Consider the following 288358-nt stretch of genomic DNA (forward strand, 5'->3'; position numbering starts at 1 on the left):
CATCACCTCCAGCCTTACAGTTTCTGACTACATGGCCAGTATCAAGGGCAGTACCATTCAGCCCAGACTTTTTATGTTCCCATCTGTTGTAGAAAGCTTCCAGGTTTTCTATGAAAGCAGCTTTGATGTTGTCCTCTTTTAATACCCTTGTGATTTTAGTCCACAGATTTTCCTCATTTGGGCATACCCAGAAACACTTCTCTGTTTTAATACTGCTTGTAGCTAGTTCTGGGATATCTGCACAAGGGGCGTGACACCAATTTCCACAAAAATGACAGTTTATCCATGTGGAAGCCCGTTTGTTTGACTGACCACAGACTACACACAGCTTCATAATGATTTGAATGGTTGATTTACTGCAATTCTACTAGCAACCTCTTGAATATTATATTAATACCTTAAATGAAGCTCTAGCTATTTGTATTTCTGTTTCTAACTCTTTTTGTATATTGGACAGCTTACCGTCACATTCCTGATTTTTAATGTTTGTGTTTATAAGGGCGCCTACAACCCCATCCGTTTACAGTCTGCTTTATTGTCCAACGAAACTGTTTGAAACCAGTCCCGGGTTCGGACCAGTCAAGGGTTCGGACCAGTCAAGGGTCCGGACCAGTCGATCTGCTCTGATCAGTGGGTCACTTATTTAAAACATACTGGTCGGTGATTTGAGCTAACACATGAAGGATCTACTGGAAATTATCTACCCGAGTAATATGTGATTTGACTGATACAACAGTATAACTTGCGTGTTGAAGAGCCGGTGATATCTGGCAGCTCCTACAATGACGAACGGTCACCTCCTTGTTTATCAATCGCTGTATCTGGCTTTCTATTTTTTTTTTCCGTCTCCACCACAATAAATGCTATATTATCACTATAGTTGACTGGTGCAAATTTTGGAGGAAGGACGCTTTTTCTGTAGTAATAATTGCTTCTCGTTGTGTATATTGCGACCGCTGGTAACTACAGGTTATATGAAATTCACAGTAACGTCTCGTATTTCAAGAAAAGAAACTAATGAAAGTCACTCCACTCCACTAAGTACCATTATAATACTGGTTAGTTGCTACTACAACACTGTATTCTGCTATTCACTGGTATCACTAGATTATATGCGAGTACACTAGCAGGCCAGTAAGATTATTAAAAACAGCTGACCTGTGGTAAGTTTCTGGCGACTTCTGGCACCTTCCTCTATAGGCTTATCACTTCATTTACAAATTCACCTGTTTTCAAATGACACTTTAGCCTTTATCATCAATATACTAGGGAGCCACTGTAGTATACACTATACACTATGTATACTCAATGTTATCAGGGAGACTTTCTTTCCTCTGACATGAAAAGTTCAATTATTATTATTTTTTTCCACACGGGACAGGCCTATGATTCCCCTCTGGCAGTAAACTCTGCTACGCAGTGCACACTAATTCTCCTTTTTTGACTCAGTATATAATGTTTTCCGCCCAAGATTGGTTCCAGGCGCTAGAGGGATGTATCGTATAGGATTGATGACACAAATTAAAGTTCTAGCACGTAAGAGCGACCGTGAAAACACGAGAAAACCGGGAGCACAACGAGGCACGCTGACACGCTGGCAGTCTGTCACCCTATACAGCAGTTTCGGGTCCGATTTGACTTTCGATGCTATGTCGTTTTCATACTGTCGCTGGGCCTCCCTCCTTATCTGTGCATACTCGTTTCTGGCTCTTCTACTAATCTCCTTGTTTTCCTGGGTCCTATGCCTCCTGTACCTTTTCCATTCTCTGTTGCACTTAGTTTTTGCCTCCCTACACCTTCGGGTAAACCAAGGACTCGTTTTGGTCTTCCTATTATTTCCGTTTCCCTTGGGAACAAAACTTTCCTCTGCCTCCTTTCACTTTGTTGCCACATATTCCATCATCTCGTTTACTGATTTTCCTACCATTTCTCTGTCCCACTGAACCTCCTGCAGGAAGTTTCTCATACCTGTGTAGTCCCCCCTTTTATAGTTTGGCCTGTCCCCTTCAGTTCCTGTTACCTTCTCCACTTGTAACTCTACTATATAGTCAAAACTCAGAACCACATGATCGCTAGCTCCAAGGGGCCTCTCATAAGTGATGTCCTCAATGTCTGAACTGCTCAGGGTGAACACAAGATCCAGTCTTGCTGGCTCATCCTCCCCTCTCTCTCTGGTTGTGTCCCTGACATGTTGATGCATGAGGTTTTCAAGTACCACATCCATCATCTTGGCTCTCCATGTTTCGGGACCCCCATGTGGCTCCAGGTTTTCCCAGTCGATCTCCCTGTGGTTGAAATCGCCCATTACCAGTAACTTTGCTCTGCTCGAGTGAGCTCTTCTTGCCACCTCAGCCAGTGTGTCCACCATCACCCTGTTGTTTTCTTCGTACTCCTCTCTTGGCCTCCTGCAGTTCTGTGGTGGGTTATACATCACTCCAATGACTACTTTATGTTCTCCGGACTGAATTGTACCTACAATGTAGTATCTTTCTCCAATCATGTCCATGCCTTCCATTTCCTCAAATCCCCATCGGTGTTTTATGAGCAGTGCAACCCCTCCTCCCCCTCTACTCCTTCTATCTTTCCTCAGGATCTGATATCCTGTTGGGAAGATTGTGTCTGTTATTGTCTCAGCGAGTTTTGTTTCTGTGACTGCTATGATGTCTGGGGATTTTTCACTGATTCTTTCATTCCACTCCTCATGTTTATTCATTATTCCATCCGCGTTTGTGTACCAAACCTTTAGTTTCTTTTCTATCATTGTGGTCATGCAAGAATATTGGGGTTGGGGGAGCGAGAGCCTTGGTGGGGGCCTATATGGGGCTGTGGTGTAGGTGGGGTTTGTGTTGATGGGGGTGGGGTCAGAATGCCCATAAGGGACAGCTGTTGGGGTGAGGTTTGTGATATGGGGATTGGTGGCAGAGGGAACAGTGAGTGGGTTGTAGTATAGGTTGCTCAGTTGCGTTGGGAATGTCGCGGGTGGAGTCTTTTGGTGGGAGATTCTGTGGGGTGTGTTTGCCCTTCCTCCTGTGTCTGGGTCCTGCTCATTTTCATTGCTTCTCGTTCCTCCTTGCGTCTCTGTACCCTCTCTTTCAGTGTAGTCCTTTCTTCTTGTGTTCTGTCGCGGTCGAGGTATGTGTGTGTGTGTGTGTGTGTGTGTGTGTGTGTGTGTGTGTGTGTGTGTGAGTATGAGTGTGTGTGTGTATGAGTGTGTGTGTGTGTATGAGTGTGTGTGTGTGTGTGTGTGTATGAGTGTGTGTGCATGTGTGTGTATGAGTTTGTGTGTGTGTGTGTGTGTGTGTGTTTATGTGTGTGTGTGTATGAATTTGTATGTGTGTGTGTGTGTGTGTGTGTGTGTGAGAGAGAGACTCAGCAATCAACATTTGCACCAATAACTCACTACAGTTGTGACCGGGTGTGGAAGTGTGAATTGCTCATTACTCTAAAATTTGTTCATGATTGCAGCCATGTATAAACGTAAGTAACCATTCTTACAGTATTCATTACCTTTGTAACTTGTGAGTTCATTACCTTGTACCTAGTTCAGCCATCAAAACTTTGGAGCCCGGTCCCTGGACCCATTGTGTACCTCTGTAATCTGTAAATACCTTTGTAACTTGTCATGATTGTGACTAGACCTACCTGGAGTTCATTACCTTTGTAAATTGTGAGTTCATTACCTTTGTAAATTGTGAATTCATTACCTCTGTAACTTGCTCAGCTATCAAAACTTTGAGGCCCAGTCCCTGGACCCATTATGTACCTCTGTAATCTTTTGACTACCGCCCACAGGATGGGTATGGGGTGCATAATAAACATATTAAACTAACTGACTTGAAATGATGGAGTAATATGCGTCCTTACTCTCAGTACCTCATTAGTGGCGAACTTTCGGTGTTTCTCCACCCACCTCGTTAACCGGCGAACGTTCAACTCACGCTCCATCAGAAAGATTGGCCAGTTATGTTGTCAGGAACGAGTGTCTAGTCCTCAGGGCTCGTCTGGATACTAGTAAGTATCCTCGGTACTTGGGAAAGCTTTGATGGTCTTGTAGTTCCCCAATCCAAGTGAGTAATATCGGTTTCCTGGCTACTCAAGTGTCACTTCTTCTCTTTATGACCTCTGATGCGTAACTGAATTAGCTAACGTCTCTTAACTGACTTCATTTGAATTTGAAACGCTAGCTATCTGATACTACTATAATAGCTCTATTCCTACCTATTTAGGTCCTAAAACTGTATAAATAATTCCTATGGTTATTTTCTACTTTGTGTAACTACGTAAATCTTCCTAGAAGGGCAAATATTATGTACAAATGTTATGCTAGTATATTATGGGCTCTTAAAGCTCAAGCACTGTGAAACGTTTTGTGGAATATTTTGGGAGCCCAAAATAAGTTTCCACAACCAGGCCTCACGGTGGATCAGGGCCTAATCAACCAGGCTGTTACTGCCAGCTGCATGCAAACCTATGCACGAACCACAGTCTGGCTGATCAGGTACTGACTTTAGGTGCCTGTCCAGTGCCTTCTTGAAGACCGCCAAGGATCTATTGATAATCCCCCTTATGTATGCTGGGAGGCAGTTGAACAGTCTTGGGCCTCTGATGCTTGTTTTGGTGATGCAGCAGGGCAGGCTGGATCGTCAGCTAGGATGTGAATAGTCGCAAGCAAGTTATGAAACTGGGCCATTGGAGAGATTGGTGAACTTCGTTCTTGAGATATGGTACACTTTAAAGTGGATTGATGGATCTGGACCCGGATGGCTGAGGTGGTGGATTATACCGTCTAGCCCAATGGGTCGTTCTGTGGTACAGGTGAACTTGATAGTCCCTTCTTGGAGCCGGTGGACGAGTTCGTGGGTAAGCATTGCGTTATTGTGTGGTTTCGTGGTGTAGAACGAGATACCAGGCGTATTGAAGGTTGGCTTGGTCGCAGAGGCAGGTGAGGTCGGTGATTGGTTGGTGTTGGAAGGTGGAGGTGGTCTCTCATTGGTGGGTGTTGGTGGAGGCTCGACGGGCAGCGAGGCCTCTGATTGGTCCGTAGTAGTGGTGGTGGCTTGAGGTGGAGGTGGTCTCTCGTTGGTGGATTGCGAAGTAGATCAGGTAGCTTCTGCAGAAATCATGTCTTGCAAGTCATTTGGTGCCTCGAAGCTGACGATTTTTGGAATAATCTTCAAAACATCAGCTGAAGCAGGACTAGCTGTGAAGTTGAATGATGGCAGATTGTTGAGGGCAAGAATTTCATTCACAGTAGTATTGAAACAACCCGGGTTAGCTGCATTTTGCATGTGTGCATACTTCAGACAGTAGTAAAATTTTGTTGAAATATCTGGTAGAGGAGAGGCGATGAGTGGTGGAGGCTGCTGAGTGACTTGTAAAATCTTGGTTGTCGTCGTCTGTAGTTTAGCTATAGCAGCATAAGTAGGAGAGTTGCCAGTACTCTTTTTCAGGTCTTCCTTTAGTTTCTTTAAAAGGATCTCCTTACGAACAGGACATTTGGCTGCCAGGGTATAGTGGTCACTCTTACAGTTGATGCAGGTGGGAGCAGCAGTTGAGGTGCAGGAACGAAAGTCGTGACCTTCAAACCCACAGGTGGAACAGATCTTGTTCTTCACATGACATTCGGCAATCGAATGATTGTAGGAGTAGCATATTAAACAAGGTGTTACATGACTGAAGCGTTCTGGTTCAATTTGACGAAGGTTGATAAAGTAGTAGGAGATGGCCAGGCCATCAGACAGTGCTCTGGTCGCCATAGTGACGTCCAGAAACGTGACCTTGAGCATCGAGGAAGCGTTGGGGATCTTCACAACAGAGTCAGTCTGGTAAAGTCACGGTCGTCTAAGATCTTCAGTGCAGCAGGCGTGAGTACCTTGTCTGCTTCTTCATCATCCAGAAAGGTGACAAGGAAAGCTTCTTTCAGAGTAGTAATGTTCGAGAACTTAACTCTCAGACTAGACTGGAGAGGATGCAAGTTCAAGCTTCGTGGCATCGTTGATGACAGCAGTCTTGGGTTTAATCCTCACACGATGAGACATCGTGGAGATAGTAGAGGTTCCCCTCCCCAACGGAGATCGTAGGGAGACTGAGAAGTGTACGAGCGCCTGTGACCGTACAGGACAAAGTCTACAGAGCGAATCCGTGTATCTGTGAATCGTGTATTTTTCTGCCAGATATAAGAATGAGGGACTTCAACCGTTTCCAGTAATTTAGGTGCTTTATCGTACTTATGTGTGCCATGAAGGTCCTCTGTACATTCTCCAGGTCAGCAATATCGCCTGCCTTGAAAGGGATCGTTAGTATACAGCAATATTCCAGTCTAGAGAGAACAAGTGATTTGAAGAGAGTCATCATGGGTTTGGCATCCCTAGTGTTGAAGATTCTCGTCCTCTATCCTATCTTTTTCCTAGCAGATGTGGTAGAGACACTTGTGATCTTCGAAAGTGAGATTCTCTAACATTTTCACTCCTAGGTCCTTCACATTAGTTTTTTGCTCTGTGTGGATGGAATTTGTTTTATGCTCTGAATCCATACAGAATGGTTTTCATGCTATATGCCATCACAAACTTTAGTGTTATTCATCACATAGGGTAGTTTTCTTGCCATATTCCATCACACAGGATGATCTTGTTATGGTACATAAATAAGATGACTTTCTTGTCACTGCTTCATTGCACAGTTATTTTTCCCCTGGTATATTCTGTTATGCAGGATCGTGCTCCTGCTATACACCTGTGGAAAATATTTAATTTTCTGAAGCTATAGTGCCTAATAGGTGTTTAATGTGTTGATGTGGGTCAAAAAATGTATTTGAAAATGGAATAAAACCAACAGGGAAGCTCTGCGCCTGCACTGATGGGCAGGGGGGAGGTTGAGACGGGGCATCAGGGGCGGGAGTGTTTTGAATGGAGTTAAGAGGCTGGGAAAGCATGGGACCAGGAAATTGGCATTCATGGCGGCCTAAGGATTAATATAGGCCTCACTTCATAATAGGAAGTGTCGTAACTGTTCCTGGTGAAGAGTGAGGTAGTGTGATTTACGGGACCGCTGTAATAAGTGGTAAAATGAGTGAATAATGGTAGATGCCATGTAGTGCTCAGGGGAACATACCCGTGATTTAATCCTCACTCATCGGTCTCAAATCTTAATGTGTCGACCTCTAAAGTGTGTAAAATTTATGAGGCGTTAAATCATCTTTTGAATTGTAATGTAATCGATGATAATAACACTAAGTTAAGAGAATGTTGAAGGGAAATAAGTCGCTGTTCTCCAAGTGAACAGGTGTAGACCTCGTGGTTCCTGTCCCAACGATAGTGAAGTTTTATGGAGTCACGACTTCTAAACCGGGAAAACCAGGCCCGGTGGCCTGGTGGCTAAAGCTCCCGCTTCACACACGGAGGGCCTGGGTTCGATTCCCGGCGGGTGGAAACATTTCGACACGTTTCCTTACACCTATTGTCCTGTTCACCTAGCAGCAAATAGGTACCTGGGTGTTAGTCGACTGGTATGGGTCGCATCCTGGGGGACAAGATTAAGGACCCCAATGGAAATAACTTAGACAGTCCTCGATGACGCACTGACTTTCTTGGGTTATCCTGGGTGGCTAACCCTCCGGGGTTAAAAATCCGAACGAAATCTTATCTTATCTTACCTCGTCCTGCTGGAATAAGAACCATGTTGGTGTAGCAGAACACCGAAATGAGATGGTGAATGGAGGAAATAAGGAGCATGCATCAATCACCCACAGTTAAGTAACCCTTCTAGTTATAGCAAACTGATACTGGCCAGTTAGGTATGTTGAAATTGGATAGGTTGTGGGTGATCCAGCTACATCAAGTGACCACCAGAGAATATCTGGTAAGTGGTGGTATTATATACAAGTGTTTTTCCTTGATGGATATATCCATGTGTAACCTACCCCCCCTTAATTCAGTTAAATTAATATAATATATAGAGTCCACAATTAATTAGTAGCACCATACTTGGGGGTGCTATCCAATTCATACTGGTCTCTGATAGATATGGGTAAGATTGTGAGGTCGAAGGAGCCACCTGCAGTGACCAGGGGTGGCTAAGTTTTCTCACATATCTACACGGGGTGACTACGGTAAACAGTATGGTTGTTGTCTCCCAATGAGATTACTTGTATGCATGTAATGTTGAGGTACATACAGGTAACCCCTATAAAATTTTCCATAACACCATTACACAGGATGGTTTTCCTGTCATGCTCCACTATATAAGGTGGATTTCACTGTTGCACATCACACAAGATGGTTTTTATTTCATATTCCATTACACATGATGATCTCTCTTGACATACTTCATATACAAAATATTTCTTGGGGGAGCAATTGGGTTAGAGGGGCTCTTGATCCAATTCCTTGGATCAAGAGCCCCTCACTAACATCAAGGAACCTCCTTGAAGGAGGGGGACCATCAATTGGATGGAATTTTTTTCCATACTGCATCAGTATAGGATGGGTTTCCTGTCATATTTCATCAAACACGAGGGAGCCTTCACCAAATTCAACTTCAATAACAAGAACATAAAGTGGGACCAAGTAAACCAAGTCCTAAACGATATAAGCTGGGAAGATAGACTAAGCAACACAGACCCCAACTTATGCCTAGAACAGATTAACTCTGTGGCACTTGATGTATGCTCAAGGCTTATTCCTTTAAGAAAAAGGAGGAATAGATGTAAAATAGAAAGAGACAGGCACTCCCTTTACAGGCGACGGAAAAGAATAACAGAGCAGCTAAAAGAGGTCAATATATCTGAAATGTGTAGGGAGACACTGGTCAGAGAAATAGTAAACATCGAACTAAAGCTAAAGGAATCTTATAGGAGTCAAGAATCGCGGGAAGAACTAAAAGCCATAATTGAAATTGAAAGGCATGCAGGGAATGTAGCAGGCATGCTGGGAGTGTAGCAGACATGCAGTTGCAGTCATGCAGGAAGTGTAGCAGGCATGCAGGAAGTTTAGCAGGCATGCAGGAAGTGTAGCAGACATGCAGGAATGTAGCAGGCATGCAGGAAGTGTAACAGGCATGCAAGGAGTGTAACAGGCATGCATGGAGTGTAATAGGCATGCAGGGAGTGTAGCAGGCATGCTGGGAGTGTAGTAGGCATGCAGGAAATGTAGCTGGCATGCAGGAAGTGTAGCAGGCATGCAGGAAGTGTAGCAAGCATTCCAGAAGCCAGCATTAGTTTTCAATAAAGGTATATAATACTGATTTAATTGTTAAAAAATTATATTTTGGTAAATATTTTTGTCTGGAATGGATTAATTGTAATTACATTAATTCTTATGGGAAATATTATTTTGGTTTTCAGCCATTTCGGTTTTAGGCCGAGCTTCTGGAATGGATTACGGCCGATAACCGAGGGTCCACTACATAATTTATGAACACAACAGTGCAACCATCAACTTCAGTACCAGAACTGCTACCATCCACCTCAGCCCAGTAAGGCCACAGCATAACTCTCCACTCTCTTCACAATCATTGACAAACACCAGCAACCACAAATTAAGGTAAGAAATAATATTATTTCTGTTGCATTTGTAGCCTTAAGTAGTAAAAACAACATAATACATCATGACAATGAACAACAATTACATATTGTTATTCCTGGTCATCTTTCACATTACAGTGGACCCTCAAATTTCATGATTAATCTATCCAGAGAGTCTGCTGAAAGTCGAAATTCATGAATGGCGAAAGCATTTTCCCCATAAGATATAATGGAAATCCAATTAATCCGTTCCAGACACCCAAAAATTAATTTTTTTTTTCAAATTAAATAAAGATTTACATACAGAAAACAATGAGAAATCAAGTACATACATATATAAAATAGTAATAACATTACACTTACCTTTATTGAAGACTTCTGGGTGGATGGAAGACAGGAGGGGAGAGGAAGAAGGTATCATCATCATAATCAAGGGGGAAGCACTAAACCCATAGGATTATAAAGTGCTTGGGGGAGGGATGGAAGGTATTCAGGCTTAATTCAGGGAACTGGAGCACCCAACATCTTGCTCCTAGGGGATTTCAACTTAAGGCACCTAAAATGAAGGAATATAGCAAATAATATTGTTGCAGTAATAACACCAGGAGGCAGCTCTGATGAAAACTCACACTCACACGAGCTTTTAAATCTCTGCACAAAATTCAATTTAAACCAGCAAATAATAGAGCCTACTAGACTGGAGAATACACTAGACCTCATCTTCACTAACAATGATGATCTGATAAGAAATGTCACCATATCAAAAACAATATACTCAGATCACAACATAATTGAGGTTCAGACATGTATGCGTGGAGCCCCAGACCAACAAAATGAGACTAGTCACGAGGGAGCATTCACCAAATTCAACTTCAATAACAAAAACATAAAGTGGGACCAAGTAAACCAAGTCCTAACTGATATAAGCTGGGAAGATATACTAAGCAACACAGACCCAAACTTATGCCTAGAACAGATTAACTCGGTGGCACTCGATGTATGCACAAGGCTTATTCCTCTAAGAAAAAGGAGGAGTAGATGTAAAATAGAAAGAGACAGGCGCTCCCTTTACAGGCGACGGAAAAGAATAACAGAGCGGCTAAAAGAGGTCAATATATCTGAAATGCGCAGGGAGACACTGGTCAGAGAAATAGCAAGCATCGAACTTAAGCTAAAAGAATCCTTTAGGAGTCAGGAATCGCGGGAAGAACTAAAAGCCATAAATGAAATCGAAAGAAACCCAAAGTATTTCTTCTCCTATGCCAAATCAAAATCGAGAACAACGTCCAGTATTGGGCCCCTACTTAAACAAGATGAGTCCTACACAGATGACAGCAAGGAAATGAGTGAGCTACTCAAGTCCCAATATGACTCAGTTTTTAGCAAGCCGCTAACCAGACTGAGAGTCGAAGATCAAAATGAATTTTTTATGAGAGAGCCACAAAATTTGATTAACACAAGCCTATCCGATGTTATCCTGACGCCAAATGACTTCGAACAGGCGATAAATGACATGCCCATGCACTCTGCCCCAGGGCCAGACTCATGGAACTCTGTGTTCATCAAGAACTGCAAGAAGCCCCTATCACGAGCCTTTTCCATCCTATGGAGAGGGAGCATGGACACGGGGGTCGTCCCTCAGTTACTAAAAACAACAGACATAGCCCCACTCCACAAAGGGGGCAGTAAAGCAACAGCAAAGAACTACAGACCAATAGCACTAACATCCCATATCATAAAAATCTTTGAAAGGGTCCTAAGAAGCAAGATCACCACCCATCTAGAAACCCATCACTTACACAACCCAGGGCAACATGGGTTTAGAACAGGTCGCTCCTGTCTGTCTCAACTACTGGATCACTACGACAAGGTCCTAAATGCACTAGAAGACAAAAAGAATGCAGATGTAATATATACAGACTTTGCAAAAGCCTTCGACAAGTGTGACCATGGCATAATAGCGCACAAAATGCGCGCTAAAGGAATAACAGGAAAAGTCGGTCGATGGATCTATAATTTCCTCACTAACAGAACACAGAGAGTAGTCGTCAACAGAGTAAAGTCCGAGGCAGCTACGGTGAAAAGCTCTGTTCCACAAGGCACAGTACTAGCTCCCATCTTGTTCCTCATCCTCATATCCGACATAGACAAGTATGTCAGACACAGCACCGTGTCTTCCTTTGCAGATGACACCCGAATCTGCATGACAGTGTCTTCCATTGCAGACACTGCAAGGCTCCAGGCGGACATCAACCAAATCTTTCAGTGGGCTGCAGAAAACAATATGAAGTTCAACGATGAGAAATTTCAATTACTCAGATACGGTAAACATGAGGAAATTAAATCTTCATCAGAGTACAAAACAAATTCTGGCCACAAAATAGAGCGAAACACCAACGTCAAAGACCTGGGAGTGATTATGTCGGAGGATCTCACCTTCAAGGACCATAACATTGTATCAATCGCATCTGCTAGAAAAATGACAGGATGGATAATGAGAACCTTCAAAACTAGGGAGGCCAAGCCCATGATGACACTCTTCAGGTCACTTGTTCTATCTAGGCTGGAATATTGCTGCACTCTAACAGCACCTTTCAAGGCAGGTGAAATTGCCGACCTAGAAAATGTACAGAGAACTTTCACGGCGCGCATAACGGAGATAAAACACCTCAATTACTGGGAGCGCTTGAGGTTTCTAAACCTGTATTCCCTGGAACGCAGGAGGGAGAGATACATGATTATATACACCTGGAAAATCCTAGAGGGACTAGTACCGAACTTGCACACGAAAATCACTCACTACGAAAGCAAAAGACTTGGCAGACGATGCACCATCCCCCCAATGAAAAGCAGGGGTGTCACTAGCACGTTAAGAGACCATACAATAAGTGTCAGGGGCCCGAGACTGTTCAACTGCCTCCCAGCACACATAAGGGGGATTACCAACAGACCCCTGGCAGTCTTCAAGCTGGCACTGGACAAGCACCTAAAGTCAGTTCCTGATCAGCCGGGCTGTGGCTCGTACGTTGGTTTGCGTGCAGCCAGCAGCAACAGCCTGGTTGATCAGGCGCTGATCCACCAGGAGGCCTGGTCACAGACCGGGCCGCGGGGGCGTTGACCCCCGAAACTCTCTCCAGGTAAACTCCAGGTAAACAGATCCAGTTCTCTAGATCAAGAGCCCCTCACCAGCATCAAGGAACCTTCCTTGAGGGGAGGAAGAAGGTATACAGTACTATTGTTGGGAAGGGGAATCCCCTTCCATAAAGACTTCAGGTACCAAGTCCTTTTCCAGGGTTACTTCCCTTCTTTGTTTTTTAATGGCACTGGGACCAGCTTGAGAGTCACTGGACCCCTGTCACACAAAATATCTGTCCAGAGAGCTCTGTTTCTGGCATCTCTTTAAGATTTCCCTAAAATGGGACACAACAGTGTCATTGTACATGTTCCCAACATGGCCTGCAACAGCTTTGCCAGGGTGAAGTTCATCAATAAATGTTTGCACTTCAATCTACTTTGCACAAATGTCCTAAATCTTTGAAGAAAGCACCTTCCTCCATCTCTCTTCCTCCTCATCTGAAGCAATTTCCTGAGCTGTGGTCTGTTGCTGTTGCAGATGGTCTTGCAGCTCTGTAGTGGTTAGCTCTTCATTGTGGTCCTCCACCAACTCTTCCACATCCTCGAAACTCACATCCAACCCAATGGAATTCCCCAATGCCACAATACTTTCCACAATGGCATAGGCTCCTTAGGGTCAGCCCCAAACTCTTCAAAATCTCTCTCTTGTACACATTGTGGCCACAGTTTTCTCCAAGCAGAGTTCAAAGTCTTGCAAGTCACTCCCTCCCAAGCCTTACCTATAAGATTTATGCAATGGAGGATACTGAAGTGATCTTTCCAGAACTCTCTTAGGGTCAATTCAGTGTCTGAGGTCACTTCAAAGTACTTTTGAAACACTGCTTTGGTGTACAGCTTTTGAAGTCTGAAATGACCTGCTGGTCCATGGGCTGGAGGAGAGGAGTGGTATTAGGGGGCAAGAACTTCACTGTGATGAAACGAAACTCCTGCACCATTTGCTCTTCCAAGTCTGGAGGATGAGCAGGAGCATTGCCCATTACCAGGAGGCACTTGAGTTCCAATTTATTTTCCAGGAGGTATTTCTTCACACTGGGGCCAAACACTTCATTAAACCAATCAAGGAAAATGTCTCTCGTGACCCATGCCTTACTGTTTGCCTTCTACATCACACACAGTTTACTCTTGGCGACACTCTTTTTCTTGAACACTGGGATTTTCAGAGTGATACACCAGTAAAGGCTTTACTTTGTAATCCCCACTAGCATTACTACAGAACATGAGAGTTAGCCTGTTTTTCATAGGCTGAAGTCCTGGCAGTGCCATGATGTAGGTCCTCTTCGGCATTTTCTTCCAAAACAGGCCTGTTTTGTCACAACTGAACACTTGTTGGGGTTTGAACTGTTCAGTCTGTATGTACCCGTTGAATTCCTCAACATATTTTTCAGCTGCTTTTTTGTCAGAAGTGGCAGCCTCACTTTGCCTTACCACACTGTGTATGCCACTATGCTTCTTAATCTCTCAAACCATCCTTTGCTGGCCTTAAAATCACAAACATCAGCACTTGTTGCAGGCATTTTGTTTAACAAATTATCGACTACATAACACTATCTCCTGCTAACTGTTTTTTGGGTAAGCTACATCAACAATAACCTCTACACTTCTTCGAGTATTTGCAATCTCTTTTTTGTCAGCATATCTACCCCTTTTGCAACAACAGCTTCCTTGATTTCCTTTCCTTTTGCTACGATCAAAGTGATGGTTGAATGGTGTTTGCCATATATCCTGGCAAGCTCTAAAACACGCACTTCACTCTCATATTTCTAGCTTTCTTTGGTCCCATGGTGACTTATATAGCAGTTACAAGCACAAAAAACAATGGATTATTATGAAATGTATCATGAACCCGTGGGGTAATGGTCACTGATAAACAATGGCACACTGAGTGTGAATGGTGCAGGTGGCTAGCTTTGTGTGCACGCTGATGGTGGGATGCCGGTTGGACGCGTACCAGATGGTCGCTGAATCACGAGGCCAATCATGAACCGTGAGGGTATTTTTGCCGAAAAAAGTTGCCGAAAGTCAGATTTCATGAAAGTCGTGGCCACTGAACGTAAGGGGTTCACTGTACTTTGAGCCAATATCCTTATTAATAGCTACTATATAATATCTGGGGCTATCTATAAAGTTACCAAATGGAATCATGTTAAATTAACGTACATTGTAAAATTATTTAATATGTGGTTAGGTGTAACAATGCGAGAATTGTGAAGCACTTGTGTAACAACCAGTCTTTGGTTAACCTGAGCTACCTCAGCGTATGTCACATGACCTACCTTATGTCAGGTCACCCCTCCCCCACAAATGCAGTAGTAGCTTGTCTACAACCCATGGTACATCTTGGAAACTCTCTGTTGTAACAGAGCTTTATTCCTTTGATAAATACATTAAAGGTGCCCAAAGTGGACATATATGAATTTCACATCCCAATTTGATTTACTTTGTTAAAAGGCCTTAGAATTTATACTTGCAATTTATGATTTCCTAAGAAAAGAGGTAGTAAGAAATTTTATTATTGCACCTAGATCTCTCTGTCAGTGAGAAGGATAGGTAGACAATAATATTCACTTTTATTTTTGTAAGATTTGGAGGTCTAAAAAAAAAAAAAAAGTTGTTTGGCTTTTTGGGGGCTCCCAGGAATGAAACCCTATTTTTCTCATAAGTTCTTCAGTTTATCTAACATTGATTTACCTAACATGGTGTTTTCAGGAATGTAACTACCGTGTAATATAACGGTCTACTGCATATTGGTGCAGAGATTTAATCCTTAGCAGTGAGGACCTCAGCACCGCAAGTAGCGCAGATGCAGCATGGAACCCGTGCCATACCCTACCCATCATGCTAGTAAACTAACAATCCGGGATAGCAACCTCACATCTGCCGAGCTACCTCGGTGGACAAAAGAGAGGGCGGCCGGATATCCGCCACAAAGCATACCTCCTTCGGCCACCACCCCCGGAATCCGAAAGGTGGCTTCCAGAGATACACTCGTCGCCCGAAAGACACCCAAAGCTACTCCGGGATACCGGAGAGGGATCGGGACATCCCCAGGCGATCCAGATTCCACGGCAAACTACGCCACCGCTAAGAACCTCAACGGAATGGGATGGACCCCGGTATCCTTTCCCCTACCTAGGAACTAGCGCGCCTGTGGGAGAAATCCCAAAGGACAAAAAGAGGAAGGGCAAAAGGGAGGGGTGGGGAGGAGGAGGAGGAAAGGAAAAAGGGAAGGATGGGGAGGATGGGATAGGGGAGGGGAGATTGGGGGGTAATTAGGTTCGGTCTGAGGAAGAAGACCGATAGGTCTAATTCCTCAGACCAAGAGCCTCTTCACCACGCCAAGGAGCCCCCCTTGAAGAGGAGGGATGTTTATATGTTTTAGTTTTTTAACTGTAGAGTAAGCACACCTCTGGCAAGACAGTGATGGAGTGAATTATGATGAAAGCATTTCTTTTTTTTTGGGTCACTTGCCTTGGTGAGAAACGACTGTGTTAAAAAAAAAAAATGATGACATCACTTTCACTACTGTTTGGGATAATATACAATAAAGCATTACCAATTTTTGTGTACCCATTAAGCATTGTGTCTCACCAGGATGATCACTTTTTTACATCCCCCAGGAAGGGTCAGATATTATACTACTCATTTTATATACATTTATTTAGGTTTTATGTATGGTCTTCACTAAACCAAACATATTACAAATATGACTACAGTAGTGGTATCATTGTTACTGGTGTCTGGTCTGTTAAACAGGTATATTATAAATATACCTGTATATTTATAATATACCTGTACTAGTAGACCATAAAGTACAATATTGTTCTCTCACTATGACAAAACAGTTTGTTAATAAACAACATCCTTGGTGGGGTAGGAAGCACGTATGACATACATACATGTGTGTGCATGTGTGTGTATGCACACACACACCTATTTGTGGTTGCAAGGGTTGAGTCACAGCCCTTGGCCCTGCCTCTTTGCTGATTACTACCAGGTCCACTCTCTCCCTGCTCCAAGAGCTTTATCATATTACTTATTAAAACTATGTATGGATCCTGCCTCCATTACATCACTCTCCAGATTGTTCCACTTCCTGACAACTCTATGACTGAAGAAATAACTTATAGCATCCCTGTGACTCATCTGAGTTTTCAGCTTCCAGTTGTGACCCCTTATTGCTGTCCCATCTCTGAAACAATCTGTCCTTGTCCACCTTTTCAATTCCTCTCAGTATTTCATGTCATTATCATGTGTCCCCCTATGCCTCCTGTCCTTCAGTGTTATCAAGTTAATTTCCCTTAAACTCTCCTCAAAGGACATAACCCTTAGCTCTGGGACTAGGTTTGTTGCAGACCTTTGCACTTTCTCTTTTTCTTGACAAGCTTGACCAGGTGTGGATTCCTTACTGGTGCTGCATACTCCAATATGGGCCTGACATACGTATATTGTTTTGTTTGTGTGTGCGTGTGTGCGTGCGTGTACAATCTCACCTGTATGTGGTTGCAGGGGTTGAGTCACATACCCTTGGCAGGGTAGGAAGCAAGCATGCGTATTCATGTGTGTGTGTGTGTGTGTGTGTGTGTGTGTGTGTGTGTGTGTGTGTGTGTGTGTGTGTTTGTTTTTATTTCCATGGGGAAGTGGAGAAGAACCCTTCCTCCATAAGCCATGCATGTCATAACCCCTTCTCCTGTATAAATTTCTAAATATAAAAAAAAGGAAAACCTTAGTTTCTTCTTTTTTTGGTCATTCTGCCTCAGTGGGAGATGGCTGGTGTGTTAAAAAAAAATGTATGTATGTATATTTACATGGTGCATAAGACCCAAGATGCTCACCTGAAATAAATCAGGTTGCACCTCACTTTAATTAAGCCTGCAAAAATTAAGTCACTAACCAATGTTCTGTCTGTTACCCATACATTTTTCAACTGACTTGAGAGAATGTTTAAGGGTTAACTTTTTTGATACTGTACATGTTAAATTACTAGATTCTGAGTAAAGGATTTGACCAAAATTGTACCTTTAGCATTATGGTATATCAACTCATGGCAATATCAGTACTGTAATTAGCAAACTATATCACTTGATATATCATATTTAATTAAATAAGAAAATAAGGAATAATTTTAACTTCAACAATTGTTTAGGCTACAATTTCAAAGTGACTCACACTCCACTTTCCTACCAAGTGATGTTTACAGTGATCACAAGCTCTGCAGTCAGGAAATTACTGCAATAAATACTTTCTTTTATCACAGTCTTTCTTATATTTTAGAACATACATTTCTTTGGAGAATTCACATACAAAAATTTCCTAATATATACATCAATACATTGAAACAAAGAAATACCATACATATGAACATATTTCAGTAAAAAAATAACATGCACATTAATACACTGAAACAAAATATGCATGTTGTTTGAACGAGTAAAAAATATCAAAATTTATTCTTTTGGAATTCACAAAAATAATAATATTGTCCAATAATTATCTTAACAATTGGAAAAATTCGTTGGGCCTTTATAATATAAAGTACAACACAAAAAACTAAGTTAAATATCATTAGTACTACAACACAGTTTCTTTATTATTTATCAGTTTAATAATCTCACTGGGCATATGCATAATTTAATAATAAAATAAAAGATTTCTTCAGTTATAAGAAAAAATAGTGGAGATTGAAATAGTTACAACTACAGCATCTACTATCTAGCACCATCTACAGGAAGGATGAAATCAGAACATATTAAATTTGGCTGAAGTAAATCTTGATTTATTTGAGCATTTGAATTGTGTGCATGTGTTATATAGTGTGGTGGAGGGAGTGTGGGAAGGAGAGCCTGGGAAGATGCTGGAGCACTGTAATCAAAAGTACCCAGGCTGGGGGTTACTGATAGGTCTGTGTGACTTTCTAATGCATGCAGACTTATTCCTTGTTTACCTCCTCTTTTGTCTCTCTCAATATGGCTAGAATCAGTGAGGGCCTCAGTCTCCAGTGTTCTGAAAGTTGTTCTAATTGTATCTGTCTCACCAATGTGAGTATGATCATCTTGTGAAGCAGGAACCATGACCATTGTGTCTGAATTCTGGTTCAGACTAAAGGGTTCTACAACTACCTGGTTATTTTGAGCCACTGGACCATAGGGAGCTGCAGCTGATAATGGAAGTGTGTGGAGCTCACTAGCAGAAACAAGAGAGACTGCTTGAAAAGTATTTTCCTGAGGGAACTGAAATGTAGAAGGTATGAGCTGAATGATCTGTGAATCTGCAACTGCAATGAGGTGCCCCTGTTCTGAATTAGAGCTCTCACCCATTAGAATAATGCTTTCCTGTGCTGGGAGAAGCACGTCAGAAGCACTTTTTACTGAAGTTTCTGTTTGTATTACTGGGGATAAAGAAGAATTAGACACAGATACAAATTCAAATTCTTCACCATCTGAAAATTCTGTAGGACGTGTTGGATCTTGCCTGTCAAAAGATTGTTCTGTATTGTTTTTTGTTTCCTCAGTCCGCATGAACTTTTTCACTGCTCTTGATTTTAAGATTTCATTGTGTGCTGAGAAAATATGTCGTTTTAAATGAGAGAGTCTCTTATAGCTTGCTCCGCAGTGACACTGATATGGCCTGTCATCAGAATGCGTGCGAGAATGACGTGCTAAGGAAGATTTATTCTTAAAACTTTTATTACACTGAGAGCACTTGAAGTTGCGTTCATCTGAGTGTACGAAGCTGTGATGATCCTTAAGGGTAGCAAGCGTGTGAAAAGAACTGCCACATACCTCACACATGAAATTACGACTCTCTAAATGGAGCTCCATGTGTCTCTTCAAAGCATGATTACGTTTTGTCTTGTATTCACAATGAGGGCAACTCCAGATAATACCAACCTCATGTGCTAAACGACTATGCTTTGACAGCATATGTCTTGTAGGCAACTTGATTCCACAATATTCACAAACAAAAGCAAAATTTTGTTTGAGATCATATGCATGATCTTTTTGCAAATTATTGGTGAGAAGCATATGCTCATGTATAGTACTGCTCATGTGCTTGCGAAGGCTCCGCCTATGACTGAACTGCTTGTTGCACAGACGACACTCCAGAGGCTTCACACCTGCAACACAGCAAATATATATATAATGCAATAACTAATATACATGTATAGTTGTTATTGCTTAAAAAATTAGAGAAATATTAAAAAAAAAAAAAAAAAAAAAAAAAAAAAGTCTCATAATACCTAATGGTGAACAGTGCCCATATATCCAGTGTCATATCACTTGCTGATATAAAATGCTCTGAAAATCATTACTTTGGAATTTAACCCTTTGAGGGTCCGTCCCGTAGATCTACGGCTTTACGTTCAGGGTCCAAACCGTAGATCTACGTCATGAGCTCAGCTCACTCTGATAAACTGTGAGTGGTACATTTGGGCCTAGATATGAGAGAATACATCTATGTGGTATGTGTGCACCACATAAAACAGATCCTGCAGCACGTTGTGTATAATGGGAGAAAAAAAATGAAATCATGATTTTTCTATTAAAACAGCGACTTTGCAGTGTTTTTTCATATGTTTTTTATAGTTCTATTTGCGATTTCTTGGTCTCATTTGATAGAATGGAAGACATATTACAGAAATAGAGATGATTTTGATTGGTTTTAGCACTGGAAATGGCTTGAAACTGAGCTCAAAGTAGCAGAAATGTTAAATTTTTGCCGATATTCAAGAGTAAACAAACGACCTCACACGTCTAATACCCGCCAGCTGGTGGGTCTAATATGCATTCACAAATATGGTGATGATATTTATACAATTATTACAGTATTGCATAACAGTAAATCTCCTATTTTTTAGTGTGAATAAAAATTCATTATGTGAATAAAAAATCAAAATGGAATTTATTTGTAAAGCCTCAAAACATAACTAATGAACAGAGGAAATGTTAGTTTAGTTCCAGGAATACCTACATTGTTTATTCTGGACCCTATTTTGAAATTGGAATATTTTGAACTTTGTGTTAAATTGGCCAAATTAACAATTTCCGATCACTTTAATTTGTAGTTGAAACAGTTGACTTGGCGATTTCTTGTGCTCAATTGATAGAATAGAAGTAATACTAGTGAAATAGCTAAGAATTTGGTTGACTGGAATAATGTAATTGGCCTAAAATGGGAGTCAAAGTTGGCAAAATCGCCGATTCGTAAATATTGCTGACACATCAAAATTCGCGAGAGCATAATTTCGTAAATTTTCCATCAAATTTCGTACTTTTTGTTTTATTGCCTTTACAAAAAGGTTCTCTACCATTTCATAAGAAAAAATAAAATTTTTTTTTTTTGAAAATTCTTGGACACTGGGGCACCACTTCAGATTTGGGCCTTGGACCCTGAAGGGGTTAAATAAGGATGGTAACTCAGAAGCAAAATATTCCACAAAGTTAAACTGGCTGTGAAAAAATATAATGAAATTGATAGCAAATCAGCTACATACTTTTTGATGGGTAGTAAATCCTTTCATAATGTGTGGATTACATTCATTAAAATTAGCAAGTAACATAAAACAGTGTTAGGCAAAGTGAAAAACATATAGGAAAAGTAGGGTGACATTATATACAGCTCCAAATTTGCCAAACAAACTGGTTTATTACTGTACTAGGTAGAAATTTCTACAGTATAATTTACCTATACAGTGGACCCCCGGCATACGATATTAATCCATTCCTGAGAGCTCATTGTATGCAGAAATTATCATAAGGCGAATTAATTTTCCCCATAAGGTTTCTAAACCTGTATTCCCTGGAACGCAGGAGGGAGAGATACATGATTATATACACCTGGAAAATCCTAGAGGGACTAGTACCGAACTTGCACACGAAAATCACTCACTACGAAAGCAAAAGACTTGGCAGACGATGCACCATCCCCCCAATGAAAAGCAGGGGTGTCACTAGCACGTTAAGAGACCATACAATAAGTGTCAGGGGCCCGAGACTGTTCAACTGCCTCCCAGCACACATAAGGGGGATTACCAACAGACCCCTGGCAGTCTTCAAGCTGGCACTGGACAAGCACCTAAAGTCAGTTCCTGATCAGCCGGGCTGTGGCTCATACGTTGGTTTGCGTGCAGCCAGCAGCAACAGCCTGGTTGATCAGGCGCTGATCCACCAGGAGGCCTGGTCACAGACCGGGCCGCGGGGGCGTTGACCCCCGAAACTCTCTCCAGGTAAACTCCAGGTAATAAGAAATAATGGAAATCAAATTAATCTGTGCAAGACACCACAAAGTATGAAATTTTTTTTTTTACCACATGAAATATTAATTTTAACCCTTTCAGGGTCCGTCCCATAGATCTACGGCTGGTCGGTGAGTGTCCAAACCATAGATCTACGCCAAAATTCTAGCGCCGTCAAATTTAGCGCGAAAGCGCTCATAGGCCTACATATGAGAGAATGGGTCTGTGCCGTGGGTGTGCGCCATAAACAAAAAATCTAGGCGCCTGCATAGCATTGTGGGAACGCCGGCTCAGTCACCCTTGTTCACCATGCCTCGTCGCAAGTCAGCTCTCACTCCCCGGAAAATTGGGACTCTCCTCTTCCTGTCTGATAGTTCTGACACTGATGGAAGTGGAAATGAAGACGAATTCTACGGCTTTGATAAGTTAGTGACCGAAAATAATGACCAGGATATCGATAATAGTGCAGAAAACCCCGACGATCCTCGACCTTCTACCTCTGGTGTGGGCACTCGTGACTCACCGTCGGGTGTTCCTAAACGTAAGAGAAAACTAATATTTTCCCGTGGCCTGGCCTCTGACTTCAGTAATGACGATGATTCTGACGTGGATTGTGATTTTATTGCGCTCGACGATCATTCGAGTAGTGATAGTGAGGAAACATATTCACCAGTGAAGCGTCGGTATGTCTGCCGCCGCATGCGCTCGGGTAGTGTACCCTATGCTGTGCCCAGGGGACGGAGTACATCCCGGAGTACATCCCGTGGCCCTACACCCGTTTTAGGTAGTGATAGTGAGGATGATGTGGCTACACTTGGCATGGATGGGCCACAGACATCAGTGGATGGTGTTAGTGGGGCTGGTGGTGGTAGTGGCACCGCCATGCGTGACTCGCTGTGCCACGCGGGAACCCACGCTGCTGACTCGTCAGTTCAAGGACAAAGCGGAGCGTCACCCACCAGCCCGCCACAACCACCCGTACAACCAGCCTATGATGTCCAGTATCCACCAGCAAACCGTATCTGGGATTGGCAGCAAAATCCCAATTTTGTTCCCAGCCCTCACCACTTTGATGACTCGCAAAGTGGAATTCTACCTACCTGTCCCCTTGGAACCACAGCCAATGAACTGGAATTCTTTGAATTATTCTTTGACCAGCCATTGATGGAAATTATTGTCAGGGAAAGTAATAAGTATTTTCAGTACACCATGGCAAATACGATCTTATCACCACAGTCAAGACTACACAGGTGGAAAGAGACGACTGTTGCAGAAATGTATTTGCTTTTTGCAACAATAATGCTTATGCCTCACGTCTATACGCATAATATAAAAGCATACTGGTCCACAGATCGGCTAATTTGTACCCCATCCTTCAGTGAAATAATACCAGTGAACAGGTTTATCTTACTGTTACGTATGTTGCACTTCTCTGACAAAACCAGGCCTGACAGAAGTGACAGGTTATACAAGATTAGAAATGTTTTCATGTATCTCAAACAAAAGTTCAGGATATACTTTTATCCATTCAAGAATCTTGTAATTGACGAGTCTTTGATTTTGTTCAAAGGTAGACTGTCATTCAAGCAGTATATACCGAGCAAGAGGAACCGCTTTGGTATAAAATTGTTTGTACTCTGTGATTGTGACAGTGGCCTGGTGTTGGATATTGTTGTATACACGGGTAGTAAAACATTGAAAGATACCAAGATGTTATTGGGTATATCAGGTGACGTAGTGAGAAACATGATGGCACCTTATCTTGGTAAGGGCCATACATTATATACCGATAACTGGTACACAAGCTCATTACTCAGTGATTTCATGCGAGTGAACAAGACAGATGTGTGTGGCACAGTGCGTTCTAATCATAAACATATGCCCAGGCTCAACGCAGGTGTTCGTGGTGATGACGTGCAGGTGTTTACTGCCAATGACATCATGGCATTACGGTGGCATGACAAACGAGATGTCACATTGTTGACAACCATTCACCGTAATGAAATGCAAGACAGTGGCAAAGTTGATCGAGTGACCAATGAACGTATTCGAAAACCAGTGACATTGATTGATTATACACAAAACATGCGCTTGGTTGACAAGTGTGACATGCAGATTGGTTTTGTTGACTGTGTTCGTAAGAGTTACAAGTGGTACATGAAACTTTTCTTCCATCTCATGGACATTTCAATGCTGAATGCATATAATATGTACCAAATAAAGACTGGTAACAGACCACCATATGGTGAATTTTGTTTGTCTGTTGTCAGACAACTCATAATGAAGTACCAGGCAACAACACCTGCAATACAACATGGTCCTCGAATTCATCACAATATACCCAAGCGTTTGAGAAGAGAAGGTGATCATTTCATAATACAGCTTCCTTCAACTCAAAAGAAATTTGCTCAGAAGAGATGCATTGTCTGTGCACAAACAAAACGACGGCAACAAAGACGCAAAGACACTCGGTTTATGTGTGAGGAATGTAAGGTGCCTCTGTGCATGGTGCCTTGTTTCAAGGAGTTCCACAAGCTCCAGCAGTTCTAAAACCATGTCCAGTGATTGTAAATATGTAAATATATGATAGAACATTAGTATTATACAATATTTGTGCATGTTTATTGTAATAAACAACAGTGGTAAACAATAATATGATAATAACTTTAGTGCGGTTATTGTGTTCAATACAGTGAGTATATATATATCAATTATATACAGTATTGGTCTCTCAGGCCCCAAATGTTAGTAGGAATAGAAAAAAATTGGAAAAGAAAAGAAAAAACAACTAAAACAACAAAATAATATAATACGCGTATGTGGAATTCGTCGATGTTGCCGCCACCACATCATTTTCTACAAACTTCTTGGCACTGTATCTCGGTAAGTACTGATCAGATTCTAATTTTTTTTGTTTTATTACCTTCACAAAAATATGCTCTTTAATTCTGTAAGAAAAAATAATTTTTTTTTTTTTTCAAAATTTCTTGGACACTGGTGCGTGACTTCAGATTTTGGCCTTGGACCCTGAAAGGGTTAATACACAAACTGACACTTACCTTCATTGAAGATCTGGTGATGATTGAAGGGATGGGAGGAGGGGAGAGTGTGGAAGTTGTTAATGTTTAGAAGGGGAATCCCCTTCCATTAGGACTTTAGGTAGCACGTCCTTTTCCGGGGTTACTTCCCTTCTTCTTTTAATGCCACTAGGACCAGCTGACTGTGGTGCAGCAACAGCTGATGGTGGTGCAGCAACAGCTGATGGTGGTGCAGCAGCAGCTGACTATGGTGCAGCAACAGCTGATGGTGGTGCAGCAACAGCTGACCGTGGTACGATAGTACGTATTTCCCATCCTTTTTACATATGATTGCTTAAGAGATGGTATCTCCTGCTATCTGTTTTTCGTTTATCCACACCAATAACAGTCTCTCAACATCTTCCAGTACTTGCGATCTCTGTTTCGAAAACAAACTTGCACCTTTTGCAAGAACAGCTTCCTTGATTGCCGTTTTGTTGGCCACAATAGTAGCGATGGTTGATTGGAGTTTGGTATACAACCTGGCCAGCTCCGAGACACACACTCCACTTTCGTACTTAGCAATTATCTCTTTCTTTATTTCCATAGTAATTTTCACCTTTTTTTCTGGCACGGTTGGCACTAGAAGCTTTCTTGGGGCCCATGGTGACTTATTTTGCAGGTACAATCACTAAAAACGCTGTGATAATATGAAATGTACCGATTGTATGCGTGGATGCGACCGCACTGGCTGGCTTGTAAACACTGGCATGCACGGGGCAGCTGAGGACACACGTGGGATGCGTCCCGGACGAATCGCGTGTGGTGGGTTTTTTAACATGTGGCGAGGCAAAATTTTTTGCGTTAAAATGTATCATATGCCGGATTTAACATATGCTGATGCCATCGTATGCCGGGGGTCCACTGTACTCTGATACATAGTTATAATGTAATTATGTTTACTTGGTACAATAATAAAAACAATACCAACACTTTTATATGGGTGTGAAGAATGGGTTTTAAACGTTGCAGTAAGTAGGAGGCTAGAGTCAGTGCATATGTCGTGTGAAGAATGGGTTTTAAACGTTGCAGTAAGTAGGAGGCTAGAGTCAGTGCATGTGTCATGTCTGAGGGCACTGTGTGTGGTGTAACACATCTTGTCCCATTGTATTTCTATTGTAACTAAGTAACTTGCTGTATCTTACCATCTCTATTCAATCACTCCACAAAACTGAAGATCACTGAATCAGTTTGAAATATTATCATACTTTTGTAACTAACCATTTGTTTATTAGCTGCCTGTCTTATTGTACTTATGATTGTAATTAACTCCATAAGAAATCCTACTTAACAGTCTATGTCTAGATTTAATATAACATATAAACTACATTATTTGTACCACATAAAGAAATAAACATTGTATTGTATTGTACCAACAAGTAGACGAGTTAAGACACACATGCAACAGGTGGGTATCTTTACTGTTGATGTGCTTTGCCTACATGGTAGACTTCTCTAGACAAATACAGAGGAGAATAAACATAGAGACAGCAGTAATGGCGAGATGATAATGTGATCAGTCCATCAACCTTGAAGTCAGTTTCTTTTTTTTTTTTTTGAGGTGGCCAGTCCCTCAGCCTGAAGATTTCAACTTCTTTGTTTATTCTTCAACTGACACATTTAGTAACGTTTCTACCTTAGCTATAATGACCTCTTTGACAGTGTTTTAAGCAAGTGATAATTTATAATGTGTCATGCACAAGCTCTTGTTTTTTTTTTTGTTATTTCTGACTTTAAGAATAGTCTATTCACTCACATATATCTTAAAGAAAAATTTCCATTACACAGAACCACCACCTCCTTGATAGCTACAACAGAACACACAGGAACAACACAAGTCACAAAACTCTCTTTGACATCCTTTATGTCTGTCTCACTCTATGCAAAAATGCAATGCACATAAAGGGCCCTAAGATTTGAAATTCATTGCCCTAAACCAGAAAAAGGTCCCCTGCCTGCCAATCAATTTAGGGCTATAATTAAAATTCATCTCCCAGACTTAACCATACCAATACAGTGGACCCCCACCCAATGGCGGCATCAAGTAATAGCAAATTCGTCTAACGGTGCTCTTTGGCGTAAAAAAATGGCTCTACCAATGGTGAAAAACTCATCCAACGGCGTTCGTCCCCAATGTGTCCATGCGGCCGGAGCATGGCCTGAGCGGGCTCAGCCACTCCAAGACTCAGTGTGCCATTGTTTACAAGCCGTTGCGGTCGATTCCACGTGTACCTGCGATATATTTTGTATTATTCCAGTGTTTTTAGTGCTTGTAACCACTAAATAAGCCACCATGGGCCTCGAGAAAGCTTCTAGTGCCAAGCCTGTGGTAAAAAGGGTGAGAATTACGATGGAAATGAAGAAAGAGATCACTGAAAAATACAAACGTGGAGTGCGTATGTCCGAGTTGGAAAGGCTATACAACAAATCCCATTCAACCATCAGTACCATCTTGGCGAACAGAAAGGCAATCAATTGAAGAGGTAGACAGACTGTTATTGGTATGGATAAACGAGAAACAATTATCAGGAGATAGTGTTTCTCAGTCAATAATATGTGAAAAGGCAAGGGAGTTGCATGAGGATCTCCTTAAGAAAATGCCTCAAAAGAGTGATGATACTGATGAATTTAACCCTTTCAGGGTTGGTGCCGTACTAGTATGGCTTGCAAGCCTGGGTTGGTGCTGTACTCGTATGCATAAATTCTAGTGCCTTCAAATCTAGTGAGAGAAAGCTGGTAGGCCTACATATGAAAGAATAGGTCTATTTGGTCAGTGTGCACAGTATAAAAAAAATCCTGCAGCACACAGTGCATAATGAGAACAAAAACTCTGACCGTGTTTTTGGTTTAAAACAGCGACTCTGCAGAGCATTTTTGTATGCTATTTATGGTTGTATTCTAGTTTTCCTGGTCTCATTTTATAGAATGGAAGACATATTATGGAAACTGAGATGATTTTTATTGGTTTCACAATGAAAAGTACCTTGAAATTGAGCTCAAAGTAGCAGAAATGTTCGATTTTTGCCAAGTTCAAAAGTAAATAAATCAACCCATGCATCCAATACACGTCTAATATTCTTTCGCAAGTGTGCTGATATTATTTATACCATTTCTACACCATTTCTACACTAATGCAGTAGTCTGCATAACAGTAAATCTATTTTTTGTGAGAATAAAAATTCAAAGTGGAAAGCAAAAGAAATGCAACAGAGGCCTGGGGATGTGACTAATGAACAGAGGAAATGTTATTTTAGTGCCAGGAATGTCTGTCTTGTTTATTCTGGACCCTATTTGGAAACTGGCATCTTTTGAAATTTCTGTGAAATTGGCAAAATTGCTAATTTCGGACCACTTTACTGGATAGTTGAAATCGGTAAATGGGTGGTTTCTTGTACTCATTCGATAGAAAAAATGGAGTTCTAGCAAAATAGTTATGATTTTTGTCAATTGGTACATTGGAATTGGCCGAAAATAGGGCTCAAATTGGGTGAAATCACCGATGCGTAAACATCGTCGAGACCACTAACTTCGCGAGGGCATAATTCCGTAAGTTTTCCATCAAATTTCATACTTTTGGTGTCATTATGATCAGGAAAAGATTCTTTATCATTTCATAAGAAAAAATAATAACTTTTTTTTTTTAAATTTCCGACCCTGAGAACAAGTTTAGGAGAGGGCCTGCCGACCCTGAATAGGTTAAGGCCAGCAAAGGCTGGTTTGAGAGATTTAAGAATCGTAGTGGCATACAGAGTGTGGTAAGACATGGTGAGGCTGCCAGTTCAGACAAAAAAGCGGCTGAAAAATATGTGAAGGACTTTAACCCTTTCAGGGTTTCGGCCGTACTAGTACTGCTTACGCGCCAGGGTTTTTAACGTACTAGTACGCATAAATTCTAGCGCCCTCAAATCTAGCAAGAGAAAGCTGGTAGGCCTACATATGAAAGAATGGGTCTATGTGGTCAGTGTGCGCAGTATAAAAAAAAAATCCTGCAGCACACAGTGCGTAATGAGAAAAACAAAACTTTGACCGTGTTTTTGGTTTAAAACAGCGACTTTGCACTGTATTTTCGTATGGTATTTATGGTTGTATTCTAGTTTTCCTGGTCTTATTTTATAGAATGGAAGACATATTACAGAAATTGAGATGAATTTTATTGGTTTCACAATGAAAAGTACCTTGAAATTGAGCTCAAAGTAGCAGAAATGTTAGATTTTTGCCAAAGTTCAAAAGTAAACAATTCATGCCACATGTCCAATACATGTCAACTGGTGAATCTAATACGTATTCTTTCACAAGTGCGCTAGTAATATTTATACCATTTCTACACTAATACAGTAGTCTGCATAACAGTAAATCTTCTATTTTTTGTGAGAATAAAAGTTCAAAGTGAAAGCAAAAGAAATGTAAGAGGGGCGTGGGGATGTGACTAATGAACAGAGGAAATGTTATTTTAGTGCCAGGAATGTCTTTCTTGTTTATTCTGGACCCTATCTGGAAATTGGCATCTTGAAATTTGTGTGAAATTGGCAAAATTGCTAAATTCTGACCACTTTATTGGATAGTTGAAATCGGTAAATGGGTGGTTTCTTGTATTCATTCGATAGAAAAAAATGGAATTCTAGCAAAATAGTTATGATTTTTGTCAACTAGTACACTGGAATTGGCCGAAAATAGGGCTCAAAGTGGGCAAAATCGCCGATGCGTAAGCATCGTCGAGACCGCTAACTTCGCAAGAGCATAATTCCGTAAGTTTTCCATCAAATTTCATACTTTTGGTGTCATTATGATCGGGAAAAGATTCTCTATGATTTCATAAGAAAAAATAATTTTTTTTCTCGAAAAATTTCCGACCCTGAGAACAAGTTTAGGAGAAGGCCTGCTGACCCTGAAAGGGTTAAAAAACCAAGAAGGGAGGTAACCCCACCAAAGGACTTACTACCTCAAGTCTTTATGGAAGGGGATTCCCCTTCCAAACAATAGAACACCTGCATCATTTGCCCTCCTACTGTCTCATCGCTCATCAACAACTCCACAATAAAGGTAAGCGGCATTTAATTACTGTTTATTTTGCATGTCCCATTTGTTTTTGTGTAGGGAACTGTATATTTCAAGTAAAAAAAATTATTTTGTTTAATACTTTTGGGTGTCTGGAACGGATTAGTTCTATTTCCATTATTTCTTATGGGGAAAATTAATTCGACTAACGGCTAGCTTTCTGGAGCGGATTAACCCTTTCAGGGTCGGCAGGCCCTCTCCCAAACCTGTTCTCAGGGTCGGTAAATATTAGAAAAAAAAAAATAATTTTTTCTTATGAAATGATAGTTTTTTCTAAATTTTATAGGCTAAAAAAAAATTTTGCCATCTATACTTACCGAGATATGGAGGTGTGAATCTGACAGAAACTGAACTGCATATGGCAACATCGCCGACTGCCATCACCCAGTAATAGTTTATTTTTTTTTTTTTTACTTTTTTCTTTTATTTTTTATATTTTATTTTTTCAAGTAACTTTTATGGCTTCTGAGACCAATATAAAAACTATTTGATATATATTCATTCATTGTATACTACACAATAACAGCACAAACTTCACTTTCCTTTCCTTCCTTCATTCCATCCTCTCATCTCTTCCTATCTACCTTCCCTCCTCCTTCTTCTCATCTCTTCCTACCTACTTTTCCTCCTTCCTTCCTTCCCTCCCTCCTTCCTTCACTCCCTCCTTCCTTCCATCCCTCCTTCCTTCCTTCCCTCCCTCCTTCCTTCCTTCCCTTCCTCCCTTCCTTCCCTCCCTACTTCCTTCTTTCCCTCCCTCCCTCTTTCCCTCCTTTCTTCCTTCCTTCCCTCCTTCAAGTAACTTTTCCGGCCTGTGAGACCAATATAAGGTACAGTGGTCCCTCGTTTTTCGCAGTTAATCCGTTCCTGGAGCTGCTACTATTAATGAAATCTATGATTTGCGAGTCAATTTTCCCCATAAGAAATAATGTAAATACAATTAATCCGTTCCTGACACCCAGAAGTGTTAAAACAAAAAAATTTTTTACATGAAATATACATGTAGTACATAAACAATACAATAGGGAAATGATGAATGAAACATTAACAGCATAACACTTACCTTTATTGGAGATTCTTCTTAGTGTATGGGAGACTGGAGGAGGAGAGAGAGTGGATTGTTTATAGTTTGGAAGGGGAATCCCCTTCCAGCAACACCTCAGGTACCAATTGCTTTTCTGGGGTTGCTTCTCTTCTCTGTTTCTTAATGCCACTAGGACCACCTTGAGAGTCACTGGAGTCCTGTCTCGCAAAATAACTGTCCAGAGAGCTCTGTTTCTGGCGTCTCTTTAAAACTTCCCTAAAATGGGCTAAAACTTTGTCACTGTACATGTTGCCAACATGGCTTGCAACAACCTTGTCAGGGTGATGTTTCTCCATAAATCTTTCCATCTTACCCCACATAGCAAAAATCTCTTTAATTTCTGAAGAAGGCACCATCTTCCATCTCTCTTCCTCCTCCTCTACAGCAAGATTCTGAGCTGCGATCTGTTGCTGCTCCTGCTGAAGCTCTTGCAGCTCCTCAGTGGTGAGCTCTTCGTTGTGGTCTTTCACCAATTCTTCCACATCCTCCAAACTCACATCCAACCCCATGGAACTCCCCAGTGCTACAATTGATTTTACAACAGACATATGCTCATCAGGGTCAGTCCCAAACCCTTCAAAATCTCTCTTGTCGACACAATCTGGCCACAATTTTCTCCAGGCAGAGTTCAAAGTCCTGGTAGTTACTCCCTCCCAAGCCATACCTATAAGGGTTATGCAATGGAGGATGCTGAAGTGTTCTCTCCAAAATTCCCTTAGGGTCAAGTGAGTGTCTGTGGTCACAGTCAAGCACCTGTGAAACATTGCTTTGGTATAGTTTTTTTTAAAGTTTGCAATGACCTGCTGGTCCATGGGCTGGAGGAGTGGAGTGGTATTCGGGGGCAAGAACTTTGCTGTGATGAACCCAAACTCCTCGAAAATTAGGTCATCCAAGTTTGGAGGATGAGCAGGTGCATTGTCCATTACTAGCAGGCACTTGAGATCCAATTTCTTTTCCAGGAGGTAATTCTTCACACTAGGGCCAAACACTTTATTGAACCACTCGACAAAAATTTCCCTCGTGACCCATGCCTTACTATTAGATTTCCAAAACACACACAATTTACTCTTCATAACATTGTTTTTCCTGAACACACTGGGATTTTCAGAATGGTACACTAGTAATGGCTTCACTTTGAAATCCCCACTGGCATTAGCACAGAACATTAGCGTCAGCCTGTCTTTCATAGGATTGTGTCCTGGCATTGCCTTTTCCTCCTGTGTAATGAAGGTCCTCTTTGGCATTTTCTTCCAAAAGAGGCCTGTTTCGTCACAATTGAACACTTGTTCAGGTTTCAGTCCTTCAGCCTCTATGTACTCCTAGAATTCATGCACATATTTTTCAGCCGCCTTGTGGTCCGAACTGGCAGCCTCACCATGCCTTACCACACTGTGTATGCCAGTACGGTTCTTAAATCTCTCAAACCAACCTTTGCTGGCCTTAAATTCACTCACATCACCACTATTTTCAGGCAATTTCTTTACCAGATTGTTGTGGAACTGCCTAGCCTTTTCACAAATAATCGAAGTCATAAGAGTATCTCCTGCTAATTGTTTCTCATTTATCCACACCAATAATAACTTCTCAGCCTCTTCGAGTACTGGTGATCTCATTTTTGTCAGCATAGTTACCCCCTTTGCAACAACAGCATCCTTGATTTGCTTTTTCTTGGCCACGATGGAACATATGGTTGTGTAGGGTTTCTTATACATCCTGGGCAGTTCGGCCACACTTGTGCCACTTTCATATTGTTCAATGATGTTTTTCTTAAATTCAATCGTATTTCTCACCTTCTTTACCACAGGCTTGGCACTAGGAGCTTTCTTTGGAGCCATGGTAGCTTATTTAGTACTTGCAAGCACTAAAATAAATGGAATATTATGAAATATTTCGCTGGAGCACATGAGGGGACCTTTGCTCACTGGTAAACAATGCCAGACTGGCTGCCGCCCCGGCTCACGCCATGGGTACGCGTCCCGGACGAACTACGACTCGCAAGTCAACCTATGAAAAGCGAGCCCATGTTTATATGAAAATACCCCTATGATTTCCGAAATCTTTGATTGCCGAGAACTACGAAAAGCGAGAGACCACTTTATATTGAATGTATATTCATTCCTCGTATGCTACACACAATGACCGCACAGTTATTACATTGTTTACAAAACATGTTTACACAAACCAACAATAAAAAATGTTGTTTATTACTATTTTTCTATCACATATATACACATATAAAGTCACTGGACACTTCCCAGAACTGCTACAGCTTCTGTAAAGCTCCTAGTTGTTGTGTGGGGGGTGGACTTGTAAATATGCTGAGTCACCAGCCTAATTAGTGTCACAATGACAAATAACACCACCACTCACCACCCTCACTGCCTGTCAACACCCATCCCTTCCTCCCTACCCCACCAACCCACATGGAAATAAGTCACTGTCTGAATTTTTTGAGTTATCCTAGGTTGATGGTCTCATTCCTTTCTTCCCTCCTTCCTTCCTTCCTCTCATCTCTTCATTTATTCCTTCCTTCCTCTCATCTCTTCCTCCTTTCCTCCATTTCTTCTACCTTCCTTCTTCCTTCCTTCACGTTGGTTTCCTGGGCATTGCTTGCAGTCACAAACTCCTCAAAACCATAAAATTCATCTTCACTGACACTTCCATCTGTGTTTGAGCTGTCACTTGGGAACAAAAGAGCCCCAGTTACCCGAGGAGTGAGGAGTTTCTTACCGCTAGACATGGTGAACAAGGTGTAATAAAATGGCTTTCCCACAATGCACCACTGGGTTCCCGATTTTTTTTATACTGCGCACACTGACCATGGAGACCCATTCTCTCACATCCAGGACTACCAGCCTTTTCCTGCTTGATTTGAGGATGCTAAAATTTATGCGTACTAGTATGGCACCAACCCTGGCGCGTAAGCCGTACTAGTATGGCACCAACCCTGAAAGGGTTAATGCCATTGATCGAGGGTCCACTGTATAATAAATCATTCAACCAGTCCAACACAACTCAAGAAATCCCAAAAAACTTAGGACCTCTTGATCAATCTAAAATACAGTATTAATAAAGTGGAACCTTGACTTACGAGTGTCTCAGCATACGAGTTTTTTGAGATACGAGCTGTTGCTTGGTCGATGTTTTTGCTCTGAGTTATGAGCCAACATCTGAATTACGAGCCAGCTACCCCTGCTTCCCCCTCAACCCAAAACCTGCACACCTCGCTTGTTTATCTATGATTTCATGCTTTAATTCCATGGAAATCATCTTCTTTTTCTTCTCAGCACTGTCCTGAACACTTACTTTCTTAGGAACCATGCTTAGAAAATATGAAATTTGGTCAAATGACTGTAAAAAATGTAAGCAAAGCATGAGAGAAAGACTCCCACACCGAGGTAAACAGTGCACTGAGTTGGTGGCGTTCTGAAACTCTCATCATTATTATTATTATTATTACAAGTGCACTATTATTAGAGAGTTAGAGCCAAGGAAGGGGTAGCAGTAATGTTGAAGGATCAGTTATGGAAGGAGAAAAGAGAATATGAATGTGTAAATTCAAGGATTATGTGGATTAAAGTAAAGGTTGGATGCGAAAAGTGGGTCATAATAAGCATGTATGCACCTGGAGAAGAGAGGAATGTAGAGGAGAGAGAGAGAGATTTTGGGAGATGTTAAGTGAATGTATAGGAACCTTTGAACCAAATGAGAGAATTATTGTGGTAGGGGACCTGAATGCTAAAGTAGGAGAAACTTTTAGAGAGGGTGTGGTAGGTAAGTTTGGGGTGCCAGGTGTAAATGATAATGGGAGCCCTTTGATTGAGCTTTGTATAGAAAGGGGTTTAGTTATAGGTAATACATATTTTAAGAAAAAGAGGATAAATAAGTATACAAGATATGATGTAGGGTGAAATGACAGTAGTTTGTTGGATTATGTATTGGTAGATAAAAGACTGTTGAGTAGACTTCAGGATGTACATGTTTATAGAGGGGCCACAGATATATCAGATCACTTTTTAGTTGTAGCTACACTGAGAGTAAAGGTAGATGGGATAAAAGGAGAATAGAAGCATCAGGGAAGAGAGAGGTGAAGGTTTATAAACTAAAAGAGGAGGCAGTTAGGGTAAGATATAAACAGCTATTGGAGGATAGATGGGCTAATGAGAGCATAGGCAATGGGGTCGAAGAGGTATGGGGTAGGTTTAAAAATGTAGTGTTAGAGTGTTCAGCAGAAGTTTGTGGTTACAAGAAAGTGGGTGTGGGAGGGAAGAGGAGTGATTGGTGGAATGATGATGTAAAGAGAGTAGTAAGGGAGAAAAAGTTAGCATATGAGAAGTTTTTATAAAGTAGAAGTGATGCAAGGAGGGAAGAGTATATGGAGAAAAAGAGAGAGGTTAAGAGAGTGGTGAAGCAATGTAAAAAGAGAGCAAATGAGAGAGTGGGTGAGATGTTATCAACAAATTTTGTTGAAAATAAGAAAAAGTTTTGGAGTGAGATTAACAAGTTAAGGAAGCCTAGAGAACAAATGGATTTGTCAGTTAAAAATAGGAGAGGAGAGTTATTAAATGGAGAGTTAGAGGTATTGGGAAGATGGAAGGAATATTTTGAGGAATTGTTAAATGTTGATGAAGATAGGGAAGCTGTGATTTCGTGTATAGGGCAAGGAGAAATAACATCTTGTAGGAGTGAGGAAGAGCCAGTTGTGAGTGTGGGGGAAGTTCATGAGGCAGTAGGTAAAATGAAAGGGGGTAAGGCAGCCGGGATTGATGGGATAAAGATAGAAATGTTAAAAGCAGGTGGGGATATAGTTTTGGAGTGGTTGGTGCAATTATTTAATAAATGTATGGAAGAGGGTAAGGTACCTAGGGATTGGCAGAGAGCATGCATAGTTCCTTTGTATAAAGGCAAAGGGGACAAAAGAGAGTGCAAAAATTATAGGGGGATAAGTCTGTTGAGTATATCTGGTAAAGTGTATGGTAGAGTTATTATTGAAAGAATTAAGTGTAAGACAGAGAATAGGACAGCAGATGAACAAGGAGGCTTTAGGAAAGGAAGGGGGTGTGTGGACCAGGTGTTTACAGTGAAACATATAATTGAACAGTATTTAGATAAGGCTAAAGTGGTTTTTGTGGCATTTATGGATTTGGAAAAGGCATATGACCGGGTGGATAGGGGGGCTATGTGGCAGATGTTGCAGGTGTATGGTGTAGGAGGTAGGTTACTGAAAGCAGTGAAGAGTTTTTACGAGGATAGTGAGGCTCAAGTTAGAGTATGTAGGAAAGAGGGAGATTATTTCCCAGTAAAAGTAGGCCTTAGACAAGGATGTGTGATGTCACCGTGGTTGTTTAATATAGTGGACCCCCGGTATTCGATGGCATCGGTATTCGATGCATTATATCGCAAAAATTTTGCCTCGCTATCCAATTGAAAACCTGGTATTCGATACGATTTGTACGAGACGTGTCTACGTGTGGCCTGAACTGCCCCGTGTGTGCCAGTGTTTACAAGCCAGCCAGTGTGCGCGCATCTAAGGATACATTCGGTACATTCCATATTATCACTGTTTTTGGTGCTTCTTTCTGCAAAATAAGTCACCATGGGCCCCAAGAAAGCTTCTAGTGCCAACCCTTCGAGAAAAAAGGCGCTAATGACTATTGAAATGAAGAAAGAGCTAATTGCAAAGTACGAAAGTGGAGTGAGTGTGTTGGAGCTGGTCAGGTTGTATAATAAACCCCAATCAACCATCTCTACTATAGTGACCACGAAAACGGCAATCAAGGAAGCTGTTCTTGCAAAAGGTGCAACTGTGATTACGAAACAGTGACCGCAAGTGTTAGAAAAAGTTGAGAGACTGTTACTGGTGTGGATGAATGAAAAACAGATAGCAGGAGATAGCATCTCTCAAGCGATCATTTGTGAAAAGGCTAGGCAGTTGCATGACAATTTGGTAAAGAATTTGCCTGCAACTAGTGCTGATGTGAGTGAATTTAAGGCCAGCAAAGGTTAGTTTGAGAGATTTAAGAATTGTAGTGGCATACACAGTGTGGTAAGGCATGGTGAGGCTGGTCCTAGTGGCATTAAAAGAAAAAGGGAAGTAACCCCGGAAAAGGACTTGCTACCTGAAGTCCTAATGGAAGGGGATTCCCCTTCTAAACACTAACACCTCTCCCCTCCTCCCATCCCGTCAATCATCACAAGATCTTCATTAAAGGTAAGTGTCAATTATTTTATTGTTATTGTAATTGTTCTATTGCATTAAACTTAATATTTCATGTAGTAAATTTTTTTTTTTCATACTTTTGGGTGTCTTGCACGGATTAATTTGATTTCCATTATTTCTTATGAGGAAAATTGATTCGGTTTTCAATATTTTCGGTATTCTATGAGCTCTCAGGAGCGGATTAATATCGAATACCGGGGGTCCACTGTATATTTATAGATGGGTTTGTAAGAGAAGTAAATGCGAGGGTCTTGGCAAGAGGCATGGAGTTAAAAGATAAAGAATCACACATAAAGTGGGAGTTGTCACAGTTGCTCTTTGCTGATGACACTGTGCTCTTGGGAGATTCTGAAGAGAAGTTGCAGAGGTTGGTGGATGAATTTGGTAGGGTATGCAAAAGAAGAAAATTAAAAGTGAATACAGGAAAGAGTAAGGTTATGAGGATAACAAAAAGATTAGGTGATGAAAGATTGGATATCAGATTGGAGGGAGAGAGTATGGAGGAGGTGAATGTATTCAGATATTTGGGAGTGGACGTGTCAGCTGATGGGTCTATGAAAGATGAGGTGAATCATAGAACTGATGAGGGGAAAAGGGTGAGCTGTGCACTTAGGAGTCTGTGGAGACAAAGAACTTTGTCCTTGGAGGCAAAGAGGGGAATGTATGAGAGTATAGTTTTACCAATGCTCTTATATGGGTGTGAAGCATGGGCGATGAATGTTACAGCGAGGAGAAGGCTGGAGGCAGTGGAGATGTCATGTCTGAGGGCAATGTGTGGTGTGAATATAATGCAGAGAATTCGTAGTTTGGAAGTTAGGAGGAGGTGCGGGATTACCAAAACTGTTGTCCAGAGGGCTCAGGAAGGGTTGTTGAGGTGGTTCGGACATGTAGAGAGAATGGAGCGAAACAGAATGACTTCAAGAGTGTATCAGTCTGTAGTGGAAGGAAGGCGGGGTAGGGGTCGGCCTAGGAAAGGTTGGAGGGAGGGGGGTAAAGGAGGTTTTGTGTGCGAGGGGCTTGGACTTCCAGCAGGCATGCGTGAGCGTGTTTGATAGGAGTGAATGGAGACAAATGGTTTTTAATACTTGATGTGCTGTTGGAGTGTGAGCAAAGTAACATTTATGAAGGGATTCAGGGAAACCGGCAAGCCGGACTTGAGACCTGGAGATGGGAAGTACAGGGCCTGCACTCTGAAGGAGGGGTGTTAATGTTGCAGTTTAAAAACTGTAGTGTAAAGCACCCTTCTGGCAAGATAGTGATGGAGTGAATGATGGTGAAAGTTTTTCTTTTTCGGGCCACCCTACCTTGGTGGGAATCGGCCAGTGTGTTAATAATAATAATAAAAAAATAATAATAATAATAATGAGCTTCAGTTCCCTAAATTAATAATAATAATAATACATATACATAATACATAATAATAATTCAGAATGCTGCCACTAGTTAGCATAGCCAATGGCAAAACATCTGGTAAGGGGTCCACATGTTTACATTACTGTGGGAGCATTTCTCTCCTGCTTCCTTGCATTTTTTTTACAGTCATTTGGCCAATTTTCTTTTTTCTAACCATGGGTCCTAAGAAAATAAGTGCAAAGGACAGTGCTGAGAAGAAAAAGACGATGATTTCCATGGAATTAAAGCAAATTGTATCAGTTAAGTTCAGCAATCAAACACAATAAACTGTAACATCACTCGTCATATTATGGCCTATTTTATTCATTCTAAAGTATATATCATGTTTCTCTGTTAATTATATTGTTTATTAAGTCATATTAGATGAATTGTGAAAGACAAATAAGCTGTAGAGTTGTTATATTGAAATATTTTGCTCTGCCGCTGGGATGGATTAATGGTATTTCAATTAATTTAAATGAGGAAAATTGATTTGATATACTTCAAGCAAATTGAGTTATGAGCTATGTCATGGAATGGATTAAACTCATAAGTCAAGGTTCCATTGTACATGTCTAAAATTATACTGTTGTAACTTGTACTAATTGTAATACTATTATTTGTTTTTTGCTAACTTACTACTAAGAAATTCTATGGTTTTCAGAAGGGTGTGACCGAAAGCAGTGCCCAGGATAATGTAATTAGTGGTGAAAACCCAGACAACCCACAACCTTCCACCTCTGGTGCTGTGCTGTCTCATTCATGTTCACCTGTACCAGGATGAAAGAGGAAACTATTTCCCCATGTACAGGACTTGGATGTGAGCAGTGAAAGTGATAGTGATAGTGATTTCCAAGCTACTGACAGCAGTTCAAGTTGTGACAGTGAGGGGGAATATTCTCCAGTGAAACGGCAGTATGTATGATGCAGCATGCGTTCTGGTAGTGTGCCATATACCATTCCAAGGAAAAGGAGTAAATCTCGGAGTACATCCCGTGGCCCTACACCACGAACTGATAGTGAAGATGATGATATTGTTACAATGAGGATGCGTAATAGGCGTGGGGCAGAAGGTGGTGGTGGTGGTGGTAGAATGAGTCATGTGGCACCAGCACCGGGCCATGATGCTACCCATGCTGCTAACTCAGCACAACCGCAACCAGCCTCAACCACCCCCACAACCTGCACAACCACAACCTCCACAACCACAACCACCTGTCAACATCGAGTACCAACCAGCAGACTGCATATGGGATTGGTTGGAAGGTGCCAATTTTGTTCCCAATCCCCATGACCTTGATGAAACGCAAAGTGGAATACGGCCATCGTGTACACTTGGGAACAATGCCACTGAACTGGAATGCTTTCAGTTATTCTTCGAAGAACCCCTGATGGAAATTATTGTCAGGGAAAGCAACACATACTATGAGTACACCATGGCAAACACAATTCTTTCACCAAGGTTATGGTTAAACCAGTGGAAGGACACAATTGTGGCAGAGATGTACCTGTTTTTTGCTACAATAATGGTTATGCCACGTGTATAAGCGCAGTGTCAACACATACTGGTCAACAGACCGCCTGATTTCAACCCCAGCTTTCGGTGACATTATACCATTGAATCGATCTGTGCTACTGTTACGTATGCTACACTTCTCAGACAAAACAAGGCCTGACAGAAGTGACAGATTATATAATATCAGGAATGTGTTCAAATACCTGAAACGAAAGTGCTGCATGTATTTTTATCCTTTCAGGAAGCTTGTTATTGATGAGTCTTTGATTTTGTTCAAAGGCAGACTGTCATTCAAGCAGTATATACCAAAGCAAGAGGAAACGCTTTGGTATAAAGTTATTTGTACTGTGTGATTGCAAAACTGGTCTGGTTTTGGATATACAGTGGAACCTCGGCTTACGAATTTAACCCTTTGACTGTCGCGGTCGTATATGTACGTCATGGGAGATACCGTGTTTGATGTATCTATACGCATAAATTCTAGCGGCTTCAAATCAAGCGGGAGAGGGCTGGTAGGCCTACACGAGAGAGATTGGGTCTCAGTGGTCTGTGTGCACCCTGTGAAAAAAATCTGGGACTCAGCGGTGCATTGTGGGAACGCCATCTTGGTAGTCCATTTTCACCATGCCTCGCAGTAAGAAGTTCCTCACTCCTCGGCGGATTGGAGGTCTTTTGTTCCCAAGTGATAGCTCAAACAGTGATAGTGTCAGTGAAAGTGAATTCCCTGGTTTTGAAGCGGGTGTGACCGAGAAAATTACCCAGGATAACATAATTAGTGATGAAAACCCAGATGACCGACAACCATTCACCTCTGGTGCTGGGCCGGCTCGTTCATGTTCACCTGTACCAGGACGAAAGAGGAAACTATTTGCCCGTGTACAAGACTCAGATGTGAGCAGTGCAAGTGATAGTGATAGTGATTTCAAGGTTATTGAAAGCACTTCTAGTTGTGACAGTGAGGGTGAATATTCCTCAGTGAAGCGGCAGTATATACGACGTCGCATGCGGTCTGGTAGTGTGCCATATGCTCTTCCAAGAGGAAGGAGTACATCTCGGAGCACATCCCGTGGCCCTACACCACGTCCTGATAGTGAAGATGACGATATTGTTACAATGGGTATAAATGATGTGAGTGAGGCAGCAGGCGGTGGTGGTGATAGTGACGGTGCCATGAGTCATGTGACACCAGCAGCGGGCCACGCTAGTGCCCGCGCTGCTGACTCTGCACAACTACAACCCGCCTCGGCCGACCCCACACTCTCACAACCACAACCACAACCTGCACAACCACAACGACATTACAATATCCAGAACGCACCAGCTGACCGCATCTGGGATTGGCATCAAGATGACGAGTTTGTTCCCAATCCCCATGACTTTGATGAAGGACAAAGTGGAATACGGCCATCATGTACACTTGGGAACAATCCCACTGAACTGGAATGCTTTCAGTTGTTCTTCGATGAACCCCTGATGGACATTACTGTCAGGGAAAGCAATACATACTATGAGTACACCATGGCAAACACTATGCTTTCACCAAGATCACGCCTACACCAGTGGAAGGACACAACTGTGGCAGAGATGTATCTGTTCTTTGCCACAATAATGCTTATGCCACATGTGTATAAGCATAGTGTCAACACATACTGGGCGACAAACCGTCTGATTTCAACCCCTGCTTTCAGTGACATTATACCAGTGAATAGATTTGTGTTACTGTTACGTATGTTACACTTTTCAGACAAAACCAGGCCTGACAGAAGCGACAGGTTATATAAGATCAGACGTGTGTTTATGTACCTGAAACAAAAGTGCTCTATGTATTTTTATCCCTTCAGGAAGCTTGTTATTGACGAGTCTTTGATTTTGTTCAAAGGAAGACTCTCATTCAAGCAGTATATACCAAGCAAGAGGAAACGCTTTGGTATAAAGTTATTTGTTCTGTGTGATTGCAAAACTGGTCTGGTTTTGGATATAATTGTGTACACTGGCGGTAAAACAATGGAAGATACCAGGAAGTTACTGGGTATCTCTGGTGATGTGGTTAGAACAATGATGGAGCCATATCTTGGTAAATGGCATATTTTATATACTGACAACTGGTACACAAGCCCTATACTCAGTGATTTCTTGCGAGTGAACATGACAGATGTGTGTGGCACAGTGCGTAGAAATCGTAAACATATGCCTAGGTTCGAAGCTGGCAGTCGTAGAGGTGAAGTGCAGGTGTTTGCTGCCAATGACATCATGGCATTTCGGTGGCATGACAAATGTGATGTCACACTGCTGACATCAGTTCACCGACACGAAATGGTAGAGACTGGCAAGCAGAATAGAGAGACCAATGAACCTATTGTAAAACCTGCAGCTGTGATGGATTACAACCTCAATATGCGCTTAGTGGACAAATGTGACATGCAGATTGGGTTTGCTGACTGTGTTCGCAAGAGTTATAAGTGGTACATAAAACTGTTTTTCCATCTTCTTGACATTTCCATGCTGAATGCTTATAATATGTATAAGTTGAAGACCAAGAACAAACCCAAATATGGTGAATTTTGTTTGTCAGTCATCAGACAAATAATATTCAAGTACCAAGAAACAACACCTGCAATAGACCAGCGCCCACGAAATTATCAACACATGTCCTCTCGTCTGAGGCCTGGTGATCACTACCCCATACCACTGCCTGCTACTACTGCCAAGAAAAATGCTCAGAAGAGGTGTTTTGTCTGTGGACATACCACAAAACGTCCACAAAAACGCAGAGACACTCGTTTTATGTGTGAGGAGTGTAAGACACCATTGTGCTTATACCCATGTTTCAAAGAATTCCACAAGCTGCAGCACTTCTAATAAAGTGTCCAGTGATTGTACATATGTATATATATTATAAAGCAATCGTAATAAACATTTGTTTACATTGTTTGTTTGTGTAAACAAGTTTTAGCAACATTATAATGATACGAGTGTTTTTGCTATAATTGTGTTACATTCAACGAGTGTATATTTGAACATTGCACAATAATTTGGTCTCACAGGCCACAAAAGTTATGTGAAAAAATAAAATAGTGAAAAAAACAAGAAACCATCGAATACAAGTAAATAAAAGTTTACCGGGTGAGCGGCAGTCGCCGCTGTTGCCGCCAGCAGATCAATTTCAGCAAACTTCAGGACTCTATATCTCGGTAAGTACTGATGGGAAAATTTTTTTTTTTGGGACTAAAACAATCAGAAAAATAATCTTAACATTTTCATAAGAAAAAATAATTTTTTTTTTTCGAATATTTTGCGACACCAGGAGACACTTCAGGATTTGGCCCTTCGATAGTCAAAGGGTTAATCTGTTCCATGACTGTTCGTATCCTGAGTTGTTCGTATGCTGAGTCAATTTTCCTCATTTAAATTAATTGAAATGCAATTAATTCGTTCCAGCCTCTCAGGGGGCATGACAAAATAATGCTAATATCAACTCTACAGCTTAGTTATCTATCACAATTCATCTAATATGACACAATAAACAATATCAATAACACAGAAACATGATATATACTCTAGAATGAATAAAATAGGCCATAATATGGTAAGTGATGGTGACACCAGCAGTGGCAGAAAGCATCCACAATTTACTCTCCCACTCTAGTATCTTCCCAGTCCATAACCCCACACCTAGCTTGTGTTTATCTATGATTAGTGGTGAGGATGTCACATATTTAACCACAGGTGTGGTCAAGACAGATGTATATATAGGTGAAGACATGATCACTGTGGCCACAGTGGTGGTGGTGGCGGCAGCAGCCACTGTGGTGGTGGTGGCAGTGGCCACAGTGATGGTGGTGGCGGCAGCAGCCACAGTGGTGGTGGCGACCAGCTGCCCCACTCTATGCCGCTTCCTTCTTCGTTTCTCTAGCTTTTTTCATAGTTTCTAATCACTTCTTGCTGATTATACGCAAATACTGTCTCTTTGAGTGAGGCACTGTGTAAGAAATTTATACAATATAAGACAAAACTACGCATTCCCAAGGGTCTGCTGCGATCACTCGGAGCGGCATGCCTCCTCTTCCTTTTGACTCTAGGTTTTCACTGTCATAGCAGCTGTACCTACAGCCATCCAGAGGGTTACCAATTTCTATTTTGAAGCATTTGGCACAAAAATATATATATATATAAAAAAAAAATGTCAACATATTATTATTACTATTATATTGTATTATTATTATTATTTTTTTTTTTTCAACAAGTCGGCCGTCTCCCACCGAGGCAGGGTGACCCAAAAAAGAAAGAAAATTCCCAAAAAGAAAATACTTTCATCATTCAACACTTTCACCACACTCGCACATTATCACTGTTTTTGCAGAGGTGCTCAGAATACAACAGTTTAGAAGCATACACATATAAAGATACACAACATATCTCTCCAAACTGCTAATATCCTGAACTTCTCCTTTAAAGTGCAGACATTGTACTTCCCACTTCCAGGACTCAAGTCCGACTATATGAAAATAACTGGTTATTATTATTATTATTATTATAATTATGTATGCATTATTACTATTATTATTATTACATACATATTATTATTATTATTACATACGTATTATACAACAAAATTTCATTTAGACTCCATGACGAGGCCTCAATAAGGAAGTTCACAGCAGACCTAGAGACTGTTGACTGGCCTACAGAATTCTCCAAGGCCAATGGTATTGACGATTGGGCAGACATTTTTCTTAACAAATTACTTAGACTATACAACAAACATTGTCCTATAAAAACGAAACAGATCACGAATAAACGGCTCGGTTGCCCATGGCTAACCAGCAGCATTCTGAAATCCACTGATAAGAAACACCAATATGAAAAGCAATATAGACAGGGCTTAATACATAAAGATATTCTTAAACACTATTCATCAGTTCTCACCAAAGTAATAAAGAAAGCCAAACAGCTTTACTACTCCAGCAGATTCACTGACACAAGAAGAGACATAAAAAAGACCTGGAAAACACTCTCTCAGATTCTGGGCACCCACAAACTGAAAAAAAACAGGAACATTGTCCTAACTAAACCTAATGAAACACCAATGCATCCCACTGAAACAGCTAACAAGATAAATGACTTCTTCTCAACCATAGGATCTAATCTTGCCAGTAAAATCCCATGTACCAATGCCCATGCCGGACTATCTAGATGGGAATTTCCCAAATTCCTTCTATCTTGTTCCAACTGAACCCATCGAAGTCACTGAGATTATTTTTTTTTTTTATTAACACACTGGCTGATTCCCACCAAGGCAGGGTGGCCCGAAAAAAGAAAAACTTTCACCATCATTCACTCCATCACTGTCTTGCCAGAAGGGTGCTTTACAGTACAGTTTTTAAACTGCAACATTAACACCCCTCCTTCAGAGTGCAGGCACTATACTTCCCATCTCCAGGACTCAAGTCCAGCCTGCCGGTTTCCCTGAATCCCTTCATAAATGTTACTTTGCTCACACTCCAACAGCACGTCAAGTATTAAAAACCATTTGTCTCCATTCACTCCTATCAAACATGCTCACGCATGCCTGCTGGAAGTCCAAGCCCCTCGCACACAAAACCTCCATTACCCCCTCCCACTTAAAAATAACTCAGGGAACCTGTCTCATGTCCCACCATTATTGTACAAGCGAGCAGCCGATGTCCTTTCGTATGCTATTTCATTACTTTTTAACAAGTCACTAGAAACTAGCACCTTCCCGAAACTACTCAAGACAGCAAGGGTTACACCAATACATAAGGGTGGTGATCCTACAAATGTAAACAACTATAGGCCAAAATCAAACTTACCATTGCTATCCAAAATCTTCGAGAAACTCGTGCACAGGAGACTGTATTCATTTATAACGGCACAAAACATACTCAACCCCTGCCAATTTGGATTCAGGAAAAATAAAAGCACTAATGATGCAATTGTAAAAATGCTAGATCTGCTTTACACAGCATTGGAAAATAAGGAATATCCGCTAGGAATTTTTATTGACCTAAGAAAAGCTTTTGACACAGTAGACCACGGCATCCTACTTCACAAACTTGACCATTATGGTATAAGAGGCCATGCGCTTGCATATTTCAAATCCTACCTTACTAACAGGTATCAGTATGTCACCATTAAAGACACAGCATCATCAACACAGCCACTTGATACTGGAGTTCTGCAGGAAAGTGTCCTTGGACCTCTGCTCTTCCTCATTTACATCAATGATTTTCCAAACGTATCCCAAAACCTGAAACCCATTCTCTTTGCTGACGACACGACTTATGTCATCTCTCACCCTAATCTTGCCACCCTCAACACCATTGTTAACCCTTTGAGGGTCGACAGGCCCTCTCCGAAACTCGTTCTCAGGGTCGGCCAAATTTAAAAAAAAAAAAAAAATTATTTTCTCTTATGAAAAGATAGAGAATCTTTTCCCGATCAGAAAGACACCAAAAGTTTGAAATTTGATAGAAAACTTATGGAATTATGCTCTCGCAAAGTTAGCGGTCTTGGTGATGTTTACGCATCGGCGATTTTGCCCACTTTGAGCCCCATTTTCGGCCAATTTCACTGTACTAGTCAACAAAAAACATGAATATTTCCCTAGAACTCCATTTTTTCTATCGAATGGGTGCAAGAAACCACTCATTTATGAAATTCAACTATCCAGTACAGTGGTCGGAATTTAGCAATTTTGCCAATTTCACACAAATTTCAAAAGATGCCAATTTCCGAATAGGGCCCAGAATAAACAAGAAAGACATTCCTGGCACTAAAATCACATTTCCTCTAGTCATTAGTCATGTCTCAAGGCCCCTCTTATATTCTTTTGCTTTCCACTTTGAATTTTTATTTTCACAAAAAATATAAGATTTACTGTTATGCAGACTACTGCATTAGTGTAAAAAATGGTATAAATATTATTGGTGCACTTGTGAAAGAATATTAGACTCACCAGTTGACGTGTATTGCACGCTTGGCACGATTTGTTTACTTTTGAAGTTTGGTAAAAATCGAACATTTCTGCTACTTTGAGCTCAATTTCAAGGCACCTTTCTTTATAAAACCAGTCAAAATCATCTCAATTTCTGTAATATGTCCTCCATTCTGTAAAATGAGACCAAGAAAACTAGAATACAACAATAAATACCATATGAAAATACACTGCAAAGTCGCTGATTTATTAAAAAAAAATGGTCAAAGTTTTTTTTTTCTCATTATGCACTGTGTGCTGCAGGATTTTTTTTAGACTGTGCACACTGACCACATAGACCCATTCTTTCATATGAAGGCCTACCAGCTTTCTCCCACTAGATTTGAGGCCGCTAGAATTTATGAGTACTAGTACGTCAAAAACCCCTAGGCGTAAGACGTACTAGTACGACGAAAACCCTCAAAGGGTTAATGAGGAGCTGCTCAAAATATCAACTTGGATGGCAGCCAATATATTTACATTTAACACTGACAAAACCTACTATATTATGTTTGGTAGCAGAGCAGGTGCTACACAACTTAACATTAAGATTGACAGCACTCTAATTTCCAGACATAATGAGGGCAAATTCCTAGGCCTATACCTCGATAACAACCTGAATTTCAGCACCCATATCCAACACATATCAAAAAAAGTATCCAAAACAGTTGGGATCCTCTCCAAGATATGATACTACGTGCCGCAAAATGCCCTTCTCACACTATACCATTCACTCATTTATCCATACCTCACCTATGGTATTTGTGCTTGGGGATCAACTGCAGCAATACACCTAAAGGCAAAAATAACTCAACAAAAAGCTGCAATAAGAATAATCACTAATTCTCATCCCTAGCAACACATCCCCCCACTCTTCGTAGATCTAAACTTACTCCCTATTCAGAACATCCACACTTACTACTGTGCAATCTACATATACAGGACCTTAAATTCCAATATTAACCTTGACCTAAAATGCTTTTTTGATAGTTGTGACAGGACCCACAGGCATAACACAAACATCTCTATGACATTCCCCGTGTCCGACTAAACCTTTACAAAAACTCAATGTATGTCAAAGGCCCTAAAATCTGCAACACTCTACCTGAAAACTCTAGAACAGCAGACACATTCATCACCTTCAAAACTACTGTTAGGAAACATCTTTATTTATTATTCTTTTATTATCACACTGGCCGATTCCCACCAAGGCAGGGTGGCCCTAAAAAGAAAAACTTTCACCATCATTCACTCCATCACTGTCTTGCCAGAAGGGTGCTTTACACTACAGTTTTTAAACTGCAACATTAACACCCCTCCTTCAGAGTGCAGGCACTGTACTTCCCATCTCCAGGACTCAAGTCCGGCCTGCCGGTTTCCCTGAACCCCTTCATAAATGTTACTTTGCTCACACTCCAACAGCATGTCAAGTATTAAAAACCATTTGTCTCCATTCACTCCTATCAAACACGCTCACGCATGCCTGCTGGAAGTCCAAGCCCCTCGCACACAAAACCTCCTTTACCCCCTCCCTCCAACCTTTCCTAGGCCGACCCCTACCCCGCCTTCCTTCCACTACAGACTGATACACTCTTGAAGTCACTCTGTTTCGCTCCATTCTCTCTACATGTCTGAACCACCTCAACAACCCTTCCTCAGCCCTCTGGACAACAGTTTTGGTAATCCTGCACCTCCTCCTAACTTCCAAACTACGAATTCTCTGCATTATATTCACACCACACATTGCCCTCAGACATGACATCTCCACTGCCTCCAGCCTTCTCCTCGCTGTAACATTCATCACCCATGCTTCACACCCACATAAGAGCGTTGGTAAAACTATACTCTCATACATTCCCCTCTTTGCCTCCAAGGACAAAGTTCTTTGTCTCCACAGACTCCTAAGTGCACCACTCACCTTTTTCCCCTCATCAATTCTATGATTCACCTCATCTTTCATAGACCCATCCGCTGACATGTCCACTCCCAAATATCTGAATACATTCACCTCCTCCACACTCTCTCCCTCCAATCTGATATCCAATCTTTCATCACCTAATCTTTTTGTTATCCTCATAACCTTACTCTTTCCTGTATCACTTTTAATTTTCTTCTTTTGCACACCCTACCAAATTCATCCACCAATCTCTGCAACTTCTCTTCAGAATCTCCCAAGAGCACAGTGTCATAAGCAAAGAGCAACTGTGACAACTCCCACTTTATGTGTGATTCTTTATCTTTTAATTCCACACCTCTTGCCAAGACCCTCACATTTACTTCTCTTACAACCCCATCTATAAATATATTAAACAACCACGGTGACATCACACATCCTTGTCTAAGGCCTACTTTTACTGGGAAATAATTTCCCTCTTTCCTACATACTCTAACTTGAGCCTCACTATCCTTGTAAAAACTCTTCACTGCTTTCAGTAACCTACCTCCTACACCATACACCTGCAACATCTGCCACATTGCCCCCCTATCCACCCTGTCATACGCCTTTTCCAAATCCACAAATGCCACAAAGACCTCTTTAGCCTTATCTAAATACTGTTCACTTATATGATGGAAGATTGGATATCAGATTGGAGGGAGAGAGTATGGAGGAGGTGAATGTATTCAGATATTTGGGAGTGGACGTGTCAGCGGATGTGTCTATGAAAGATGAGGTGAATCATAGAATTGATGAGGGAAAAAGGGTGAGTGGTGCACTTAGGAGTCTCTGGAGACAAAGAACTTTGTCCTTGGAGGCAAAGAGGGGAATGTATGAGAGTATAGTTTTACCAATGCTCTTATATGGGTGTGAAGCATGGGTGATGAATGTTGCAGCAAGGAGAAGGCTGGAGGCAGTGGAGATGTCATGTCTGAGGGCAATGTGTAGTGTGAATATAATGCAGAGAATTCGTAGTTTGGAAGTTAGGAGGAGGTGCGGGATTACCAAAACTGTTGTCCAGAGGGCTGAGGAAGGGTTGTTGAGGTGGTTCGGACATGTAGAGAGAATGGAGCGAAACAGAATGACTTCAAGAGTGTATCAGTCTGTAGTGGAAGGAAGGCGGGGTAGGGGTCGGCCTAGGAAAGGTTGGAGGGAGGGGTTAAAGGAGGTTTTGTGTGCGAGGGGCTTGGACTTCCAGCAGGCATGCGTGAGCGTGTTTGATAGGAGTGAATGGAGACAAATGGTTTTTAATACTTGACGTGCTGTTGGAGTGTGAGCAGGCCGGACTTGAGTCCTGGAGATGGGAAGTACAGTGCCTGCACTCTGAAGGAGGGGTATTAATGTTGCAGTTTAAAAACTGTAGTGTAAAGCACCCTTCTAGCAAGACAGTGATGGAGTGAATGATGGTGAAAGTTTTTCTTTTTCGGGCCACCCTGCCCTGGTGGGAATCGGCCAGTGTGATAATAAAAAATAAAAATTATATGTTTCACTGTAAACACCTGGTCCACACACCCCCTACCTTTCCTAAAGCCTCCTTGTTCATCTGCTATCCTATTCTCCGTCTTACTCTTAATTCTTTCAATGATAACTTTACCATACACTTTACCAGGTACAGTGGACCCCCGGTTAACGATATTTTTTCACTCCAGAAGTATGTTCAGGTGCCAGTACTGACCGAATTTGTTCCCATAAGGAATATTGTGAAGTAGATTAGTCCATTTCAGACCCCCAAACATACACGTACAAACGCACTTACATAAATACACTTACATAATTGGTTGCATTCGGAGGTGATCGTTATGCGGGGGTCCACTGTATACTCAACAGACTTATCCCCCTATAATTTTTGCACTCTCTTTTGTCCCCTTTGCCTTTATACAAAGGAACTATGCATGCTCTCTGCCAATCCCTAGGTACCTTACCCTCTTCCATACATTTATTAAATAATTGCACCAACCACTCCAAAACTATATCTCCACCTGCTTTTAACATTTCTATCTTTATCCCATCAATCCCGGCTGCCTTACCCCCTTTCATTTTACCTACTGCCTCATGAACTTCCCCCACACTCACAAGTGGCTCTTCCTCCCTCCTACAAGATGTTATTCCTCCTTGCCCTATACACGAAATCACAGCTTCCCTATCTTCATCAACATTTAACAATTCCTCAAAATATTCCTTCCATCTTCCCAATACCTCTAACTCTCCATTTAATAACTCTCCTCTCCTATTTTTAACTGACAAATCCTTAACTTGTTAATCTCACTCCAAAACTTTTTCTTATTTTCAACAAAATTTGTTGATAACATCTCACCCACTCTCTCATTTGCTCTCTTTTTACATTGCTTCACCACTCTCTTAACCTCTCTCTTTTTCTCCATATACTCTTCCCTCCTTGCATCACTTCTACTTTGTAAAAACTTCTCATATGCTAACTTTTTCTCCCTTACTACTCTCTTTACATCATCATTCCATCAATCACTCCTCTTCCCTCCCGCACCCACTTTCCTGTAACCACAAACTTCTGCTGAACACTCTAACACTACATTTTTAAACCTACCCCATACCTCTTTGACCTCATTGCCTATGCTCTCATTAGCCCATCTATCCTCCAATAGCTGTTTATATCTTACCCTAACTGCCTCTTCTTTTAGTTTATAAACCTTCACCTCTCTCTTCCCTGATGCTTCTATTTTCCTTGTATCCCATCTACCTTTTACTCTCAGTGTAGCTACAACTAGAAAGTGATCTGATATATCTGTGGCCCCTCTATAAACATGTACATCCTGAAGTCTACTCAACAGTCTTTTATCTACCAATACATAATCCAACAAACTACTGTCATTTTGCCCTACATCATATCTTGTATACTTATTTATCCTCTTTTTCTTAAAATATGTATTACCTATAACTAAACCCCTTCCTATACAAAGTTCAATCAAAGGGCTCCCATTATCATTTACACCTGGCACCCCAAACTTACCTACCACACCCACTGTAAAAGTGTCTCCTACTTTAGCATTCAGGTCCCCTACCACAATTACTCTCTCACTTGGTTCAAAGGCTCCTATACATTCACTTAACATCTCCCAAAATCTCTCTCTCCTCTACATTCCTCTCTTCTCCAGGTGCATACATGCTTATTATGACCCACTTTTTGCATCCAACCTTTACTTTAATCCACATAATTCTTGAATTATGTGGATGGGTCTATGAAAGATGAGGTGAATCATAGAATTGATGAGGGGAAAAGGGTGAGTGGTGCACTTAGGAGTCTGTGGAGACAAAGAACTTTGTCCTTGGAGGCAAAGAGGGGAATGTATGAGTGTATAGTTTTACCAACTCTCTTATATGGGTGATGAATGTTGCAGAGAGGAGAAGGCTGGAGGCAGTGGAGATGTCATGTCTGAGAGCAATGTGTGGTGTGAATATAATGCAGAGAATTCGTAGTTTGGAAGTTAGGAGGAGGTGCGGGATTACCAAAACTGTTGTCCAGAGGGCTGAGGAAGGGTTGTTGAGGTGGTTCGGACATGTGGAGAGAATGGAGCGAAACAGAATAACTTCAAGAGTGTATCAGTCTGTAGTGGAAGGAAGGCGGGGTAGGGGTCGGCCTAGGAAAGGTTGGAGGGAGGGGGGTAAAGGAGGTTTTGCGTGCGAGGGGCTTGGACTTCCAGCAGGCATGCGTGAGCGTGTTTGATAGGAGTGAATGGAGACAAATGGTTTTTAATACTTGACGTGCTGTTGGAGTGTGAGCAAAGTAACATTTATGAAGGGGTTCAGGGAAACTGGCAGGCCGGACTTGAGTCCTGGAGATGGGAAGTACAGTGCCTGCACTCTGAAGGAGGGGTGTTAATGTTGCAGTTTAAAAACTGTAGTGTAAAGCACCCTTCTGGCAAGACAGTGATGGAGTGAATGATGGTGAAAGTTTTTCTTTTTCGGGCCACCCTGCCTTGGTGGGAATCGGCCAGTGTGATAATAAAAATAAATAAAAATTCTTGAATTTACACATTCATATTCTCTTTTCTCCTTCCATAACTGATCCTTCAACATTACTGCTACCCCTTCCTTTGCTCTAACTCTCTCAGATACTCCAGATTTAATCCCATTTATTTCCCCCCACCGAAACTCCCCTACCCCCTTCAGGTTTGTTTCGCTTAGAGCCAGGACATCCAACTTCTTTTCATTCATAACATCAGCAATCGTCTGTTTCTTGTCATCCGCACTACATCCACGCACATTCAAGCATCCCAGTTTTATAAAGTTTTTCTTCTTCTCCCTGATACACCCCATCAACTAACTACATAAAAACCACCTGGTGGTCCACATTTACACTCACTCACTCACCCATTTAACTATAAGCACAGAAATACGTATTCTAATCTTAAAATAATGATTCCAAACTAGTCATAAGTTTGCCTGTGATACTCCAATATAGAAACTACGTATTGTGCCAAAACAAAAGCATTCACATTGCTAAACTCGCAAACTAGTATTTGTCATTTAGTATTTAGTCAACTTTCTCCACAATTTGTTATAATTTAGGGTTAGGAATTAATCTAAGTTTGCCCAAAATGCCTAGCCATGCTAGGTGTTCTAGTGGCCCCCTCTGTAATTAGTATTTTACTACATGTAAACCACACAATAACCAAAATCTGTAAACCCTGCATTGTAATCCTTATAGAGAATAAACTTTGATTTGATTGATTTGATTTGATTATTATTTATTATTATTAATTTAGGGAACTGGAGCACAGATCCAGTTTCATAGATCAAGAGCTCATCACCACATACATATTAATAATAATTATTATAATAATAATAATAATAATACAATGTAATAATAATAATAATAATAATAATAATATAATAATAATAACAACAGTAAGGAGAAACTTCAAAAGGCTGCCAGTAGTTGGTGCCACCATCAGCAAAACATTGGTAACCAATACTAGTACACTTTTCACCTGTCTAGACTTAACTCTTTGACTGTTGCAACCCCAAATCCTGAGGTGTCTCCTGGTGTCGAAAAAGAAAAGAAAGAAAGAAAGAAAAAAAAATTATTTTTTCTTATGAAATGATAGAGAATCTTTTTCTGATGGTAATGACACTAAAAGAATGAAATTTGATGGAAAACTTACAGAATTACGCTCTCACGAAATTAGCGACCTCGGCGATATTTATGAATCGGCACTTTTGCCCACTTTGAACTCTATTTTCGGCTAATTCCATTGTTCCAGTCGACCAAACTCATAGTTATTTCTTTAGAACTCCATTTGTTCTATCGATTGAGTACAAGAAACTGCCAATTTGCTGATTACAACTACCCAATAACATGGTCAGAAATTTGCAATTTGGCCAATTTCATGCAAATTAAAAAAATATACCAATTTCAAACTAGGGTGCAGAATGAACAGTGCCGACATTCCTGACTCTAAAATAACATTTTCTTTGTTCATCAGTCACGTCTCCAGGCCCCTCCGATATTACTCTTGCTTTCTATTTTGAATTATTATTCAAACAAAAAATAGAAGATTTACGGTTATGCAGACTACTGCAATATTGTAATAATTGTATAGATAATGTCAACCCATTCATGACTGCATATGAGAATGGCTAGTTGGACATTTACTGGACACTGACATTATTTGTTTATTTTTGAACATCGGGAAAAATCGAACATTTCCCCTACTTTGAGCTCCATTTCGAGATTCTTTTCATAGTAAAACCAATCAAAACCACCTCTAGTTTTATAATATGTTTTCCATTCCATCAAATGAGACCAAGAAAATGAGAATACAACCATAAATACTATACAAAAATAGACCACAAAGTCGGCATTTTAATAAAAAAAAAAGGTCAGAGTTTTTTTTTCTCATTATGCACTGCATGCTGCAGGATTTTTTTTTATATGGTGCACACTGACCACACAGACCCATTCTCTCACATGTTGGCCTAGCAACTTTCTCCTGTTTGATTTAAAGCCGCTAGAATTATTGAGTATACATGTATATACATCTGAAACACTGGCTCGTAAGATGTATATATACACGGCCGAAACAGTCAAAGGGTTAAAATTAGTGCTTTATATTTATTTTTCATTGTTTTCTGTATGTAAAACTAGAGTATTTATTCTTTAAAAAAATTAATTTTTTTGTTGTGAAAACTATTTTTGGGTGGAACGAATTAATTGGCTTGACACTATTTCTTATGGGAAATATTGCTTCAATTTTAGGCTGTTTCAGCTTTAGGCCTAGCTCCTGAAACGGATTATGGTCAAAACTCAGGGTTCCACTGTATGGCCTAGATGTGATGGAATGGGCCTGTGTGGTGGATGTGCAGTGTGTAAAAAAAAATCTTGCCCAAGTCAGTACATGATGGGAACAGCTGACCTCTGACCTGCATTTAGGTTAAGATAATGAACTTGGAGCATTTTTTAAGGTGGTACGGAGGAGATTTTGGTTGGTTTCAGACTGGAATTGGCCTGAAATAGGCCTGTATGTGGCAGAAATGGATGTTTTTGACAATTTTCTTGAGGAACAGGGGCTACCTTCCTGGTCCGTTTTATGGGTTTTTAGAAAATGTTTCCATTATTGGGATGGCCTAAACCATTACCAAGAATTTTTTGCTGTGATTTATTAGCTGAAAAATTGGGCAAAATGTAAAATTTTTTGTGTTAGACTAGATTCAAAATGGAGTGAAAGAGCTATACAGGAGAGGCCTGGAGATATCATCAACCCTTTGAGGGTCCAGAGACCAAATCTCAAAGAGTGACAGCCAGGGTTCAAGAATTTTCAAAATTTTTTAAAATATTTTCTTATGAAATGGTAGAGAGTCTTTTCCTGAAAGTAATAAAGCAAAAAGTAGGAAATTTGATGGAAAATGGACGAAATTACGCTCTTGCAAATTTTGGTGTGTCAACGATATTTACGCATCGGCGATTTTGCCTACTTTGACTCCCATTTTAGGACAATTACATTATTCCAGTCGACCAAATTCTTAGCTATTTCGCTATTACTTTTATTTTATCGACTGAGCACAAGAAATCGCATAGTCAACTGTTTCAGCTACTCAATAAAGTGATGGGAAATTGGTAATTTGGCCAATTTAACCCGTAAACGGTCCAAACATATACGTATATACGTTTTTACCATTAGCGCCCCAAACGTATATATGTTTTATTTTTCCTGCCTTCAAACTTGGCACGATTGGCCTGAGATGCCTTGTCAGCATAGAATGGGTCCTAACACTCAGTGTGCGTGGTATTAAAAAAACCTGGGACCACTTATTACCTTGTGGGAGCACCAGTTCAAATTAGCGCAAGCTAGAGCAAACAGCGCAGCAAACACCTGGGATTCACTGATGTCATGTAGTATTAACACTCCCATTTTAAGAGGAAAGTGATTTTGACCCTGAGTTTATTGGCTTTGAGGTGGATGCGGCCACAAGTGGTCAAGGAAATATCAAAAAACCTAGATAATAACCCATGTGCAATGTTTGTGCAACACCCTTTCAGAATGTCTTATAACCTATGCCCTAAGTAAAGAGAAACAATTCTGGCTGGCTGGCAGGCTGGCAAGCTGGCTGGTTGGCAGGCTGGCAAGCTGGCTGGTTGGCAGGCTGGCTGGCTGGCTGCCTGGCTGGATGACTGACTGATTGGCTGGCCAGCTGCATGGTGGCCAGCTGTGTGGCTGGCCGGCTGCTGGTGGCCTGGCTCTATCTCCGTCTATCTGTTTGTATCTATGTCTATCTCTGTCTCTCTGTCTCTATCTCCGTCTGTCTGTCTGTATCTATGTCTATCTCTGTCTCTCTATCTCTATCTCTGTCTCTGTCTCAGTCTTTCTGTCTCTGTCTATCCCTGTCTCTGTCTATCCCTGTCTATGTCTATCTGTCTCTATCTCTTTCTATCTGTCTGTCTATCTCTGTCTCACAGGTACACACAAAAACAAGTATACATAGTGTAAATTACTTAGGAGAGCCCAAAAAATCCAGACAAAGTGCCTATACTCTGCTTGAAGATGTGAGTAAATGTGATGACACAGTCTTGTGGCTCTCTCTGAGACAGAGAGCTAGATGGATAGACAGATAGACAGGGAGCTTGACAGACAGACAATTATTTATTTATTTAGTAATTTTAGCATACATACAGAGGTACAAAAAATACAGGTAAGAGCAGCATGCCAAAGCCACTTATATGCATAGCATTACGGGCTGGCTTAAAATTAACTTAAGATTAACTACGCAATGATGGAATCAGTGATAAAACATTATTGTAAACAGATAACTATAAAGCACAAATGAGTATTACAAAGACAGGTCATATGGTTGCATGCATTGCTGTACATTCAGTCGAATGGAGTATTCTGTTAGGTAGTGTATTTAAAAAAATAACAAAGTTAGATTGGGTCCTAGGTTTAACATTTGTGTGATATAATTGTGAGTAACATATAGGATATACAATTTATAAGGTTCAGTTATTCAGTATTTATTTGGTTTTGAGTGAGTAAGTGATCTTTGAGAAGAGACTTGAATTTATAAACAGGTAGTGTTTCTTTTATATTTACAGGTAATGAATTCCAGATTTTAGGGCCTTTTATGTGCATTGAGTTTTTGCATAGCGTGAGATGGACACGAGGAACATCAAAGAGTGATCTGTGCCTTGTGTTATGGTCATGTGTTCTGTTGAGGTTGGCAAGGAGATGTTTGAGGGGAGGGTTAATATCAGAGTTAAGTGTTCTATGTATGTAATAGGTGCAGTAATAAGTATGGATGTTTTGTATGGTGAGTAGGTTGAGTGTTTTGAATATTGGTGGAGTGTGCTGCCTGTAGTGAGAATTTGTTATCATTCTAACTGCAGCCTTTTGTTGGGTAATTAGTGGTCTGAGATGGTTAATTGTTGTTGAGCCCCATGCACAAATTCCATAGGTGAGATAGGGGTAAATAAGAGAGTGATAAAGGGCCAGGAGGGCTGACTGTGGAACATAGTACCGTATCTTCGATAGTATGCCTACAGTCTTGGAAATTTTCTTAGAAATTTGTTGTATATGTGTATGAAATTTGAGTCTATTATCAAGGTGGATTCCTAAGAATTTTCCCTCTGTTAGCTTTGTGATAGGTGATCTGTTTATCGTTATGTTAAGACGTACATCTGTAGCTCTGTTAAAAAACTGAATGAAGTAGGTTTTGTCAATGTTTAGTGTAAGTTTGTTAGTCCTCATCCAGGTAGATATTTTCTGTAATTCGGTGTTTACAGTATTGGCTAGCGTGACTGGGCTCGGGTGAGAGAAGACGTATGTAATGTCATCTGCAAAAAGTGTGGGTTTGAGTAATTGCGAAGCATTTGGTAGGTCATTTATGTATAGGAGAAAGAGAAGAGGGCCAAGGACACTTCCCTGTGGGACACCAACTGTAATTGGTTGAGCGGAAGAGCTTGCCCCATTTGCGTACACATATTGGCTTCTGTTGCTGAGGTATGACTTGAGGTAGTTGAGGGAGTGCATGCTAATACCATAGTGTGACAATTTTACGTAGAGCAAGTCATGGTCAACTGTATCAAAAGCTTTACGTAAGTCAATGAAGATCCCCAGTGGGACTTCTTTTTTCTCTATTGCAGTGTATATATGTTCTAGCATGTGTATAATAGCATCATTAGTATTTTTATTAGGCCTGAATCCAAATTGGCAGGGGTTGAGAATGTTTTGGGAGATGAGGTAGGAGTAGATTCGTTTATGAATTAATTTTTCTAAGATTTTTGAGAGAGGGTGTAAATTGGATATTGGCCTATAGTTATTCAACTCTGTTTGGTCTCCTCCTTTATGGATCGGGGTGACCCTTGCTATTTTGAGAGCTGTAGGGAAGGTGGAGGATTCAATGGATTTGTTAAAGAGTGTTGCAATGATTGGTGATAGTACTTGTGACACTTTTTTGTATATAAAGGGTGGTAAGGTATTTAAATCTCCTGCCTTGTTTTTTAGTGTGTTGATAATAAGGGAGACTTCGTATGGGTTAGTCGGAGCTAGGAACAGTGTGTTCGGGTAGTTGCCAGTGAGGTAGTCATTTGGTGGGGCATCTGAGCTTGGGATTTTATTGGCAAGGTTTTGTCCTATAGTGGAGAAGAAATCATTGAGTCTGTTTGCTGTTTCTGTTGGTGGGAGTTGGGGTTCATCTGATTTTGCTAATTTTATTTCGCTATTTCGTGATATCTTTTTTGTTCCCAGAATTTCTGATAGGGTCTTCCAGGTCTTTTTTATATCACCTCGTAAGTTGGATAATCTGTTCTCATAATACAGTTTTTTTGCCCTTCTTATCAGGCTGGTTAGGATTGACGAGTAACGTTTTGTTTGGTCTCTGGTTATGTGACCCATTCTGTACTGTTTTTCATATCGGTGTTTTGTATTTATGGATTTGAGAATGCTGGGTGTTAGCCAGGGACTGTTCAGTCTCTTAGCTCTCATTTGTTTAGTTTTTTTAGGGCAGTGCTTGTTATAGAGGTATTGGGTCTTTTTTAGAAAATTATTAAAAGATTCGTCAATATCTGTATAGATTTCTAGCTCAGTGTGCCAGTCAATGTTTGTTACTGCTGCTGTGAAGTTATTAATGGCTGCCTCATTGTGAAGTCTGAAGGTGACTTTAGTAGTGTCTTGGGGTATTTTACCAAGAGTTGTTATGAGGAAAGTAGGGTAGTGGTCTGTGGTTTTATCTGTAATTATGCCTGATTTTAAAGGGGATATGGTGTTGGTCCAGATGTGGTCAAGTAGGGAAACACTAGTCTCCGTAACTCTTGTAGGTTTTGTTACTGTTGGTAGCAACATGCAGTTACTCACTGTGTTTGTGAATTCAGTAACGTGTGGGTCCTGGTCTTGCAGGAGATTTATATTGAAGTCACCTGAGAGTAGTAAGTGATCTTTGTTCATGCGTGCATCAATTATCATACTTCCTAGGTTTTGACTAAATTGGCTAATGTTTGATTGTGGAACTCTGTAGATGTTTATCACTGTGAGAGGTTTTTGTAGGTATTTGGATTTGAATTTAGCTATTATATATTCCCCATGTTCATCCCTTGTGCAAGTATTAGTGATACATTCTAGTTGGTCTGAGTAGTATATAGCTGTGCCACCCCCTTGTTGGTCTGGCCTACAGTTGTGTATGGCTGTGTAACCAGGAATGGCATAGACATCTGTAGTATCAGGCTTTAGCCAGGTTTCAGTTAGTGTAATGATGGACATATTGGCATGCAAGGAATTTAGTAATGCTAGGAGGTCATCGTAATGCTTGCTTAAAGATCTGATATTGTAGTTAAAGATAGTTATGTTGTTGTTGGCTCTGAGAAGTGCCTTTGATTGTTCTGCTGTGTAGTAATTACAGTAACTGTTTGAATCATTTAAGTCATTAAATAAGAGGTTGGTATCAGGATCAATGCTTGTAATCATAAGATTTGTAGTGAATCTATAGTTAGAATTAAGTATAAAACAAAGTAAATAGTCTAAAGCTAAAAAAATAGCACCTGAATTATTTAACAAATGTAAAAATAATGAGCTAAGGTAGTTTTTTAAAGCTAAAATAAAGGAGACAATATAAAAGGGACTAAAATAATTTGTGGTGAACAAATAAAGTGATGATCAAATAATGGAGCTTGGGAATATGATAGTAAGTAGTACTGTAAAGGTAATTCTTTAAAGTTGGAATTATAATATAAAATTATAATATAAAAGGGACTAATATAAGTTGTGGTGAACAATAAAGTGGTAATCAAATAATTGCACTAAGGTCTAATATAATGACTTTTGTGGAGTCTATGTTTTGAGCTAGAATGAGCTATAGTACAACTAGATTTAATCTAATAATATAACGATACAAATTAAAAATAGCACCAGTCTCTCACTAGTAATTGCAATATGGTCTAATATAATGAATTTGGTATTGACTATAGTACAACTGAGTTTAATCTAATAATATAAAAAAGGCACAAGACTCTCAATTGTAATTGCACTAAGGTGTTATATAAGTTCTTTCTTCTTTCAACAAACTGGCCGTATCCCACCGAGGCAGGGTGGCCCAAAAAGAAAAACAAAAGTTTCTCTTTCTAAATTTAGTAATTTATACAGGAGAAGAGATTACTAACCCCTTGCTCCCGGCATTTTAGTCGCCTCTTACAACACGCATGGCTTACGGAGGAAGAATTCTGTTCCACTTCCCCATGGAGATAAGAGGAAATAAACAAGAACAAGAACTAGAAAGAAAATAGCAGAAAACCCAGAGGGGTGTGTGTATATATATGCTTGTACATGTGTAGTGTGACCTAAGTGTATGCAGAAGTAGCAAGACGTACCTGAAATCTTGCATGTTTATGAGACAGAAAAAAGGACACCAGCAATCCTACCATCATGTAAAACAATTACAGGCTTTCGTTTTACACTCATTTGGCAGGATGGTAGTACCTCCCTGGGCGGTTGCTGTCTACCAACCTACTACTAAGTTGTTTACAAGAATTAGAGTATAACTAGATTTAAATTGACAAGATAAAATATACAAGTTAAGGTAGCAAAAGAATAAAAAAAAGTAGAAAAAAAAATATATATGCGGTAGTTGGTACTAGTTAGCAAAAGATAGTTAAGGGCCTTGAACAATAGTATAATTGAAATATACACTAATTGCACACACAATATATCACTAAGATATGAAAACAATCTTAGAGTAGGACTTATAATATAAACTTATAATATAAAAATACAAATTGAAATGGTACTTGCAATTGCACTAGAGTCTGGTATAGGTTGTTGACAAGATCAGGAGTATAACTAGATTTAAATTGACAAAATATAATTCACAATTAAAGTACCAAAAGAATAATAGTAAAAAATAACAAGGGTAATGTCTTGGTTATAATATGATAGTAAGATGGTAGACAGGTACACAGGTACAAAGGATAATATAAAGGTTGGAGTTGAATATACAAACTTGAAAATTTGGCAACAAAATGTTATGGGAAGTATAAAATAATGTTTAATGTACAAAAGTAAAATTGACTGGTAGTAAATATGGTGTTTAATAAAATTTTAGTAAGTAATAATGATTACAAAAAAGTGAAAAAGTAATGTTTATTTCATTCAATATTGCACTGGTAGTTATACTAGAGGTTATATGGCAGTACAAGGTAATTAAGAGTACTCTAAGATAGTAAATGTGGTATTAAAACAGGTAAAGGTAATTAGACAAGTAATGGTTATTATATGTCAAAAATGTTAAGAGTAAATTGAAATTATAGTAAAAATGATAATTATTAATTTTAGTAAGTAATATCAATTGATAGTATTTAAAAAATATGAGGTAGTAATGTGGACAGAGAAAGTATCAATTCAGCTAATGTTTAAGCAAACAATAGTAAATAAGAAAATTACATAAGGTGACTTATGCTTACTAGTAAAATCACAAAATGAGGTAGTTGATTATTTAATTACTAAGAGATTGTACAATGAAATTTGAACAATAATGGAGCAAAACATACACTACACTACGTAGGCTTTTAGGTTGGACATTGTTTAGTTATTCTCTCTAAGATTAGTATCCCTGAGAAATCGTGATAGATCATTCTCGTTCGTTATTGAGTACAGTTGACCTACATTTGTTTTCCTAACAAGAATTTTCCCATCTCGTGTGAAGCATTGGTGTATTGTGTCATTATTCTCCCGCTTAAGTTTTCTGACTCTATACAGGAGGTTCTGACGTTTTTTGGTAAGACACTCGTTTATGTATACCTCTTTCTTTACTTTAATAGATGCAATAATTAAGTCTTTTTTCCTGTCATGTGAGTGGAATCTAAGCATAACACTTTTTCTACCATGGGATCCTAGTAACCTGGCTTCTTTTATTTCTGACTCTGGTACAATAATACTTGTTTGGTCCTTTATGATCTGCAGAGTAATTTCTTTACTGTTTGTTTGGTTCATATCACTGGGAAAAAGTGGACTGTTAACTATTACTGCGTCCGATAGTTTATCTTGCTCAGTTTTATCTTCTTGGAGAGCAAAGTAGTCACTGAACTGGTTATCTAAGTTGTTCTTCCATTCTTTTACTGCTTCTTCAACCTTTGTATTAAGAGATATTATTTGTTGGGTATGGCTATCTATGACTGCTTGGATGGTCTTGTCACAGTTAGTCATTCCTGGTGTTGATAACTTTTGTTCAAGACTGAGGATTTTGTTCTCGAGTTGTGTCATCCTGGTGTCTTGTTTTGTTAGCGTCTCTCGAAGATTCATATTTTCAATAACTAAGTTGGAGATGCATGTTTTTAGGGTATCTGGATCGTTGGTCATACCTGAGAGACTACTTGGTAGGTTGAATCCGGGGAAGAGAGGGGAGGATGGGCTGGTGGCAGCCATGTTTGTTGTTATTGTTGTGGTGTCGCCTTGAGCGGTGGTGAGTGGGGTGGTTGCTGGGCCGGCGTCCTCCTAGCTACACTTGTTGAATAGTTGATTTTTCGGTGTTTTCTTGCTGGCCTTGGTGCTGTTTCCTCTTAGATTGCGCCTCATAATACTACAGGAATTGTTGTAGTTAAGAAGAAGTTGTAGTTATACAAAGCTTAGGGTTACGTTGTTCGGCTGGCAGCGGGGTGTTGCTTTCGGTTTGTGGGCAGTCTTCCTTTGATCTCTATTATTTTTGATTTGTAGGTTTCACTGTTGGTAATCTTTGGTCATTCTGGGTGCTACATTGGGTAGTGCAGTTTTGCTTGTAACTAGGTCATCATAGGAGCATTGGTAGCTCTGATAGTTGGAGAAAAGTACGGAGCTTGGAAGTCGCTGCTGCCGCTGCCGCTGTCACTGTCAGGGGTGGACTTTGTTTTTCATGCTTCAAGGGAACTTATTATTTATTATTATTATTATTATGTATTATGTATTTTTCTTCTCCTCCTTCTCCTCCTCCTCCTTCTCCTCCTCCTCCTCCTCCTCCTCCTCCTCCTCCTCCTCCTCCTTCTCTTCCTCTTCCTCCTCCTCCTCCTCCTCCTCCTCCTCCTCCTCCTCCTCCTACTCCTCCTCCTCCTCCTCCTCCTCCTCAATGTTATTATATACGTACTTCCACATATCCAAAACATTGCTGGAACATATAAATACTTTGTATATATTCCAAGACAATAGTAAATGGCCAAGGCAGGTGTAAATGTCCACCTGTCAACGTGTTTGTGACAATGTGAGTACAATTTCAGTACAGGTTGGCCATCACTAATCCGGCATCATTGGGACATGTAATGTGCCGGATTAGTGAGTTTGCCGGATTACAGAGTAGTTAGGTTAGAATACACTTAATTAACCTATCAATAGAGACATTTTCTGCTACATCTTCCTCATTTTCATCACTGCTTTCTCCTCCACTGGCTTGCTGCTGTGGATTTACAACCATCTGCACAATATCTGAGTCAGTATAATGATGGAATTGGAGTCAGCATAATGATTTGAGGCAGTACAATGATGAAATTTGAAATTATGCTAGCCAAAATTAGTGCCGGATTACTGATGGAACCAGATAACTGATTGGCGGATTAGTGATGGTCAACCTGTACCTAATACTAGTGTCAAAACAAAGATTGGTTATGAAATGACAAGAACTACTATAAATTGTAATTATCAGAACATAAAAATTATATAAAATAATATGAAAAATAGAAAAAAAAAGGTATATCGGCAACACTTTTGCAAGTGCCAGCACTCCATGTTGCTGTCAGGTGATACCCAAGTGCCAACTTCTGGGCCTCATATCTCGGTAAGTACTGACTCTAATTTTTTTTTTAAATCCTATAACACTTAGAAAAATGTGCTCTTTTTTTCAATAAAAAAAAAATGATTTTTTTTATTTTTCAAAATATTCGGGGCACTGGGGTAGTGAACGTATATATACGTTTGGACCGTTTACGGGTTAACACAAAGTTCAAAATATTAAAATTTCAAAATAGGGTCCTCAATGAACAATACAGACATTCCAGGCACTAAACTAACATTTCCTCTGTTCATTAATTATGTTTTCAGGCTTTACAAATGAATTCTATTTTGATTTTTTATTCATATATGAATTTTTATTCACACCAAAAAATAAAAGATTTACTGTTATGCAATATTATAATAACTGAATAAATAATATCAGCACATTAGTGAACGTATATCAGACTCACCAGTTGACGCATATTAGACTCGCAACAACATTTATTTACTCTTGAACATTGGCAAAAATTGAAACATTTCTTCTACTTTGAGCTTAGTTTCAAGCTATTTTCAGTACTAAAACCAATCAAAATTATCTCTATTTCTGTAATATATCTTCCATTCTATCAAATGAGACCAAGAAATTGTGAATACAACTGTAAAAAACAAGTCGCTGTTTAAATCCAAAATTACGGTTGCAGTTTTTTTTCTCTCATTATGCACTGCGTGCTGCAGGATTTGTTTTATGTGGTGCACACTTATCACATAATGTGTTTTCTCATATCTAGGCCCAAATTTAATGCTCACAGGGTATCTGAGTGAGCCGAGCTCATGGCGTAGATCTACGGTTTGGACCCCTGGCTTCAAAGCCATAGATCTACAGAATGGATCCTCAAAGGGTTAATGAACAAAGGAAAAGTTGCTTTAGTGGCTGAAATGTCTATAGAGTTTGTTTTGGACTCTTATTTTTAAATTGGAATTTGTTAAAAGTAGTGTAAAACTGGTTAAACTAGTGACTTTTTGGGTCCTTAACCATTAACTTTCACCATCAAGACCTCCAAAATGGCAGAGACTTTTTTATGAAGTCAATAACACCAAAAATATGAAATTTGATGGAAAACGTACAGAATTATGCAGACACAAAGTTGGTGGTCTGGGCTCAATTTAGCCACCAGCAATTTTTGCCCACTATGAGTCCCATTTTCAGCAATTTCATTGTTCAACTGAACCAAAATGTTAGTTATTTTGCTAGTATGGAATAGCTTCTGGTTTATCAGAACAGAAGCCATTATCACAAAAGTTGGTAATTTGGCCAATTTTACCCAATTCATCAAATTCCAGTTTTAAAAATAGAATTCAAAATAAATGCTGTATGCATTCCAGCAGCTAAAGCAATCTATCCTCTGTTTATAAATCACTCTACCAGGCCTCTCCTATATTACACTTGCCTGTCATCTTAAATTCATCATCACACAAAAATCAAAGTTTTCCCCTAGTACAGTGGAACCTCTACTTAAGAGTGCATCCATGTGTGAGTTTTTCCAGATAAGAGCTGTCACTCGGTCGATTTTTAGCTTGCGGACGTGAGCAAAATTTCCAGACGTGAGTGGGACTCAAGGGAGGTTCCTGACGCTGGTGAGGGTCTCTTGCTCTTGATCTAGGGAATTGGATCTCAGTTGTTTGTTGAACTATCTTATTGAAACTTGAGCAATGTATGATGGAAAGATGCTTCTCAATGTACACCAAAAATTAAAGAAATCGGACAATAAATAACGAAGTTCACTTCTCAGCCATTAGCCTCCCCTTAGCGGCATATTTTCATATGGTTTTCATGGTTGTATTCTCGTTTTTTTTGGTCTCATTTGATAGAGTGGAAGATATACTACAGAAACATATATGATTTTGAATGGTTTCATGACGAAAAGTACCTTGAAACTGAGCTCAAAATAGCAGAAATGTTTGATTCTTTGGCGATGTTCAAGAGTAAACAAATGACGTCACTGTCCAATACCTGTCTGATTGGCACTGCCCCTCAACCTTCACATATTGGAAAGCTCTTCAACATGGTAGCAAAAGTGGGAGCAGACATCATGAGGTAGCAGTGGCAGACAACATGAAACAGCAGTGGCAGACATGAAGCAGTAGTGGCAGACTTCATGAAGCAGCAGTAACAGACATCATGAGATAACAGTGGCAGACAACATGAAGCAGCAGTGGCAGACAACATGAAGCAGCAGTGGCAGACATCATGAAGCAGCAGTGGCAGACAACATGAAACAGCAGTGGCAGACATGAAGAAGCAGTGGCACACAACATGAAGCAGCAGTGGCAGACATGAAGCAGCAGTGGCAGACATCATGAAGCAGCAGTGGCAGACAACATGAAGCAGCAGTGGCAGACAACATGAAGCAGCAGTGGCAGACAACATGAAGCAGCAGTGGCAGACATCATGAAGCAGCAGTGGCAGACAACATGAAACAGCAGTGGCAGACATGAAGAAGCAGTGGCACACAACATGAAGCAGCAGTGGCAGACAACATGAAGCAGCAGTGGCAGACATCATGAAGCAGCAGTGGCAGACAACATGAAGCAGCAGTGGCAGACATCATGAAGCAGCAGTGGCAGACAACATGAAACAGCAGTGGCAGACATGAAGAAGCAGTGGCAGACAACATGAAACAGCAGTGGCAGACATGAAGAAGCAGTGGCACACAACATGAAGCAGCAGTGGCAGACAACATGAAGCAGCAGTGGCAGACATCATGAAGCAGCAGTGGCAGACAACATGAAGCAGCAGTGGCAGACATCATGAAGCAGCAGTGGCAGACAACATGAAACAGCAGTGGCAGACATGAAGAAGCAGTGGCAGACAACATGAAGCAGCAGTGGCAGACATCATGAAGCAGCAGTGGCAGACATGAAGAAGCAGTGGCACACAACATGAAGCAGCAGTGGCAGACAACATGAAGCAGCAGTGGCAGACATCATGAAGCAGCAGTGGCAGACAACATGAAACAGCAGTGGTAGACATGAAGAAGCAGTGGCACACAACATGAAGCAGCAGTGGCAGACAACATGAAGCAGCAGTGGCAGACATCATGAAGCAGCAGTGGCAGACAACATGAAACAGCAGTGGCAGACATGAAGAAGCAGTGGCAGACAACATGAAGCAGCAGTGGCAGATAACATGAAGCAGCAGTGGCAGACAACATGAAGCAGCAGTGGCAGACAACATGAAGCAGCAGTGGCAGACAACATGAAGCAGCAGTGGCAGACAACATGAAGCAGCAGTGGCATACAACATGAAGCAGCAGTGGCAGACATCATGAAGCAGCAGTGGCAGACAACATGAAGCAGCAGTGGCATACAACATGAAGCAGCAGTGGCAGACAACATGAAACAGCAGTGGCAGATATGAAACAGCAGTGGTACACAACATGAAGCAGCAGTGGCAGACAGCATGAAATAGCAGTGGCAGATATGAAACAGCAGTGGCACACAACATGAAGCAGCAGTGGCAGACAACATGAAGCAGCAGTGGCAGACAACATGAAGCAGCAGTGGCAGACAACATGAAGCAGCAGTGGCAGACAACATGAAGCAGTAGTGGCATACAACATGAAGCAGCAGTGGCATACAACATGAAGCAGCAGTGGCAGACAACATGAAACAGCAGTGGTACACAACATGAAGCAGTAGTGGCACACAACATAAAGCAGCAGTGGCAGACATCATGAAGCAGCAGTGGCAGACAACATGAAACAGCAGTGGCGACAACATGAAGCAGCAGTGGCAGACAATATGAAGCAGCAGTGGCAGACAACATGAAGCAGCAGTGGCAGACAATATGAAGCAGCAGTGGCAGACAACATAAAGCAGCAGTGGCAGACATCATGAAGCAGCAGTGGCAGACAACATGAAGCAGCAGTGGCAGACAATATGAAGCAGCAGTGGCAGACAACATAAAGCAGCAGTGGCAGACATCATGAAGCAGCAGTGGCAGACAACATGAAGCAGCAGTGGCAGACAATATGAAGCAGCAGTGGCAGACAACATGAAGCAGCAGTGGCAGACAACATAAAGCAGCAGTGGCAGACATCATGAAGCAGCAGTGGCAGACAATATGAAGCAGCAGTGGCGACAACATGAAGCAGCAGTGGCAGACAACATGAAACAGCAGTGGCAGACAACATGAAGCAGCAGTGGCAGACAATATGAAGCAGCAGTGGCAGACAACATGAAGCAGCAGTGGCAGACAATATGAAGCAGCAGTGGCGACAACATGAAGCAGCAGTGGCAGACAACATGAAACAGCAGTGACAGACAACATGAAGCAGCAGTGGCAGACAACATGAAGCAGCAGTGGCAGACAACATGAAACAGCAGTGGCAGACAACATGAAACAGCAGTGGCAGACAACATGAAGCAGCAGTGGCAGACAATATGAAGCAGCAGTGGCGACAACATGAAGCAGCGGTGGCAGACAACATGAAGCAGCAGTGGCAGACAACATGAAGCAGTAGTGGCAGACAATATGAAGCAGCAGTGGCGACAACATGAAGCAGCGGTGGCAGACAACATGAAGCAGCAGTGGCAGACAACATGAAGCAGTAGTGGCAGACAATATGAAGCAGCAGTGGCGACAACATGAAGCAGTAGTGGCAGACAACATGAAGCAGCAGTGGCAGACAACATGAAGCAGCGGTGGCAGACAACATGAAGCAGCGGTGGCAGACAACATGAAGCAGCGGTGGCAGACAACATGAAGCAGCAGTGGCAGACCTTGTATCAAAAACAACCTTGCTGTACCCTATACTATAAGTGAGCTTCCAAACACAACCACAAGATGGCAGTATGTATCAAAACAATGCTCAGTCCACTCCACTCACGGTGGAGGGAATTCTCATGTTTTCCTTATGTTTCTTGCAGTTATTTCTTGTTTCTAACCATGGGTCCTAAGAAAGCAATTGCAAATGACAGTGCTGAGAAGAAAAAGTGGATGATTTCCATGGAATTAAAGTAGGAAATCATAGATAAACAAACTAGGTGGAGGGTTAAGGACTTGACCAGGAAGTACCAGCGTACCATTTCTACGATATGTACAATACAGTGGACCCCCGCATAACGATTACCTCCGAATGCGACCAATTATGTAAGTGTATTTATGTAAGTGCGTTTGTACGTGTATGTTTGGGGGTCTGAAATGGACTAATCTACTTCACAATATTTCTTATGGGAACAAATTCGGTCAATACTGGCACCTGAACATACTTCTGGAGTGAAAAAATATCGTTAACCGGGGGTCCACTGTACTAAAGAAGGGGTTAGTGACAGTGTAGCATTAAGAGTGTAGCAAATGTAAGTCACTTTGTCTGACTTTTTTGGGTTATTCTAGGTTCTCTACATGTGTAGTCAGGAGCAGGAATGGCCGCTGTGGTTGCCCTATAAACCCCAACAACAACAGTGGCCGCTTCACCACCACTCGCCACATACGTAATGATATGTATTTTATTCATTTTAGTGTATATATCATGTTTCTATGTTATTAATATTGTTTATTATGTCATATTAGAAGAATTGTGATAGATAAATAAACCATAGAGTTGATATTTGGGAAATATTGAAGTTTATGTCATGCCTGGAATTCCACTGAAATGCATTAATTCCATTTCAATTAATTTAAATGAGGAAAATTGACTCTGCAAACGAGCAAATCCAGATGTGAGCAAGGTCACAGAACGGATTAAACTCCTAAGTAGAGGTTCCACTGTATTTTTACTTCTCAGATTATTTATTTTTTTATATATATCTTTTTTATTAATACAGGTCCGCCATCACAAATCCGGCAATCAGTTATTCGGCACTAATTTTGGCTAGCATAATTTCAAATTTCCAGGGTCGCCACACCAACCTGCTGGTACTGTTTGGTGGCGCTACTTGCTGCGTAAGTCACTCCAATTTCTTTTTCTCCATTTAATGTTTTAACCTGCTTACTTTTAGCCCTAGCCATGGTTCCAGTGAATAAAAGAAATGCTTCTCATTATGTAAAGCACCTACACAGTACATTACCCATTAAAGATAAGGTGGCTGTGAAGCCACTGTTAGTTGCCATGAGCTCAGTCTCATGAAGCAGGAGAATATGCTTTATTATTACGCTAATAACAACAATTCAATTCAAGTTTATTCTCTATAAGGGTTACAATGTGGGGTTTACAGGTTTTGAGTATTGTGTGGCTTACATGTTATAAAATACTAATTACAGAGGGGGCCACTAGGACACCTAGCATGGCTAGGCATTTTGAGCAGACTTAGATTAATTCTTAACATTAAATCCTTACAGATTATGGTATTAAGGCTAAGTGACTACATCATAATTTGTGAGTTTAGCAATGTGAATGCTTTTGTTTTGGCACAATACAAAGTATCTATATTGGAGTATCATAGGCAAACTTATGACTAGTTAGGATTTATTATTTTAAGATTAAGATTAGTATTTCTGGGTTTATAGTCAGTGGGTGAGTGAGTGTAATTGTGAACCACCAGGTGGTTATCATGTAGTTACTTATCGGGGTGGATCAGGGAGATAAGATGTTTTCTAACTGTAGTTTTGAAAATGATGAATGTGTCTGCAGTTCTAGAGTTTTCAGGTTGGGTGTTCCAGATTTTAGGTCCTTTGAAATACATTGAATTTTTGTAAAGGTTTAGTCGAACACGGGGAATGTCATAGAGATGTTTGTGTCTGGTGTTATGCCTGTGGATCCTGTCACAACTATCAAGAAAGTGTTTTAGGTCAAGGTTAATATTGGAATTTAAGGTCCTGTAGATACAGATTGCACAGAAGTAAGTGTGGATGTTCTGAACAGGGAGTAAGTTTAGATCTATGAAGAGTGGAGGGGGTGTGTTGCCAGGGATGGGATCTAATGATTATTCTTACTGCGGCTTTTTGTTGGGTTATTATTAGCTTTAGGTGTGTTTCTGCAGTTGAACCCCAAGCACAGGTAACATAGGTGAGGTATGGATATGTAAGTGAATGGTATAGTGTGAGAAGGGCAGTTTGCGGCACGTAGTATCGTATCTTGGAGAGGGTCCCCACCGTTTTGGATACTTCTTTTGTTATGTCTTGGATATGGGTGCTGAAATTTAGGTTGTTGTCAAGGTATAGGCCAAGAAATTTGCCCTCTATATGTCTGGCAATTATAGTGTTGTCGATCTTAATGTTAAGTTGCGCAACACCTGCTCTGCTACCAAACATAATATAGTAGGTTTTGCCAGTGTTAAATGTAAGTTTATTGGCTGTCATCCAAGTCGATATTATGAGCAGCTCCTTGTTAACAATGGTGTTGAGGGTGGCAAGATTTGGGTGGGAGATGACATAAGTCGTGTCGTCAGCAAAGAGAATGGGCTTCAGGTGTTGGGATATGTTTGGAAGATCATTGATGTAAATGAGGAAGAGCAGGGGTCCAAGGACACTTCCCTGCGGAACTCCAGTATCAAGTGGCCGTATTGATGATGCTGTGTCTTTAATGGTGACATACTGATACCTATTAGAGAGGTAGGATTTAAAATATGCAAGCGCATGGCCTCTTATACCATAGTGGTCAAGTTTGTGGAGTAGGATGCAGTGGTCTACTGTGTCAAATGCTTTTCTTAGGTCAATAAAAATTCCTAGCGGATATTCCTTATTTTCCAATGCTGTGTAAAGCAGTTCTAGCAATTTTATAATTGCATCATTAGTGCTTTTATTTTTCCTGAATCCAAATTGGCAGGGGTTGAGTATGTTTTGTGATGTTATAAATGAATATAGTCTCCTGTGCACGAGTTTCTCGAAGATTTTGGATAGCAATGGTAAGTTTGATATTGGCCTATAGTTGTTTACGTCTGTAGGGTCACCACCTTTATGTAATGGTGTAACCCTTGCTGTCTTGAGTAGTGTCGGGAAAGTGCTAGTTTCTAGTGACTTGTTAAAAAGTAATGTATTAATAGCATACAAAAGGACATGGGCCGCTCGCTTGTACAATAATGGTGGGACGTGAGACAGATTTCCCGAGTTATTTTTAAGTGACTTTATGATCGCGGTGACTTTCGTGGGCTCAGTTGGTACAAGATAAAAGGAATTTGGGAAATTCCCATCTAGGTAGTACCTGGCACGGGCATTGGTACGTGGGATTTTACTGGCGAGATTAGATCCTATGTTTGAGAAGAAGTCGTTTATCTTGTTAGCTGTATTAGTGGGATGCAGTGGTGTTTCATGAGGTTTAGTTAAAACAATATTCTTGGTTTTTTCAGTTTGTGGGTCCCCAGAATCTGGGAAAGTGTTTTCCAGGTCTTTTTTATATCTCCTCTTGTGTCAGTGAATCTGTTGGAGTAGTAAAGTTGTTTGGCTTTCTTTATTATATTGGTGAGAACTGTTGAATATTGTTTAAGAATATCTTTGTGTATTAAGCCCTGTCAGTATTGCTTTTCATATTGGTGTTTCTTATCAATGGATTTCAGAATGCTGCTGGTTAGCCATGGGCAACCAAGCCGTTTATTCATGATCTAATATGACATAATAAACAATATAAATAGCATAAAACATGTTAAATACTCCAGAATGAGTAATATTTGGCATAATACCGAGCAGTTCGATGGAGGTATGAAGAGGATATGGTATACAAATACCATTCTCCTATCCCTGTCATGGGGCTTATATTAGAGAAGACGGAGTATAGCACAGGGCTAACTGTGATATACACTCGTACTACACCATAAACCTGAAACAAAGAAGTTATTTTCTCTATATAGATTATCACACATAGCAGCATATGTGTAGAGAACCTAGGATAACCCAAAAAAGTCAACATGGCTTATTTTTAGTACCTGGCTTGGGTTAGCCATATATGATTTTTGGTAAATATTCGATTCCCAGCCAGGGTAGAAACATTAGGCGTGTTTCTTTACACGGGTTGTCTATGTTTACCCATCAGTAAATGGGTACCTGGGTGTTAGCTGACAAGTGTGGGTGTTATCCTGGGACACTGACCTAATTTTCTTGAAATACTCTGCATAACAAGTGGCTTTCTATACAGTAGTATGTCACTGATGTCAGCTAGGCCCGTATACCTTGTACATGTATGTGTAGTAAATAAAGATATTATTATTATTATTATATTATCATTATTTTCTCAGTTGTTTGTTGGGATATCTTACTGAAACTTGGGCAATGTATGATGGAAAGATACTTCTTAACGTACACCAAAAATGAAAGAAATCAGACCATAAATAGCGGAGTTCACTTCTCAGCCATTAGCGGCCGCTTAGCGGTATATTTTTGTATGTTTTTTATGGTTATATTCTCATTTTTTCAGTCTCATTTGATAGAATAAAATATATATTACAGAAATAGATATGATTTTGATTGCTTTCATGATGAAAAGTACCTTGAAATTGCGCTCACAGTAGCAAAAATGTTCTATTCTTTAGCGAAGCTCAAGAGTAAACAAATGACATCACCGTCCAATACCTGTCTGCCTGCCAGTCCAAATTCCAATACGTAGTCACGAATGGGTTGACATTATTTATACAATTATTACAATAATGCAGCAGTCTGCATAACAGTAAATCTTCTATTTTTTTGTGAATAAAAATTCCAAATGAAAAGCAAGAGTAATATAAGAGGGGCCTGTAGCCGTGACTAATGAACAGAGAAAATGTTATTTTAGTGCCAGGAATGTCTGCATTGTTTATTCTGGATCCTATTTTGAAATTGGCATCTGTTGGGGTAGTTGAAATAAGTGAATGGGCGGTTTCTTGTATTCAGTTGACAGACTAGAAGTAAATAAGTTTATTCAGGTATACACAAATACAATTACATTGATTATCATACATAGCAGTGTATGTATAGATAACCTAGGATAACCCAGAAAAGTCAGACAAAGTGACTTATTTCCAGTACCTGGCTTGGGCTTGCCATATATGATTTTTGGTAAATATTTTTTTTTTCTCGGTTGTTTGTTGGGCTATCTCATTGAAACTTGGGCAATGTATGATGGAAAGATGCTTCTTAACGTACAACAAAAATAAAAAAGACAGACGATAAATAAGGGAGTTCACTTCTCAGCCATTAGCCGCCTCTTTGTGGTATATTTTCGTATGTTTTTTTATGGTTGTATTCTCATTTTTTGGACTCATTTGATAGAATGGAAGATATATTACAGAAATAGATTTTGATTGCTTTCATGAAGAAAAGTACCTTGAAATTGTGCTCAAAGTAGCGGAAATGTTCGATTTTTGCCAATGTTCAATGAACTGTGTAAGTCAAGTTGGTTAATTTTATTAAGCGTATTTTAACCTAACCACTCTGTAATCCGGCAAACTCAGTAATCCAGCACACTACAGGTCCCAATGATGCCAGATTTGTGATGGAGGACTTTACATCAGCCATTTCCCACTGAGGCAGGGTGACCCAAAAAAAAAGAAACACTTTCATCATCATTCACTCCATCACTGTCTTGCCAGAGGCACGCCTATACTACAGTTAAAAAACTGCAACATATCAACACCCTCTCCTTTGGAGTGCAGGCAATATACTTCTCATGTCCAGGACTGAAGAAACCATTTGTTTTTACTCACTTATGCACTTATAATGAATAATCTACTGTACAACTATGATATAATTAATAATCTACTGTACAACTATGATACAATTCTTAGTCAGTAAGCCAATAATGTTAAATCAGCCCATAATGCCTAGGCATAATAGAGGCTCTTTTGGCACTGCAACCCATTACTGTAATACATAATCTCAGTGTACTATTTGCAAAGACATAAATAAATAAATAAATAAAAGTTCAAGCCCCTTGAACACAAAACTGCCCCCCCCCAACCTTTCCTAGGATGATCCCTACCCCGCCTTCCTTCCACTACAGATTTATACTCCCTCCAAGTCATTCTATTTTGTTCCCTCCTCTCTGAATGTTTGATCCACCTCAACAACCCCTCCTCAGCCCTCTGGATACTTTTAGAAACCCCACACCTCCTTCTAATCTCCAAGCTACGGATTCTCTGCATTATATTCACACTGCAATTTGCCCTCAAACACATCTCCACTGCCTCCAGCCTTCTTGCTATTGCAACATTCATTACCTATGTTTTGCACCCATGTAAGAGCATTAGTACAACTATACTCTCATACATTCCCCTCTGTTCTTCCATGGATAACGTTCTTTGTCTCCACAGACTCCTCAGGGTACCACTCAACTTTTTTCCCCTCATCATCAGTTCCATGATTCACCTCATCCTTCACAGACCCATCTGCTGACAAGTCCACTCCAAAATATCTGAAAACATTCACTTTCTCCATACTCCCTCTCTCCAATCTGATATACAATCTTTCATTACCTAAATTTTTGTTATCCTCATAAACTTGCTCTTCCCCATGTTCACTTTTAATTTCCTTATTTTACATTATTATTAAAATATAACAATGAAGTAGGTTGTAGGTAGTAGGTTGGTAGACAGCAACCACCCAGGGAAGTACTACCATCCTGCCAGATGACTGTGAAACAAAAACCTGTAACTGTTTTGCATGATGGTAGGATTGCTGGTTTCTTTTTCTGTCTCATAAACACGCTAGATAACAGGGATATCTTGCTACTCCTACTTACACTTTGGTCACACTTCACAGACACGCACATGCATATATATATACATACATCTAGGTTTTTCTCCTTTTTCTAAATAGCTCTTGTTCTTCTTTATTTCTTCTATTGTCCATGGGGAAGTGGAAAAGAATCTTTCCTCCGTAAGCCATGAGTGTCGTATGAGGCGACTAAAATGCCGGGAGCAATGGGCTAGTAACCCCTTCTCCTGTAGACATTTACTAAAAAAGAGAAGAAGAAAAACTTTATAAAACTGGGATGCTTAAATGTGCGTGGATGTAGTGCAGATGACAAGAAACAGATGATTGCTGATGTTATGAATGAAAAGAAGTTGGATGTCCTGGCCCTAAGCGAAACAAAGCTGAAGGGGGTAGGAGAGTTTCAGTGGGGGGAAATAAATGGGATTAAATCTGGAGTATCTGAGAGAGTTAGAGCAAAGGAAGGGGTAGCAGTAATGTTAAATGATCAGTTATGGAAGGAGAAAAGAGAATATGAATGTGTAAATTCAAGAATTATGTGGATTAAAGTAAAGGTTGGATGCAAAAAGTGGGTCATAATAAGCATGTATGCACCTGGAGAAGAGAGGAATGTAGAGGAGAGAGAGAGATTTTGGGAGATGTTAAGTGAATGTATAGGAGCCTTTGAACCAAGTGAGAGAGTAATTGTGGTAGGGGACCTGAATGCTAAAGTAGGAGAAACTTTTAGAGAGGGTGTGGTAGGTAAGTTTGGGGTGCCAGGTGTAAATGATAATGGGAGCCCTTTGATTGAACTTTGTATAGAAAGGGATTTAGTTATAGGTAATACATATTTTAAGAAAAAGAGGATGAATAAGTATACAAGATATGATGTAGGGCGAAATGACAGTAGTTTGTTGGATTATGTATTGGTAGATAAAAGACTGTTGAGTAGACTTCAGGATGTACATGTTTATAGAGGGGCCACAGATATATCAGATCACTTTCTAGTTGTAGCTACACTGAGAGTAAAAGGTAGATGGGATACAAGGAGAATAGAAGCATCAGGGAAGAGAGAGGTGAAGGTTTATAAACTAAAAGAGGAGGCAGTTAGGGTAAGATATAAACAGCTATTGGAGGATAGATGGGCTAATGAGAGCATAGGCAATGGGGTCGAAGAGGTATGGGGTAGGTTTAAAAATGTAGTGTTAGAGTGTTCAGCAGAAGTTTGTGGTTACAGGAAAGTGGGTGCAGGAGGGAAGAGGAGCGATTGGTGGAATGATGATGTAAAGAGAGTAGTAAGGGAGAAAAAGTTAGCATATGAGAAGTTTTTACAAAGTAGAAGTGATGCAAGGAGGGAAGAGTATATGGAGAAAAAGAGAGAGGTTAAGAGAGTGGTGAAGCAATGTAAAAAGAGAGCAAATGAGAGAGTGGGTGAGATGTTATCAACAAATTTTGTTGAAAATAAGAAAAAGTTTTGGAGTGAGATTAACAAGTTAAGAAAGCCTAGAGAACAAATGGATTTGTCAGTTAAAAATAGGAGAGGAGAGTTATTAAATGGAGAGTTAGAGGTATTGGGAAGATGGAGGGAATATTTTGAGGAATTGTTAAATGTTGATGAAGATAGGGAAGCTGTGATTTCGTGTATAGGGCAAGGAGGAATAACATCTTGTAGGAGTGAGGAAGAGCCAGTTGTGAGTGTGGGGGAAGTTCATGAGGCAGTAGGTAAAATGAAAGGGGGTAAGGCAGCTGGGATTGATGGGATAAAGATAGAAATGTTAAAAGCAGGTGGGGATATAGTTTTGGAGTGGTTGGTGCAATTATTTAATAAATGTATGGAAGAGGGTAAGGTACCTAGGGATTGGCAGAGAGCATGCATAGTTCCTTTGTATAAAGGCAAAGGGGATAAAAGAGAGTGCAAAAATTATAGGGGGATAAGTCTGTTGAGTATACCTGGTAAAGTGTATGGTAGAGTTATAATTGAAAGAATTAAGAGTAAGACGGAACATAGGATAGCAGATGAACAAGGAGGCTTTAGGAAAGGTAGGGGGTGTGTGGACCAGGTGTTTACAGTGAAACATATAAGTGAACAGTATTTAGATAAGGCTAAAGAGGTCTTTGTGGCATTTATGGATTTGGAAAAGGTGTATGACAGGGTGGATAGGGGGGCAATGTGGCAGATGTTGCAAGTGTATGGTGTAGGAGGTAGGTTACTGAAAGCAGTGAAGAGTTTTTACGAGGATAGTGAGGCTCAAGTTAGAGTATGTAGGAAAGAGGGAAATTTTTTCCCAGTAAAAGTAGGCCTTAGACAAGGATGTGTGATGTCACCGTGGTTGTTTAATATATTTATGGATGGGGTTGTAAGAGAAGTAAATGCGAGGGTCTTGGCAAGAGGCGTGGAGTTAAAAGATAAAGAATCACACACAAAGTGGGAGTTGTCACAGCTGCTCTTTGCTGATGACACTGTGCTCTTGGGAGATTCTGAAGAGAAGTTGCAGAGATTGGTGGATGAATTTGGTAGGGTGTGCAAAAGAAGAAAATTAAAGGTGAATACAGGAAAGAGTAAGGTTATGAGGATAACAAAAAGATTAGGTGATGAAAGATTGAATATCAGATTGGAGGGAGAGAGTATGGAGGAGGTGAATGTATTCAGATATTTGGGAGTGGACGTGTCAGAGGATGGGTCTATGAAAGATGAGGTGAATCATAGAATTGATGAGGGAAAAAGAGTGAGTGGTGTACTTAGGAGTCTGTGGAGACAAAGAACTTTGTCCTTGGAGGCAAAGATGGGAATGTATGAGAGTATAGTTTTACCAACGCTCTTATATGGGTGTGAAACATGGGTGATGAATGTTGCAGCGAGGAGAAGGCTGGAGGCAGTGGAGATGTCATGTCTGAGGGCAATGTGTGGTGTGAATATAATGCAGAGAATTCGTAGTTTGGAAGTTAGGAGGAGGTGCGGGATTACCAAAACTGTTGTCCACAGGGCTGAGGAAGGGTTGTTGAGGTGGTTCGGACATGTAGAGAGAATGGAGCGAAACAGAATGACTTCAAGAGTGTATCAGTCTGTAGTGGAAGGAAGGCAGGGTAGGGGTCGGCCTAGGAAAGGTTGGAGGGAGGGGGTAAAGGAGGTTTTGTGTGCGAGGGGCTTGGACTTCCAGCAGGCATGCGTGAGCGTGTTTGATAGGAGTGAATGGAGACAAATGGTTTTTAATACTTGACGTGCTGTTGGAGTGTGAGCAAAGTAACATTTATGAAGGGATTCAGGGAAACCGGCAGGCCGGACTTGAGTCCTGGAGATGGGAAGTACAGTGCCTGCACTCTGAAGGAGGGGTGTTAATGTTGCAGTTTAAAAACTGTAGTGTAAAGCACCCTTCTGGCAAGACAGTGATGGAGTGAATGATGGTGAAAGTTTTTCTTTTTCGGGGCACCCTGCCTTGGTGGGAATCGGCCAGTGTGATAATAAAAAAAAAAAATTATTGGGCATAGTTTAGGGTGTGTTTGTGTCAGCAGCATGTTGTGTGCATTGTGTGTGTCAGTATCCTGTTGTGTGTATTATGAGAGTGTTAGCACTGTGTAATGTATCAGTACCATGCTTTGAGTATTGTGTGACAGTCTGTTGTATCATGTGTGTGTCAGTTTCCTTCTACTAGTGTCAGTCCAACATCCTAGGCCTTTTTCTTGTTTAGTTTAATACCAAGTGTGGGATCTTAAATCCATGAATGGTATTTTTGTACAGTATTAATGTAAATGTACTATAATATTACCTTGTGGTTATTGCTATTATGGTAGTATTAATTTTGTTATTGTGTCATCTCTAACCTAAGGTTTAGCCATGTGGAATTCTCTCAGCTAAACTGTTTTAGTGTATGTGGTATTGAGGTGGAACCTAGCAAATACCCACATCACTTGTAAACCTTGAGTGAATGACTTGGCTATAAGCAGATGGAGGCTTTAGGGGCCTGAAGGCAAGGTGTATTCAGGGTTTTGAGTTAGATATGAGCGGTCATAAATGACTTATAAACCATAATAGTTAACAAAAATAAAATAATATTTTACCTCCATGTAACTGCAAATGATGTCGTAGCATTGAAGGTCTATTAAAGATGCGGTCACACTTTTCACATTTATACTTCCGGTCTATAGTAACATTTTGAGGCAGTGTCTTATGTTCTATACGACAATGGCGTATTAATGCTCGTTTTGTGGTAAATGGCTGTCCACATATTTCACAGTTGTTTTTCTTGTGATACTGAGGGAAGAAACATGATAAGATTAATTATAAGAGCAAAAATTAATTCAGATTTTTTTTTAACTTACTGGAGTCCAAGGATAAAACACCTTCACCATCAGTATTTGTGGTTCGGTAATGTTTCAATGAACAACCACAACATCTACATTTCACTTTTCAAGTGCAAGCACTGTGTTTCCCAAAAAGCAAAGAAAAAATCCAAGGAATCAGTGTCCTCTGAATTCTTTAATAGATATTACCTGATCATATTCCTACAGCACGTCAAATCTACCACCACTTGTCCCTACTCACTCTTGATATAACAATCACACGTGCTCTCAACACCTTCACACCCTTTTTCCAATCTATCTTCAAGTGCCCCTACACAGTGGACCCTCGGTTTTCATGTTTAACCCTTAAATGGTCCAAATTTATACATGTATATACATGTACGTTCTCTCACGTAGTGCCCCAAATGTATATATACGTTTCCTTTGTGATTCATTCAACATTGGCACGATAAGCCTGAGTCACCTAGACATGAGAGAATGGGTGTGCGCACTCACTGTGCGTCATATGAAAAAAATTGGGGACGCCTGGGTACCATATGCTATTTTTTCCCATTAAAAAAGAAACGATTTTTTTTTCTCAAAAAATTTGGGGCGCTACGCGAGAGAAAGTATATATATGTTTGGACCGTTTAAAGGTTAATCCATTCCAGAGCGACTGGCGAAAACAGAAATTGGCAAAAACGGAAACCATTTTCCCCATAATAAATACGTAATGTAAATTCAATTAAAGTGGACCCCCGATTTACGATATTAATTAGGTCCTGAGAGCATATTGTAAAACGAAATTATTGTAAGTTGAATTAATTTTCCCCATAAGAAATAATGGAAATCAAATAATCCATTCCAGACACACCAAAGTATATAAAAAAAAAATTTTACCACATGAAATATACATTTTCCTACACACAAACAGAAGGATACATGCACAATATATTGTGTAATGAAGAATAAATGACACTTACCTTTATTGCAGATGTGGTGATGAGTGATGGGATGGGAGGAGGGGAGATGATGGAGGTGTACTTATTATTTTTTGGAAGGGGAATCCCCTTCCATAAGGACTTTTGGTAGCAAGTCCTTTTCTGGGGTTACTTCCCTTTTTCTTTTAACCCTTTGACTGTTTCGGTTGTACAGTGGACCCCCGCATACCGTACGCATCGCATACCATACAATCCGCATACCGGACGCTTTGATCGCTAAAATTTTGCCTCGCATACCGCCCAAAAACCCGCTCACCGCCCTTCGTCCGAGACGCGTCCAATGTGCGGCCTGAGCCAGCCTCATATGTTCCGCCGGTGGCATTGTTTACCAGCCAGCCTCCGCGGTAACATCCAAGCATACAATCGGAATATTTCGTATTATTACAGTGTTTTCGGTGCTTTATCTGGAAAATAAGTGACCATGGGCCCCAAGAAAGCTTCTAGTTCCAACCCTACAGCAATAAGGGTGAGAATTCCAATAGAGATGAAGAAAGAGATCATTGATAAGTATGAAAGTGGAGTGCGTGTCTCCGAGCTGGTCAGGTTGTACAAGAAACCCAAATCAACCATCTCTACTATTGTGGGCAACAGAAAGGCAATCAAGGAAGCTGTTCTTGCCAAAGGTTTAACTGTGTTTTCGAAACAGAGATCGCAAGTGATGGAAGATGTTGAGAGACTCTTATTGGTGTGGATAAATGAAAAACAGCTAGCAGGAGATAGCGTCTCTCAAGCGATCATAAGTGAAAAGGCTAGGAAGTTGCATGAGGATTTAATTAAAAAAAATGCCTGCAACTAGTGATGATGTGAGTGAATTTAAGGCCAGCAAAGGTTGGTTTGAGAGATTTAAGAAGCGTAGTGGCATACATAGTGTGATAAGGCATGGTGAGGCTGCCAGTTCGGACCACAAAGCAGCTGAAAAATATGTGCAGGAATTCAAGGAGTACATAGAAAGTGAAGGACTGAAACCTGAACAAGCGTTTAATTGTGATGAAACAGGCCTGTTTTGGAAGAAAATGCCAAGCAGGACCTACATTACTGAGGAGGAAAAGGCACTCCCAGGACATAAGCCTATGAAAGACAGGCTTACTTTGTTGATGTGTTCCAATGCTACTGGTGATTGCAAAGTGAAGCCTTTATTAGTGTATCACTCTGAAACTCCCAGACCGTTCAGGCAAAAGAATGTCCTCAAGGAGAATTTGTGTGTGCTGTGGAGGGCAAACAGTAAGGCATGGGTCACTAGGGACTTTTTCTATGACTGGTTACACCATGCATTTGCCCCCAATGTGAAAGATTACCTAACTGAAAAGAAATTAGAACTTAAGTGCCTCCTGGTGTTAGACAATGCCCCTGGTCATCCTACAGACGTGGCAGAGCGACTTTATGGGGACATGAAATTCATTAAGGTAAAGTTTTTGCCTCCTAATACCACTCCTCTCCTGCAGCCCATGGACCAGCAGGTTATTGCAAACTTCAAAAAACTGTACACAAAAGCTCTGTTTGAAAGGTGCTTTGTAGTGACCTCAGAAACTCAACTGACTCTAAGAGACTTTTGGAGAGATCACTTTAATATCCTCAACTGTGTAAACCTTATAGGTAAGGCTTGGGAGGGAGTGACTAAGAAGACCTTGAACTCTGCTTGGAAGAAACTGTGGCCAGAATGTGTAGACAAAAGGGATTTTGAAGGGTTTGAGGCTAACCCTGAGAGGATTATGCCAGTTGAGGAATCCATTGTGGCATTGGGAAAGTCCTTAGGGTTGGAGGTTAGTGGGGATGATGTGGAAGAGTTGGTGGAGGAGGACAATGAAGAACTAACCACTGATGAGCTGATAGATCAACTTCAAGAGCAAGAGGCCAGACCTGAGGAAACTGGTTCAGAGGAGGGGAGAGAGAAATTGAAGAAGTTGCCTACTACAAAGATTAAGGAAATCTGTGCAAAGTGGCTTGAAGTGCAAACCTTCATGGATGAAAATCACCCTCACACAGCTATTGCAAGCCGTGTTGGCAACCTGTACACTGACAATGTTGTGAAACACTTTAGGGAAGTCATAAAGGAACGAGAGGTACAGGCCACTATGGACAGATATGTTGTGCGAAAGAAGTCCAGTGACTCTGAAGCTGGTCCTAGTGGCATTAAAAGAAGAAGGGAAGTAACCCCAGAAAAGGACTCGACACCTCAAGTCTTAATGGAAGGGGATTCCCCTTCTAAACACTAACACTCTCTCTCCCCTCCTCCCATCCCATCAATCATCACCAGATCTTCAATAAAAGTAAGTGTCATGTAATTGTGCATGCCTTTTTCAGTTTGTGTGTATTAAAATTAACATTTCATGTGGTAAAAAATTTTTTTTTTCATACTTTTTGGTGTCTTGCACGGATTAATTTGATTTCCATTATTTCTTATGGGGAAAATTCATTCGCATACCGAACATTTCGCATAACAACCAGCCCTCTTGCACGGATTAAGGTCGCTATGCGGGGGTCCATTGTATATATATACGTCTTACGAGCCACTGTGTTTGACGTATTAATATGCATAAATTCTAGCGGCATCAAATCAAGGAGGAGAAAGCTGGTAGGCCCACATGTGAGAGAATGGGTCTCCATGGTCAGTGTGCATCATATAAAAAAAATTGGGGAGCCAGTGGTGCAATGTGGGAATGCCATTTCAGTAGTTCTTGTTCAGCATGCCTAGCGGTAAGAAATATGTGACTCAAACCATACCACAGGCGGGGATAGAACCCGCAATCAGAGAGTCTCAAAACTCCAGACTGTCGCGTTAGCCACTGGACTAGCGAGTCTGGAGTTTTGAGACTCTCTGATCGCGGGTTCTATCTCCGCCCGTGGTATGGTTTGTTTACAATCGTGTCATTACGATTTCGTGAGTCAAATATGTGACTCCCCGGCAAATCTGAGACTCTACTCTTCCCAAGTGATGCTCTAATACAGATGGAAGTGTCAGTAAAGATCAATTTTATGGTTTTGAGGAGTTTGTGACCAAAAGCAATGCCCAGGATACCAGAAGAATGAAGGAGAATGAAGAATGTAGGAGAAAGAGAGAGAATGAGGGAGACAGATAATTAGATAGGATGGAGGGTAAGAATGATGGAGAATGAAGGAGAATGAAGAACGAAGGAGAAAGAGAGAGAATGAGGGAGAAAGATAATTAGATAGGATGGAGGGGAAGGAGCATCCGACCCCATTGTTTTGACAGGCAGTAGGGGGAGTAAGTAATGAGACAATATGTCATTTTGACAGCTGCTACCCTGACTCAAAACAATTAGAAGCCACACACTCACACACAAGACAAGCTTGCTGAATGAAGATAATAGCAGTTATATGAAAGTATCCAGTGACTATATATATTTTTTTTTTGCAACAAACCGGCCGTATCCCACCAAGGCAGGGTGGCCCAAAAAGAAAAGCGAAAGTTTCTCTTTTTAAATTTAGTAATTTATAAGGGAGAAGGGATTACTAGCCCCTTGCTCCCAGCATTTTAGTCGCCTCTTACAACACGCATGGCTTACGGAGGAAGAATTCTGTTCCACTTCCCCATGGAGATCAGAGGAAATAAACAAGAACAAGAACTAGAAAGAAAATAGAAGAAAACCCAGAGGGGTGTGTATATATATGCTTGTACATGTATGTGTAGTGTGACCTAAGTGTAAGTAGAAGTAGCAAGACGTACCTGAAATCTTGCATGTTTATGAGACAGAGAAAAGGACACCAGCAATCCTACCATCACGTAAAATAATTACTGGCTTTCATTTTACACTCACCTGGCAGGATGGTAGTACCTCCCTGGGTGGTTGCTGTCTACCAACCTACTACCTAGAGTGACTATATATGTGTATATATATTACAGAAACCAGAAGGAAGGAAGGAAGGAAGAAGAGAAGGAAGGAAGGATGAGATGAAAGGAAGGAAGGAAAGATAAAGGAAGGAAGGAAAGGAATGCAGGAAGGATGGAATGATGACACACAACCATTTACCTAGGATAACTATGTAACACAACTGCCTGCTAATACTTTGAAGAAAACTGCTCAGACAAGGTGTTTTGTCTTTGCACATAAAAAAAAAATGCCCACAAAAATGCAGACACACTGGTTTTATGTGAAAGGAGTGTAAAACACCATTGTGTATGAAACCATGTTTCAAAGAGTTCCACAAGCTGCAGAACTTCTAGGAACATGTCCAGTGACTGTACATTTATATATATATATATATACATACATACATACATACATACATACATACATACATACATACATACATATATATATATATATATATATATATATATATATATATATATATATATATATATACACACACACACACACATAATATGCCAAGTGAGCATAAAACGAAAGCCTGTAATTGTTTTACATGATGGTAGGATTGCTGATGTCTTTTGTCTGTCTCATAAATATGCAAGATTACAGGTATGTCTTGCTACTTCTACTTACACTTAGGTCACACTACACATACATGTACACATTTATTTATACACACTCATCTGAGTTTTCTTTGATTTTATCTTAATAGTTCTTGGTCTTATTACTTTTCCTTTTATATCCATGGGGAAGTGGAATCTTTCCTCCGTAAGCCATGCGTGTTGTAAAAGTCAACTAAAATGCCGGGAAAAATGGGCTAGTAACCCCTTTTCCTGTAAAGATTACTAAAAAGAATAAGAAGAAGAAAATTGTCAAAGTGGGAAGTCTGAATGTGCGTGGATGTTGTGGAAATGATAAGAAAGAGATGATTGTGGATGTTATGAATGAGAAGAAGCTGGATGTCCTGGCTTTAAGTGAAACAAAGCTGAAGGGGGTGGGAGAGTTTCAATGGAAGGAATAAATGGGATTAGGTCAAGGGCTTCAGATAGAGTTAGAGCTAAAGAAGGAGTAGCAATAATGTTGAAGGATAAGCTATGGCAGGAAAAGAGGGACTATAAATGTATTAATTCAAGGATTATGTGGAGTAAAATAAAGATTGGATGTAAAAAGTGGGTTATAATAAGTGTGTATGCACCTGGAGAAGAGAGAAGTGTAGAGGAGAGAGAGAGATTTTGGGAAATGTTGAGTGAATGCATGGGGAGTTTTGAATCAAGTGTGAGAGTAATGGTGGTTGGGGATTTCAATGCTAAAGTGGGTAAAAATGTTATGGAGGGAGTAGTAGGTAAATTTGGGGTGCCAGGGGTAAATGTAAATGGGGAGCCTTTAATTGAACTATGTGTAGAAAGAGATTTGGTAATAAGTAATACATATTTTATGAAAAAGAGGATAAATAAATATACAAGGTATGATGTAGCACGTAATGAAAGTAGTTTATTAGATTATGTATTGGTGGATAAAAGGTTGATGGGTAGGCTCCAGGATGTACATGTTTATAGAGGGGCAACTGATATATCGGATCATTATTTAGTTGTAGCTACAGTTAGAGTAAGAGGTAGATGGGAAAAGAGGAAGGTGGCAACAACAAGTAAGAGGGAGGTGAAAGTGTATAAACTAAGGGAGGAGGAAGTTCAGGTGAGATATAAGCGACTATTGGCAGAAAGGTGGGCTAGTGCAAAGATGAGTAGTGGGGGGGTTGAAGAGGGTTGGAATAGTTTTAAAAATGCAGTATTAGAATGTGGGGCAGAAGTTTGTGGTTATAGGAGGGTGGGGGCAGGAGGAAAGAGGAGTGATTGGTGGAATGATGAAGTAAAGGGTGTGATAAAAGAGAAAAAGGTAGCTTATGAGAGGTTTTTACAAAGCAGAAGTGTTATAAGAAGAGCAGAGTATATGGAGAGTAAAAGAAAGGTAAAGAGAGTGCAAAAGGAGAGCAGATGATAGAGTAGGAGAGGCACTGTCAAGAAATTTTAATGAAAATAAGAAAAAATTTTGGAGTGAGTTAAACAAGTTAAGAAAGCCTAGGGAAAATATGGATTTGTCAGTTAAAAACAGAGTAGGGGAGTTAGTAGATGGGGAGATGGAGGTATTAGGTAGATGGCGAGAATATTTTGAGGAACTTTTAAATGTTAAGGAAGAAAGAGAGGCAATAATTTCATGCACTGGTCAGGGAGGTATACCATCTTTTAGGAGTGAAGAAGAGCAGAATGTAAGTGTGGGGGAGGTACATGAGGCATTAAGTAGAATGAAAGGGGGTAAAGCAGCTGGAACTGATGGGATCATGACAGAAATGTTAAAAGCAGGGGGGGATATAGTGTTGGAGTGGTTGGTATTTTTGTTTAATAAATGTATGAATGAGGGGAAGGTACCTAGGGATTGGCAGAGAGCATGTATAGTCCCTTTATATAAAGGGAAAGGGGACAAAAGAGACTGTAAAAATTATAGAGGAATAAGTTTACTGAGTATACCAGGAAAAGTGTACGGTAGGGTTATAATTGAAAGAATTAGAGGTAAGACAGAATGTAGGATTGCGGATGAGCAAGGAAGTTTCAGAGTGGGTAGGGGATGTGTAGATCAAGTGTTTACATTGAAGCATATATGTGAACAGTATTTAGATAAAGGTAGGGAAGTTTTTATTGCATTTATGGATTTAGAAAAGGCATATGATAGAGTGGATAGAGGAGCAATGTGGCAGATGTTGCAAGTGTATGGAATAGGTGGTAAGTTATTAAATGCTGTAAAGAGTTTTTATGAGGATAGTGAGGCTCAGGTTAGGGTGTGTAGAAGAGAGGGAGACTACTTCCCGGTAAAAGTAGGTCTTAGACAGGGATGTGTAATGTCACCATGGTTGTTTAATATATTTATAGATGGGGTTGTAAAGGAAGTAAATGCTAGGGTGTTCGGGAGAGGGGTGGGATTAAATTTTGGGGAATCAAATTCAAAATGGGAATTGACACAGTTACTTTTTGCTGATGATACTGTGCTTATGGGAGATTCTAAAGAAAAATTGCAAAGGTTAGTGGATGAGTTTGGGAATGTGTGTAAAGGTAGAAAGTTGAAAGTGAACATAGAAAAGAGTAAGGTGATGAGGGTATCAAATGATTTAGATAAAGAAAAATTGGATATCAAATTGGGGAGGAGGAGTATGGAAGAAGTGAATGTTTTCAGATACTTGGGAGTTGACGTGTCGGCGGATGGATTTATGAAGGATGAGGTTAATCATAGAATTGATGAGGGAAAAAAGATGAGTGGTGCATTGAGGTATATGTGGAGTCAAAAAATGTTATCTATGGAGGCAAAGAAGGGAATGTATGAAAGTATAGTAGTAACAACACTCTTATATGGGTGTGAAGCTTGGGTGGTAAATGCAGCAGCGAGGAGATGGTTGGAGGCAGTGGAGATGTCCTGTTTAACCCTTTGAGGGTCGACAGGCCCTCTCCGAAACTCGTTCTCAGGGTCGGCCAAATTTCAAAAAAAAAAAATTATTTTTTCTTATGAAAAAATAGAGTTTTTTTTTTCTAAACATTATAGGATAAACAAAAAAAATTTACCATCAATACTTACGGAGATATGGATGCATGAAGTTTGCAGAAAATGAGCCGCGTATGGCAACAGCGGCGACTGCCGCTCACCCGGTAAACTTTAGTTTACTTGTATTTGAAGGTTTGTTGTTTTTTTCATTATTTTATTTTTTCACATAACTTATGTGGCCTGTGAGACCAAAGTAAGGTGCAATGTACATATATACACTCGTTGTATACAACACAATAAGCACACAAACATAATTATCAATATATTGTTTACAAAACTTGTTTACAAAAACAAACAATACAAAACATTGTTTATTATTATTGTTCTATAATATATATACCAATATACAGTCACTGAACATATTCCTATTAGTTCTGCAGCTTGTGGAACTCTGAAACATGGTGTCATACACAATGGTGTTTTATCTTTCTCCCTCATTCTATCTCTTTCAATCTGTCTCTCTCTTTCTATCTGTCTGTCTATCTCTGTCTCACAGGTACACATAAATACAAGTATACATAGTATAAATTACCTAGGATAACCCAAGAAATCCAGACAAAGTGCTATACTCTGCTTGAAGATGTGAGTAAAAGTGATGACACAGTCTTGTGGCTCTCTGAGACAGAGAGCTAGACGGATAGACAGATAGACAGGGAGCTTGACAGACAGACAAATAGACAGACAGAAATGTTAGTGTACCAGTACCAGTGTACTAGTGTTCCACCCTCCTCCTCCTCTTCTTCCTCTTCCTCCTCTTACCCCTACTCTTCCTCCTCTTCCCCCTACTCTTCCTCCTCTTCCCCCTACTCTTCCTCATACTCTTCCTCTTCCTCCTACTCTTCCTCTTCCTCCTCCTCCTCTTCCTCCTCCTCCTCTTCTTCCTCTTCCTCCTCTTCCCCCTAATCTTCCTCCTACTATTCCTCTTCCTCCTCCTCTTCCTCTTATTCCTCTTCCTCCTACTCTTCCTCTTCCTCCTCCTCCTCTTCCTCCTCCTCCTCTTCTTCCTCTTCCCCTACTCTTCCTCCTTCTCCTTCTCCTCCTCCTCCATAGTGTAAATTACCAGGAGTCGGCAGCTGTCAAAATGACATATTGTCTCATTACTCACTCCCCCTCCCGCCTGTCAAAACAATGGGGTCGGATGCTGCTTCCCTTCCTCCATTCTATCTAATTATCTTTCTCCCTCATTCTATCTGTCTGTTTATCTCTGTCTCACAGGTACACATAAATACAAGTATACATAGTATAAATTACCTAGGATAACCCGAGAAACCCAGACAAAGTGCTATACTCTGCTTGAAGATGTGAGTAAAAGTGATGACGCAGTCTTGTGGCTCTCTGAGACAGAGAGCTAGACGGATAGACAGGGAGCTTGACAGACAGGCAAATAGACAGACAGAAATGTTAGTATACCAGCAAAAACAAAGGGAGGGCGATGTTCATCTCATCTTTTGGCATCAGCTCTACCCTCATTTACCCTCATCAAACGTCAGCACTTATCAGATGTTATCTCCCCTTATCTTGTTACTGTCATGGGTGAACATTTATTATTACATATTATTATTATTACCTATTATTATTATTATGTATTAATATTATGTATTATTATTATTATGTATTATTGTTATCATTACGTATTCTTCTTCTTCCTCCTCCTCTTCTTCCTCCTCCTCCTCCTCCTCCTCTTCCTCCTCCTCCTCCTCCTCCTCCTCCTCCTGCCTCCTCCTCCTCTTGCCTCCTCCTCCTCTTGCCTCCTCCTCCTCTGCCTCCTCCTCCTCTGCCTCCTCCTCCTCCTCCATTCTTGGAACAAGTTTGAAGAGCTTGTAGTTCATAATCACTATCACTATCATCACCAATGCTCACATCTGAGTCTGGGATTTTGGAAAATAGGAGTTTCCTCTTTGATTCTGGTACAACTGAACGTGAACAAGACAGCCCAGCACCAGAGGTAGAAGGCTGTGGGTTGTCTGGGTTTTCCTCACTATTACCCATATTATGGTCATTAGTTTCGGTCAAAACCTCACCAGAACCTTGAAACTCATCTTCACTGTCACTTCCATCTGTATTAGAACTGTCACTGGGGAACAAAAGTGTCCCAATTCGCCGAGGAGTGAGGAACTTCTTACCGCAGGGCACGGTGGAAATTGTGTACTATGATGGCATTCCCATAATGCACCACTGGGTCCCAGATTTTTTTCCTACTGTGCACACCCACCACACAGACCCATTCTCTCACATCTAGGCTTATCAGCCTTTTCCTGCGAGATTTGAGGCCGCTAGAATTTATGCGTACTAGTACGTCAAAAACCCCTATGCATAAGACGTACTAGTACGACCAAAACCCTCAAAGGGTTAAGGGCAATGTGTGGTGTAAATATTATGCAGAAAATTCGGAGTGTGGAAATTAGGAAAAGGTGTGGAGTTAATAAAAGTATTAGTCAGAGAGCAGAAGAGGGGTTGTTGAGGTGGTTTGGTCATTTAGAGAGAATGGATCAAAGTAGAATGACATGGAAAGCATATAAATCTATAGGGGAAGGAAGGCGGGGTAGGGGTCGTCCTCGAAAGGGTTGGAGAGAGGGGGTAAAGGAGGTTTTGTGGGCAAGGGGCTTGGACTTCCAGCAAGCGTGCATGAGCGTGTTAGATAGGAGTGAATGGAGACGAATGGTACTTGGGACCTGACGATCTGTTGGAGTGTGAGCAGGGTAATATTTAGTGAAGGGATTCAGGGAAACCGGTTATTTTCATATAGTTGGACTTGAGTCCTGGAAATGGGAAGTACAATGCCTGCACTTTAAAGGAGGGGTTTGGGATATTGGCAGTTTGGAGGGATATGTTGTGTATCTTTATATGTGTATGCTTCTAAACTGTTGTATTCTGAGCACCTCTGCAAAAACAGTGATAATGTGTGAGTGTGGTGAAAGTGTTGAATGATGATGAAAGTATTTTCTTTTTGGGGATTTTCTTTCTTTTTTGGGTCACCCTGCCTTGGTGGGAGACGGCTGACTTGTTGAAAAAAAAAAAAAAAATATACACACACACACACACACACACCTACCATCCGACTTACGACCTGCTCGACATACGACCACTTGACTAATGACCGTGTTTTTTATGCCAAATTTCTGGGAAATAAGCAACTATTTGTGTTGTACACAGCGTTTATCCTAAACCTTACAGTATAAAATACAGTACTAACAGCATAAAAAGTAAAGTAAAACATGAAATGCCAAAATAAAACAATAAAATAAAGTCATTACAAAAATGTGATGTTGATATTCAGTAGTAAAGTTTGACTTATGTCCATTTCTACTTACGACCGGTTTCTCGGAACCAAACTTGGTCGTAAGTCGGATGGTACCTGTATTATAAAACAAGAGTAATAAACAAACCATACCACGAGCGGGGATAGAACCCGCGATCAGAGAGTCTCAAAACTCCAGACTGTCGCGTTAGCCACTGGACCAGCTAGCCACAATAAGATTCGTCCAACTAGGTATATTTCTACACCATAGAGGTTAGCATAGGCACCACTGTGACCACAAATGCAAGTTTTACAGACAAATCTCCAGCTAGTGTGGCCATGACGAACTCTAGCTCAAGTACCCTCAAAGCTGTTAACATGACTCATGAAATCGTAATGACATGATTGCAAACAAACCATACCACGGGCGGGGATAGAACCTGCGATCAGAAAGTCTCAAAGCTCCAGACCGTCGCGTTAGCCACTGGACCAGCTAGCCACAATAAGATTCGTCCAACTAGGTATATTTCTGCACCATAGGAAGGTTAGCATAGGCACCACTGTGACCACAAATGCAAGTTTTTTACAGACGAATCTCCAGCTAGTGTGGCCGTGACGAACTCTAGCTCAAGTCCCCTCAAAGCCGTTAACATGACTCACGAAATCGTAGTGACACAACTGCAAACAAACCATATCACAGGCAGGGATAGAACCCGCGATCAGAAAGTCTCAAAACTCCAGACCGTCGCTTTAGCCACTGGACCAGCTAGCCACAATAAGAAATATCACAATAAGAAATATCAGAAATTTGCAATTTGGCCAATTTCACGAAAATTAAAAAATATGACAATTTCAAAATAGGTTCCAGAATGAATGATGCAGACATTCCTAGCTCTAAAATAACATTTTCTTTGTTCATCAGTCATGTCTCCAGGCCCCTCTGATATTAGTCTTGCTTTCTATTTTGAATTTTTATTCAAACAAAAAATAGAAGATTTACTGTTATGCAGTATTCTAATACAGTGGTCCCTCAATAATCGTCCGTAATCCGTTCCTGGAAGTGGGACTATTATCGAAATGGACGATTTACGAATCAATTTTCCCCATAAGAAATAATGTAAATTCAATTAATCCGTTCTTGACACCCAGAAGTATTAAAACAAAAAATTTTTTTACATGAAACATAGATGTAGTACATAAACAACACAGTGGCACATGATGAATTAAACATTAACAGAATAACACTTACCTTTATTGGCGATTCTTCTTTGTGTATGGAAGACTGGAGAAGGAGACTGATTGGATGAATTACTGTTTGGAAGGGGAATCCCCTTCCATCAACACCTTGGGTACCAATTGCTTTTCTGGGGTTACTTCTCTTCTCTGTTTCTTAATGCCACTAGGACCACCTTGAGAGTCACTGGAGTCCTGTCTCGCAAAAAAACTGTCCAGAGAGCTCTGTTTCTGGCGTCTCTTTAAAACTTCCCTAAAATGGGCCAAGACTCTGTCACTGTACAAGTTGCCGATATGGCTTGCAACATCCTTCTCTGGGTGATGTTTCTCCATAAATCTTTCCATCCTACCCCACATTTCAAAAATCTCCTTAATTTCTGAAGAAGGCACCTTCCTCCATCTCTCTTCCTCCTCCTCTGCAGCAAGATTCAGAGCTGCCATCTGTTGCTGTTCCTGCTGAAGCTCCTCAGTGGTTAGCTCTTTGTTGTGGTCCTCCACCAACTCTTCCACATCCTCCAAACTCACATCCAACCCCATGGAAGCCCCCAGTGCCACAATGGATTTAACAACTGACATAGGCTCATCAGGGTCAGCCCCAAACCCTTCAGAATTCCTCTTGTGGACACAATCTGGCCACAATTTTCTCCAAGCAGAGTTCAAAGTCCTGGTAGTCACTTCCTCCCAAGCCTTACCTATAAGTTAGGTAAGACACATATGCAACAGTTAGACAACTTTATTCCGAAACGTTTCGCCTACACAGTAGGCTTCTTCAGTCGAATACAGAAAGTAGGCAGGAACAGTAGAGATGTGAAGACGATGTAATCAGTCCATCACCCTAAAAGTCGTAGAATTTGAGGTTGTCAGTCCCTCGGCCTGGAGAAGTTCAGTTCCATAGTCAGGAACTATCTGAAGATCAAGCGACAGTGCGGAGACTTAAATACTGTCGGAAGGAGAGGTGCAGGGTAGTAGTAGTAGTAGTAGTAGTAGTAGTAGTAGTAGTGAGAGGCAACTGAGAGGTCATGTCCCTCTCAGATCCAACCCTTCTCACTTGAAAAGCTTGTCCAAAGTGTTTTCTGTACCAAGATGCCACGTGTTGCAGTGTCTGACAAGATGAACATCAAAATGGTATACAATACCGACAGGTTGTTAGGTAAGACACACATGCAACAGTTAGACAACTTTATTCCGAAACGTAGGCTTCTTCAGTCCATCACCCGGAATAAAGTTGTCTAACTGTTGCATATGTGTCTTACCTAACAACCTGTCGGTATTGTATACCATTTTGATGTTCATCTTACCTATAAGGCTTACACAATGGAGAATACTGAAATGTTCTTTCCAAAAATCTTGTAGGGTCAAGTGAGTGTCTGAGGTCACATTCAAGCACCTTTCAAACATTGCTTTGGTGTAGAGTTTTTTAAAGTTTGCAATGACCTGCTGGTCCATGGGTTGGAGGAGAGGAGTGGTATCCAGGGGCAAGAACTTTACTGTGATGAACCCAAACTCCTTCAGAATTAGGTCATCCAAGTTTGGAGGATGAGCAGGTGCATTGTCCATTACTAGGAGGCACTTGAGATCCAATTTCTTTTCCAGGAGGTAATTCTTCACACTAGGGCCAAACACTTCGTTGAACCACTCTACAAAAATTTCCCTCGTGACCCATGCCTTACTATTAGATTTCCAAAACACACACAATTTACTCTTCATAACATTGTTTTTCCTGAACACTCTGGGATTTTCAGAATGGTACACTAGTAATGGCTTCACTTTGAAATCCCCACTAGCATTAGCATAGAACATTAGCGTCAGCCTGTCTTTCATAGGCTTGTGTCCTGGCATTGCCTTTTCCTCTTGTGTAATGAAGGTCCTCTTTGGCATTTTCTTCCAAAAGAGGCCTGTTTCGTCACAACTGAACACTTGTTCAGGTTTCAGTCCTTCACTGTTTATGTACTCCTGGAATTCATGCACATATTTTTCAGCTGCCTTGTGGTCCGAACTGGCAGCCTCACCATGCCTTACCACACTGTGTATGCCAGTACGTTTCTTAAATCTCTCAAACCAGCCTTTGCTAGCCTTAAATTCACTCACATCATCACTAGTTGCAGGCAATTTCTTTACCAAATCGTCATGCAACTGCCTAGCCTTTTCACAAATAAGCGACGTCATAAGACTGTCTCCTGCTAATTGTTTCTCATTTGTCCACACCAATAATAACTTCTCAACATCTTCGAGTACTGGTGATCTCATTTTTGTCAGCATATTTACCCCCTTTGCAACAACAGCGTCCTTGATTTCCTTTTTCTTGGCTATGATGGAAGATATGGTTGTACGGGATTTGTTATACATCCTGGCCAGTTCGCCCATACGTACGCCACTATCATATTGTTCAATGATGTTTTTCTTAAATTCAATCGTATTTCTCACCTTCTTTACCAAAGGCTTGGCACTAGGAGCTTTCTTTGGAGCCATGGTAGCTTATTTCGCACTTAAATAACTTGCAAGCACTAAAATAAATGAAATATTATGAAATATTTCACTGGAGCACGTGAGGGGACCGTCGCTCACTTATAAACAATAGCACACTGGCTGGGAAGGAAAGGCTGAGGCGGCCCGAGTCCGTTCAGACCGTGCATACGCGTCTGGGACGAAGGACTATTAGCGAGTTACCGGACCATTTCCGAGCCAATATTTTGACGAAAAAACAGGACTATTTCCGAAATGGACGACTTTCAGGCAGGACGATTATTGAGGGACCACTGTAATTGTATAAATAATGTCAACCCATTCATGACTGCATGTCAGAATGGCTAGTTGGACATTTATTGGACAACGGCATCATTTGTTTACTTTTGAACATCGGCAAAAATCAAACATTTCCCCTATTTTGACATCCATTTGCAAGTTGTTTTTATAGTAAAACCAATCAAAATCACCTCTATTTCTATAATATGTTTTCTATTCTATCAAATGAGACCAAGAAAACGAGAATACAACCATAAATACTATACAAAAATAGACCACAAAGTCGACATTTTACTAAAAAAAAAAAACGGTCAGAGTTTTTTTTCACATTATGCACTGCGTGCTGCAGGATTTCCTTTATATGGTGCACATTGACCACACAGACCTATTCTCTCACATGTGGGCCTACCAGGTTTCTCCTACTTGATTTGAAGCTGCTAGAATTTATGAGCATATATACGTCAAAAACGGTGGCTTGTATGACGTATATATACGACCGAAACAGTCAAGGGGCTAATCTTTGAAGAAGGCAACTTCCTCAATTTTTCTCTCCCCTCCTCTGAAGCAATTTCCTCAGTTGTGGCCTCTTGCTGTTGCAGATGCTCTTGCAGCTCGTCAGTGGTTAGTTCTTCATCGCTGTCCTCAACCAACTCTTCCACATCCTCCCCACTAACCTCCAACCCCATGGACTTCTCAAATGCCACAATAGATTCCACAACTGGCACAGGCTCCTGAGGGTTAGCCCCAAACCCTTGAAAATCCCTCTCTTCTACACATTGTGACCATAATTTCCTCCAAGCAGAGTTCAAGGTCCTCTTAGTCACTCCCTCCGAAGCCTTACCTATACGGTTTACACAATTGAGGACACTAAAGTGATCTTTCTAAAGCTCTCTTAGGTTCAATCGAGCATCTGAGGTCACTTCAAAGCACTTTTGAAACATTGCTTTGGTGTACAGTTTTTTGAAATTTGAAATGACCTGCTGGTCCATGGGCTGGAGGAGAGGAGTGGTATTAGGAGGCAAGAATTTCACTTTAATGAAACTCAACTCCCCTGAAATTCACTCTGCCAAGTCTGAAGGATGACCAGGAGCATTGTCTAATACCATGAGGCACTTAAGCACCAATTTATTTTCCAGGAGGTAATTTTTCACTGTGGGGCCAAAAACATGGTAAAACCAGTCACAGAAAAAGTCCTTAGTGACCCATGCCTTACTGTTTGCCCTCCACATCAGACAAATTAGCCTTGATGACATTCTTTTTCCTGAACACTCTGGGAGTTTCAGAGTGATATACGAGTAGAGCCTTCACTCTGCAATCACCACTAGTATTACTACACAACATTAAGGTTAGCCTGTCTTTCATAGGCTTGTGTCCTGGCGGTACTTTTTCCTCCTGTGCATTGTAGGTCCTGTTTGGCATTTTCTTCCAAAACAACCCTGTTTTGCCACAATTAAACACTTGTTGGGGTTTCAATCCTTCAGCCTCAATGTACCCCTTGAATTCCTGCACACATTTTTCAGCTGCTTTTTGGCTCGAACTGGCAGCCTCGCCATGCCTTAGTACACTATGTATGCCACTACGATTCTTAAATCTCTCAAACCAACCTTTGCTGGCCTTAAATTCACTCACATCACCACTAGTTGCAGGCATTTTTTTAATTAAATCGTCATGCAACTGCCTTGCCTTTTCACATATGATCGCTTGAGAGATGCTATCTACTGCTATCTGTTTTTCGTTTATCCACACCAATAACAGTCTCTCAACATATTCGAGTACTTGCGATCTGTGTTTCGTAAAGATACTTGCACCTTTTGCAACAACAGCTTCCTTGATTGCCTCTTTGTTGGCCAGGATAGTAGCGATGGTTGACTGGGGTTTGTTGTACAACCTGGCCAGCTCAGAGGCATGCACTCCACTTTGAAACTTATTATCTCTTTCTTCATTTCAATAGTAATTTTCACCCTTTTTACCACAGGGTTTGCACTAGAAGCTTTCTTTGGGCCCATGGTGGCTTATTTAGCAGTTACAAGCACTAAAAACACTGGAATAATACAAAATGTTCTGAATGTATGCATGGAAACAACCACACTGGCTTGTAAACATTGGCACACTAACTGAAGGCAGGCCAGCTGAGGCGCGCTCAGGCCAGCCAGATGCGTGGACGCGTACGGGACGAATGATGTAAGTCGAGTTTTTCAACGTAGGTCAGGGTCAAATTTTTATGCTGACAAGCATCGTAAGTTGGTTTTATCGTAGGTTTCGGTCATCGTAAGTCAGGGGCCCACTGTAATCTGTTCTAGACACCCAGAAGTAGTAACAAAAAAATTTTTTCTACCCTAAAGATAGATTTACATACACAAAACAATGAACATGCAACATGACACTTACCTTTATTGAAGGCTGTTGTTGATGGATGGAGGACAGGGAGGAGGGGAGAGGGAAGAGAGGTTATTGTTTGGAAGGGGAATCCCCCTCCAGAAGGACTCTAGGTACCAAGTCCTTATCTGGGGTCACTTCCCTCCTTTGTTTTTTAATGCCACTAGGACCAGCTTGCGAGTCACTGGACCCGTCGCACAAAATATATGTCCAGATAGGTCTGTTTCTGGCATCTCTTTAAGATTTGCCTAAAATGGGACATGGCATTGTCACTGTAAAAGTTGCCAGCATGGATTGCAACAGCTTTCTCAGGGTGATGTTCCTCCACAAATGAATGCACTTTATTCCACATTGCACAAATCTCCTTAATCTTTGAAGAAGGCACCTTCTTTCTTCTCTCTTCCTCCTCCTCTGAAGCAATTTCTTGAGCTGTGGTCTGTTGCTGTTGCAGATGAAGCTCTTGCAGCTCATCAGCGGTTAGCTCTTGATTGTGGTCCTCCACCAACTCTTCCACATCCTGGCCACTCACATCCAACCCCTTGGAATTCCCCAATGCCACAAATGATTGCACAACAGGTGTAGGGTCAACAGGGTCAGCCTCAAACCCTTCAAAATCCTTCTTTTGGACACAATCTGGCCACAATTTTTCCCATGCAGAGGTCATCGTCCTGGAAGTCACTCCCTGCCAAGCCTTATCTATAAGGCTTATGCAATAGAAAATATTGAAGTGATTCCTCTAGAACTCTCTTAGGGTCAACTCAGAGTCTGAGGTTATGTTAAAGCACCTTTGAAACATTGACTTGGTGTACAGTTTTTTGAAGTTTGCAATGATCTGCTGGTCCATGGGCTGGATGAGAGGAGTAGTGTTAGGAGACAAGAACTTCACTGTTACAAAACTGAATTCCTTAGACAATTGGTCTTCCAAATCTGGAGGATGAGAAGGAGCACTGTCCATTAACCCTTAAACTGTATAAATGTAGATCTATGTTCACCTGTGTGGCGCTCCGAATATTTTGAAAAATAAAAAAAATGTTTTTTTTGTTTTTAAATTAACCCTTTCAGGGTTTCAGCCATACTAGTACGGCTTATGCGCCAGTGTCCATGACATACTAGTACGCATAAATTCTAGCGCCTTCAAATCTCGCGGGAAAAGGCTGGTAGGTCTAGGTGTGAGAGAATGGGTGTGTGTGGTCGGTGTGTGCAGTAGAAAAAAAATCTGGGGCCCAGTGGCGCATTGTGGGAATGCCATTTTAGTAGACGTTGTTCGCCATGCCTCGCGTTAAGAAGCTCCTCACTCCTCGGTGAATTGGGACACTTTTGTTCCCCATTGACAGTTCTAATACAGATGGAAGTGCCAGTGAAGATGGGTTTCAAGGTTTTGGTGAGGTTTTGACCAAAACTAATGACCATAATATCAGTAATAGTGAGGAAAACCCAGACGACCCTCAGCCTTCCACCTCTGCTGCTGGGCCGTCTTGTTCATGTTCAGTTGTACCAGAATCAAAGAGGAAACTCCTATTTTCCCAAATCCCAGAATCAGATGTGAGCATTGGAAATGATAATGAATATGAATTACAAGCTCTTGAAACCAGTTCCAATAGTGATAGTGAAGTGGAATATTCTCCAGTGAAGCGTCAGTATATACGACGATATATGCGCTCTGGTAGTGTGCCATATGCTATTCCAAGGGGAAGGAGTACATCTCGGAGTACATCCCGTGGCTGTACAACAGGAACAGACAGTGAAAATGACGATGATAGTGTTGCAATCGGGATGGAAAATGTGCATGGTGGTGGTAGTGGTGGTGCCGGCAGTGAGGCACCAGCAGTGGGCCATGCTGCCACCCACGCCGCTGCCTCAGCTGATCTACAACAAAGGCCATCATCCCCCACCCACCCACCACACCATCCTCCACAACCACAACCGCAACCTCTACAACCACAACCACCTGTCATTGTCCAGTACCCACCAGCAGACCGCACCTGGGATTGGCAGGAAGCTGTCAATTTTGTTCCAAATCCCCACCAGTTTGATGAAAGCCAAAGTGGAATACAGCCATGTTGTACACAGGGGAACAATGCCACTGAACTGGAATGTTTCGAGTTATTCTTTGACCAACCCCGATGAAAATTATTGTCAGTGAAAGCAACAGATAATACAAGTACACCATGGCAAACACAATACTTTCACCAAGCTCACGGCTACACAGGTGGAAGGAGACAACTGTGGCTGAGATGTATCTTTTCTTTGCCACAATAGTGCTTATGCCACATGTGTATAAGCACAGTTTGAAATCATACTGGTCAACAGACCGCCTGATTGCAACCCCAGGTTTCAGTGATATAATGGGAGTGAATCGATTTATGCTACTATTACGTATGCTTCACTTCTCAGACAAAACCAGGCCTGACAGAAATGACAGGTTATATAAGATTAGGAATGCGTTTGTGTATCTGAAAGAGAAATTCAACATGTATTTTTATCCCTTCAGGAAGCTTGTAATTGACGAGTCTTTGATTCTGTTCAAAGGAAGACTCGCTTTCAAGCAGTACATACAAAGCAAGAGGAAACGCTTCGGTATAAAGTTGTTTGTGCCTTGTGATTGTTACAGTGGTCTTGTAATGGATATTATTGTATACACTGGAAGTTATACATTGCAAAATACCAGGAAGTTATTGGGCATCTCTGGTGATGTGGTTAGAACAATGATAGAACCATACCTTGGTAAGGGGCATACATTATATACTGATAACTGGTACACAAGCCCCTCACTCAGTGATTTTTTGCGAGTGAACATGACAGGTGTGTGGCAGAGTGCGTGCAAATTGTAAACATATGCCCAGGTTTGACGCTGGCACTCGTAGAGGTGAGGTGCAGGCGTTTGCTGCCAATGACATTATGGCATTTCAGTGGCATGACAAACGAGATGTCACACTGTTGTCATCAGTTCACCCTAACGAAATTCACAAACACTGGCAGGCAGCATAGAAAAAGCAATGAACCTGCAGCTGTGATTGATTACACCCTCAATATGCGCTCACTGGACAAATGTGACATGCAGATTGAGTTTGCTGATTGTGTTCGCAAGAGTTATAAGTGGTACATAAAACTCTTTTTCCATCTTCTGGACATTTCCATGCTCAATGCTTATAATATGTATAAGATGAGGACCAGAAACAAACCATCATATGCCGAATTTTGTTTGTCTATCATCAGACAAATAGTATTCAAGTACCAAGGAACAACACCTACAATAGAAAACCACCCACTAAATTATCAACAACTACCTTCTCATCTGAAGCATGGTGATCACTTCCTAATACAACTGCCTGCTACTGCTTTGAAAAAAAAGGCTCAGAAGAGGTGTTTTGTCTGTGCACATACAAAAAAAAAAAAAAAGCCCACAACAATGCAGAGACACTCCACAATGCAGTGAGGAGTGTAAAACACCACTGCGCATGACACCATGTTTCAAAGACTTCCACCTGTACATCCATCTGTCTGTCTATTGATCTGTCTCTGCCTAGCTCTGTTTATCTATCTGTCTAGTTCAGCTTATCTGCCTTTCTGTCTTCTGTGTGTGGTCATGTTTATTTATGTCTTATACCTACAAACTCTGTATAGCACTTGGCCTGGAATTTTTGGGTTATCCTAAGTAATTTACATATGTATAATAACTGCATTTATGAGTACATGTGAGAGACAGAGATAGACAAGAGATATAGACAGAGAGATACAGACCGAGACAGCCAAAGCCAGCCGAATACATTACAATATAAAAAAGAAGGAACACTGCAGTAGGCCTACTGGCCCATGCAAGACAGGTCCATGTCACCCCCCCCTGCTTAGACCAATGACTCACCAAGTCAGGTCACATCCACTGAAAGAAGGAGCACGGTGTCTGACCTAGTAGCACAAGTTTGTCAGGTCTAACTCACACCCACCCACACCCACTCATGCATTTATCTAATCTATTTTTACTTTCTTCTTAACCCTTTCAGGGTCGGTGTCATACTAGTATGGCTTGCACACCAGGGTTGGTGCTGTACTAGTACGCGTAAATTCTAGCGCCTTCAAATCTAGCGAGAAAGCTCGTAGGCTTTCACATGAAAGAATGGGTCTGTGTGGTCAGTGTGCACAGTATAAAAAATCCTGCGGCACACAGTGCATAATGAGAAAAAAAAAATTTGTGTTTTCCGTTCAAAACAGCGACTTTGAAGTGTATTTTTGTATGGTAATTATGGTTGTATTCTCATTTTCTTGGTCTCATTTTACAGAATGGAAAACATATTACAGAAATTGAGATGATTTTGATTGGTTTCACAAGGAAAAGTACCTTGAAATTGAGCTCAAAGTAGCAGAAATGTTCAATTTTTGCCAATGTTCAAAAGTAAACAAATCATGCCACACGTCCAATACATGCCAACTGGTGAGTCTAATATTCTTTCACAAGTGCGCTGATATTATTTATACGATTTTTACACTAATGCAGTAATCTGCATAACAGTAAATCCTCTATTTTTAGTGAGAATAAAAATTCAAAGTGGAAAGTAATAGAAATGTAAGAGGGGCCTGGAGATATAACTAATGAACAGAGAAAATGTTATTTTAGTGCCAGGAATGTCTGTGTTGTTTATTATGGACCCTATTTTGAAATTGGCATTTGAAATTTGCGTGAAATTGGCAAAATTGCCAATTTCTGACCACTTTATTGGAAAACTGAAATCAGTAAATGGGTGGTTTCTTGTACTCATTTGATAGAACAAATGGAATTCTAGCGAAATAGCTACAACTTTTGCCGACTGGTACATTGGAACTGGCCGAAAATAGGTCTCAAATTGGGCGAAATCGCCGATGCATAAACATCGTCAAGACCGCTAACTTCGCAAGAGCATATTTCTGTAAGTTTTCCAGCAAATTTCATACTTTTGGTGTCATTGTGATTGGGAAAAGATTCTCTATCATTTCATAAGAAAAAATAATTTTTTTTTTTTCAAAAAATTTTCGATCCTGAGAACAAGTTTAGGAAGGGGATCCTCGACCCTGAAAGGGTTAAAAATGTGAGTGATAATATGACATGACATCAATGAATCCCTGGTGTTTGCCACGCTATTTGCTCTAGCTGGCGCTCAACTGAACTGGTGCTCCCACAAGGTACTAAGTGGTTCCTGATGTTTTTCATACTGCGCACACTGAGTGCACAGACCCATTCTTTCATGTCTAGGCGACTCAGGCCTATCGCACCAAATTTGAAGGAATGAAAAATAAAACGCTGAACTACGTTCGGAGCCCCCCGCATGTGAACATAGATCTACGTGTGGACAGTTTAAAGGTTAACAGGAGGCACTGGAGTGGCAGTTTATTATCCAGGAGGTATTTCTCCACACTCGGGCCAAACACTTCATTGAACCATTCCAGGAAAATTTCCCTAGTGACCCATGCCTTACTGTTAGCCTTCCACATCACACACAATTTACTCTTGACAACACTGTTTTTCTTGAACACTCTGGGATTTTCAGAGTGATACACCAGTAAAGACTTCACTTTGAAATCCCCACTAGCATTACCACACAACAAGAGAGTTAGCCTGTCTTTTATAGGCTTGTGTCATGGGAGTGCCTTTTCTTCCTGTGTGATGTAGGTCCTCTTTGGCATTTTCTTCAAAAACAGGCCTGTTTCGTCACAATTGAACACTTGTTGGGGTTGGAATTTTTCAGCCTCTACAAAGTCTTTGAATTCCCGCATGAATTTTTCAGCTGTATATTTGTGTGAACTGGCACCCTCACCATACCTTACAATGCTGTATGCCACTTTGCTTCTTGAATTTTTCGAGCCAGCCTTTGATGGCCTTAAATTCACCAACATTAACACTTGTTTCAGGCAGTTTCTTTATGAGATTGTCATGCAACTGCCTTGCCTTTTCACAAATTGTCGACTGCACAACACTATCTCCTGCTAACTCTTTCTCTCTGATCCACACCAACAACAATTTCTCCACTTCTTCAAAGGTCTGGGATCTCTGGTTATCGCATTCACCCCTTTCGCAACATCAGCTTCCATGATTTCTTTTCTCTTTACCACAATGGAGCTGATGGTTGATGGCGCCTTCCCATACATCCTGCCGAGTTCAGCAATGCGTATGCCACTATCGTATTTTCGGTCGATTTCTTTTTTCATTTCTACGGTGTTCCTCACTTTCTTTACCAAAGGACTGGCACTAGGAGCTTTCTTTGGGGCCATGGTGGCTTATTTAGCAGTCACACAATAAGCAAGTGCCAAAAAAATGGATTTTTATTACGAAATGTTACGTATGACCTTGCAGGATATGTTTACTCACCGAGAAACAACGTGACACTGCCTGAGATACGTGTGGGAGGCGGCTTTGTCTGCATGCTGGGCACTGGACAGGTTCCATACCACTGACGAAAATGAAGGAAACCGACAAAAACGGAACCAATATTTTTATGAAAAAAAAAAGTCGGTGAAAATGGAAATCAGCGATACCGGAGGTCGACGAAAAGGGAGGGTCCACTGTACTTCCTCCTATTCACCCCAAATTTGCATGTTCCTCTGAATCAACAAACATTATTTTGCTCCATTCTTCCTACATGACCAAATTACCTTATTAAATGTTCTGCTCTATGAATAATAAATTTCATAATACCATGCTGCATTCTAATTTCTTTTTACGTTCTCTGCATACTATGTATGCATACTGGTTGGGATTTCAGTCACAAGCCAGTTAAAAAAAAATTTAAACATATTATGTTGTTGTTGTTGTTGTTTGTCCGTCGATTCGATGAGGACCATCTAGTCATCCTGGGGTCGAAGTTGGTGGGTACGCAGATGACTTGTCAAGCCAATCCGTGCACGAAACGTTCTCTGGCAGTGTGGACAGGGAAGGGTGGCGGCATCGAGGGGTCTGATGGCTCTGGTCTTCCTCGCCTGCCTGCGCTGCTCAGCTAGTGAGATTCTGCTTGCCTTGCAGGATGTTGCCCCTTTCTGGACAACTGCTCGCCAGTCATTCCTGTCCTGAGCTATCAGCTCCCACATGGTGTGGTTGATGTTGAAAGCTTTCAGAGCAGTCTTAAGGGTGTCCTTGTAGCGCTTCTTTTGGTCTCCTTGAGAACGCTTTCCATGCTGCAGTTCGCCAAACAAGAGCTTCTTTGGCAGCCGGTGGTCTGGCATGCGAGCAACGTGACCTGCCCAGCGAAGCTGTGTCTGCATTAGGATGGTGTAGATGCTAGGCAGGCCAGCTGTAGTCAGCACTTCTGTGTCTGGGATCTTATCTTGCCATTTGATGCCGAGAATTTTTCTGAGCCATGTGGTGTGAAAGGGGTTCAACTTTCTGGCGTGATGTTTGTAGACAGTCCAGGTTTTGCAGCCATAGAGAAGTGTGGTGAGGACTATGGCTCTGTACACCTTGATCTTGGTGCTTGTGGTGATGCCTCTTCGGTTCCATACATTCTTGTGGAGCCTGCCGAAGGTGGCACTGGCTTTGGCAAGTCTGGCATTCACCTCATCATCGATGTCAACGTTTCTGGAAAGGGTACTGCCGAGGTAGGTGAATTTGTCTACGGCGTTCAGTCGCTGCCCGTTGATGGTGATGTTTGTCTCAACATACGTCTTTCCCGGAGCAGGCTGGTGCATCACTTCAGTCTTCGTTGTACTGATTGTCAGCCCGAAGTTGTTGCAGGCGTCAGAGAACTTGTCAACACTGTGCCGCATGGCGGCTTCTGAAGCAGCATTGAGGGCGCAGTCATCAGCAAATAGCAGGTCACTGACCTGCTATTTGCAACATATTATGTACAGTCCACAGGTATCCCCTCCTGCTTAGAGACAGGACACTTTCTACCTGTTGTGATGAAGGAAGTAGAGTAAAATACTTCTTGTTGTGTCCCCTAAAATGTAAGGGAATTTTTTAAACACAATGCCCATCTCCCACTGTGACAAAGTGATTGAAATCTGAAGAAAAAAACTGTCTTTTTACATTTCATAATTTGTATAGGAGGAGGGGGTTACTAGCCCCTAGCTTCCGGAATTTTAGTTGCCCCTTACAACATACATAGCTCATGGTGGAAGGATTTTTCCACTTAAAGTAAGGGATTTTTTTTAACACATATGCCATTTCCCACACTTTCATCATCATTCACTCTATCACTGTCTTGTCAGAGGTGTGCTTATACTACAGTTAAGAAACTGCAACATCAACACTCCTCCTTCAGAATGCAGGCACTGTACTTCCCACCTCAAGAACTTAAGTCCAGCTTGCCGGTTTCCCTGAATCCCTTCAGCACGTCAAGTCATAAAAACCATTTGTCTCCATTCGCTCTTATCTAACACGCTCACACACACTTCCTAGAAGTCCAGGCCCCTCACACACAAAAACCTCCCTTATCCCCTCACTACAATCTTTCCTAGGCCAACCCCTACCCTACCCTCCTTCCACTACAGATTTATACATTTTCCAAGTTAAAAAAAATTAGAGTTGAGACTATGCAGATTTTGAGGTAAAATAACAAAACAGCAGAGCCTTTATTCAAATAATGGCTGAGAGCACCTAATCAATACATCGGTTTGCCTTCACACCAAACAACAGCAACAACAATAGAGAGAAATTGGATTAAAGGGATTGATAAACAGAAGGAAAAACTAAAACCCGGGTAGACAAATTGAAAAATAAGCAACTGGGATTGATGGGATCAAAACAGAGAAGTTAAAAGCAGGTGGAGATATAATTTTGGAGTGGTTGGTGCAGTTGTTCAATAAATGTATGAAGGGGGAACGTACGCTGGGATTAGCAGTGTGCATAACTCCTTTGTATAAAGGAAGAGAGGATAAAAGAGAGTTTAAGAGTTAAGTATACTAATAAAGTATTTGGTAGTGTTATTACTTAAAGAATTAAGGGTAAGACAGAAAGCAGGCTTGAAGACGAACAAGGAGGTTTTAAGAATGGTAGGGGATGTGTAGACCAAGTGTTTACATTGAAACATAAATAAGTGAACAACATTTAGATAAAGGAAAGGAATTTTTCATTGCATTTATGGACTTTAAAAAGTGATATGATAGGGTGGAGAGGGAAGCAATGTGGAAGATATTGCAAGTGTATGGAATATGTGGTAGGTAACTTAAAGCAGTAAAGAGATTTTATGGGGATAGTGAGGCTCAGATTAGAGTATGTAGGAGAGGGAGTGGGAGATTATTTTCTAGTAAAAGCAGGCCTTAGACAGGGATGCATGATGTCACTGTGGTTGTTTAACATACTAACAGATGGGGTTGCAAAGAAAGTGAATATGTACTAGGGTGTTGGGGAGAGGTTTGGGGTTAAAAGACAAAGAATCTAATATGAAGTGGGAGCTGTCAGAATTGCTGTTTGCCAGTGTTTTTGTGAGATTCTGAAGAGAAGCTGTAAAGGTTGGTAGATGAATTTAGGAGGATATGTAAATGGAAATTAGAGGTGAACACGGGAAAGAACAAGGTAACGAGTAACAAAAAATTAAGTAATGCAAGAGTGGATATTAGATTGGAAGAAGGAAGTATGGAGGAAGTGAATGTGTTCAGATATTTGGGAGTGGACTTGTTGGTAGATGGGTCTACGAAAGATAAGGTGAACCATGGAACTGATGAGGAAAAAAAAAGGTGGTTGGTGCACTAAGGCATCTGTGGAGACAAAGAACCTTGTCCATAAAGAAGAATGAGACACTTGTGCAACATTTGGGGATCTTTATTGAGGAAACATTTTGCCAGTCAGTGGCTTCTTCAATCCAATATAAAGAAGAAGAATGGTAGAAAAATAGGAGGAAATTGAGGTAATCAGTCCCTCAGTTTGGAATTGATGTGTTCAGTCCATCAGCCTTGAAGAAAGTAGAGCATGTGCTCAGAGAGGTGGCTTATATACTGCAGTCAGGTGAGTTGAAGCAGGAGGAGGCAGAGTCATAATGAAAGTATCCACTAGAGTAAGTAGGTAACATCCACAGGTTAGACAAGCATTAACCTACTTACACTAATGGATATTTCCACTGTGACTCCACTGCCTCCTGCTTCAACTCACCTGACTGAAGTATATAAGCCACTTCTTTGAGCATATGCTGTACTTTCTTCAAGACTGATGGACTGAACATACTGATTCCAGGCTGAGGAATTGGTGTGTTCAGTTTCCTCCCCTTTTTCTACCATTCTTCTCTGTACTGGATTGAAGAAGCCACTGGCTGGCGAAATGTTTCCTCAGTAAAGATTCCCAAATGTTGTACAAGTGTCTCACTCTTCAATTTGTCAGTTTTTTAAACCAAATCATTTATCACTCTTATCCATGGAGGCAAAAAGGAAAATGTACCAGAGTACAGTGGTACCAACACTCTTATATGAGTGTGAAGCATGGTTTTTAAAACATTGCAGCGAGAAGGAGGCTGGAGGCAGAGATGTCATGTTTGAGGGCGGCGTGTGGAGGGTGTATAAATCTGTGATAGAAAGGAGGAGGGATAGGGTTGTCCTAAGAAAGGTTGGAAGGAGGTAAAAAAGGTTTTGTATATGAGGGGCTTGGACATCCAACTAGTGTGGGCATCTGAGCTATAATGTCAGCAAGGCTCTGGTAACACAGTGATAGAGTGATGGTGAATGTGTTACTTCTTTGTCAGGTTACCCTACCTCGGTGGGAGACAGCCTGTGTGTTAAAAAAAAAAAACTGCAATGTCACTTGTTTTGCTATCACTATAATTGTTCCTAAAATAAGTTTTTGTCAGTCATCACAGCAAGACTACCCTTGTTCTTGTCTTTTCTTGAGTCTTTTTTTATTACTACTTGTCAGCTGTTGCTACAATTTCACACATTCAAAATTCAGTGAATATTATATGCAAAACATGAACAAATGCATATACAGTATCACATACCTTAAGATGGTCATCGTACTGCTGCCGCCGCCTGAAACAAGCTGTACATATATGACAGTGGAAGCTGGTGGCTTTAAAGTGCTCAGCCATATGTAAGCTGTAGCTTTCGTTACCCTTACAAAACACGCCACACTTTTGACATACATGCTGTGGAAATCATAAATTATTATTAGTCAAAGAACAGATATTATAAAGTACAAAAAATTACTAAATATCTATTAAAGTACAGTGGACCCTCAGCATACGATGGCATCACCTTACGTTAAATCCAGCATACGATACATTTTAATGCAAAAATTTTGCCTCAGCTAACGCTAAAAAACTCGCCCTACACGATTCGTACGAGATGCGTCCACGTGTGGCCTGAGTGCGCCTCAGTTGTCCTGTGGGTGCCAGTGTTTACAAGCCAGCCAGTGCGGTCGCATCCACGCATACAATTGGAACATTTCATATTATCACAGCATTTTTAGTGATTGTACCTGCAAAATAAGTCACCATGGGCCCCAAGAAAGCTTCTAGTGCCAACCCTGCAGAAAAAAGGGTGAGAATTACTATGGATATGAAGAAAGAGATAATTGCTAAGTACGAAAGTGGAGTGCATGTCTCGGAGCTGGCCAGGTTGTATACCAAACCCCAGTCAACCATAGCTGCTATTGTGGCCAAGAAAACGACAATCAAGGAAGCTGTTCTTGCAAAAGGTGCAACTTTTTCGAATAAGAGATCGCAAGTACTCGAAGATGTTGAGAGACTGTTACTGGTGTGGATAAACGAAAAACAGATAGCAGGAGATAGCATCTCTCAAGTGATCATATATGAAAAGGCCAGGAAGCTGCATGACGATTTAATTAGAAAAATGCCTGCAACTAGTGGTGATGTGAGTGAATTTAAGGCCAACAAAGGTTGGTTTGAGAAATTTAAGAATCATAGTGGCATACATAGTGTGATAAGGCATGGTGAGGCTGCCAGTTCGGACCAAAAAGTGGCTGAAAAACATGTGAAGGAATTCAAGGATTACATAGACAGTGAAGACTTGAAACCTGAACAAGTGTTTAATTGCGATGAAACAGGCCTGTTTTGGAAGAAAATGCGAAACAGGACCTACATTACTCAGGAGGAAAAGGCACTCCCAGGACATAAGCCTATGAAAGACAGGCTTACTCTTTTGATGTGTGCTAATGCTAGTGGTGATTGCAAAGTGAAGCCTTTATTGGTGTATCACTCTGAAACTCCCAGAGAGTTCTGGAGAAAGAATGTCCTCAAGGCTAATTTGTGTGTGATGTGGAGGGCAAACAGTAAGGCATGGGTCACTAGGGACTTTTTCTATGACTGGTTACACCATGTATTTGCCCCCACTGTGAAAAATTACCTCCTGGAAAATAAATTGGACCTGAAGTGCCTCCTGGTATTAGACAATGCTCCTGGTCATCCTTCAGACTTGGCAGAGCGACTTTCTGGGGACATGAGCTTCATTAAGGTCAAGTTTTTGCCTCCTAATACCACTCCTCTCCTGCAGCCCATGGACCAGCAGGTCATTTCAAACTTCAAAAAACTCTACACAAAAGCTATGCTTCAAAAGTGCTTTGTAGTGACCACAGACACTCGACTGACTCTAAGAGAGTTTTGAAGAGATCACTTTAGCATCCTCAATTGTGTAAACATTATAGGTAAGGCTTGGGAGGGAGTGACTAAGAGGTCCTTGAACTCTGCTTGGAAGAAACTGTGGCTAGAATGTGTAGAAAAAAAGGGATTTTGAAGGATTTGAGGCTAACCGTGAGAAGTGTATGACAGTTGTGGAATCAATTGTGGCATTGGGGAAGTCCTTGGGGTTGGAGGTTAGTGGAGAGGATGTGGAAGAGTTGGTGGAGGAGGACAATGAAGAATTAACCACTGATGAGCTGCAAGATCATCTTCAACAGCAAGAGGCCAGACCTGAGGAAACTGCTTCGGAGGAGGGGATAGAGAAATTGAAGAAGTTGCCTACTTCAAAGATTAAGGAAATGTGTGCAATGTGGCTTAACCCTTTGACTGTTTCCGACGTATAAATACGTCTTAAGAGCCAATGTTTCTGACGTATTTATACGCATAAATTCTAGCAGCTTCAAATCAAGCAGGAGAAAGCTGCTAGGCCCACATGTGAGAGAATGGGTCTCCATGGTCAGTGTGCACCATATAAAAAAAATCGGGGAGCCAGTGGTGCATTGTGGGAATGCCATTTCAGTTGTCATTTTTCAGCATGTCTAGTGGTAAGAAATATGTGATTCCCCAGCAAATCTGGGACTCTTCTCTTCCCAAGTGATGCTCTAACACAGATGGAAGTGTCAGTGAAGATCAATTTCATGATTTGGAGGAGTTTGAGACCAAAAGCAATGGAGGAGGAGGAGGGGGAGGAGGGGAGGAAGAGGAGGAGGAGGAGGAGGAGGAGGGAAGGAAGAGGAGGAGGAGGAGGAGGAGGAGGAGGAGGAGGAGGAGAAGAGGAGGAGGAGGAGGAGGAGGAAGAAGAAGATGTAATAATATTGTTCCCTTGAAGCAAGAAAAAAAAAAGTCCACCCCATGACAGTGACAAGATAAGGGGAGATAACATCTGATAAGAGCTGACTTTGATGAGCGTAAAGGAGGGTAATATTACATGACCATCGCCTCCCTTTGTTTTTGCTGGTACACAAACATTTCTGTCTGTCTATTTGTCTGTCTGTCAAGCTCCCTGTCTGTCCATCTAGCTCTCTGTCTCAGAGAGAGCCACAAGACTGTGTCATCACGTTTACTCACATCTTCAAGCAGAGTATAGCACTTTGTCTGGATTTCTTGGGTTATCCTAGGTAATTTACACTATGTATACTTGTATTTATGTGTACCTGTGAGACAGAGATAGGCAGACAGAAAGAGAGACAGATTGAAAGATATAGAATGAGGGAGAAAGATAATTAGATAGAATGGAGGAGGGGAAGCAGCATCCGACCCCATTGTTTTGACAGGCGGTAGGGGTAGTGACTAATGAGATAATATGTCACTTTGACAGCTGCCGACTTCTGACTCAAAACAATTATAAGCCACACACTCCCACACAAGGAGGAGGGGGAGAAGGAGGAGAAGGAGGAGGAGAAGGAGGAGGAGAAGGAGGAGGAGAAGAAGAAGGAGGAGAAGAAGAAGGAGAAGAAGGAGGAGGAGAAGAAGGAGGAGGAGAAGGAGGAGGAGAAGAAGAAGGAGGAGAAGAAGAAGGAGGAGAAGAAGAAGGAGGAGAAGAAGAAGGAGGAGAAGAAGGAGGAGGAGAAGGAGGAGGAGAAGAAGGAGGAGAAGGAGGAGAAGGAGGAGAAGGAGGAGGAGAAGAAGAAGGAGGAGAAGAAGAAGGAGGAGAAGAAGGAGGAGAAGAAGGAGAAGAAGAAGGAGAAGAAGAAGGAGAAGAAGAAGGAGAAGAAGGAGGAGAAGAAGGAGGAGAAGAAGGAGGAGAAGAAGGAGGAGAAGAAGGAGGAGAAGAAGAAGGAGGAGAAGAAGAAGGAGGAGAAGAAGAAGGAGGAGAAGAAGGAGGAGGAGAAGAAGAAGGAGGAGAAGAAGAAGGAGGAGAAGAAGAAGGAGGAGAAGAAGAAGGAGGAGAAGAAGAAGGAGGAGAAGAAGAAGGAGGAGAAGAAGAAGGAGGAGAAGAAGAAGGAGGAGAAGAAGAAGGAGGAGGAGAAGAAGGAGGAGGAGAAGAAGAAGGAGGAGAAGAAGAAGGAGGAGAAGAAGAAGGAGGAGAAGAAGAAGGAGGAGAAGAAGAAGGAGGAGAAGAAGAAGGAGGAGAAGAAGAAGGAGGAGAAGAAGAAGGAGGAGAAGAAGAAGGAGGAGAAGAAGAAGGAGGAGAAGAAGAAGGAGGAGAAGAAGAAGGAGGAGAAGAAGAAGGAGGAGAAGAAGAAGGAAGAGGAAGAGGAGAGGAAGAAGGAGGAGAAGCAGAAGAAGGAGAAGAAAAAGAGGAAGAAGGAGAAGGAGGAGAAGAAGAAGGAGAAGAAGGAGGAGGAGAAGGAGGAGGAGGAGGAGGAGGAGGAGGAGGAGGAGGAGGAGTAGGAGGAGGAGGAGGAGGAGGAGGAGGATGAGGAGGAGGAGTAGGAGGAGGAGGAGGAGGAGGAGGAGGAGGAGGAGGAGAAGAAGAAGAAGAAGAAGAAGAAGAAGAAGAAGAAGAAGAAGAAGAAGAAGAAGAAGAAGAAGAAGAAGAAGAAGAAGAAGAAGAAGAAGAAGAATTATTATTATTATTATTATGTTTGTTTGTTTGTTTGTTTGTTTGTTTGTTTGTTTTTGTAAACAAGTTTTGTAAACAATATATTGATAATTATGTTTGTGTGCTTATTGTGTTGTATGCAACGAGTGTATATATATACATTGCACCTTACTTTGGTCTCATAGGCCACATAAGTTATGTGAAAAAATAAAATAGTGAAAAAAACAACAAACCTTCAAATACAAGTAAACTAAAGTTTACCGGGTGAGCGGCAGTCGCCGCTGTTGCCATACGCGGCTCATTTTCTGCAAACTTCACGGCTCTATATCTCGGTAAGTACCGATGGCAAAAATTTTTTTTTTGGACTAAAACACTCAGAAAAATAATCTTAACATTTTCATAAGAAAAAATAATTTTTTTTTTTGAATATTTGGCGACATAGAATGACAGTTTCAGAGAGGGGCCTGAAACAGTCAAAGGGTTAAAGTGCAAACCTTTATGGATGAAATATGGATGAAAATCACCCTCACACAGCTATTGCAAGCCAAACATCAAAATGGTATACAATACCGACAGGTTGGTAGGTAAGACAGTGACAGTGCGGAGACTTAAATACTGACAGTATTTAAGTCTCCGCACTGTCGCTTGATCTTCAGACAGTTCCTGACTATGGAACTGAACTTCTCCAGGCTGAGGGACTGACAATCTCAAATTCTACAACTTCAAGGGTGATGGACTGATTACATCGTCTTCACATCTCTACTGTTCCTGCCTACTTTCTGTATTCGACTGAAGAAGCCTACTGTGTAGGCGAAAAGTTTCGGAATAAAGTTGCCTAACTGTTGCCTATGTGTATTGCAAGCCGTGCTGGTGACTATTACAATGACAATGTTGTGAACCACTTTCGACAAATCATAAAGGAACGAGAGGTACAGGCCTCTATGGACAGATATGTTGTGCGACAGAGGTCCAGTGACTCTCAAGCTGGTCCTAGTGGCATTAAAAGAAGAAGGGAAGTAACCCCGGAAAAGGACTTGATACCTCAAGTCCTAATAGAAGGGGATTCCCCATCTAAACATTAACAACTTCCACACTCTCCTCTCCTCCCATCCCATCAATCATCACCAGATCTTCAATAAAGGTAAGTGTCAGTTTGTGTGTATTAAAATTAATATTTCATGTGGTAAAATTTTTTTTTTTCATACTTTGGGGTGTCTTGCACGGATTAATTTAATTTCCATTATTTCTTATGGGGAAAATTATTCAGCTAATGATAATTTCAGCATACGATAAGCTTTCAGGAACGGATTAATATCGTTAGCTGAGGGTCCACTGTAATACGGTGGTACCCTGAGTTTCATACAGCTCCCAACTCGAACAATTATGTAAGTGTATTATCGTAGTGCTTCTGTAAGAGTATTTTTGGGGGTCTGAGACGGACTAATCTAATTTACATTATTCCTTATGGGAACAAATTTGTTTGGTAACAGCACTCGAGCAGCTTTCTGGAGCAAATTATGGCCAAAACTCGGGGTACCACTGTAATTACTTAAAATTCAAATTTGTATAGTACATGAATTTATCCCTTATTTAGTTTTAAGAATGATGGTAAAAGTCTAACATGATGAATCTATGTTGCCCAAAATATTTTTGTGTGAAATATTTAACCATAGTTTTTTTTTTTTTTTAACAAGCCGGCTCTTTCCCACTGTGGCAGGGTGATCTGAAAATGAAACACTTTCACCATCATTCGCACTATCATTGTCTTGTCAGAGGCACGCAGTTTAGATGTCACTCTAAACAGCAAATATGTATCCCAAAATCCCCCTTAAGAGTGCAGGCACAGTACTTCCCACCTCCAGGACTCAAGTCCGGCTAACTGGGTTCCCTGAATGCTCACACTCCAACAGCTCGTCAAGTCCCAAACATCATTCGTCTCCACTCATTATCTAACATGCTCACACATGCCTGTTGTATGTCCAAGCCCCTTACACACAAAACCTCCTTTACCCCTTCTTCCTCCATCCTTTCCTAAGACAATCCCTATTCCGCCTTCCCTCCACTACAAATTTATACACCCCTCCAAGTTATCCTATTTTGCTCCATCCTCTCTAAATGACCAAATCACCTCAATTCCTCCTCAGCCCTCTGAATAATGCTTTTAGCAGCTCTGCACCTTCTCCTCATTTCCAGGCTACGAATTCTCTGCATAATATTTACATCACACATTGCCCTCAGACACATCATCACCACTGCCTCCAGCCTCCTTCTCAATGCAACATTCACAACCCATGCTTCACACCCATATAAGAATGTTGGTATCAGTATACATGTACTGTCATACATTCTCTTCTTTGCCTCCATAGATAATGTCCTTTGCCTCATCTCACACAGATACCTCAATGCACCACCCACCTTTTTCCACTCACCAATTCTTTGGTTTACTTCGTCTTCCATATACCCAACCTCTGACAAGTCCGCTCGCAAATATCTGATAACTAATTTTTCCTTACCTAACTTGCTTGATCAAGGATCTGACCTGTAATGATTTTCTTTGTATACATTATCAGGTCTCTGATCTTTTCCTTTCCAGAGAGTACATTCCAAGTACTATGCAGTGCTTCTAGTAGTTCAAGTTAAGAGATCTAGGAATACACTCAAAAGCAAATTCCTGGTTCCCTAGTTTTATGACCATCATACATGAAGTGTAAAACATGATTATGAGAATACAAAGCAAGGGGTGATTCACAATGACTTATAACTTACCAAACAATACTCACCTCATTGCTTGTGGCATGGATCTTGAGATGATAGTAAAGGGAGGATCGTTTGAGAAAGGTTCTGCTGCACATATGGCATGGATATGTGTTAGAAACTAAATCAAAATTGTGCTCTAATTTCATATGAGCCTTCAGCTTCTTGTGACTGCAAAAACTCTGGTGACATTTGCTGCACACATTCTTCTTGTGACCTTCCATATGCCGTGAAAATGTCACCTGAAAAGATGGGTGAAAAATTTAGCAATTAAATACAGTACAGTGGCACCTCAAGTTTTGAACAGCTCCCAACTCGAACAATTATGTAAGTGTATTTTTGTAAGTGCTTTTGTAAGTGTATTTTTGGGGTCTGAAACAGACTAATCTAATTTATATTATTCCTTATGGGAACAAATTTGTTCAGTAATGGCACTCGAACAGCCTTCTGGAATGAATTAAGTTCGTAACTCGTGGTACCACCGTACTGTAATGAGAGAGTAATAATAGGTGTGTTGATGGACAAGAACTACAAAATTATGAAGAATTTTTCAGAAACAAAGTTACCTTATATAATGACAATGTTCTGAGGCTTGTTAATGAAAAAATCCATATCATTACATATTAAGGTTGTTGATCTAAATTAATTTTTCATAAGCCTCAAAATGTCAATATATGCCATATTTCTGATATAACCCTAACTCCACTGGACTTTGAAAAAGCCACTGACAACATTCTTATTCACTCTGCCCCAGGCCCAGACTGATGGAAATCTGTGTTCAAGAACTGCAAGAAACCCCTTTTGCATGCCTTAAACACCTGATCAGGTTTGTAGCCACCCTCAGAAACAATGTTCGCTAGCTGGCCAGGAACTTGTTTGCATCAGCATAGTTAGCAAAGGCACTCTTCCCACTGAACTATATATTATGCAAGCAACTGTACATTTTAAATCTGTTAACCCCTTGACTGTTTCGGTCATATATATACATCTTACGAGCCACCGTATATATTCTCATAAATTCTAGCAGCTTCAAATCAAGCAGGAGAAAGCTGGTAGGCCCACATGTGAGAGAATGGGTCAGTGTGGTCAGTGTGCACCATATAAAAAAAATCCTGCAGCACGCAGTGCATAATGAGAAAAAAAAACTCCAACCATTTTTTTTTAATTAAAATGCTGACTTTGTGGTCTATTTTCGTACAGTGGACCCACGGTTATTGGCTGGTTCAGTTATCAGCCAACTCGGTTATTGGCTAGTTTTTTGGCGCCTGGTTATCGGCCATTTGGGAGGCGTCCATCCGCCGGCTGGGGCCGCTTGCGAGACAGTTTGGCTTTGTCTCTGGGCGAGTGAAGAAGCTTCTGCTCATTCATCCAAATATTTTGCTATAATCCATTGTTTTTTGTGGTTATTGAGTGCAACTGCAAAATAAGCAACCATGAACCCCAAAAAACACGTTACATAGTATATAAAAATATGCAATGTTTATATGCAATGTATATGTAATAATAATCACTGGTACATTAAATGTCTTATTTTACATTAATATAGACATTTTCATTAATCCATCTATTATGTCTTCTTCAAAATTATATAAGAAACATGTTACATAGCATATAAACATGCAATGTTTATTATATACGATGTATATTTAATAATCACTCTTTGCCACATTAAATGTCTTATTTTACGTTAATATAGACATTTTCATTAATCCATCTGTGATATTTTCTTCAAAAATATAAGAAACACGTTACATATCATGTAGCACATAAACATGCAATGTTTATATGTTATCGAGTGGAGAGTGGGATGGAGAGTAAACATTACATTTTCTCTGATGCAGCGTTAGAGAAAACTGTGAATCTGGCGACTGGTGCAGTAACCGCCCTTCATATGCGTTTGTTTACAATTCTTGGCATGAATTATTCATTACTTCTCCCTTTGTTTATGATGGCATGTAAAGGTAGTTGTTAGAAATGATTAAACTCAGTGAACATGGTAATAATATGGCTGTGTAGTGTAATAATATAGCTGTGTAGTGTAGCCCAGGGATGGGGGCTACATACATGTACTGTACCTACATCTACTGCTACCAAATCTGACTTCCTACAAATAAATACTACTCACCTCTTGCCCTACATTAAGACTACAAATATTTTAAGGTAAGTAATGAATGTACAGGTCTGCCATCATAAATTCGGCAATCAGTTATTCGGCTCCTTCAGTTATTCGGCACTAATTTTGGCTAGCATAATTTCAAATTTCCAGGGTCGCCACACCAACCTGCTGGTACTGTTTGGTGGCGCTACTTGCTGCATAAGTCATTCCAATTTCTTTTTCTCCATTTATTGTTTTAACCTGTTTACTTTTAGTCTTAGCCATGGTTCCAATGAATAAAAGAAATGCTTCTCATTATGTAAAGCACCTACACAGTACATTATCCATTAAAGATAAGGTGGCTTTGAAGCCACTGTCGGCTGCCATGAGCTCAGTCTCACGAAACAGGAGAATATGCTTTATTATTACGCTAATATCAACACTACAGCTTATTTGCCTATCACAATTGATCTAATATGACATAATAAACAATATAAATAACATATAACATGTTAAATACTCCAGAATAAATAATATTTGGCATAACACCGAGCAGTTTGACGAAGGTATGAAGAGGATATATGGTATACAAATACCATTCTCCTATCCCTGTCTTGGGGGCTTATATTAGAGAAAACGGAGTATAGTACAGGGCTAACTGTGATATACACTCGTACTGCACCATAAACCTGAAACAAAAAAGTTATTTTCTCTATACAGATTATCACACATAGCAGCATATGTGTAGAGAACCTAGGATAACTCAAAAAAGTCAACGTGGCTTATTTTTAGTACCTGGCTTGGGTTAGCCATATATGCTTTTTGGTAAATATTCAATTCCCAGCCAGGGTAGAAACATTAGGCATGTTTCTTTACACCTGTTGTCTATGTTTACCCATCAGTAAGTGGGTACCTGGGTGTTAGCCAACTAGTGTGGGTGTTATCCTGGGACATTGACCTAATTTTCTTGAAATACTCTGCATAATAGGCGGCTTTCTATACAGTAGTATGTCACTGATGTCAGCTAGGATTGTACAGGTCTCCCTCAACATTCACGTTTTCAACTTTCACGGGCTTCACACATTCGCGAATTCCCAACTGCCAAATTCCCAGCCACCAAATTCCCAGCCGCCAAATCATATTTAAGTTTCCTGCCACCTGCGAGTCCCTACTACCCTCCCTCCGACCCCCACAACTGGCAGCCAGCCCTCCCACCACTCAGTGTGGTGAGTGTTTTGTTTGTTCATTATTTGCTATTAAACTACAGTATAAATAATGTAAACCCATTCATGACTGCATATTGGAATGGCTATTCGGACAGGTATTAGACGGTGACATCATGTGTTTACTCTTGAACACTGCAAAGAATTAAACATTTCTGCTACAGCTAATAATAACAATAGTAATAATAATAATAAATATGATATAATTGAAGAAGAAAATTGTACAAAAATACAAGGGAGTGGTTGACACATCGTCAGTGTGACTTTGTTTATGCTGGAGTGAACATTAGTCTCCCTGCTCTTCCAAACATTTCACAATAATTCATTGTGTTTGGTGCTTGTAGATTGAGTGTGACTGGAGTGGTAGAGGCAGTGATTGAGGCAATGGTATTTAATAACATACATGTTAATAATAATACATGTTATTAATAATATGTACTATTATTATTTATAACATATATGTTATTAAATACATACATGTTAATAATAATACATGTTATTAATAATAACATGTACTATTATTATTTATAACATATATGTTATTAAATACCACTGCCTCAACCGCTGAATTATTGTGAAATGTTTGGAAGAGCAGGGAGACTAATGTTCACTCCAGCATAAACAAAGTCACACTGACGATGTGTCAACCACTCCCTCATATTTTTGTACAATTTCCTTCTTCAATTATATCGTATTTATTATTATTATTATTATTACTATTGTTATTATTAGCAATAGCAGAAATGTTCTATTCTTTGCTTTGTTCAAGAGTAAACACATGATGTCACCGTCTAATACCTGTCCGAATAGCCATTCCAATATGCAGTCATGAGTGGGTTTACATTATTTATTCTGTAGTTTAATAGCAAATAATGAACAAACAAAACACTCACCACACTGAGTGGTGGGAGGGCTGGCTGCCAGTTGTGGGGGTCGGAGGGAGGGTAGTAGGGACTCGCAGTGGAGGCATTGGTGGAGTCTGTGGTATTTAATAACATACATTATTAAACATACATGTTATAGTACAATACGACATGTATACGATTATTCATGGTTCAAGAAGTTAACATGTATATATTTAGTACATATATTACAACGTTTTTCAACATGTCTTTTATGATTACCTGTATAGCACAGGGATAATTGTGATATACAACTGCAATAAACCTGAAGCAGTATTTTCTCTATATAGATTATCACCTACAGCATATATTAGGGGCACCCATAGTCAGACAACGTGGCTTTTTCTAGTACATTAGCGAGGTAATTATTGATCCCCCTAGAAACCCTCGTGATATGTTGAGGTTCACCTGTATACCTTGTACACTGTATGTGTAGGACACTGACCTAATTTGCTTGAAATACTCTGCATAACAAGCAGCTTTCTATATAGTAGTATGTCACTGATGTCAGCTAGGCCTGTATACATTGTACATGTACGTGTAGTAAATAAAATTATTATTATTACTGTTATTTTCTCAATTGTTTGTTGGGTTATCTTATTCAAACTTGGGCAATGTATGATGGAAAGATACTTCTTAATTAACGTACACCAAAAATGAAAGAAATCAGACCATAAATAGTGGAGTTCACTTCTCAGCCATTAGTGGTCACTTAGCGGTATATTTTTGTATGTTTTTATGGCTATATTCTCATTTTTTCGGTCTCATTTGATAGAATGAAACATACATTACAGAAATAGATATGATTTTGATTGCTTTCATGATGAAAAGTACCTTAAAATTGCGCTCACAGTAGCAAAAATGTTATGTTCTTTAGCAAAGCTCAAGAGTAAACAAATGACGTCACCGTCCAATACCTGTCTGCCTGCCAGTCCAAATTCCAGTATGTAGTCTGAGTTGACATTATTTATACAATTATTACAATAATGCAGTAGTCTGCATACCAGTAAATCTTCTATTTTTTTGTGTGAATAAAAATTCCAAATGATAAGCAAGAGTAATATAAGAGGAGCTTGGAGCCATGACCAATGAACAGAGAAAATGTTATTTTAGTGCCAGGAATGTGTGCAGTGTTTATTCTGGACCCTATTTTGAAACTGGCATCTGTTGAAATTTGTGTGAAATCGGCCAAACTGCCAATTTCTGACCACTTTATTGGGTAGTTGAAATAAGTGAATGGGCAGTTTCTTGTACTCAGTTGACAGACTAAAAGTATATAAGTTTATTCAGGTATACACAAATACAGTTATGTAGATTATCATACATAGCAGTGTATGTATAGAGAACCTAGGATAACCCAGAAAAGTCAGATAAAGTGACTTATTTCCAGTACCTGGCTTGGGCTTGCCATATATGATTTTTGGTAAATATTTGTTTTTTCTTGGTTGTTTGTTCGGCTATCTCATTGATACTTGGGCAATGTATGATGGAAAGATGCTTCTTAACGTACAACAAAAATAAAAAAGACGGATGATAAATAAGGGAGTTCACTTCTCAGCCATTAGCTGCCTCTTTGCAGTACATTTTTGTATGGTTTTTATGGTTGTGTGTATTCTCATTTTTTTGGACTCATTTGATAGAATGGAAGATATATTACAGAAATAGACATGATTTTGATTGCTTTCATGACACAAAGTACCTTGAAATTGAGCTCAAAGTACCAGAAATGTTCGATTTTTGCGTCAGTCAAGTTGGTTAATTTTATTAAGTGTATTGTAACCTAACTACTCTGTAATCCGGCACACTACAGGTCCCAATGATGCCAGATTTGTGATGGAGGACCTGTACTGTAGCAGTAAATAACAGATTAACCATTTCAGGGTCCCCAGGCCCTCTCCCAGACTTGTTCTCATGGTCGCCCAAATTAAAAAAAAAAAAAAAAAAAAAAAAAAAAAAAAAAAAAAAACAAAAAAAAAAAAAAAAAACTTATGAAAAGATAGAGAATCTTTTCCCGATCATAATGACATCAAAAGTATGAAATTTGATGGAAAACTTACGGAATTATGCTCTCGCGAAGTTAGCAGTCTCGACGATGTTTACACATCAGTGATTTTGCCCACTTTGAGCCCTATTTTCGGCCAATTCCAGTGTACTAGTTGACAAAAATCATAACTATTTTGCTAGAGCTCCATTTTTTCTATCGAATGAGTACAAGAAACCACCCATTTACTGATTTCAACTATCCATTACGGTGGTCAGAATTTAGCAATTTTGCCAATTTCATACAAATTTCAAAAGATGCCAATTTCCAAATAGGGTTCAGAATAAACAAGAAAGACATTCCTGACACTAAAATAACATTTCCTCTTTTCATTAGTCACGTCCCCAGGCCCCTCTTACATTCTTTTGCTTTCCACTTTGAATTTTTATTCTCACAAAAAATAGAAGATTTACTGTTATGCAGACTACTGCATTAGTGTAGAAATGGTATAAATAATATCAGCGCACTTGTGAAAGAATATTAGACTCACCAGTTGATGTGTATTGGATGCTTAGCATGATTTGTTTACTTTTGAACTTTGGTAAAAATTGAACATTTCTGCTACTTTGAGCTCAATTTCAAGGTACTTTTCATTGTAAAACCAGTCAAAATCATCTCAATTTCTGTAATATGTCTTCCATTCTATAAAATGAGACCAGGAAAACTAGAATACAACAATAAATACCATACGAAAATACAGTGCAAAGTCAGTGTTGTAATCCAAAAACACGGTCAAAGTTTTTTTTTCTCATTACGCACTGTGTGCTGCAGGATTTTTTTTATACTGCGCCCACTGACCACATAGACCCATTCTTTCATATGTAGTCCTACCAGCTTTCTCTCACTAGATTTGAGGGGCGCTAGAATTTAGGCGTACTAGTACGTCAAAAACCCTGGTGCATAAGCCATACTAGTACGTCCGAAACCCTGAAAGGGTTAAAGAGGTGTGTGCAGTGTGGACTAGGGTGCAAGCTTTAGTAGAGAAACACCACCGTGACCAAGCTGAAACGAGCCATATCTACAACGTCCTCAGTGACAAAACCCTGTCCCACTTCAGGGAAATCTTAAAGAGATGCAAGAAAGAGACCTCTATGGACAGATTTGTTGTGAGACAGGGGTCCAGTGACTCTCAATCTGGTCCTAGTGCCATTAAAAGACAGAGAAGGGAAGTAACCCCAGAGAAGGCTTTGCTACCTAAAGTCTTTACAAAGGGGGATTCCTCTTCCAAACACTAACTCCTCTCTCTTTCCTCTTCCCTGTCTTCCAGAAACCAGCATTAGCCTTCAATAAAGTATGTAATACAGTGGACCCTCGACCAACGTTGGCATCGTCTAACATTAAATCCGACTAGCGATACATTTTAACGCAAAAATTTTGCCTCGACTAGCGCTAAAAAACCCGACCAACGCTATTCGTTCCATTTGAGATGCGTCCACTTGTGGCCTGAGCGCGCCTCACTTGTCCTGTGGGTGCCAGTGTTTACAAGCCAGCCAGCCACCGCGGTCCCATCCAAACATACAATCGGAACATTTCATATTATCGCAGCGTTTGTAGTGATTGCACCAGCAAAGTAAGTCACCATGGGCCACAAGAAGCTTCTAGTGCCAACCCTACAGCAAAAAGGGTGAGAATTACTATGGATATGAAGAAAGAGATCATTGCTAAGTATGAAAGTGGAGTGCGCGTCTCCGAGCTGGCCAGGTTGTACACAAAACCCCAATCAATCATCGCTACTATTGTGGGCAAGAAAACGGCAATCAAGGAAGCTGTTCTTGCCAAAGGTGCAACTATGTTTTCGAAACTGAGATCGCAAGTGATAGAAGATGTTGAGAGACTGTTACTGGTGTGGATAAACGAAAAACAGATGGCAGGAGAACGCATCTCTCAAGCGATCATATGTGAAAAGGCTAGGAAGTTGCATGACAATTTAATTAAAAAATGCCAGCAACTAGTGGTGATGTGAGTGAATTTAAGGCCAGCAAAGGTTGGTTTGAGATATTTAAGAAGCGTAGTGGCATTCATAGTGTGATAAGGCATGGTGAGGCTGCCAGTTCGGACCACAAAGCGGCTGAAAAATATGTGAAGGAATTCAAGGAGTACATAGACAGTGAAGGACTGAAACCTGAACAAGTGTTTAATTGTGATGAAACAGGCCTGTTTTGGAAGAAAATGCCAAGCAGGACCTACATTACTCAGGAGGAAAAGGCACTCCCAGGACATAAGCCTATGAAAGACAGGCTTACTCTCTTGATGTGTGCCAATGCTAGTGGTGATTGCAAAGCGGAGCCTTTATTGGTGTATCACTCTGAAACTCCCAGAGTGTTCAGGAAAAACAATGTCCTCAAGGCTAATTTGTGTGTAATGTGGAGGGCAAACAGTAAGGCATGGGTCACTAGGGACTTTTTCTATGACTGGTTACACCATGCATATGCCCCCACTGTGAAAAATTACCTCCTGGAAAATAAATTGGACCTGAAGTGCCTCCTGGTATTAGACAATGCTCCTGGTCATCCTTCAGATTTGGCAGAGTGACTTTCTGTGGACATGAGCTTCATTAAAGTGAAGTTTTTGCCTCCTAATACAACTCCTCTCCTGCAGCCCATGGACCAGCAGGTCATTGCAAACTTCAAGAAACTCTACACAAAAGCTATGTTTGAAAGGTGCTTTGTAGTGACCCCAGAAACTCAATTGACTCTAAGAGAGTTTTGGAGAGATCACTTTAGCATCCTCAATTGTGTAAACATTATAGGTAAGGCTTGGGAGGAAGTGACTAAGAGGACCTTGAACTCTGCTTGGAAAAAACTGTGGCCAGAATGTGTTGACAAAACGGATTTTGAAGGGTTTGAGGCTAACCCTGGGAATCCTATGTCAGTTGAGGAATCCATTGTGGCATTGGGGAAGTCCTTGGGGTTGGAGGTTAGTGGGGAGGATGCGGAAGAGTTGGTGGAGGAGGACAATGAAGAACTAACCACTGATGAGCTGCTAGATCATCTTCAACAGCAAGAGGCCACACCTGAGGAAACTGCTTCGGAGGAGGGGATAGAGAAATTGAAGAAGTTGATCACTTCAAAGATTAAGGAAATGTGTGCAATGTGGCTTAAAGTGCAAACCTTTTTTGATGAAAATCACCCTGATACAGCTACTGCAAGCCGTGTTGGCAACCTGTACACTGACAATGTTGTGAAACACTTTAGGAATGTCATAAAGGATCGGGAGGTACAGGTCTCTATGGACAGATATGTTGTGCGACAGAGGTCCAGTGACTCTCAAGCTGGTCCTAGTGGCATTAAAAGAAGAAGGGAAGTAACCCCAGAAAAGGACTTGCCACCTCAAGTCCTAATGGAAGGGGATCCCCCTTCTAAACACTAACACCATCAACACTCTCCCCTCCTCCCATCCCATCAATCATCACCAGATCTTCGGTAAAGGTAAGTGTCATGTAACTGTGCATGTCTTCTTCAGTTTGAGTGTATTAAAATTAATATTTCATGTGGTAAAAGTTTTTTTTTTCAATACTTTGGGGTGTCAGGAACGGATTAATTTGATTTCCATTATTTCTTAGGGGGAAAATTAACTTGATTAACCCTTTGACTGTCGCGGTCGTATATGTACGTCATGGGAGATACCGTGTTTGACGTATCTATACGCATAAATTCTAGCGGCTTCAAATCGAGCGGGAGAGGGCTGGTAGGCCTACACGAGAGAGAATGGGTCTCAGTGGTCGGTGTGCACCCTGTGAAAAAAATCTGGGACTCAGCGGTGCATTGTGGGAACGCCATCTTGGTAGTCCATTTTCACCATGCCTCGCGGTAAGAAGTTCCTCACTCCTCGGCGGATTGGAGGTCTTTTGTTCCCAAGTGATAGCTCAAACAGTGATGATAGTGTCAGTGAAAGTGAATTCCATGGTTTTGAAGCGGGTGTGACCGAGAAAATTACCCAGGATAACATAATTAGTGATAAAAACCCAGATGACCCACAACCATCCACCTCTGGTGCTAGGCCGGCTCGTTCATATTCACCTGTACCAGGACGAAAGAGGAAACTATTTGCCCGTGTACAAGACTCAGATGTGAGCAGTGCAAGTGATAGTGATAGTGATTTCAAGGTTATTGAAAGCACTTCTAGTTGTGACAGTGAGGGTGAATATTCCCCAGTGAAACGGCAGTATGTACGACGTCGCATGCGGTCTGGTAGTGTGCCATATGCTCTTCCAAGAGGAAGGAGTACATCTCGGAGCACATCCCGTGGCCCTACACCACGTCCTGATAGTGAAGATGACGATATTGTTACGATGGGTATAAATGATGTGAGTGAGGCAGCAGGCGGTGGTGGTGATAGTGACGGTGCCATGAGTCATGTGACACCAGCAGCGGGCCACGCTAGTGCCCGCGCTGCTGACTCTGCACAACTACAACCTGCTTCGGCCGACCCCACACTCTCACAACCACAACCACAACCTGCACAACCACAACGACATTACAATATCCAGAACGCACCAGCTGACCGCATCTGGGATTGGCATCAAGATGACGAGTTTGTTCCCAATCCCCATGACTTTGATGAAGGACAAAGTGGAATACGGCCATCATGTACACTTGGGAACAATCCCACTGAACTGGAATGCTTTCAGTTGTTCTTCGATGAACCCCTGATGGACATTATTGTCAGGGAAAGCAATACATACTATGAGTACACCATGGCAAACACTATGCTTTCACCAAGATCACGCCTACACCAGTGGAAGGACACAACTGTGGCAGAGATGTATCTGTTCTTTGCCACAATAATGCTTATGCCACATGTGTATAAGCATAGTGTCAGCACATACTGGGCGACAGACCGCCTGATTTCAACCCCTGCTTTCAGTGACATTATACCAGTGAATAGATTTGTGTTACTGTTACGTATGTTACACTTTTCAGACAAAACCAGGCCTGACAGAAGCGACAGGTTATATAAGATCAGACGTGTGTTTATGTACCTGAAACAAAAGTGCTCTATGTATTTTTATCCCTTCAGGAAGCTTGTTATTGACGAGTCTTTGATTTTGTTCAAAGGAAGACTCTCATTCAAGCAGTATATACCAAGCAAGAGGAAACGCTTTGGTATAAAGTTATTTGTTCTGTGTGATTGCAAAACTGGTCTGGTTTTGGATATAATTGTGTACACTGGCGGTAAAACAATGGAAGATACCAGGAAGTTACTGGGTATCTCTGGTGATGTGGTTAGAACAATGATGGAGCCATATCTTGGTAAGGGGCATATTTTATATACTGACAACTGGTACACAAGCCCTATACTCAGTGATTTCTTGCGAGTGAACATGACAGATGTGTGTGGCACAGTGCGTAGAAGTCGTAAACATATGCCTAGGTTCGAAGCTGGCAGTCGTAGAGGTGAAGTGCAGGTGTTTGCTGCCAATGACATCATGGCATTTCGGTGGCATGACAAACGTGATGTCACACTGCTGACATCAGTTCACCGACACGAAATGGTAGAGACTGGCAAGCAGAATAGAGAGACCAAAGAACCTATTGTAAAACCTGCAGCTGTGATGGATTACAACCTCAATATGCGCTTAGTGGACAAATGTGACATGCAGATTGGGTTTGCTGACTGTGTTCGCAAGAGTTATAAGTGGTACATAAAACTGTTTTTCCATCTTCTTGACATTTCCATGCTGAATGCTTATAATATGTATAAGTTGAAGACCAAGAACAAACCCAAATATGGTGAATTTTGTTTGTCAGTCATCAGACAAATAATATTCAAGTACCAAGAAACAACACCTGCAATAGACCAGCGCCCACAAAATTATCAACACATGTCCTCTCGTCTGAGGCCTGGTGATCACTACCCCATACCACTGCCTGCTACTACTGCCAAGAAAAATGCTCAGAAGAGGTGTTTTGTCTGTGGACATACCACAAAACGCCAACAAAAACGCAGAGACACTCGTTTTATGTGTGAGGAGTGTAAGACACCATTGTGCTTATACCCATGTTTCAAAGAATTCCACAAGCTGCAGCACTTCTAATAAAGTGTCCAGTGATTGTACATATGTATATATATAAAGCAATCATAATAAACATTTATTTACATTGTTTGTTTGTGTAAACAAGTTTTAGCAACATTATAATGATATGAGTGTTTTTGCTATAATTGTGTTACATTCAACGAGTGTATATTTGAACATTGCACAATAATTTGGTCTCACAGGCCACAAAAGTTATGTGAAAAAATAAAATAGTGAAAAAAACAAGAAACCATCGAATACAAGTAAATAAAAGTTTACCGGGTGAGCGGCAGTCGCCGCTGTTGCCGCCAGCAGATCAATTTCAGCAAACTTCAGGACTCTATATCTCGGTAAGTACTGATGGGAAAAATTTTTTTTGGGGACTAAAACAATCAGAAAAATAATCTTAACATTTTCATAAGAAAAAATAATTTTTTTTTTTTCGAATATTTTGCGACACCAGAAGCAACTTCAGGATTTGGCCCTTCGACAGTCAAAGGGTTAACGATAATTTCAATTAATATCGGATTATTATCGTTGGTCGAGGGTCCACTGTACTTAAATAATTGTTAAAAAAATTATTTTTTTTTGTGAATTTTTTGTCTGGAACGGATTAATTGTATTTCCATTAATTCTTATGGGAAATATGAATTCGGTTTTCGGCCAACCTTCTGGAACGGATTATGGCCGATAACTGAGGGTCCACTGTATAGTATTTATGGTTGTATTCTTGTTTTCTTGGTCTCATTTGATAGAATGCAAAACATATTATAGAAATAGAGGTGATTTTGATTGGTTTTACTATGAAAAGAACCTTGAAATGGCGCTCAAAGTAGAGGAAATGTTTGATGTTTGCCAATGTTCAAAAGTAAACAAATGATGTTGTTTTCCAACTAGTTGTTGTCCAACTAGCCATTCTAATATGCAGTCATGAATGGGTTGACATTATTCATACAATTATTACAATATTGCAGTAGTCTGCATAACAGTAAATCTTCTATTTTTTGTTTGAATAAAAATTCAAAATAGAAAGCAAGAGTAATATCAGAGGGGCCTGGAGATGTGGCTGATGAACAAAAAAAAATGTTATTTTAGAGCCAGGAATGTCTGCATTGTTCATTCCGGACCCTATTTTGAAATTGTCATATTTTTTAAGTTTCGTGAAATTGGCCAAATTGGAAATTTCTGGCCATGTTATTGGGTAGTTGAAATCAGTAAATGGGCAGTTTCCTGTACTCAATCGATAGAACAAATGGAGTTCTAAAGAAATAGCTATGAGTTTGTTTGACTGGAACAATGGAATTAGTTGAAAATAGGGCTCAAAGTGGGCGAAATCGCAGATTCGTAAATATCGACGAGGTCACTAACTTCGCGAGAGCATAATTCCGTCAGTTTTCCATCAAATTTTATTCTTTTGGTGTAATTACAATCGGGAAAAGATTCTCTATCATTTCATAAGAATTTTTTTTTTTTTTTTAAATTTTGCAACATCAGGAGACACCTCAGGATTTGGGGTTGCGACAGTCAAGGGATTAAATCATACAGAATTAAAACTGTACTCATTTTCGAGCTGTTCTTCCTCCTCATGCACTGTTTTATTGTATGATAAGGCTTTTTTTCCTAATAATAAGGCCATCAAGTGGAACACCTTTCTTTGTCTTTCAGTCCAGGGGCGTTGACCCCCAGAACTCTCTCCAGGTAACCTATTCCTCATTCTTTTCACTGTCACATTGTGGTTTACTCACTGCACAAGATTTTATCTTTGCCTCTTGTCTTGAATTACCTGCTGTGACAGGTGGGTCTCAAAAACTGTGAGATTTATGGTGGTATCAGTCATCAGTCATACTTTCACCCACTATATGAGAGCTCACAAGACACAAAAACATCACACACACTCTAGATGAAAGTGCCAGGATATATGAAATGCCTTGTGGATGTTTTGATACAATAAATATCACGAAAGCTGGCATATTTAAAATAAAATATTTCTTTCTTCTTCTTCTTCTTTTTAGTAATCTGTACAGGAAAAAGGGGTTACTAGCCCATTGTTTCCGGCATTTCAGTTGACTTTTACAACATGGTGGGATGTCTGAATGTGCGTGGATGTTGTGCGAATGATAAGAAAGAGATGATTGTGGATGTTATGAATGAGAAGAAGCTGGATGTCTTGGCTTTAAGTGAAACAAAGCTGAAGGGGGTGGGAGAGTTTCAGTGGAGAGAAGTATATGGGATTACGTCAGGGGTTTCAAATAGAGTTAGAACTAAAGAAGGAGTAGCAATAATGTTGAAGGATAAGCTATGGCAGGAAAAGAGGGAGCAGTATATATGTATTACTTCAAGGTTTATGTGGAGTAAAATAAAGGTTGGATGCGAAAAGTGGGTTATAGTAAGCGTATATGCACCTGGAGAAGAGAGAAGTGTAGAGGAGAGAGAGAGGTTTTGGGAATTGTTGAGTGAGTGTGTGGGGAGTTTTGAACCAAGTGTGAGAGTACTTCTGGTTGGGGATTTCAATGCTAAAGTGGGTAAAAATGTTGTGGAGGGAGTAGTAGGTAAATTTGGTGTGCCAGAGGTAAATGAAAATGGGGAGCCTTTAATTGAGCTATGTGTAGAAAGAGGTTTGGTAATAAGTAATACACATTTTATGTAAAAGAGGATAAATAAATATACAAGGTATGATATAGCACATAATGAAAGTAGTTTGTTAGATTATATATTGGTGGATAAAAGGTTGATGTGTAGGTTTCAGGATGTACATGTTTATAGAGGGGCAACTGATATATCAGATCATTATTTAGCTGTAGCTACAGTTAGAGTAAGAGGTAGATGGGACAAAAGAAAAATGGCAACAAGTAAGAGAGAGGTGAAAGTGTATAAACTAAGGAAGGAATAAGTTTGGGTCAGATATAAGCAACTATTGGCAGAAAGGTGGGCTAGTGCAAGTATGAGTATGAGAAGGGGGGGTTGAAGAGGGCTAGAATAGTTTTAAAAATGCAGTATTAGAATGTGGGGAAGAAGTTTTTGGCTCTAGGAGGGTGGGTGCACGAGGAATGAGGAGTGATTGGTGAAATGATGAAGTAAAGGGTGTGATAAAAGAGAAAAAGGTAGCTTATGAGAGGTTTTTACAAAGCAGAAGTGTTATAAGAAGAACAGAGTACAGTGGAACCTCAAATATCGAACTTAATCCGTTCCAGGAGCTAGTTCTAAATTCAACAAGTCTGAAAATCGAAGCAATATTTCCCATAAGAAATAATGGAAATACAATTAATCCATTCCAGAAAGCCAAAAATATTCACAAAAACATACATTTTATAGAGATTAATTACAGTTTTACATACACACAACAAATACCATAGTGTTCAATTATGTATATAAATATAAAATAACATTTTTACTTACTTTTATTGAAGACTGGTGATGGCATCTGGAAGATAGGGAGGAGGAGAGAGGGAGTTGGGGTTAGTGTTTGGAAGGAGAATCCCCCTCCATGAGGACTTCAGGTAAAGCCCTTTCTGGGGTTACTTCCCTTCTCTGTCTTTTAATACCACTAGGACCAGCTTGAGAGTCACTGGACCCCTGTCTCACAAAATAACTGTCCATAGTCCTCTGTTTCTGGCATCTCTTTAACATTTCCCTAAAATGGGACATGGTTCTGTCACTGAACTGGTTCCAGGAGTTTTCTGTACTAGATCAGCATGCAACTTCCTTGCCTTTTTGCAAATAATCGTCTCTGAAACACTGTCACCTGCCATCTCTTTATCCTTGATCCACACCAGCAACAACTTCTCAACCTCTTCAACTATTTGTGGTCTTTTTTTGGTTAGCATATTAACACCTTTTGCAACATCAGCTTCCTTGATATGTTCTTTCTTTGCCAGGATAGAACTGATGGTCGACTTGTTTTTCCCATACATCCTGGCAAGCTCAGCAAGTCTCACACCACTCTCATACTTATCATTTCCTTCTTCACATCTATGGTGTTTCTCACTTTCTTTACCACAGGGGTACCACTAGCAAGTTTCTTTGGGCTCATGGTAGCTTGTTTCACAGTCTCACAAGCACTAAAGACAATGAAATAATCGTAAAATGTTTGAATGAGAGTGCAGGTTAGTGTTCACTCAAGCATTAACAAAGCCAGACTGGCTCACGGCGCCTGCGCGGGGATGCGGACAGAGCGGGCTGGTGGACAGGTCCGGTACCCGGCGGTCCCAAAATAGGGGCGTGTTCAATAATAGGGACCAAGTTGGTTCGAAAAAAGGGTTCTGCTTTTGAAACGTTCGATTAGTGATACGTTCGAAATTTGAGGTTCCACTGTATATGGAGAGCAAAAGAAAGGTGAAGAGAGTGGTGAGAGAGTGTAAAAGGAGAGCAGATGATAGAGTGGGAGAGGCACTCTCAAGAAATTTTGATAAAAATAAGAAAAAATTTTGGAGTGAGATAAACAAGTTAAGAAAGCCTAGGGAATGAATGGATTTGTCAATTAAAAACAGAGGAGGGGAGTTAGCAGATGGGGAGATGGAGGTATCGGGTAGATGCCGGGAATATTTTGAGGAACTTTTAAATGTTGACGAAGAAAGGAAGGCAGTAATTTCATGCAATGGCCAGGGAGGTATACCATCTTTTAGTAGCGAAGAAGAGCAGGATGTGAGTGTGGGGGAGGTGCGTGAGGCATTACGTAGACTGAAAGGGGGTAAAGCAGCTGGAACTGAAGGGATCATGACAGAAATGTTAAAAGCAGGGGGGATATAGTGTTGGAGTGATTGGTATTTTTGTTTAATAAATGTATGAAATTTTGGAGTGAGTTAAACAAGTTAAGAAAGCCTAGGGAAAATATGGATTTGTCAGTTAAAAACAGAGTAGGGGAGTTAGTAGATGGGGAGATGGAGGTATTAGGTAGATGGCGAGAATATTTTGAGTAACTTTTAAATGTTAAGGAAGAAACAGAGGCAGTAATTTCATGCACTGGTCAGGGAGGTATACCATGTTTTAGGAGTGAAGAAGAGAAGAATGTAAGTGTGGGGGAGGTACGTGAGGCATTACGTAAAATGAAAGGGGGTAAAGCAGCTGGAACTGATGGGATCATGACAGAAATGTTAAAAGCAGGGGGGGATATAGTGTTGGAGTGGTTGGTACTTCTGTTTAATAAATGTATGAAAGAGGGGAAGGTACCTAGGGATTGGCAGAGAGCATGTATAGTCCCTTTATATAAAGGGAAAGGGGACAAAAGAGACTGTAAAAATTATAAAGGAATAAGCTTACTGAGTATACCAGGAAAAGTGTACGGTAGGGTTATAATTGAAAGAATTAGAGGTAAGACAGAATGGAGGATTGTGGATGAGCAAGGAGGTTTCAGAGTGGGTAGGGGATGTGTAGATCAAGTGTTTACATTGAAGCATATATGTGAACAGTATTTAGATAAAGGTAGGGAAGTTTTTATTGCATTTATGGATTTAGAAAAGGCATATGATAGAGTGGATAGAGGAGCAATGTGGCAGATGTTGCAAGTATATGGAATAGGTGCTAAGTTATTAAATGCTGTAAAGAGTTTTTATGAGGATAGTGAGGCTCAGGTTAGGGTGTGTAGAAGAGAGGGAGACTACTTCCCGGTAAAAGTAGGTCTTAGACAGGGATGTGTAATGTCACCATGGTTGTTTAATATATTTATAGATGGGGTTGTAAAGGAAGTAAATGCTAGGGTGTTCGGGAGAGGGGTGGGATTAAATTTTGGGGAATCAAATTCAAAATGGGAATTGACACAGTTACTTTTTGCTGATGATACTGTGCTTATGGGAGATTCTAAAGAAAAATTGCAAAGGTTAGTGGATGAGTTTGGGAATGTGTGTAAAGGTAGAAAGTTGAAAGTGAACATAGAAAAGAGTAAGGTGATGAGGGTATCAAATGATTTAGATAAAGAAAAATTGGATATCAAATTGGGGAGGAGGAGTATGGAAGAAGTGAATGTTTTCAGATACTTGGGAGTTGACGTGTCGGCGGATGGATTTATGAAGGATGAGGTTAATCATAGAATTGATGAGGGAAAAAAGGTGAGTGGTGCGTTGAGGTATATGTGGAGTCAAAAAACGTTATCTATGGAGGCAAAGAAGGGAATGTATGAAAGTATAGTAGTACCAACACTCTTATATGGGTGTGAAGCTTGGGTGGTAAATGCAGCAGCGAGGAGACGGTTGGAGGCAGTGGAGATGTCCTGTTTAAGGGCAATTTTTGGTGTAAATATTATACAGAAAATTCGGAGTGTGGAAATTAGGAGAAGGTGTGGAGTTAATAAAAGTATTAGTCAGAGGGCAGAAGAGGGGTTGTTGAGGTGGTTTGGTCATTTAGAGAGAATGGATCAAAGTAGAATGACATGGAAAGTATATAAATCTATAGGGGAAGGAAGGCGGGGTAGGGGTCGTCCTCGAAAGGGTTGGAGAGAGGGGGTAAAGGAGGTTTTGTGGGCAAGGGGCTTGGACTTCCAGCAAGCGTGCGTGAGCGTGTTAGATAGGAGTGAATGGAGACGAATGGTACTTGGGACCTGACGATCTGTTGGAGTGTGAGCAGGGTAATATTTAGTGAAGGGATTCAGGGAAACCGGTTATTTTCATATAGTCGGACTTGAGTCCTGGAAATGGGAAGTACAATGCCTGCACTTTAAAGGAGGGGTTTGGGATATTGGCAGTTTGGAGGGATATGTTGTGTGTCTTTATATGTGTATGCTTCTGGACTGTTGTATTCTGAGCACCTCTGCAAAAACAGTGATAATGTGTGAGTGTGGTGAAAGTGTTGAATGATGATGAAAGTATTTTCTTTTTGGGGATTTTCTTTCTTTTTTTTGGGTCACCCTGCCTCGGTGGGAAACGGCCGACTTGTTGAAAAAAAAAAAAAAAATGTATGAAAGAGGGGAAGGTACCTAGGGACTGGCAGAGAGCATGTATAATTCCTTTATATAAAGGGGAGGGGACAAAAGAGATTGTAAAAATTATAAAGGAATAAGTTTACTGAGTGTACTAGGAAAAGTGTATGGTAGGGTTACTATTGAAAGAATTAGAGGCAAGACAGAATGTAGGATTGGGGATGAGCAAGGAGGTTTTAGAGTAGGTAGGGGATGTGTAGATCAAGTGTTTACATTGAAGCAAATGTGTGAGCAGTATTTAGATAAAGGTAGGGAAGTTTTCATTGCATTTATGGATTTAGAAAAGGCATATGATAGAATGGATAGGGGAGCAATGTGGCAGATGTTGCAAGTATATGGAATAGGTGGTAAGTTATTAAATGCTGTAAAGAGTTTTTATGAGGATAGTGAGGCTCAGGTTAGGGTGTGTAGAAGAGAGGGAGACTACTTCCTGGTAAAGGTGGATCTTAGACAGGGATGTGTAATGTCACCATGGTTGTTTAGTATATTTATAGATGGGGTTGTAAAAGAAGTGCTAAGGTGTTGGGGAGAGGGGTGAGATTAAAGTATGAGGAATCAAATACAAAATGGGAAATGACACAGTTACTTTTTGCTGATGATACTGTGCTTATGGGAGATTCTAAAGAAAAGTTGCAAAGGTTAGTGGACGAGTTTGGGAGTGTGTGTAAAGGTAGAAAGTTGAAAGTGAACATAGAAAAGAGTAAAGTGATGAGGGTATCAAATGATTTAGAAAAAGAAAAATTGGATATCAAACTAGAGAGGAGTAGTATGGAAGAAGTGAATGTTTTCAGATATTTGGGAGTTGACGTGTCAGCGGATGTATGTATGAAGGATGAAATTAACCACAAAATTGATGAAGGAAAAAAGGTGAGTGGTGCATTGGGGTATATGTGGAGACATAAAACATTATCTATGGAGGCAAAGAAGGGAATGTATGAAAGTATAGTGGTACCAACACTCTCATATGGGTGTGAAGCTTTGATTGTAAATGCTGCAGTGTGGAGGCGGTTGGAGGTGGTGGAGATGTCATGTCTAAGGGCAATGTGTGGTGTAAATATTATGCAGAGAATTCGGAGTGTGGAAATTAGGTGTGGAGTAAATAAAAGTATTAGTCAGAGGGCTGAAGAGGGGTTGTTGAGGTGGTTTGGTCATTTAGAGAGAATGGATCAAAGTAGAGTGACATGGAGAACATATAAATCTGTAGGGGAAGGAAGGCGGGGTAGGGGTCATCCTCGAAAAGGTTGGAGGGAGAGAGTAAAGGAGGTTTTGTGGGCAAGGGTCTTAGACTTCCAGCAAGCGTGCATGAGCTTGTTAGATAGGAGTGAATGGAGACGAATGGTATTTGGGACCTGAGGACCTGTTGGAGTGTGAGCAGGGTAATATTTAGTGAAGGGATTCAGGGAAACCGGTTATTTTTAAATAGCTGGACTTGAGTACTGGGAATGGGAAGTACAGTGCCTGCACTTTAAAGGAGGGGTTTGAGATATTGGCAGTTTGGAGGGATATGTTGTGTATCTTTACATGTATATGCTATTGTGGGCACCTCTGCAAAAACAGTGATTATGTGTGAGTGAGGTGAAAGTGTTGAATGATGATGAAAGTATTTTCTTTTTGGGAGTTTTCTTTCTTTTTGGGTCACCCTGCTTCAGTGGGAGATGGCCAATTTGTTAAAAAAAAAAATTATGTATATTAAGTAAGTTCATGTTTTTGAAGAGAGGTGGGGTGTGTTGTCTGGCACTGGGGTTTGTGATCATCCTCACTGCTGCTTTTTGTTGGGTTATTAACCCTTTGAGGGTCGCCAGGCCCTCTCAGAGACTTGCTCTCAGGGTCGCCAAAATTAAAAAAAATTCTTATAAAAAGATAGAGAATCTTTTCCCGATCATAATGACACCCAAAGTATGAAATTTGATGGAAAACTTACGGAATTATGCTCTCGTGAAGTTAGCGGTCTCGATGATGTTTACGCATCAGCGATTTTGCCCACTTTGAGCCCTATTTTCGGCCAATTCCAGTGTACTAGTCAACAAAAATCATAACTATTTTGCTCGAACTCCGTTTTTTCTATCGAATGAGTACAAGAAACCACCTATTTACCGATTTCAACTATGCAATAAAGTGGTCAGAATTTAGCAATTTTGCCAATTTCACACAAATTTCAAAAGATGCCAATTTCCAAATAGGGTCCAGAATAAACAAGAAAGACATTCCTGGCACTAAAATAACATTTCCTCTGTTCATTAGTCACGTCCCCAGGCCCCTCTTACATTTCTTTTGCTTTCCACTTTGAATTTTTATTCTCACAAAAAAAAAATAAGGTTTACTGTTATGCAGACTACTGCATTAGTGTAGAAATGGTATAAATAATATTGGCGCACTTGTGAAAGAATATCAGACTCACCAGTTGACGTGTATTGGACGCTTAGCATGATTTGTTTACTTTTGAACTTTGGTAAAAATCGAACATTTCTGCTACTTTGAGCTCAATTTCAAGGTACTTTTCATTGTAAAACCTGTCAAAATCATCTCAATTATTGTAATACATCTTCCATTCTATACAATGAGACCAGGAAAACTAGAATACAACAATAAATACCATATGAAAATACAGTGCAAAGTCGCTGTTTTAAACCAAAAACATGGTCAAATTTTTTTTTTCTCATTACGCACTGTGTGCTTCAGGATTTTTTTTTATACTGCACACACTGACCACATAGACCCATTCTTTCATATGTAGGCCTTCCAGCTTTCTCTTGCTAGATTTGAGGGCGCTAGAATTTATGCGTACTAGTACGTCAAAAACCCTGACTCATAAGCCGTACTAGTACTGCCGAAACCCTGAAAGGGTTAAAGGTTTGAGGTGACTGGCCATGGTAGATCCCCAAGCACAAATGCCATAAGTGAGGTAAGGGTATATTAGAGAGTGATTTAAGGTAAGGAGGGCCCGTTGGGGTACATAGTATCGTATCTTGGAAAGGATACCTACTGTTTTGGAAACTTTCTTAGTTATATGCTGGATATGGGCCTGAAATTTAAGATTACAGTCAAGGTGGAGACCTAGAAATTTGCCCTCAGTGTGTCTTGTAATGGGTGAATCATTTATCAATATGTTTAGCTGGATATTTGATGTTCTGTTTCCAAAAAGCATGAAGTAGGTTTTGTCTATATTGAGAGTAAGTTTGTTGGTAGTCATCCAGTTCGATATTTTAAGTAGCTCGCTGTTTACAGTGTTACTAAGTATAGCCGGGTTTGGGTGGGAAAAGACTTGTGGTGTCTTCCGCGAATAGAACTGGTTTAAGGAGTCGCTATGCATTTGGGAGATCATTGATGTAAATAAGAAAGAGTAGAGGACCTAGGACACTTCCCTGTGGCACTTCAACAACTACGGGCTGAGTATTGGAGATCATGCCATTTGTGTATACATACTGGTGTCTACCACTAAGATAAGATTTTAGGTAGTTGAGCGAGTGTCCTCTGACCTTGTAATGCTCTAGTTTTAGGTGTAAAATATTGTGGTTGACTGTGTAAAATACTTTCCGTAGGTCTATGAAGAGTCCCATAGGATATTCATTTTTGTCAATTGATGTACATATATAGTAATTCGAGCACCTGAATAATTGCATCATTTGTGCTTTCTTTTTTTGGCCTAAACCCAAACTGGCAGGGGTTCAGTATGTTATGGGATAGGAGGTAGGAGTAGATTTGTTTATTATTTTTTCGAAGATTTTTGAGAGCAAAGTTAGATATTGGTCTGTAGTTATTTAGTTCTGTAGGATTGCCTTCTTTGTGGATCGGAGTGACCCTTGCTGTCTTGAGTATGGATGGGAATTTAGAAGATTCAGCAGATTTGTTAGTATTGCAATAATGTGGGACAGCACATGAGCTGCTTTTTTATACATGATTTTTGGCAAGTCATTTAGGTCTCCTGCCTTGTTTTTTAATGATTTAATAATTAGTGAGACTTCAGTAGGATTTGTTGGTGCTCTATATAGAGTACAGTGGACCCCCGCTTTACGATCACCTCCCAATGCGACCAATTATGTAAGTGTATTTATGTACGTGCGTTTGTACGTGTATGTTTGGGGGTCTGAAATGGACTAATCTAATTCACAATATTCCTTATGGGAACAAATTCGGTCAGTACTGGCACCTGAACATACTTCTGGAATAAAAAAATATCATAAACAGGGGGTCCACTGTATTTAGGTAATTACCAATGAGGTAGTCTTGTGGCTGAGTATTTGGGATTTTGCTTGCTAGTTTTGATCCTATAGTAGAAAAGAAGATATTAAGTTTGTTGGCAGTGTCTATAGGCTGTATGTGTGGTTCGTCTGGTTTTGCTAAGTTAATCTCTCTGCTTCTAGACAGTTTTCTAGATCCCAAAATTTCAGAGAGAGTTTTCCAGTTTTTTTTCATATTACCTTTTATTTCATTAAATCTATTTTCATAATACATTTGTTTGGACTTTTGTATTAGATTAGTAAGTATTGAGGTGTATCTTTTAGTTAGTTCTTTCATAATTAGGCCCTGTCTGAATTGTTTTTCATATAGATTTTTTTATTGATGGATTTAAGTATGTACAGTGGACCCCCGCATAACGATGGCATCACATAGTGATTATTTCGCATACCGCTTACTTTAATCGCAAAATTTTTGCCGCGCATACCGATTAAAAACCCGCTCACCGATTTTCGTCCGAGACGCGTCCAATGTGCGCCCTCACATGTGCCGCCCGTGCCATTGTTTACCAGCCAGCCTCCGCGGTAACATCCAAGCATACACTCGGAATATTTCGTATTATTACAGTGTTTTCGGTGCTGTTTCTGGAAAATAAGTGACCATGGGCCCCAAGAAAGCTTCTAGTGCCAACCCTGTGGTAAAAAGGGTGAGAATTAGTATGGAAATTAAGAAAGATTTTGAAGGGTTTGGGGCTAACCCTGAGAAGCCTATGCCAGTTGTGGAATCCATTGTGCCTACTTCAAAAATTAAGGAAATGTGTGCACAGTGGGTTGAACTGCAAACCTTTATGGATGAAAATCACCCTGACACAGCTGTTGCAAGCCGTGCTGGTGACTATTTCAATGACAATGTTGTGGCCCATTTTAGACAAATCGTAAAGGAACGGGAGGTACAGAGCTCTATGGACAGATTTGTTGTGCGACAGAGGTCCAGTGACTCTCAAGCTGGTCCTAGTGGCATTAAAAGAAGAAGGGAAGTAACCCCGGAAAAGGACTTGCTACCTCAAGTCCTAATGGAAGGGGATTCCCCTTCTAAACAATAAGTTCGACACTCTCCCCTCCTCCCATCCCATCAATCATCACCAGATCTTCAATAAAAGTAAGTGTCATGTAAGTGTGCATGCCTTTTTCAGTTTGTGTGTATTAAAATTAACATTTCATGTGGTAAAAAAAATTTTTTTTCATACTTTTGGGTGTCTTGCACGGATTAATTTTATTTCCATTATTTCTTATGGGGAAAATTCATTCACATAACGATTATTTCGCATAACAATTACCCCTCTTGCACGGATTAAAATCGTTAACCGGGGGTCCACTGTATACTATTTGTAAGCCAGGGGCAGTTTAGTCTCTTTGTTGAAATTTGTTTCATTTTCATTGGACAATGTTTATAGTAGAGGTTATGGGTTTTGTTTAGGAATATGTTGACACATTCATCAATATCGTTAATGTGTATCAATTAACACAAATATGCTTCCAGAACATATATGAATAATACTTGCGTTGCACACTGTAACTTGCATAACCAATTGATGAAATGAAGAGGCCATACTTGTCATTAACCCTTTCAGGGTCCGTCCCGTAGATCTACGGCTTTACGTTCAGGGTCCAAACCGTAGATCTATGCCATGAGCTCAGCTCACTCTGATAAACTGTGAGTGGTACATTTGGGCCTAGATATGAGAGAATACATCTATGTGGTATGTGTGCACCACATAAAACAGATCCTGCAGCACACTGTGTATAATGAGAGAAAAAAAATGAAATCATGATTTTTCGATTAAAACAGCAACTTTGCAGTGTTTTTTCGTATGTTTTTTATAGTTGTATTTGCGATTTCTTGGTCTCATTTGATAGAATGGAAGACATATTACAGAAATAGAGATGATTTTGATTGGTTTTAGCACTGGAAATGGCTTGAAACTGAGCTCAAAGTAGCGGAAATGTTAAATTTTTGCCGATATTCAAGAGTAAACAAACGACCTCACACGTCTAATACACATCAGCTGGTGGGTCTTATATACATTCACAAATATGGTGATGATATTTATACAATTATTACAGTATTGCATAACAGTAAATCTTCTATTTTTTGGTGTGAATAAAAATTCATTATGTGAATAAAAAATCAAAATGGAATTTATTTGTAAAGCCTCAAAACATAACTAATGAACAGAGGAAATGTTAGTTTAGTGCAAGGAATGCCTACATTGTTCATTCTGGACCCTGTTTTGAAATTGGAATATTTTGAACTTTGTGTTAAATTGGCCAAATTAACAATTTCCGATCACTTTATTTTGTAGTTGAAACAGTTGACTTGGCGATTTCTTGTGCTCAATCGATAGAATAGAAGTAATACTAGTGAAATAGCTAAGAATTTGGTTGATTGGAATAATGTAATTGGCCTAAAATGGGAGTCAAAGTCGGCAAAATCGCCGATTCGTAAATATCGCTGACACATCAAAATTCGCGAGAGCATAATTTCGTCAATTTTCCACCAAATTTCGTACTTTTTGTTTTATTACCTTCACAAAAAGATTCTCTACGATTTCATAAGAAAAAATAAAATTTTTTTTTTTTTTAAAATTCTTGGACACTGGTGCGTGACTCCAGATTTGGGCCTTGGACCCTGAAAGGGTTAAAAAGAGGTGAAATTTTTTTTAGAAAGGATTTAAAAAATGTGCTCACCACAACTTCCATCACTACTGTTCATGATGAATGAAGTCTTCAATTTGCCTAGCTTCTGGCAGTACAGTAGCTGAGCAAAGCATGTAGCCAACCATCAAATTGAATCAGTCTATTACTGCTCCTCAGTGTCACACCTGATTCTTTCTTCTCCAGCTCATATATCATGTTTTCCCTATTTATCTCTACTGACCTAAAAGAATATCTTGTTGTACAGGTGAAATGTTGCCTTTAATAAAGTTTCCTAAAACTGCACTGTGTCTTTCTACATACAATTTGTTAGTATTCACATACCATTTAGTCATATTTATACGTATATTACTGGTAACTTTCTTTGTGAATTTGAAAGTTGACTCCTAACTTAGATGGGGAAAGGAAAGGTATTAGACTAGTCACTCCAAAGAAATGAACTCATTTAAGGGGAATAAATTAAATTTTTTTGCTATTTATCAATTCTTCCCTTTGATGAGCTAGATTTCAGAGTTGCCTGTTTTGTTATCTGTTTTTTTCTTTCTTTCAGGTCAGCCTTCAACCGTGGCTTCATGATAATTACACATATAGTAAAAAGTCCTTTACACAAATAGTGATGAATTGCTGGAATGGGCTAGAAAACTAGGTTTATGCAACAGCCATGGTGTCCTGTGGCTCAGTTGACAATGCTCTTGGCTTACGCAATGAGTGTCCATGGCTCAATCCCCAGCATGGGTGGAAACACTGGGCATGTTTCCTTACACCTGCTATCCCTGCTCACCTAGCAGTAAGTAGGTACCTAGGTGTTAGTTGACCAGTGTGGATTGCATTCTGGGGGACAAGATTAAAGGACCCCAGTGGAAATAAGACAGAGAGACCTCAATGATGCACTGACTTTCTTGGGTTATCCTGGGTGGCTAACTCTCCAGGTTAAAAATCCAAACAAATCTTAATTATATTTTAAACTAGTGAATGAAGATGGGCATAGCTCCATTCCTGCAACTACTGCACTGTACTAATAGGTTCAAAGAAATTACCATTTTAGGTTCATTTTGGAGATTTTTAGGTATTAATAGAAAAAAATATTTACTAAATGCTGTATTAATTTTTACCCCCAAAATATTCTTAAGTTATATATGTAAATAAATGAAAACACACTTTACCTTATGAACAAATTTCGCCTCACAAAATGTACAGGAGAAATGTCCTTCACACTGACGCCGGTGTACGGAGAGAAGTGACACATCAGGAAGTTCTCGTTTACAACTTCTACAGCATACAGGTAGTAGATTAGGAGATGAAACCTCCTTGCCTTGGTCCTCTTGATTTGTTTCTGTAAGCCTTACTGTATCTTGAATACTTGTTAATGTAATTTGACCACTCTTACATGAATCTCCACATTCATCAGCATGTTTTTTGTCCAGTGAATCCACACCATGGGTTAAGCTTTTACTAAAATTCTGAGATGTAAGCAAAGTTGCTGGATGTTGTTTCATCATTGATATATGCACCTCACTCTTCTTCACAGTATCATGAGAAATTTGTTCATATACTATATCACATCCTATTTTGTCTGTCTTTAGATCAACTTGCAATGCATCATTGTCTGAAGATGGTACACAGTTGCCATCCTGTGATAAGCACTTAACTGTTTCTTTTATCACACTCACACTCTTGACTTTCCTGGCTTTCCTTTGTCTTCGAATTTCACCTGGGAATCCTGTAAGACACTTTTTCTTACGAATAACTTTAGCTTCGGAATTGTTTGTTTTCTCATTAGTTTTATTAACCATGTTACCTGATTCATTTAAAACATTTTTACATGCTCTTGCTTTCATTTTGGATGTTTGTACATAACTGACATAAGACGGATCTAAATTTTCAGCTTTCCTGATCTTTCCAGAATTGTAAACACTGGAAGCATTACTAAGGTCAACAGGATTTTTGTCACTTTGTAAATCATTCCATGGGTCTTTACTTTCTGCATTACACTCAAGAAAGTTATCATTAGAATATGATATAGCAGGAGCATTCTCAAAATTGTCTTGAGGTTTCCTGGCAGAAACATTTTGTATTTTAAAATATATTTTCTCACTGTTGTCCCTCTCAAGATAAGGAAATATATATGCAGTTTCTTCAGGATACAAACTATCTTTATCATGTATGTTACTAAAATTTGGTACATTAAAAGAATTAGAACTACTAGTATCATCAAATGTGACACATCTATTGCCTAGACTCTGTTTACCGCCACTTCTTTCTTGTTTTACATCTGAAATTCTCGAGTGAGATTCATCAGATATTAAGCTACATTCACTCTGAAAATCTTTTGGACTATTTGGTTCCTGCAGTGCATACAACTTTCTATTTTGATCGTGTGGTCTGAGAATAGTAGCAAATTCTTGAACTTGTTGACCTGTATCATCTAATTCAGAGTTACCTGAACTCAGCTGGTGTGTTTCATCCTGTGACAGTAAGGGTACAGTTTTATTCTGGGAAGTGTGCATCTTTTCTAAACTAGACACAGGCAGCATCTTATATGAGTGTTCAAGATCTGAAGTTTGTTGGAGACAATCAGCAGTATTACCCTCACAGTCTGTGTTTTGCTGTGTACCATATACTGTTTCTTCATCTATGACCTGTGATTGATCTTCATTTAAGGTTTTGAAGAAAGAGGTGTTTTCTTGTGGGTCTGTGACTGATCTAAAATCCAAGATGTTTTGTGGACACTGGGTTTCCTTTATACTTAAAACAGTCTGCTTTGAGCCCTTGCTTGTTTGTAAATCTACAGTGTGCTCTTGAGATTTATTAAATATCTTTGTCTCTATGGTGTGTTGCTGAGAATCCTGAGCTTTCTGAGATTCTAATGTTTTATGCAATACAAGAATATTCCTATCTGCTTCTATGGCTTTGTGTTTTTTGTTGAGTAGAACTGAGTCTGATGTATGTGGGATAATATTTAATGATGACTTTTCTTGAAGATGCTTTATGTGACCATTTTGTTTGGTTTCTTGATGTAGACTCTGATACTGTGACATAGGCAATGATTTCTTATTGGGTACTTCATGTAGTGAAGCTTGGACAGTCGTTTCATTTGAAGCATGTGGTTGCATATCACAGTGGATCTCTGTATTCCTTATCTTCTGGTGCAAGCACTGATGATTTTCTTGTAAACATTGTTCTTGTGACAGTGATTCTGATGCATTATTTTTAATGTGTTGAGCTCCATTAAGTTGATGATTAATGGTTGACTGCAGGAGATCTAAGGCTACTTGCTGTTCTCCACATGGAAGCTTCTGTAATATGGCCAATAGTCCATTTAGCTGAAAAAAAGTGAAGGACAATAATTAAACAGGCAGCTCATATTCTAAAGATATAAAGCTGACTTGATGTTTATAACAAAATGTTTAATTAGATAATTTTGAAGACCAAGTGATTAATGACCAACATGAACACAAGCAGCCCTCATTCACACCTTTACTCATCTCTGAAACACTATTAGGTAGGATTATTAAACACCTTTTTTTAGATCAATATTCCTCCTCCTGCTTCTGCTTTCTTTCTCATATCCCCTGTCCACAAACTGAATCCAATCAGAGACTAGCCAGATGATCGCTTTAATAGTTGACAACCAGTGTAACACTGCTGACATGAGGCAGCACTGGTCTCCATCAGTTATCAAACCCTTGGGTAAAAAATGTTTTTCATATTGCAACTGGAAAACAATGCACATTACTCTTTGTCGGGGCTTTGAAGACACACTGGGAAGTACCACCAGTAGCCTGATTAATGGTGAACAGCCAAAATAACTCAAATGAGAAATCCAAGTTACCTGAGACGGAGACATTAACCCACTGTTTTAAAGAGATCTACATTACTGATGCCAACACTGCTCACATAGAGCTCAGCTCCCTTAGATAAGCTGTGAGTGGTAAATAATGGCCTAGACATGAGAGAATGGGTCTGTGCAGCAAGTGTGCACAATATACAAAAAATCCTGCCCCACATGGTGCATGATGGGAAATGCAAACCTCTGATGTTGGTTGAAAATAATGACCTTGAGGCATTTTCTAGGATGATTTTAATGGTTTCATAGGCTGTTTCTTGCTACCATCTGATAGAATGGAAGACATACTTCAAAAACAGATGATTTTTGTTGGTTTCAGGAGAGGAAGTAGCTTGAAATCAAGGTCAAAGTAGAGGAAATATTCGATTTTTTATTATATCTGAGAAATAAAGTAAAACTTCTACTTTTTGTGTGATGATGAATTCAAAATGAAGGGCAAGTATAATATAGCAGAGGCCAGAGGATGTGATTAATAAACAGAGGAAATGTTGTTTTAGTCACTGATGCATCTTTTTCCTAACCTAAGACCAGAACTGTACATTATGTGGAAGGGTGCAAGCCATTAAGCCTTGACACCCTATGGTGGGTAGTGGTCTACGTCTGGTAGACAGTACTCAGACAAAGAACTCAGGGAACTACTGCTACAGGAGAGATTAAATGTTCATGTGAATGTAATGTTGAAAGAAAACTACAAGCTGGAATATCCTAGACCTTGTTCAGAGATCTGCAGGAATCAAAAGTGAAAGCTAGCCAGCCCATGCCCAGGAAGTTGCTGAAATCAAGGAATACAGACTAGTCCTGTCTGCATGTATGAGTTGCTGATAAATGTAAATGCAACAGGAATCACGGTCTCCTGGTAGCCTGTCCCATCCAGGTAGGAGAATATTCTGTAAAGCAGCACATGATGGAAGACCCTATAATGAACTTGCGAGGTAGCCCATTAAGCTGTATGAGGGAGGATAGAAACCTGACAATATATACCAAAGAGTATCTCATCAGAAGCCGATCTCTCAGAAGGAAATGAGGCAAGGCTACCCATTTCAAAGCACAAGAAAATATGAAAATATGTTGGTCACTCTCTTCTTAATATACTGTACAAACTCCCAAATGAAATCCCGAACAATAAAAAGGTGCAACATCCCAGTTTACAAGATTTCCTTGCAGATACTCAAATAGGGAAGACAATTTGTACTATTTAGGCTCACAAGACTACTTTGGAATGACTCTGAAACATCTTCACCCACCTAATATAGTTCTGGACTGGCATTTGGATTTTTTTTTTTTTAATAAGTCGGCCGTCTCCCACCGAGGCAGGGTGACCCAAAAAGAAAGAAAATCCCCAAAAAGAAAATACTTTCATCATCATTCAACACTTTCATCTCACTCACACATAATCACTATTTTTGCAGAGGTGCCTAGAATACAACAGTTTAGAAGCATATACGTATAAAGATACACAACATATCCCTCCAAACTGCCAATATCCCAAACCCGTCCTTTATAGTGCAGGCATTGTACTTCCCATTTCCAGGACTCAAGTCCGGCTATATAAAAATAACTGGTTTCCCTGAATTCCTTCACTAATTACCCTGCTCACACTCCAACAGCTTGACAGGATATGGTTCCCAATTGATCTAGTCCCATGTTTGATTCTCTGCTGAACCACCAGAGGAACATCTCTCTAAAAGTCAGCTCTCAGGTACTGATGTGAACACCACACACAATAGTATTACTCTCACTGACTTCATCTCAAAAACATTATGAACCAGGAACTACCTGGAGGCTAGTCCCTGACTTATGGGGGCATTCAGAACTATATTTATCTTTGTCAGAAAGATGGCCAAAACTCAAGACAGCATTTTCTTTGTTAACCTAGCCTTAACACCAACTCTTGGCTGATTTCACAGTGAGTTCAATGGTAATGTAATCCAAAACACCAAGCAAATTTTAGACACACTGACCTTGGTGGCCCAGATCCTCCTAGAGCTCATTTTGGAGGGCTTGTATCTTGGGATTCTCCTCTGTATATTATGTAAAGGTGGTGAACAGTAACTCATGTAATAAGAAAGCATACCGAGAATGCACTGCCGAGTGCAGGCAGCCCCAGGGCACTTAAATACTCTGCACATGGACAGAAGTATTAGATTCATTTACGATACAGCTGTCAGCAAGGTCTGAAATGCTGTTAACTGAGGAACCATTACTATTGCATGAGGTTGGTGAGTAATTCAGTTTCACCTGGTACCATGCACTTCTGATTCCATTAGTGCCTAGGATTTCCTTCCTGCAACAAACACAATGCCTTATGCTTTAGGTCTCTACTCACCAGACTTACATCTCTCTCATTTATGGTTCCTATGATCATGCTAAATCTTCTTCGGTGTTACTTCACACTTGAACAGCAATCCTCAGATTCCACTGAGAGCTGCACAGGAAAAAATGCAGCATTTTTCAGCAAGGTTAACACTTATTCTCTGGCCATCCAACCTGACACAATCATAACTATAAACCTGAGTCTGATCACATTTATCTTCTGGGAACATTATCTTAGTAATGGGCATGGTTTATCCTGCCAGTAAAAATAAAAATTAACACAGGCCCTTATGACTGGACCCCAAGAAGTGTTTAACTGTGACAAAACAGGCCTGTTATGGAAGAAAATGCCTAACAGAACCTACAGTACTCAGGAGGAAAAGGCACTCCCAGGACACAAGCCTATGAAAGACAGGCTAACTCTCATGTTTTCTTGTAATGCTAGTGGGGATTGCAAAGTGAAGCCTTTACTCATGGATCACTCTGAAAATCCCAGAGTATTAAAGAAAAACAGTGTCTCATCACTCATCGCATCTTCAATAAAGGTAAGCGTCATTTATTCTTCATTTAGTACAGTATATTGTGCATGTATCCTTCTTTTTGTGTGTAGGAAAATGTACATTTCATGTGGTAAAAAATTTTCTTTTCATACTTTCAGGTGTCTGGAATAGATTAATTGGATTTCTATTATTTCTTAGGGGGAAAATTAATTCAACTTACGATAATTTCGTCTAACGATGAGCTCTCTTTAACGGATTAATATCATAAGTCGAGGGTCCACTGTATCTTATAAGTTCACTGGCACAGTTTTAAGTTCTAGCACGCAAGAGAGACCATGATAAAACTTGGAAGAACACGGCGGGATGGCGACATGGCTTAACAAGTTAAGTTAGGCTGAAGTTGTCCAGCTCACAGATATAAATGCAGACTGTGGTTGTGAAGTACATACACAAAAAAAGCTGTGTAATATCCTAATAACCCATGGAGACTACCACCTCCTCATGTTTATGGTTCTACACTAATCATCACTGGGTGGTTCCGCTGCCTGGCAAACCCTGGTTGGTGTGGATTGTAGATAAAAAGGAAAATAAGAAAGAAAATGAGAGTGGAAGGAGTACAGAGCAATCAAAAGCCCCTTCCCAGGACCAAGGAAGGGTGGCTCCATATCGTTGGATCAAGAGTACTTCACCAGTACAGAACACTCCACTGACTAGAACAAGCATTTAACCCCATTTTATCGTCATATCTGTGTTTTGAAACTCACCTGACATTTGAAATCACTCATTTCAATGGGTAATCCATCCGTAAGTTTACTCATTACTCGTTTAAGATAAAAACAGCGTGAAGAAGATTATTGTTGTGACCTCACGTAGATCCCTTCTTGTTGTTGTTGTGGTTAAGGGTTATGACAGCTAGAGGAGCCGTATGAAGACTACCTCTGGAGGAGCCGTGTGGAAACTACCTCTGGAGGAGCCGTGTGGACACTACCTCTGGAGGAGCCGTGTGGAAACTACCTCTGGAGGAGCCGTGTGGACACTACCTCTGGAGGAGCCGTGTGGAAACTACCTCTGGAGGAGCCGTGTGGACACTACCTCTGGAGGAGCCGTGTGGAAACTACCTCTGGAGGAGCCGTGTGGACACTACCTCTGGAGGAGCCGTGTGGAAACTACCTCTGGAGGAGCTTTGTGGACACTACCTCTGGAGGAGCTTTGTGGACACTACCTCTGGAGGAGCCGTGTGGACACTACGTCTGGAGGAGCCGTGTGGACACTACCTCTGAAGGAGCTTTGTGGACACTACCTCTGGAGGAGCTGTGTGGACACTACCTCTGGAGGAGCTGTGTGGACATGACCTCTGGAGGAGCCGTGTGGACACTACCTCTGGAGGAGATGTGTGGACACTACCTCTGGAGGAGCCGTGTGGACACTACCTCTGGAGGAGCTGTGTGGACACTACCTCTGGAGGAGCCGTGTGGACATTACCTCTGGAGGAGCCGTGTGGACACTACCTCTGGATGAGCTGTGTGGACACTACCTCTGGAGGAGCCGTGTGGACACTACCACTGGAGGAGCAGTGTGGACCCTACCTCTGGAGGAGCCGTGTGGACACTACCTCTAAAGGAGCCATGTAGACACTACCTCTAGAGCATCCGTGTGGACACTACCTCTGGAGGAGAAATGTGGACACTACCTCTGAAGGAACCATGTGGACACTACCTCTTGAGGAGCCATGTGGACACTACCTCTGGAGGAGCCATGTGGACACTACCTCTGGCGCAGCCGTGTGGACACTACCTCTGGAGGAGCAATGTGGACACAACCTCTGGAGCACCCGAGCGGACACTACCTCTGGAGGAACCATGTGGACACTACCTCTGGAGAAGCTGTGTGGACGCTATATCTGGAGGAGCCATGTGGACACTACCTCTGGAGCAGCCGTGTGGACACTACCTCTGGAGGAGCCATGTAGACACTACCTCTGGAGCACCCGAGTGGACACTACCTCTGGAGGAGCCATGTGGACACTACCTCTGAAGGAGCCGTGTGGACACAACCTCTGGAGGAGCCATGAGGACACTACATGTGGAGCAGCCGTGTGGACACTGTCTCTGGAGGAGCCATGTAGACACTACCTCTGGAGGAGCCGTGAGGACACTACCTCTGGAGCAGCCGTGTGGATACTACCGCTGGTGGAGCCATGTGGACACTACCTTTGGAGCACCCGAGTGGACACTACCTCTGGAGCAGCCGTGTGGAGACTACCTCTGGAGGAGCCATGTGGACACTATCTCTGGAGCAGCCGTGTGGACACTACCTCTGGAGCAGCCGTGTGGATACTACCGCTGGTGGAGCCATGTGGACACTACCTTTGGAGCACCCGAGTGGACACTACCTCTGGAGCAGCCGTGTGGAGACTACCTCTGGAGGAGCCATGTGAACACTATCTCTGGAGCAGCCGTGTGGACACTACTTCTGGAGGAGCCATGTGGACACTACCTCTGGAAGTGCCATGTGAACACTACCTCTGGAGGAGCCATGTAGACACTATCTCTGGAGGAGGTCGTGTGGACACTACCTCTGGAGGAGCCGTGTGGACACTACCTCTGGAGCAGCCGTGTGGACACTACTTCTGGAGGAGCCATGTGGACACTACCTCTGGAAGTGCCATGTGAACACTACCTCTGGAGGAGCCAGGTAGACACTATCTCTGGAGGAGCCGTGTGGACACTACCTCTGGAGGAGCCATGTAGACACTACCTCTGGAGGAGCCGTGTGGACACTGCCTCTGGAGGAGCCATGAGAACACTACCTGTGGAGCAACCGTGTAGACACTACCTCTGGAGGAGTCAAGTCGACACTACCTCTGGAGGAGCAGTGTGGACACTACCTCTGGAGGAGCAGTGTGGACACTACCTCTGTAGCAGCCGTGTGAAAAACTACCTCTGGAGGAGCCGTGTGGACACTACCTCTGGAGGAGCAGTGTTGACCCTACCTCTGGAGGAGCCGTGTGGACACTAGCTCTGGAGGAGCAGTGTGGACACTACCTCTGGAGGAGCAGTGTGGACACTACCTCTGGAGGAGCCGTGTGGACACTACCTCTGGAGGAGCCGTGTGGACACTACATCTGGAGGAGCCGTGTGGACACTACCTCTGGAGGAGCCGTGTGGAAACTACCTCTGGAGGAGCCGTGTGGGCACTACCTCTGTAGCAGCCGTGTGAAAACTACCTCTGGAGGAGCCGTGTGGACACTACCTCTGGAGGAGCAGTGTTGACCCTACCTCTGGAGGAGCCGTGTGGACACTATCCCTGGAGGAGCAGTGTGGACACTACCTCTGGAGGAGCAGTGTGGACACTACCTCTGGAGGAGCCGTGTGGACACTAGCTCTGGAGGAGCCGTGTGGACACTACATCTGGAGGAGCCGTGTGGACACTACCTCTGGAGGAGCCGTGTGGAAACTACCTCTGGAGGAGCCGTGTGGAGACTACCTCTGGAGGAGCCATGTGGACACTATCTCTGGAGCAGCCGTGTGGACACTACCTCTGGAGCAGCCGTGTGGATACTACCGCTGGTGGAGCCATGTGGACACTACCTTTGGAGCACCCGAGTGGACACTACCTCTGGAGCAGCCGTGTGGAGACTACCTCTGGAGGAGCCATGTGAACACTATCTCTGGAGCAGCCGTGTGGACACTACTTCTGTAGGAGCCATGTGGACACTACCTCTGGAAGTGCCATGTGAACACTACCTCTGGAGGAGCCATGTAGACACTATCTCTGGAGGAGGTCGTGTGGACACTACCTCTGGAGGAGCCGTGTGGACACTACCTCTGGAGCAGCCGTGTGAACACTACTTCTGGAGGAGCCATGCGGACACTACCTCTGGAAGTGCCATGTGAACACTACCTCTGGAGGAGCCAGGTAGACACTATCTCTGGAGGAGCCGTGTGGACACTACCTCTGGAGGAGCCATGTAGACACTACCTCTGGAGGAGCCGTGTGGACACTGCCTCTGGAGGAGCCATGAGAACACTACCTGTGGAGCAACCGTGTAGACACTACCTCTGGAGGAGTCAAGTCGACACTACCTCTGGAGGAGCAGTGTGGACACTACCTCTGGAGGAGCAGTGTGGACACTACCTCTGTAGCAGCCGTGTGAAAAACTACCTCTGGAGGAGCCGTGTGGACACTACCTCTGGAGGAGCAGTGTTGACCCTACCTCTGGAGGAGCCGTGTGGACACTAGCTCTGGAGGAGCAGTGTGGACACTACCTCTGGAGGAGCAGTGTGGACACTACCTCTGGAGGAGCCGTGTGGACACTACCTCTGGAGGAGCCGTGTGGACACTACATCTGGAGGAGCCGTGTGGACACTACCTCTGGAGGAGCCGTGTGGAAACTACCTCTGGAGGAGCCGTGTGGGCACTACCTCTGTAGCAGCCGTGTGAAAACTACCTCTGGAGGAGCCGTGTGGACTCTACCTCTGGAGGAGCAGTGTTGACCCTACCTCTGGAGGAGCCGTGTGGACACTATCCCTGGAGGAGCAGTGTGGACACTACCTCTGGAGGAGCAGTGTGGACACTACCTCTGGAGGAGCCGTGTGGACACTAGCTCTGGAGGAGCCGTGTGGACACTACATCTGGAGGAGCCGTGTGGACACTACCTCTGGAGGAGCCGTGTGGAAACTACCTCTGGAGGAGCCGTGTGGACACTACCTCTGTAGCAGCCGTGTGAAAACTATCTCTGGAGGAGCCGTGTGGAAACTACCTCTGGAGAAGCCGTGTGAAAACTACCTTTGGAGGAGCCGTGTAGAAACTACCTATGGAGGAGCCGTGTAGAAACTACCTCTGGAGGAGCCGTGTGGACACTACCTCTGGAGGAGCCGTGTGGAAACTACCTCTGGAGGAGTCGTGTGAAAACTACCTCTGGAGGAACCGTGTGGAAACTACCTCTGGAGAAGCCGTGTGAAAACTACCTCTGGAGGAGCCGTGTGGAAACTACCTCTGGAGGAGCCGTGTCGAAACTACCTCTGGAGGAGCCGTGTGAAAAGTACCTCTGGATGAGCCGTGTGGAAACTACCTCTGGAGGAGCCGTGTGAAAACTACCTCTGGAGGAGCCGTATTAAAGCTACCTCTGGAATAGCCGTGTGGAAACTACCTCTGGAGAAGCCGTGTGAAAACTACCTCTGGAGGAGCCGTATTAACGCTACCTCTGGAATAGCCGTGTGGAAACTACCTCTGGAGAAGCCGTGTGAAAACTACCTCTGGAGGAGCCGTGTGGAGACTACCTCTGGAGGAGCCGTGTCGAAACTACCTCTGGAGGAGCCGTGTGAAAAGTACCTCTGGAGGAGCCGTGTGGAAACTACCTCTGGAGGAGCCGTGTGAAAACTACCTCTGGAGGAGCCGTATTAAAGCTACCTCTGGAATAGCCGTGTGGAAACTACCTCTGGAGAAGCCGTGTGAAAACTACCTCTGGAGGAGCCGTGTGGAGACTACCTCTGGAGGAGCCGTGTGAAAACTACCTCTGGAGGAGCCGTGTGGACACTACATCTGGAAGAGCCGTGTTGACACTACCTCTGGAGGAGCCATGTAGACACTACCTCTGGAGGAGCCGTATGGACACTACCTCTGGAGCAGCCGTGTGGACAATACTTCTGGAGGAGCCATGTGGACACTACCTCTGGAAGTGCCGTTTGAACACTACTTCTGGAGGAGCCATGTAGACACTACCTCTGGAGTAGCCGTGTGGACACTACCTCTGGAGGAGCAATGTAGACACTACCTCTGGAGGAGCCGTGTGGACACTACCTCTGGAGGAGCCATGAGAACACTACCTGTGGAGCAGCCGTGTGGACACTACCTCTGGAGGAGCCAAGTCGACACTACCTCTGGAGAAGCCGTGTGGACACTACCTCTGGTGCAGCCGTGTGGATACTTCCTCTGGAGAAGCCATGTGGACACTACCTCTGGAGCACCCGAGTGGACACTACCTCTGGAGGAACCACATGGACATTACCTCTAGAGCAGCCGTGTGGACGCTATCTCTGGAGGAGCCATGTGGACACTACCTCTGGAGCAGCCGTGTGGACGCTACCTCTGAAGGAGCCATGTGGACACTACCTCTGGAACAGCCGTGTGGACACTACCTCTGGAGCAGCCGTGTGGACGCTACCTCTGGAGCAGCTGTGTGGACCCTACCTCTAAAGGAGCCATCTAGACACTACCTCTAGAGCATCCGTGTGGACACTACCTCTGGAGGAGCCATGTGGACACTACCTCTGAAGGAACCATGTGGACACTACCTCTTGAGGAGCCATGTGGACACTACCTCTGGAGGAGCCATGTGGACACTACCTCTGGCGCAGCCGTGTGGACACTACCTCTGGAGGGGCAATGTGGACACAACCTCTGGAGCACCCGAGCGGACACTACCTGTGGAGGAACCATGTGGACACTACCTCTGGAGAAGCCGTGTGGACGCTATATCTGGAGGAGCCATGTGGACACTACCTCTGGAGCAGCCGTGTGGACACTTCCTCTGGAGGAGCCATGAAGACACTACCTCTGGAGCACCCGAGTGGACACTACCTCTGGAGGAGCCATGTGGACACTACCTCTGAAGGAGCCGTGTGGACACAACCTCTGGAGGAGCCATGAGGACACTACATGTGGAGCAGCCGTGTGGACACTACCTCTGGAGGAGCCATGTAGACACTACCTCTGGAGGAGCCGTGTGGACACTACCTCTGGAGCAGCCGTGTGGATATTACCGCTGGTGGAGCCATGTCGACACTACCTCTGGAGCACCCGAGTGGACACTACCTCTGGAGCAGCCGTGTGGACACTACCTCTGGAGGAGCCATGTAGACACTACCTCTGGAGGAGCAGTGTGGACACTACCTCTGATGCAGCCGTGTGGATACTACCTCTGGAGAAGCCATGTGGACACTACCTCTGGAGCAGCCGTCTGGACACTACCTCTGGAGCAGCCGTGTGGACACTACCTCTGGAGGAGCCGTGTGGACACTACCTCTGGAGCAGCTGTGTGGACACTACTTCTGGAGGAGCCGTGTGGACACTACCTCTGGAAGAGCCTTGTGGACACTGCCTCTGGAGGAGCCATGAGAACACTACCTCTGTAGGAGCCCTGTGGACACTACCTCTGGAGGAGCCATGTGGACACTACCTCTGGAGCAGCCGTGTGGACACTACCTCTGGAGGAGCCTTGTGGACACTACCTCTGGAGGAGCCATGTGAACTACTATCTCTGGAGGAGCCGTGTGGACACTACCTCTGGAGGAGCCATGTAGACACTACCTCTGGAGGAGCCGTGTGGACACTGCCTCTGGAGGAGCCATGAGAACACTACCTGTGGAGCAACCGTGTGGACACTACCTCTGGAGGAGTCAAGTCGACACTACCTCTGGAGGAGCAGTGTGGACACTACCTCTGGAGGAGCAGTGTGGACACTACCTCTGTAGCAGCCGTGTGAAAAACTACCTCTGGAGGAGCCGTGTAGACACTACCTCTGGAGGAGCAGTGTTGACCCTACCTCTGGAGGAGCCGTGTGGACACTAGCTCTGGAGGAGCAGTGTGGACACTACCTCTGGAGGAGCAGTGTGGACACTACCTCTGGAGGAGCCGTGTGGACACTACCTCTGGAGGAGCCGTGTGGACACTACATCTGGAGGAGCCGTGTGGACACTACCTCTGGAGGAGCCGTGTGGAAACTACCTCTGGAGTAGCCGTGGAGGAGCCGTGTGGACACTACCTCTGGAGGAGCCGTGTGTAAACTACCTCTGGAGGAGCCGTGTGGAAACTACCTCTGGAGGAGCTATGTGAAAACTACCTCTGGAGGAGCCGTGTTGACCCGACCTCTGGAGGAGCAGTGTGGACACTACCTCTGGAGGAGCCGTGTGGACACTAGCTCTGGAGGAGCAGTGTGGACACTACCTCTGGAGGAGCCGTGTGGAAACTACCTCTGGAGAAGCCGTGTGGAAACTACCTCTGGAGAAGCCGTGTGAAAACTACCTCTGGAGGAGCCGTGTGGAAACTACCTCTGGAGGAGCCGTGTGGAAACTACCTCTGGAGGAGCCGTGTGAAAAGTACCTCTGGAGGAGCCGTGTGGAAACTACCTCTGGAGGAGCCGTGTGAAAACTACCTCTGGAGGAGCCGTATGGAAACTACCTCTGGAGAAGCCGTGTGAAAACTACCTCTGGAGGAGCCGTGTGGAGACTACCTCTGGAGGAGCTATGTGAAAACTACCTCTGGAGGAGGCGTGTGGACACTACATCTGGAGCAGCCGTGTGGACACTACCTCTGGAGGAGCCGTGTGAAAACTACTGGGAAAGCCGTGTGAAAACTACCTCTGTAGGAGCCGTGTGGACACTACATCTGGAGGAGCCGTGTTGACACTACCTCTGGAGGAGCCATGTAGACACTACCTCTGGAGGAGCCGTGTGGACACTACCTCTGGAGCAGCCGTGTGGACCCTACTTCTGGAGGAGCCATGTGGACACTACCTCTGGAAGTGCCATTTGAACACTACCTCTGGAGGAGCCATGTAGACACTACCTCTGGAGGAGCCGTGTGGACACTACCTCTGGAGGAGCCATGTAGACACTACCTCTGGAGGAGCCGTGTGGACACTACCTCTGGAGGAGCCGTGTGGACACTACCTCTGGTGCAGCCGTGTGGATACTTACTCTGGAGAAGCCATGTGGACACTACCTCTGGAGCACCCGAGTTGACACTACCTCTGGAGGAACCACATGGACACTACCTCTGGAGCAGCCGTGTGGACGCTATCTCTGGAGGAGCCATGTGGACACTACATCTGGAGCAGCCGTGTGGACGCTACCTCTGAAGGAGCCATGTGGACACTTCCTCTGGAACTGCCGTGTGGACACTACCTCTGGAGCAGCCGTGTGGACACTACCTCTGGAGCAGCCGTGTGGACCCTACCTCTAGAGGAGCCATGTAGACACTACCTCTAGAGCAGCCGTGTGGACACTACCTCTGGAGGAGCCATGTGGACACTACCTCTGAAGGAACCATGTGGACACTACCTCTTGAGGAGCCATGTGGACACTACCTCTGGAGCAGCCGTGTGGACACTACCCCTGGAGGAGCAATGTGGACACTACCTCTGGAGCACCCGAGCGGACACTACCTCTGGAGGAACCATGTGGACACTACCTCTGGAGCAGCCGTGTGGACGCTATATCTGGAGGAGCCATGTGGACACTACCTCTGGAGCAGCCGTGTGGACACTACCTCTGGAGGAGCCATGTAGACACTACCTCTGGAGGAGCCGTGTGGACACTACCTCTGGAGCAGCCGTGTGGATACTACCGCTGGTGGAGCCATGTGGACACTACATTTGGAGCACCCGAGTGGACACTACCTCTGGAGCAGCCGTGTGGAAACTACCGCTGTAGGAGCCATGTGGACACTATCTCTGGAGCAGCCGTGTGGACACTGCCTCTGGAGGAGCCGTGTGGACACTATCTCTGGAGCAGCCGTGTGGACACTGCCTCTGGAGGAGCCGTGTGGACACTACCTCTGGAGCAGCCGTGTGGACACTACTTCTGGAGGAGCCATGTGGACACTACCTCTGGAAGTGCCATGTGAACACTACCTCTGGAGGAGCCATGTAGACACTACCTCTGGAGGAGCCGTGTGGACACTACCTCTGGAGGAGCCGTGTGGACACTACCTCTGGAGGAGCCATGAGAACACTACCAGTAGAGCAGCCGTGTGGACACTACCTCTGGAGGAGCCAAGTCGACACTACCTCTGGAGGAGCAGTGTGGACACTACCTCTGATGCAGCCGTGTGGATACTACCTCTGGAGAAGCCATGTGGACACTACCTCTGGAGCACCCGAGTGGACACTGTCTCTGGAGGAACCACATGGACACTACCTCTGGAGCAGCCGTGTGGACGCTATATCTGGAGGAGCCATGTGGACACTACCTCTGGAGCAGCCGTGTGGACGCTACCTCTGAAGGAGCCATGTGGACACTACCTCTGTAGCAGCCGTGTGGACACTACCTCTGGAGCAGCCGTCTGGACACTACCTCTGGAGCAGCCGTGTGGACACTACCTCTGGAGCAGCTGTGTGGACACTACTTCTGGAGGAGCCATGTGGACACTACCTCTGGAAGTGCCATGTGAACACTACCTCTGGAGGAGCCATGTAGACACTACTTCTGGAGGAGCCGTGTGGACACTACCTCTGGAGGAGCCATGTAGACACTACCTCTTGAGGAGCCGTGTGGACACTACCTCTGGAGGAGCCGTGTGGACACTACCTCTGGATGAGCCATGAGAACACTACCTGTGGAGCAGCCGTGTGGACACTACCTCTGGAGGAGCCAAGTCGACACTACCTCTGGAGGAGCCGTGTGGACACTGCCTCTGGAGGAGCCATGAGAACACTACCTGTGGAGCAACCGTGTGGACACTACCTCTGGAGGAGTCAAGTCGACACTACCTCTGGAGGAGCAGTGTGGACACTACCTCTGGAGGAGCAGTGTGGACACTACCTCTGTAGCAGCCGTGTGAAAAACTACCTCTGGAGGAGCCGTGTAGACACTACCTCTGGAGGAGCAGTGTTGACCCTACCTCTGGAGGAGCCGTGTGGACACTAGCTCTGGAGGAGCAGTGTGGACACTACCTCTGGAGGAGCAGTGTGCACACTACCTCTGGAGGAGCCGTGTTTACACTACCTCTGGAGGAGCCATGTAGACACTACCTCTTGAGGAGCCGTGTGGACACTACCTCTGGAGGAGCCGTGTGGACACTACCTCTGGATGAGCCATGAGAACACTACCTGTGGAGCAGCCGTGTGGACACTACCTCTGGAGGAGCCAAGTCGACACTACCTCTGGAGGAGCCGTGTGGACACTGCCTCTGGAGGAGCCATGAGAACACTACCTGTGGAGCAACCGTGTGGACACTACCTCTGGAGGAGTCAAGTCGACACTACCTCTGGAGGAGCAGTGTGGACACTACCTCTGGAGGAGCAGTGTGGACACTACCTCTGTAGCAGCCGTGTGAAAAACTACCTCTGGAGGAGCCGTGTAGACACTACCTCTGGAGGAGCAGTGTTGACCCTACCTCTGGAGGAGCCGTGTGGACACTAGCTATAGAGGAGCAGTGTGGACACTACCTCTGGAGGAGCAGTGTGGACACTACCTCTGGAGGAGCCGTGTGGACACTACCTCTGGAGGAGCCGTGTGGACACTACATCTGGAGGAGCCGTGTGGACACTACCTCTGGAGGAGCCGTGTGGAAACTACCTCTGGAGGAGCCGTGTGGGCACTACCTCTGTAGCAGCCGTGTGAAAACTATCTCTGGAGGAGCCGTGTGGAAACTACCTCTGGAGAAGCCATGTGAAAACTACCTTTGGAGGAGCCGTGTAGAAACTACCTATGGAGGAGCCGTGTAGAAACTACCTCTGGAGGAGCCGTGTGGACACTACCTCTGGAGGAGCCGTGTGAAAACTACCTCTGGAGGAGCCGTGTGGAAACTACCTCTGGAGAAGCCGTGTGGAAACTACCTCTGGAGGAGCCGTGTGAAAACTACCTCTGGAGGAGCCGTGTGGAAACTACCTCTGGAGAAGCCGTGTGAAAACTACCTCTGGAGGAGCCGTGTGGAAACTACCTCTGGAGGAGCCGTGTGGAAACTACCTCTGGAGGAGCCGTGTGAAAAGTACCTCTGGAGGAGCCGTGTGGAAACTACCTCTGGAGGAGCCGTGTGAAAACTACCTCTGGAGGAGCCGTATGGAAACTACCTCTGGAGAAGCCGTGTGAAAACTACCTCTGGAGGAGCCGTGTGGAGACTACCTCTGGAGGAGCTATGTGAAAACTACCTCTGGAGGAGGCGTGTGGACACTACATCTGGAGCAGCCGTGTGGACACTACCTCTGGAGGAGCCGTTTGAAAACTACTGGGAAAGCCGTGTGAAAACTACCTCTGTAGGAGCCGTGTGGACACTACATCTGGAGGAGCCGTGTTGACACTACCTCTGGAGGAGCCATGTAGACACTACCTCTGGAGGAGCCGTGTGGACACTACCTCTGGAGCAGCCGTGTGGACCCTACTTCTGGAGGAGCCATGTGGACACTACCTCTGGAAGTGCCATTTGAACACTACCTCAGGAGGAGCCATGTAGACACTACCTCTGGAGGAGCCGTGTGGACACTACCTCTGGAGGAGCCATGTAGACACTACCTCTGGAGGAGCCGTGTGGACACTACCTCTGGAGGAGCCGTGTGGACACTACCTCTGGTGCAGCCGTGTGGATACTTACTCTGGAGAAGCCATGTGGACACTACCTCTGGAGCACCCGAGTTGACACTACCTCTGGAGGAACCACATGGACACTACCTCTGGAGCAGCCGTGTGGACGCTATCTCTGGAGGAGCCATGTGGACACTACCTCTGGAGCAGCCGTGTGGACGCTACCTCTGAAGGAGCCATGTGGACACTTCCTCTGGAACTGCCGTGTGGACACTACCTCTGGAGCAGCCGTGTGGACACTACCTCTGGAGCAGCCGTGTGGACCCTACCTCTAGAGGAGCCATGTAGACACTACCTCTAGAGCTGCCGTGTGGACACTACCTCTGGAGCAGCCATGTGGACACTACCTCTGAAGGAACCATGTGGACACTACCTCTTGAGGAGCCATGTGGACACTACCTCTGAAGCAGCCGTGTGGACACTACCCCTGGAGGAGCAATGTGGACACTACCTCTGGAGCACCCGAGCAGACACTAACCCTCCGGGGTTAAAAATCCGAACGAAATCTTATCTTAATCTCTTATCTTATCTTACCTCTGGAGGAACCATGTGGACAGTACCTCTGGAGCAGCCGTGTGGACGCTATATCTGGAGGAGCCATGTGGACACTACCTCTGGAGCAGCCGTGTGGACACTACCTCTGGAGGAGCCATGTAGACACTACCTCTGGAGGAGCCGTGTGGACACTACCTCTGGAGCAGCCGTGTGGATACTACCGCTGGTGGAGCCATGTGGACACTACATTTGGAGCACCCGAGTGGACACTACCTCTGGAGCAGCCGTGTGGAAACTACCGCTGGAGGAGCCATGTGGACACTATCTCTGGAGCAGCCGTGTGGACACTGCCTCTGGAGGAGCCGTGTGGACACTACCTCTGGAGCAGCCGTGTGGACACTACTTCTGGAGGAGCCATGTGGACACTACCTCTGGAAGTGCCATGTGAACACTACCTCTGGAGGAGCCATGTAGACACTACCTCTGGAGGAGCCGTGTGGACACTACCTCTGGAGGAGCCATGTAGACACTACCTCTGGAGGAGCCGTGTGGACACTACCTGTGGAGGAGCCGTGTGGACACTACCTCTGGAGGAGCCATGAGAACACTACCTGTAGAGCAGCCGTGTGGACACTACCTCTGGAGGAGCCAAGTCGACACTACCTCTGGAGGAGCAGTGTGGACACTACCTCTGATGCAGCCGTGTGGATACTACCTCTGGAGAAGCCATGTGGACACTACCTCTGGAGCACCCGAGTGGACACTGTCTCTGGAGGAACCACATGGACACTACCTCTGGAGCAGCCGTGTGGACGCTATATCTGGAGGAGCCATGTGGACACTACCTCTGGAGCAGCCGTGTGGACGCTACCTCTGAAGGAGCCATGTGGACACTACCTCTGTAGCAGCCGTGTGGACACTACCTCTGGAGCAGCCGTCTGGACACTACCTCTGGAGCAGCCGTGTGGACACTACCTCTGGAGCAGCTGTGTACTACTTCTGGAGGAGCCATGTGGACACTACCTCTGGAAGTGCCATGTGAACACTACCTCTGGAGGAGCCATGTAGACACTACCTCTGGAGGAGCCGTGTGGACACTACCTCTGGAGGAGCCATGTAGACACTACCTCTGGAGACACTACCTCTGGAGCAGCCGTGTGGACACTACCTCTGGATGAGCCATGAGAACACTACCTGTGGAGCAGCCGTGTGGACACTACCTCTGGAGGAGCCAAGTCGACACTACCTCTGGAGGAGCAGTGTGGACACTACCTCTGATGCAGCCGTGTGAATACTACCTCTGGAGAAGCCATGTGGACACTACCTCTGGAGCACCCGAGTGGACACTGTCTCTGGAGGAACCACATGGACACTACCTCTGGAGCAGCCGTGTGGACGCTATATCTGTAGGAGCCATGTGGACACTACCTCTGGAGCAGCCGTGTGGACGCCACCTCTGAAGGAGCCATGTGGACACTACCTCTGGAGCAGCCGTGTGGACACTACCTCTGGAGCAGCCGTGTGGACACTACCTCTGGAGCAGCCGTGTGGAGACTACCTCTGGAGGAGCCATGTAGACACTACCTCTGGAGCACCCGAGTGGACACTACCTCTGGAGGAGCCATGTGGACACTACCTCTGGAGGAGCCGTGTGGACACAACCTCTGGAGGAGCCATGAGGACACTACCTGTGGAGCAGCCGTGTGGACACTGTGTTTGGAGGAGCCATATGGACACTACCTCTGGAGGAGCCGTGTGGACACTACGTCTGGAGCAGCCACGTGGATACTACCGCTGGTGGAGCCATGTGGGCACTACCTTTGGAGCACCCGAGTGGACACTACCTCTGGAGCAGCCGTGTGGACACTACCTCTGGAGGAGCCATGTGGACACTATCTCTGGAGCAGCCATGTGGACACTACCTCTGAAGCAGCCGTGTGGACTCTACCTCTGGAGGAGCCATGTGGACATATGGTCACTTGTTTGCACAGAACTGCTTAATGCCTCAAATGATGTAGTGGAAGTTTTAGCAGTAAAGATCGAGAACCAAAGCCTAGTCATTGTGGTAGTCTACAAGCCTCCGGATGCAATATCCCAGCAATTCCAGGAACAGCTGTTAAAAATTGACCGGATCGGATCGAGATCGGATCGAGGACGACGAGAGCTGTCGTAAGATGGGAAGGAAGAAGGATAAGGAAGGATGGAAATAACTGGAAAAGGATGGGGAGGAGGGGAAGAGGAGGAATCAAGGCAAGTGGCCCAACCACTTTGGGACATGTGGTACAAAAGTACTGGAGACGTAGATAGAGAGGCTTGACTGATGTCATTGCTTGGCTCACTAGGAGAGGATGGCGTAGGCAGCGGCAGGAGCTGGGAGTGTCAGAAGGCAGCAAGCAGGATGAGTTGGTTATGGTCTTAAACCGTTTATCAATGCGGTATATTGTTTTCGAGAGAGTTGTATCACACTTATGGAAGAGCTGTAGTAGTCTTCGCTGGTTTGGAGGTGGTGGAGTATCTGGTTGTAGGTAGGGAGTGGTCTTTCTTCGCTTTGGTACGATACAGTGTTGTCTTGGAGATGTTGGATGAGTTCTAGGCGAGTCATGCTTGCAGGGTATAGCCTCGTGGTGTAGAATTCGAGTCCTTTGTGTTTAAAGCATGGTGTTCCAGGTAATCGTTTAGTTTTAGTTTAATATGTTTATTATGCACCCCATACCCATCCTGTGGGCGGTAGTCAAAAGATTACAGAGGTACATAATTGGTCCAGGGACTGGACTCCAAAGTTTTGATAGCTGAGCAAGTTACAGAGATAATGAACTCACAATTTACAAAGGTAATGAACTCACAATGACGTGAGCTAAGTAGAGAAGGCGGTGGTGTAGAGGAAGGTAGTGTTGCTTCGTTTTCAACTTCAGTAGACGAATTAGAAGATGTTTCTGGTGGTAAGGCTTCTGATTGGTTGGATTCAGTGAGAGGTGGTGGCGGTGGAGGCTTCTCATTGGTCGTTGTTGGATTGACGCCACTAGTTGGTGGTGTTGATGGGACTTCTGCAGAAGAGTTGGCGATTAAGTTTTTGGTGAATTTGAGAATTTCTTCAGAAGGTGGAGATGCTGGAAATGTAAATGAAGGCATATTATTTAATGCAAATAACTCGTTGATGGTAGAGTTAAAGGATCCAGGTACAGCCATGTTCTGCATGTGAGCGTATAGTAAGCAGTAGTGGATCTTGGTTACGTCACATGTTGGAGGAGTGATGATGGTGGAGGCGGGCTGAGTAGATGCTTGAAGTAATTTTGTAGTGTTTGCTTGTATCTTTGCAATTGCTGCATACGTTGGAGTGTTGCTTGTAGGGTTTTTCTTTGCTGCATCTTGTGTTTTTTTCATAATATCCTTTCTTGTAGGACATTTTGCTGCCAGTGTATGGTGGTCATTACTCTTGCAGTTTAAGCACGCTGGTTGTGTTGGAGCAGCAGCGGTGCAGGAACTAAAGGTGTGTCCCTCACTACCACATGTAGTGCAGAACTTCTTGTCTTTTACTGGACATGCTTTGGTGGTGTGATGGTATGAATAACAGTTCCAGCAATGTTGAATGTAGTGGTATCTCTCTGCTTCAATGTAGGTGGGACTGATATAGTAGTAGTAGACAGCAAGACCTTCGTTCAGAGCAGTGGCAGCTATGTTCACGTCGGTGAAGGTGACTTTGAGCATGGACGTTGCATTTGGGATTTTTGTAATGCTGTCAACAGTAGCCCAAGTATTTTGCGTCTCGATGGATGACTTGAGTTCAGCAGTTGATTGAGAAGTCAGAATCTTGTCAAGTTTTTTAAGGAATACTGATTTCCTTGCCCTGAGGGCAGGAGATGATGTAACAGTAAACCCTTGAGCAGTAAGAGTAGTGGTGGCTTCTGTAGTAAGTAACTTCTCTGCTTCAGCATCATCGTGACACACAACAGTGAATGCTTCTTTCAGTGACAATATGGTGTTGAATTTTACTTGCAGTGCTCCTTGAACAATAGTTGCAAGAGCAATCTTCGTTGAATCATCAACGGTACCGTTTGTTGGTTTGATCTTTACACGATCTGCGTAGCTCATCGTGTAAGTCAAGGCGAAGACAACGCTGGTAAAGGTTCCGCTCCCCAACGGGGATCGTAGGGAGACAGTAAGGAGAGCTGTCTGGAAAATCTTCCAGCTCCTGCACCCAACATCTTACTCCTGGGGGATTTCAACTTAAGGCACCTAAAATGGAGGAATATAGCAAATAATATTGTTGCAGTAATAACACCAGGAGGCCGCTCTGATGAAAACTCACACTCACACGAGCTTTTAATCTCTGCACAAAATTCAATTTAAACCAGCAAATAATAGAGCCTACTAGACTGGAGAATACACTAGACCTCATCTTCACTAACAATCATGATCTGATAAGAAATGTCACCATATCAAAAACAATATACTCAGATCACAACATAATTGAGGTTCAGACATGCATGCGCGGAGCCCCAGACCGACATAATGAGATTAGTCACGAGGGAGCATTCTCGAAATTCAACTTCAATAACAAAAACAAAGTGGGACCAAGTAAACCAAGTCCTAACCGATATAAGCTGGGAAGATATACTAAGCAACACAGACCCCAACTTATGCCTAGAACAGATTAACTTGGTGGCACTCGATGTATGGACAAGGCTTATTCCTCTAAAAAAAAAGGAGGAGTAGATGTAAAATAGAAAGAGACAGGCGCTCCCTTTACAGGCGACGGAAAAGAATAACAAAGCGGCTAAAAGAGGTCAATATATCTCAAATGCGTAGGGAGACACTGGTCAGAGAAATAGCAAACTTCGAATTTAAGCTAAAGGAATCTTATAGGAGTCAGGAATCGCGGGAAGAACTAAAAGCCATAAATGAAATCGAAAGAAACCCTAAGTATTTCTTCTCCTATGCCAAATCAAAGTCGAGAACAACGTCCAGTATTGAGCCCCTACTTAAACAAGATGGGTCCTACACAGATGACAGCAAGGAAATGAGTGAGCTACTCAAGTCCCAATATGACTCACTTTTTAGCAAGCCGCTAACCAGACTGAGAGTCGAAGATCAAAATGAATTTTTTATGAGAGAGCCACAGAATTTGGTTAACACAAGCCTATCTGATGTTATCCTGACGCCAAATGACTTCAAACAGGCGATAAATGACATGCCCATGCACTCTGCCCCAGGGCCAGACTCATGGAACTCCGTGTTCATAAAGAACTGCAAGAAGCCCCTATCACGAGCCTTTACCATCCTATGGAGAGGGAGCATGGACACGGGGGTCGTCCCACATTTACTAAAAACAACAGACATAGCCCCACTCCACAAAGGGGGCAGTAAAGCAACAGCAAAGAACTACAGACCGATAGCACTAACATCCCATATCATAAAAATCTTTGAAAGGGTCCTAAGAAGCAAGATCACCACCCATCTAGAAATCCATCAGTTACACAACCCAGGGCAACATGGGTTTAGAACAGGTCGCTCCTGTCTGTCTCAACTATTGGATCACTACGACAAGGTCCTAGATGCACTAGAAGACAAAAAGAATGCAGATGTAATATATACAGACTTTGCAAAAGCCTTTGACAAGTGTGACCATGGCGTAATAGCGCACAAAATGCGTGTTAAAGGAATAACAGGAAAAGTCGGTCGATGGATCTATAATTTCCTCACTAACAGAACACAGAGAGTAGTAGTCAACAGAGTAAAGTCCGAGGCAGCTACGGTGAAAAGCTCTGTTACTCGCTCCCATCTTGTTCCTCATCCTCATATCCGACATAGACAAGGATGTCAGCCACAGCACCGAGTCTTCCTTTGCAGATGACACCCGAATCAACATGACAGTGTCTTCCATTGCAGACACTGCAGAAAACAATATGAAGTTCAACGATGAGAAATTTCAATTACTAAGATATGGTAAACACGAGGAAATTAAATCTTCATCAGAGTACAAAACAAATTCTGGCCACAAAATAGAGCGAAACACCAACGTCAAAGACCTGGGAGTGATCATGTCGGAGGATCTCGCCTTCAAGGACCATAACATTGTATCAATCGCATCTGCTAGAAAAATGACAGGATGGATAATGAGAACCTTCAAAACTAGGGATGCCAAGCCCATGATGACACTCTTCAGGTCTCTTGTTTTATCTAGACTGGAATATTGCTGCACACTAACAGCACCTTTCAAGGCAGGTGAAATTGCTGACCTAGAAAATGTACAGAGAACCTTCACGGCACGCATAACGGTGATAAAACACCTAAATTACTGGGAGCGCTTGAGGTTCCTAAACCTGTATTCCCTGGAATGCAGGCGGGAGAGATACATGATTATATACACCTGGAAAATCCTAGAGGGACTAGTACCGAACTTGCACACGAAAATCACTCACTACGAAAGCAAAAGACTTGGCAGACGATGCAACATTCCCCCAATGAAAAGCAGGGGTGTCACTAGCACGTTAAGAGACCATACAATAAGTGTCAGGGGCCCTAGACCGTTCAACTGCCTCCCAGCATACATAAGGGGGATTACCAACAGACCCCTGGCAGTCTTCAAGCTGGCACTGGACAAGCACCTAAAGTCGGTTCTTGACCAGCCGGGCTGTGGCTCGTACGTTGGTTTGCTTGCAGCCAGCAGTAACAGCCTGGTTGATCAGGCTCTGATCCACCATGAGGCCTGGTCACAGACCGGGCCGCGGGGGCGTTGACCCCCGGAACTCTCTCCAGCTAAACTCCAGACAGGGCTTAATAAACAAAGTTATTGTTATATACAATATGGATCAGTTCTCACCAACCTAATAAGAAAGGCTAAGGAATTGTACTACTCCAGTAGATTCACCGAAACAAGAGGAGATATAAAAAACACCTGGAGTTTACTGGAGTTTACCTGGAGAGAGTTCCCGGGGTCAGTGCCCCCGTGGCCCGGTCTGTGACCAGGCCTCCTGGTGGATCAGAGCCTGATCAACCAGGCTGTTGCTGCTGGCTGCACGCAAACCAACGTACGAGCCACAGCCCGGCTGGTCAGGAACCGACTTTAGGTTTTTTGTCCAGTGCCAGCTTGAAGACTGCCAGGGGTCTGTTGGTAATCTCCCTTATGTATGCTGGGAGGCAGTTGAACAGTCTCGGGCCCCTGACACTTATTGTATGGCCTCTTAACGTGCTAGTGACACCCCTGCTTTTCATTGGGGGGATGTTGCATCGTCTGCCAAGTCTTTTGCTTTCGTAGTGAGTGATTTTCGTGTGCAAGTTCGGTACTAGTCCCTCTAGGATTTTCCAGGTGTATATAATCATGTATCTCTCCCGCCTGCATTCCAGGGAATACAGGTTTAGGAACCTCAAGCGCTCCCAGTAATTGAGGTGTTTTATCTCCGTTATGCGCGCCGTGAAGGTTATCTGTACATTTTCTAGGTCAGCAATTTCACCTGCCTTAAAAGGTGCTGTTAGTGTGCAGCAATATTCCAGCCTAGATAGAACAAGTGACCTCAAGAGTGTCATCATGGGCTTGACCTCCCTAGTTTTGAAGGTTCTCATTATCCATCCTGTCATTTTTCTAGCAGATGCGATTGATACAATGTTATGGTCCTTGAAGGTGAGATCCTCCGACATGATCACTCCCAGGTCTTTGACGTTGGTGTTTCGCTCTATTTTGTGGCCAGAATTTGTTTTGTACTCTGATGAAGATTTAATTTCCTCGTGTTTACCATATCTGAGTAATTGAAATTTCTCATCGTTGAACTTCATATTGTTTTCTGCAGCCCACTGAATGATTTGGTTGATGTCCGCCTGGAGCCTTGCAATGTCTGCAATGGAAGACACTGTCATGCAGATTCGGGTGTCATCTGCAAAGGAAGACACGGTGCTGTGGCTGACATCCTTGTCTATGTCGGATATGAGGATGAGGAACAAGATGGGAGCGAGTACTGTGCCTTGTGGAACAGAGCTTTTCACCGTAGCTGCCTCGGACTTTACTCTGTTGACGACTACTCTCTGTGTTCTGTTAGTGAGGAAATTATAGATCCATCGACCGACTTTTCCTGTTATTCCTTTAGCACGCATTTTGTGCGCTATTACGCCATGGTCACACTTGTCGAAGGCTTTTGCAAAGTCTGTATATATTACATCTGCATTCTTTTTGTCTTCTAGTGCATTTAGGACCTTGTCGTAGTGATCCAATAGTTGAGGCAGATAGGAGCGACCTGTTCTAAACCCATGTTGCCCTGGGTTGTGTAACTGATGGGTTTCTAGATGGGTGGTGATCTTGCTTCTTAGGACCCTTTCAAAGATTTTTATGATATGGGATGTTAGTGCTATCGGTCTGTAGTTCTTTGCTGTTGCTTTACTGCCCCCTTTGTGGAGTGGGCTATGTCTGTTGTTTTTAGTAACTGTGGGACGACATTCTCTCATATTCTAAGCACCCACAAACTAAAATAAAAAAACTAAGGATATTGTCCTAACTAAACCGAATGAAGCCCAACAACATCCTATTGATACAGTTAACATGATAAATGACTTTTTTTTTCAACCATAGGATCAAATCTCGCCAGTAAAATCCCAGGTACCAACGCCCGAGGAAGCGATTTCTTAGACTGGAATTTCCCAACCTCCTTCTATCTTGCACCAACCGAGTCCACAGAAATCACTACGATTATTGTCACTTAAAAATAAATCAGGAGATCTGGCTCAAGTTCCTCCATTATTATTATTATTATTATTATTGTACAAACGAGCGGCTCATGTTCTCTCACCTGCTGTTTCATTACTCTTTAACAAATCACTAGAAACCAGCACTTCCCCAGCACTACTCATGATAGCCAGGGTAACATCAATACACAAAGGTGGTGATCCCACAGATGTAAACAACTACAGGCCAGTTTCAAACTTACCATTGCTATCCGAAATCTTCGAGAAACTTATGCACAAGAGATTATATTTCTTTATGACAGCGTAAAGCATCCTCAACCCCTGCCAATTTGGCTTCAGAAAAAGCAAAAGCACAAGCAACGTAATTAATTGTAAAAATGCTAGACCTACTTTACAGTGCACTTGAAATAATGAATTTCCATTAGGTCTCTTTATCGACCTAAGGAAAGCATTTGATACAATAGACCACAGCATCCTACTCCACAAACTTGAGCATTATGGCATAAGAGGCCACGCACACTTACATATTTCAAATTCTACCTAATTAACAGACAGGAATACGTCTCTATTAAGGACACAACCTCATCAATAAGACCATGGATACTGGAGTACCACAGAGAAGTATCCTTGGTCCCCTGCTCTTCCTCTTATACATCAGTGATCTACCTAATGCTTCACAAAACCTTAAGCCTTAAGCTGACGATACGATATATGTTATCTCCCACTCAAATCTTGCCTCACTTAACACTATTGTTAACTATGAACTAGTAAAAATATCGACCTGGATGACTGCTAATAAACTTAATGCTTAATACTGACAAAGCCCTCTACATTCTGTTTACCAGGAGTTTATCTGGAGAGAGTTCCTGGGGTCAACGCCCCCGCGGCCCGGTCTGTGACCAGGCCTCATGGTGGATCAGGGCCTGATCAACCAGGCTGTTACTGCTGGCTGCATGCAATCCAACGTACGAACCACAGCCCAGCTGATCAGGTACCGACTTTAGGTGCTTGTCCAGTGCCTGCATGAAGACAGCCAAGGGTCTATTGGTAATTCCCCTTATGTATACTAGGAGGCAGTTGAACAGTCTTGGGCCCCTGACATTTATTGTGTTGTCTCTTAACGTGCTAGTGACACCCCTACTTTGCATCGTCTGCCGAGTCTTTTGCTTTCGTTGTGAGTGATTTTCGTGTGCAAGTTTGGTACTAGTCCCTCTAGGATTTTCCAGGTGTATATAATTATGGTCTTTCTTTTTCGTTTTGTCTGTGGCGGGTTTCTTTTCCTGTGTCCAACAACGTGTGCGTGTGTGATAATTTATGTATGTACTTATTGTTCTCAACAGTTTTGTACTACATACATATATATATATATATATATATATATATATATATATATATATATATATATATATATATATATATATATATATATATATATATATATATATATATATATATATGTATGTATATATGTATTATGTCTGTCTGTATAAGATATGCTCTCAATAAAAAAAAAATATGTAATCATGTATCTCTCCCGCCTGCGTTCCAGGGAGTACAGGTTTAGGAACCTCAAGCGCTCCAGTCTCGGCTGAGTGGTTGAGGGGAGTAGACGTGTGCTGGGGATCTGGACCTACTAATTCACAGGCCTACCCATTTCTCCCGACTGATAAGTCATCATTAAAACTCCTACTGTTGGAAGACAGCTTCAGTGTTGTGAGAACTCTTATGTGCGAGCTGTGACTAAGGATATACCTAGTGAAACACTGGAAATAGTTTTCCTTTTTGCAAAGGCCCTCACAGGCCTCTGCTTCCCCTCTGCCTTTCATTTGACCTCAGCCTTTCGCCTCTATCAACATACAGTGTAGAGGCGAATTTTGCTAGTCCACTGCTACTCGTGCCTCTCAAAATGCTCACAACTCATCGCTTTACCAACCTGAGGAATAACGACGAGTGTGCAGTCCTACCTGAGTTGGTAACCCAGGTGTCCACACACTGAAAATTCGTCTTTCACTCCAAGACAGGTGTGCTAGAAGTTCTGCAAGTTGGAGTGAGTAACAATCTGTACGAATATTGCAGTGTTTGGTAACTCTTGAGAAGTCTGCCTCAGCCTGTGACCTTGAGCGAGGCACTGCATCACCTGCCCATATTGACTATGTGAATAAAGGCGAATGTGCGTGCTCAGTTACCCCTGCTGTTCTCCTGTATCCCCAACTCTCCTCCTTTAAACTCAGCCGTTCGCCTCTATCAACGACGTGCAGTGTAGAGGTGTATTTTGCTGCCCCGCTGGTACTCGAATATGTGAGTTCCGCAAGTGCTGCAGATTTGTTGTAACTATTTGCATGAGTGGATTACGCTGACTTAGGACATTGTGCTACCATCAGTACCTACGTAAGCTTAAAATGAGTGAGGAATGTCTGGCCTGCTGGGTGACCTTGAAAATGGCACTCTAAGACCCGCATGCCACTTACACCCATACTGCGTGTGTCTAGTGAGGTGAATGTCCCTTCCTCGACTTTCCTATTCACCGGTATCCCTTAACTTGTCGCCATTATCTACATATGGGATAAGGGCGAGTTTAGCTGATCCAGGCCAAACAGCACTCCAAGCCAGCCAGTGAAGGCCAAGGCTGCCACTTACACCCATACTGCGTGTGTCTAGTGAGGTGAATGTCCCTTCCTCGACTTTCCTATTCACCAGTATCCCTTAACTCGTCGCCATTATCTACATATGGGATAAGGGCGAGTTTAGCTGATCCAAGCTAAACAGCGCTCCATGCCAGCCTTTGTGAACGTTCTACAGTGTTCCGGCCGTACCTTTGGTGTTGTGAGAACTAGTTCTTATGTAGTGAAAATTTGTCTGTCATTCCAAGACACGTGTGCTAGATGTGTTAAGGGCTGCGGGTTTGGAGTAATTAACAAGTAGTACAGTGTTGGTAACTCTCGAGACGACTGTGGGCCCACTGAATGACCTTGAAAATCGCACTGCGACCCGCAGGCCACTACAGCCATATTGCCTGTGTCTAGCGAAGTGAATATCCCTTCCTTGTCCCTTCTATTCACCGTTATCCTTTAGCCCATCGCCAGTGTGAAACTCCTGTCAGCTATGAGTATAGCTGATGGTGTTGACGTAGATGATGGTGAAGGCAGATTTGAAACATATTTTAGTAAACAGGCTCGGAAAAAAGAACGAGGCTTCCAGAGAAAGCTTGCTGAAAGCAATACAGTGGGCGCACACCCTCCCAAAGCTGTCAGGTTAGATTTCCCTAACAACACTGATCAAGAGACCAAGTTTAACTGGTTTTTCGAAGCTAGTGTAAACAGTCATGAGAAAACGATCAAGTTTGTCCGCGATGAGGATAACTACGTCTTTGTGCCTAATGATTCAGCATTTATAGACAAACTTCTCACTTGCGAATATGCCAACATCAAACTCCGAGCTGCCCCACCAAGGGCACCTAAAGTGCTTATTGTCATCTACAACGTTAACAAGCACTTGAATCCTCAATATCTGGCATCAGAGCAAGTTGCAAGCCCTCGTCGACTTTCCAACGGTCTGATATTAGCTGAGTGGACTGGCCAGGGGACTCTGCCACGCTATATTCACTCCCGCGCAGCCCTCAACAGACGCTATTACATTGCATTGTACAGACCTCCTCAACGTCGATGTTATAAGTGTCAACGCTGGGGCCACATTGCCAGGAAATGCCCATCTAAGTCACACTGGTGTGCAGTGTGTGCCAATGTTCATCCTTCTGAACGGTGTTATGATATGATCAAACAGCAACAGACCGTTGCTAAACAATGTATCAATTGTAAGACCTCAGGAGTCACAGCAGCTCATGCTGACTGCAGTGTGAGGGCTGATCGCATCACAGCCAACCGCACTTCACCCTGTCCCCCTCATTATGACCCCCAAGGACTACCAGGTACCTCGGGTATGAATACTGGCTCATGCCTGCCCTCAGACAATGGGGTTGAGCACCTCACCTGGGGAGCACGTCAACAGACCTCCATCACGTCAGCTGACAGTCAGCTGACAGTCAGCCAACGAGCTCAGCTGACCGGGACTTCACGTCCCCAGATGTTCCAAGTCTTGCTCCTGTGGTATACAATCTGATGTCGCGCATAAAAGTACTGGAAACACAACAATTTCTCCTGAAACAACAACTTGAACAACACAAGGAAAGATGTGTAGAGTGTACCAATAACAAGATTGTCACAATTTGTGAAAGCAAGTGTAAGGCTGCTGAACAAGGTGGTGGTGGTGTTCTTAATTACAGTAATGACGAATATAATACTTGTGTTGATAACTATAGTGAGCATCACAATAAAGGCAATGGTGTCTATGATGTTAGTAATAGTGATGAGCATAATATAAGTGGTAGTGAAGAGTGTGATGAGAGCGGTGGTGTCTATAATGTTAGTAATAGTGATGAGCGTGATATAAGTGGTGGTGAAGAGTGTGATGAGAGCGGTGGTGTCTATAATGTTAGTAATAGTGATGAGCGTAATATAAGTGGTGGTGAAGAGTGTGATGAGAGCGGTGGTGTCTATAATGTTAGTAATAGTGATGAGCGTAATATAAGTGGTGGTGCAGAGTGTGATGAGGTTAACCACATAGACATTAATGTTGAATACAATACTGTTGATAAATGTAATGAACACAATGTTGGTAGTGGCGTTGGTGATGACAGCTGTAGTGTTGCGTGTAATGTTAGTGGAGGAGGGAATGCGAGTGGTGGTGTCACCTATCATACATTCACACATAAACAGCGTCATGCTCTGAGTTTACGAAGACTCCCACGAGGCCTTACAACTGGAGGTGCACTTACAAAACTCATGGACAAGGATAGCACTGTTGACATTGATAAGGTCTGCTATTTATATGAAAAGTTTTTCATTATGCTGAGAAACTCAAGATGATCCCAGGACTACTATAATGGATCAAAACTCGCATAAACTTTCTATATTAAGCTGGAATATTGCATCACTTAGAAAAAGACTTCCTGACCTTCATCATAAAGTAACCACTGAACGCATTGATGTTGTGTGTCTACAAGAGTGCAGAGTCCCTGAAAAATCCCAACCCCCTAAATTACCATCATTTGTTGCATATAACCTCAAATCTACTAATTCTTGTGTTCTATATATTAAAAAATCACTTCCCCATCAACTTCTTGCACACAAGAAAACAGAGGGGCTACAGTATCACGGTGTTAGGATTTATATAGGGAACTCTGCTCTCAACATATTTAACTTGTATGCTCCTGCTGATAAATTCAATTACTTGGAGCTCCCAACTTGTGCTTATTCTGAGCCTACTCTTATTATTGGCGATTACAATGCGAGACACAAAAGCATTGGAAACTCACAGTTTGGTAATCGTAATGGTAATCAACTGTTGTCACTCTTAAACAGTCATGATAATGTCCAAATTGTAGGTGATCTTGAACCCACACATATCTATGGAGGCGTCCTTGATCTGTGCCTGGGCTTCAACATTACTTCTGCCAGCTGTGAGTCTTCCATTGTAACAGATATAGCGTCTGATCATTTCCCTAGGCTAACCTCACTAGATATTTGTAATACTATCCTTCCTGGTGGGATATTCAAACGGAAACGTTTTAATGTTCCCACAGATCAGCATGATGACTTTGTTGCACATGTGACTGACTGGTATAATTCCTATGAGTGTTCCTCTGTAGAGACCTTTAACAATGACCTTGTGAGCAGTATTCAGAACTACTTAGAGCCGCCACTGCAACCTCTTGGTACTCTAAACCCAACAAACTTCCATAATAATCATACCTCCTTCAAGAACCATACTTATTACAATGATTCTAAACTTCGTACACTGAAATGTACTGCTCGCAGACTAGGCCTAGCCTATAGAAAACATCGTACCCCTGGAATGCTGAGGCTCTTTCAAACCGCCCTTGCTGCTGCCAGAGAGCGTATGACAGAGCTGCGGCAAACAGACTGGGAAAAATTTGTCAACGGTCTTAATGCTCACACCCCACTTAGCCGGGCTTGGAGGGACATAAATAGAATTAAGGGTAACAGAACTGGGCAGATCGCGCACTCTCATCCCTTACATAGGGCGAATGAGTTAGTCATTGCTTGGGCTGCTACATCTAGCTATGACAATCTTCCCAGTACCACACAGGCAAAATTAAATGACAAATATGATGCAAGGGAGAGACTTGTTTGCTTTATGCTCAGCAAGGCAGATGATTGCAACATTCCTTTCACTAATTATGAACTTGATGCAGCACTAACTAAGGGCAACTCCACGTCGCCTGGTGAGGATGGTATTACTTACAACATACTCAGATTGCTGTGTCGAGTACCAGGTAATCCATTACTTGAATTATATAACATGAGCTATGTAACTGGGGAGCTCCCTCAATCTTGGACCAACAGCCTCATCATTCCAATTCCTAAGCCCAATCAACAAAATGCATTTCGTCCAATATCTCTTACTAGCTGCTTGTGTAAAACATTTGAGAGAATGATTCTTAATCGTCTCATGTACAGAATCAAACAATTTTTGTCTCCCCGGTTACATGGTTTCATGCATGGAAGGAGCGTGCATCATTGCATAGCCACCTTTCTCACCCTGCACACTGACAGCTCATACACTACCTTCCTTGACCTTAAATCCGCTTTCGATGTAGCCAACCGACATGTAATCATTAGTGAACTTGCCAGAATGGATGTTGGAGGATGGCTTCTCCGCTGGATTAAAGGCTACCTGTCCAACAGAAAATCGTCTGTGTTGTTCCAGGGACATAGAAGTGTAACTAAAGACTTTGAATTAGGAACCCCACAGGGAGGTGTGCTCAGTCCCACACTGTTCAATATTCTAATTAATGCATTACTTAATGCTATGCCTAGTCAGCCCCATCATTATGTGATTAGTTTTGCTGATGATATAATGATTCACACCACCGGATTCTCCAACACCCAAAACATTCTTAATCATGTACTAGCCTCGTGTCAGGACCTGGGGTTGATAATCTCTACTGATAAAACAAAGATACTCAACAGGCGTCCTCCTCGACAGAGAGGCACAGTTCGTCAGATCCAATTGCATGATGGGTCTCTTCTAGAATATGTAAGCAGATACAGGTATCTAGGTTTTGAGGTTCCACTACTTGGACCTGTTGTAACAAGACTTTGTCGCCAATACAAAGAACGACTAAGAGCACTTAGAGTTGTAGCAGGGCTTCACCCCAGGTATGGTGCTAATGTTAAAATTGTGAAAATGATGTATCTTGCTTATATTAGATCATTGGTTGATTATGCTGCGCCACTACTTGCTCTTGTGTCTGACTGGAAGCTTGGAGGGCTGGAAAAACTGCAGAACGAAGCAATGAGGATCATTTTAGGATGCCCTCGTACTGCCAAAATTTTAAATATGCAAAAAGAACTTGATATTCCAAGCATCAGAGATCGTGTTACTGAAAGAAATATCCTAATTGGGGTTAATATGCTCAGGCAAGCTCATTCAAACCCCTGCACAGAAGCCCTCCAAACTTTCCTCAGCACTGGTGAACACTCCTCTAGGTGGATCGAAAAAACTGGAACCGACCTCCGCATGAATCAGATACATGATCTATGTCAAGTAAGGCAACAGCGGCACTTCTCTGCTCCATGGAATATTACCCCATTCCAAACTACCATTCCTCCATTTCCCCCCAAACTACTTCTTAAACCACAACCAAAACCTCGCCTTGAAGCCAAACATGAGGCCTTAAGCTGTATTGATAACTTAGTCACACAGCACACACTCTCGCAAATTATTTACGCTGATGGTTCTGTTCACCAATCCACTGGTGCAGCTGGTAGTGCTGCTGTTGTCGTACAGAGTGATGGCTCTCTTAAAGAAATTGGAGCACGCATCAATAATTGGGCCTCTACCCTTCAGACAGAACTGTTTGCCATACTCCTTGCACTGAAATGCATCTATGTATCAAAGATTGACAGTTTAATTGTAACTGATTCTCTGTCATCCATAAATGCTCTCAACTCATTAAGCATAAATTGTTGCATGCTTGTGTCAGAAGCCAGACACAGGTATGGTAGGATTGTGGACAGTGGAGTCAGAGTGCACATGCTGTGGATTCCATCTCACATTGGTCTCCAGATGCATGATAGAACTGATAAATTGGCTAAGCTGTATGCTTTCAAAGAGAGAGTAGATTACAATCTTGGCTTGTCAGGTAGTAGTTTGAGAACAATAATACGAAAAGAACTTCAACTGAATTTTATGGACTTAAGGCTCAGGGAGATTGACACCAGTGAGTCCATCTATCATCATTCTATCATGCAGGAGGAGCCACATGTCTATAGTGCATTGTAGTGATACTGGTCCTGTGGGGAGCAGCAGCAGGATAATACTGCACCACCTCTAGGGGCCCTTAACAACAACAACAGTTTGGTGTGTGTCATGGGCACCAACACATGGTGTGTGATTCTCTCCTACTTGATCCATTTATCAGCGATGCAGATTACATGGTGAGTTTAAATATGTGGCCTGTAGTTATAACTTTTCTCTTGACATATGCAAGACATCACCATCCCTGTAGAAGCTATTATTAGATGTACTAGTCATTATATTTTGTTGTTGCAGAAGTACTATGAAGATTCTATGTTCAATAAAGCCTAGAGATAAGGCCTGTGTTTCTATCACAACAATTTATTGAACATAGAATCCTGGGCTACCTGGTGGTGATCCTGCGCTAGACTACATCACAACATGGAGCGTTTACTGAAACCTGAGAGGCTAGACTGTGACCCCAGCTTATCAACGGCTGCTCAGGAATGGAAGCACTGGTTTAAGACTTTCGAAAACTTCTTGGGAGCCCTTCCTAAAGAAGATCTAGATAAACTAAGTCTGCTCATCAATTTTGTGTCACCTAAGATATATGAGGCTATTTCTGAGTGTAATACCTACGAAGATGCTATCAAAACCCTCAAGTCTCAGTATATTAAACCTACAAATGAAATCTTTGCACGCTATCGCCTTGCAACTCGCCGCCAGCAGATTGATGAGTCCTTAGAGGAATACTTTCAAGCACTGAAAATTTTAGGTAAGGACTGTCACTTCCAAGCAGTGACAGCTGCTCAGTATTGTGAAGAGTCCATCAGGGATGCTTTTATCAGTGGCCTGCAATCACCAATAATAAGGCAGCGTTTATTGGAGAATAAAACTCTCGACTTAGCCGCTGCCTTTGACCAGGCAAGAGCTCTAGATTCAGCCCAGAAGAATTCTGAAGTATACAGTACCACTCAGCCTTCTCGAGTGGTAAGTGCTGCAATTCCTGACCAAGACTCTTGCAATGAAGTTACTATGGAACCTGCCTCAGTGACAGCAGCAGCAGGTACGGTGTGTTTCTTTTGTGGTTTTTCAAGACATCCACGTCCAAAGTGTCCTGCTCGGGAAGCAATGTGCCATAAATGCCACAAGAAAGGTCACTTTGCTAAAGTATGTCGTGCTAATGCATCAACAAGAGCTAGTGCCTCCACACATTCCAGTGATCATGCGACTCTAGCAACAGTGACTTCTGCGGCTACTCCAAATTCACTGTCAAAGGCAGTTGTGAAAGTATTCATCAAAGGAACAGAAGTAGATGGTCTTATTGATAGTGGCAGCTCAGAGAGTTTCATCAACCTTGACTTAGTTAAACGGCTCTCCTTGACTCTACATCACTCATCAGGTACCGTTTCCATGGCATCAACATCTCTCTCTATTCAGACCTTAGGGTTTTGTAAGGTAAATCTCAGAGTTAATGGAAAGGATTATCAAGATGTACATTTAGCTATTCTGCCACAACTGTGCTCTGATGTTATCCTTGGTCAGGACTTTCAGAAGCTGCATGGTAGTGTCACCTTAACATATGGAGGTGAACTGCCTCCTCTTGTTGTCTGTGGACTTAGCACTTTAAGGGTAGACCCACCAAAGCTGTTTGCAAATCTTACCGCGGATTGCCATCCTATATCAGCTAAGTCACGCCGCTATTCTTATGAGGATCGGATGTTCATTGAGAAAGAAACTCAGAGGCTGCTGAAGGAGGGTATTATAGAACCGAGTGATTCCCCTTGGCGTGCACAGGTTGTTGTTGTTAAAGATGGTTATAGGAAACGGAGACTGGCTATCGATTACTCTGAGACAATCAACAAATTTACACTTCTTGATGGGTACCCTCTACCTCGAATTGACGATACAGTGAACAAAATTGCTCAGTACTACGTGTTTAGCACAATTGATCTGCAGAGTGCCTATCATCAAGTCCCTATAAGGAATGAAGATAAACCATACACAGCGTTTCAGGCTAGTGATGGCCTGTATCAGTTTACCAGAGTCCCTTTTGGAGTCACCAATGGGGTAGCCTGCTTCCAACGAATTATGGATTCACTCATTCAGGAAGAGCAACTCATGGGAACCTACGCGTATTTAGATAATGTTACCATTTGTGGCAAGACCCAGGAGGAACATGATGCAAACCTTGATAAGTTTTTGGAAGCCGCCAAGAAGAAAAATATCAGTTACAATGAGGAAAAGTGCACTTTTTCAACTAAAAGGCTTAGCATCCTTGGTTATGTAGTGGAAGGAGGTTCAATATTCCCAGACCCTGAACGACTACGACCTCTACGGGAACTTCCAATGCCTCAAGACAAAAAGTCACTCCGAAGAACTCTTGGTCTCTTTGCTTATTACTCACAATGGATCTACAACTATTCAAGTAAAGTCCGCCCATTGAGTGCTACCACATTTCCTGTGACAAAGGAAGCAGAAGCCGCTTTCCATACTCTCAAACAGGACATTGAAAACTCAGTAGTTCAAGCCATTGATGAGTCCCTACCATTCGAAGTGGAAACGGATGCATCTGACATTGCCATTGCTGCAGTCTTATCTCAGGCAGGACGACCAGTAGCCTTCTTTTCGAGAACTTTTCAAGGATCAGAGAAATGTTATGCTGCTGTAGAAAAGGAAGCCCAGGCCATCATAGAAGCAGTTCGCCACTGGAGGCATTATTTAACTGGTAGACATTTCACCATAAGGACTGACCAACGGTCCGTGATGTATATGTTCGACAAGAGGCACAAAAGTAAGATAAAGAATGACAAGATATTACGCTGGAGGATGGAACTATCGTGTTATGACTTTGATATTCTGTACCGACCGGGTCAAGAGAACATCTCACCTGATGCATTCTCTAGGTCCCACTGTGGAGCAGCATGTCATGATTTGCAATCACTCTCAGCTCTCCACAAGGCTTTGTGTCACCCAGGAGTTACACGCCTGTACCATTTTGTCAAATCAAAGAACATGCCCTACTCAGTGGAAGATGTGCGACAAGTGATCAGAGCATGCAGAGTATGTGCAGAGTGCAAGCCAAACTTTCATCAGCCAGAGAAGACTCATCTCATAAAATCCACCCAGCCTTTCGAAAGATTGAATATAGATTTCAAAGGACCTCTACCAAGCACAAATCAGAATAGGTATTTCCTTAACATAGTAGATGAATATTCAAGGTTTCCCTTTGTATTCCCCTGTGCAAATATGGCTGCTTCAACTGTTATTAGTTGTCTTTCACAGTTGTTCTCTATTTTTGGTATGCCAGCTTATATCCATTCAGACAGGGGATCCTCGTTCATGAGTAACGAACTTCAGGAGTTTTTGGCTAGCAAAGGTATTGCCTGCAGCAGAACAACAAGCTACAACCCTCAAGGCAATGGTCAAGTGGAGCGGTTCAATGGTACTATATGGAAGGCAGTTACAATGACATTAAAGTCGCGCAATCTACCTGTTCAACACTGGCAAACTGTCCTACCTGATGCTCTTCACTCTATTAGATCACTGCTGTGCACAGCTACTAATGCAACCCCTCATGAAAGACTCCTCAACTATTCACGTCGTTCCTCTACGGGAGCCTCCGTGCCCACTTGGTTATGTCATCCTGGACCCGTTCTCCTGAAGAGTCACCGTAGGATGAACAAGACGGATCCTTTAGTGGAAGAGGTAGAGCTCCTGCAAGCTAATCCACATTACGCCCACATTCGCTACCAAAATGGTGAAGAGACTACAGTATCTACAAGACATTTAGCCCCAGTTGAAATCCCTATTAGTGTGGAATCTCAAGATACACCAATAGATGTGAAAGATGCTTCGTTTTCTCCTGGAAAGCCCATTGAGACTACCCCTATGGAAATAGAGGATTCTGCTCCAGCAGTTAATCAAACCCCGCTGGAAAATATCGAACCTGGTGAAGAGGCTCAAGGGCTACGAAGGTCGGGACGTGTACGTCGCCCACCTAACAGTTTGGGAGATTACTGTCTCTGATATTTTAGAAGGGGGAGATTGTAGTGATACTGGTCCTGTGGGGAGCAGCAGCAGGATAATACTGCACCACCTCTAGGGGCCCTTAACAACAACAACAGTTTGGTGTGTGTCATGGGCACCAACACATGGTGTGTGATTCTCTCCTACTTGATCCATTTATCAGCGATGCAGATTACATGGTGAGTTTAAATATGTGGCCTGTAGTTATAACTTTTCTCTTGACATATGCAAGACATCACCATCCCTGTAGAAGCTATTATTAGATGTACTAGTCATTATATTTTGTTGTTGCAGAAGTACTATGAAGATTCTATGTTCAATAAAGCCTAGAGATAAGGCCTGTGTTTCTATCACAACATGCATCCAACAAAATAAGCAGACTCTTGGATGTCACTACTGCCCAGCTCCGGCTGGGTTACAAGTATCTTTGGCAGGTTAAATCACCACCACCAGATGTAGACCAAACGAAATGTAAACTTTGCCAGATGGACTATTGTCACACCCTGCGTCATTATGTACTGGAGTGTGATAAAATTAATGAATTTAGAAATGGCAAAGTACTTTATCCACAGTGGTATATTGCAGACCATTCTGGAGAAATACCCTGACTTTGCTAGCTGTAAATAAAGCATTACCACATGTGTGCATGTGTGTGTGTGTGTGTGTGTGTGTGTGTGTGTGTGCACTCACCTAGTTGAGATTGCAGGGGTCGAGTCCAAGCTCCTGTGTACTCACCTATTTGTACTCACCTATTTGTGGTTGCAGGGGTCGAGTCACAGCTCCTGGCCCCGCCTCTTCGCTGATTGCTACTAGGTCCTCTCTCTCCCTGCTCCATGAGCTCTATCATACCTCGCCTTAAACTATAGACTGTTCCCGTGTGTGTGTGTGTGTGTGTGTGTGTACTCACCTATTTGTGGTTGCAGGGGTCGAGTCACAGCTCCTGGCCCCGCCTCTTCGCTGATTGCTACTAGGTCCTCTCTCTCCCTGCTCCATGAGCTCTATCATACCTCGCCTTAAACTATAGACTGTTCCCGTGTGTGTGTGTGTGTGTGTGTGTGTGTGTGTGTGTGTGTGTGTGTGTGTGTGTGTGTGTGTGTGTGTGTGTTTGTGTGTGTGTTTGTGTGTGCGTGTGTATGTGTATGAGTGTATATGAGTGTGTGTGTGTGTATGAGTGTGTGTGTGTATGAGTGTGTGTGTGTGTATGAGTGTGTGTGCATGTGTATGAGTTTGTGTATGTGTGTGTGTGTGTGTGTGTGTGTGTGTGTGTTTGTGTGTGTGTGTGTGTGTGTGTGTGTGTGTGTGTGTGTGTGTGTGTGTGTGTGTGTGTGTGTTTATGTGTGTGTGTGTGTGTGTGTATGAATTTGTATGTGTGTGTGTGTGTGTCTCAACAATCAATATTTGCACCAATAACTCACTCCAGTTGTGACCGGGTGTGGAAGTGTGAATTGCTCATTACACTATAATTTGTTCATGATTGTAGCCATGTATAAACGTAAGTAACCATTCTTACAGTATTCATTACCTTTGTAACTTGTGAGTTCATTACCTTGTACCTAGTTCAGCCATCACAACTTTGGGAGCCCAGTCCCTGGACCCATTACGTACCTCTGTAATCTGTAAATACCTTTGTAACTTGTCATGATTGTGACTAGACCTACCTGGAGTTCATTACCTTTGTAAATTGTGAGTTCATTACATTTGTAAATTGTGAATTCATTACCTCTGTAACTTGCTCAGCTATCAAAACTTTGGAGTCCAGTCCCTGGACCAATTATGTACCTCTGTAACCTTTTGACTACCGCCCACAGGATGGGTATGGGGTGCATAATAAACATATTAAACTAACTAACCAGTAATTGAGGTGTTTTATCTCCGTTATGCGCGCCATGAAGGTTATCTGTACATTTTCTAGGTCAGCAATTTCACCTGCCTTGAAAGGTGCTGTTAGTGTGCAGCAATATTCCAGCCTAGATAGAACAAGCGACCTGAAGAGTGTCATCATGGGCTTGGCATCCCTAGTTTTGAAGGTTCTCCTTATCCATCCTGTCATTTTTCCAGCAGATGCGATTGATACAATGTTATGGTCCTTGAAGGTGCTGCCCAGTTGAACATAACAATTGACAATACTCCTATTGCTAGACATAATGAGGGCAAATTCCTGGGCCTGCACCTTGACAGCAACCTGAAATTCAACACCCTTATCCAACAATAACAAGAAAAAGAAGTATCCAAAACAGTTGGGATCCTCTCTATGACATTCCCCGTGTCCGGCTAAACCTATACAAAAATTCGATGTACTAAAAGAGCCTAAAATCTGGAACTCCCGCCTGAAAACTCTAGAACCTCTAGATCCTTGGGTCAGCAGCTGCAGCTGCAGCCGCAGCAAGCAGCAACAAGGCTGCTCCTATATCTTGCCGTCCCCTGGGCCTATCCGAACTCCAGTGATGGCCAAATTTGCAAGTACTGCTGCAACAACATGCAAGTTAACTATAGTTACATAAAAACTGACGGTGACGACAACGAAATGGACTAAATACCTGGAGTTTACCTGGAGAGAGTTTCGGGGGTCAACGCCCCCGCGGCCCGGTCTGTGACCAGGCCTCCTGGTGGATCAGCCCCTGATCAACCAGGCTGTTGCTGCTGGCTGCACGCAAACCAACGTACGAGCCACAGCCCGGCTGATCAGGAACTGACTTTAGGTGATTGTCCAGTGCCAGCTTGAAGACTGCCAGGGGTCTGTTGGTAATCCCCCTTATGTATGCTGGGAGGCAGTTGAACAGTCTCGGGCCCCTGATACTTATTGTATGGTCTCTTAACGTGCTAGTGACACCCCTGCTTTTCATTGGGGGGATGGTGCATCGTCTGCCAAGTCTTTTGCTTTCGTAGTGAGTGATTTTCGTGTGCAAGTTCGGTACTAGTCCCTCTAGGATTTTCCAGGTGTATATAATCATGTATCTCTCCCTCCTGCGTTCCAGGGAATACAGGTTTAGAAACCTCAAGCGCTCCCAGTAATTGAGGTGTTTTATCTCCGTTATGCGGGCCGTGAAAGTTCTCTGTACATTTTCTAGGTCGGCAATTTCACCTGCCTTGAAAGGTGCTGTTAGAGTGCAGCAATATTCCAGCCTAGATAGAACAAGTGACCTGAAGAGTGTCATCATGGACTTGGCCTCCCTAGTTTTGAAGGTTCTCATTAACCATCCTGTCATTTTTCTAGCAGATGCGATTGATACAATGTTATGGTCCTTGAAGGTGAGATCCTCCGACATAATCAGAAGAGGGACCGGCATTCAAGTACCAGACCTGCTGCCAGACGTGAACCAGACACGAGACGTTTTCCACTAAATGAAATAACTGACCTCCATATCAACTGCACCAGTGTTTAACGGGAAGACAACATGGCAGAAATCCTGATCAACTAAATCTCCAAGGAAATGCCAGGTCTGTAGGACTTTTTTCTTCAGTGCCATACGAGGGAAAGATTTGAGCCTTTAAACATGGCTGACCGGCATTCAAACAGCAGCTACTGCCAGACGTACAACTAGCGAAGTGAAATTCTCATCTTTACTGACGTTCATCTGTTGACAGTAGCATCATATCTGTACCACCATCATATCACCTGTACCAGTGCTAACGAGAGGGAAACACAGGAGACATCGTCAAATCAACAGTACAAAACTCCAAGGTATAGGACGGTTATCCCTCAGTGCCAGTCGTGGGAAAGAAGTGAATAATTAAATAGTCAAGGTTAATGTTTTAGTAGCTGACCTATATTCAGCTGACCAGTGTACAGTGAGAGAATCATAGCAGAAAAAGCCAAATATATCTATAAACTCAAGGAAAGTCAGGTGGTGTTACTCCCCTCAGTGTTTTAAAAATGGCCGAGTCAGCAAAACAGGTCAGGAGACAACAACACGACACAACCCCCGATAAATGGAATTGAGGGGGATTTGGAAGGATAAAACCATTGATTAAACCTTTCTGGTCTACCAGAATGGAAATGAGTTAGAAGTTAATTGGTGAAGCCAGACTGTGAAGTGAGGTGGGTAGGGGAGGGTGTAATAAGGGGTTAAATGTAAGGGTGGTGTGAAGTTAAGGGAAAAGTGAGCAGTGAAGAGGGTTTTGAAGAGGTTAACTGTAAGGGTTTTGTGAAGTTAAGGGAAAAGTGAGCAGTGAAGAGGGTTTTGAAGAGGAAATTTTACTAGTAATTCAGTGTAATTAAAGCAGATACTAAGTGTACTAGGGACTGGAAAAGAGAAATAAATATTATTGTATATGAGTAAAAGAGCAAAGAGTGAAAATGGCAGGCATTAGAGGGGTACAGGCTGCCATAATTATATTTATATTTCTTCTTCAATTCCATGAAGAAAGAAATCAGTCATGGGGGCTGGAAAAGGTGAATGGAGTAACAGCGCCCTGGACAGTAAAAGCCCAACAGTTGCCATCCTACCAGAAAAGTAAATATCACTATCGCCGCAAGGTATGGCAACACCGCATACCCAAACAAAAACAGTGGCACACAGCTCTTATTGTAGCGCTCTTAAGTGGTGATATCCAAATTAATCCAGGACCTCAAACTATTGTGCAGAGGCAAAACAGACAGATAAATGATGGCAATAATGACGGTCTAGTAGCTAGGGATGATAACCTTAACTCCATATGTAATGCATACATAGGTCAATGTGAGACAATACAGCCATTATTATCTCAAACACTACCAAACAGGTGCATACACTGTACTAAAGTACGCATGAAAAACAGAAAAGGCACCTTATGTAAAATGTGTAAGGGGTGGGTGCATGATGGATGTATGTACAATTATAACAACGGTGCCAGAATTCATTTTGTGTGTAACAAATGCACTTTGGCACAGTTACCCTTTAGCAGTGATGACATTGATTTACCTAATTTTAATACAAATGACCCATTGCCATATATTGATGATTATGATTGTTTTATGAAAACAGGCCTTCACTTTATTCATGTCAATGCAAGATCACTTCTTCCTAAATTGGCAGAGATTATGATTCTAGCTAACAAAATTAGGGCGGCAGTTATAACCATCTCTGAATCTTGGTTGGATGATACGGTGACTGACGACGAGGTCAAAATAGATGGTTACAATATAAAACGCTTAGATAGGAACAGAAAGGGTGGTGGAGTATGTGCCTACATTAGAAATGACTTAGCTTACAACCCAAGACCTGATTTAAATAACAATAAACTGGAGATTCTATGGTTTGAAGTGCTGCTTCCCAAGACCAAACCCATCTTAGTAGGAACTAGTTACCGCCCTCCTACCCAGGACCAGTTCTTAGAAGACTTTTCCAGAGTCTTGTCCGGAGTTAGTTAGTTTAATATGTTTATTATGCACCCCATACCCATCCTGTGGGCGGTAGTCAAAAGATTACAGAGGTACATAATTGGTCCAGGGACTGGACTCCAAAGTTTTGATTGCCCGGAGTTGAAAGCAATTGCGAAACAATAATACTGGGCGACTTCAATATCTGTTTTCAGCAACAAAATAACGGGCTATGCAAAAGGTATAAGCAAATTCTAGGATTAAATAGCTACACCCAACTAATTAATAAACCAACCCGGATCACACAGTTCTCAGCCACCCTAATTGACCACATACTTTGCAACCACGCTGAGAACATTAGTCAGTCAGGCGTCATTACCACAGGTCTTAGTGATCATTTCATCATTTACTGCACCAGGAAAATCACTAGGGATAGGATAGGCCTACACAGGACAATAAAAATGAGGTCAACTAGAAACTACAGTAAAGAAACACTGGTAAATAGGCTACACAATTGTGACTGGACAGAGATAACAAGTTGCACGGACGTAAACGATGCCTGGGAAAAATTCAAAACAATGTTCACTACCATTCTTAATAATATTGCACCAGTTAAAGAGGTTAGGATTAAACGAAGAACTGAACCCTGGATGACTACTGAGATATTAGATAATATGAAATTCAGAGACCAGCTGCTAAAAAGATTTAAAGCAAACAGACAGGATATTGCAGCACTAAATGAATTCCAAAGGGTGAGGAACAGAGTACAGAGGCTTATAAAAGGAGCAAAGGCAAAGCACTATTGCTCAAAAATTGAAGAATATAAGCATAACCCCAGAAAGCTCTGGCAACAACTAAAACAGTTGGGGTATAGCCATAAGCCAGTAGATAGGTCTAACATAGTACTCACTATCGATAATGAGGTATGCCACGAAACATCTAAGGTGGCAAATTGCTTTAATTCCTACTACACATCTGTTGCATCAACACTAGTAAGTAAACTACCAGCTGCATCAAATACCTTTAACACAGACTCTGATAAGTTTCAAACATACTATACCAATAAAGGGGTAACCCCAAACAGTTGTCAACTAGTAAGTGTATCTCATGACTTTATTCTAAAAGAACTAAGCAGGTTAAACCCAACTAAGAGCACAGGCCCTGATAACATCCCGTCTAAGTTCCTAAAAGATGGTGCTTCTGAACTGTCAATCCCTATTGCTCACATAATAAATCTATCAATCACCACTAATACCGTACCGGAGGGGTTCAAGGAGGCCAGAGTTACTCCTATCTTCAAGAAAAATAATAGGTCTGATGTAAGCAACTATAGACCTGTTAGTATACTCAGTATAATATCTAAAATTCTGGAGAGGGCGGTGTATTCTCAAGTAGTTAAGTACCTTAATGACAACAGCATTCTCCATAGCTATCAATCGGGCTTTAGAAGATCCTACTCAACCGATACCTCCCTTATTAATCTGATGGATTACCTGAGAACTGAAATGTCAAAAGGGAACCTCATAGGTATGGTAACCTTAGACCTGCAAAAGGCCTTCGATACTGTCAACCACAATATATTATGTAAGAAACTTCAAGCTATCGGTATAGGTTCTGTAGACTGGTTTAAGTCCTACCTTAGCAACAGGAGACAAATAGTCAAAATCAACAAAACGGAATCAGAACCCCTGCCGATAACATGTGGAGTTCCCCAAGGTAGTATTCTGGGTCCCTTACTATTCTTATGTTATGTCAATGATATGCCTATCAGTGTCAAGTGCAAACTCCTACTGTATGCAGATGACAGTGCTCTGTTAGTGACAGGTAAAGACCCACAAGATATTGCTAATGTTTTAACACTGGAACTGGAGTCCTGCAGCAAATGGTTAGTAGACAACAAACTATCATTACACCTAGGGAAAACTGAAGCCATTCTCTTTGGAACGAAACATAAACTGAGAAGGGTAAATAATTTTAATGTTCAGTGTAATGGGGAGTCCATCACTTTGGTTTCATCAGTTAAATATCTGGGAATCCCCTTTGACCCATGCATGTCAGGAGAATTGATAGGGAACAGTGTAGTAAAGAAAGCGAATGCCAGGCTGAAGTTCCTGTATAGACAAGCACAGTGTCTACCTACTGAGGCTCGCAGGACCCTATGTCTAGCCCTTATACAATGCCATATGGATTACGCTTGCTCTTCTTGGTACTCTGCCTTGACAAAAAAACTGAAAGATAGACTGCAAATCACCCAGAACAAAATCGTAAGATTCATCCTGGGGCTGGGACCAAGAGAACATGTAGGCCAGGAGGAATTACAGCAGTTGGATATGCTGAATGTTGAAGACAGAGTAAAACAACTGAAGCTAAATCATGTTTATAAAATTGCTCACGAACAGTGTCCAGAATATCTTGCTGTCAATTTTGTCAAGGTTGGGAACCAAAGCAATCATAGTACTAGGGGGAGAGAGCACAACTTTGTAGTACCCACAGTCAGTGGCCAGGCTTCAAACACCTTTTATTGTACAGCAATAAAGGAATGGAACAGACTACCCACAAATGTCAAGGCCAGTCATAGCTTGAACCAGTTCAAGAAGACTGCCAAAAAGTGTCTGATGAATGAAGCAACAGAAAGGGAGGGGAATGATTTTCTATTTTTTAGCTAAAATACGTGTAAATTTTACCTTATCCCTAGTAATGACCCTCGTATTGTAGATAGTCGTAATGACCCTCGGGTAGTAGATAGTCTTAATGACCCTCGTATTGTAGATAGTCTTAATGACCCTCGTGTAGTAGATAGTCTTTTTAGTATGATAATAAGATGTTATCTTCATTATAGAATAATAAGAAAATATTATAATCTTTATATTATAATAATAAGGTAAAAGGACCCCAATGGAAATAAGTCACTCTGTCTGACTTTTTTGGGTTATCCCAGGTTCTCTACACATATGCTGCTATGTATGATAATTCTATGTAACTGTATTGTGTATACCTGAATAAATTTACTTACTTACTTACTTACTTACTTACTTACTAACCTCATACTCAACCACCATTTTCAAAACTACCGTTAAAAAAACATCTCGTCTACCTAACACACCCCATCATCAGCTAACCAAATGAAAACCACTCAATTCTCTTTTTTAGATTAGATTTTGCCACCGAAGTGGCTAGTTTATTGTGCACCCCATATCCATCGTGTGGATGGTAGCGCAAGAGCATATGGATACACAAAAGGCCTAGGAACTAGGCCCCAAAAGGGTTAACAGGTGCGCATAATGGATTTATATCTACTTATCTATCGTTCACTTATCTGTTACAAGCAAATTTAGGAAATTTGCTTAGTATATCTGGTATCTTATTTTCATTAATAAGATATCATGACATGTCACATAGGTTATTATACTGTCTGTCTCTGTATTCCTCAATAAGTGGACAATTAAGCACATAGTGTTCAAGAGAGTGACCATATGCCTGATCACATAATTTACATTTAGTTTGATCATCATCTGTGTGTCTCCCAAACTGCCAGAAGTACTTGTAACCATGCCTAAGCCTGGCCACTACAACATCAGTCAGTCTGTTCACATTGCAAGTTGCTTCATAAACATACTTATCTACGTTCATGTTATCATAGTGGGTTATAGATCTACTCAGGCTTCTAACTGCATTCCTATAACAATCATTTTCATTATTTACTTCTCTCCTAATATTATTCCTAATGCTAGACACAGATATACCAAAGTTATATTCTACATTCTCCTTCTGGGTACTCTTCTTGGCTAACATATAAATTTTATCATGAAGGAGTAATCCAATGTGTGATAGGATCCATAGCAATTGTACATTATTTCCTTTGTCTCTGATTTTTGAGTATCTATACCTGGCTTCTCCAATGAGCATGTTGTTGGAGTCATTATATGAGTCAAGAGCCTTCAATGATGACATAGAATCAGTAATGATGATAGAGTCAAACTCGGTGTCATAGGTTAGCTTTAGTGCCATTAGGATTTCAAACAATTCAGTTTGCAGTGTAGACGCCCAGTTGTTAATTCTTATGCCTAACTAAACAAATTTATTATCGTTCTTAACTCGGGAGGTGGCAACAAGAGCAGATGCAGCCCTGCCAGAAGACTCCAGTTTAGATCCATCAGTGTATATAACTTGTGATAACTTATTACTACCAGCTAGGCGAGAAATTTCTTCTTGAGCAGTTGCTTTAACAAGTGATTTAAGGAAGGGATTACTAGCAATGAGCTTCTGGCTTCTGACACAAGCATGCCACAATTTATACTTAATGAGTTGAGAGCATTTATGGATAAGATAAGATAAGATAAGATTTTGTTCGGATTTTTAACCCCGGAGGGTTAGCCACCCAGGATAACCCAAGAAAGTCAGTGCGTCATCGAGGACTGTCTAACTTATTTCTATTGGGGTCCTTAATCTTGTCCCCCAGGATGCGACCCACACCAGTCGACTAACACCCAGGTACCTATTTGCTGCTAGGTGAACAGGACAATAGGTGTAAGGAAACGTGTCGGAATTTCCACCCGCCGGGAATCGAACCCGGGCCCTCCGTGTGTGAAGTGGGAGCTTTAGCCACCAGACCACCGGGCCAATTACAATGTCAACCTTAGATACATGGACGCATTTGAATGCAAGGAGTATGGCAAACGGTTCTGTTTGAAGGGTAGAGGCCCAGTTATTGATGCAAGCCAGACAGGGCAACATGGGTTTAGAACAGGTCGCTCCTGTCTGTTTCAACTATTGGATCACTACGACAAGGTCCAAGATGCACTAGAAGACAAAAAGAATGCAGATGTAATATATACAGACTTTGCAAAAGCCTTCGACAAGTGTGACCATGGCGTAATAGCGCACAAAATGCGTGCTAAAGGAATAACGGGAAAAGTCGGTCGATGGATCTATAATTTCCTCACTAACAGAACACAGAGAGTAGTAGTCAACAGAGTAAAGTCCGAGGCAGCTACGGTGAAAAGCTCTGTTCCACAAGGCACAGTACTTGCTCCCATCTTGTTCCTCATCCTCATATCTGACATAGACAAGGATGTCAGCCACAGCACCGTGTCTTCCTTTGCAGATGACACCCGAATCTCCATGACAGTGTCTTCCATTGCAGAGACACTGCAAGGCTCCAGGCGGACATCAACCAAATCTTTCAGTGGGCTGCAGAAAACAATATGATGTTTAACGATGAGAAATTTAAATTACTCAGATATGGTAAACACGAGGAAATTAAATCGTCATCAGAGTACAAAACAAATTCTGGCCACAAAATAGAACGAAACACCAACGTCAAAGACCTGGGAGCGATCATGTCGGAGGATCTCACCTTCGAGGACCATAACATTGTATCAATCGCATCTGCTAGAAAAATGACAGGATGGATAATGAGAACCTTCAAAACTAGGGATGCCAAGCCCATGATGACACTCTTCAGGTCACTTGTTCTATCTAGGCTGGAATATTGCTGCACACTAACAGCACCTTTCAAGGCAGGTAAAATTGCCGACCTAGAAAATGTACAGAGAACTTTCACGGCGCGCATAACGGAGATAAAACACCTCAATTACTGGGAGCGCTTGAGGTTCCTAAACCTGTATTCCCTGGAATGCAGGCGAGAGAGATACATGATTATATACACCTGGAAAATCCTAGAGGGACTAGTACCGAACTTGCACATGAAAATCACTCACTACGAAAGCAAAAGACTTGGCAGACGATGCAACATCCCCCCAATGAAAAGCAGGGGTGTCACTAGCACGTTAAGAGACCGCACAATAAGTGTCAGGGGCCCGAGACTGTTCAACTGCCTTCCAGCATACATAAGGGGGATTACCAACAGACCCCTGGCAGTCTTCAAGCACCTAAAGTCGGTTCCTGACCAGCCGAGCTGTGGCTCGTACGTTGGTTTGTGTGCAGCCAACAGTAACAGTCTGGTTGATCAGGCTCTGATCCACCAGGAGGCCTGGTCACGGACCGGGCCGCGGGGGCGTTGACCCCCGGAATTCTCTCCAGGTAAACTCCAGGTAATAGGTATGGTAAGATTGTGGACAGTGGAGTCAGAGTGCACATGCTGTGGATTCCATCTCACATTGGTCTTCAGATGCATGATAGAACTGATAAATTGGCTAAGCTGTATGCTTTCAAAGAGGGGGTAGATTACAATCTTGGGTTGTCAGTTAGCAGTTTGAGAACAATAATACGAAAAGAACTTCAAATGAACTTTATTGACTTAAGACTTAGGGAGATTGACACAAGTCAGCCCATCTATCATCATTCCATCATGCAGGAGGAGCCACATGTCTATGGTGCATCCAACAAAATAAGCAGACTCTTGGATGTCACTACTGCCCCGCTCCGGCTGGGTTACAAGTATCTTCGGCAGGTTAAATCACCACCACCAGATGTAGACCAAACGAAATGTAAACTTTGCCAGATGGACTATTGTCACACCTTGCGTCATTATGTCCTGGAGTGTGATCAGATTAATGAATTTAGAAACAACTCACTCAGAAATGTTCAAGAAATGGCAAAGTATTTTATCCACAGTGGTATATTACAGACCATTCTGGAGAAATACCCTGACTTTGCTAGCTGTAAATAATGCATTACCATGTGTGTGTGTGTGTGTGTGTGTGTGTGTGTGTGTGTGTGTGTGTGTACTCACCTATTTGTACTCACCTATTTGTGGTTGCAGGGGTCGAGTCTTAGCTCCTGGCCCCTGCCTCCACTACGTCATTTTCTAGGCTATTCCACTGCCTGACAACTCTATGACTGAAGAAATACTTCTTAATATCTCTCTGACTCATTTGTGTCTTCAGCTTCCAATTGTGGCCTCTTGTTTCTGTGTCCCCTCCCTGGAACATCCTGTCTTTGTCCACCTTGTCTATTCCACGCAGTATTTCATATGTCGTTATCATGTCTCCCCTGACCCTCCTGTCCTCCAGTGTCGTCAGGCCGATTTCCCTTAATCTTTCTTCATAGGACATTCCCCTTAGCTCTGGAACTAACCTTGTTGCAAACCTTTGTACTTTCTCTAGTTTCTTGACGTGCTTTATCAAGTGCGGGTTCCAAACAGGTGCTGCATACTCCAGTATGGGCCTGACATACACGGTGTACAGTGTCTTGAACGATTCCTTACTAAGGTATCGGAATGCTGTTCTCAGGTTTGCCAGGCGCCCATATGCTGCAGCAGTTATCTGGTTGATGTGTGCTTCCGGAGACATGCTCGGTGTTATACTCACCCCAAGATCTTTCTCCTTGAGTGCGGTTTGCAGTCTTTGGCCACCTAGCCTATACTCTGCCTGTGTTCTTCTGTGCACTTCCCCTATCTTCATGACTTTGCATTTGGCAGGATTAAATTCGAGAAGCCATTTGCTGGATCAGGTGTCCAGTCTGTCCAAGTCTCTTTGAAGTCCTGCCTGGTCCTCATCTGATTTAATTCTCCTCATTAACTTCACATCATCTGCAAACAGGGACACTTCTGAGTCTAACCCTTCCATCATGTCGTTCACATATACCAAAAATAGCACTGGTCCTAGGACTGACCCCTGTGGGACCCCGCTCGTCACAGGTGCCCACTGTGATACATCATTACGTACCATGACTCGTTGTTGCCTCCCTGTCAGGTATTCTCTGATCCATTGCAGTGCCCTTCCTGTTATATGTGCCTGATGCTCTAGCTTCTGCACTAATCTCTTGTGAGGAACTGTGTCAAAGGCCTTCTTGCAGTCCAAGAAGATGCAATCAACCCACCCCTCTCTCTCGTGTCTTACTTCTGTTATTTTATCATAAAACTCCAGAAGGTTTGTGACACAGGATTTGCCTTCCATGAATCTGTGCTGGTTGGCATTTATACTCTTGTTCCGTTCCAGGTGCTCCACTACTCTCCTCCTGATAATCTTCTCCATAACTTTGCATTCTATACACATCAATGACACAGGTCTATAGTTTAGTGCCTCTTTTCTGTCTCCTTTTTTAAAAATGAGAACTACATTTGCCGTCTTCCATACCTCAGGTAGTTGCCCAGTTTCCAGGGACGTGTTGAAGATTGTGGTAAGTGGCACACACAACATATCTGCTCCCTCTCTAAGGACCCAAGGGGAGATGTTGTCCGGTCCCATTGCCTTAGAGGTGTCGATGTCCCTTAGCAGTTTCTTTACCTCCTCCTCATCTGTATGTATGTCGTCCAACACTTGTTGGTGTATTCCTTGCTGGTGTCCCCATCTGGTCTGTCCCCCCAGAGGCCTTCCTGTCTCTACCGTAAATACTTCCTTAAATCTCGTGTTGAGCTCCTCACATACCTCTTGATCGTTTCTTGTGAGTTCTCCGCCTTCTTTCCTCAGCCTTATCACCTGGTCCTTGACTGTTGTCTTCCTCCTAATGTTGCTATACAGCAGTTTCGGGTCAGATTTGACTTTCGATGCTATGTCGTTTTCATACTGTCGCTGGGCCTCCCTCCTTATCTGTGCATACTCGTTTCTGGCTCTTCTACTAATCTCCTTGTTTTCCTGGGTCCTATGCCTCCTGTACCTTTTCCATTCTCTGTTGCACTTAGTTTTTGCCTCCCTACACTTTCGGGTAAACCAAGGACTCGTTTTGGTCTTCCTATTATTTCTGTTTCCCTTGGGAACAAACCTTTCCTCTGCCTCCTTGCACTTTGTTGCCACATATTCCATCATCTCATTTACTGATTTTCCTACCATTTCTCTGTCCCACTGAACCTCCTGCAGGAAGTTTCTCATACCTGTGTAGTCCCCCCTTTTATAGTTTGGCCTGTCCCCTTCAGTTCCTGTTACCTTCTCCACTTGTAACTCTACTTTATAATCAAAACTCAGAACCACGTGATCGCTAGCTCCAAGGGGCCTCTCGTAAGTGATGTCCTCAATGTCTGAACTGCTCAGGGTGAACACAAGATCCAGTCTTGCTGGCTCATCCTCCCCTCTCTCTCTGGTAGTGTCCCTGACATGTTGATGCATGAGGTTTTCAAGTACCACATCCATCATCTTGGCTCTCCATGTTTCGGGACCCCCATGTGGCTCCAGGTTTTCCCAGTCAATCTCCCTGTGGTTGAAATTGCCGATTACCAGTAACTTTGCTCTGCTTGAGTGAGCTCTTCTTGCCACCTCAGCCAGTGTGTCCACCATCACCCTGTTGTTTTCTTCATACTCCTCTCTTGGCCTCCTGCAGTTCTGTGGTGGGTTATACATCACTCCAATGACTACTTTATGTTCTCCGGACTGAATTGTACCTACAGTGCAGTCTCTTTCTCCAATCATGTCCATGCGTTCCATTTCCTCAAATCCCCATCGGTGTTTTATGAGCAGTGCAACCCCTCCTCCCCCTCTACTCCTTTTATCTTTCCTCAGGATCTGATATCCCATTGGGAAGATTGTGTCTGTTATTGTCTCAGCGAGTTTTGTTTCTGTGACTGCTATGATGTCTGGGGATTTCTCACTGATTCTTTCGTTCCACTCCTCATGTTTATTCGTTATTCCATCTGCGTTTGTGTACCAAACCTTCAGTTTCTTTTCTATCATTGTGGTCATGCAAGAATATTGGGGTTGGGAAAGTGAAAGCCTTGGTGGGGGCCTATATGGGGCTGTGGTGTAGGTGGGGTGGGGTCAGAATGCCCATAAGGGACAGCTGTTGGGGGTGAGGTTTGTGATATGGGGGTTGGTGGCAGAGGGAACAGTGAGTGGGTTGTAGTATAGGTTGCTCAGTTGCGTTGGGAATGTCGCGGTTGGAGTCTTTTGGTGGGGGATTCTGTGGGGTTTGTTTGCCCTTCCTCCTGTGTCTGGGTCCTGCTCATCTTTGTCATTGCCTCTCGTTCCTCCTTGCATCTCTGTACCCTCTCTTTCAGTGTAGTCCTTTCTTCTTGTGTTCTGTCGCGGTCGAGGTATACTCTCTGATACCCCTGTTTGTCCCTCAGTCTCTTACAGAATCCTGATTCGAACTGATTCTTCCTTGAAAATTACTTTGACAGGCCGTATCCTTCCACTCGCAAACCACCCAATTCTCTGAAAATTTGTCACCTGGGTCATATCGCCCTCACCTATTGTTTTCATGATACCTTCAATCATTTTTTTCTCCTCCTGTTTTATTTCTTCAAAGTTGTCCCCCTTGGCTTCTTGGAGCCCGTACACAAAAACTGACCTCGCCCTTTCCTCCTCCCACTGAGTCTCCATCTGCTTCCTCTGAGGCATTTTATTTCCTTCCATTGACATGTTCTTGCCTTCAGTCCCTGTTATATCTGAAACTTCTATTCTCAGTGAACTGTCTTTCATGACCAGATGTCCCTTGCTACTGCAGTTGGCTGTTAGAGTCTCTGCATATAGCATACCTTCATTGTCTTCGGACCTGTCATTTGATCTTAGTGTGCTCCTCGTCTTTTCCCTGGCTCCAGGTGGGTCTGATAGGGCCTTCACGTATGGCATGTCTCCTTTGTTGCTTACCGTCCCCTTGTCTGCGCCTGACATTGAATTTCCTGATGTCACATCTGAATTGTCATTTGTCTCTCTAATCTGTTTCAGGCTTTGCAGTTTCTCTTCTAAGCACTGTATCCTAGCTTCTGCTGCTAAGACCTGTACTTCCAACTTCCTGCACTCTTCAGCTATCTGCTCCTCCATTTTCTTACCAAGCTCTACTATCTTCCTTCCCCACTCTTCCTCCCTTTTTTGGAGCTCTAACTCCCAGTCTTTCCTCCTGGTTCGTCCACCAGATCTCTGGTTTTCCGTCCTCTAGGGCCACCCATTTTTTTTTTCTTACCACAGACAGAAGGCTAGAGGAGGGAGAGGGTGAGAGGGGGAGAGAGAAAGGGTAGAAAGAGGGAGAGAGAGGAGAGAGTATGGGGGTGAGGGATAAGACCAAGGGGGAGAGAGAAACGTGAGGGGGGAGAGAAAGGGTAGAGAGAGGGAGAAAGAGAGGGAGAGAGAGAGAGAGAGAGAGAGAGAGAGGGAGAAAGGAGGGTGAGGGAGAAGGCTGTGAGAGGGAGAAATGCGAGGGAGGGGTAGAAATATAGAAAAAGGGAGATGGAGAGAGAAGCCTATAGAGAGAGAGGAGGGTGAGGGATAGGGTTATGGGAGTGAGAGAGAGAGAGAGAGAGAGAGAGAGAGAGAGAGAGTAGGGGGAAGGGGAGGGAAAAAGGCTATGAGAGAGATAAACGCGAGGGAGGGGGAGAGAGAAAGATAGGAGGGAGGAGGGAGTGAAGGCAAGAGCGGGGGAGGGGAACGGTCTGTGGGGGAGGGAAAGGTCTGTGGGGGGGTGGGGGGACGCGGTCAAATTCCAAGGATCAGCTGAGTGAATGAGTGGGTGTGTGTACTCACCTAGTTGTGGTTTCAGGGGTCGAGACTCAGCTCCTGGCCCCGAGTGTGTATGTGTGTGCGTGCGTGTGTGTGAGCACGTCAGTTGTGTGTGTGTGTGTGTGTGTGTGTGTGTGTGTGTGTGTGTGTGTGTGTGTGTGTGTGTGTGTGTGTGTGTGTGTGTGTGTGTTTGTGTGTGTGTTTGTGTGTGTATGTGTGGGTGTGTGTATGTGTGGGAGTGTGTGTGTGTGGGTGTGTGTGTGTGGGTGTGTGGGCGTGCATGTGTGTGTGTGTGTGTGCATGTATGGGTGTGCGTGCTTGTGTGTATGCATATATTTGTACTCTTGTGTGTCCTCCAAAATTTGCACCAGTCAACTATAGTGATAATATAGCATTTATTGTGGTGGAGACGGGAAAAAAAATAGAAAAGCTAGATACAGCGATTGATAAACAAGGGTTGAGGTCGACCGTTCGTCATTGTAGGAGTGCCAGCAGTCACCGGCTCTTCAACACGCAAGTTATACTTTTGTATCAATCAAATCACATATTACTCGGGAAGATAATTTCCAGTAGATCCTTCATGTGTTAGCTCAAATCACCGACCAGTATGGTTTAAATAAGTGACCCACTGATCAGATCAGATAGACTGGTCCGAACCCTTGACTGGTCCGAACCCTTGACTGGTCCGAACCCTTGACTGGTCCGAACCCTTGACTGGTCCGAACCCTGGACTGGTTTCAAACGGTTTCGTTGTGCACTACCTAGCAGGTTATTAATAGAATATTCAAGAGGTTGCTAGTAGAATTGCAGTAAATCAACCATTCAAATCATTATGAAGCTGTGTGTAGTCTGTGGTCAGTCAAACAAACGGGCTTCCACATGCATAAATTGTCATTTTTGTGGAAATTGGTGTCACGCCCCTTGTGCAAATATCCAAGAACTAGCTACAAGTAGTATTAAAACAGGGAAGTGTTTTTGGGTATGCCCAAATGAGATAAATTTGTGGACTAAAATCACAAGGGTATTAAAAGAGGTCAACATCAAAGCTGCTTTCATAGAAAACCTGGAAGCTTTCTACAACAGATGGGAACATAAAAAGTCTGGGCTGAATGGTACTGCCCTTGATACTGGCCATGTAGTCAGAAACTGTAAGGCTGGAGATGATGTCCTGGTAGTCAGTAAATGGGGGGCTGATAGTGCTGTCCTGGGAGACAGTAATGGTGAAGCTGGAGGTGCTGTCCTGGGAGACAGTAATGGTGAAGCTGGAGGTGCTGTCCTGGGAGACAGTAATGGTGAAGCTGGAGATGCTGTCCTGGGAGACAGTAATGGTGAAGCTGGAGATGCTGTCCTGGGAGACAGTAATGGTGAAGCTGGAGATTTTGTCCAGGTAGTCGGGAATTATACGCAGGAAGGAATACATATAAATGACCTCATAGGGGACAGGAGCCATAGTAGGGAAACAAGTGTAGTCAAAGATAAGATAAAACCAATATTGCAAACTAGAAATACAGCAGGAAATAGCAAACAAGAGGACTCCACTAGCAATAGTGAGGATATATTACCAAAAACAACTGGTGGGAGCTCCATTGTTGGTGCTAGGGAGGATAGAAGTAAGACAGGGAAACATGCACCAACAGGGAATACAGTCACAGAAACCCAAGGCAAACGGAAACCAAGCCTGTGCACATACTATGCACTCGGTATCTGCTGGCATTGGAAATCTGGAAAAACAGATGGGACGTGCAACTATGACCACCCTAGAAAATGCCATGCCCATATGACAACAGGAAAATGCAAACTCCCTTCCTTTAAGCTTTTTCACCCTGAACTGTGTACCTCTTCAGTACAGGAAAGACTGTGCTATAACTTAAATTGCCAGGCATACCATCTAAAGGGGACAAAAAGATACGAAACATCCAGGCCATGGGAAAACCTGGGTAGCCACAGCCACTCAAGAGGGAGAGGTTTTTTAGTGCCAGGAAGGAAAAAAACTGGCAGGAAATGGCAGAAATCGTACACCAAATCCAGTCATTCCTGGAGTGGAACCACAGTCGATGGCCTCCACTCCAAACCAACAGATACAGATACTAATGCCGGAAAAAAAAATCCCCCCCAGTACCAACAATACCACCAGTCCGATAACATTCTTCTTTGCAAATATACAGGGTCTAAAGCCAGCAACAAACAACAAAATACCTTTCATCCGTGGACTGCTTGCAGAGGCAAAGGCAATGTTCGCGGCTTTCACTGAGACCCACATAAAGGATCACTTGGACAACGAAATATGGATCCCAGGTTACAACCTATACAGATGTGACAGAGTGAACAGGCAAAAGGGAGAGGTTGGCCTGTACATTGCAGAGTCACTTGTTTGCACAGAACTGCTAAATGCCTCAAATGATGTAGTGGAAGTTTTAGCAGTAAAGGTCGAGAACCAAAACCTAGTCATTGTGGTAATCTACAAGCCTCCGGATGCAACATCCCAGCAATTCCAGGAACAGCTGTTAAAAATTGACCACTGTCTGGAAAACCTTCCAGCTCCTACACCCAACATCTTGCTCCTGGGAGATTTCAACTTAAGGCACCTAAAATGGAGGAATATAGCAAATAATATTGCTGCAATAATAACACCAGGAGGCAGCTCTGATGAAAACTCACACTCACGCGAGCTTTTAAATCTCTGCACAAAATTCAATTTAAACCAGCAAATAATAGAGCCTACTATACTGGAGAATACACTAGACCTCATCTTCACTAACAATGATGATCTGATAAGAAATGTCACCATATCAAAAACAATATACTCAGATCACAACATAATTGAGGTTCAGTCATGTATGCGCGGAGCCCCAGACCGACATAATGAGATTAGTCACGAGGGAGCATTCACCAAATTCAACTTCAATAACAAAAACATAAAGTGGGACCAAGTAAACCAAGTCCTAACCGATATAAGCTGGGAAGATATACTAAGCAACAGACCCCAACTTATGCCTAGAACAGATTAACTCGGTGGCACTCGATGTATGCACAAGGCTTATTCCTCTAAGAAAAAGGAGGAGTAGATGTAAAACAGAAAGAGACAGGCGCTCCAGTATTGGGCCCCTACTTAAACAAGATGGGTCCTACACAGATGACAGCAAGGAAATGAGTGAGCTACTCAAGTCCCAATATGACTTAGTTTTTAGCAAGCCGCTAACCAGACTGAGAGTCGAAGATCAAAATGATTTTTTTATGAGAGAGCCACAAAATTTGATTAACACAAGCCTATCCGATGTTATCCTGACGCCAAATGACTTCGAACAGGCGATAAATGACATGCCCATGCACTCTGCCCCAGGGCCAGACTCATGGAACTCTGTGTTCATCAAGAACTGCAAGAAGCCCCTATCACGAGCCTTTTCCATCCTATGGAGAGGGAGCATGGACACGGGGGTCGTCCCACAGTTACTAAAAACAACAGACATAGCCCCACTCCACAAAGGGGGCAGTAAAGCAACAGCAAAGAACTACAGACCAATAGCACTAACATCCCATATCATAAAAATCTTTGAAAGGGTCCTAAGAAGCAAGATCACCACCCATCTAGAAACCCATCAGTTACACAACCCAGGGCAACATGGGTTTAGAACTTCACGAATACCACCTGGTGGTTCACACTTACACTCGCTCACTCATTTGACCATAAACAGAAATATTAATCTCAGTCTTAATATAATGAATCCTGTGATACTCCAATACTGAAACTATATACTGTGCCAAAACAAAAGCATTCACATTGCTAAACTCACAAAATAGTATTTAGTCACTTAGCCATAATACCAACTTACCTCATAATTTGTAATATTTTACATTTAAGAATAAAACTAAGTATGCCCGAAATGCCTAGCCATGCTAAGCGTTCTAGTGGTACACTCTGTAATCTCAATTTTACTACATGTTAAACCAAACAATAACCAAATTTCTGTAAACTCAGCATTGTAATCCTTATGGAGAATAAACTTTGAATTTGAAGGTCGCTCCTGTCTGTCTCAACTATTGGATCACTACGACAAGGTCCTAAATGCACTAGAAGACAAAAAGAATGCAGATGTAATAGATACAGACTTTGCAAAAGCCTTCGACAAGTGTGACCATGGCATAATAGCGCACAAAATGCGTGCTAAAGGAATAACAGGAAAAGTCGGTCGATGGATCTATAATTTCCTCACTAACAGAACACAGAGAGTAGTCGTCAACAGAGTAAAGTCCGAGGCAGCTACGGTGAAAAGCTCTGTTCCACAAGGCACAGTACTCGCTCCCATCTTGTTCCTCATCCTCATATCCAACATACACAAGGATGTCAGCCACAGCACCGTGTCTTCCTTTGCAGATGACACCCGAATCTGCATGACAGTGTCTTCCATTGCAGACACTGCAAAGCTCCAGGCGGACATCAACCAAATCTTTCAGTGGGCTGCAGAAAACAATATGAAGTTCAACGATGAGAAATTTAAATTACTCAGATATGGTAAACATGAGGAAAATAAATCTTCATAAGAGTACAAAACAAATTCTGGCCACAAAATAGAGCGAAACACCAACGTCAAAGACCTGGGAGTGATCATGTCGGAGGATCTCACCTTCAAGGACCATAACATTGTATCAATCGCATCTGCTAGAAAAATGACAGGATGGATAATGAGAACCTTCAAAACTAGGGAGGCCAAGCCCATGATGACACTCTTCAGGTCACTTGTTCTATCTAGGCTGGAATATTGCTGCACACTAACAGCACCTTTCAAGGCAGGTAAAATTGCCGACCTAGAAAATGTACAGAGAACTTTCACGGCGCGCATAACGGAGATAAAACACCTCAATTACTGGGAGCGCTTGAGGTTCCTAAACCTGTATTCCCTGGAACTCAGGAGGGAGAGATACATGATTATATACACCTGGAAAATCCTAGAGGGACTAGTACCGAACTTGCACACGAAAATCACTCACTACGAAAGCAAAAGACTTGGCAGACGATGCACCATCCCCCCAATGAAAAGCAGGGGTGTCACTAGCACGTTAAGAGACCATACAATAAGTGTCAGGGGCCCGAGACTGTTCAACTGCCTCCCAGCACACATAAGGGGGAATTACCAACAGACCCCTGGCAGTCTTCAAGCTGGCACTGGACAAGCACCTAAAGTCAGTTCCGGATCAGCCGGGCTGTGGCTCGTACGTTGGTTTGCGTGCAGCCAGCAGCAACAGCCTGGTTGATCAGGCTCTGATCCACCAGGAGGCCTGGTCACGGACCGGGCCGCGGGGGCGTTGACCCCCGGAGCTCTCTCCAGGTAAACTCTCCAGGTATGTATGTGCGCGCGCGCTCGTGTGGGTGTATGACCCACTTAATATTTGTATTTATAACTCATTACAATTATGACCAGTTGTGGACGTATCAGTGGCTCATTACTTTGTAATTTGTTCATGACAGTAACCATGTATAGGAATGAGGCTGATTCATTACCTTTGTAACTTGCCATGATTGTGACCAGATCTACCTGGAGTTCATTACCTTTGTAACTAGTTGAGCTATCATAACTTTGGGGTCCAGTCACTGGACCCATTATGTACCTTTGTAATCTTTTGACTACCGCCCACAGGATGGGTATGGGGTGACTACCGCCCACAGGATGGGTATGGGGTGCATAATAAAGATATTAAAGTAACTAGCAATGAGCTTCCTGGGAGGGACTTGCAGGTATGTGATATTAAATGAGAGGCGCGATAGTGATCATTTTTGTAATTAAAACCTTATAACATGTAAACCACATATTGTAAATTTTACAAGGAAATAAACATTTGAATTTGGAGGAGTCGTGTGGAAACTACCACTGGAGGAGTCGTGTGGACACTACCACTGGAGGAGTCGTGTGGACACTACCACTGGATGAGTCGTGTGGACACTACCACTGGAGGAGTCGTGTGGACACTACCACTGGAGGAGTCGTGTGGACACTACCACTGGAGGAGTCGTGTGGACACTACCACTGGAGGAGTCGTGTGGACACTACCACTGGAGGAGTCGTGTGGACACTACCACTGGAGGAGTCGTGTGGACACTACCACTGGAGGAGCCGTGTGGACACTACCACTGGAGGAGTCGTGTGGACACTACCACTGGAGGAGTCGTGTGGGCACTACCACTGGAGGAGTCGTGTGGACACTACCACTGGAGGAGTCGTGTGGACACTACCACTGGAGGAGTCGTGTGGACACTACCACTGGAGGAGTCGTGTGGACACTACCACTGGAGGAGTCGTGTGGACACTACCACTGGAGGAGTCGTGTGGACACTACCACTGGAGGAGCCGTGTGGACACTACCACTGGAGGAGTCGTGGACACGACCACTGGAGGAGTCGTGTGGACACTACCACTGGAGGAGTCGTGTGGACACTACCACTGGAGGAGTCGTGTGGACACTACCACTGGAGGAGTCGTGTGGACACTACCACTGGAGGAGTCGTGTGGACACTACCACTGGAGGAGTCGTGTGGACACTACCACTGGAGGAGTCGTGTGGACACTACCACTGGAGGAGTCGTGTGGACACTACCACTGGAGGAGCCGTGTGGACACTACCACTGGAGGAGTCGTGTGGACACTACCACTGGAGGAGTCGTGTGGACACTACCACTTGAGGAGTCGTGTGGACACTACCACTGGAGGAGTCGTGTGGACACTACCACTGGAGGAGTCGTGTGGACACTACCACTGGAGGAGTCGTGTGGACACTACCACTGGAGGAGTCGTGTGGACACTACCACTGGAGGAGTCGTGTGGACACTACCACTGGAGGAGTCGTGTGGACACTACCACTGGAGGAGTCGTGTGGACACTACCACTGGAGGAGTCGTGTGGACACTACCACTGGAGGAGTCGTGTGGACACTACCACTGGAGGAGTCGTGTGGACACTACCACTGGAGGAGTCGTGTGGACACTACCACTGGAGGAGTCGTGTGGACACTACCACTGGAGGAGTCGTGTGGACACTACCACTGGAGGAGTCGTGTGGACACTACCACTGGAGGAGTCGTGTGGACACTACCACTACCACTGGAGGAGTCGTGTGGACACTACCACTGGAGGAGTCGTGTGGTTACTACCACTGGAGGAGTCGTGTGGACACTACCACTGGAGGAGTCGTGTGGTTACTACCACTGGAGGAGTCGTGTGGACACTACCACTGGAGGAGTCGTGTGGACACTACCACTGGAGGAGTCGTGTGGACACTACCACTGGAGGAGTCGTGTGGTTACTACCACTGGAGGAGTCGTGTGGACACTACCACTGGAGGAGTCGTGTGGACACTACCACTGGAGGAGTCGTGTGGACACTACCACTGGAGGAGTCGTGTGGACACTACCACTGGAGGAGTCGTGTGGACACTACCACTGGAGGAGTCGTGTGGACACTACCACTGGAGGAGTCGTGTGGACACTACCACTGGAGGAGTCGTGTGGTTACTACCACTGGAGGAGTCGTGTGGACACTACCACTGGAGGAGTCGTGTGGTTACTACCACTGGAGGAGTCGTGTGGACACTACCACTGGAGGAGTCGTGTGGACACTACCACTGGAGGAGTCGTGTGGACACTACCACTGGAGGAGTCGTGTGGACACTACCACTGGAGGAGTCGTGTGGACACTACCACTGGAGGAGTCGTGTGGACACTACCACTGGAGGAGTCGTGTGGACACTACCACTGGAGGAGTCGTGTGGACACTACCACTGGAGGAGTCGTGTGGACACTACCACTGGAGGAGTCGTGTGGACACTACCACTGGAGGAGTCGTGTGGACACTACCACTGGAGGAGTCGTGTGGACACTACCACTGGAGGAGTCGTGTGGACACTACCACTGGAGGAGTCGTGTGGACACTACCACTGGAGGAGTCGTGTGGACACTACCACTGGAGGAGTCGTGTGGACACTACCACTGGAGGAGTCGTGTGGACACTACCACTGGAGGAGTCGTGTGGACACTACCACTGGAGGAGTCGTGTGGACACTACCACTGGAGGAGTCGTGTGGACACTACCACTGGAGGAGTCGTGTGGACACTACCACTGGAGGAGTCGTGTGGACACTACCACTGGAGGAGTCGTGTGGACACTACCACTGGAGGAGTCGTGTGGACACTACCACTGGAGGAGTCGTGTGGACACTACCACTGGAGGAGTCGTGTGGACACTACCACTGGAGGAGTCGTGTGGACACTACCACTGGAGGAGTCGTGTGGACACTACCACTGGAGGAGTCGTGTGGACACTACCACTGGAGGAGTCGTGTGGACACTACCACTGGAGGAGTCGTGTGGAGGAGTCGTGTGGACTACCACTGGAGGAGTCGTGTGGACACTACCACTGGAGGAGTCGTGTGGACACTACCACTGGAGGAGTCGTGTGGACACTACCACTGGAGGAGTCGTGTGGACACTACCACTGGAGGAGTCGTGTGTGGAGGAGTCGTGTGGACACTACTACTGGAGGACTACCACTGGAGGAGTCGTGTGGACACTACCACTGGAGGAGTCGTGTGGACACTACCACTGGAGGAGTCGTGTAGACACTACCACTGGAGGAGTCGTGTGGACACTACCACTGGAGGAGTCGTGTGGACACAACCACAGGAGGAGTCGTGTGGACACAACCAATGGAGGAGTCGTGTGGACACAACCACTGGAGGAGTCGTGTGGACACTACCACTGGAGGAGTCGTGTGGACACTACCACTGGAGGAGTCGTGTGGACACTACCACTGGAGGAGTCGTGTGGACACTACCACTGGAGGAGTCGTGTTGACACTACCCTGGAGGACGTGTGGAGGAGTCGTGTGGACACTACCACTGGAGGAGTCGTGTGGACACTACCACTGGAGGAGTCGTGTGGACACTACCACTGGAGGAGTCGTGTGGACACTACCACTGGAGGAGTCGTGTGGACACTACCACTGGAGGAGTCGTGTGGACACTACCACTGGAGGAGTCGTGTGGACACTACCACTGGAGGAGTCGTGTGGACACTACCACTGGAGGAGTCGTGTGGACACTACCACTGGAGGAGTCGTGTGGACACTACCACTGGAGGAGTCGTGTGGACACTACCACTGGAGGAGTCGTGTGGACACTACCACTGGAGGAGTCGTGTGGACACTACCACTGGAGGAGTCGTGTGGTTACTACCACTGGAGGAGTCGTGTGGACACTACCACTGGAGGAGTCGTGTGGACACTACCACTGGAGGAGTCGTGTGGACACTACCACGGGAGGAGTCGTGTGGACACTACCACTGGAGGAGTCGTGTGGACACTACCACTGGAGGAGTCGTGTGGAGTCACTACCACTGGAGGAGTCGTGTGGACACTACCACTGGAGGAGTCGTGTGGACACTACCACTGGAGGAGTCGTGTGGACACTACCACTGGAGGAGTCACTACCACTGGAGGAGTCGTGTGGACACTACCACTGGAGGAGTCGTGTGGACACGACCACTGGACGAGTCGTGTGGACACTACCACTGGAGGAGTCGTGTGGACACTACCACTGGAGGAGTCGTGTGGACACTACCACTGGAGGAGTCGTGTGGACACTACCACTGGAGGAGTCGTGTGGACACTACCACTGGAGGAGTCGTGTGGACACTACCACTGGAGGAGTCGGGTGGACACTACCACAGTCGTGTGGACACTACCACTGGAGTCGTGTGGACACTACCACTGGAGGAGTCGTGTGGACACTACCACTGGAGGAGTCGTGTGGACACTACCACTGGAGGAGTCGTGTGGACACTACCACTGGAGGAGTCGTGGGGACCCTACCACTGGAGGACTGGACACTAGGAGTCGTGTGGACACTACCACTGGAGGAGTCGTGTGGACACTACCACTGGAGGAGTCGTGTGGACACTACCACTGGAGGAGTCGTGTGGACACTACCACTGGAGGAGTCGTGTGGACACTACCACTGGAGGAGTCGTGTGGACAGTACCACTGGAGGAGTCGTGTGGACACTACCACTGGAGGAGTCGTGTGGACACTACCACTGTCGTGTGGACACTACCACTGGAGGAGTCGTGTGGACACTACCACTGGAGGAGTCACTACCACTGGAGGAGTCGTGTGGACACTAACACTGGAGGAGTCGTGTGGACACTACCACTGGAGGAGTCGTGTGGACACTACCACTGGAGGAGTCGTGTGGACACTACCACTGGAGGAGTCGTGTGGACACTAGCACTGGAGGAGTCGTGTGGACACTACCACTGGAGGAGTCGTGTGGACACTACCACTGGAGGAGTCGTGTGGACACTACCACTGGAGGAGTCGTGTGGACACTACCACTGGGGGAGTCGTGTGGACAGTCGTGTGGACACTACCACTGGAGGAGTCGTGTGGACACTACCACTGGAGGAGTCGTGTGGACACTACCACTGGAGGAGTCGTGTGGACACTACCACTGGAGGAGTCGTGTGGACACTACCACTGGAGGAGTCGTGTGGACACTACCACTGGAGGAGTCGTGTGGAGTCGTGTGGACACTACCACTGGAGGAGTCGTGTGGACACTACCACTGGAGGAGTCGTGTGGACACTACCACTGGAGGAGTCGTGTGGACACTACCACTGGAGGAGTCGTGTGGACACTACCACTGGAGGAGTCGTGTGGACACTACCACTGGAGGAGTCGTGTGGACACTACCACTGGAGGAGTCGTGTGGACACTACCACTGGAGGAGTCGTGTGGACACTACCACTGGAGGAGTCGTGTGGACACTACCACTGGAGGAGTCGTGTGGACACTACCACTGGAGGAGTCGTGTGGACACTACCACTGGAGGAGTCGTGTGGACACTACCACTGGAGGAGTCGTGTGGACACTACCACTGGAGGAGTCGTGTGGACACTACCACTGGAGGAGTCGTGTGGACACTACCACTGGAGGAGTCGTGTGGACACTACCACTGGAGGAGTCGTGTGGACACTACCACTGGAGGAGTCGTGTGGACACTACCACTGGAGGAGTCGTGTGGACACTACCACTGGAGGAGTCGTGTGGACACTACCACTGGAGGAGTCGTGTGGACACTACCACTGGAGGAGTCGTGTGGACACTACCACTGGAGGAGTCGTGTGGACACTACCACTGGAGGAGTCGTGTGGACACTACCACTGGAGGAGTCGTGTGGACACTACCACTGGAGGAGTCGTGTGGACACTACCACTGGAGGAGTCGTGTGGACACTACCACTGGAGGAGTCGTGTGGACACTACCACTGGAGGAGTCGTGTGGGCACTACCACTGGAGGAGTCGTGTGGACTGGGAGTCGGGTGGACACTACCACTGGAGGAGTCGTGTGGACACTACCACTGGAGGAGTCGTGTGGACACTACCACTGGAGGAGTCGTGTGGACACTACCACTGGAGGAGTCGTGTGGACACTACCACTGGAGGAGTCGTGTGGACACTACCACTGGAGGAGTCGTGTGGACACTACCACTGGAGGAGTCGTGTGGACACTACCACTGGAGGAGTCGTGTGGACACTACCACTGGAGGAGTCGTGTGGACACTACCACTGGAGGAGTCGTGTGGACACTACCACTGGAGGAGTCGTGTGGACACTACCACTGGAGGAGTCGTGTGGACACTACCACTGGAGGAGTCGTGTGGACACTACCACTGGAGGAGTCGTGTGGACACTACCACTGGAGGAGTCGTGTGGACACTACCACTGGAGGAGTCGTGTGGACACTACCACTGGAGGAGTCGTGTGGACACTACCACTGGAGGAGTCGTGTGGACACTACCACTGGAGGAGTCGTGTGGACAGTCGTGTGGACACTACCACTGGAGGAGTCGTGTTACCACTGGAGGAGTCGTGTGGACACTACCACTGGAGGAGTCGTGTGGACACTACCACTGGAGGAGTCGTGTGGACACTACCACTGGAGGAGTCGTGTGGACACTACCACTGGAGGAGTCGTGTGGACACTACCACTGGAGGAGTCGTGTGGACACTACCACTGGAGGAGTCGTGTGGACACTACCACTGGAGGAGTCGTGTGGACACTACCACTGGAGGAGTCGTGTGGACACTACCACTGGAGGAGTCGTGTGGACACTACCACTGGAGGAGTCGTGTGGACACTACCACTGGAGGATTCGTGTGGACACTACCACTGGAGGAGTCGTGTGGACACTACCACTGGAGGAGTCGTGGAGGAGTCGTGTGGACACTACCACTGGAGGACACTACCACTGGAGGAGTCGTGTGGACACTACCACAGTCGTGTACCACTGGAGGAGTCGTGTGGACACTACACTGGAGGACTGGAGGAGTCGTGTGGACACTACCACTGGAGGAGTCGTGTGGACACTACCACTGGAGGAGTCGTGTGGACACTACCACTACGTGTGGTTACACTGGAGGAGTCGTGTGGAGTCACTACCACTGGAGGAGTCGTGTGGACACTACCACTGGAGGAGTCGTGTGGACACTACCACTGGAGGAGTCGTGTGGACACTACCACTGGAGGAGTCGTGTGGACACTACCACTGGAGGAGTCGTGTGGACACTACCACTGGAGGAGTCGTGTGGTTACTACCACTGGAGGAGTCGTGTGGACACTACCACTGGAGGAGTCGTGTGGTTACTACCACTGGAGGAGTCGTGTGGACACTACCACTGGAGGAGTCGTGTGGACACTACCACTGGAGGAGTCGTGTGGACACTACCACTGGAGGAGTCGTGTGGTTACTACCACTGGAGGAGTCGTGTGGACACTACCACTGGAGGAGTCGTGTGGTTACTACCATTGGAGGAGTCGTGTGGACACTACCACTGGAGGAGTCGTGTGGTTACTACCACTGGAGGAGTCGTGTGGACACTACCACTGGAGGAGTCGTGTGGACACTACCACTGGAGGAGTCGTGTGGACACTACCACTGGAGGAGTCGTGTTCACACTACCACTGGAGGAGTCGTGTGGACACTACCACTGGAGGAGTCGTGTGGACACTACCACTGGAGGAGTCGTGTGGACACTACCACTGGAGGAGTCGTGTGGACACTACCACTGGAGGAGTCGTGTGGACACTACCACTGGAGGAGTCGTGTGGACACTACCACTGGAGGAGTCGTGTGGACACTACCACTGGAGGAGTCGTGTGGACACTACCACTGGAGGAGCCGTGTGGACACTACCACTGGGGGAGTCGTGTGGACACTACCACTGGAGGAGCCGTGTGGACACTACCCCTGGGGGAGTCGTGTGGACACTACCACTGGAGGAGTCGTGTGGACACTACCACTGGAGGAGTCGTGTGGACACTACAACTGGAGGAGTTGTGTGGACACTACCACTGGAGGAGTCGTGTGGACACTACCACTGGAGGAGTCGTGTGGGCACTACCACTGGAGGAGTCGTGTGGACATTACCACTGGAGGAGTCGTGTGGACACTACCACTGTAAGAGCCTTGTGGACACTACCACTGGAGGAGTCGTGTGGACATTACCACTGGAGGAGTCGTGTGGACATTACCACTGGAGGAGTCGTGTGGACACTTCCACTGTAAGAGCCGTGTGGACACTACCACTGGAGGAGTCGTGTGGACATTACCACTGGAGGAGTCGTGTGGACATTACCACTGGAGGAGTCGTGTGGACATTACCACTGCAGAAGTCGTGTGGACATTACCACTGGAGGAGTCGTGTGGACACTACCACTGGAGGAGTCGTGTGGACATTACCACTGGAGGAGTCGTGTGGCCATTACCACTGGAGGAGTCGTGTGGACATTACCACTGGAGGAGTCGTGTGGACACTACCACTGGAGGAGTCGTGTGGACATTACCACTGGAGGAGTCGTGTGGACATTACCACTGGAGGAGTCGTGTGGACACTACCACTGGAGGAGTCGTGTGGACATTACCACTCGTGGAGTCGTGTGGACATTGCCACTGGAGGAGTCGTGTGGACATTACCACTGGAGGAGTCGTGTGGACATTACCACTGGAGGAGTCGTGTGGACATTACCACTGGAGGAGTCGTGTGGACATTACCACTGGAGGAGTCGTGTGGACATTACCACTGGAGGAGTCGTGTGGACATTACCACTGGAGAAGTCGTGTGGACACTACCACTGGAGGAGTCGTGTGGACACTACCACTGGAGGAGTCGTGTGGACACTACCACTGGAGGAGTCGTGTGGACATTACCACTGGAGGAGTCGTGTGGACACTACCACTGGAGGAGTCGTGTGGACATTACCACTGGAGAAGTCGTGTGGACACTACCACTGGAGGAGTCGTGTGGACACTACCACTGGAGGAGACGTGTGGACATTACCACTGGAGGAGTCGTGTGGACATTACCACTGGAGGAGTCGTGTGGACATTACCACTGGAGGAGTCGTGTGGACACTACCACTGGAGGAGTCGTGTGGACACTACCACTGGAGGAGTCGTGTGGACACTACCACTGGAGGAGTCGTGTGGACACTACCTCTGGAGGAGTCGTGTGGACATTACCACTGGAGGAGTCGTGTGGACATTACCACTGGAGGAGTCGTGAGGACATTAACACTGGAGGAGTCGTGTGGACATTACCACTGGAGGAGTCGTGTGGACATTACCACTGGAGGAGTCGTGTGGACATTACCACTGGAGGAGTCGTGTGGACATTACCACTGGAGGAGTCGTGTGGACACTACCACTGGAGGAGTCGTGTGGACACTACCACTGGAGGAGTCGTGTGGACACTACCACTGGAGGAGTCGTGTGGACACTACCACTGGAGGAGTCGTGTGGACACTACCACTGGAGGAGTCGTGTGAACACTACCACTGGAGGAGTCGTGTGGACACTACCACTGGAGGAGTCGTGTGGACACTACCACTGGAGGAGTCGTGTGGACACTACCACTGGAGGAGAACACTACCACTGGAGGAGTCGTGTGGACACTACCACTGGAGGAGTCGTGTGGACACTACCACTGGAGGAGACGTGTGGGCACTACCACTGGAAGAGCCGTTTGGACACTACCACTGGAAGAGTCGTGTGGACACTACCACTGGAGGAGCCGTGTGGACTCTAACACTGGAGGAGTCGTGTGGACACTACCACTGGAGGAGCCGTGTGGGCACTACCACTGGAGGAGTCGTGTGGACACTACCTCTGGAGGAGTCGTGTGGACACTACCACTGGAGGAGTCGTGTGGACACTACCACTGGAGGAGCCGTGTGGACACTACCACTGGAGGAGTCGTGTGGACACTACCACTGGAGGAGTCGTGTGGACACTACCACTGGAGGAGTCGTGTGGACACTACCACTGGAGGAGTCGTGTGGACACTACCACTGGAGGAGTCGTGTGGACACTACCACTGGAGGAGTCGTGTGGACATTACCACTGGAGGAGTCGTGTGGACATTACCACTGGAGGAGTCGTGTGGACACTACCACTGGAGGAGTCGTGTGGACACTACCACCGGAGGAGTCGTGTGAACTACCACTGGAGGAGTCGTGTGGACATTACCACTGGAGGAGTCGTGTGGACACTACCACTGGAGGAGTCGTGTGGACACTACCACTGGAGGAGTCGTGTGGACATTACCACTGGAGGAGTCGTGTGGACATTACCACTGGAGGAGTCGTGTGGACATTACCACTGGAGGAGTCGTGTGGACATTACCACTGGAGGAGTCGTGTGGACATTACCACTGGAGGAGTCGTGTGGACATTACCACTGGAGGATTCGTGTGGACATTACCACTGGAGGATTCGTGTGGACATTACCACTGGAGGAGTCGTGTGGACACTACCACTGGAGGAGTCGTGTGGACATTACCACTGGAGGAGTCGTGTGGACATTACCACTGGAGGAGTCGTGTGGACATTACCACTGGAGGAGTCGTGTGGACACTACCACTGGAGGAGTCGTGTGGACACTACCACTGGAGGAGCCGTGTGGACATTACCACTGGAGGAGTCGTGTGGACATTACAACTGGAGGAGTCGTGTGGACATTACCACTGGAGGAGTCGTGTGGACACTACCACTGGAGGAGTCGTGTGGTCACTACCACTGGAGGAGCCGTGTGGACATTACCACTGGAGGAGTCGTGTGGACATTACCACTGGAGGAGTCGTGTGGACATTACCACTGGAGGAGTCGTGTGGACATTACCACTGGAGGATTCGTGTGGACATTACCACTGGAGGAGTCGTGTGGACACTACCACTGGAGGAGTCGTGTGGACACTACCACTGGAGGAGTCGTGTGGTTACTACCACTGGAGGAGTCGTGTGGACACTACCACTGGAGGAGTCGTGTGGACACTACCACTGGAGGAGTCGTGTGGACACTACCACTGGAGGAGTCGTGTGGACACTACCACTGGAGGAGTCGTGTGGACACTACCACTGGAGGAGTCGTGTGGTTACTACCACTGGAGGAGTCGTGTGGACACTACCACTGGAGGAGTCGTGTGGTTACTACCATTGGAGGAGTCGTGTGGACACTACCACTGGAGGAGTCGTGTGGTTACTACCACTGGAGGAGTCGTGTGGACACTACCACTGGAGGAGTCGTGTGGACACTACCACTGGAGGAGTCGTGTGGACACTACCACTGGAGGAGTCGTGTGGACACTACCACTGGAGGAGTCGTGTGGACACTACCACTGGAGGAGTCGTGTGGACACTACCACTGGAGGAGTCGTGTGGACACTACCACTGGAGGAGTCGTGTGGACACTACCACTGGAGGAGTCGTGTGGACACTACCACTGGAGGAGTCGTGTGGACACTACCACTGGAGGAGTCGTGTGGACACTACCACTGGAGGAGTCGTGTGGACACTACCACTGGAGGAGTCGTGTGGACACTACCACTGGAGGAGTCGTGTGGACACTACCACTGGAGGAGTCGTGTGGACACTACCACTGGAGGAGTCGTGTGCACACTACCACTGGAGGAGTCGTGTGGACACTACCACTGGAGGAGTCGTGTGGACACTACAACTGGAGGAGTTGTGTGGACACTACCACTGGAGGAGTCGTGTGGACACTACCACTGGAGGAGTCGTGTGGGCACTACCACTGGAGGAGTCGTGTGGACATTACCACTGGAGGAGTCGTGTGGACACTACCACTGTAAGAGCCTTGTGGACACTACCACTGGAGGAGTCGTGTGGACATTACCACTGGAGGAGTCGTGTGGACATTACCACTGGAGGAGTCGTGTGGACACTTCCACTGTAAGAGCCGTGTGGACACTACCACTGGAGGAGTCGTGTGGACATTACCACTGGAGGAGTCGTGTGGACATTACCACTGGAGGAGTCGTGTGGACATTACCACTGGAGAAGTCGTGTGGACATTACCACTGGAGGAGTCGTGTGGACACTACCACTGGAGGAGTCGTGTGGACATTACCACTGGAGGAGTCGTGTGGACATTACCACTGGAGGAGTCGTGTGGACATTACCACTGGAGGAGTCGTGTGGACATTACCACTGGAGGAGTCGTGTGGACATTACCACTGGAGGAGTCGTGTGGACATTACCACTGGAGGAGTCGTGTGGACACTACCACTGGAGGAGTCGTGTGGACACTACCACTGGAGGAGTCGTGTGGACATTACCAATGGAGGAGTCGTGTGGACACTACCACTGGAGGAGTCGTGTGGACATTACCACTGGAGGAGTCGTGTGGACATTACCACTGGAGGAGTCGTGTGGACATTACCACTGGAGGAGTCGTGTGGACATTACCACTGGAGAAGTCGTGTGGACACTACCACTGGAGGAGTCGTGTGGACACTACCACTGGAGGAGTCGTGTGGACACTACCACTGGAGGAGTCGTGTGGACATTACCACTGGAGGAGTCGTGTGGACACTACCACTGGAGGAGTCGTGTGGACATTACCACTGGAGAAGTCGTGTGGACACTACCACTGGAGGAGTCGTGTGGACACTACCACTGGAGGAGACGTGTGGACATTACCACTGGAGGAGTCGTGTGGACATTACCACTAGAGGAGTCGTGTGGACATTACCACTGGAGGAGTCGTGTGGACACTACCACTGGAGGAGTCGTGTGGACACTACCACTGGAGGAGTCGTGTGGACACTACCACTGGAGGAGTCGTGTGGACACTACCTCTGGAGGAGTCGTGTGGACATTACCACTGGAGGAGTCGTGTGGACATTACCACTGGAGGAGTCGTGTGGACATTAACACTGGAGGAGTCGTGTGGACATTACCACTGGAGGAGTCGTGTGGACATTACCACTGGAGGAGTCGTGTGGACATTACCACTGGAGGAGTCGTGTGGACATTACCACTGGAGGAGTCGTGTGGACACTACCACTGGAGGAGTCGTGTGAACACTACCACTGGAGGAGTCGTGTGGACACTACCACTGGAGGAGTCGTGTGGACACTACCACTGGAGGAGTCGTGTGGGCACTACCACTGGAAGAGCCGTTTGGACACTGCCACTGGAAGAGTCGTGTGGACACTACCACTGGAGGAGCCGTGTGGACTCTACCACTGGAGGAGTCGTGTGGACACTACCACTGGAGGAGCCGTGTGGGCACTACCACTGGAGGAGTCGTGTGGACACTACCTCTGGAGGAGTCGTGTGGACACTACCACTGGAGGAGTCGTGTGGACACTACCACTGGAGGAGCCGTGTGGACACTACCACTGGAGGAGTCGTGTGGACACTACCACTGGAGGTGTCGTGTGGACACTACCACTGGAGGAGTCGCGTGGACACTACCACTGAAGGAGTCGTGTGGACATTACCACTGGAGGAGTCGTGTGGACACTACCACTGGAGGAGTCGTGTGGACACTACCACTGGAGGAGTCGTGTGGACATTACCACTGGAGGAGTCGTGTGGACATTACCACTGGAGGAGTCGTGTGGACACTACCACTGGAGGAGTCGTGTGGACACTACCACTGGAGGAGTCGTGTGAACATTACCACTGGAGGAGTCGTGTGGACATTACCACTGGAGGAGTCGTGTGGACACTACCACTGGAGGAGTCGTGTGGACACTACCACTGGAGGAGTCGTGTGGACATTACCACTGGAGGAGTCGTGTGGACATTACCACTGGAGGAGTCGTGTGGACATTACCACTGGAGGAGTCGTGTGGACATTACCACTGGAGGAGTCGTGTGGACATTACCACTGGAATAGTCGTGTGGACATTACCACTGGAGGATTCGTGTGGACATTACCACTGGAGGATTCGTGTGGACATTACCACTGGAGGAGTCGTGTGGACACTACCACTGGAGGAGTCGTGTGGACATTACCACTGGAGGAGTCGTGTGGACATTACCACTGGAGGAGTCGTGTGGACATTACCACTGGAGGAGTCGTGTGGACACTAACACTGGAGGAGTCGTGTGGACACTACCACTGGAGGAGCCGTGTGGACATTACCACTGGAGGAGTCGTGTGGACATTGCAACTGGAGGAGTCGTGTGGACATTACCACTGGAGGAGTCGTGTGGACACTACCACTGGAGGAGTCGTGTGGTCACTACCACTGGAGGAGCCGTGTGGACATTACCACTGGAGGAGTCGTGTGGACATTACCACTGGAGGAATCGTGTGGACATTACCACTGGAGGAGTCGTGTGGACATTACCACTGGAGGATTCGTGTGGACATTACCACTGGAGGAGTCGTGTGGACACTACCACTGGAGGAGTCGTGTGGACACTACCACTGGAGGAGTCGTGTGGACATTTCCACTGAAGGAGTCGTGTGGATATTACCACTGGAGGAGTCGTGTGGACACTACCACTGGAGGAGCCGTGTGGACATTACCACTGGAGGAGTCGCGTGGACATTACCACTGGAGGAGTCGTGTGGACATTACCACTGGAGGAGTCGTGTGGACATTACCACTGGAGGAGTCGTGTGGACACTATCACTGGAGGAGTCGTGTGGACACTACCACTGGAGGAGTCGTGTGGACATTACCACTGGAGGAGTCGTGTGGACATTACCACTGGAGGAGTCGTGTGGACATTACCACTGGAGGAGTCGTGTGGACATTACCACTGTAGGAGTCGTGTGGACATTACCACTGGAGGAGTCGTGTGGACATTACCACTGGAGGAGTCGTGTGGACATTACCACTGGAGGAGTCGTGTGGACATTACCACTGGAGGAGTCGTGTGGACATTACCACTGGAGGAGTCATGTGGATACTACCACTGGAGGAGTCGTGTGGACACTACCACTGGAGGAGTCGTGTGGACATTACCACTGGAGGAGTCGTGTGGACACTACCACTGGAGGAGTCGTGTGGACATTACCACTGGAGGAGTCGTGTGGACATTACCAGTGAAGGAGTCGTGTGGACATTACCACTGGATGGGTCGTGTGGACATTACCACTGGAGAAGTCGTGTGGACATAACCACTGGAGGAGTCGTGTGGACATTACCACCAGAGGAGTCGTGTGGACACTACCACTGGAGGAGTCGTGTGGACATTACCACTGGATGAGTCGTGTGGACATTACCACTGGAGGAGTCGTGTGGATACTACCACTGGAGGAGTCGAGTGGACACTACCACTGGAGGAGTCGTGTGGACACTACCACTGGAGGAGTCGTGTGGACATTACCACTGGAGGAGTCGTGTGGACACTACCACTGGAGGAGTCGTGTGGACACTACCACTGGAGGAGTCGTGTGGACACTACCACTGGAGGAGTCGTGTGGACACCACCACTGGAGGAGTCGTGTGGACATTACCACTGGAGGAGTCGTGTGGACACTGCCACTGGAGGAGTCTTGTGGACACTACCACTGGAAGAGTCGTGTGGACACTACCACTTGAGGAGTCGTGTGGACACTACCACTGGAGGAGTCGTGTGGACACTACCACTGGAGGAGTCGTGTGGACACTACCACTGGAGGAGTCGTGTGGACACTACCACTGGAGGAGCCATGTGGTTGCTACCACTGGATTAGCCGTATGGATATTACTACTGGAGGAGTCGTGTGGACACTACCACTGGAGGAGTCGTGTGGACACTACCACTGGAGTAGTCGTGTGGACACTACCACTGGAGGAGTCGTGTGGACACTACCACTGGAGGAGTCGTGTGGACACTACCACTGGAGGAGTCGTGTGGACACTACCACTGGAGGAGCCATGTGGTTACTACCACTGGATTAGCCGTATGGATGTTACTACTGGAGGAGTCGTGTGGACACTACCACTGAAGGAGTCGTGTGGACACTACCACTGGAGTAGTCGTGTGGACACTACCACTGGAGGAGTCGTGTGGACACTACCATTGGAGGAGCCATGTGGTTACTACCACTGGATTAGCCGTATGGATATTACTACTGGAGGAGTCGTGTGGACACTACCACTGGAGAAGTCGTGTGGACACTACCACTGGAGGAGTCGTGTGGACACTACCACTGGAGGAGTCGTGTGGACACTACCACTGGAGGAGCCATGTAGTTACTACCACTGGATTAGCCGTATGGATATTACTCCTGGAGGAGTCGTGTAGACACTACCACTGGAGGAGCCATGTGGTTACTACCACTGGATTAGCCGTATGGATATTACTACTGGAGGAGTCGTGTGGACACTACCACTGGAGAAACCGTGTGGACACCACCACTAGAGGAGCGGTGTGGACACTATCATTGGAAGAGCCGTGTAGACACTACCACTGTAAGAGCCTTGTGGACACTACCACTGGAAGGGCCGTGTGGACTCAATAACTGGAAGAATCATGTGTAGTCTACCTGGAAAGGGTTTCTGGGGTCAACTCCCCTGCAGCCCGGTCTTTGGCCAGGCCTGACGGTGGATCAGGGTCTGATCAACCTAGCTGTCACTACTGGCCGCACATAAACCAACGTACGTATAAAAGGATTATTTGGTGTTCTGGTAGCGGGGAGTAAATGATACGTCTTCGGAGGCTTCTTACTTTATTGTTAAGTCGTGGTGGGTACACAGGCTTGTGTGTTGTGCCCATGGCCCGGGAGGGCCATCCCACGAGAGAGAGATAAGATAAGATAAGATAAGATTTCGTTCGGATTTTTAACCCCGGAGGGCTGCCATAGTGAAAAGCTCTGTTCCACAAGGCACAGTACTAGCTCCCATCTTGTTCCTCATCCTCATATCCGACATAGACAAGGATGTCAGCCACAGCACCGTGTCTTCCTTTGCAGATGACACCCGAATCTGCATGACAGTGTCTTCCATTGCAGACACTGCAAGGCTCCAGGCGGACATCAACCAAATCTTTCAGTGGGCTGCAGAAAACAATATGAAGTTCAACGATGAGAAATTTCAATTACTCAGATATGGTAAACATGAGGAAATTAAATCTTCATCAGAGTACAAAACAAATTCTGGCCACAAAATAGAGCGAAACACTAACGTCAAAGACCTGGGAGTGATTATGTCGGAGGATCTCACCTTCAAGGACCATAACATTGTATCAATCGCAACTGCTAGAAAAATGACAGGATGGATAATGAGAACCTTCAAAACTAGGGAGGCCAAGCCCATGATGACACTCTTCAGGTCACTTGTTCTATCTAGGCTGGAATATTGCTGCACTCTAACAGCACCTTTCAAGGCAGGTGAAATTGCCGACCTAGAAAATGTACAGAGAACTTTCACGGCGCGCATAACGGAGATAAAACACCTCAATTACTGGGAGCGCTTGAGGTTTCTAAACCTGTATTCCCTGGAACGCAGGAGGGAGAGATACATGATTATATACACCTGGAAAATCCTAGAGGGACTAGTACCGAACTTGCACACGAAAATCACTCACTACGAAAGCAGAAGACTTGGCAGACGATGCACCATCCCCCCAATGAAAAGCAGGGGTGTCACTAGCACGTTAAGAGACCATACAATAAGTGTCAGGGGCCCGAGACTGTTCAACTGCCTCCCAGCACACATAAGGGGGATTACCAACAGACCCCTGGCAGTCTTCAAGCTGGCACTGGACAAGCACCTAAAGTCAGTTCCTGATCAGCCGGGCTGCGGCTCGTACGTTGGTTTGCGTGCAGCCAGCAGCAACAGCCTGGTTGATCAGGCGCTGATCCACCAGGAGGCCTGGTCACAGACCGGGCCGCGGGGGCGTTGACCCCCGAAACTCTCTCCAGGTAAACTCCAGGTAAACAGCACCGTATCATCCTTTGCGGATGATACTAGGATCTGCATGAGGCTGTCATCTGCTGAGGACGCGGTTAACCTCCAAGAAGATATAAACAAAGTTTTCCAGTGGGCAACGGTAAACAATATGATGTTCAATGAGGACAAATTCCAACTACTCCGTTATGGAAAACTGGAGGAGATAATAACTAGAACAGAGTATACTACTGACTCCGGCCATACAATAGAGCGGAAAAATAATGTAAGGGACCTGGGAGTAGTAATGTCTGAGGATCTCACTTTCAAGGATCACAACAGTGCCACGATCGCACGTGCAAAGAAAATGATAGGATGGATAATGAGAACTTTCAAAACGAGAGATGCCAAGCCCATGATGATCCTTTTCAAATCACTTGTTCTCTCTAGGCTGGAATACTGCTGTACATTAACATCTCCATACAAAGCAGGTGAAATCGCAGATCTAGAGAGTGTACAGAGATCCTTTACTGCACATATAAGTTCTGTCAAGCACCTTAACTACTGGAAACGCTTGGAAGCACTTGACTTGTACTCGTTGGAACGCAGGAGGGAGAGATATATCATAATCTACACTTGGAAAATCTTGGAAGGAATGGTCCCAAATCTGCACACAGAAATCACTCCCTACGAAAGTAAAAGACTGGGCAGGCGATGCAAAATGCCGCCAATAAAAAGTAGGGGCGCCATTGGTACACTAAGAGAAAACACCATAAGTGTCCGGGGCCCAAAACTGTCCAACAGCCTCCCATCAAGCATTAGGGGAATTGCCAATAAACCCCTGGTTGCCTTCAAGAGAGAGCTGGACAGATACCTAAAGTCAGTGCCGGATCAGCCGGGCTGTGGCTCGTACGTCGGACTGCGTGCGGCCAGCAGTAACAGCCTAGTTGATCAGGCCCTGATCCATCGGGAGGCCTGGTCATGGACCGGGCCGCGGGGGCGTTGATCCCCGGAATAACCTCCAGGTAACCTCCAGGTAACCCAGGATAACCCAAGAAAGTCAGTGCGTCATCGAGGACTGTCTAACTTATTTCCATTGGGGTCCTTAATCTTGTCCCCCAGGATGCGACCCACACAAGTCGACTAACATCCAGGTACCTATTTGCTGCTAGGTGAACAGGACAACATGTGTAAGGAAACGTGTCCAAATGTTTCCACCCGCCAGGAATCGAACCCGGGCCCACTGTGTGTGAAGCGGGAGCTTTAGCCACCAGGCCACCGGGCTAGTAGGCCTTGTGTCTTGCTGCCAGGCCGCTGTGAGAGTGAGGCGGAGGCAAGGGCATGCAGGCTGGCGTGCCCACCGAGAGGCCTGGCTACAGAGGGCAGCACCTTAGTGGCGCGAAATATGAACTAAGGTGGCAGACAGCATGGGCTGTCTGTGCAGACAGTACAGGCTGTCTACATACGAACCAAAGCCCAGCTGGTTAGGTACTGACTTTAGGTGCCTGTCCAGTGCCTTATTGAAGACAGCCAGGGGTCTATTTGTAATCCCCCTTATGTATGCTGGGAAGCAGTTGAACAGTCTTGTGCCCCTGACATTTATTGTGTTGTCTCCTAGCATACTCATGATGCTCTTACTTTTCATTGGTGGGATGTTGCATCTGCCGAGTCTTTTGTTTTCGTAGGAAGTAGTTTTTGTGCAAATGTGGTACTAATCCATCTAGAATTTTTCAATTGTATATTATCACATATTTTTCTTGCCTGCATTCCAGGGAATACAAGTCAAGGGACTTCAACCGTTTCCAGTAATTTAGGTGCTTTGTCGTACTTATGTGTACCGTGAAGGTTTTCTATATATATTCTCCAGGTCAGCAATATCACCTGCCTTGAAAGAGGTCGTTAGTGTACAGCAATATTCGAGCCTAGAGAGAAGCGATTTGAAGAGAATCATCATGGGCTTGGCATAACTAGTTTTGAAGATTCTCATTATCTATCCTCTTATTTTTCTAGCAATTGTGGTAGATACATTGTTGTGATCTTTGAAAGTGAGATCCTCTGACATTATCACTCTGAGTTATGTGATTTCCGTGTAATCAATATTCTCATTAATGCCTTACTTAATGCTATGCCTAGCCAGCCCCATCATTATATGTTAGGTAAGACACATATGCAACAGTTAGGTATCTTTATTTCGAAACGTTTCGCCTACACAGTAGGCTTCTTCAGTCGAGTACAGAAAAGTTGATAGAAGCAGAAGATACTTGAAGACGATGTAATCAGTCCATCACCCTTAAAGTTTTGAGGTGGTCAGTCCCTCAGTCTGGAGAAGAGCATTGTTCCATAGTATGAAACAATATGAAGAAGCCTACTGTGTAGGCGAAACGTTTCGAAATAAAGATACCTAACTGTTGCATATGTGTCTTACCTAACAACCTGTCGGTATTTTATACCATTTTAATGTTCCCATCATTATATGTTTAGTTTTGCTGATTTATTTATTTATTTATTTATTTATTTATTTATTTGAACATGATACAGAGAAGTACAAAAGAATACAGCTAAATGCAACATGCCAAAGCCACTTGAATGCAGAGCATTACGGGCAGGCTTAAAATTAACTTAAGATTAACTAAGCAATGAAGTATTCAGTGGTAAAACATTATTGTAAACAGATAACAATTAAGCACAAATGAGCATTACAAAAACAGGTCGTATGGTTGCTTGCACTGCTGTACAATCAGTATTTATTTATTTATTTATTTATTAATTTCAACATGATACAGAGAAGTACAAGGAATACAATTTTTAAAGTGCAACATGCCAAAGCCCCTTGTATACAGAGCATTATGGGCAGGCTTAAAATTAACTTAAGATTAACTAAGCAATGATATATTCAGTGGTACAAAAATTATTGTAAAACAGATAAGAATTTAGTACAAATGAGTATTACAAAGACAGGTCATATGGTCATTTATCTTATCTTATCTTATCTTACTGTGTTGCTGTGTAATCAGTAGAATGGAGTATTCTGTTAGGTAATGAAGTTAAACAGTAACAAAGTTTGATTGGGTCATAGGTTGACATTTATGAGATACAATAATGAGATACATATATGAGATACAATTTATGAGATACATTTATTCAGTATTTATTTAGTTGTGGGTGAGTAAGTGATTTTTGAGAAGAGACTTGAATTTATAAACAGTGTTTCTTTTATATTCACAGGTAATGAATTCCAGATTTTAGGACCTTTTATGTGCATTGAGTTTTTGCATAGCGTGAGATGGACACGAGGAACATCAAAGAGTGATCTGTGTCTTGTGTTATGGTCATGTGTTCTGTTGAGGTTGGTAAGTAGATGTTTGAGGGGAGGGTTTATGTCAGAGTTAAGTGTTCTATGTATGTAGTAGGTGCAGTAATAAGTATGGATGTTTTGTATTGTGAGCAGGTTTAGAGTTTTGAATATTGGTGGAGTGTGCTGCCTGTAGTGGGAATTTGTTATCATTCTGACTGCAACCTTTAGTTGGGTGATTAGTGGTTTGAGATGGTTTATTGTTGTTGAGCCCCATGCTCAAATTCCATAGGTGAGATAGGGGTTAATAAGTGAGTGATATAGGGCCAGGAGGGCTGACTGTGGAACATAGTACTGTATCTTCGATAGTATGCCTACGGTCTTGGAATTTTTTTTTGGAAATTTGCTGTATATGTGTTTGAAATTTGAGTCTATTATCAAGGTGGATTCCTAGGAATTTTCCCTCTGTGAGTTTTGTGATATGTGATCCATTTATCATTATGTTAAGAGACACATCTGCAGCTCTGAATGTAGTAGGTTTTGTCAATGTTTAGAGTAAGTTTGTTGGTCCTCATCCAGGTTGATATTTTCTGTAATTCGGTATTTACAGTATTGGCTAGCGTGACTGGGCTCGGGTGAGAGTAGACGTATGTAGTGTCATCTGCAAATAGTGTGGGTTTGAGTAGTTGCGATGCATTTGGTAGGTCATTTATGTATATGAGAAAGAGAAGAGGGCCTAGGACACTTCCCTGTGGGACACCAACTGTAATTGGCTGTGCGGAAGAGTTTGCCCCATTTGTGTACACATACTGGCTTCTGTTGCTGAGGTATGACTTTAGGTAGTTGAGGGAGTGCCCTCTTATACCATAGTGCGACAACTTTATGTGGAGCAAGTCGTGGTCAACTGTATCGAAAGTTTTACGTAAGTCAATGAAGATCCCCAGTGGGACTTCTTTTTTCTCTATTGCTGTATAAATATGTTCTAGCATGTGGATAATAGCATCATTAGTATTTTTATTAGGCCTGAACCCAAATTGACAGGGGTTGAGTATGTTGTGGGAGATGAGGTAGGAATAGATGTGCTTATGGATTAATTTTTCAAAGATTTTAGAGAGAGGGTGTAAGTTGGATATTGGCCTATAGTTATTCAAGTCTGTGTGGTCTCCTCCTTTATGGATCGGGGTGACCCTTGCTATTTTGAGAACTGTAGGAAAGGTAGAGGATTCAATGGATTTGTTAAAGAGTGTTGCAATGATTGGTGATAGCACCTGTGACACTTTTTTGTATATAATGGGTGGTAAGGTATTTAAATCTCCTGTCTTTTTTTTAGTTTGTTGATAAAAAGGGAGACTTCAGTTGGGTTCGTCTGAGCTAGGAACAGTGTGTTCGGGTAGTTGCCAGTGAGGTAGTCATTGGGTGGGGTATCTGAGCTTGGGATTTTATTGGCAAGGTTTTTTTATGATTCACACCACCGGATTCTCCAACACCCAAAACATTCTTAATCATGTACTAGCCTCGTGTCAGGACCTGGTGTTGATAATCTCTACTGATGAAACAAAGATACTCAATAGGCGTCCTCCTCGACAGAGAGGCACAGTTCGCCAGATCCAGTTGCATGATGAGTCTCTTCTAGAATATGTAATCAGATACAGGCTTTGAGGTTCCACTACTTGGACCTGTTGTAACGAGACTTTGTCGCCAATACAAAGAAAGACTGAGAGCACTTCGAGTTGTGGCAGGGCTTCACCCCAGGTATGGTGCTAATGTTAAAATTGTGAAAATGATGTATCTTGCTTATATTAGATCATTGGTTGATTATGCTGCGCCACTACTTGCTCTTGTGTCTGACTGGAAGCTTGGAAGGCAGGAAAATCTGCAGAACGAAGTAATGAGAATCATTTTAGGATGTCCTCGTACTGCCAAAATTTTAAATATTCAAAAACAACTTGATATTCCAAGCATCAGAGATCGTGTTACTGAAAGAAATATCCTAATTGGGGTTAATATGCTCAGGCAAGCCCATTCAAGCCCCTGCACAGAAGCCCTCCAAACTTTCCTCAGCACTGGTGAACACTCCTCCAGATGGATCGAAAAAACTGGAACCGACCTCCGCATGAATCAAATACATGATCTATGCCAAGTATGGCAACAGCGGCACTTCTCTCCATGGGATATACCCCATTCCAAACTATCATCCCTTCATTTCCCCCCCAAACTACTTCTGAAATCACAACCAAAGCTTCGCCTTGAAGCCAAACCCTGATCTTCCTTATTTACATTAATGATGACTTACGTCATCTCCCACCCTAATCTTGCCACCCTCAACACCATTGTCAACGAGGAGCTGCTCAAAATTCTGACTTGGATGACAGCCAATGAACTTACACTTAACACTGACAAAACCTACTACATTATGTTTGGTAGCAGAGCAGGTGTTGCGCAACTTAACATTATGATCGACAACACTCTAATTGCCAGACATAATGAGGGCAAATTCCTAGGTCTATACCACGACAACAACCTAAATTTCAGCACCCATATCCAACACATAACATAAAAAGTTTCCAAAACGGTGGGGATCCTCTCCAAGATACGATATTACGTGCCGCAAACTGCCCTTCTCACACTATACCATTCACTCATTTATCCATACCTCACCTATGCTATTTGTGCTTGGGGATCAACTGCAGCAACACATCTAAAGCCAATAATAACCCAACAAAAAGCCGCAGTAAGAATAATCACTAAATCCCATCCCTGGCAACCCCCTCCCCCCCACTCTTCATAGATCTAAACATACTCCCTGTTCAGAACATCCACACTTACTACTGTGCAATCTACATCTACAGGACCTTAAAAACCAATATTAACCTTGACCTAAAACGCTTTCTTGATAGTTGTGACAGGACCCACAGGCATAACACCTGACACAAACATCTCTATGACATTCCCCGTGTCCGACTAAACCTTTCAAAAATTCAATGTGTGTCAAAGAGCCTAAAATCTGGAACACTCTACCCGAAAACTCTAGAACTGCAGACACATTCATCACTTTCAAAACTGCAGTTAGAAAACATCTTATCTCCCTGATACACCCCGACAACTAACTACATGTAAACCACCTGGTGGTTCACACTTACACTCACTCACCCATCGACTATAAACACAGAAATACGAATCTTAATCTTAAAATAATTAACCCTAACTAGTCATAAGCTTGCCTATGATACTTCAATATAAACACTATGTATTGTGCCAAAACAAAAGCATTCACATTTCTAAACTTACAACCTATAATGTAGTCACTTAGCCTTAATGCCATAATCTGTAATAATTTAAAGTTCAGAATTAATCTAAGTCTGCCCGAAATGCCTAGTCATGCTAGGTGTCCTAGTGGCCTCCTCTGTATTTAGTATTTTAAAATATGTAAGCCACACAATATCCAAAATCTGTAAACCCCGCATTGTAATCCTTATCGAGAATAAACTTGATTGATTGATTGATTGATTGATTGATGATGCCTTAAGCTGTACTGATAACTTAATCACACAGCACACTCACAAATTATTTACGTTGATGGTTCTGTTCAGCAATTCTCTGGTGCAGCTGGTAGTGCTGCTGTTGTCGTACAGAGTGATGGGTCTCTTAAAGAAATTGGAGCACGCATCAATAAATGGGCCTCTGCCCTTCAGACAGAACTGTTTGCCATACTCCTTGAACTCGACTGCGTCCATGTATCTAAAGTTGACACTTTAATTGTAACTGATTCTCTGTCATCCATAAATGCTCTCAACTCATTAAGTATCATTTGTAGCATGCTTGTGTCAGACGCCATACATAGGTATGGTAGGATTGTGGACAGTTGAGTCACTGTGCGCATGATGTGGGTTCCATCTCACATTGGTCTTCAGATGCATGATAGAACTGATAAATTGGCCAAGTTGTATGCTTTTAAAGACGGGGAAGATTACAATCTTGGCTTGTCAGTTAGCAGTTTGAGAACAATAATTCGAAAAGAACTTCAATTGAATTTTGTTGAAATAAGACTCAGGGAGATTGACACAAGTCAGTCCATCTATCATCATTCCATCATGCAGGAGGAGCCACATGTCTATGGTGCATCCAACAAGATAAGCAGACTCTTGGATGTTACTACCGCCCGGCTCCGGCTGGGTTACAAGTATCTTCGGCAGGTTAAATCACCACCACCAGATGTAGACCAAACGAAATGTAAACTTTGCCAGATGGACTATTGTCACACCTTGCGTCATTATGTACTGGAGTGCGATAAAATTAATGAATTCAGAGACAACTCACTCAGAAATGTATAAGATATGTCAAAGTATTTTACCCACAGTAGTATACTATAGACCATTCTGGAAAAATACCCTGAATTTCCTCCCTGTAAATAAAGCATTACCATGAACACACCTAATTGTATTCACCTAGTTGTGGTTGCAGGGGTCGAGATTCAGCTCTTGGCCCCCGCCTCTTCACTGATCGCCAATGGGTCCTGCCTCTCCCTGCTCCATAAGCTTCATCATACTTCGTCTTAAAACTATGTATGGTTCCTGCCTCCACTACATCACTTGCCAGACTATTCCGCTTTCTAAGAACTCTGTGGCTGAGGAACTACTTCCTAACATCCCTTTGACTCATCTGAGTCCTCAGCTTCCAATTGTGGTCCCTTGTTTGTGTGTCTCATCTCTGGAACATCCTGTCTGCCCACCTTATCTATTCCACGCAGTATTTTGTACGTCGTTATCATGTCATCCCTGACCCTCCTGTCCTCCAGTGTCGTCAGACCGATTTCCCTTAACCTTTCTTCGTATTACATTCCCCTTAGCTCTGGAACTAGCCTTGTTGCAAATCTTTGCAATTTCTCTAATTTCTTGACGTGCTTGACCAGGTGTGGGTTCCAAACTGGTGCTGCGTACTCCAGTATGGGCCTGACGTACACAGTGTATAGAGTCTTGAACGATTCCTTACTGAGGTATCGGAATGTTGTTCTCAGGTTTGCCAGGCACCCATATGCCGCAGCAGTTATTTGGTTAATGTGGGCTTACGGCGACGGACTCGGTGTTATACTCACCCCCAAATCTTTCTCCTTGAGTGAGGTTTACAGTCCGTGTCCGCCTAGCCTATACTCTGTCTGCGGTCTTCTTTGCCCTTCCCCGATCTTCATGGCTTTGTATTTGGCGGGGTTAAATTCTAGGAGCCAGTTGCTGGACCATGCATCCAGCCTGTCCAGATCTCTTTGTAGACCTGTCTGGTCCTCATCTGATTTAATTCTCCTCATTAACTTCACATCATCTGCAAATAAGGACACTTCTGAGTCTATCCCTTCCGTCATGTCATTCACACATACCAAGAATAGCACTGTTCCTAAGACTGACCCTTGTGGGACCCCGCTCGTCACAGGTGCCCATCGTGATACCTCATCAAGTACCATGACTCGATGTTGCCTCCCTGTCAGGTATTTTCTGATCCACTGCAGTTCCCTTCCTGTTATACGTGTCTGATCCTCTATCTTCTGCACTAATCTCTTGTGAGAAACTGTGTCGAAGGCCTTCTTGCAGTCCATGAAAATGCAATCGACCCACCCCTCCCTCTCATGTCTTATTTCAGTTACCTTGTCATAAAACTCTAGTAGGTTTGTGACACAGGATTTGCCTTCCATGAATCTGTGCTGGCTGTCGTTTATAACCTTGTTCCATTCCAGGTGTTCCACCACTCTCCTCCTGATAATCTTCTCCATGACTTTGCATACTATACAAGTCAGTGACATTGGTCTATAGTTTAGTGCTTCGTTTCTGTCCCCTTTCTTAAAGATAAGGATCACATTTGCCATCTTCCATACCTCAGGTAGTTGCCTAGTTTCTAGGAAAAGCAGGGGTGTCACTAGCACGTTAAGAGACCATACAATAAGTGTCAGGGGCCCGAGACTGTTCAACTGCCTCCCAGCATATATAAGGGGGATTACCAATAGACCCCTGACAGTCTTCAAGCTGGCACTGGACAAGCACCTAAAGTCGGTACCTGACCAGACAAGCTGTGGCTCGTACGTTGGTTTGCGTGCAGCCAGCAGTAACAGCCTGGTTGATCAGGCTCTGATCCACCAGGAGGCCTGGTCACAGACCGGGCTGCCGGGGCGTTGACCCCCGGAACTCTCTCCAGGTAAACTCCAGGTAAGATTGTGGTTAGTGGCACACACAGTGTCTCTGCTCCCTCTCTAACGACCCACGGAGAGATGTCCAGTCCCACTGCCTTTGAGGTATCAAGATAAGATAAGATAAGATTTCGTTCGGATTTTTAACCCCAGAGAGTTAGGCACCCAGGATAACCCAAGAAAGTCAGTGTGTCATCGAAGACTGTCTAACTTATTTCCATTGGGGTCCTCAATCCTGTCCCCCAGGATGCAACCCACACCAGTCGACTAACACCCAGGTACCTATTTGCTGCTAGGTGAACAGGACAACAGGTGTAAGGAAACGTGTCGAAATGTTTCCACCCACCGGGAATCGAACTCGGTCCCTCCATGTGTGAAGCGGAATCTTTAGCCACCAGGTCACCGGGCCACTAAAGACCACTTAGAAGCTTCTTCACCTCCTCCTCGGTTGTGTGTGTGTGTATTCATTTAATTGTACTCACCTAATTGTACTCACCTAATTGTGGTTGCAGGGGTCGAGACTCAGCTCCTGGCCCCGCCTCTTCACTGAGTGCTACTAGGTCCTCTCTCTCCCTGCTCCATGAGCTTTATCATACCTCATCTTGAAACTATGTATGGTTCCTGCCTCCACTACCTCAATTGCTAGGCTATTCCACTTCCTGACTACACTATGACTGAAGAAATACTTCCTAACATCCCTTTGACTCATCTGGGTCTTCAATTTCCAATTGTGACCCCTTGTTTCTGTGTCCCATCTCTGGAACATTCTGTCTCTGTCCACCTTGTCTATTCCACTCAGTCTTTTGTATGTCGTCATCATGTGTTCCCTAATCCTCCTGTCCTCCAGTGTCGTCGGGCCGATTTCCCTTAACCTTTCTTTGTAGGACAGTTCCCTTAGCTCTGGACTAAACCTTGTTGCATACCTTTGCACTTTCTCTAATTTCTTGACGTGCTTGATCAAGTGCTTGTTCCAAACAGGTGCTGCATACTCCAGTATGGGCCTGACGTACACGGTGTACAGTGTCTTGACTGATTCCTTCCTAAGGTATCGGAATGCTATTCTCAGGTTTGCCAGACGCCCATATGCTGCAGCAGTTATCTGGTTTATGTGCGTTTCCGGAGACGTGCTCGGTGTTATACTCACCCCAAGATCTTTCTCCTTGAGTGAGGTTTGCAGTCTTTGGCCACCTAGCCTATACTCTATTTGCAATCTTTTTTTGCCCTTCCCCGATCTTTATGACTTTGCATTTGGTGGGGTTAAATTGAAGAAGCCAGTTGCTGGACCAGGTGTCCAGCCTGTCCAGGTCTCTTTGAAGTCTTGCCTGATCCTCATCTGATTTAATTCTCCTCATTAGCTTCACATCATCTGCAAACAGGCACACTTCTGTGTCTAACCCTTCCATCATGTCATTCACATATACCAGAAATAGCACTGGTCCTAGGACCGACCCCTGTGGGACCCCACTCGTCACAGGTGCCCACTGTGACACCTCATCATGTACCATGACTCGTTGTTGCCTCATTGTCAGGTATTCTTTGATCCATTGCAGTGCCCTTCCTGTTATACACGGCTGATCCTCTTGCTTCTGCACCAATCTCCTGCGAGGAACTGTGTCGAAGGTCTTCTTGCAGTCCAAGAAGATGCAATCAACCCACCCCTCTCTCTCGTGTCTTACTTCTGTTACTTTATTATAAAATTTCAGTACGTATGTGACACAGGATTTGCCTTCCATACATCCATGCTGGTTGGCGTTTATACTCTTGATCCGTTCCAGGTGCTCCACTACTCTCCTCCTGATAATCTTCTCCATGACTTTGCGTACTAAACACGTCAATGACACTGGTCTATAGTTTAGTGCCTCTTTTCTGTCTCCTTTTTTAAATATGGGTACTACATTTGCCGTCTTCCATACCTCAGGTTGTTGCCCAGTTTCAAGGGATGTGGTGCACACAGCATTTTTGCTCCCTCTCTAAGGACCCACGGGGAGATGTTGTCTGGTCCCATTGCTTTTGAGGTATCAAGGTGCCTTAGCAGCTTCTTCACCTCCTCCTCAGTTGTGTGTATGTCATCCAACACTTGTTGGTATATTCCTCGTTGGGGTCCCCCTCAGTTCTGTCCACCCAGAGACCTTCCTGTCTCCACTATAAATACTTCCTTAAATCTCTTGTTGAGCTCCTCACATACCTCTTGATCGCTTCTGGTGAGTTCCCCATCTTCTTTCCTCAGCCTAATCACCTGGTCTTTGACTGTTCTCTTACTCCTAGTGTGGCTATACAGCAGTTCTGGGTCAGACTTGGCTTTCGATTCTATGTCGTTCTTGTACTGTCGCTGGGTCTCCCTCCTTATCTGTGCATACTCACCTCTGGCTCTTTGACTAGTCTCTCTATTTTCCTGGGTCCTTTGCCTCCTGTACCTTTTCCATTCTCTGGTGCACTTAGTTTTTGTCTCCCTACATCTTCGGGTAAACCAAGGACTCGCTTTGATTTTTCCATTATTTCTGTTGCCCTTGGGAACAAACCTTTCCTCTGCCTCCCTGCATTTTGTTGTTTCGTATTCCATCATTTCATTTACTGACTTTTCTGACAATTCTCTGTCCCACTGAACATCCTGCAGGAAGTTCCTCATACCTGTGTAGCCCCCCCTTTTATAGTTTGGCTTTTTCCATACAATTCCTGTTACCCTCTCTACTTGTAACTCTACTATGTATTCAAAACACAGAACCTTGTGATCACTAGCTCCAAGGGTCTCCCAACTCCTGCCCCAAACACCTTACTACTAGGAGATTTCAAGCTGAGACACCTAAAATAGAGGAGTATAGCAAACAATGTTTCAGCAGAGATCACCCCGGGAGGCAACTCAGATGAAAATTCACACACACACGAACTATTAAATCTCTTCAACAAATTCTCCTTAAACCAGTAAATAGTAGAGCCTACATGACTAGAAAATACGCTGGACCTCATCTTCACTAGCAATGATGATCTGATACGTAATATAACTGTATCAAAGACAATTCACTCAGCTCACAACATAAAAGAGGTACAGACATGTATGCACAGGGCTCCGGACCAGCAAAATGTGAGCAGTTATGAAGGTCTCTTCACGAAATTCAATTTCAATAACAAAAACAATCAATGGGATCAAGTAAACCATGTCCTAAATGAAACAAGCTGGGGAGATATCCTAATCAACACAGATCCAAACATTTGCCTTGAAAAAATGAATTCTATGGTTCTTGAGATCTGCTCAAGACACATTCCATTAAGAAAAAAAAAAGAGGAGATGTAAACTAGAAAGAGAGAGACGTTCCCTATACAGACGAAGGCGAAGAGTCACAGACCTGCTGAGTGGAGTCAATATATCTGAAATACGAAGAGAGGCACTAGTCAATGAAATTGCAAATATTGAACTTAAGCTGAAGGAATCTTATAGGAGACAAGAATCACAGGAAGAACTAAAAGTCATAAAGGAAATTGAAAAAACCCAAAATACTTCTACTCTTATGCCAAATCTAAGGGAAAAACAACATCCAGTATTGGGCCCCTGCTTAGGCGGGATAGGACATACACAGATGATAGCCAAGAAATGAGTGAGATACTGAAGTCCCAATATGACTCAGTGTTCAGCAATCCACTGCCCACTCTAAGGGTCGACAATCCTAATGAATTCTTTATGAACGAAACTCAAAATCTGATCATCCCAAAATTCTCGGATATTATTCTAATTCCACAAGATTTTGAAGAGGCAATTATTGACATGCCCATGCACTCTGCCCCAGGCCCAGACTCGTGGAACTCCGTGTTCATCAAGAAATGCAAGAAGTCCCTATCGCATACCTTCAGCATTTTATGGAGAGGAAGCATGGACACAAGGGTCATCCCACACACACTAAAAACAACAGACATAGCTCCACTGCACAAAGGTGGCAATAAAGCAATTGCAAAGAACTACAGACCGATAGCACTAACATCCCATATCATAAAAAAATTTCAGAGAGTTCTAAGAAGCAAGATCGCCAACCATCTAGATACTCATCAACTACACAACCCAGGGTAATACGAGTTTAGAGCAGGTCGCTCCTGCCTGTCCCAGCTACTGGACTACTATGACAAGGTCCTGGATGCTGTCGAGGTAGTATAAACTTTGCACACATGGTCACACTTGGCAAAAGCTTTTGACAAGTGTGACCATGGTGTAATAGCACAAAATACGGGATAAAGGAATAACGGGAAAAGTTGGGAGTGCTAATGTCGGAAGATCTCGCCTTCGAAGACCCCAGCAATGTATCTACCTCACCCGCTAGGAAAATGATAGGATGGATAATGAGACCCTTCAAAACCAGGGACGCCAAGCCCATGATGATTCTCTTCAAATCGCTTGTGCTCTCTAGGTTGGAATACTGCTGTACACTAACGGTCCCCTTCAAGGCTAGTGACATTGCTGACCTGGAGAGTGTACAAAGAACTTTCATGGCACACATAAGTACGATAAGGTACCTAAACTACTGGGAACGGTTGAAGGTCCTTGATCTGTATTCTCTCGAATGCAGGCGAGAGAGATACATGATAATATACACAGAAACAAGAGGCCACAATTGGAAGTTGAAGGCACAAATGAGTCAGAGAGATAGTAGGAAGTATTTCTTCAGTCATAGAGTTGTAAGGCAGTGGAATAGCCTAGAAAATGACGTAGTGGAGGCAGGAACCATACACAGTTTTAAGACGAGGTTTGATAAAGCTCATGGAGCGGGGAGAGAGAGAGGGCCCAGTAGCAACCGGTGAAGAGGCGGGGCCAGGAGCTAAGACTCGACCCCTGCAACCACAAATAGGTGAGTGAGTACTTGGAAGGTCCTGGAGGGATTTGTACCAAACCTGCACACGAAAATCACTTCATATGAAAGCAAAAGACTCGGCAGGAGATGCAACATTCCCTCGATGAAAATCAGGGGCGCCACGAGTACACTGAGAGACAACACAATAAGTATCCTGGGCCTAATATAACGATATTTATTTGGTAACGATGAAAGTGGGTGCGTGAATGATAAACGTCTTCGGAGGCTTCTTTGTTTATTGAAAAGTCGTGGTGGGTACACAGGCTTGTGTGTTGTGCCCATGGCCCAGGAGGGCCATCCCACGAGAGGGAGAACTAGTAGGCCTTGTGTCTTCCTGCTAGGCCGCTGTGTGAGTGAGAGAGTGTGGGCCCAGCATCCCACAGACCTGGGCAGGCCCAGAGGGCAACACTTTATTGGCGCGAAATATGAACTAAGCTGGCAGACAGCATAGGCTGTCTGTGCAGGCAGTACAGGCTGTCTACACTAAGACTGTTCAATTGCCTCCCAGCATACATAATAGACCCCTGGCTGTCTTCAAGCAGGCGCACTGGACAGGCACCTAAAGTCAGTACCTGACCAGCCGGGCTGTGGTTTGTATGTCGGTTTACGTTAACAACAACCTGGTTGATCAGGCCCTGATCCACCATGAAGCCTGGTCACAGACCGGGCTGCGGGGGCGTTGACCCCCTAAACCCTCTCCAGGTATATTCCAGGTGATGAAATCCTTCAGCTTGAGCTGAGGTACTTGACTAGGATGAGGATTAACAAGAGCGTAGATATTATTATCAATAATAATAATAATAATAATAATAATAATAATAATAATAATAATAATAATAATAATAACAATATCTTTATTTACTACATGTACATAGTAGACAGTCCTAGCTGACATCAGCGACATAATACTATATAGTAAGCCCCTTGTTATGCAAATTAAGTCAGTTTTGTCCCAGGATGCTACCCACACCAGTCGACTAACTCCCAGGTACTCATTCTTACTGATGGGTGAACAGGGACAGCAGGTGTCTTATGGAAACACGTTCCTTATATTAGCTCTGATGCCTCCACGTGATGCCTGCACGTGACGCCTGCATTGATGTCTGCACGTAATGCATGCACGTTACGTCTGCACCGATTTCTACACGTGATGTTTTCACTTGATTGTACGTAATGCCTGCACGTGATGCCTGCACGTGATGCCTGCACGTGATGCCTGCACGTGATGCCTGCACGTGCCGTGTTATTAACGATAACTTATATCCCTGCACATCAAGCTTGTATAGTAACAATGCATCAGTATGTAGGTTATTGCATTATATTTAAGGTGGAGCGCTAAACTAACTGAGGTCATACAGCGCTCGGGGAATTGAAGGCACTCATGGAGAGTTTCGATCTCACAAAAGGCAAGAACATGTCCAATTCCTTGGATGAAGAGCTCCTGCATCAAGGAAGCTTCCCTAAGAGCTTCACTGTGTAGAGCTTGGTAAACACGTAGGGGTCATACAGCTCCTTAGGAAATAGAAGCAAGTAGATTCGATCCAAAGAATGAGAGAATTGTTACAATTCTTTGGATTAAAATTTCTGTGAAGATAATATAAATATAAAATCATAACTATTGGGAATCATTAATTGTCATATAGTTCTCTATGGAACACTGGTTATGAGATATGATATAATTGATACCTCCGAATAAATGAAGGACTAGTTGTAAACCCCTCTAGGGAGGTTTCTAAATGCCGAAGGACTCTTGATCCATGGAATTTGACCTGTCCTCTTCCCCGGATCGAGCCTGATTGCCTTCCAGTTACTTGGGTATCAATAACACTTGGGTATCAATAATAATACCCAAGTGTTATACATAAAAAAAGTCTATGAAGCCTCGACTATCGATTAGCCTCATCTTCACTAACAATGATGATCTGATAAGAAATGTCACCATATCAAAAACAATATACTCAGATCACAACATAATTGAGGTTCAGACATGTATGCGTGGAGCCCCAGACCGACATAATGAGGCTAGTCACGAGGGAGCATTCACCAAATTCAACTTCAATAACAAAAACATAACGTGAGACCAAGTAAACCAAGTCCTAACTGATATAAGCTGGGAAGATATACTAAGCAACACAGACCCCAACTTATGCCTAGAACAGATTAACTTGGTGGCACTCGATGTATGCACAAGGCTTATTCCTCTAAGAAAATGGAGGAGTAGATGTAAAATAGAAAGACAGGCGCTCCCTTTATAGGCGACGGAAAATAATAACAGAGCGGCTAAAAGAGGTCAATATATCTGAAATGCGTAGGGAGACACTGGTCAGAGAAATAGCAAGCATCGAACTCAAGCTAAAGGAATCTTATAGGAGTCAGGAATCGCGGGAAGAACTAAAAGCCATAAATGAAATCGAAAGAAACCCAAAGTATTTCTTCTCCTATGCCAAATCAAAGTCGAGAACAACGTCCAGTATTGAGCCCCTACTTAAACAAGATGGGTCCTACACAGATGACAGCAAGGAAATGAGTGATCTACTCAAGTCCCAGTATGACTCAGTTTTTAGCAAGCCGCTAACCAGACTGAGAGTCGATCAAAATGAATTTTTTATGAGAGAGCCACAAAATTTGGTTAACACAAGCCTATCCGATGTTATCCTGACGCCAAATGACTTCGAACAGGCGATAAATGACATGCCCATGCACTCTGCCCCAGGGCCAGACTCATGGAACTCCGTGTTCATCAAGAACTGCAAGAAGCCCCTATCACGAGCCTTTACCATCCTATGGAGAGGGAGCATGGACACGGGGGTCGTCCCACAGTTACTAAAAACAACAGACATAGCCCCACTCCACAAAGGGGGCAGTAAAGCAACAGCAAAGAACTACAGACCGATAGCACTAACATCCCATATCATAAAAATCTTTGAAAGGGTCCTAAGAAGCAAGATCACCACCCATCTAGAAACCCATCAGTTACACAACCCAGGGCAACATGGGTTTAGAACAGGTCGCTCCTGTCTGTCTCAACTATTGGATCACTACGACAAAGTCCTAAATGTACTAGAAGATAAAAAGAATGCAGATGTAATATATACAGACTTTGCAAAAGCCTTCGACAAGTGTGACCATGGCGTAATAGCGCACAAAATGCGTGCTAAAGGAATAACAGGAAAAGTCGGTCGATGGATCTATAATTTCCTCACTAACAGAACACAGAGAGTAGTCGTCAACAGAGTAAAGTCCGAGGCAGCTACGGTGAAAAACTCTGTTCCACAAGGCACAGTACTCGCTCCCATCTTGTTCCTCATCCTCATATCCGACATAGACAAGGACGTCAGCCACAGCACCGTGTCTTCCTTTGCAGATGACACCCGAATCTGCATGACTGTCTTCCATTGCAGACACTGCAAGGCTCCAGGCGGACATCAACCAAATCTTTCAGTGGGCTGCAGAAAACAATATGAAGTTCAACGATGAGAAATTTCAATTACTCAGATATGGTAAACACGAGGAAATTAAATCTTCATCAGAGTACAAAACAAATTCTGGCCACAAAATAGAGCGAAACACCAACGTCAAAGACCTGGGAGTGATCATGTCGGAGGATGTCACCTTCAAGGACCATAACATTGTATCAATCGCATCTGCTAGAAAAATGACAGGATGGATAATGAGAACCTTCAAAACTAGGGAGGCCAAGCCCATGATGACACTCTTGAGGTCACTTGTTCTATCTAGGCTGGAATATTGCTGCACACTAACAGCACCTTTCAAGGCAGGTGAAATTGCTGACCTAGAAAATGTACAGAGAACCTTCACGGCACGCATAACGGAGATAAAACACCTAAATTACTGGGAGCGCTTGGGGTTCCTGAACCTGTACTCCCTGGAACACAGGCGGGAGAGATACATGATTATATACACCTGGAAAATCCAAGTGGGACTAGTACCGAACTTGCACACGAAAATCACTCACTACGAAAGCAAAAGACTTGGCAGACGATGCAACATCCCTCCAATGAAAAGCAGGGGTGTCACTAGCACGTTAAGAGACCATACAATAAGTGCCAGGGGCCCGAGACTGTTCAACTGCCTTCAAGCATACATAAGGGGGATTACCAACAGACCCCTGGCAGTCTTCAAGCTGGCACTGGACAAGCACCTAAAGTCGGTACCTGACCAGCCGGGCTGTGGCTCGTACGTTGGTTTGCGTGCAGCCAGCAGCAACAGCCTGGTTGATCAGGCTCTGATCCACCATGCGGCCTGGTCACAGACCGGGCTGCCGGGGCGTTGACCCCCGGAACTCTCTCCAGGTAAACTCCAGGTAGCCAGTTGATACATGGTCATCAAGGCCTCAGGTAACTTACATACCATCACTCTAGGATAGTTTAACCTCTAAGATTAGTATGAAAGTAAACTCTCATTGTATATACGCTGAGATTCACACCTCTTGGTGTGAATCTCAGTCAAAACAGTCCATAAACTGTAGAATTCATAGCCATTTTTTTTTAAGGCGTTAACATTGTTACTAGAAATAACAGGGAACCTATTGAGGGATTAATTAAAGCACAACTTTAATGCAATATTTTATTAAGAAAATCATAAATCCAAATTATAAACCTATTATATTATATTCTTAATGTTCTCCATCCTTATGGCACTAAGCTCCTACAAGTGAGGCTGACGATGGTAGGTAGCTGCTCCTTTATGCCTGGTTGCCCCATTCTCCCTTCTTACTTTCTTTTCTCATCCACTTGCAAGACTTTCCCCTCCTCTCTCAGTGGTGGGGTCTAGGGACAATTCCAATTTCTTTCCCAACCACCCCTGTGATGTGACTGGGTCTTAAGGTCAGAAATTACAAAGTTTCTTCCCTGATAGTGTGGTGTAGGAGCAGCACTTGAAAGAATCTACCCTCCACCTGGTGGTGTACTTAAGCGTAGGGACAGAAATATAAAGACTTCCTCAACTTTCCAGTAACAAGGTAAAGGTGTGCGGGCATCACTTGTAAGGCTGCTTCCCATAATCCCCCTCTGTAGCGCTGGAGTCTAGGGGCAACACTTGCAGGGTTTAGTGCACGTCTTGGCACACTCCTCCTTGGATGGACACTTGCACCCAGAGGAACCTGTAAGTAATCATATATGCAATGAAAACTGTCTGGTCCTACTATATGAACAGATTTGTACTGTTATTTTAGTATATAAACTCCAAAATCTTTGGTTTACCAGACACAATACTGATGTTATTGAAGATTTTTGTCAACTATAGTAGAGAGATAAATGACTTTTCCAGAAATGAATGTAATAAAATATCATCCAGGAACGGTGATCATTGTACGAAAATATTTTAACTACAAGAATTTTGTAAGTTTTAGTGAAAATCTAGAAATGTCTTACACTTTTCACAAGGAGCACAGCGACAGGAGGTGCACTCACAGCCCTTCTTGCAGCCTCCCTCAGCACACTCACACTTGTCTGTAATAAAATATACTCAGTCAACAACACAAAGCAATCCAATTAATAAAATAGTAATAATAATAATAATAATAATAATAATAATAATAATAATAATAATAATAATAATAATAATAATAATAATTGAAGACTGGCAAATTGCTCAGATTTAGAATTAGAAAAACTTATGATCAATGAAATTGGTCATTTTTATTCCCATTACAAAATTCAGATTATATATATTTTTTATTAATGATGGTAGAATTACCAACAATATTTTAGGTAAAAGGTCACAAATATAACCAATGTGACATTTTATTGTGGCAATGTTTCCTTCTTCAGGAGCTTATAAAAGCAGTAACAAGGTTACCATACAATACCACACCATACAATATCATACCATACAATATCATACCATACAATAGAGCGAAAAACTAATGTAAAAGACCTGGGAGTGATCATGTCAGAGGATCTCACTTTCTAAGACCATAATATTGTATCAATCGCATCTGCTAGAAAAATGACAGGATGGATAATGAGAACCTTCAAAACTAGGGAGGCCAAGCCCATGATGACACTCTTGAGGTCACTTGTTCTATCTAGGCTGGAATATTGCTGCACACTAACAGCACCTTTCAAGGCAGGTGAAATTGCTGACCTAGAAAATGTACAGAGAGCCTTCACGGCGCGCATAACGGAGATAAAACACCTATATTACTGGGAGCGCTTGAGGTTCCTAAACCTGTATTCCCTGGAACGCAGGAGGGAGAGATACATGATTATATACACCTGGAAAATCCTAGAGGGACTAGTACCGAACTTGCACACGAAAATCACTCACTATGAAAGCATAAGACTCGACAGACGATGAACCATCCCCACAATGAAAAGCAGGGGTGTCACTAGCACGTTAAGAGACAACACAATTAGTGTCAGGGGTCCAAGACTGTTCAACTGCTTCCCAGCATACATAAGGGGGGATTACTAATAGACCCCTGGCTGTCTTCAAGAAGGCGCGCTGGACAGGCACCTAAAGCCAGTACCAGATCAGCCGGGCTGTGGTTTGTACGTCGGTTTACGTTAGCATCAGCCTGGTTGATCAGGCCCTGATCCACCATGAAGCCTGGTCACAGTCCGGGCCGCGGGGGGGGCATTGATCCCCGAAACCCTCTCCAGGTATATTCTAGGTATTATCGAAGGTGGAATGGGATTCTTCCTTACAATGTTTTACGGTAAAAAAAAAAAATGTTAGGTAAAAGGACAGAAGTGTAACTAATGTAACATTTTATTGTGGCAACGTTTCTCTCCTAATCTAACCTAACTTAACCTAACCTAACTTAACCTAACCTAACCTAACTTAACCTAACCTAACTTAACCTAACCTAACCTAACTTAACCTAACCTAACTTAACCTAACCTAACTTAACCTAACCTAACTTAACCTAACCTAACTTAACCTAACCTAACTTAACCTAACTTAACCTAACCTAACTTAACCTAACCTAACTTAACCTAACTTAACCTAACCTAACTTAACCTAACCTAACTTAACCTAACTTAACCTAACCTAACTTAACCTAACCTAACCTAACTTAACCTAACCTAACTTAACCTAACTTAACCTAACCTAACTTAACCTAACTTAACCTAACTTAACCTAACCTAACTTAACCTAACCTAACTTAACCTAACCTAACTTAACCTAACTTAACCTAACCTAACCTAACTTAACCTAACCTAACTTAACCTAACCTAACTTAACCTAACCTAACTTAACCTAACCTAACTTAACCTAACTTAACCTAACCTAACTTAACCTAACCTAACTTAACCTAACTTAACCTAACCTAACCTAACTTAACCTAACCTAACTTAACCTAACTTAACCTAACCTAACTTAGTCTAACCTAACTTAACCTAAGGAGGAACTTTGTCAAGTCGTTATGCCTTGACAAAGTTTCACTTCCTGCAATTAGTACGTCGCCTTGTTGAGTCTGAGCCTAAACCATTTTTCGAGGCATTTGCTTTTTAAAAGTGACTACGGCATATGTCGAAGTACTTGCTCCCAGAAGTATGGTGAAAACTTTCCATATAGAGAGGAAATATGATTCCTAAAAAAAAAAAAGGAAGGGGAGAGGGAATAAAATATTGCCAGTTAGTGTAACAATACTCCGCGGAGTCTGATGAAGACACAGTGTGAACTCTAATGTTGATTTTTTTGCACTACCGTTCACAGGATGAGCTGCGGGTGCACAATAAACTAACTGCTCAGGCGACACAGCTTAACTATTAGTTAGGGCAGGTGGACAATATTTCCTCCATGCCTAAACCCCGAGAAAGTCAGACTCCCACACCATACCCCTAACCCAGTCAATACCATGAAGCTTTTCCAAGGCCTGTGAGAGCAGCTGATGTATGGCTGCTCTCTGATCATTTATTTGCTCAACGAACTGTGAGCGACGAAGATGAGCGCCCCAGGAAGAAAACAAGGGAATACACACACACACAAAGGACCCAGGTGAATAAGGAGACCAGTCGTACAGCCAGAAATGAATATGCACAGGTAAGACGGGAGGCCCAAAGGTAGTATGAGAATGAGATAGCAGCGAAAGCCAAATCTGAACCAAAACTGTTGTACAGCCACATCAGGAGGACAACATCAGTCAAGGACCAGGTAATCAGGCTGAGGAAGGAAGGAGGGGAGGTCTCAAAAAACGACCGTGAATTATGTGAGGAACTCAACAGGAGATTCAAAGAAGTGTTCACAGAGGAGACAGAAAGGCCTCCAGAAAGGCAGACAGGTGGGGTACACCATCAAGTGTTGGACACAATACATACAACCGAGGAAGAAGTGAAGAGGCTGTTAAGCGAGCTAGATACCTCAAAGGCGATAGGGCCAGATAACATCTCTCCATGGGTCCTGAGAAAGGAAGCTTTGTGTACCACTAACAACTATCTTCAACACATCTATCGAAACAGGACGACTACCAGAAGTATGGAAGACAGCAAATGCAGTCCCAGTTTTTAAAAAGGAGACAGACACGAAGCATTAAACTACAGGCCAGTGTCAGTGACATGTATAGTATGCAAAGTCATGGATAAGATTATCAGAAGAGTGGTGGAACACCTAGAAAGGAATGAGCTTATCAACGACAACCAACATGGTTTCAGGGACAGGAAATCCTGTGTCACAAACCTATTGGAGTTCAGTGACAGGGTGACGGCAGTAAGACAAAAGAGAGAGAGGGGTGGGTAGATTGCATTTTCTTGGACTGTAAGAAGGCGTTTGACACATTTCCACACAAGAGATTAGTGCGAAAGCTGGAGGACCAGGCAGGGATAACAGGGAAGGCACTGCAGTGGATCAGGGAGTACCTGTCGGAAAGACAACAGCGAGTCATGGTACGTGGCGAGGTGTCAGAATGGGTTCCAGTAACGAGGGTTGTGCCACAGGGATCAGTTCTAGGACCAGTGCTGTTTCTGGTATTTGTGAACAACATGACAGAAGGAATAGACTCCGAAGTGTCCCTATTTGCAGATGATGTGAAGTTGATGAAAAGAATTTAGTCGGACGAAGACCAGGCAGAACTACAGAGAGATCTGGACAGACTGCAAGCCTGGTCCAGAAACTGGCTCATGGAGTTCAACCCCACCAAGTGCAAAGTCATGAAGATTGGGGAAGGGCAAAGAAGACCACAGATGGGGTACAGTCTAGGGGGCCAGACCCTACAAACCTCACTCAAGGAAAAGGATCTTATTGTGAGTATATCACCGGGAACATCTCCTGAGGTGCACATCAACAAAAGAACTGCAGCAGCATACGGGTGCCTGTCAAACCTAAGAACAGCATTTCGACATCTAAATAAGGAGTCAATCAGGACCCTGTACACCGTGTACGTTAGGCCCATAATGGAATATGCAGCGCCAGTTTGGAACCCTCACCTAGCCAAGCATGTAAGGAAACTAGAGAAAGTGCAAAGGTTTGCAACAAGACTAGTCCCGGAGCTAAGAGGTATGTCCTACGAAGAGAGGTTAAGGGAAATCAACCTGACGACACTGGAAGACAGGAAAGTTAGAGGGGATATGATAACGACATATAAAATACTGAGAGGTATAGACAAGGTGGACAGAGACAGGATGTTCCAGAGATGGGACACAGCAGCAAGGGGTCAGATGAAGACTCAGATGAGTCACGAGGATATTACGAAGTATTTCTTCAGTCACAGAGTTGTCAGGAAGTGGAATAGCCTGGGTAGTGATGCAGTGGAGGCAGGATCCATACATAGCTTTAAAAAGAGGTATGATAAAGCTCACGGAGCGGGAAGAGTGACCGGGTAGCGGCCAATTGAAAAGGCGGGGCCAGGAGCTGTGAATCGACCCCCGCAACCTCAGCTAGGTGAGTACAACTACGTGGGTACACACAAAGAAACTCACACTGACAATGCAATTGTGGCCCGTGGCCTGGTACACAACGCCCTCGCTTCACACGCTGAGTGTCCGTGGTTTGATCCCCAGAAAGGGTGCAAACATTGGGCATGTTTCCTTATACCTGTTGTCCCGTTCACCTAGCATGCAAGTAGGCACCCGTGTGTTAGTCGACTGGTGTGGGTCGCATCCTGGGGGACAAGACTGAGGACCCCAATGGAAATAAGTTAGACAGTCCTCGATGATGCACTGCCTTTCTTGGGTTATCCTGGGTGGCTAACCCTTCGGGGTTAAAAATCCGAATAAAATCTTATCTTAGGAGAATGAAACTTATAACGACCGTTTAAGTCGGACCGAAACGCCGTCGTAAGTTTAATTGTATGTGCGGATTATCTGTGTATCGTCCCAGTTACGGTATTCTTATTATAAAACAAGAACATTCGTGGCTGGTGTTCGAGACGGGGTGGGGGCGAAACGTCCTCATTCAAGGAAGGCCGAAGCAGAAATCGGCATAATAACTTTACAGAACCACTAAGCGACGGGCTATTAAAGGAAAATGGTAATCCAGAGGCTGTAAAAGTAACTTAAGAAACTTCTAAGGAGAGTAATCAAAAGCAATGTTTACTTCATGGCGTCTCAATAACGCTATATTTAGACTGCTGAATTATACAAAATTATAAACAACAGTTTAGCGAATTCTCGGTAGTGTTGATGAAGGTTGTGTCATGGCAGCAGTGCCCTCTGCTGGTGGTCAGTTTAGTGATGATTCAATCTTCCAGTTCCTGCCAGCTGGGAACTACATCACACCCACACTTCCCTACTGACTAGGCTTGCCACAGCCTGTAGTCTGCCTCATACTATTTCTGGCCCTTAACAATAATCTGGCATTATATAGCACATGTGCACCTTTGACATTGAGAAATAATTACATGAAAATTAGACACATGTGCAACATCTGGGTATCTTTATTGTAGACGTTTCGCCATCCAGTGGCTTTATCTATACAAATTCAAGAACATAAATGTCCTTGAATTTGTACTGATAGTCACTGGATGGCGAAACGTCTACAATAAAGATACCCAGATGTTGCACATGTGTCTAATTTTCATCTTGTCGGTATTGTATACCATTCTTGTACAAATAATTACATGTTCATTAGAGCAGTTCACCAGAAACTCTCACTTAAGGAAGGAACTTTATGACAACGTTTTGGTCTGTCCTGGAGCAATGTTAAGTCACAACTGGATTGTGAGCTGACAGTAGTCCAGAGTTAGTTTAATGTTTATTATGCACCCCATACCCATCCTGTGGGCGGTAGTCAAAAGATTACAGAGGTACATAATTGGTCCAGGGACTGGACTCCAAAGTTTTGATAGCTGAGCAAGTTACAGAGGTAATGAACTCACAATTTACAAAGGTAATGAACTCCAGGTAGGTCTGGTCACAATCATGACAAGTTACAAAGGATTTACAGATTACAGAGGTACGTAATGGGTCCAGGGACTGGGCCCCCAAAGTTTTGATAGCTGAACTAGGTGCAAAGGTAATGAGCTCATAAGTTACAAAGGTAATGAATAATGTAAGAATGGTTACTTACGTTTATACATGGCTACAATCACGAACAAATTATAGTGTAATGAGCAATTCACACTTCCACACCCGGTCACAACTGTAGTGAGTTATTGTTGCAAATATTGATTGTTGAGTCACACACACACACACACACACACACTGCAACAAGGCCTTTGACACCGTTCCTCACAAGAGATTAGTGCAGAAGCTAGAGCATCAGGCGCATATAACAGGAAGGGCACTGCAATGGATCAGAGAATACCTGATAGGGAGGCAACAACGAGTCATGGTACGTAATGATGTATCACAGTGGGCACCTGTGACGAGCGGGGTCCCACAGGGGTCGGTCCTAGGACCAGTGCTATTTTTGGTATATGTGAACGACATGATGGAAGGGTTAGACTCAGAAGTGTCCCTGTTTGCAGATGATGTGAAGTTAATGAGGAGAATTAAATCTGATGAGGACCAGGCAGGACTTCAAAGAGACCTGGACAGACTGGACACCTGGTCCAGCAAATGGCTTCTCGAATTTAATCCTGCCAAATGCAAAGTCATGAAGATAGGGGAAGGGCACAGAAGACCACAGACAGAGTATAGGCTAGGTGGCCAAAGACTGCAAACCTCACTCAAGGAGAAAGATCTTGGGGTGAGTATAACACCGAGCATGTCTCCGGAAGTACACATCAATCAGATAACTGCTGCAGCATATGGGCGCCTGGCAAACCTGAGAACAGCATTCCGATACTCCATACTGGATACTTGATGCTGGATGCTGGATGCTGCATACTCCATACTGGAGTATGCAGCACCTGTTTGGAACCCGCACTTGATAAAGCACGTCAAGAAACTAGAGAAAGTACCAAGGTTTGCGACAAGGTTAGTTCCAGAGCTAAGGGGAATGTCCTATGAAGAAAGATTAAGGGAAATCGGCCTGACGACACTGGAGGACAGGAGGGTCAGGGGAGACATGATAACGACATATAAAATACTGCGTGGAATAGACAAGTTGGACAAAGACAGGATGTTCTAGGGAGGGGACACAGAAACAAGAGGCCACAATTGGAAGTTGAAGACACAAATGAGTCAGAGAGATATTAGGAAGTATTTCTTCAGTCATAGAGTTGTAAGGCAGTGGAATAGCCTAGAAAATGACGTAGTGGAGGCAGGAACCATACACAGTTTTAAGACGAGGTTTGATAAAGCTCATGGAGCGGGGAGAGAGAGGGCCCAGTAGCAACCGGTGAAGAGGCGGGGCCAGGAGCTAAGACTCAACCCCTGCAACCACAAATAGGTGAGTACAAATAGGTGAGTACACTCACACTCACACACACACACACACACGCGTGCACACACACACACACACACACTCACTCACACTGACACACACACACACACACACACACACACACACACACACACACACACACACACACACACACACACACACACACACACACACACACACACACACACACACACACACATGGTAATGCATTACTTACAGCTAGCAAAGTCAGGGTATTTCTCCAGAATGGTCTGTAATATACCACTGTGGATAAAATACTTTGCCATTTCTTGAACATTTCTGAGTGAGTTGTTTCTAAATTTATTAATCTGATCACACTCCAGTACATAATGATGCAAGGTGTGACAATAGTCCATCTGGCAAAGTTTACATTTCGTTTGGTCTACATCTGGTGGTGGTGATTTAACCTGCCATAGATACTTGTAACCCAGCCGGAGCCGGGCAGTAGTGACATTCAAGAGTCTGCTTATCTTGTTGGATGCACCATAGACATGTGGCTCCTCCTGCATGATGGAATGATGATAGATGGACTGACTTGTGTCAATCTCCCTAAGTCTTAAGTCAATAAAGTTCATTTGAAGTTCTTTTCGTATTATTGTTCTCAAACTGCTAACTGACAACCCAAGATTGTAATCTACCCCCTCTTTGAAAGCATACAGCTTAGCCAATTTATCAGTTCTATCATGCATCTGAAGACCAATGTGAGATGGAATCCACAGCATGTGCACTCTAACTCCACTGTCCACAATCTTACCATTCCTGTCTGGCTTCTGACACAAGCATGCCACAATTTATACTTAATGAGTTGAGAGCATTTATGGATGACAGAGAATCAGTTACAATTAAAGTGTCAACCTTAGATACATGGACACATTTGAGTGCAAGGAGTATGGCAAACAGTTCTGTCTGAAGGGTAGAGGCCCAGTTATTGATGCGTGCTCCAATTTCTTTATGAGAGCCATCACTCTGTATGACAACAGCAGCACTACCAGCTGCACCAGTGGATTGGTGAACAGAACCATCAATGTAAATAATTTGTCCAGAACGGACCGAAATGTCATCTTATGTTTCCTCATTTCTGTGCTATTTTGATGAATTGTTCCAGCCAGAGTATTATAACTGCTGCAGCAAAGGCGCGTCTGACAAGTCAAAAAATAACTTTTCAACATCTAAGTGAAAAGTCATTCACCGTGTATGTCAGGCCCATATTGGAATACCCAGCACCAGTATACAACCCACACCTGGTCAAGCATATCATGAAATTGGAGAAAGTGCAGAAATTTACAACAAGACTAGTCCCGGAGCTAAGGGATATGTCCTGTGAGGAGAGGATAAGCGAACTCAACCTGATGACACAGGAGGACAGGAAGACTAGGGGCAATATGATAACAACTTATAAGATACCGAGAATTGACAAGGTGAATAGGGACAGAATTTTTGAGAGATGGAAGTTGAAAACTCAGATGAGTCATAGGGATGTCAGGAAGTATTTCTTTAGTCTCAGATTTGTCAGGAAGTGGAACGATTTGAAGAGTGAAGCGGAAGAGGCAGGATCAATATACAGCTTGAAGAAGAAGTACGATAAGGCTCATGAAGCCAGGAATGGACGTAGTAGCGACCAACAAAGAGGTGGAGCCAGGAGCTGTAATTCGACTTCTGCAGCCATGTATAGGATGGTACATATACATAGGTGAGTACACACACACACACACACACACACGCACACACGCACACACACACACACACACGCACACACACACACACACACACACACAGGAGCTAGGACTCGACCCCTGCAACCACAAATAGGTGAGTACAAATAGGTGAGTACACACACACACACACACACACACACACAACAATGTACAAGGAGGCTGAGGAGAGGTTTGTACCCAAGGGAAACAGGAATAATGAAAAAGCCAGGATGAGCCCATGGTTTACCCAAAGGTGCAAAGAGGCAAAAACCAAGTGTGCTAGGGAATGGAAGAAATATAGAAGGCAAAGGACCCAGGAGAATAAGAAGAGCAGTCGTAGAGCCAGAAACGAATATGCACAGATAAGAAGGGAAGCCCAACGACAATATGAAAACGACATAGCAGCAAAAGCCAAATCTGACCCGAAGCTGTTATACAGCCACATCAGAAGGAAAACAACAGTCAAGGACCAGGTAATCAGGCTAAAGAAGGGAGGAGGAGAGACAACAAGAAATGACCGTGAAGTATGTGAGGAACTCAACAAGAGATTCAAAGAAGTGTTCACAGAGGAGACAGAAGTGGCTCCAGAAAGACGGAGAGGTGGGGCACACCACCAGGTGATGGACACAGTACACACAACCGAGGAAGAAGTGAAGAGGCTTCTGAGTGAGCTAGATACCTCAAAGGCAATGGGGCCGGATAACATCTCTCCATGGGTCCTGAGGGAAGGAGCAGCGGCGCTATGTGTACCCCTAACAACAATATTCAATACATCTCTCGAAACAGGGAGATTGCCTGAGGCATGGAAGACAGTAAATGTAGTCCCAGTCTTTAAAAAAGAAGACAGACATGAAGCACTAAACTACAGACCAGTGTTACTGACATGTATAGTATGCAAAGTCATGGAGAAGATTGTCAGAAGAAGAGTGGTGGAACACCTAGAAAGGAATGATCTCATCAACAGCAGCCAACATGGTTTCAGGGACGGGAAATCCTGTGTCACAAACCTACTGGAGTTCTATGACATGGTGACAGCAGTAAGACAAGAGAGAGAGGGGTGGGTGAATTGCATCTTCTTGGACTGCAAGAAGGCGTTTGACACAGTACCACACAAGAGATTAGTGTAAAAACTGGAGGACCAAGCAGGGATAACAGGGAAGGCACTACAATGGATCAGGGAATACTTGTCAGGAAGACAGCAGCGAGTAATGGTACGTGGTGAGGTGTCAGAGTGGGCGCCTGTGACCAGCGGGGTCCCACAGGGGTCAGTCCTAGGACCAGTGCTGTTTCTGGTATTTGTGAACGACATGACGGAAGGAATACACTCCGAGGTGTCCCTGTTTGCAGATGACGTGAAGTTGATGAGAAGAATTCACTCGATCGAAGACCAGGCAGAACTACAAAGGGACCTGTACAGGCTGCAGACCTGGTCCAGCAATTGGCTCCTGGAGTTCAGTCCCACCAAGTGAAAAGTCATGAAGATTGGGGAAGGGCAAAGAAGACCGCAGACGGAGTACAGTCGAGGGGGCCAGAGACTACAAACCTCACTCAAGGAAAAATATCTTGGGGTGAGTATAACACCAGGTACATCTCCTGAAGCGCACATCAATCAAATAACTGCTGCAGCATATGGGCGCCTGACAAACCTCAGAACAGCATTCCGACATCTTAATAAGGAATCGTTCAGGACCCTGTACACCGTGTACGTTAGGCCCATATTGGGCCATACCAAAAGTCATTACATTAGACCTTAGTGCAATTACAAGTGAGAGTCTTGTGCTATTTATAATTTGTATTTTTATATTATTAGTTTATACCTAGTTGTACTTTAGCTCATTCCAGCACAACACATAGACAACACCAACTTCATTATGTGTATTAGTGACTATACTCTACATGACCAAAATGCTATAACTATATACTTGTCCAAACTTCCCACCACTACAGATATCAGTACTAAAACTCAACACACAACTCAGGATATAAATAACCATAATTTAAACCTAGAAGATGATTGATCACGTTGACCCTGATCTAAACCTCCATAATCTGACACCCAATCAAAACCTATTGGAAAGTAACTGCCTTTACTACACAGCATCACAAGCCAGCACTATCCTAAACAATGATAAAAGTCTATCAGTACTTAACTACAACATCAGGTCCTTAAGCAAACACTATGATGACCTCCTGGCACTCCTTGAATCACTAAAGACACCCTTCTCCTGCATTATTCTTACCGAGACCTGGCTAAAACAGGACACAATAGATATCTACCCTCTACCAGGATACACAGCAATCCACAACTGCAGACCATACCAAGTTGGGGGTGGTATGGCAATCTATTACTCTAACCAATTATCTTGTATCAGCACCAATTGCTTTAGTGATGAATATGGAGAATACATTTTTGCTAATTTTACTGTAAAAAACCTTAAGACGCCTATAACAATCGGTGCCATTTACCGGATACCCCACACTAACATCCCAAACTTCAGTGAGAAATTAAAGGCACTAATAACAAACAGACAAATGAATAAGCACCACCTTCTCTTAGCTGGAGACTTCAACATCAACCTTGGCCTACTAGATGATCAGCTTGTAACTGATTTCATCAACAATATGAACAACACACTTCTCATACCAACAATAACTAAACCAACCAGGCTCACTGAAACAAGTGCAACCATAATAGACCACATATGGACCAATATACTAACCACCCTTAAATCAGGGATAATCACAGATAGCACTACAGACCACTACCCTACCTTCCTCTTGACAAACATTAGTAAACCACCACTTGAATACAACAAAGTCTCATTTAGACTCCATGATGAGGCCTCAATAAGGAAGTTCACAGCTGACCTAGAGACTGTTGACTGGCCTACAGAATTCGCCAAGGCCAATGGTATTACCTGGAGTTTACCTGGAGAGAGTTCCGGGGGTCAACGCCCCCGCGGCCCGGTCTGTGACCAGGCCTCCTGGTGGATCAGAGCCTGATCAACCAGGCTGTTGCTGCTGGCTGCACGCAAACCAACGTACGAGCCACAGCCCGGCTGATCAGGAACTGACTTTAGGTGCTTGTCCAGTGCCAGCTTGAAGACTGCCAGGGGTCTGTTGGTAATCCCCCTTATGTGTGCTGGGAGGCAGTTGAACAGTCTCGGGCCCCTGACACTTATTGTATGGTCTCTTAAAGTGCTAGTGACACCCCTGCTTTTCATTGGGGGGATGGTGCATCGTCTGCCAAGTCTTTTGCTTTCGTAGTGAGTGATTTTCGTGTGCAAGTTCGGTACTAGTCCCTCTAAGATTTTCCAGGTGTATATAATCATGTATCTCTCCCTCCTGCGTTCCAGGGAATACAGGTTTAGGAACCTCAAGCGCTCCCAATAATTGAGGTGTTTTATCTCCGTTATGCGCGCCGTGAAAGTTCTCTGTACATTTTCTAGGTCGGCAATTTCACCTGCCTTGAAAGGTGCTGTTAGTGTGCAGCAATATTCCAGCCTAGATAGAACAAGTGACCTGAAGAGTGTCATCATGGGCTTGGCCTCCCTAGTTTTGAAGGTTCTCATTATCCATCCTGTCATTTTTCTAGCAGATGCGATTGATACAATGTTATGGTCCTTGAAGGTGAGATCCTCCGACATGATCACTCCGAGGTCTTTCACGTTGGTGTTTCGCTCTATTTTGTGGCCAGAATTTGTTTTGTACTCTGATGAAGATTTAATTTCCTCATGTTTACCATATCTGAGTAATTGAAATTTCTCATCGTTGAACTTCATATTGTTTTCTGCAGCCCACTGAAAGATTTGGTTGATGTCCGCCTGGAGCTTTGCAGTGTCTGCAATGGAAGACACTGTCATGCAGATTCGGGTGTCATCTGCAAAGGAAGACACGGTGCTGTGGCTGACATCCTTGTCTATGTCGGATATGAGGATGAGGAACAAGATGGGAGCGAGTACTGTACTGTGACTGAACAGACATTTTTCTTAACAAACTACTTAGACTATACAACAAACATTGTCCTATAAAAACGAAACAGATCACAAACAAACGGCTTGGTTGCCCATGGCTAACCAGCACCATTCTGAAATCCATTGATAAGAAACACCAATATGAAAAGCAATATAGACAGGGCTTAATACACAAAGATATTCTTAAACACTATTCATCAGTCCTCACCAAAGTAATAAAGAAAGCCAAACAACTATACTACTCCAGTAGATTTACTGACACAAGAGGAGATATAAAAAAGACCTGGAAAACACTCTCTCAGATTCTAGGGACCCACAAACTGAAAAAAAACAAGAATATTGTCCTAACTAAACCTAATGAAACACCACTGCAACCCACCGACACAGCTAACAAGATAAACGACTTCTTCTCAACCATAGGTTCTAATCTCGCCAATAAAATCCCACGTACCAATGCCCATGCCGGGGACTACCTAGATGGGAATTTCCCAAATTCCTTCTATCTTGCTCCAACTGAGCCCACGGAAGTCACCGAGATTATAAAGTCACTTAAAAATAACTCGGGGAATCTGTCTCATGTCCCACCATTATTGTACAAGAGAGTGGCCCATGTCCTCTCACATACTATCTCATTGCTTTTTGACAAGTCACTAGAAGTTAGCACCTTCCCGAAACTACTCAAGACGGCAAGAGTTACACCAATACATAAAGGTGGTGACCCTACAGATTTAAACAACTATAGGCCAATATCAAACTTACCATTGCTATCCAAAATCTTTGAGAAACTCGTGCACAGGAGACTATATTCATTTATAACGTCACAAAACATACTCAACCCCTGCCAATTTGGGTTCAGGAAAAACAAAAGCACTAACGATGCAATTATAATAATGCTAGATTTGCTTTACACAGCATTGGAAAATAAGGAATATCCACTAGGAATTTTTATTGACCTAAGAAAAGCTTTTGACAATGGATGGGTATGGGGTGCATAATAAACATATTAAACTAAACTAACACAGTAGACCACGGCATCCTACTCCACAAACTTGACCATTATGGTATAAGAGGCCATGCGCTTGCATATTTCAAATCTTACCTTACTAATAGGTATCAGTATGTCACCATTAAAGACACAGCATCAACAACACAGCCACTTGATACTGGAGTTCCGCAGGGAAGTGTCCTTGGTCCCCTCCTCCTCCTCCTCATATACATCAATGATCTTCCAAACGTATCTCGACACCTGAACCCCATTCTCTTTGCTGACGACACGACTTACCTGGAGTTTACCTGGAGAGAGTTCCGGGGGTCAACGCCCCCGCGGCCCGGTCTGTGACCAGGCCTCCTGGTGGATCGGAGCCTGATCAACCAGGCTGTTGCTGCTGGCTGCACGCAGACCAACGTACGAGCCACAGCCCGGCTGATCCGGAACTGACTTTAGGTGCTTGTCCAGTGCCAGCTTGAAGACTGCCAGGGGTCTGTTGGTAATCCCCCTTATGTGTGCTGGGAGGCAGTTGAACAGTCTCGGGCCCCTGACACTTATTGTATGGTCTCTTAACGTGCTAGTGACACCCCTGCTTTTCATTGGGGGGATGGTGCATCGTCTGCCAAGTCTTTTGCTTTCGTAGTGAGTGATTTTCGTGTGCAAGTTCGGTACTAGTCCCTCTAAGATTTTCCAGGTGTATATAATCATGTATCTCTCCCTCCTGCGTTCCAGGGAATACAGGTTTAGGAACCTCAAGCGCTCCCAATAATTGAGGTGTTTTATCTCCATTATGCGCGCCGTGAAAGTTCTCTGTACATTTTCTAGGTCGGCAATTTCACCTGCCTTGAAAGGTGCTGTTAGTGTGCAGCAATATTCCAGCCTAGATAGAACAAGTGACCTGAAGAGTGTCATCATGGGCTTGGCCTCCCTAGTTTTGAAGGTTCTCATTATCCATCCTGTCATTTTTCTAGCAGATGCGATTGATACAATGTTATGGTCCTTGAAGGTGAGATCCTCCGACATGATCACTCCCAGGTCTTTCACGTTGGTGTTATGCTCTATTTTGTGGCCAGAATTTGTTTTGTACTCTGATGAAGATTTAATTTCCTCATGTTTACCATATCTGAGTAATTGAAATTTCTCATCGTTGAACTTCATATTGTTTTCTGCAGCCCACTGAAAGATTTGGTTGATGTCCGCCTGGAGCTTTGCAGTGTCTGCAATGGAAGACACTGTCATGCAGATTCGGGTGTCATCTGCAAAGGAAGACACGGTGCTGTGGCTGACATCCTTGTCTATGTCGGATATGAGGATGAGGAACAAGATGGGAGCGAGTACTGTGCCTTGTGGAACAGAGCTTTTCACCGTAGCTGCCTCGGACTTTACTCTGTTGACGACTACTCTCTGTGTTCTGTTAGTGAGGAAATTATAGATCCATCGACCGACTTTTCCTGTTATTCCTTTAGCACGCATTTTGTGCGCGACCTGTTCTAAACCCATGTTGCCCTGGGTTGTGTAACTGATGGGTTTCTAGATGGGTGGTGATCTTGCTTCTTAGGACCCTTCTCTCACCCTAATCTTGCAACCCTCAACACCATTGTTAATGAGAAGCTGATGAAAATATCGACTTGGATGACAGCCAATAAACTTACGCTTAACGTTGACAAAACCTACAACATTATGTTTGGTAGCAGAGCAGGAGAGGCGCAAATTAACATTAAGATCGACAACACTCTAATTGCCAGGCATAATGAGGGCAAATTCCTAGGCCTATACCTCGACAACAACCTGAACTTCAGCACCCATATCCAATACATAACCAAAAAAGTATCCAAAACGGTTGGGATCCTCTCCAAGATACGATACTACGTGCCGCAAACTGCCCTTCTCACACTATACCATTCACTTATATATCCATACCTCACCTATGCTATCTGTGCTTGGGGTTCAACTGCAGCAACACACCTAAAGCCAGTAATAACCCAACAAAAAGCCGCAGTAAGAATAATCACTAAATCCCATCCCTGGCAACACACCCCCCCACTCTTCATAGATCTAAACTTACTCCCTGTTCAGTACATCCACACTTACTACTGTGCCATCTACATCTACAGGACCTTAAATTCCAATATTAACCTTGACCTAAAACGCTTTCTTGATAGTTGTGACAGAACCCACAGGCACAACACCAGACACAAACATCTCTATGACATTCCCCGTGTCCGACTAAACCTTTACAAAAATTCAATGTATGTCAAAGGCCCTAAAATCTGGAACACCCTACCTGAAAATTCCAAAAGTGCAGACACATTCATCACCTTCAAAACTACCATCAGAAAACATCTTATCTCCCTGATACACCCTGTCAACTAATAATACGAATACCACCTGGTGGTTCACACTTACACTCACTCACCCATTTGACCATAAACAGAAATATTAATCTCAATCTCAAAATAATGAATCTTAACTAGTCAAAAGTTGGCCTGTGATACTCCAATACTGAAACTATGCATAGTGATTGGAGTATGCGGCACCAGTTTGGAACCCACACCTAGCCAAGCATGTAAAGAAACTAGAGAAAGTGCAAAGGTTTGCAACAAGACTAGTCCCAGAGCTAAGAGGTATGTCCTACGAGGAGAGGTTAAGGGAAATCAATCTGACGACACTGGAGGACAGGAGAGATAGGGGGGACATGATAACGACTTACAAAATACTGAGAGGAATTGACAAGGTAGGCAAAGACAGGAGGTTCCAGAGACTGGACACAGCAACACGGGGACACAGTTGGAAGATGAAGACACAGATGAATCACAGGGATGTTAGGAAGTATTTCTTCAGCCACAGTGTAGCACACTTCTGGCGTGTCAGCGTGCCTCGTTGTGCTCCGGGTTATCTCGTGTTTTCACGGTCGCTCTTACGTGCTAGAACTTTAATTTGTGTCATCAATCCTATACGATACATCCCTCTAGCGCCTGGAACCAATCTTGGGCGGAAAACATTATATACTGAGTCAAAAAAGGAGAATTAGTGTGCACTACCTAGCAGAGTTTACTGCCAGAGGGGAATCATAGGCCTGTGTCCCGTGTGGAAAAAAATAATAATAATTGAACTTTTCGTGTCAGAGGAAAGAAAGTCTCCCTGATAACATTGAGTATACATAGTGTATAGTGTATACTACAGTGGCTCCCTAGTATATTGATGATAAAGGCTAAAGTGTCATTTGAAAACAGGTGAATTTGTAAATGAAGTGATAAGCCTATAGAGGCAGGTGCCAGAAGTCGCCAGAAACTTACCACAGGTCAGCTGTTTTTAATAATCTTCCTGGCTTGCTAGTGTACTCGCATATAATCTAGTGATACCAGTGAATAGCAGAATACAGTGTTGTAGTAGCAACTAACCAGTATTATAATGGTACTTAGTGGAGTGGAGTGACTTTCATTAGTTTCTTTTTCTTGAAATACGAGACGTTACTGTGAATTTCATATAACCTGTAGTTACCAGCGGTCGCAATATACACAACGAGAAGCAATTATTACTACAGAAAAAGCGTCCTTCCTCCAAAATTTGCACCAGTCAACTATAGTGATAATATAGCATTTATTGTGGTGGAGACGGAAAAAAAAAAAAAAAAAAAAAAAAATAGAAAAGCCAGATACAGCGATTGATAAACAAGGGTTGAGGTCGACCGTTCGTCATTGTAGGAGCTGCCAGATATCACCGGCTCTTCAACACGCAAGTTATACTTTTGTATCAGTCAAATCACATATTACTCGGGTAGATAATTTCCAGTAGATCCTTCATGTGTTAGCTCAAATCACCGACCAGTATGTTTTAAATAAGTGACCCACTGATCAGAGCAGATCGACTGGTCCGAACCCTTGACTGGTCCGAACCCTTGACTGGTCCGAACCCGGGACTGGTTTCAAACAGTTTCGTTGGACAATAAAGCAGACTGTAAACGGATGGGGTTGTAGGCGCCCTTATAAACACAAACATTAAAAATCAGGAACGTGACGGTAAGCTGTCCAATATACAAAAAGAGTTAGAAACAGAAATACAAATAGCTAGAGCTTCATTTAAGGTTATTAATATAATATTCAAGAGGTTGCTAGTAGAATTGCAGTAAATCAACCATTCAAATCATTATGAAGCTGTGTGTAGTCTGTGGTCAGTCAAACAAACGGGCTTCCACATGGATAAATTGTCATTTTTGTGGAAATTGGTGTCACGCTCCTTGTGCAGATATCCCAGAACTAGCTACAAGCAGTATTAAAACAGAGAAGTGTTTTTGGGTATGCCCAAATGAGGAAAATCTGTGGACTAAAATCACAAGGGTATTAAAAGAGGACAACATCAAAGCTGCTTTCATAGAAAACCTGGAAGCTTTCTACAACAGATGGGAACATAAAAAGTCTGGGCTGAATGGTACTGCCCTTGATACTGGCCATGTAGTCACAAACTGTAAGGCTGGAGGTGATGTCCTGGTAGTCAGTAAATGTGGGGCTGATAGTGCTGTCCTGGGAGACAGTAATGGTGAAGCTGGAGGTGCTGTCCTGGGAGACAGAAATGGTGAAGCTGGAGATACTGTCCTGGGAGACAGTAATGGTGAAGCTGGAGATTTTGTCCAGGTAGTCGGGAATTATACGCAGGAAGGAATACATATAAATGACCTCATAGGGGACAGGAGCCATAGTAGGGAAACAAGTGTAGTCAAAGATAAGATAAAACCAATATTGCAAACTAGAAATACCGCAGGAAATAGCAAACAAGAGGACTCCAATAGCAATAGTGAGGATAAATTACCAAAAACAACTGGTGGGAGCTCCATTGTTGGTGCTAGGGAGGATAGAAGTAAGACAGGGAAACATGCACCAACAGGGAATACAGTCACAGAAACCCAAGGCAAGCGGAAACCAAGCCTGTGCACATACTATGCACTTGGTATCTGCTGGCATGGGAAATCTGGAAAAACAGATGGGACATGCAACTATGACCACCCTAGAAAATGCCATGCCCATATGACAACAGGAAAATGCAAACTCCCTTCCTGTAAGCTTTTTCACCCTGAAATGTGTACCTCTTCAGTACAGGAAAGACTGTGCTATAACTTAAATTGCCAGGCATACCATCTAAAGGGGACAAAAAGATACAAAACATCCAGGCCATGGGAAAACCTGGGTAGCCACAGCCACTCAAGAGGGAGAGGTTTTTTAGTGCCAGGAAGGAAAAAAAACTGGCAGGAAATGGCAGAAATCGTACACCAAATCCAGTCATTCCTGGAGTGGAACCACAGTCGATGGCCTCCACTCCAAACCAACAGATACAGATACTAATGCCGGAAAAAAAATCCCCCCCCCCAGTACCAACAATACCACCAGTCCGATAACATTCTTCTTTGCAAATATACAGGGTCTAAAGCCAGCAACAAACAACAAAATACCTTTCATCCGTGGACTGCTTGCAGAGGCAAAGGCAATGTTCGCGGCTTTCACTGAGACCCACATAAAGGATCACTTGGACAACGAAATATGGATCCCAGGTTACAACCTATACAGATGTGACAGAGTGAACAGGCAAAAGGGGGGGGGGGGTTGGCCTGTACATTGCAGAGTCACTTGTTTGCACAGAACTGCTTAATGCCTCAAATGATGTAGTGGAAGTTTTAGCAGTAAAGGTCGAGAACCAAAACCTAGTCATTGTGGTAGTCTACAAGCCTCCGGATGCAACATCCCAGCAATTCCAGGAACAGCTGTTAAAAATTGACCACTGTCTGGAAAATCTTCCAGCTCCTGCACCCAACATCTTGCTCCTGGGGGACTTCAACTTAAGGCACCTAAAATGGAGGAATATAGCAAATAATATTGTTGCAGTAATAACACCAGGAGGCAGCTCTGATGAAAACTCACACTCACACGAGCTTTTAAATCTCTGCACAAAATTCAATTTAAACCAGCAAATAATAGAGCCTACTAGACTGGAGAATACACTAGACCTCATCTTCACTAACAATGATGATCTGATAAGAAATGTCACCATATCAAAAACAATATACTCAGATCACAACATAATTGAGGTTCAGACATGTATGCGTGGAGCCCCAGACCGACAAAATGAGACTAGTCACGAGGGAGCATTCACCAAATTCAACTTCAATAACAAAAACATAAAGTGGGACCAAGTAAACCAAGTCCTAACCGATATAAGCTGGGAAGATATACTAAGCAACACAGACCCAAACTTATGCCTAGAACAGATTAACTCGGTGGCACTCGATGTATGCACAAGGCTTATTCCTCTAAGAAAAAGGAGGAGTAGATGTAAAATAGAAAGAGACAGGCGCTCCCTTTACAGGCGACGGAAAAGAATAACAGAGCGGCTAAAAGAGGTCAATATATCTGAAATGCGCAGGGAGACACTGGTCAGAGAAATAGCAAGCATCGAACTTAAGCTAAAAGAATCCTTTAGGAGTCAGGAATCGCGGGAAGAACTAAAAGCCATAAATGAAATCGAAAGAAACCCAAAGTATTTCTTCTCCTATGCCAAATCAAAATCGAGAACAACGTCCAGTATTGGGCCCCTACTTAAACAAGATGGGTCCTACACAGATGACAGCAAGGAAATGAGTGAGCTACTCAAGTCCCAATATGACTCAGTTTTTAGCAAGCCGCTAACCAGACTGAGAGTCGAAGATCAAAATGAATTTTTTATGAGAGAGCCACAAAATTTGATTAACACAAGCCTATCCGATGTTATCCTGACGCCAAATGACTTCGAACAGGCGATAAATGACATGCCCATGCACTCTGCCCCAGGGCCAGACTCATGGAACTCTGTGTTCATCAAGAACTGCAAGAAGCCCCTATCACGAGCCTTTTCCATCCTATGGAGAGGGAGCATGGACACGGGGGTCGTCCCTCAGTTACTAAAAACAACAGACATAGCCCCACTCCACAAAGGGGGCAGTAAAGCAACAGCAAAGAACTACAGACCAATAGCACTAACATCCCATATCATAAAAATCTTTGAAAGGGTCCTAAGAAGCAAGATCACCACCCATCTAGAAACCCATCAGTTACACAACCCAGGGCAACATGGGTTTAGAACAGGTCGCTCCTGTCTGTCTCAACTACTGGATCACTACGACAAGGTCCTAAATGCACTAGAAGACAAAAAGAATGCAGATGTAATATATACAGACTTTGCAAAAGCCTTCGACAAGTGTGACCATGGCGTAATAGCGCACAAAATGCGCGCTAAAGGAATAACAGGAAAAGTCGGTCGATGGATCTATAATTTCCTCACTAACAGAACACAGAGAGTAGTCGTCAACAGAGTAAAGTCCGAGGCAGCTACGGTGAAAAGCTCTGTTCCACAAGGCACAGTACTAGCTCCCATCTTGTTCCTCATCCTCATATCCGACATAGACAAGGATGTCAGCCACAGCACCGTGTCTTCCTTTGCAGATGACACCCGAATCTGCATGACAGTGTCTTCCATTGCAGACACTGCAAGGCTCCAGGCGGACATCAACCAAATCTTTCAGTGGGCTGCAGAAAACAATATGAAGTTCAACGATGAGAAATTTCAATTACTCAGATATGGTAAACATGAGGAAATTAAATCTTCATCAGAGTACAAAACAAATTCTGGCCACAAAATAGAGCGAAACACCAACGTCAAAGACCTGGGAGTGATTATGTCGGAGGATCTCACCTTCAAGGACCATAACATTGTATCAATCGCATCTGCTAGAAAAATGACAGGATGGATAATGAGAACCTTCAAAACTAGGGAGGCCAAGCCCATGATGACACTCTTCAGGTCACTTGTTCTATCTAGGCTGGAATATTGCTGCACTCTAACAGCACCTTTCAAGGCAGGTGAAATTGCCGACCTAGAAAATGTACAGAGAACTTTCACGGCGCGCATAACGGAGATAAAACACCTCAATTACTGGGAGCGCTTGAGGTTTCTAAACCTGTATTCCCTGGAACGCAGGAGGGAGAGATACATGATTATATACACCTGGAAAATCCTAGAGGGACTAGTACCGAACTTGCACACGAAAATCACTCACTACGAAAGCAAAAGACTTGGCAGACGATGCACCATCCCCCCAATGAAAAGCAGGGGTGTCACTAGCACGTTAAGAGACCATACAATAAGTGTCAGGGGCCCGAGACTGTTCAACTGCCTCCCAGCACACATAAGGGGGATTACCAACAGACCCCTGGCAGTCTTCAAGCTGGCACTGGACAAGCACCTAAAGTCAGTTCCTGATCAGCCGGGCTGTGGCTCGTACGTTGGTTTGCGTGCAGCCAGCAGCAACAGCCTGGTTGATCAGGCGCTGATCCACCAGGAGGCCTGGTCACAGACCGGGCCGCGGGGGCGTTGACCCCCGAAACTCTCTCCAGGTAAACTCCAGGTAAACAGAGTAGTCAGGAAGTGGAATAATTTAGGAAGCGATGTAGTGGAGGCAGGATCCATACATAGCTTTAAGCAGAGGTACGATAAAGCTCATGGTTCAGGGAGAGTGACCTAGTAGCTACCAGTGAAGAGGCGGGGCCAGGAGGTTGGACTTGACCCCTGCAACCTCAACTAGGTGAGTACAACTAGGTGAGTACACGCATCGAGGACATCACATATGAAAGACCTCTTGGGGCCAGCGATCATGTGGTTTTAAGCTTCGAATACACAGTAGAGCTACAAGTGGGGAAGGGGGGGAAGCAGAAAGGCCAGGGCGAGTGAAGCCAAACTACAAGAAAGGAGACTACGTGGGAATGAGGAACTTCCTTAATGGGGTTCACTGGGACAGAGAACTGGCAGGGAAGCCAGTTAATGAGATGATGGAATATGTAACAACAATGTGCAAGGCGGCTGAGGAGAAGCCACATCAGGAGGAAAGCAACCGTCAAGGACCAGGTAATCAGGCTAAGGAAGGAAGGAAGGAGGAGAGACAACAAGAAATGACCGTGAAGTATGTGAGGAACTCAACAAGAGATTCAAAGAAGTGTTCACAGAGGAGACAGAAGTGGCTCCAGAAAGACGGAGTACAGTCTAGGGGGCCAGAAACTACAAAGCTCACTCAAGGAAAAAGATCTTGGGGTGAGTATAACATCAGGAACATCTTCTGAAATGCACATCAACCAAATAACTGCTTCAGCATATGGGCGCATAGCAAACCTCAGAACAGCATTCCGACATCTTAATAAGGAATCGTTCAGGACCTTGTACACCGTGTACGTTAGGCCCTTATTGGAGTATGCGGCACCATTTTGGAACCCACACCTAGCCAAGCACGTAAAGAAACTAGAGAAAGTGCAAAGGTTTGCAACAAGACTAGTCCCAGAGCTAAGGGGTATGTCCTACGAGGAAAGGTTAAGGGAAATCGACCTGACGACACTGGAGGACAGGAGAGATAGGGGGGACATGATAACGACATACAAAATACTGAGAGGAATTGACAAGGTGGACAAAGATAGGATGTTCCAGAGATGGGACACAGCAATAAGGGGACACAGTTGGAAGTTGAAGACACAGATGAATCACGGGGATGTTAGGAAGTATTTCTTCAGCCACAGAGTAGTCAGGAAGTGGAATAGTTTGGGATGCTATGTAGTGGAGGCAGGATCCATACATAGCTTTAAGCAGAGGTATGATAAAGCTCTTGGTTCAGGGAGAGTGACCTAGTAGCGACCAGTGAAGAGGCTGGGCCAGGAGCTAGGACTCGACCTCTGCAACCTCAACTAGGTGAGTACAATTAGGTGAGTACACACACACACACACGCACACACACACACACATACCTTACCTTAGTAAGGAATCGTTCAAGACACTGTACATCGTGTACGTCAGGCCCATACTGGAGTATACAGCACCAGTTTGGAACCCACACTTGATCAAACACGCCAAGAAATTAGAGAAAGTGCAAAGGTTTGCGACAAGGCTAGTTCCAAAGCTAAGGGGAATGTCCTACGATGAAAGGTTAAGGGAAATCGGCCTGACGACACTGGAGGACAGGAGGGTTAGGGAAGACAGGATAACGACATACAAAATACTGCGTGGATTAGACAAGGTGGACGGAGACAGGATGTTCCAGAGGGGGAACACAGAAACAAGGGGTCACACTTGGAAGTTGAAGACTCAAATGAATCAAAGGGATGTTAGGAAGTATTTCTTCAGTCATAGAGTAGTCAGGAAATGGAATAGTCTAGCAAGTGAGGTAGTGGAGGCAGGAAACATACATAGTTTTGAGATGAGGTATGATAAAGCTCAGAGGGTGAGTAGACACACATACACACACACACACACACACACACACACACACACACACACACACACACACACACACACACACACACACACACACACACACACACACATACACACACACACACAGCTATGTCTCAACCCCTGTAACTACAAATAGGTGAGTACAGGAAAGGAAATGAGACAGGACAGGATAGGAGACAGACACGAGGCACTAAACTACAGACCAGTGGTAGCAAGATGTAGACTCGCCCTTATATGCCTTCATGTGAAACCTTTTATTTTTATAATTTCTTGATAATGTGAGAAATTACGAAAGCGCTTGGAATTTCGCTATTTCATTTCACAGTGGCTGTTCTGCATATTGTGATATCACCTATTTACTGTGATCTTATTGCATATATGTATATATATATAATGTTGTGCCAAATAGGTAAAACTGGTCATTTAGCAAGAACTCATTTAAAATTAATTTTGTTCTAAAATTTTCTCTTATACGTTTAAAGATATATTTTGTTTTCTTCATTAAAGCAATAGCAAAGAACTACAGACCGATAGCACTAACATCCCATATCATAAAAAATGTTGAAAGGGTCCTAAGAAGCAAGATCGCCACCCATCTAGATACCCATCAATTACACAACCCAGGGCAACATGGGTTTAGAACAGGTCGCTCCTGTCTGTCTCAACTACTGGATCACTACGACAAGGTCCTAGATGCACTAGAAGACAAAAAGAATGCAGATGTAATATATATAGACTTTGCAAAAGCCTTCGACAAGTGTGACCATGGCGTAATAGCGCACAAAATGCGTGCTAAAGGAATAACAGGAAAAGTTGGTAGATGGATCTATAATTTCCTCACAAACAGAACACAAAGTGTAGTAGTCAACAGAGTAAAGTCCGAGGCAGCTACGGTGAAAAGCTCTGTTCCACAAGGCACAGTACTCGCTCCCATCTTGTTTCTCATCCTCATATCTGACATAGACAAGGATGTCAGCCACAGCACCGTGTCTTCCTTTGCAGATGACACCCGAATCTGCATGACAGTGTTTTCCATTGCAGACACTGCAAGGCTTCAGGCGGACATCAACCAAATCTTTCAGTGGGCTGCAGAAAACAATATGAAGTTCAACGATGAGAAATTTCAATTACTCAGATATGGTAAACATGAGGAAATTAAAACTTCATCAGAGTAGAAAACAAATTCCAACAACACAATAGAGCGAAAAACTAACGTCAAAGACCTGGGAGTGATCATGTCGGAGGATGTCACCTTCAAGGACCATAACAATGTATCAATCGCATCTGCTAGAAAAATGACAGGATGGATAATGAGAACCTTCAAAACTAGGGAGGCCAAGCCCATGATGACACTTCAGGTCACTTGTTCTATCTAGGCTGGAATATTGCTGCACACTAACAGCACCTTTCAAGGCAGGTGAAATTGCTGACCTAGAAAATGTACAGAGAACCTTCACGGCACACAGATGGCCAGATGTAAACACGTAAATAGTTCGTTACCACTGTAACTTGTTCGGCTATCAGAACTTTTGGGTTCCAGTCCCTGGACCCATCATGTGCCTCTGTAATATTCTAACTCCCCCCCCACACGATGAGTATGTAGTGCAATAAAGATGTTAAACTATTAGTTATCAAAACTTTACGGCCCGGTCCTTAGACCCATTATATTCCTCTGTAATATTTTGACTGACTCCCCCCCACACGATGGGTATGGGGTACACAATAAAAGAATTAAATTAACTAACGTGGACAAGAACACGTGTTTACCTTTGCAGCAAGGTCCAGGCATGATGGTGATAGTGGGCAGGTGACACAGGTAACGTCAGGGAGCTGGTGTGGCTGGTGAGAGTGCACACCTACCTCTTCTTATATGCACTGTGAGCCCCTGTGTCGTGTGCACACTAACTCTCCCTCCCTCCCTAACAACCCCACTCATCTCCTGCCTTAGCCTATATATCATTATCTCCTAAACCAACCTTTGTGACTATCTTCCACTGTGTTTATAATAACATATATGACTACAACAATCTTATGATAATCGTAATGTATCGGTGTTATTTAATATATAAAAAACATCAACGAATAAACATCGATTGTGTCTCTCATAGCTTACTAGAGTTAATAAAAGAAACAAATAAAATAACAACTGAATGAGGCAAATCCATCCTTTACGTGCATACAACTGCAGGTTTAACACCAATATTAAAGGTATTAAAAGCTTTTCCATTTCTTATGATGGCGGTGTTAGGTGTGTGGGAGAGTGCCGTGTGCATCTGAGTCGTGTGCAGTACCAGGCTCGTCATTGTCCTCAGAGGAGGTGTCTTCCAACTATCATATGATTACCATAAATGCAACTAGATAACGTCTACTGGGAATGAGTTATCGTAGGATTTACGGAGGACGAGTTATCGTAGCATCTACGTAGGATGAGTTATCGTAATATCTACGTAGGATGTTACCGTAGTATCTACGGAGGATGCATTATCTTTGCATCTACGTAGGATGAGATGTCGTAACATCTATGTTAGTTAGTTTAATATGTTTATTATGCACCCCATACCCATCCTGTGGGCGGCAGTCAAAAGATTACAGAGGTACATAATGGGTCCAGGGACTGGGCCTCAAAGTTTTGATGGCTGAGCAAGTTACAGAGGTAATTAATTCACAATTTACAAAGGTAATGAACTCCAGGTAGGTCTAGTCACAATCATGACAAGTTACAAAGGTATTAACAGATTATAGAGGTACACAATGGGTCCAGGGACTGGGCCCCAAAGTTTTGATGGCTGAACTAGGTACAAGGTAATGAACTCACAAGTTACAAAGGTAATGAATACTGTAAGAATGGTTACTTGCGTTTATACATGACTACAATCATGAGCAAATTTTAGAGTAATGAGCAATTCACACTTCCACACCCGGTCACAACTGTAGTGAGTTATTGGTGCAAATATTGATTGTTGAGTCACACACACACACACACACACACACACACACACACACACACACACACACACACACACACACACACACACACACACATAAACACACACACACACACACACACACATACACAAACTCATACACACACACACACACTCATACACGCACACACACACACACACACACACACATACACATACACACACACACACAAACACACACAAGCACACACGCACACACACACAGGAGCTTGGACTCGACCCCTGTAATCTCAACTAGGTGAGTGCACACACACACACACACACACACACACACACACACACACACACACACACACACACACACACACACACACACATATGTGGTAATGATTTATTTACAGCTAGCAAAGTCAGGGTATTTCTCCAGAATGGTCTGTAATATACCACTGTCGATAAAATACTTAGCCATTTCTTGAACACTTCTGAGTGAGTTGTTTCTAAATTCATTAATTTTATCGCACTCCAGTACATAATGACGCAGGGTGTGACAATAGTCCATCTGGCAAAGTTTACATTTCGTTTGGTCTACATCTGGTGGTGGTGATTTAACCTGCCGAAGATACTTGTAACCCAGCCGGAGCCGGGCAGTAGTGACATCCAAGAGTCTGCTTATTTTGTTGGATGCACCATAGACATGTGGCTCCTCCTGCATGATAGAATGATGATAGATGGACTCACTGGTGTCAATCTCCCTGAGCCTTAAGTCCATAAAATTCAGTTGAAGTTCTTTTCGTATTATTGTTCTCAAACTACTACCTGACAAGCCAAGATTGTAATCTACTCCCTCTTTGAAAGCATACAGCTTAGCCAATTTATCAGTTCTATCATGCATCTGAAGACCAATGTGAGATGGAATCCACAGCATGTGCACTCTGACTCCACTGTCCACAATCCTACCATACCTGTGTCTGGCTTCTGACACAAGCATGCCACAATTTATGCTTAATGAGTTGAGAGCATTTATGGATGACAGAGAATCAGTTACAATTAAACTGTCAATCTTTGATACATAGATGCATTTCAGTGCAAGGAGTATGGCAAACAGTTCTGTCTGAAGGGTAGAGGCCCAATTATTGATGCGTGCTCCAATTTCTTTAAGAGAGCCATCACTCTGTACGACAACAGCAGCACTACCAGCTGCACCAGTGGATTGGTGAACGGAACCATCAGCGTAAATAATTTGCGAGAGTGTGTGCTGTGTGACTTAAGTTATCAATACAGCTTAAGGCCTCATGTTTGGCTTCAAGGCGAAGTTTTGGTTGTGATTTAAGAAGTAGTTTGGGGGGAAATGGAAGAATGGTAGTTTGGAATAGGGTAATATTCCATGGAGCAGAGAAGTGCCGCTGTTGCCTTACTTGACATAGATCATGTATCTGATTCATGCGGAGGTCGGTTCCAGTTTTTTCGATCCATCTAGAGGAGTGTTCACCAGTGCTGAGGAAAGTTTGGAGGGCTTCTGTGCAGGGGTTTGAATGAGCTTGCCTGAGTATATTAACCCCAATTAGGATATTTCTTTCAGTAACACGATCTCTGATGCTTGGAATATTAAGTTCTTTCCGCATATTTAAAATTTTGGCAGTACGAGGGCATCCTAAAATGATCCTCATTGCTTCGTTCTGCAGTTTTTCCAGCCCTCCAAGCTTCCAGTCAGACACAAGAGCAAGTAGTGGCGCAGCATAATCAACCAATGATCTAATATAAGCAACATACACCATTTTCACAATTTTAACATTAGCACCATACCTGGGGCGAAGCCCTGCCACAACTCTAAGTGCTCTTAGTCTTTCTTTGTATTGGCGACAAAGTCTTGTTACAACAGGTCCAAGTAGTGGAACCTCAAAGCCTAGATACCTGTATCTGCTTACATATTCTAGAAGAGACCCATCATGCAACTGGATCTGACGAACTGTGCCTCTCTGTCGAGGAGGACGCCTATTGAGTATCTTTGTTTTATCAGTAGAGATTATCAACCCCAGGTCCTGACACGAGGCTAGTACATGATTAAGAATGTTTTGGGTGTTGGAGAATCCGGTGGTGTGAATCATTATGTCATCAGCAAAACTAATCACATAATGATGGGGCTGACTAGGCATAGCATTAAGTAATGCATTAGTTAGAATATTGAACAGTGCGGGACTGAGCACACCTCCCTGTGGGGTTCCTAATTCAAAGTCTTTAGTTACACTTCTATGTCCCTGGAACAACACAGACGATTTTCTGTTGGACAGGTAACCTTTAATCCAGCGGAGAAGCCATCCTCCAACATCCATTCTGGCAAGTTCACTAATGATTACATGTCGGTTGGCTACATCGAAAGCGGATTTAAGGTCAAGAAAGGTAGTGTATGAGCTGTCAGTATGCAGGGTGAGAAAGGTGGCTATGCAATGATGCACGCTCCTTCCATGCATGAAACCATGTAACCGGGGAGACAAAAATTGTTTGATTCTGTACATGAGACGATTAAGAATCATTCTCTCAAATGTTTTACATAAGCAGCTAGTAAGAGATATTGGGCGAAATGCATTTTGTTGATTGGGCTTAGGAATTGGAATGATGAGGCTGTTGGTCCAAGATTGAGGGAGCTCCTCAGTTACATTGCTCATGTTATATAATTCAAGTAATGGATTACCTGGTACTCGACACAGCAATCTGAGTATGTTGTAATACCATCCTCACCAGGCGACGTGGAGTTGCCCTTAGTTAGTGCTGCATCAAGTTCATAATTAGTGAAAGGAATGTTGCAGTCATCTGCCTTGCCGAGCATAAAGCAAACAAGTGTCTCCCTTGCATCATATTTGTCATTTAATTTTGCCTGTGTGGTACTGGGAAGATTGTCATAACTAGATGTAGCAGCCCAAGCACTGACTAACTCATTCGCCCTATGCAAGGGATGAGGGTGCGCGATCAGCCCAGTTCTGTTACCCTTAATTCTATTTATGTCCCTCCATGCCCGGCTAAGTGGGGTGTGAGCATTAAGACCGTTGACAAATTTTTCCCAATCTGTTTGCCGCAGCTCTGTCATACGCTCTCTGGCAGCAGCAAGGGCAGTTTGGAAGAGCCTCAGCATTCCAGGGGTGCGATGTTTTCTATAGGCTAGGCCTAGTCTGCGAGCAGTACGTTTCAGTGTACGAAGTTTAGAATTTATTTATTTATTTAGTAATTTAAGCATACATACAGAGGTACAAAAAATACAGGTAAGAGCAGCATGCCAAAGCCACTTATATGCACAGCATTACGGGCTGGCTTAAAATTAACTTAAGATTAACTAAGCAATGATGAAATCAGTGATAAAACATTATTGTAAACAGATAACTATAAAGCACAAATGAGTATTACAAAGACAGGTCATATGGTTGCATGCATTGCTGTACATTCAGTCGAATGGAGTATTCTGTTAGGTAGTGTATTTAAAAAATTACAAAGTTAGATTGGGTCCTAGGTTTAACATTTGTGTGATATAATTGTGAGTAACATATAGGATATACAATTTATAAGGTTCAGTTATTCAGTATTTATTTGGTTTTGAGTGAGTAAGTGATCTTTGAGAAGAGACTTGAATTTATAAACAGGTAGTGTTTCTTTTATATTTACAGGTAATGAATTCCAGATTTTAGGGCCTTTTATGTGCATTGAGTTTTTGCATAGCGTGAGATGGACACGAGGAACATCAAAGAGTGATCTGTGCCGTGTGTTATGGTCATGTGTTCTGTTGAGGTTGGCAAGGAGATGTTTGAGGGGAGGGTTAATATCAGAGTTAAGTGTTCTATGTATGTAATAGGTGGAGTAATAAGTATGGATGTTTTGTATGGTGAGTAGGTTGAGTGTTTTGAATATTGGTGGAGTGTGCTGCCTGTAGTGAGAATTTGTTATCATTCTAACTGCAGCTTTTTGTTGGGTAATTAGTGGTCTGAGATGGTTAATTGTTGTTGAGCCCCATGCACAAATTCCATAGGTGAGATAGGGGTAAATAAGAGAGTGATATAGGGCCAGGAGGGCTGACTGTGGAACATAGTACCGTATCTTCGATAGTATGCCTACAGTCTTGGAAATTTTCTTAGAAATTTGTTGTATATGTGTATGAAATTTGAGTCTATTATCAAGGTGGATTCCTAAGAATTTTCCCTCTGTTAGCTTTGTGATAGGTGATCTGTTTATCGTTATGTTAAGAAGTACATCTGTAGCTCTGTTACCAAACTGAATGAAGTAGGTTTTGTCAATGTTTAGTGTAAGTTTGTTAGTCCTCATCCAGGTAGATATTTTCTGTAATTCGGTGTTTACAGTATTGGCTAGCGTGACTGGGCTCGGGTGAGAGAAGACGTATGTAGTGTCATCTGCAAAAAGTGTGGGTTTGAGTAATTGCGAAGCATTTGGTAGGTCATTTATGTATAGGAGAAAGAGAAGAGGGCCAAGGACACTTCCCTGTGGGACACCAACTGTAATTGGTTGAGCGGAAGAGCTTGCCCCATTTGCATACACATATTGGCTTCTGTTGCTGAGGTATGACTTGAGGTAGTTGAGGGAGTGCCCTCTAATACCATAGTGTGACAATTTTACGTGGAGCAAGTCATGGTCAACTGTATCAAAAGCTTTACGTAAGTCAATGAAGATCCCCAGTGGGACTTCTTTTTTCTCTATTGCAGTGTATATATGTTCTAGCATGTGTATAATAGCATCATTAGTATTTTTATTAGGCCTGAATCCAAATTGGCAGGGGTTGAGAATGTTTTGGGTGATGAGGTAGGAGTAGATTCGTTTATGAATTAATTTTTCGAAGATTTTTGAGAGAGGGTGTAAATTGGATATTGGCCTATAGTTATTCAACTCTGTTTTGTCTCCTCCTTTATGGATCGGGGTGACCCTTGCTATTTTGAGAGCTGTAGGGAAGGTGGAGGATTCAATGGATTTGTTAAAGAGTGTTGCAATGATTGGTGATAGTACTTGTGACACTTTTTTGTATATAAAGGGTGGTAAGGTATTTAAATCTCCTGCCTTGTTTTTTAGTGTGTTGATAATAAGGGAGACTTCGTATGGGTTAGTCGGAGCTAGGAACAGTGTGTTCGGGTAGTTGCCAGTGAGGTAGTCATTTGGTGGGGTATCTGAGCTTGGGATTTTATTGGCAAGGTTTTGTACTATAGTGGAGAAGAAATCATTGAGTCTGTTCCACCCGGTGGCCTGGTGGCTAAAGCTCCCGCTTCACACACGGAGGGCCCGGGTTCGATTCCCGGCGGGTGGAAACATGCGACACGTTTCCTTACACCTGTTGTCCTGTTCACCTAGCAGCAAATAGGTACCTGGGTGTTAGTCGACTGGTGTGGGTCGCATCCTGGGGGACAAGATTAAGGACCCCAATGGAAATAAGTTAGACAGTCCTCGATGACGCACTGACTTTCTTGGGTTATCCTGGGTGGCTAACCCTCCGGGGTTAAAAATCCGAACGAAATCTTATCTTATCTTATCTTATCTTGCTGTTTCTGTTGGTGGGAGTTGGGGTTCATCTGATTTTGCTAATTTTATTTCGCTATTTCGTGATATCTTTTTTGTTCCCAGAATTTCTGATAGGGTCTTCCAGGTCTTTTTTATATCACCTCGTAAGTTGGATAATCTGTTCTCATAATACAGTTTTTTTGCCCTTCTTATCAGGCTGGTTAGGATTGACGAGTAACGTTTTGTTTGGTCTCTGGTTATGTGACCCATTCTGTACTGTTTTTCATATCGGTGTTTTGTATTTATGGATTTGAGAATGCTGGGTGTTAGCCAGGGACTGTTCAGTCTCTTAGCTGTCATCTGTTTAGTTTTTTTAGGGCAGTGCTTGTTATAGAGGTATTGGGTCTTTTTTAGAAAATTATTAAAACATTCGTCAATATCTGTATAGATTTCTAGCTCAGTGTGCCAGTCAATGTTTGTTACTGCTGCTGTGAAGTTATTAATGGCTGCCTCATTGTGAAGTCTGAAGGTGACTTTAGTAGTGTCTTGGGGTATTTTACCAAGAGTTGTTATGAGGAAAGTAGGGTAGTGGTCTGTGGTATTATCTGTAATTATGCCTGATTTTAAAGGGGATATGGTGTTGGTCCAGATGTGGTCAAGTAGGGAAACACTAGTCTCCGTAACTCTTGTAGGTTTTGTTACTGTTGGTAGCAACATGCAGTTACTCATTGTGTTTGTGAATTCAGTAACGTGTGGGTCCTGGTCTTGCAGGAGATTTATATTGAAGTCACCTGAGAGTAGTAAGTGATCTTTGTTCATGCATGCATCAGTTATCATACTTCCTAGGTTTTGACTAAATTGGCTAATGTTTGATTGTGGAACTCTGTAGATGTTTATCACTGTGAGAGGTTTTTGTAGGTATTTGGATTTGAATTTAGCTATTATATATTCCCCATGTTCATCCCTTGTGCAAGTATTAGTGATACATTCTAGTTGGTCTGAGTAGTATATAGCTGTGCCACCCCCTTGTTGGTCTGGCCTACAGTTGTGTATGGCTGTGTAACCAGGAATGGCATAGACATCTGTAGTATCAGGCTTTAGCCAGGTTTCAGTTAGTGTAATGATGGACATATTGGCATGCAAGGAATTTAGTAATGCTAGGAGGTCATCGTAATGCTTGCTTAATTCAATTCAATTCAATTCAAAGTTTATTCTCTATAAGGATTACAATGCTGAGTTTACAGAAATTTGGTTATTGTTTGGTTTACATGTAGTAAAATTGTGATTACAGAGTGTACCACTAGAACGCTTAGCATGGCTAGGCATTTCGGGCATACTTAGTTTTATTCTTAAATGTAAAATATTACAAATTATGAGGTAAGTTGGTATTATGGCTAAGTGACTAAATACTAGTTTATGAGTTTAGCAATGTGAATGCTTTTGTTTTGGCACAGTATATAGTTTCAGTATTGGAGTATCACAGGATTCATTATTTTAAGACTGAGATTAATATTTCTGTTTATGGTCAAATGAGTGAGCGAGTGTAAGTGTGAACCACCAGGTGGTATTTGTGTAGTTAGTTGACGGGGTGTATCAGGGAGATAAGATGTTTTCTAATGGTAGTTTTGAAGGTGATGAATGTGTCTGCAGTTCTAGAGTTCTCAGGTAGGGTATTCCAGATTTTAGGGCCTTTGACATACATTGAATTTTTGTAAAGGTTTAGTCGGACACGGGGAATGTCGTAGAGATGTTTGTGTCTGGTGTTATGCCTGTGGGTTCTGTCACAACTATCAAGAAAGCGTTTTAGGTCAAGGTTGATATTAGAGTTTAAGGCCCTGTAGATATAGATTGCACAGTAGTAAGTGTGGATGTACTGAACTGGGAGTAAGTTTAGATCTTTGAAGAGTGGGGGGGTGTGCTGCCAGGGATGGGATTTAGTGATTATTCTTACTGCAGCTTTTTGTTGGGTTATTATTGGCTTTAGGTGTGTTGCTGCAGTTGATCCCCAAGCACAAATAGCATAGGTGAGGTATGGATAAATAAGTGAGTGGTATAGTGTGAGAAGGGCATTTTGCGGCACGTAGTATCGTATCTTGGAGAGGATCCCAACCGTTTTGGATACTTTTTTGGCTATATGCTGGATATGGGTGCTGAAATTCAGGTTGTTGTCAAGGTATAAGCCTAGGAATTTTCCCCCATTATTTCTGGTAATTAGAGTGTTGTCAATCTTAATGTTAATTTGTGCATCTCCTGCTCTGCTACCAAACATAATATAGTAAGTTTTGTCAGTGTTATTAGTAAGTAAGTAAGTAAATTTATTCAGGTATACACAATACAGTTACATAGAATTATCATACATAGCAGCATATGTGTAGAGAACCTAGGATAACCCAAAAAAGTCAGACAGAGTGACTTATTTCCATTGGGGTCCTTTTACCTTATTATTATAATATAAAGGTTATAATATTTTCTTATTATTCTATAATGAAGATAACATCTTATTATCATACTAAAAAGACTATCTACTACACGAGGGTCATTAAGACTATCTACAATACGAGGGTCATTAAGACTATCTACTACCCGAGGGTCATTACGACTATCTACAATACGAGGGTCATTACTAGGGATAAGGTAAAATTTACACGTATTTTAGCTAAAAAATAGAAAATCATTCCCCTCCCTTTCTGTTGCTTCATTCATCAGACACTTTTTGGCAGTCTTCTTGAACTGGTTCAAGCTATGACTGGCCTTGACATTTGTGGGTAGTCTGTTCCATTCCTTTATTGCTGTACAATAAAAGGTGTTTGAAGCCTGGCCACTGACTGTGGGTACTACAAAGTTGTGCTCTCTCCCCCTAGTACTATGATTGCTTTGGTTCCCAACCTTGACAAAATTGACAGCAAGATATTCTGGACACTGTTCGTGAGCAATTTTATAAACATGATTTAGCTTCAGTTGTTTTACTCTGTCTTCAACATTCAGCATATCCAAATGCTGTAATTCATCCTGGCCTACATGTTCTCTTGGTCCCAGCCCCAGGATGAATCTTACGATTTTGTTCTGGGTGATTTGCAGTCTATCTTTCAGTTTTTTTGTCAAGGCAGAGTACCAAGAAGAGCAAGCGTAATCCATATGGCATTGTATAAGGGCTAGACATAGGGTACTGCGAGCCTCAGTAGGTAGACACTGTGCTTGTCTATACAGGAACTTCAGCCTGGCATTCGCTTTCTTTACTACACTGTTCCCTATCAATTCTCCTGACATGCATGGGTCAAAGGGGATTCCCAGATATTTAACTGATGAAACCAAAGTGATGGACTCCCCATTACACTGAACATTAAAATTATTTACCCTTCTCAGTTTATGTTTCGTTCCAAAGAGAATGGCTTCAGTTTTCCCTAGGTGTAATGATAGTTTGTTGTCTACTAACCATTTGCTGCAGGACTCCAGTTCCAGTGTTAAAACATTAGCAATATCTTGTGGATCTTTACCTGTCACTAACAGAGCACTGTCATCTGCATACAGTAGGAGTTTGCACTTGACACTGATAGGCATATCATTGACATAACATAAGAATAGTAAGGGACCCAGAATACTACCTTGGGGAACTCCACATGTTATCGGCAGGGGTTCTGATTCCGTTTTGTTGATTTTGACTATTTGTCTCCTGTTGCTAAGGTAGGACTTAAACCAGTCTACAGAACCTATACCGATAGATTGAAGTTTATTACATAATATATTGTGGTTGACAGTATCGAAGGCCTTTTGCAGGTCTAAGGTTACCATACCTATGAGGTTCCCTTTTGACATTTCAGTTCTCAGGTAATCCATCAGATTAATAAGGGAGGTATCGGTTGAGTAGGATCTTCTAAAGCCCGATTGATAGCTATGGAGAATGCTGTTGTCATTAAGGTACTTAACTACTTGAGAATACACCGCCCTCTCCAGAATTTTAGATATTATACTGAGTATACTAACAGGTCTATAGTTGCTTACATCAGACCTATTATTTTTCTTGAAGATAGGAGTAACTCTGGCCTCCTTGAACCCCTCCGGTACGGTATTAGTGGTGATTGATAGATTTATTATGTGAGCAATAGGGATTGACAGTTCAAAAGCACCATCTTTTAGGAACTTAGATGGGATGTTATCAGGGCCTGTGCTCTTAGTTGGGTTTAACCTGCTTAGTTCTTTTTGAATGAAGTCATGAGATACACTTACTAGTTGACAACTGTTTGGGGTTACCCCTTTATTGGTATAGTATGTTTGAAACTTATCAGAGTCTGTGTTAAAGGTATTTGATGCAGCTGGTAGTTTACTTACTAGTGTTGATGCAACAGATGTGTAGTAGGAATTAAAGCAATTTGCCACCTTAGATGTTTCGTGGCATACCTCATTATCGATAGTGAGTACTATGTTAGACCTATCTACTGGCTTATGGCTATATCCCAACTGTTTTAGTTGTTGCCAGAGCTTTCTGGGGTTATGCTTATATTCTTCAATTTTTGAGCAATAGTGCTTTGCCTTTGCTCCTTTTATAAGCCTCTGTACTCTGTTCCTCACCCTTTGGAATTCATTTAGTGCTGCAATATCCTGTCTGTTTGCTTTAAATCTTTTTAGCAGCTGGTCTCTGAATTTCATATTATCTAATATCTCAGTATTCATCCAGGGTTCAGTTCTTCGTTTAATCCTAACCTCTTTAACTGGTGCAATATTATCAAGGATGGTAGTGAACATTGTTTTGAATTTTTCCCAGGCATCGTTTACGTCCGTGCAACTTGTTATCTCTGTCCAGTCACAATTGTGTAGCCTATTTACCAGTGTTTCTTTACTGTAGTTTCTAGTTGACCTCATTTTTATTGTCCTGTGTAGGCCTATCCTATCCCTAGTGATTTTCCTGGTGCAGTAAATGATGAAATGATCACTAAGACCTGTGGTAATGACGCCTGACTGACTAATGTTCTCAGCGCGGTTGCAAAGTATGTGGTCAATTAGGGTGGCTGAGAACTGTGTGATCCGGGTTGGTTTATTAATTAGTTGGGTGTAGCTATTTAATCCTAGAATTTGCTTATACCTTTTGCATAGCCCGTTATTCTGTTGCTGAAAACAGATATTGAAGTCGCCCAGTATTATTGTTTCGCAATTGCTTTCAACTCCGGACAAGACTCTGGAAAAGTCTTCTAAGAACTGGTCCTGGGTAGGAGGGCGGTAACTAGTTCCTACTAAGATGGGTTTGGTCTTGGGAAGCAGCACTTCAAACCATAGAATCTCCAGTTTATTGTTATTTAAATCAGGTCTTGGGTTGTAAGCTAAGTCATTTCTAATGTAGGCACATACTCCACCGCCCTTTCTGTTCCTATCTAAGCGTTTTATATTGTAACCTTCTATTTTGACCTCGTCGTCAGTCACCGTATCATCCAACCAAGATTCAGAGATGGTTATAACTGCCGCCCTAATTTTGTTAGCTAGAATCCTAATCTCTGCCAATTTAGGAAGAAGTGATCATGCATTGACATGAATAAAGTGAAGGCCTGTTTTCATAAAACAATCATAATCATCAATATATGGCAATGGGTCATTTGTATTAAAATTAGGTAAATCAATGTCATCACTGCTAAAGGGTAACTGTGCCAAAGTGCATTTGTTACACACAAAATGAATTCTGGCACCGTTGCTATAATTGTACATACATCCATCATGCACCCACCCCTTACACATTTTACATAAGGTGCCTTTTCTGTTTTTCATGCGTACTTTAGTACAGTGTATGCATCTGTTTGGTAGTGTTTGAGATAATAATGGCTGTATTGTCTCACATTGACCTATGTATGCATTACATATGGAGTTAAGGTTATCATCCCTAGCTACTAGACCGTCATTATTGCCGTCATTTATCTGTCTGTTTTGCCTCTGCACAATAGTTTGAGGTCCTGGATTAATTTGGATATCACCACTTAAGAGCGCTACAATAAGAGCTGTGTGCCATTGTTTTTGTTTGGGTATGTGGTGTTGCCATACCTTGCGGCGATAGTGAGGTTTACTTTTCTGGTAGGATGGCAACTGTTGGGCTTTTACTGTCCAGGGCGCTGTTACTCCATTCACCTTTTCCAACCCCCATGACTGATTTCTTTCTTCATGGAATTGAAGAAGAAATATAAATATAATTATGGCAGCCTGTACCCCTCTAATGCCTGCCATTTTCACTCTTCGCTCTTTTACTCATATACAATAATATTTATTTCTCTTTTCCAGTCCCTAGTACGCTTAGTATCTGCTTTAATTACACTGAATTACTAGTAAAATTTCCTCTTCAAAACCCTCTTCACTGCTCACTTTTCCCTTAACTTCACAACACCCTTACATTTAACCCCTTATTCACCCTCCCCTACCCACCTCACTTCACAGTCTGGCTTCACCAATTAACTTCTAACTCCTTTCCATTCTGGTAGACCAGAAAGGTTTAATCAGTGGTTTTATCCTTCCAAATCCCCCTCAATTCCATTTATCGGGGGTTGTGTCGTGTTGTTGTCTCCTGACCTGTTTTGCTGACTCAGCCATTTTTAAAACACTGAGGGGAGTAACACCACCTGACTTTCCTTGAGTTTATAGATATATTTGGCTTTTTCTGCTATGATTCTCTCACTGTACACTGGTCAGCTGAATATAGGTCAGCTGCTAAAATATTAACCTTGACTATTTACCTATTCACTTCTTTCCCACGACTGGCACTGAGGGATAACCGTCCAATACCTTGGAGTTTTATACTGTTGATTTGACGATGTCTCCTGTGTTTCCCTCTCGTTAGCACTGGTACAGGTGATATGATGGTGGTACAGATATGATGCTACTGTCAACAGATGAACGTCAGTAAAGATGAGAATTTCACTTCGCTAGTTGTACGTCTGGCAGTAGCTGCTGTTTGAATGCCGGTCAGCCATGTTTAAAGGCTCAAATCTTTCCCTCGTTTGGCACTGACGAAAAAAGTCCTACAGACCTGGCATTTCCTTGGAGATTTAGTTGATCAGGATTTCTGCCATGTTGTCTTCCCGTTAAGCGTAAGTTTATTGGCTGTCATCCAAGTCGATATTTTAATCAGCTCCTCGTTCACAATGGTGTTGAGGGTGGCAAGATTAGGGTGAGAGATGACATAAGTCGTGTCATCAGCAAAGAGAATGGGTTTCAGGTGTTGGGATACGTTTGGAAGGTCATTGATGTATATGAGGAAGAGCAGGGGACCAAGGACACTTCCCTGCGGAACTCCAGTATCAATCTGATATTGTAGTTAAAGATAGTTATGTTGTTGTTGGCTCTGAGAAGTGCCTTTGATTGTTCTGCTGTGTAGTAATTACAGTAACTGTTTGAATCATTTAAGTCATTAAATAAGAGGTTGGTATCAGGATCAATGCTTGTAATCATAAGATTTGTAGTGAATCTATAGTTAGAATTAAGTATAAAACGAAGTAAATATTCTAAAGCTAAAAAAATAGCACCTGAATTATTTAACAAATGTAAAAATAATGAGCTAAGGTAGTTTTTTAAAGCTAAAATAAAGGAGACAATATAAAAGGGACTAAAGTAATTTGTGGTGAACAAATAAAGTGATGATCAAATAATGGAGCTTGGGAATATGATAGTAGGTAGTACTTTAAAGGTAATTCTTTAAAGTTAGAATTATAATATAAAATTATAATATAAAAGGGACTAATATAAGTTGTGGTGAACAATAAAGTGGTAATCAAATAATTGCACTAAGGTCTAATATAATGACTTTTGTGGAGTCTATGTTTTGAGCTAGAATGAGCTATAGTACAACTAGATTTAATCTAATAATATAACAATACAAATTAAAAATAGCACCAGTCTCTCACTAGTAATTGCAATATGGTCTAATATAATGAATTTGGTATTGACTATAGTACAACTGAGTTTAATCTAATAATATAAAAAAGGCACAAGACTCTCAATTGTAATTGCACTAAGGTGTTATATAAGTTGTTTACAAGAATTAGAGTATAACTAGATTTAAATTGACAAGATAAAATATACAAGTTAAGGTAGCAAAAGAATAAAAAAAGTAGAAAAAAAAATATATGAGGTAGTTGGTACTAGTTAGCAAAAGATAGTCAAGGGCCTTGAACAATAATATAATTGAAATATACACTAATTGCACACACAATATAGTCACTAAGATATGAAAACAATCTTAGAGTAGGAATTATAATATAAACTTATAATATAAAAATACAAATTGAAATGGTACTTGCAATTGCACTAGAGTCTGGTATAGGTTGTTGACAAGATCAAGAGTATAACTAGATTTAAATTGACAAAATATAATTCACAATTAAAGTACCAAAAGAATAATAGTAAAAAATAACAATGGTAATGTCTTGGTTATAATATGATAGTAAGATGGTACACAGGTACACAGGTACACAGGTACACAGGTACAAAGGATAATTTAAAGGTTGGAGTTGAATATACAAACTTGAAAATTTGGCAACAAAATGTTATGGGAAGTATAAAATAATGTTTAATGTACAAAAGTAAAATTGACTGGTAGTAAATATGGTGTTTAATAAAATTTTAGTAAGTAATAATGATTACAAAAAAAGTGAAAAAGTAATGTTTATTTCATTCAATATTGCACTGGTAGTTATACTAGAGGTTATATGGCAGTACAAGGTAATTAAGAGTACTCTAAGATAGTAAATGTGGTATTAAAACAGGTAAAGGTAATTAGACATGTAATGGTTATTAAATGTCAAAAATGTTAAGAGTAAATTGAAATTATAGTAAAAATGATAATTATTAATTTTAGTAAGTAATATCAATTGATAGTATTTAAAAAAATATGAGGTAATAATTACCTGGAGTTTACCTGGAGAGAGTTTCGGGGGTCAACGCCCCCGCGGCCCGGTCTGTGACCAGGCCTCCTGGTGGATCAGCCCCTGATCAACCAGGCTGTTGCTGCTGGCTGCACGCAAACCAACGTACGAGCCACAGCCCGGCTGATCAGGAACTGACTTTAGGTGCTTGTCCAGTGCCAGCTTGAAGACTGCCAGGGGTCTGTTGGTAATCCCCCTTATGTGTGCTGGGAGGCAGTTGAACAGTCTCGGGCCCCTGACACTTATTGTATGGTCTCTTAACGTGCTAGTGACACCCCTGCTTTTCATTGGGGGGATGGTGCATCGTCTGCCAAGTCTTTTGCTTTCGTAGTGAGTGATTTTCGTGTGCAAGTTCGGTACTAGTCCCTCTAGGATTTTCCAGGTGTATATAATCATGTATCTCTCCCTCCTGCGTTCCAGGGAATACAGGTTTAGAAACCTCAAGCGCTCCCAGTAATTGAGGTGTTTTATCTCCGTTATGCGCGCCGTGAAAGTTCTCTGTACATTTTCTAGGTCGGCAATTTCACCTGCCTTGAAAGGTGCTGTTAGAGTGCAGCAATATTCCAGCCTAGATAGAACAAGTGACCTGAAGAGTGTCATCATGGGCTTGGCCTCCCTAGTTTTAAAGGTTCTCATTATCCATCCTGTCATTTTTCTAGCAGATGCGATTGATACAATGTTATGGTCCTTGAAGGTGAGATCCTCCGACATAATCACTCCCAGGTCTTTGACGTTGGTGTTTCGCTCTATTTTGTGGCCAGAATTTGTTTTGTACTCTGATGAAGATTTAATTTCCTCATGTTTACCATATCTGAGTAATTGAAATTTCTCATCGTTGAACTTCATATTGTTTTCCGCAGCCCACTGAAAGATTTGGTTGATGTCCGCCTGGAGCCTTGCAGTGTCTGCAATGGAAGACACTGTCATGCAGATTCGGGTGTCATCTGCAAAGGAAGACACGGTGCTGTGGCTGACATCCTTGTCTATGTCGGATATGAGGATGAGGAACAAGATGGGAGCGAGTACTGTGCCTTGTGGAACAGAGCTTTTCACCGTAGCTGCCTCGGACTTTACTCTGTTGACGACTACTCTCTGTGTTCTGTTAGTGAGGAAATTATAGATCCATCGACCGACTTTTCCTGTTATTCCTTTAGCACGCATTTTGTGCGCTATTACGCCATGGTCACACTTGTCGAAGGCTTTTGCAAAGTCTGTATATATTACATCTGCATTCTTTTTGTCTTCTAGTGCATTTAGGACCTTGTCGTAGTGATCCAGTAGTTGAGACAGACAGGAGCGACCTGTTCTAAACCCATGTTGCCCTGGGTTGTGTAACTGATGGGTTTCTAGATGGGTGGTGATCTTGCTTCTTAGGACCCTTTCAAAGATTTTTATGATATGGGATGTTAGTGCTATTTGTCTGTAGTTCTTTGCTGTTGCTTTACTGCCCCCTTTGTGGAGTGGGGCTATGTCTGTTGTTTTTAGTAACTGAGGGACGACCCCCGTGTCCATGCTCCCTCTCCATAGGATGGAAAAGGCTCGTGATAGGGGCTTCTTGCAGTTCTTGATGAACACAGAGTTCCATGAGTCTGGCCCTGGGGCAGAGTGCATGGGCATGTCATTTATCGCCTGTTCGAAGTCATTTGGCGTCAGGATAACATCGGATAGGCTTGTGTTAATCAAATTTTGTGGCTCTCTCATAAAAAATTCATTTTGATCTTCGACTCTCAGTCTGGTTAGCGGCTTGCTAAAAACTGAGTCATATTGGGACTTGAGTAGCTCACTCATTTCCTTGCTGTCATCTGTGTAGGACCCATCTTGTTTAAGTAGGGGCCCAATACTGGACGTTGTTCTCGATTTTGATTTGGCATAGGAGAAGAAATACTTTGGGTTTCTTTCGATTTCATTTATGGCTTTTAGTTCTTCCCGCGATTCCTGACTCCTAAAGGATTCTTTTAGCTTAAGTTCGATGCTTGCTAGTTCTCTGACCAGTATCTCCCTACGCATTTCAGATATATTGACCTCTTTTAGCCGCTCTGTTATTCTTTTCCGTCGCCTGTAAAGGGAGCGCCTGTCTCTTTCTATTTTACATCTACTCCTCCTTTTTCTTAGAGGAATAAGCCTTGTGCATACATCGAGTGCCACCGAGTTAATCTGTTCTAGGCATAAGTTGGGGTCTGTGTTGCTTAGTGTATCTTCCCAGCTTATATCGGTTAGGACTTGGTTTACTTGGTCCCACTTTATGTTTTTGTTATTGAAGTTGAATTTGGTGAATGCTCCCTCGTGACTAGTCTCATTTTGTCGGTCTGGGGCTCCACGCATACATGTCTGAACCTCAATTATGTTGTGATCTGAGTATATTGTTTTTGATATGGTGACATTTCTTATCAGATCATCATTGTTAGTGAAGATGAGGTCTAGTGTATTCTCCAGTCTAGTAGGCTCTATTATTTGCTGGTTTAAATTGAATTTTGTGCAGAGATTTAAAAGCTCGTGCGAGTGTGAGTTTTCATCAGAGCTGCCTCCTGGTGTTATTACTGCAACAATATTATTTGCTATATTCCTCCATTTTAGGTGCCTTAAGTTGAAATCCCCCAGGAGCAAGATGTTGGGTGCAGGAGCTGGAAGATTTTCCAGACAGTGGTCAATTTTTAACAGCTGTTCCTGGAATTGCTGGGATGTTGCATCCGGAGGCTTGTAGACTACAACAATGACTAGGTTTTGGTTCTCGACCTTTACTGCTAAAACTTCCACTACATCATTTGAGGCATTAAGCAGTTCTGTGCAAACAAGTGACTCTGCAATGTACAGGCCAACCCCCCCCCCTTTTGCCTGTTCACTCTGTCACATCTGTATAGGTTGTAACCTGGGATCCATATTTCGTTGTCCAAGTGATCCTTTATGTGGGTCTCAGTGAAAGCCGCGAACATTGCCTTTGCCTCTGCAAGCAGTCCACGGATGAAAGGTATTTTGTTGTTTGTTGCTGGCTTTAGACCCTGTATATTTGCAAAGAAGAATGTTATCGGACTGGTGGTATTGTTGGTACTGGGGGGGGATTTTTTTTCCGGCATTAGTATCTGTATCTGTTGGTTTGGAGTGGAGGCCATCGACTGTGGTTCCACTCCAGGAATGACTGGATTTGGTGTACGATTTCTGCCATTTCCTGCCAGTTTTTTTTCCTTCCTGGCACTAAAAAACCTCTCCCTCTTGAGTGGCTGTGGCTACCCAGGTTTTCCCATGGCCTGGATGTTTTGTATCTTTTTGTCCCCTTTAGATGGTATGCCTGGCAATTTAAGTTATAGCACAGTCTTTCCTGTACTGAAGAGGTACACATTTCAGGGTGGAAAAGCTTACAGGAAGGGAGTTTGCATTTTCCTTTTGTCATATGGGCATGGCATTTTCTAGGGTGGTCATAGTTGCATGTCCCATCTGTTTTTTCCAGATTTCCCATGCCAGCAGATACCAAGTGCATAGTATGTGCACAGGCTTGGTTTCCGCTTGCCTTGGGTTTCTGTGACTGTATTCCCTGTTGGTGCATGTTTCCCTGTCTTACTTCTATCATCCCTAGCACCAACAATGGAGCTCCCACCAGTTGTTTTTGGTAATTTATCCTCAGTATTGCTATTGGAGTCCTCTTGTTTGCTATTTCCTGCGGTATTTCTAGTTTGCAATATTGGTTTTATCTTATCTTGGACTACACTTGTTTCCCTACTATGGCTCCTGTCCCCTATGAGGTCATTTATATGTATTCCTTCCTGCGTATAATTCCCGACTACCTGGACAAAATCTCCAGCTTCACCATTACTGTCTCCCAGGACAGCACCTCCAGCTTCACCATTACTGTCTCCCAGGACAGTATCTCCAGCTTCACCATTACTGTCTCCCAGGACAGTATCTCCAGCTTCACCATTTCTGTCTCCCAGGACAGCACCTCCAGCTTCACCATTTCTGTCTCCCAGGACAGCACCTCCAGCTTCACCATTACTGTCTCCCAGGACAGCACTATCAGCCCCACATTTACTGACTACCAGGACATCACCTCCAGCCTTACAGTTTGTGACTACATGGCCAGTATCAGGGGCAGTACCATTCAGCCCAGACTTTTTATGTTCCCATCTGTTGTAGAAAGCTTCCAGGTTTTCTATGAAAGCAGCTTTGATGT

General features: G+C 43.1%; 1 protein-coding gene and 1 long non-coding RNA gene across 2 annotated transcripts; both read right to left on the bottom strand.

Annotated features, from left to right (window-relative positions):
- Positions 1-18229: 18229 nt before the first annotated feature.
- LOC128686607 (uncharacterized) lies at positions 18230-150180 on the bottom strand. Its single transcript, XM_070084293.1, has 6 exons — positions 150048-150180; positions 143787-145946; positions 116576-116791; positions 109613-109759; positions 80497-80689; positions 18230-19769 (listed from the first exon to the last, which is right to left on the bottom strand). The coding sequence occupies exons 1-6, from the start codon at positions 150099-150101 to the stop codon at positions 18361-18363; spliced, it is 4179 nt and encodes a 1392-aa protein (XP_069940394.1). The 5' UTR covers positions 150102-150180; the 3' UTR covers positions 18230-18360.
- A 91585-nt stretch (positions 150181-241765) lies between these two features.
- LOC138852602 (uncharacterized) lies at positions 241766-268804 on the bottom strand. The gene is made up of 3 exons (XR_011391905.1): positions 268665-268804; positions 242586-242663; positions 241766-242314 (listed from the first exon to the last, which is right to left on the bottom strand). It is a non-coding gene; the product is annotated as an uncharacterized lncRNA (long non-coding RNA).
- Positions 268805-288358: the final 19554 nt, after the last annotated feature.

Source organism: Cherax quadricarinatus, chromosome 12 (assembly GCF_038502225.1).
Source record: "Cherax quadricarinatus isolate ZL_2023a chromosome 12, ASM3850222v1, whole genome shotgun sequence".
Lineage (NCBI taxonomy): Eukaryota > Metazoa > Arthropoda > Malacostraca > Decapoda > Parastacidae > Cherax > Cherax quadricarinatus.

Excerpts from the sequence above, each read along its gene's own strand:
- LOC128686607 (XM_070084293.1), bottom strand. The coding sequence starts at position 150,101 with ATGAGTAAACTTACGGATGGATTACCCATTGAAATGAGTGATTTCAAA. Across the intron at positions 80,690-109,612 it reads AGTACGATGACCATCTTAAG|TATCACAAGAAAAACAACTG; the intron begins GTATGTGATACT and ends TTCTTCCCTCAG. Across the intron at positions 19,770-80,496 it reads TCATTTGCAGTTACATGGAG|GTGTGAAGCCTCTGGAGTGT; the intron begins GTAAAATATTAT and ends GCTGTGTTGCAG.